This window comes from Argopecten irradians, chromosome 14 (genome assembly GCF_041381155.1).
Source record: "Argopecten irradians isolate NY chromosome 14, Ai_NY, whole genome shotgun sequence".
Taxonomy (NCBI): Eukaryota; Metazoa; Mollusca; class Bivalvia; order Pectinida; family Pectinidae; genus Argopecten; species Argopecten irradians.
In genome coordinates, this window is record NC_091147.1 from 18,926,823 (window position 1) to 19,138,178 (window position 211,356).

At 35.1% G+C, this 211,356-nt stretch overlaps 5 protein-coding genes across 14 annotated transcripts; 1 reads left to right on the top strand and 4 right to left on the bottom strand.

Annotated features, from left to right (window-relative positions):
- Positions 1–2,138: 2,138 nt before the first annotated feature.
- Positions 2,139–12,834, bottom strand: LOC138307689 (disks large homolog 2-like). Of its 2 annotated transcripts, XM_069248522.1 has the most exons (5): positions 12,644–12,741; positions 10,835–11,011; positions 5,917–6,068; positions 3,545–3,576; positions 2,139–3,171 (listed from the first exon to the last, which is right to left on the bottom strand). In XM_069248522.1, exons 1-5 carry the CDS (start codon positions 12,700–12,702, stop codon positions 3,106–3,108), a joined length of 486 nt encoding a protein of 161 aa, XP_069104623.1. In that variant the 5' UTR covers positions 12,703–12,741; the 3' UTR covers positions 2,139–3,105. The 2 variants fall into 2 exon arrangements, with proteins under 2 accessions (XP_069104623.1, XP_069104624.1); XM_069248523.1 differs by lacking the exons at positions 2,139–3,171; positions 3,545–3,576 and adding an exon at positions 3,583–4,771 and having other exon boundaries at positions 12,644–12,834.
- Positions 12,835–52,231: 39,397 nt separating this feature from the next.
- Positions 52,232–72,300, bottom strand: LOC138307887 (uncharacterized). Its single transcript, XM_069248805.1, has 2 exons — positions 72,142–72,300; positions 52,232–55,735 (listed from the first exon to the last, which is right to left on the bottom strand). The coding sequence occupies exons 1-2, from the start codon at positions 72,206–72,208 to the stop codon at positions 54,795–54,797; spliced, it is 1,008 nt and encodes a 335-aa protein (XP_069104906.1). The 5' UTR covers positions 72,209–72,300; the 3' UTR covers positions 52,232–54,794.
- Positions 72,301–81,416: 9,116 nt separating this feature from the next.
- On the top strand, positions 81,417–171,602 carry LOC138307432 (serine/threonine-protein kinase mig-15-like). 9 transcript variants are annotated; one of them, XM_069248178.1, is made up of 34 exons: positions 81,417–81,708; positions 83,731–83,796; positions 87,401–87,457; positions 88,237–88,281; positions 88,674–88,754; positions 90,621–90,669; positions 92,570–92,631; positions 92,948–93,038; positions 93,596–93,668; positions 94,085–94,142; positions 95,084–95,138; positions 95,426–95,504; positions 95,869–96,038; positions 96,423–96,504; positions 96,764–97,107; positions 98,196–98,243; positions 101,239–101,327; positions 103,902–104,068; positions 104,541–104,602; positions 106,689–106,780; positions 108,064–108,099; positions 150,449–150,584; positions 151,023–151,168; positions 152,158–152,401; positions 152,757–152,822; positions 153,550–153,704; positions 155,941–156,004; positions 157,243–157,343; positions 158,151–158,300; positions 160,702–160,758; positions 163,347–163,425; positions 163,881–163,961; positions 164,507–164,646; positions 165,173–171,602. In XM_069248178.1, the coding sequence occupies exons 1-34, from the start codon at positions 81,649–81,651 to the stop codon at positions 165,254–165,256; spliced, it is 3,369 nt and encodes a 1,122-aa protein (XP_069104279.1). In that variant the 5' UTR covers positions 81,417–81,648; the 3' UTR covers positions 165,257–171,602. The 9 variants fall into 9 exon arrangements, with proteins under 9 accessions (XP_069104279.1, XP_069104284.1, XP_069104281.1 ...); XM_069248183.1 differs by lacking the exon at positions 160,702–160,758 and adding an exon at positions 162,036–162,053; XM_069248180.1 differs by having other exon boundaries at positions 153,550–153,695.
- Positions 171,603–172,158: 556 nt separating this feature from the next.
- Positions 172,159–178,854, bottom strand: LOC138308187 (caldesmon-like). The gene is made up of 2 exons (XM_069249130.1): positions 178,747–178,854; positions 172,159–175,629 (listed from the first exon to the last, which is right to left on the bottom strand). The coding sequence occupies exons 1-2, from the start codon at positions 178,805–178,807 to the stop codon at positions 173,891–173,893; spliced, it is 1,800 nt and encodes a 599-aa protein (XP_069105231.1). The 5' UTR covers positions 178,808–178,854; the 3' UTR covers positions 172,159–173,890.
- Positions 178,855–196,995: 18,141 nt separating this feature from the next.
- LOC138307950 (uncharacterized) lies at positions 196,996–201,385 on the bottom strand. The gene is made up of 2 exons (XM_069248889.1): positions 201,252–201,385; positions 196,996–197,988 (listed from the first exon to the last, which is right to left on the bottom strand). The coding sequence occupies exons 1-2, from the start codon at positions 201,310–201,312 to the stop codon at positions 197,135–197,137; spliced, it is 915 nt and encodes a 304-aa protein (XP_069104990.1). The 5' UTR covers positions 201,313–201,385; the 3' UTR covers positions 196,996–197,134.
- Positions 201,386–211,356: the final 9,971 nt, after the last annotated feature.

A 211,356-nucleotide genomic window follows, 5' to 3' on the forward strand; every position in this document is an offset into this window, starting at 1 on the left:
TAAGACTGTTAATGAAGCTTTCTTATATATTGATCTTAATCACTAGACTTGTGTCCTATATGTTAAACCTACGGTAGGATGTGACACTATGGAGGTAATTAGGAGTTTACTGTATATCAATGGTGCACTGAATGTAGATTTACTTGAAAGGTCCCATTGTCATCAATAATCAAAACCCATTTTACAGAAAAATATCAAGAAAACATGATCCACTAAAATACATTTTTACTAGACAGAAATTCTTAAGGATCGACTTAAGAATCATTCCTATCTTAATAATTCAAAACCGTAAGTCTAATAAAATTAGCTTTTGGTAAATTAGGAAATAAATATATGTCGTATCTAGCGACATTTCTCCTTACTTGATAACAAGTGTTTATCTCTATCATGGAAACACACTGATCTATAGCCTATTCGAAACTAGAACACTGACACGTCAGAAAGGGCCCCGCTATGTGTCTGACGTGCTTAAGTGGAAAAGTAGTATTTTGACAACGAATTCTTCCGTGTTAGCTATATGTTGCTAATAAATAATTAATGTCAACATTAATTGGGAAACCGATGATGGAACATTATTATAATTCTTTGGAAAAAGTCTTCCAAGTATTTAACTTGAATCCTGATTCCAAGCTAACATTACATTAAGAGCATACAATTAACTCAAATACCCCTTTTAAACAAGGTAAACCTCATAGTTTGCTGAAGAAACACATAACAAATGTGAAAGGAAGGGAATAAAGGTCTTGCTCAAATATTTTTAATCATGTAAAAGTGCATTAAGCAGTCAAAACTTTGGTGAGTTGACTTCTTGTTTAATTCTGAACAACTCTGCTTCATTATAAATGTTGTAGCAAAATGTTCATGAGAAAATAATTTTTTTAAATTTGACCTTGACCTTTGACTTAGTAACCTTGGCCCATGACCTTACCTTTGACAGTCAACTCCTTGTTTAATTCTGAACAACTTTGCATCATAATGTTATAACAAAATGTTTATCAGTTAAGAGCAACAACATTGTGATTTTTTTAAATGTTAAAATCCAAGATGGCCGATTTTTTAATTTAATTTCAGCCTGAAAAATTACCAAGCAGATCTAGGATGGATGGGGAATCATCATGTAAAATATGGGGAAAATACTCCACTCCCTTCCATCATTAATGTGCAAAAGAAAAAAAACGGACAGACGGACGGACGGACAGACAGACAGACGGACGGACGGACGGACGGACGGACGGACGGACGGACGGACGGACGGACGGACGGACGGACGGACGGACAACCTGATTACTATAGGGCACCCGCATCTCAATGCGGGGCCCTAATTAATCTCTATCGTTACAAAGAATAGTATTCGAAGTCTTTCAGAATTCATGGTTTCGATCCAAACCCTTTTATTAAGGCCTACCTGCAATGAAAAATACATACGAATGTATACACTTATGAAACATCATTGTTTACTCGGAATTTTATTGTTATTATATAAATATAAACCAAGCTTAATGAAACTTTGTAAGTAGACTAATATTGGAAAGATCTCAGACGAGTTCGAAAATAAGCTTGATGCAACTGTAATTTATGGAGTTATTGCCCTTTGCACTTATAATTATTATTGGACCTTCTGAACATAATAACTTGAGTAAATATGAACCGAGCTTAATGAAACTTTGTATGTAGACTAACATTGGAAAGATCTTGGATGAGTTCGAAAATCAGCGTTATTTGATGATAATTTATGGAGTAATTGCCTTTTGCACTAATAATTATTATTGGATATTGTGAACGTGATAACTTGAGTAAATATAAACCTAGCTTAATGAAACTTTGTATGTAGACTAACATTGGAAAGATCTGGGTTGAATTTGAAAATCAACTTGATTCGACTGTAATTTACGGACTTATTGCCCTTTGCACTAATAATTATCATTGGACCTTGTGAACGCCATAACATGAGTAAATATAAACTGAGCTTTATGAAACTGTGTATGTAGACTAACATTGGAAAGATCTCAGACGAGTTTGAAAATCAGCGTAATATTTTGTATGTCTGGGCTTCTGTATCTTCTTTCTGGAAATACAAACGATTTAATAAGAAGATATAGGTATTGGCTTATTACATTAATACAAATAAGACTGATGAATTCTACTGTCTAGACTTTAAACATATTTTATTGTCTTAATAAGAACAAAGGGACACAAAGATAACACTTTGAGTCAGAGACTCGTCTTCCAAGTGGTCGACATAAGAATATACAATATTTACAACATACATAAATTGTATCTCATTCCCAATGTTATTGATGAAGATATGATTTCTGATGGACAACGTTTGAATTTATTTACAACACTGAAATATAGTTCAGCTACAACAAAACATTTTACTTATCAACCCTTTGTCATACACCTAGATGAGTATTAATATTTAACATTTCAATGCTTATAGTGTTAATGATGCACACCATTCACAATAGCCATTGCACCTACTGAAATAACCTTTCATTATCATCTAATATTTACATATAACAGATGAATGATGATACAACGTACCAAAAAGCAATGTGTGCACATCGTTACAATAACTGAAATCACTTTATTCTTTACCATCTATATTATTTGCATATCATCTTTCCAGTACAGTCGCTTCTAGCTAGAGATCAAACATAGTGATGAATAAAAATGGCAGATTTTACACTGATTTTTTTATGTCTACAGATTAAACAGTGAACAGACACGCTGTTCATGGACATCAACACTGCAATGTTTTAGTAGCTGGTTACATTAACATCCGATAAACAGGGACATTAGGGACGACTTTCCGTGAAGTGCATAGGTATTTTGGAAGGCGGCAGTATGTTTAGCATTGAGCATCTTTCAGTTGGCATTCATAACCAATATGAATATATTGAATATGTTGTGACTCTTTGTAATGGTACACAGTGTCTGTTTCGTGCTAGTTAGACACATTATATCATAGTATCTCTTGACGTCTCATTGTGATTGTGTTTCCGAAGAGACATCTTCTTAAAACATCACATTAACTCAACAATTGTTTATATGAAAGTGGTCTTTTTACGGCCCAAATACTTTAATCAGTCAGACATTACAACACTAGTTCTTGTCATCTGCATCGTCCTTCATCGATCCTCTAGAATTTCTAATGTGAAATTCCGACACCTGCAACAATATTAAACAATTAAAACAAATATAAGTATACTACACAATAAAAACAAAAAGATGTGTGGCTTTAATACTGGATTGTAAAGACTCGAATAACTCCACAGTATACACCTGTATTACACACTATTGACAGTCAATGGTGGATTGATAGTATAAACCCCGTTGATTTCAACCAAAGCCTATACTCAAATTTAATTTATTTCTCGATAGACTGAGTATGCCATGCGGCGTGGATGAATATCAGTACTGATCGTTCAACGATCGAGGAACATGTATCAAAAGCGATTTGAACTAGAAGAATGTAAATGTGTTTTCAGAGATGAATATGTTAATTATTGGAGATAGAGTAAGGAAATGATTTATAACTTACTGCTTCGTAGGACAGAATTGGTTCATCAACGCCTGGAACACAAAAACAGACAAAACTGAAAATTGTACCACTATTCAAAAATTCCATTCGTATCTCGCATTATAAGGTTAAGTTCCCCTCTTTCCCCCTGCTCTTGATGGATTTGGCTATTTACTGCTAGACGATGCCAGGATATGACATGTTAGGATCTAGGAGTTGTCTTCCAAATCAGTAGATATATAGGTATAGCAGACGACTCCTCCCTCTCTCTACTTTCTCTGCATGCTTTTACTCTTTCTACTCCATTCCTGTCTTTTTTGTACCCGTAAACGAAGTAATATTATTCGTGAAGGTACGTTAAACCCCTTCACCTTAACCTAACATTAGAATTCTCAGCTTTATTATCTCACAAAGAATTACACCATTTTTTCTCACTTAAACTCTAATTTGTTAACTTAAAGCTCTCCCTTAAAACAGTATAGAAGGGGAAATACCGAACAATTGTTTTAGAGTTATCTCCCTTAATAGAAATTGTTGTACTAGTATATTTGAGTGCTGTCCCTAACGTTCACTTTATTCATTGTTCTTGATCTATATTTCTAGGTTGCTTGGAAACCATGAGGACATCAAACTTTAGAATGTAACAATATAATAGCTTTTATCTTTTCAAGTGACATGACATTGTTTTCACAAATCAAAAACAATAGTCTCGAAACGATAATTTCTCTGAGAAACATACAATCATGGCTTTTGACTATGTGTCAGATATTATTCCAGTTAGGATCCGTGATCAGTTAGAAACATTTCATCCATCTTAAAGTGTATTCTTCCCTCTCCACAGGGATGTGAGTTTTAACAATCAACACTTATCAGTGAGGAAAAATGTATTTTGCTTTGTTAGTGAAACTTTTAGGCTTTGGAAAAAAATGTAAGTAGTAATTTTCATTAAATTATTGCATAGGTTTGATTAGCCGCTGCTTAAACATCGGAGAACAGTGAGCTTGGGAGGAATGAAATTAGGGACAGTGGCAGAAGCCTTGTAAGTTCAGAACAAAAATGCAAATAACAGAAATGAAGCACATTATAAATAAATAAAAATTAGTTTTGTTGGTCAGATCCTTTGTCAAAACAAATACCGTAGCTGTGTCGGCTGTCAGAAAAAGGGGAGATAATTAAGCAATCTGAATGACTGAACATGTGTTAGGAGAAAGCTAATTAGCAGAAATAAGAGAAATGTATTACCCTCCGCTGCATGATGGAATAAAATGGGAAAAAATATAAATAAATGTTTGATACTGTCAGGAATTATTTTCTGAAATAACATCAGTGATGTAACATTTCTATATCATCTTGATTTAATCATATTTGTTACTACAACCTACATTTATAAGGCGATTGCATGGGCACAAGTTTTCCCAATTTATATGAAGTGCTCTCCCTATCACATTTCAGTTTTCACTTAGAGTGACTTTACATGTTATATGACATCTTAAGTCTCTAAAAGTGTACAGTATACCCATTGTATGATAACAGAAGAGCAATATAGGTATATCAACAGACTGTATGTATATAATGAGATGTGATCTATTCAAAACCTTTATAGATATGAAATAGAATGAAATTAATGAAATGTTTTTTAACAGTTTAAAATGTTCCTACTGATCTTTATTCAAATGTTTGAATCTTAAAACGTGGTATATTTACGATTGGCGATATACAATCCTTGTTTTCAAAATGCAATGGTTGGTTTCACAGTTCAACACTTTGTCGTACCATACGTGTACTTATACAAATAAACAAAATATTTGCCAAATCATAAAAACTTTTCTGCTACATATGTGAAAATTTGCTGGCAATTTATATCTGAGAAAATCTCTCGAAAAAATGTGTTAGAGCCAAAGATAAACTTTAGAAGTTCAAAAAGAAATGCGGCTGTGGCGGCCTATTGGCTTTGAAAAGTTGATAAATAATATATATATATTGATGCCTGTATTAACTGCAAGTGTAACAGAATTTTTGGAGGGCAGTGTATCTACTTAAACGTTTCCAGTGACATTTCAAATATATATACTAAACCCTCTTTTTGTACAATTTTGCTTCATTGCGATAAATTAAAGGAGAATTTTAAAATGTGGCGGATAATGGGACTAATTCACGTACCACGTGATACCCGATAACATTTGTGCGGGACTAGTATCTTAGTATCTCCAGTGGTGATGGAATGTAACTCTTTGTAATATTCCTGCTGAAATGACGTTATCCCACGATAACGTCATTTGACGTAATTCCATCACCAATAGAAACAATAGTCCTGCACAAACGTTATCGGTTATCACGTGGTACGTGAATGAGTCCCATTTGCACTAAGGTAAAAGTAGGGGGAGATAACTCACGTTCAACTGCACTAACTTCTTCACTTCCACTTTGAACTTTACTCTTCATGAACGGGGATCTTTTCATGATTGAAGAGCTTTTCTTTTTCTTTTCATTAGAAGCTGCCTGGAGGCTAATATTTTTTAGTCGTTCTCGTTCCTTTTGTTCCACACTGTAACAAGAAATAGACAATTTCTTTTATGATCTGCAACAAATTGTTATCTTATTACTCTTTTCAACAATTTCCACTACACTAAACATCTGACAGAATGTGCTCGAATCTCGTTACTAATTTTTTTCTGTCCTGGAAAATAGGCACAACATCCTAACAGTCCAGTTACTTAACAAGCAAGATTTTGTTTTTATACCAAGAAGTTAACTCCAAAGTTCCAATGAGAGCTTAGTCCAAATTATCCAAGCTTTCTTCAATAAGCTTAATTGGTGCATTTTGATTTTTCTGTAATAGAATCCTTGCACTCTGCTCAAAAGAGCTTATTCAGAGAGCTCCAATAAGCTTCAGGTGCCAAGTCTTATAAGCTTTAAATCAAGTGTCACATTACAAGAAAGCCAGATGGTTACAAATAAGTTTGTGCCAATAAGCAATCCCAGCGAAGATCATGCTCCTATCATACAAGCTGTGGCGAAGGTCCCAGTAAATCTGGATTGTGGGACCTTACCAGTGAATTACCAGTCTCTAGTGCCAATAAAACAAGATGCAGTGAGCTAATAGAGAGAGAAACTGCACGGTAGTCGACCTGCACCCACACCTGACTGAAATATTGACTTTCAGGCTTGTAGGTCTGGGAGGGACATTAAAAGCCATTTATCTGCTTTATGTTTATACAAACTGGCGTCTTAAACACCCATAATGTTTTGTGAGGTGAGGTATTATTCTTCTGGCTGTAGGTGACGACGGCCTCTTGGCTGTAGGTGACGACTGCTCCTTTCATATCTATTTTTGTGAGGAAAATTATTTATTTTCCTCCTTGTCGGGCGTAACCCCCAGTACTCACCGTCTTCTACTAGGGATGATTCCCTCCTCCTCCTCGTCAGGCGTGACCCCCCGTAATCACTGTCTTTTACTAGGGATGATTCCCTCCTACTCCCCGTCAGACGTGACCCCCTGTACTCACCGTCTTTTACTAGGGATGATTCCCTCCTCCTCGTCAGGCGTGACCCCCGTAATCACGCCTTTTCCAGTGATGAGTGCCCCTCCCATGTATCACCGTCTTTTACTAGGGATGATTCCTCCTACTCCCTGTCAGGCGTAACCCCCTGTACTCACCGTCTTTTACTAGGTATGATCCCCTCCTACTCCCCGTCAGACGTGACCCCCTGTACTCACCTCTTTTACTAGGGATGATTCCCCTCCTACTCCCCGTCCGTGACCCCTGTACTCACCGTCTTTTACTAGGGATGATTCCTCCTTCTCCCCGTCAGGCGTGACCCCCCTGTACTCACCGTCTTTTACTAGGGATGATTCCCTCCTACTCCCGTCAGGTGTGACCCCCGTACTCACCGTCTTTTACTAGGGATGATTCCCCTCCTACTCCCCGTCAGGTGTAACGTGACCCCGTACTCACCGTCTTTTACTAGGGATGATTCCCTCCCTCCCCGTCAGGCGTAACCCCCGTACTCACCGTCTTTTACTAGGTATGATTCCCTCCTACTCCCCGTCAGGCGTAACCCCCCCGTACTCACCGTCTTTTACTAGGGATGATTCCCTCCTACTCCCCGTCAGGTGTGACACTCCGTACTCACCGTCTTTTACTAGGGATGATTCCCTCCTACTCCCCGTCAGGCGTAACCCCCTGTACTCACCGTCTTTTACTAGGGATGATTTCCTCCTCCTCCCCGTCAGACGTGACCCCACGTACTCACTGTCTTTTACTAGGTATGATTCCCTCCTCCCCGTCAGGCGTGACCCCCGTACTCACCGTCTTCTACTAGGTATGATCCCCTCCTACTCCCCGTCAGACGTGACCCCACGTACTCACCGTCTTTTACTAGGGATGATTTCCTCCTCCTCCCCGTCAGGCGTGACCCCCCGTACTCACCGTCTTTTACTAGGGATGATTCCCTCCTACTCCCCGTCAGGCGTGACCCCACGTACTCACCGTCTTTTACTAGGGATGATTCCCTCCTCCTCCCCGTCAGGCGTGACCCCCCGTACTCACCGTCTTTTACTAGGGATGATTCCCTCCTACTCCCCGTCAGGCGTGACCCCCGTACTCACCGTCTTTTACTAGGGATGATTCCCTCCTACTCCCCGTCAGGCGTGACCCCCCGTACTCACCGTCTTTTACTAGGGATGATTCCCTCCTACTCCCCGTCAGGCGTGACCCCCTGTACTCACCGTCTTTTACTAGGGATGATTCCCTCCTACTCCCCGTCAGACGTGACCCCCCGTACTCACCGTCTTTTACTAGGGATGATTCCCTCCTACTCCCCGTCAGGCGTGACCCCCCGTACTCACCGTCTTTTACTAGGGATGATTCCCTCCTCCTCCCCGTCAGGCGTGACCCCCCGTACTCACCGTCTTTTACTAGGGATGATTCCCTCCTACTCCCCGTCAGGCGTGACCCCCTGTACTCACCGTCTTTTACTAGGTATGATTCCCTCCTACTCCCCGTCAGGCGTGACCCCCCGTACTCACCGTCTTTTACTAGGGATGATTCCCTCCTACTCCCCGTCAGGCGTGACCCCACGTACTCACCGTCTTTTACTAGGGATGATTCCCTCCTACTCCCCGTCAGGCGTGACCCCCCGTACTCACCGTCTTTTACTAGGGATGATTCCCTCCTACTCCCCGTCAGGCGTGACCCCCCGTACTCACCGTCTTTTACTAGGGATGATTCCCTCCTACTCCCCGTCAGGCGTGACCCCCGTACTCACCGTCTTTTACTAGGGATGATTCCCTCCTACTCCCCGTCAGGCGTGACCCCCCGTACTCACCGTCTTTTACTAGGGATGATTCCCTCCTACTCCCCGTCAGGCGTGACCCCCCGTACTCACCGTCTTTTACTAGGTATGATTCCCTCCTCCTCCCCGTCAGGTGTGACACTCCGTACTCACCGCCTTTTACTAGGGATGATTCCCTCCTACTCCCCGTCAGGCGTGACCCCCCGTACTCACCGTCTTTTACTAGGGATGATTCCCTCCTACTCCCCGTCAGGCGTGACCCCCTGTACTCACCGTCTTTTACTAGGGATGATTCCCTCCTACTCCCCGTCAGACGTGACCCCCCGTACTCACCGTCTTTTACTAGGGATGATTCCCTCCTACTCCCCGTCAGGCGTGACCCCACGTACTCACCGTCTTTTACTAGGGATGATTCCCTCCTCCTCCCCGTCTGGCGTGACCCCCCGTACTCACCGTCTTTTACTAGGGATGATTCCCTCCTACTCCCCGTCAGGCGTGACCCCCCGTACTCACCGTCTTTTACTAGGGATGATTCCCTCCTCCTCCCCGTCAGGCGTGACCCCGTACTCACCGTCTTTTACTAGGGATGATTCCCTCCTACTCCCCGTCAGGCGTGACCCCCGTACTCACCGTCTTTTACTAGGGATGATTCCCTCCTACTCCCTGTCAGGCGTGACCCCCCGTACTCACCGTCTTTTACTAGGGATGATTCCCTCCTACTCCCCGTCAGGCGTGACCCCCTGTACTCACCGTCTTTTACTAGGTATGATTCCCTCCTACTCCCCGTCAGGCGTGACCCCCCGTACTCACCGTCTTTTACTAGGGATGATTCCCTCCTACTCCCCGTCAGGCGTGACCCCCCGTACTCACCGTCTTTTACTAGGGATGATTCCCTCCTACTCCCCGTCAGGCGTGACCCCCCGTACTCACCGTCTTTTACTAGGGATGATTCCCTCCTACTCCCCGTCAGGCGTGACCCCCCGTACTCACCGTCTTTTACTAGGGATGATTCCCTCCTACTCCCCGTCAGGCGTGACCCCCGTACTCACCGTCTTTTACTAGGGATGATTCCCTCCTACTCCTCATCAGGCGTGACCCGACTCACCCCCCCTACTCGGGGACCGTATCACCGTCTTTTACTAGGGATGATTCCCTCCTACTCCTCATCAGGCGTGACCCCCCGTACTCACCGTCTTTTACTAGGGATGATTCCCTCCTACTCCCCGTCAGGCGTGACCCCCCGTACTCACCGTCTTTTACTAGGTATGATTCCCTCCTTACTCCCCGTCAGGCGTGACCCCCCCGTACTCACTGTCTTTTTACTAGGGATGATTCCCTCCTCCTCCCCGTCAGGCGTGACCCCCCGTACTCACCGTCTTTTACTAGGGATGATTCCCTCCTACTCCCCGTCAGGCGTGACCCCCTGTACTCACCGTCTTTTACTAGGGATGATTCCCTCCTACTCCCCGTCAGGCGTAACCCCCCGTACTCACCGTCTTTTACTAGGTAATGATTCCCTCCTACTCCTCATCAGGCGTGACCCCCCGTTACTCACCGTCTTTTACTAGGGATGATTCCCTCCTACTCCCCGTCAGGCGTGACCCCCGTACTCACCGTCTTTTACTAGGGATGATTCCCTCCTCCTCCCCGTCAGGCATGACCCCCGTACTCACCGTCTTTTACTAGGTATGATTCCCTCCTCCTCCCCGTCAGGCGTGATCCCACGTACTCACCGTCTTTTACTAGGTATGATTCCCTCCTCCTCGTCGGGCATGACCCCCCCGTACTCGCCGCCTTTTACTAGTGATGATTTTCATGCCCCCTCCCACGTACTCACCGGTTTTACTAGGGATGATTCCCTCCTACTCCCCGTCAGGCGTGACCCCACGTACTCACTGTCTTTTACTAGGGATGATTCCCTCCTCCTCCCCGTCAGGCGTGACCCCCTGTACTCACCGCCTTTAACTAGGGATGATTCCCTCCTCCTCCCTGTCCGGCTTGACCCCACATACTCACCGTCTTTTACTAGGGATGATCCCCTCCTCCTCCCCGTCGGCCCGGATTAGTTTAGCCTTCCACCACTCAGTTGAACTACAAGTCATATTGGTTACCTGTAAGATATCACCGTATCGGAATGGTAGACCCTTACTAGGTAGTCCGCTGTCTTTGGAAGGGTCGTAGTCAAACAAAGCTCTGTAATGTTGATGAACAAGTATTTATATATACATTGATAACATTACAATCTGATGATATGTGATACACGCATTTTCATTGGTTAGAAGTTTAAGGTAATTTTTGCAAAGCCTGATAGTATTGGCCAATCTAAACTATTGTTCGAGATATCAATGTGCCACGGACATTATTTTTCATAGGCGTGGATGAAAAATATTCTTCTGTGTTTTGTCTATGATTTTCAATTTTCATAAACCCAAACGATACTGAGATTAATGCTAAAGCATATTTTTTTTTCATTTTTTTTCCAGTGTTCAATAGTGAACAGACTAAATTTCCCTATACTTATATGTATATATCTTTAATTAGGGCAAAAATTGAATAATTTACATGCGTGAGTGACTTGTGTTGATTTCAGCATGTAGGGAACATTAGCAATGGAGAAACATGAATTGGAACTTTTGGAATCAAGTAAAGAGATAAATATAACTACATCTACCCCCTCATATTATCCAAATACTCCTTAAACATGCCCACCACTGTTATATCCTGTCGTGTGGGTCCTAAAGACCTGTATATAATGACAACCTGGCTATAAAGACCATTTTCTCTTGTCCCTCGAGTGGTCGTTATAGATAGGTTTCACTCTAGTAGGTATGGGTCAAAAATCAACAAGATTAAACTTACTAAAGATAAAGTAAACGGTTAGGAGTTCAGAAATCAAGTTTGACATGATATCACATTATATACTTTGCCGTCGCGCACAATGTTTGGTCACTTTTATGTAACGTCACTGAATGTAAGAAACGTTATTGACAAGCTCAATTGATGTCATTTCTGACATTCGGCAAACCTGCAAGACAAAGAAAAACGCAATTTTTCGAATACTTGTTTAAATTTTCAGTAGAGATTTTGCACACATATATTCAAGCAAAAACATATTTTTTTAATTATGAATAGATAACATAATTCCTAATATAAAGTCATTTTTTAAAATCAAGGAACTTGCGTGACACAGCAGTCAATCAAAAAATTGCGTTTTGTGCCATTTCTGCTAGACAAAGGTTTTATTCGATAAAAAAAGTAAAACGATGTCGCAGACTATTTTTTCTCACATCTTATTGAGATAGAATTAAAAACGTATTTTCATATTAATAATTCATGTCTCTATGTCATAAATTTGTACCGTTTTGTACAGTGAGTATTTGTGGTTTTTCGCTTTATACCTTTTCGCTTCGGATCTGTCGATCAGCAAGTCTCCAAACCAAAAGTCCACCATTTTGAAGTATGACGTTACAATTCATTGTAACGAAATGCATCATAATAGTGCGATTTCGGGGAATCTCTGTGTCAAATTTTACTGCCACCTGGTGTTCAGTATAACCACAGTGACTCTTTGACTGAAACCGCATAGAGATGCGTGTTACATCTGTCGCACCAAAAAACGTCATGTTTTCACCAAAAAGCATCAAAGGAAGAAAAACATTGCAGATATTTTGCAAATTCTTGTAAATGATTAAATATATCCTTTCTGTATTTCAATAAAAAATAATAGTATTGCACTTATATTATTTTACTGTTCAATGCTTTTTCCAATGAAATTCTGGCGTGACATTAAAGTGACCATACATTGTGCGTTATGTCTCTACATACCTGACACAATATTCTCGTTTATATGATGAGCGTAAGCTGCCTGTACTATTCATCGACATGAATTGGAGACTGTTATATGCTGAAGTAGAAACAATATAGTCAGGTTGATGGGTAACTATGTATAGGATAAACCAGGAGTTAGTGTAGAATAGGCCAGAGAAAACACACCTATCGAGGGCCGAAAGAGCAAGTGTTCTTAGAATCCAATTCATGATACGAACTGATCTTGATCCAATTCATGAACGAAACACACCTTTAAATAAGAGTTAGATGCAGAATATACACTCTAAAATTGGGTATAATTCAACACCTTTACAATCCACTTATGGAGAGGTGAGGTGTCATGCAGACACAAAGGATATTGTTTAATGATTCTAAAACCTTGATTATTCTAAATGGAAATCTAAGGTGACTAGTTATTCATCAGAAGTCGTTTAAAATTTTTAGCCTATTTGACCCCTGTGACCTTGAATGAAGGTCAAGGTCATTGATTTGAACAAACTTGGTAGCACTTCATCACAGCATACCACAGGCTTAATATCAGTTCTCTATGCCTCTTAGTTATTCACAAGAAGGTCAAGGTCAAACTTGGTAACCCTTCATCCCAGCATGTTACAGGCCCAATATGATTACCCTGGGCCTTATGGTTCTTGAGAAGAAATCATTTAAAGATATTTGCCTATTTGACCCACGTGACCTTGAATGAAGATCGAGGTCATTCATTTGAACAAACTTAGTAGCCCTTCATCTCAGGTCTCTAGGCCTCTTAGTTATTCACAAGAAGTTGTTTAAAAGATTTTTGCCAATTTGACCCTTGTGACCTTGAATGAAGGTCAAGGTCATTCATTTGAACAAACTTGGTAGCCCTTCATCCAAGCATACTACAGGCCAAACATCAGTACTCTGGGCCTTTCGGTTATTGAGAAGAAGTCGTTTGAATGAAAAGTTTACGCACGGCACACAGCGCATGGCCGACGAATGATGGTGGATGGCAAACGGCGCACAGCGACTGACGATGCATGATGACAATAGGTCATCCTGACCCTTTGGGTCAGATGACCTAATAAAGTTATTTGTCTCCAATTTTTTACATATAATTTACTTATTTTAATTATTCAGAATTACCTTCTATTGGAATACATGAAATCAGACCTTAGCATGTGATTTTGGTAAGGAAAAAGAATGGGAAGTTGAGATTCTATTTACATTTTCGTATTTAGATTAAGAACATTTTTAGGATTTACTTAGTATTACATGAAGTTTGTGAAAGACTCTGCACCAATACCTAGGTAGTCAAACCTCAGAATGATATGTTGATTGGGCATTCCATGACCAAGGTCAAGAACAGGTCAAAGGTAGAGACATTCTCACTTGTATAGAGTGCTGATTGTCAATATACATTTGACACCTTGATAAAGAAACTTACCAATGTGTTATCTTACACAAGTTTTACCAAACCGGACATAACACAGACGCATCTCATGATGGTTTGAAAGCGGTGTTGTATCAGAGCAAAATGGTCATGACCGTGTTGTGGCTTATGCTAGTCGAGGGTTGCGGTCTTCTGAAAGGCTATATCCAGCACATTAAGTGGAGTTTTATGTCTTAAGTGGACCGGCGCAGTTACAGAGAGGTTTAAAGACTAATTTTATGGTCAACAGTTTGATGTGTATACATACTGACAATAAGCATTTGACACATGTCACTTCTTTTGCAAAGTTGGATGCAACAGGACACAGATGGGTTGTACAGTTAGCTAATGACTCATTCAAGTTGATCTACCGTTCAGGGAACTTTAACAAAGATGCAGCCGGACTATCTCGTACACCAGTTAATACTGAGTGTGTATTTCCAGATGTAGGCAAGGTAGTATGCCATGCCGTTTCTGTGAATATGAGTTGTGTATCTTTGGTCAAGAGTTTGGTAATACCAACTTCAGTGCAGGGCACAATTACTGATGTTGGTGGTAGCAGAAACATATACACATAGAGATTGGCAACTCCGCCATTTTTACGATCGGCAGATGTACCTCTGTATGTGCTTAGGGGTTTTTAGATAAACTTTTAAATAGTCAAATACAGCAGAATAACTTTGAAATGTTATAAAAGTTCAGTAATTTTCAGATGGTTTGAGGACGATTTTGGACAGAAAAAATAATATTTCAACTTATATATTAATAAAACAAAATGCACTTCCGGTTTTGAATGTCTGATTTTCGAAAAACCAGGTAAAATTGCCGATTTTCATGCTTTCAAAAAACATATTAAATAACATCAATTGGAAAAACTGGTCACATCAAACCATGATATAATGTTTAAACTTTGTATTGATGCAAAAATATCATGTTTAAAAGAATACACTTGAAAGTAGTTAGCCAAGGCAAAATGCCTATAAACCGGAGGTCCCGCTGCCTGTCAACAAAGACAAAGAAGGAGTTCCCAATCTCTATGTACATATGTTTCTGGTGGTAGTGGTTTCAGTCAGGTTGAATGGGTGACAATACATGTGGTTCAAGGTCATCAATTTGGTGGAAGATGTTGCCCTTCACCCAAGCACACTAAAATGTTCAATGTCAGGTACAATGCACAAATGACAATAGAGAACAAGCCCCTTCAAACTTTCTGAGAAATGTAAACAAAATTTAAACTATCAATTCAAGGGACAAAAAAGCCACCGGACGTCCAACTTGTTGTCCGATCAGTTCAAAAATGCAATATCACAACTGGTCCCTAGGAATCTACATATGAGAATTTGAGAAAGAGACCCTTCAATACTTACTGAAAATAGCGGAAAACAAACTATAAACTCAAAATTGGTGTATGACAAATGAGGTCCTTACATATGAAATTTGAGAAAGAAGCGGTAAACAAACTTTACTATTCAAAATCCAAGAGCTTGCCTGGGCGGTCTTTGACAACCATGCACAAGCTTGGGGAGAAACAAATGCAATCTGCGAATCCAAATGGCTTGGGCCGGCCATCTTGTTTTCATACTACTGATATCAAGATCAGTCCCCAAAATGCAACATCACAACTAAGAATCCCTTCAACCATTAATCAAGATGCTCTACCTTACAGTTTATACTTACGATTTTCTCAATGTGGGTTAACTATAAAGGGCTACATCCATTTTTTCGATGGATATAGAATGTGATTCTAACTTAAAAACTCCTGCACCCTTTAACTTTTCTATTGCATTTATTTTAGTTATAAATGCAAATCTTGGTGCCGATAAATAAATCTTCCATTAAATGATTCTTTTCTCCCAAATGTTGCTCGTCTCAATGACATCACATAATTGTCCTCAGTTCATGGCCGTTTTACCTAATAAAGATATTTATCCAATGTTAACAGTATTTCTAGGTTAACTTTTACACAAAGCCAACTAGAAAAATGCACAGTAATTACAACCAAGAAGTTTACTGCAGAAGGGCATTTCACAGGGTGTACCATCTCTCGGTATCCTCATTGTAATGGGTATGAACATATCATCCAGCAGGAGAAAGGAGACAAGAGGCCCAAATACACCAGTAACATCAGACAGTCGCACGAACAGAGGCTTCGGAAGATCTACCATCACTACAGACACCCATGTCAGGCAATAGGATACTGACACCCTAAGAAACAGACTTGGCAAGAATTACCTTCAAGCCAAGAAGTCAAGATCGCAGGGAAAGTAAACCTGAAAAAACTAAAAATCCAACCAACTTCGGGAAACCCCATCTCTGAAGAATCACTAAGGGACAAAGGCAAATCCGGAGAATAGAACAACATTCCAAGAAGTATGAGACGTATTAGATTACCACACGTCTCTTGCCACGCCTACCTGGCCCCTCATGCAATATGATCAACTTCAAGGTGGATTTTTACTCTTAAGGAGTGGTTGGGAGTCCCGGCTCCAAGCTTTCTGCTGTAGGCTTATACAGCAAAACGGCAAAATCCAACTTCCTCTCTCTTCACTAGTTGAAGAATTTAAGACAGGCAACAAACCTCATCATGACCTAAAAGAGTCGAAGGATGACAACGGTGCGGCTAGCAGGTGTAGAAGTACAAACTACGCTGGCAGAAAATGGTCAGCATCCAAGGCAAGTCGATGAAGCGGAGAGCCGTGGTTTTGCGACACAAATGATATTGTTTGGAAGAATTTCCGCAGTAGGAGGAAGGCAGGGCCTAGGGACATCAAAACACATTCTCTGGAAGAATAGCTGCTGTGTCACAGAGAAGCGATCATTGGTACAGAAGGAGCGCGATAAGAAGTCTGGAGGAAGAAGAAAGAAGACAGACCCAAAGCAGTGGAACTAGGTGCTTTCAGGGGGCCTGGACAAGGTAGGACACAGAACCATGTGTTCTATCCTGGGACAAAAAATCTGGGGACAAGTACCCCGCAATTCCAACTTGTAGTTATCTCCTCCGATTCTGTTTATGATGTGCTACCTCTAACACCAGGAAAATCTCCATAGATGGGACCTTGTGGAAACACCAGACTGCCCTCTGTGTGGACAGAGAGGAACTCTCCCAGCACATACTCACCTCCTGTCATGTGGCCCTTATCACAGTGGAGATATACGTGGCGCCACAACCAAGTCCTTAGGGAGCTGGCTGATGTTTTGGTGGGAAAGAACGGAAAAAACTGGGATGTAAAGAGCGTCAGGTCAAGTCAACCAAGGCTCCAAGCATACGCAGATTAGGTTTGTGAGGGAAGGGTGAAACAAGGACATCCAGATCTGAGAGGTCATCCGGAATTATCCCCCAGGCAGGAGACTGCGAGGCTGGAGGTAGATCTCAACCAGAGATTAACTTTTCTGGATATTGTTCCCATCAACCTCAGACCGGATATAGTTTTCTATGGTCACCAGAAACAAAGCGAAAAGTCATCATAATCGAACTAACAGTTCCATGGGGAGGAAAGTTGCAGTGGGGAAAGCACATGAAAGAACGAGGGGGCGAAGTACGAGGGGCACTGCTGACTGACGCCCCCCCCCCCCCCCCCCCCCCCCCCCCCGCAGAATGCAGGGAACTACCCTGTTGAGGTTGGATGCAGAGGCTTCCCCGCGCAGTCTATGTGGAGAATGCTATCTGCATTAGGAGTTGTCAGGCAGGACCAAAGGACAGCAGTGCAGAGGATGGCTAAGGCGAGCAGAAACGATCTTCCCATGCTGGGTGTGGATGAAGAAGGACACCAGTAGCAGGACAGCCACCACAGACGCGCAGTGACTGATCATTTGAAACTGTATAAGGGGTTTGGGGGTCACTACGTCCGGCGGGTGCTTTTCTTTGTAAAAAGTGTATTAGCAATCGATATCTATACCTAAAAACTATATGCGTTTGGGGCGGTTCTAATGCGCTTTTGAAACTGAACAATTTCTTTGATCTGAATATCATCATCATCATAAACCATCATTCTCATCTTTTCTTTTGTTATTTTAAATCATCAAATATCAATCTGATTAAAATGCCAGATCCTTATTATCACTACGTTTGGATAAGAGGATCTGAGAAAATTCCCATGTAGGGGTGATGGCCAGGTGACCTTTATTATTGGCAATCAAATTTGCTGCTGTGGCAAAATTTTGACATTGAATTTCAGGGGACAAATAGTTTGAAAATCTGTCAAGAATTTATTTTTGTGTACGTAGTCATTCTCGCCCAAAGAGCACAACAAAGCTAATTGTATTATTTGAATTTTGGGGTGTAAAATGGCGTTGTCAAGTGATATAGCAATGTGAAGAAAATGGATTTGATCTGTTAGTATACACTTGGCACAAAGGTCATCTGTGACATGACCCCTTATGGGATGTAAGTTGTCAGATCCTCTATGTAATGAAGTGGTTATAAGGATCTGCATTTTTAATCAGATTGATCAAGTATTGAAAGTAACAAATAAGTAAAAACATGTAATGAAATATAAGTAATTTGTCTATTTTGTGAGATTGTGGATGGCGTACTATGGATATAATGTGCCTACCACTTGTAATCAGAAATATAACGTTCTCAGAAGGTAACTCCACAAATCAAATGACTCCAATGTCTATTTTGATGAGTGGAAACCCCCTTTAGATGTGTGGATGGGGCCTGCCCAAATTGAGTTGTTATTACATACTATGTGGAATTAGACGGCAACATATATAGCCTAGCTTGCCAATATTTTCTGTTTGTTGTGACTTTTTGAAGAACCGGGGTAAAAGAATAGGTATCGACCTACAGGTGGATACGGTGAGTTATATCGAAATATGATATAACAAAGGACTCAAGAACTATCACATACTATCGCCACAAGTATAAATTTAGAATCATGTCATAATTTTTGGTTATTTTATCAAAAGTAAAATTTAACTGTTAATTTATAGAGTTACATTGAATATGATCAAAAATTATATCATTCCTCATCTAGAAGTTACCTCCCCTTAATTTCATAAACCTCACCATGTATATATGTTTTATATAATTGTTTGTTTGTACCACCAATATCAGGAGAAGACTAAGATAGGCTATACCTGATGTCTAATCCTATTGACACATAACATCTTATGGTCAATAAAATATGTCGAAAACTGAAATAGACTCTGTGAGTGTGTGTTATGATGTGTATAAATGATAGACTTTACTGATGAAAGAATAATATTGATCTCCTTTGCGTAGCTTTCCTCCACACAAACCTGGCACGTCCCACCCCCCCCCCCCCTTTCTCCTCCAAGATCAGCCAGGCCACCAGAAAAAATGAAGGACACCATAATCCCCTCTTTATCTTCATCTTCATCTTCATCTTCATCATCTTCATCTTCATCAAAATTTTCAAGTGGACCACTGTAAATGTTAAAACCCCATACAAGCCCTGTGGAGCCTCTCTTTAGAATGATTTTTCTGGGCTCAAGGTCCCTGTAACATTAAAAATAGTGTGGTAGTCACAAATTGTAGGTATGTATCTAATAATCAATTCAGGTATCCATACATTAGGAATACACCCTGTCCTGCTGCACCTCACAAGTCAGAATCTTAGTGTCTCATAGCTAAATTTAAGTCAAGAAATGCACTAGTGTCTCATAGCTAAAGCAAGTCAGAATCATAGTGTCTCATAGCTAAAGCAAGTCAAAATCCTAGTAGTGTCTCATAGCTAAAGTAAGTCAGAATTCCAGTGTATCTCATAGCTAAAGCAAGTCAGAATCATAGTGTCTCATACCTAAAGCAAGTCAGAATCCTAGTGTCTTATAGCTAAAGTAAGTCAGAATCCAAGTGTCTCATAGCTAAAGCAAGTCAGAATCCTAGTGTCTGATAGCTAAAGTAAGTCAGAATCTCCTAGAGTCTCATAGCTAAAGCAAGTCAAAATCCTAGTGTCTCATAGCTAAAGCAAGTCAAAAATGCTAGTGTCTCATAGCTAAAGCAAGTCAGAATCCTAGTGTCTCCTAGCTAAAGTAAGACGGTATTCTAGTGTCTCATAGCTAAAGCAAGTCAGAATCCTAGTGTCTCATAGCTAAAGCAAGTCAGAATCCTAGTGTCTCATAGCTAAAGCAAGTCAGAATCCTAGTGTCTCATAGCTAAAGCAAGTCAGAATCCTAGTGTCTCATAGCTAAAGCAAGTCAGAATTCTAGTGTCTCATAGCTAAAGCAAGTCAGAATCCTAGTGTCTCATAGCTAAAGCAAGTCAGAATCCTGGTGTCTCATGGCTAAAGTAAGTCAGAATTCTAGTGTCTCATAGCTAAAGTAAGTCAGAATCATAGTGTCTTATAACTAAAGCAAGTCAGAATCATAGTGTCTTATAACTAAAGCAAGGGAAAGGGTGGAAGTGTTGGACATTGCCAGACTTTGTGCAAAATTCAGATATCAGCAGACATTATGAAGAAACCAAAAGGATTCAGCTATTCCCATGTCTCTTGTCCATGTTTTGAGCGTTTTCAACCTTTTATGAAAGTCTTACACATTTCCAGACCTTGTGTATATGTCTAAGCTTATACAGAGGATTTCGCTTATTTGAATAGGGCATTTTCCAGAAGAAAATATTCGAATCAGTAGACATGAAGAAACCTAAACATTCCAACCAGACTTTGTATACAAGAGTAGAGTTATTGCCTTGACCGTTGTTCAAAGGTCCAGAGGTTGCCAGGTAGAGTGCGTAAATGTCAGCGCCATAACATGCCCTCAAAAAACAATCTTTTGAACAAACCTTAAAATATTGCTAGATCTTGTGTTCAACACATCAGATTTCAGATGATGGAAAATTTAAAATAGACCATGTCTCTCAAAGGTGTATCGCGAATATGGTGATTGAAAGACCGGGTTACTGACATTTAAACTTCAGGTACAATCAGAAAACACACTAATTAACTGATTAGTTTGAGACTATATATACCCAGCCTTACAAGATAAGTATTGCTTATGTCTATGGACTACTACATATATAAAGTTTGGATCAGTACACACAGGTGTAAATCTCCCTTACAGCACCCACCGACCCCAAACAATCTAATGGTGGACCACCAAACAATCTACTTGTGGACCAGCTCTCACCGACCCCAAACAATCTACTGGTGGACCGGAGCAAGCTCTCACCGACCCCAAAACAATCTACTGGTGGACCAGCTTCTGACCGACCCCAAACAATCTACTGGTGGACCAGCTCCAACCGACCCCAAACAATTTACTGGTGGACCAGCTCCCACCGACCCCAAACAATCTACTGGTGGACAAGCTCTCAACAACCTCAAACAATCTACTGGTGGACCCCAAAACAATCTACTTGTGGACCAGCTCTCCCCGACCATAAACAATCTACTGGTGGACCAGCTCTCACCGACCCCAAACAATCTACTGGTGGACCCCAAACAATCTACTTGTGGACCAGCACTCACCGACCCCAAACAATTTACTGGTGGACAAGCTTCTCAACGACCCCAAACAATCTACTGGTGGAACCCCCAAACAATCTACTTGTGAACCAGCTCTCTCACCGACCCCAAACAATCTACTGGTGGACCAGTACCCCATTGACCCAAAACAATCTACTGGTGGGACCAGCTCCCACAATCCCAAACAATCTACTGGTGGACCAGATCCCACCGACCCCAAACAATCTACTGGTGGATAACCCCCAAACACCTTTTACTTGTGGACCAGCTCTCACCGACCCCAAACAATCTACTGGTGGACCCCTAAACAATCTACTTGTGGACCAGCTCTCACCGACCCCAAACAATCTACTGGTGGACCAGCTCCCACAGACCCCAAACAATCTGTGCTGGTGGACAAGCTCTCAAACAATCTACTTGTCGACCAGCTCTCACCCTACCCCAAACAATCTACTGGAGGACCAGTACCCCATTGACCCCAAACAATCTACTGGCTGACCAGATCTCACCGATCCCAAACAATCTACTGGTGGACCAGTACACATTGACCCCAAACAATCTACAGGTAGACCACTCCCATTGACACCACCAAACAACTACTGTGGTGGACCCCAAACCATCTACTTGTGGACCAGCTCCCAACCGACCCCCAAACAATCTACTGTGGACCAGCACCCACCAACACCAAACAATCTACTGGTGGACCCCCAAACAATCTACTTGTGGACCAGCTCTCACCGACCCCAAACAATCTACTGGTGGACCAGCTCCCACCAACCCCAAACAATCTACTGGTGGACCCCCAAACAATCTACTTGTGGACGAGCTCTCACCGACCACAAACAAATCTACTTGTGGACCAAGCTCTCAACGACGACCCCAAATAATCTACTGGTGGACCCCCAAACAATCTACTTGTGGAACCAGCTCTCACCGACCCCAAACAATCTAATCTACTGGTGGACCAGTACCCATTGACCCCAAACAATCTACTGGTGGACCAGCTCCCACCGACCCCAAACAATCTACTTGTGACCACCCCCAAACAATCTACTGGTGTGGACCCCCAAACAATCTACTTGTGGACCAGCTCTCACCGACCCCAAACAATCTACTGGTGGACCCCCCCAAACAACAATCTACTTGTGGACCAGCTCTCACCGACCCCAAACAATCTACTGGTGGACCAGCTCCCCACCAACCCCAAACAATCTGCTTGTGGACCCAGCTGACCACCGACCCCAAACAATCTACTGGTGGACCAGTCCTCAACACCTGGTACCCCAAACAATCTACTGGTGGACCAGTACCCATTGGACCCCAAACAATCTACTGGAGGACCAGTCCCATTGACCCCAAACAATTACTGGTGGACCAGGATCTACTCACCGACCCCAAACAATCTACTGGTGGACCAGACCCATTGACCCAAACAATCTACAGTTAGACCAGCTTCCCATTGACCCAAACAATCTACTGGTTGAGGACCCCCTCAGCTCCACCAACCCAAACAATTACTTGTGGACCAGCTCCCATCACCGACCCCAAAACAATCTACTGGTGGACCAGCTCCCACCAACCCCAAAACAATCTACTGGTGGACCCCCAAACAATCTACTTGTGGACGAGCTCTCACCGACCACAAACGTTCTACTTGTGGACCAGCTCTCACCGGCCCCAAACAATCTACTGGTGGACCCCCAAACAATCTACTTGAGGACCAGCTCTCACCGACCCCAAACAATCTGCTGGTGGACCAGCTCACATAGACCCCAAATAATCTACTGGTGGACCCCAAACATTCTACTGGTGGACCAGCTCTCACCCACCCCAAACAATCTACTGGTGGACCAGTATCCATTGACCCTAAAACAATCTACTGTGAACCAGCTCTCACCACCCCCCAAACAATCTACAGGTAGACCAGCTCCCATTGACCCCAAACAATCTACTGGTGGACCGCCCCAAACAATGTACTGGTGGACCAGCTCCCACCGTCTGCAAACGATCTACTTGTGGACCAGCTCTCACCGACCACAAACAATCTACTGGTGGACCACCAAAACGATCTACTTGTGGACCAGCTCTCACCGACCCCAAACATTCTACTGGTGGACCAGTACCCATTGACCCGAAACAATCTACTGGCTGACCAGCTCTCACCGACCCCAAACAATCTACTGGTGGACCAGTACCCATTGACCCCAAACAATCTACTGGTGGACCAGCTCCCATCGACCCCAAAACAATCTACTTGTGGACCCCAAACAATCTATTTGAGGACCAGCTCTCCACCGACCCCAAACAATCTACTGGTGGACCCAAACCAATTGATCACCAAACAATGTACTGGCGGACCAGCTCTCACCAACTGCAAACAATCTATTGGTTGGACCAGCTCCTACCAAACCCCAAACAATCTACTGGTGGACCAGCTCCCACTAACTCCAACAATCTACTGTGTGGACCAGCTCCACCACCATCCCCAAACAAACTACTGGTGGACCAGCTCCCATCAACTCCAACAATCTACTAGCGGACCAGCTCCCAACGACCCCAAACAATAAAATGGTGGACCAGGTCCCAAAAACTGCAAAACAATATACTGATGGACCAGCTCCCACAAACCCTAAACAATCTACTGTTGGACCAACTCTCCCACAACCCTAAACAATCTACTGGTGGATCAGCTCCCACCGACCCTAAACATCTTTACTGGTGGACCAGTTCTCACTGACCCCAAAAAACAATCTACTGGTGGACCAGTACCCCACTGACCTCAAACAATCTACTGGTGGACCAGCTCCCACCAACCCTAAACAATCTACTGGTGGACCAGCTCCCACCAACCCCTAAACAATCTACTGTGGACCAGCTCCCACCAACCCCAAACAACCTTCTGGTGGACCTAGTGGACCAGTACCCACTGACACCCAAACAATCTACTGTTTGGACCAGATTCCACCTGACCCCCAAACAATCTACTGGGTGGACCAGCTCCCACCAACCCCAAACAATCTACTGGTGGACCAGCACCCACCAACCCCAAACAATCTACTGTTGGACCAGCTCCCACCAACCCCAAACAATCTACTGGTGGACCAGCTCCACCAACCCCAAACAATCTACTGGTGGACCAGCTCCCACAACCCCAAACAATCTACTGGTGGACCAGCTACCCAACGACCCCAAACAATCTACTGGTGGACCAGTACCCACCAACCCCAAACAATCTACTGTTGGACCAGCTCCCACCAACCCAAACAATCTACTGGTGGACCAGCTCCCACCAACCCCAAACAATCTACTGTTGGACCAGCTCCCACCAACCCCAAACAATCTACTGGTGGACCAGTACCCACTGACCCCAAACAATCTAATGTTGGACCAGTACCCACCAACCCTAAACAATCTACTGTTGGACCAGCTCCCACCAACCCTAAACAACCTACTGGTGGACCAGCTCCCACCAACCCTAAACAATCTACTGTTGGACCAGCTCCCACCAACCCCAAACAATCTACTGGTGGACCAGTACCCACTGACCCCAAACAATCTAATGTTGGACCAGCTCCCACCAACCCTAAACAATCTACTGGTGGACCAGTACCCACTGACCCCAAACAATCTAATGTTGGACCAGCTCCCACCAACCCTAAACAATCTACTGGTGGACCAGTACCCACTGACCCCAAACAATCTAATGTTGGACCAGCTCCCACCAACCCTAAACAATTCTACTGTTGGACCAGCTCCCACCAACCCTAAACAATCTACTGGTGGACCAGTACCCACTGACCCCAAACAATCTACTGGTGGACCAGCTCCCACCGACCCCAAACAATCTACTGGTGGACCAGTTCTCACTGACCCCAAACAATCTACTGGTGGACCAGTTCCCACTGACCCCAAACAATCTACTGGTGGACCAGTTCTCACTGACCCCAAACAATCTACTGGTGGACCAGTACCCACTGACCCCAAACAATCTACTGGTGGACCAGCTCCCACCGACCCCAAACAATCTACTGGTGGACCAGCTCCCACTGACCCCAAACAATCTACTGGTGGACCAGCTCCCACCGACCCCAAACAATCTACTGGTGGACCAGCTTCCACCGACCCCAAACAATCTACTGGTGGACCAGCTCCCACCAACCCCAAACAATCTACTGGTGGACCAGCTCCCACCAACCCAAAACAATCTACTGTTGGACCAGTACCCACCAACCCAAAACAATCTACTGGTGGACCAGCTCCCACCGACCCCAAACAATCTACTGGTGGACCAGCTCCCACCAACCCCAAACAATCTACTGGTGGACCAGCTCCCACCAACCCCAAACAGTCTACTGGTGGACCAGCTCTCACCGACTCCAAACAATCTACTGATGGACCAGTACCCACTGACCCCAAACAACCTACTGGTGGACCAGCTCCCACCAACCCCAAACAACCTACTGGTGGACCAGCTCCCACCAACTCCAAACATTCTACTGGTGGACCAGCTCCTACCAACCCAAAATAATCTACTTGTGGACCAGCTCCCACTAACTCCAACAATCTACTGTTGGACCATCTCCCACTAACCACAAACAATCTACTGGCAGACTAGATCCTACCAATCCAAAATAATCTACTGGCAGACTAGCTCCTACCAACCCAAAATAATCTACCTGTGGACCAGCTCCCACCAACTCCAACAATCTACTGGTGGACCAGCTCCCACTGACCCCAAACAATCTACTGGTGGACCAGCTCCCACTTACCCCAAACAATATACTGGTGGACCAGCTCCCACTGACCCCAAAATAATCAACTTGTGGACCAGCTCTCACCGACCCCCAACAATCGACAGATCGCCAGCTGTCAATTAAACAACACGTGACTTTGCATTTTGTATTGTTTGTGCTACGATGTTTGCTCCGACATTGAATAGAAACACGTGCACTTGTGAGCACGAGGCGTGGCTATATTACACCTGGCGATCGGTCAATCTACTGGTGGACAAGTACTCACTAACCCTTAACAATCTACTGGTGGACCAGCTCCTACCAACCCCAAACAATCTACACCCCAAACAATCTACTGGTGACCAGTACCCACCAACCCCAAACAATCTACTGGTGGACCAGTACCCACTAACCCCAAACAATCTACTGGTTGATAAGTTCTCAGTGACCCCAAACAATCTACTATTCGACAAGTATCCACTGACCCCCAACAATCTACTGGTGGACCAGTTCTCACTGACACCAAACAATCTGCTGGTGAACCAGTACCCACTAACCCCAAACAATCTACTGATTGACCAGTTCTCACTGACCCCTGACCTTGATTGGTTACCAAAAATATATGTTATATGTCACAGTCACATGATCAAATATTCCTCTGGAAATAATTGGTCCTGTCCTGTCTAGATTTACAGCAAAACATGCTTCAGCTATCGATTTAAAATCTACAAAACCAATGAGTTTAAAATGGCCTCCCCTGTATGTTGAAAAGGCCTCCCCTGTATGATGTGTGTTGCGTGTATGAAGTGCGTGTTGCGTATTTTGAGAGACTGCAGTATATTTGTGTTGTGTCTTGTATAGTGGAACTCTTGTCCATTTTAAAATGCTATATCACTGAAGCTCTATATGTGAAGAAAGTAAAATTAACAACAAAAACAGGCTTGCTGATATTTATTGTTTTAATTGGTAATTGAGGTAATCATGCCAGGAAAACAAATAAAAAATGCTTCGAAGATTGGGAAAGGGCCAGCAACTTTTTGAAATGAAAGATGGACAACCAATATCGCTTTGTACACATGTTCACTTCATGACCATTTCCATGGCAAATGCACAGGAAACCAAAACCTGATCTGGTCCCGACACAAGTTTAAGTGAATAGAATAAAACAGTCCCAATAAAATATTCATGGCAAATTCCGAAATCAGCAACATACATCAACAGAGCTGAGAGTCTTTCTGACAAATGGGAACAAAATCCATCACATTCCACCCTAAAATCACATTCAGAAAGGCACATCCTCTTGAAGGGTGTCGTTCTTCACTTAGCCAAACTCGTATTAACGAGTACTTTGATCTATTAGAGAAAGCCCTAATAAGAAGTGACATATATGACCCATGTAGAATGGAGGTTTTTTCTGGAGACTTTCATCCTCAAAGAAGGTTCTAATACCAAAGGGTACCCGCCATGCTTATAAGACTCAGGTTATGGTTGGAGGGCATGTCACGTTATTAAATGCTATATCTGCGACAGGTGCAACATCGCCAACCATGCTGATTTTCTCTGGGGTAGTTCATCGAGGGAGCATAAAAGATGGAATCTCCCATTCATGGATCAAGACCAGTACCGAGAGTGGATTTATCACAAATGACCTCCTCCTGGGGTGGGGGTAGAAGATTTTTGTTCCGTGGAAAGACACGCCTAGCCCTAGTGATGTTAGATCTTTCATAGGATACCTGGCTTTTTAATAACAAAACAACATCAATCGCCTATTTTTTCCCCATCACACTCTTCCCACCTTTTGCAACCAATGGATGTTGTCATTTTCACAATCTAAAACAGAAGGTTGCAGATTATGTGGTGCTTGGATACATCGGATGTAAAACCCTTCCCAGATTTCTGTTTCCACATATCCTTCACCAGGCCTTCAACCTTGTCCTTCCTACTACTGAAGCTGGAATCCATCTATTTTCTGGAACAGATCTTAAAACTACAGAAATCCCTGCTACAGGAAATCATGATCCCACTTCCAGCTACTGCTAATACCACTCAGCCTTCAACATTAAACATATCTGTTCATCAAGTGAGAAGGACAATGAAAATAAAACTTGGTAAGCTTGGCATCGTTCCAAAAGAGCTTGCCAGTATTTTCCTGGAACCTGTTGAAAAGAAAAAAGCTGCATCAAAACGCACAAAATGAACAAAACCCTCCTACCTGTCATCTGACAACATACAAACCATTGACAAAAACAATGAAAACAACCATAAAAATATATATAATCTGAGAAAAGTGCACCTTTGCCAAAGAAAAACTGGAAAACTTGCCTAGAGATGCAAGGAAGATTGCAAAACCAAGGGCACACCCTTAATTGTGAAGATATCGTGCTACATGCAAAATTTGTAGGCCTAACGTTAAGCTTATAATATGAATAAAGGCAAAGCCTTAAAGGGCGCAGCCAGATGTTTCAGTAACCATTAATTATGCACTGTTAAAAAGTTCAATTGATGGAAATAACACCTTCGCCTACCAAGCGATACCGACATACGTCGATGATAGGAGAGGAATGGATTATCTTGCCTTGAGACGAATTTTCTGTTTATTTTTTATTCATATATTAACACTCTATCATCGTCCCAAAACCCCCATTTGAGAAGGAAATCCATATAAGAGAAGGAAGAGATTATATTTCCGTTTTTGGTCAGCTGATTATATTAGAAGGTGGTCTATCACTTGAACGCTTGCAAATATAGAGCAATAGCACTTAGCTTCTGCCAGATGAAGATTACGTTCGTCAGATCATAAAAGCGTTTGAAATGCTTGATTATATTATGAGCTCACTTCAAAGCATCGCATTCACGCTGATGGGATTTTTTACAGAGGGTAAAATAATGGCGGCCGCAAACTGAAGCTGTCAGTGTGTGCGATTTAATTTTGAAGATTGAGTTTTTTGTTATATTTGCATGTATGTGTTACCTTAGAAGTGCTTCGCCCTTATATCTTACGTGGGGAGGTTTCGATTTGGTTGTGACAAGTGTAACTGATGGTATTATCGATAACAGTTACCATGATTGCCTGGCAAGGCAGAGGTGGGCCCAAGTTTCATTGTTGATGGCTGTGTGCAACAGGTGTAGATAAGGGCAGTAGATCCGACAAACTGACAAGAAATTGTTCTTCTATCAATATTACATGCGCAATCATGAGTCTCGTTTCAAAAACGAAAGTAGACTACAGATAAAACTATTTTTATCTCTTGTGTCATTAGTGTGCTTTTTCTGGTGGGTGGTTTTAGAAGGCATTTCAATTTCATAAGAAATATAAAAAATATTGATCATACATTCACACTTACACAATTTCAGCCTCATCATCGGTGTCAGATGACCCACAACCACAACCACAACCAAAACCAAAAAGTAGCCTCCACATCCTGAATATGTCGGTAGTAAGGTTACGTCCTGATTTTCCTTATGAAAAAAAACATGTTTTCAACAACTGTTTTGGTAAAATCATCAAAACAAAGCCATGTTTTTGTTCGAGCACTGGTCAGGGGAATCTAGATCCTGACAGTTTGTCTTGTACAGCACACTACACCAATATACATTCACCATTCCTAGTCGTTGCTAACAACGCGGTTAGGTACCACAATTCCAGACGTTTCGCCACGAAGTTGGTTCGCCCCCAGACGTTTCGCACAATACAGGATGACGTTTCGCCCCAAACATGTAATATGTTGTGGAATAGTATTTTCTCATGCACAAGTAAATTAAATATAAACAGTTATGTGTACACAACGATAAGAGTAAAATTTAATCTATTATTTACATATGAGTCATTGGCGTTCACCATCAAGGGCTGACTGTCGGTATATAGGGCGAAACGTCTGGGGGCAAACCAATTTGGGGCGAAACATCTTGATACCGGCTACCATGGAGGTGCTTTCGTGTACGCCGTCCCCGCTCCCGTACCAGGTATTGTGGGTTTTTTTCCGATTTCTCGACAATTAAAAAAGCTACAATAATACTTTTGGTACGTTTAGATTTGATATTCAATTTTACATGATTGTGTCATATAGCAGCACACGATTTTCTTAATTTTCATCATAATTGAAAATATTCATTTTTCAATCGGTGATATCTTGAATCAAGCGTGAAAGTTCATTAATTTTGATGTATAATTAGATCTACCTATTTTAAAGGCTTCTCATTTTATTTTTTTTTTTGCATTCTGGTAATCGATTATACTTGTGTGATTGCAATTGCAGAAGTTTTGAATTTTCTGTAGTACTTAGACACTGTCTATATGCAAAATCTGTATTATGTACTGTATCATTTTGCAATTTTTGACAGCTCCGCTACTTGAGTAAGGGATATCAAAGTTCTAAACCGTATGAAATCTATAAATAATGTTATAAAGTGGTAAATATTTTAAAGTTAAGAGCTCCTTACTTCGAGATTCTTGCGTAAACATCATAATTTGGAAGTTGACCATGGCCAGCAGCAGTAAACAAGATGGAGGATTGGCGATCGCCGAGTCAAAAAAAAGAAGAAAAGCAAAACGAGTATAAGCTCCAGGGTTCGTTCACGGCCCAGTTCAAGGACACAATCGTCAATGGAATAGCCCTTTAAGGCACCTTGGTTATGTAATGAGGATGAAATTAATGTTATACCATGGGAATGCGAAAACTGTTGCAAGGTTTTTGATGACCCACAAGCCATGATGATTGAATGTCAAAGATGTAAGTTACATGAGAACCGGTTGACTACACATAAATGAAATGAGAAAGAAGTGAGAAACATCGTCAATGATGAGTTGGAAAAGAAAACAGTAAGTCAACAGGATGGAGGAAATATACAGGCAGCTTTTAGAACGGTACCCAATAAACAGAATCATTTTGATAAAATCATCACAGAGCTGAATGATTAACGTCCTATTAGCAGCTATGGTCATGTAAGGACGGTCTTCCATGTATGTGGTGTGTTGCGTGTATGTTGTGCGAGGTGCGTGTTTTGGGAGACTGTGGTATATTCATGCTGTGTCTTCTTGTATAGTGGAACTGTTGCCCTTTTTATAGTGCTAGATCACTGAAGAATGCCGCCGAAGACACCAAGCAACACACCCCACCCGGTCACATTATACTGACAGCGGGCGAACCAGTCGACCCACTCCCTGTATGCTGAGCGCCAAGCAGTAACAGAAACTACCACTTTTATAGACTTTGGTGTGTCTCGGCCAGAGGACAGAACCCAGAGCCTTCCTCACAGGGGTTAACGCTCAACTCAAGGCCAAAAGTGAGGCGGTGCCAAGGGAGGCATTTGGAAAGATAAAGTTAGTTAGGAAGAAGAGAAAAAATAAGATCCTAAATTTAGTCGCCTTTTACGATCATGCAATAGGGGCAGCAGGTACAATTCTAACGCCCTACCTTGCAGGGCTGAAAGTAACAGTATGATATACGGATCAGACGAGAGCGCTGCTGAAAGTAAAGAGGAAAGAGAACAGCATGATCAAGAAATATTGAAGGAAATATTGAAAACATGCAAGATCAAGGATGTGAAAAACGTGAAGGTCATAAGACCAGGAAGGAAAGGGAAGGATGTAAAAAATTCTGAAGATAGACTAAAAGTAACCAGGAGGCCTCTCTTAGCTGTTCTCGACAATGTGGTAATTGAAAGGAATCTATTTAAGAACATTGCCATGTTGAGGAAAAATCTAAGGCTGGATGTCATAAGGCTAAGCAATGACATGACAAAAGCAGAGAGGTTCAAGGAAAAAGAAATGTGAGAGGAGGCCAAGAGAGGAGGCCAAGAAAAGGAATGAAGGAATGAAGTCGGGGAATTCAAGTTCAAGTTTCGGGGACCACCTTGGGTCAGAAAACTGGTGAAGGTACCAACAGATACCCAATAGAGGACATTAGTGTAAATGTACAAAATGTAAATAGTGTTTTTGTTAAAAATTTAAATTTTAATTGTTCTGATAATTCTAATGGTATGTTTAAAAATAAACAAAAGCGAATGAATAATCTCCTATGTTTATTCACAAATGCGGATACATTAACTAACACCCTGGATGAATTGAAAGCTAGGATTTTAAGTGACGATCCAATGATAATAGGAATCAATGAAGTTTTGCCAATAAACAGTATATATACTCCAACCACTGCAGAGCTGCACATATATGGATATGACATGTTCATAAATAACGCAGGAAGCGATGAAGGGATAAGAGGAACAGCACTTTATCAAGATCAGAATTAAAGGCAATAGAAGTTACCATGAAAACAGTTTTCAAAGAACAAATATGGGTCTCTATGAATCTCAGCAGAGGGGATAAACTACTCATTGGTTGTGTTTACAGGAGCCCAAGCAGTAGTGAAGAGAACAATAGGAAATTATATGAATTAATAACAGAAGCAGGTGAAGCAAACTACTCACATCTATTAATTATGGGAGATTTCAACTTCAAAAACATTAATTGGAACTCGAACGCAACTGATTACAAAAGCAAGAATGAATACGAATTTGTATAGTCCGTGATAATTATTTATTTCAACATGTTTATGAGCCAATAAGGATAAGAGTGAATCAAGGGCCAAGTGAGCTGGACCTAGTATTTACAAATGAAGAAAATATGGTGGAAAAATTAACTGTTACCAGTGCTCTGGGTAAAAGTGATCAAGGATGTATTGAATTCAATTTTGTGTGTACCAGTGATAAACCAAATCACACGGATAGGAAAATTCTGTACAATCGAGGGAATTATGAAAAAAATCAGAGAAGAGCTCTAAATAAACTGGGAATTATTATTAAACGCATCCTCGATACTCCAGGGCTTCCAATCACTTACGATCTCTACACCCCTGGACTATCTCATAGTAAAACTGGAGGCAACAGACTGAGCTGCCTTCAATTTCACTATGAGATAGTCCAGGGGTGTAGAGATCGTTAGTGATCGGAAGCCCTGGAGTATCGAGGATGTATTAAACGGAGATGTAGATGAAAATTACAATGGATTTGTAGAGAAAATATTGAATGCAACAAAAAATCATATACCAGTGAGGAAATCAACTAAGAAGAAGTACAAACAACCACTAGATGGAGGTATTGTGAAAGCAATACACAGAAAGCATAGAAGCAAGAAATAACGTGACAATATGGTTAAAAATGCAAAGAAGAGGATTGAACAAAATATTGCGGAGGAAGTGAAAATAACTCCGAAGAAAATTCGGAGGTATGCAATTCGAAAACCAAAACTAGGACGGGGAAAGCAGAATTGCATGTGAAAGATAATGGTGTGCTAAAACATTTTGCAAGAAGCGATGAAGAAAAAACAGAGGGGGTTAGTGGACTTTTTTTCAAGTGTTTTTGTTAAAGAACCAGATGGAGTGGTACCCAGGCTTCCAGTAAAAGAAATAAAGAGGTGTTTATGGACAAGGAAAAAACAGAAGATGAGATAGAGAAACTTATACAAAACCTGAATGTAAGTAAATCCCAGGGACCTGACAACATACACCCAAGGTTGCTAAAGGAATTGAAAAATTCTGTAACAAAGCCACTGATAAATATTTTAACCAATCCCTAAGTCAAGGGCAGGTTCCCAATGTTTGGAAAGAAGCAAGGATCACTGCTATCTTCAAAAAGGGGGACAAACAATATGTTGGTAACTATAGACCTGTGAGACTGACCAGTGTGGCATGCAAGATAATGAAAAGATAATTAGGCCAAGAATGATGTTACATATATTAGATAACCAGTGATTGAGTTAACAGCAATACGGTTTTGTTAAAGGGAGATGGACAGTTCTTCAACTTTTGAAAGTTGTCGATCGATGGACAGAAATAATGGATGAAGGGGGTAGTGTTGACGTGGTCTATATGGATTTCATGAAGGCATTCGATACGGTGCCTCATAGACGACTATTAGGGAAATTGGAAACATATGGGATATCGGAACGGACTACAGAATTGATACTGGCATTTTTAACAGAAAGGAAACAGCAGGTGTCTGTAAATGGACAAACATTCAAATGGAAATCCCAACAAGTGGCATACCACAGGGTAGCATACTCGACCCAACATTATTTGTTTTGTTCATAAATGACCTTCCAGATTTAGCGGAATCAATTTTTTTAATGTTTGCGGATGACACAAAGCTGTACAGTGACACCAGGAAAAATGTTGATATGCAGATTGATCTGGATAATCTCCAAAAATGGTCGAATACATGGCTGCTTAAGTTCCATCCTTATAAGTGTCACCAAATGAGAATAGGAAATGATTCAACAGCTCCAAATCTTCATATGTATAAGGAGTCGGATGGAATAAGAAGGGAGACTTGTTTGAAATCAGAAGAGGAAGAAAAGGATTTGGGAGTTATTGTGGACAATAAGTTGAATTTTAGACATGATATCCAGACAGCGGTGAACAAGGCAAATAAGATCCTAGGGACAATAAGAAGAACATACACATATTTAAATGAGAGGTCGTTTTGTTTATTATATAAGGCATTGGTTCGTTCTCACTTAGAGTATGGCGCGAGTATATGGAATCCTCACAAAATACAGGATATAAATTTGTTAGAGAATGTGCAGAGACGAGCAACAAAGTTGTTACCAGGGATGAAAGATACCGCATACGAAGAAAGCATGAAGAAGCTGAAGTTGCCATCATTGAAATATAGACGGGATCGGGGAGACATGATCGAGGTCTTTAAGACTGTTCGAGGGTTCTATGACAAACAAGGTTCTATTGGTCTGGTTAAAGTACACTGTAACGTACCTAAATACACCTAAATAATGTACATTGCTTGGGAAAATTCTTCAGTATTTTGTCTTTTGTTTTTGCTTTCTCTCTCTGTCTCTTTTTATAAATTTTGATTTAAAGTGTTTATACGAAGTATCTCCTTTTAAACTGATTAAAACAAAAATAATATTATCTACTTAGCTTGTGTAACCCTATCAGATGCTACATATCTATTTGCTGACAATTGCTTTGATCCCCATCAGTATGGCCTGTGTGTTGTGTATATGGACTGTTTGGCCTTTCCTCTGTTGGGGGAATATAATCCAGTGTCAACAAATATTTATGATAAATAGTTTACTCTCAATAGTAACAAGTCATTTATTTTAAGTTTAAAGATGCTCCACCGCTGACAAATGGTATTGTTTCACTATCAAAAACAGGAGCAGACGATTTAGTATTTTTATTCAGTTACAAAAGTTACTTACTTTACACCATTACCACCATTGAAAAGTGTGAGCTTCTAATTTTACTTCAAGTTAAAAATATGAAAAATAATTAATTGCATCCCGAAAAAAATCCGTGGAACTATATCCTATATGGAATAAAGTACTGATTGCGCATGCACCAAAGGCAAAATAAATTATGTTATATTATTTTGTGCTAATTAGACATATATATATATATATATATATGATTAAACACAAAATATTGTTCAAATGATGAATATCATTTATGCTCTGTCGGCGGTGGAGCATCTTTAACTTTTTGTATAACAATCCACATTAAATACCTCTAATGGAATATAATATAAAAAATATATATATCAAATTTTGACATTAAGAAGTAACTTCCCCTTTTGTTTTTGCTTGTTTGAATATTTGTATTAATGTGTACTTGTATATATACTATTATATTTGCCTATACTTCTTGCCTCTTTTCACCTTAAGGAGAAGACCTAGATAGGCCTTGCGTGTTGTCTAATCCTCTTGACTGTAAATAATATGTCAATAAAATTTGTTGAAAATGAAAAATACATTGTAACAAATGAACAAGAGGGAATTTATACTGTTTGAAAAGGCAAGATCACGACCGGACATTAGAAAATACTCTTTTTCACAAAGGGTTGTAAATGATTGGAACTCGTTACCAGAAGAAGTTGTACAGTCACCAACGCTCAACACCTTTGAAAACAGGCTGGATAAACACTGGCAATACAAAGGCAGGAGCTACATCACCAACACAAACAATAATCACATCATACTATCTGGAAGTGACGACAGAATTACACTTATATACACCGGGGATTTAGATCTGAATACAGAGACCTAAAGGCCTGTATTCAGCATCAACTAAGTAAGACTAAGTAAGAATGTATCACGGCGAAGTCGTACAAGCAGACTCGAGATCGCCGAACACGTACCACGGGAGCTAACTTTTACAGACTCAACGACTAGGACGTGGTTTTACCTCCGAGTCCAGTTTTATTTTATGTTATATCTTCCTACTTATTTTTCATTTTGCTTATTCAATAATTTATTTTTCATTTTGCTTATTCAATAATTTAATTATAAAAATCTTAAGCTATATAAAGATGTTCCACCGCTGACGAATGGTATTTGTTCTCTATCATAACAGGAGCAGACGAAATAGTAATTTTCATCAGTTGCAAAAGTTACTCTACACCATTACCACCATTGAAAAGTTTGAGCTTCTATTTTTTCTTCAAGATGAACATATTGAAAATAATTAATTGTTCCGAAAAAAATCCGTAGCACTATGTCCTATATTGAATGAAATACTGATTGCGCAAACACCAAAGGCAAAATGAATAATAAATTATTATTTTTGTGTTTATTAGACATACACAATGTATGTATACACGATAAAACACCAATTATTGTTCAAATGATGAGAATCGTTTATATCGGCGGTGGAGCACGTTTACATTTATTTTATCATTATTGTTTTATTTATCTATTAATTAATTAATAATTGTTGTAATGAAATATATATTTATCTATGTCTTGTATATCTGTCTTTGTAGTAGTTATTAGAAGGGCGTTAGAATTGTACCTGCTCCCCTATTGCATGATCGTAAAAGGCGACTAAATTATGGATCTTTTCTCTTCTTCCTAACGGACTTTACTCCTCCTAAAGTCTCCCTTGACACCTCCTCGCTTTTGGCCTTTTGTTGAGCGCTCACCCCTGTGTTCTGTCCCATGGCCGAGACACACTAAAATATATAAAAGTGGTAATTTTTGCTCCTGCTTAACGTTCAGCATACAGAAATTATGTTTGTTTGTTTGTTTGTCGTAATTAACGTCCTAATAACAGCTCTGGTCATGTAAGAACGGCCTCTCATGTATGCTGTGTGTTGCTTGTATGTTGTGTGAGGTCCGTGTTTTGGGAGACTGTATGTAGTGTCTTCTTGTATAGTGGAACTGGAGCATGCCACCGGCGGCATGCTTCAGTGATATAACACTATAAAACACGCACCTCGCACTTAATGCACGTTACGCAGTACGCACTTAATGCACGTTACGCAGTACGCACTGCATACATGGGAGGCCGTCCTTACATGACCCTGGCTGTTGATTGTTTATTAAAAAAGAATCATTTATCAGATCTCCTAAGCCGTTTTTTTTAAGGATTAAAGTATCTTCTGGTGGTTTTATTGAATGATATCCTCAATATGAAACTGTCAAAAAAAGTGTAGGGGCCGTTTGAGCCTTGTGCGACAGTTGCCAGGTACTGACCGCTGGGCGGTTGTTTTTCTCCGGATACTCCGGCTTTCCTCCACCAACAAATCTGGCTCGTCCTTACATGACACTGGCTGTTAATAGGACGTTAAACTAATAAAACTCTTAACGTGTCAAGGGAGACGCAAGGGAGAAGAAATTTAATTGGAAGAAGAGAAAAGATAATTACCATAAATTTAGTCGCCTTTTACGATCATGCAATAGGGTCAGCAGGGTACGATCATTTGCAAAAACAAAGAGAAAGCACTCCTACTAAACAGATTCTTCTGTAGTGCGTTAACTTGTTTGTTTGTTTGATTAAATCAAAGTCCTATTAACAGCCAGGATCATGCAAGGACGGCCTCCCATGTATGCGGTGTGTAGCGTGTGTGTAGTGCGAGTTGCGTGGTTGTGTCTTCTTGTATGGTGGAGAGAAAGTTGATACTTTACCACCATTTCCAAACAGTGTAGCTGACAGCGATATTCTAAAAGTCGAAAAGAGATCGAAAGTAGAGATGCATCACATCAATTCGCAAAACTAAAGGTCATTATATAGAAATGTATGAAAAAGATCATTCTCGATTAAGAAAAAGAAGATCAACAACCACACAACTATTGGGAGTATTAGAAACCATAATCAACACACTGGATAACAAAGAACCAGTGGATATCATTTACGTGGACTTTAAAAAAAGGCCTTCGACACAGTTCTTCATAAGCAACTCCTATATAAAATGACCAATTATGGAATTTAGTGTAAATTACTAAAATGGATAGAAGATTGTCTAATCGCAAGGGAACGACGGGTAGTGGTATACTAAGTACAGAGAGGAACCTAAATGGAGAGAAGTAAGATCAGGAATACCGCAAGGAAGTGTGCTTGGCCAATACTTTTTTTCTTATATTCATTAATGACCTGCATCAACATATCCATACTTTAGCCAATATATTTTTAGACGATGCTAAAATTATAGCAGATCTACATGTAGCTCAGAGGAAAAGAATAGAACAATAGAAGAATACAACAAGATCTCGACAATGTAAGTGATTGGTCCAATAGGTGTTATAACAATAACAGTAGTGGACAACACAATCAATATTCAACAAGCAAAAGATATAGAAGTAACCTTTGATAGGGACCTAAAATTAACAAGCACACCTAAGAAAAGTCTCCAAAGGAAACCAAATGACAGGAGTCAGAAGGAAAAGGAACGTTTGAATATCTGGAAAACCACACCTTCCTACAATTATAAAAAGCCCTGATCAGACCATACTTAGAATATGCATGCTCGATCTGGAACCCCAAATTTACAATAAAGACGTTTTAATAGAAACATAAATTACGTAAGAAAATACATCTATCGATGGCTTAAAATGAGGTAACAACACCAAACATAAGCAAAGTTTCCAGCGTAATATATGATAACTGTGGAGATAAATTTCGCTGTTTTGCCGTCTGGCGCAGTAGTATTCAACTTTCAAATTTTTCATAAGGTGATGATAAGTATAGTATTAACGGTAAGATAATAACTTTTGCGACTCTACAAAATTATCGAACTCGTTTTGCATTCCCATTTAAAAAGATGAAAGTCCTTTCGGAAAGGTAGTGGACCTTTAAAACACGTTTAATGCTCAATTAATGAGGTACACCAATCGCAATCGCCATCATTCGTTACAGTAACTGAAATAACCTTATTCATGTATTATTTACAGAATATCTTTCCTGTATCACTGTTTCCAGAGATCAAAGCATATGGTGATGGGAACCTACAACCTGATTAAATATAGATCCCTATAACCACTCCGTTCTATAGAGGATCTGACAACATCCCATAAGGGATCATGTTCGGTATGACCTTGTACCACGTCTACTTCAGATCCAATGCATTTTCTACACGTTGCTACATCAGTGGACAACGCCATTTCGTCCCAGTATACATATACAATTAGATTTGTTGTGATGTTTGAGCGAGATGACTTCGTACACGAAAATAATTCTGACAGTTTTTCAAACAATTTCGTCCCCTTAAAGTCACATTCAAGATTCAGGCAGCAGCAATTTGATTGGCCATTTCCCAAGGGTCACCTGGACATAACCCTTAATGGGATGTTGTCAGATCCTCTCATCCAACGCAGTGATGATAAGGATCTGTATTTTAATCAGATTTGGAAATTATTTCAAATTGTGGATCGTTCATTGAACTCAGACATTGGTTTTTTAACATGTATGCTCTGTATCGTTAATTGCGACATATTTACAAATCAAATTGGTTGTATTTACTTCCTATTATCATTCAGATTCATCTGGGACGGCGTCCCACGTATGTGATGTGTTGCGTGTGTGAAGTGCGTGCGTGCGTGTGTGAAGTGCGTGCGTGTGTTGAAAGACGGTAGTATGTTCTTGTTGTGGTTCTTTGTAATAGTAAACTGTATGTTTTGTATGCCAGGTCGCTATATGCAGGTTTTTATAAAATTGTTGATAACTCATTAGTCTTTTCGTTTTAGAATTCGAACTTAGTCAAATGTTAATACATTTTAATGCCTAACATTTCATATACAGGGTGTCCCAAAAACATGTCCCGACTTTGACAGGTAAATACTTTTTCAATACTTAACTTGTTTTGTAAATTCAAAATGATTTGGAAAGCAGGAGTATCCAAATTTATCATTATGTGTGATGACGTCATAATAAAAATGATGACATCATCGATGAAGATTCCGACTGACGTTATTGAACTTTACAATGCGGTCGGAATATCCCCTACTTTAGTTAAAGATGCTCCACCGCCGACAAATGGTATTTTTTCACTATCAAAACAGGAGTAGATGATTAAGTATTTTTCTTTAGTCACAAAAGTTACTTATTTTACACCATTACCACCACTGGAAAGTTTGAGCTTCCAATTTTACTTCAAGTTAAAAATATGAAAAATAATTAATTGCATCCCGAAAAAATTCCGTGGCACTATATCATATATGGAATGAAATACTGATTGCGCATGCACCAAAGGCAAAACGACTGATTTTAATTAATTTTTGTGTTAATTAGACATATATGACACGATTAAATACCAATTATTGTTCAATAATGAATATCATTTATGCTCTGTCGGCGGTGGAGCATCTTTAATGAAATGTTACAGAAAATGTCACCCAGGTTTCAGGAAGCAGATTTACAGAATTTCCAGGTGGCGAGGAATTTCAGGGACAGAGTTCATCATAAATGCGTCAAACTCGGGACATGTTTTTTGGGACACCCTGTATCACATGGTCTAATAAGATGTCATTTGGTTTCCATGGATACCGAATTAAACGTCATGTAATGAGCATTAATTAAATTTGTGTATGGATAATTGGTGAACATATTTGATTCTATTTTTATCGTGCATCGTTCGTCGTCGTGCGCCGTGTGTAAACTTTTCCTTTAAATCGCTACTAGTCAAAAAGTTCTTCATGGATTTTGACCAGAAACATCTTTTGGGGAATGTGAAGAGATTTGTATAAACGATGGCTCTGATCCCACTGGGGCAGGAGGGGCGGGGCCCAATAGGGGAAATCGAGGAAAATTCCTTCAGAATGCTGCTAGTTATAAAGTTTCGGAAGAATTTCAACCATGTTTGGCCTAAAATATCTTAATAGGAAGGGGAATAGATTTTGTGTCTCTATGACCCCCCTAGGGCCTGATGGGCGGGACCCAATAGGGGAAATAAAGGATAATTCCTTCAAAACGCTACTTGTCATAAAGTTCTCATTTGATTTTGACCAAATTAGGTCAGAAACATTCTAAGGGGAACAGATTTTGTATAAATGGTGACTCTGACCCCTCTTGGGCGGGAGGGGCGGGCCCTAATAGGGGAATTTTTTGTAATTCTTTAAAATGCTACTAGTCATAGAGTTTTGAATGAATTTCAACCAGATTTGGTGTAAAATATCTTTATGGGAAGGGGAACAGATTTTGTATAAATGCTTAACCTGATCCTCAAGGGGCAGAAGGGACGGGGCCCAATAGGGGAAATAGAGGAAAATTCCTTCAAAACGCTACTAGTCATTAAGTTCTTATTGGATTTTGACCAAATTTGGTCAGAAACATCTTTGGGGGAATGTTTTTTGTATAAATGATGGCTCTGATCCGCCTTCCCCCTCCCTCTTGTTATAATTTGTGGAGATGATTTTCAGATGACCGTTAAGGCCCATGGGCCTCTTGTTAAAAATACCATAACCATGGCCTTAAATGAGGGGCAATGTTGGCTTTAGACATTGCTTTCAATTCTACTTTTCTTATGATCTTACATTTGCTGTTTTCATTCCCACACCGCTTTTGTATGACATATAACAAAAATAATCATAAAGAAACAAACAAAGAAAAAGAAAACAGAACTGTTGTATAATTTTAAAGTCGACACATGAATGTTTTAGAATGAAAGTTAAAGTAAAGCATTATATAAAGGACAGCTTACATAAATGTGCAACAAATGGTTTTCCCTATAGTGACAAACAAAAGCTTCATATGGCGACAATGTTTCTATTTCCAGCTGTTTGTCCGACCATTTCAGAATATAAACAAACATAAATATTTAATAATGTCTCCATTTTGTTTATTGCCCTGATCACTGAAGCAGAAAAAATTAATCTATTTTTAAATTTACTGCTTTTGAAATGAACATTATGATAGTACAAGATAGTACAGTATCCGGTTTACGGTCCTAAATGACAGAGGGCTATAACATACGTCATTACGTTACACATTTAGTGGTTTCGAGTAAATATTTAAACAGAAAGATAAACATCTCGATAGAAATTGAAAATTTTGTTGAAATATTGATAGAGTGTATAAGTAGATGCGATGTTTTAGTTTGATAGTGGCTCCCCTTTCGCTTAGATACAGAAATGCCAAAGCATCAAGAATTAATGAAGAAACATGTAAAAGGAGTCTAAATGAAGGCCTAGATGTTGTGGTGTCTGACACTCAGGACCGCTGTAGTTCTGTCTTGGTTTGGTTTGGTGTAGTATGATTAACGTTCTATTATCAGTTATAGTCATTTAAGGATGGTCTCCCCTGAATGCACTTAGTGTGTGTGTGAGTTAGTTCTGGGAGGCTGCAGTACGTTCGTGTTGCGCCTCTTAGCAAAAGTGGACTCTCCTGTGGAATTGATCTGAGTATGAATATAAAATATCTAATGTTGTGAAACAATAACATGTCAAACAAACAATTTTACAACACATTTTTTCGATATTTTATTCGACTGGAAGGCCATTGAAATGGTTCTAAAAGCGAAAAATTGCATTTTCCGTAGTTTATATTTTGGTTGCCATGGTTACATTTTTTACACAAAATATAACGATTTAATACCAATTCTGGCCACGTCCTCTTTTGAAATAAAATTTGAATGTTAATGTTGTATAAATTAAATTTTCTGTATTTGAAGTAAGACAGGTAAAACACTAATTTAAACATTTTCAAAAATCATCGGTTTTAAGTTTGTTGGTAACCATAATAGCATTCAAAATTAAGGCATTATGACATTCAATAAAATTGTCAACCCTTTTGCAATAGTATACTTGCTTTTTAGGTTGATAAATGGACATCTAAATAACTTCCATTGTCTTAAGAGTTTTAAATGTAAAAACAACTTAAACTGAAAGTCCAAAATTTCGGTTGCTATTAATGTGAAAACAATATTGTTTTACAAAATTTGAAAAGGTTGTGATATGAAGTTCCTAAATATATGTGGGTTGTTTAGCAAATTTTAGCGAAAAGTTAGTGAAAAATCACCTAGACAGAAAATGTGGGATTCTGGTAAAACATGCTGGGAGTTACGAGGTTAAAGGACGCAAAATAGAACTAAACCAAGCCACATCAATTCCAAATATCCTCAATAAATACCAATATTTAAAGAGTGTACATTCAATATAATATTTGTTTATATTAATTCACACGTATTCATGGTTTGCCTCAAATTCCTTGATCTAACCACAGGAACCATTCGTCAATCGACTGTCCTAAAACACACTTGAAATGAAAAGACGATACAGCAAATAACACATTAGTGAGGGTGAACTGAAAATATTTTTCATCTATCAACAAGAGGCCCATAGTCCTTAACGGTCATCTGACTATTGGCACAATACAACAACTTAAAGAATATAATAGTGGCAAACAATTAAGGCAATACAAAAGAACACTTTTAATGAATTCAGGTTCTGATATATTTGATGAAATAGAACTTGAATGAAGGTCATTCATTTTAATAAACATGATGTCCCTTGATCCCCACCATGCTTAAAGTCCAATATCAGGTCTCTGAGCTTCTTAATTATTTACAATAAGTTGTTCAAAATTTTAGCCTTTTTGACTCCTGTGACCTTGAATGAAGGTTAAGGTCATTCATTTGAAGTAACCTGGTAGCCCTTTATCCCAGCATGCTATAGACCAAATATCAGTACCTAGGGCCTTTTGGTTATTGAGAAAAAGTTGTTTGAATGAAAGTTTACACAGGGCGGACGGCGCACAGAGCACTCTCAAACAGAACCTTTTTAATGCATGGCACAACAGCCAGACACTCAGGAAGAGTAAGCATTCTGCACTCCTTTTGCAACACTCGCCATAGACATCGAGGTAAAATAGCGTCAAATTACAATCAGGAATATACCCTGCAGGTATAGCGTTAATATAGTACATGCTGCCTCTCGTTAATGGCGACTTAATTCAGGATTTAATCTTCTTTCTTCTCTCTAGCTTACTGCTTTCTTCCTAACATCTCCCTTGACATTGATTTATTTTTGGCATCGAGGTGAGCTCTCACCCCTGTTAGGAATTATCTGGGTTCTTTCATCTGGATGAGAAATATTTCTACCTTTTTCATGGAAACACAGCACAAGTATATCGAACCCAAATCCCCCCTCCCCAAGAATAAAAATCGTCCCAGTATATATAAATATATACTTTGTTGTGCTCTTTGGGCGAGATGACTACGCCCACGAAATAATTCTGACTGCTTTATCAAACTATTTCATCCCCAAAAATTCACTTTCGAAATTTTACAGGCATCTAATGGGATGTTGGCAGTTCCTCTTATCAAATGCGTTGTTAATAAGGACTTTCATCATCCTCGATACTTCAGGGGTTACTGTTACTATTTACTGGATCCAACAGAACAGGTAATTTACTCCTCTGATATACATTAAAAGAATCGCAATACGGTTGACTGTGTTGCTTTGAAGTTGGGCGTCGCTCTCTCTATAGTCTTCAAAGCAGTCTTTGCAGGCCTGTGATTGGTAAGATATTTCTCCTTGAACAGCTTTCAGATTTACTTTGAGATAGTCCAGGTTAATATAACAATATTATTAGCCCTTGGAGTATCGAGGATGGACTTTCATGTACCTCGACAATATACGCCGTCTGTGACCCTGACTGTTTATGTATGTTTCGGGAGACTACGGTATGATCATGTTGTGTCTTCTAGCATTAGTTTGTTCGGTAGTGACCAATACCTATTTAGTAGTTAGTTAATTAATAGCTGGCTTACCACCTGAAGTCGGTGTACTGTCGGCGCGCTCAATTTTAAATTGGAGTTGATCAAACGTAAAGCTGTCCTCCAATAAATGTCTCTGGTGGGACCATATCTACAATACTCATTTATCTTCATTAGCTTATTTCAGCGTATTGAATCATTGTTTCATAGAATCGAATCCACAGCTGTTCGAAGCTCTAGGAACTATCTGTATACATATCTATGGCCCTGGTGTCATAGTAATATGATTATTTATTTACCCGAAGGTGTGATGTTTCCCGAGGGTTTGTTCGATGGAAATATTATATAAAGGATGTATTAGATCTCAACTTTCGGAATTCACTCGTGTATGTCGGCCTGTCAGCGTCAGCCAAGCGAAGCATTGTTATAAATATTAACAGCTATGTTATACACCCTGTGACCGTTCTAAGATAATCATTAACCTGTTACAAACATCCATATGTCTTCATATAAATTGTTAGATAATGAGAACGTCCCGTGAAAAAACGACCAAAGAATGCATTTCAAAATGCCGGTACGTCAAACCGCCTCAGCGGCCAGAGTGAAAACTTGGCTTAATGTTTAGGAGTTTACTGAGACTAAGATTTACAAATCCCCTCATTTATATTTCTGTTACACTGTTAGGGATGAGGACAAAACCCAACATGAAAAGTTTTTTGAGGACATCCATCCTCGATACTCTAGGGGTTGCTATTGCTGTCGTAATATCCACCCCTGTACTATGCTATAGCAAAACTACAGTTTGACTTTGGTCTCCAATCAGATTATTTTTTATTGCTCCATGTCTGATCGTCACGGGGTGTTGCTTGGTGTCTTCGTCGGCATGCTTCAGTGATATAGCACTATAAAAAAGGCAACAGCTCCACTATACAAGAACACACAACACGAACATACCGCAGTCTCCCAGAAAACGCACCTCGAACTTCACACACGCTACACACTGCATACGTGGGAGGCCGTCCTTACATGACCCTGGCTGTTAATAGGACATTAAAATAATCAAACAAAAAACAAACGGAACACTCCTGAGTTCATTTGGACCAGAAACACGTTTGTATCCACAAGTATTTACGTGCAAATAAAATATAAATATACAATGTGAATGTTACAGGTAAGTAGTTAATTAAGGTATTTAGCTAATAGACGACCAGATGAAGCAGTCATGCATATCAACTGTATACTAATATTAAATGTTATTAAGTGACACTGAGTACAACAGAATACACACCATGCAAGGGTTACAATAACAATCAATGTCTGTTTACGTATCAAGGTTTATATCAGACTTGTTACCTGTTTTCATCACTTTGCCTTACTTAGAACAAACAAGTGGGACGCAGTGTAGGGAGGTTCTCGGCCATCGTATCTAGTATTTGAAATGGGACATCCTCGATATTCCAGTCCAATATATTTGCATATTCCAGAGTTATCTGCCCTTGTTGGTAGGTATTGATTGTGACGTCATGTGTTTTCGAGCGTAACGTCATAGTTTTCTGACAAAAAGACGTGAATTGTGTTCACAAAATAATGACGTAACAATCGATACCTACCCGTAAGGGAGCTAACTCTGTAATATGCAAAGACGGAATACCTATCCCTGGATTGTGTCAAAGCAAACCTGAAGACAGTTCAAGAGAAACACTCACAGGATTGCAGAGACTTCCTTTGAAGATCACAGACACAGTGACACCCAACTAAAAAGCCATAGAGTGTACTGTTATTCAATATAATTGATATATATCAAAGGACCAAAACACCTGATCTTCTGTTTACGTACAGAGAACCTTCAGATTTGCTATGACATACTCCAGTGGTGGATATAACGACAGTGATAGTAACCCCTGGAATATCGAGGATGCCACTGAGATTGTATTTTAGTGTTATTTACCCATTGTATCCACTGATCGACTTTCAATAGAACTAATGATTTGTTGATTGATATATCGATCTTATTTTAAAGAATGCTTGCATCAGAACACATAATGCATACTTACGAATTGACTGGCTACCAGTCTCTACAATATTAAAAGCATCAGTAAAATTTGGCTGCGTTATTTTTGTCTCTACTACATGTCTGATTCTAGGTTTCAAATTAGGGGGATATAATCTACTATAGAACTGAGAAAACAACTAGCCAGTCTACCAGACAGACAAGTTATGGAGCAGGATCGATACTAAAAATGACCGAGGAGGATGTTGTATTCGGTGTCTTTGACGATTGTGATTCAGTGAGTCAATATTATAAATTAGACAAGAGTGATATGAATATATCACAGTCTCTCAAAGTATATCCATACTTTACACATACACAAAGAACGGGTGCGCGTATACCGGGAAGAAATTTTTATATCCATACTTTACACATACACAAAAGACGGATGTATACCGTAAACTTTTATAGACCTTAGCTGTTGATAAAAGGCAAAGCAAAACCATGAAATAAAGATCGATAAAATATGTATAATATTAACAATGAAACCTTGAATATCCGTATTGAACTTAGAAAGTGTAACATAATGTATGGGATATTATATATCAGTAATGAAACCTGTAATATCCATCCTAGCTTCAAAGTTATGGTGTTTAATTTTTAAAACACGTAATGAGTAATTTTTTTCATATAATGTCAAATAAACCGCCCAGCCATATCGCTGAGATACCAATATAAGGTTTTATTAAGTCATAGAGAGTACGCATAGACTTAAACGAAGGGTTACCATAGCAGCCACTATTGTTTATTTGTTACAGTCGAGTCCATGTTTCAAGGCCTGGTAAACATTAGGTCATGCATATTGTAACAGACGATGCATAGTGATAAGTTTTCTTTAGCAGGTTGTCATATTTTTATTGACCCTTTAAAATGTTGTTTTATTTAGGTTCATGAATCCAATCCATCCTCGATACTCAAGGGGTTGCTATCACTGTCGTAATATCCATCTTAGACTATATCATTACAGCAAACCTGAATGTTTTGCTTACGTCAGTAGATGAGATTGGTAGTTTGGCCTTTTGAAGACATCAAAAGAATAAAATATCGCTTTCTGTAAATATTCAAAGGAAGTCTGCAGGTCTGTGGTTGGTCAGTATTTAAAAAAAAACAGTTGGCTCAAAGTACCCAGCGTATACACACACGATATGGGCTATACGTGTCTAGGCCAGGGGACAGACTCTTAAGCTGTAGGGCAATGAGAATGCTCGTAAATAACCATACTTCTCCCATACTTGTCAGGGTTATCTCGCAGTTGCTAGGGAAAAGATAACTCTGTCTTTTACTGGGGTAGAGAAAAGACAGCTCGCACGCGCTAGACAGTGACGTCATCCATACATACGGCAACCATTTTTACGCACAGCGAAGTTCTTCACCATTTCTCGTAAAAGTATGGGAGAAAAAGAATCTTACATGAGCCTGTCAGGTGGACAGAGATATCTCAATACTCGTGAAAGATTTTGACCATCAACCCTCGGCAAGCCTCGGGTTGACCAGCCAAAATCTTTCACTCGGGTTGAGATATCCCTGTCCACCTGACAGGCCATTGTAAGTAATCCACTATTACAATGAGCCACAACATAAAGATACAAAGTCCCCCAGATCACACATTCACCCCAAACAACATATCGTATACATACAGGGGATGCCTTCCTTAAACGACATTAGCTGTTAATTGGTAGGTTATGCAATATACACCGTCGAAGAAGGATGAATGCACGAAGCTACGCTGCACTTATCAATTTTGAGTCTTCAACAATAGGCATTACCAAAGTAAACCAAAATTGTTATTAGTGGGAAATGAGTATTGACAACAACAACAGACTCGCTCATCCCAAAGGTCTGCTATAAAGTTGTTAAAATTCACTATGGTGTGTTTTTCTGATAAACTACTAAAGAAACTACTCATCCACCGTTCAATTAAGGTATTATTAATTCAAAATGAGTTCACGTGGACGGAAATTTAAAGTTGTTGTGTTAACCCTACTGTAAACTGGTCACAGTTGATTCCACGCGTTACAGTCTCTGTATAATATGACAGATGTTATAATGAAAAACAGCATGTTAAGTACTTATCTATAAGTAATAGTGTTTCCAAGTCACAGACACACCATTGATGTCAAAACACAATAGCGTGGGCGGACAATGACGTAGTTGCTATTGATATTTTCTTATCATTTTTAAGTATTGACTTGGATATATTTTCTTTTATGTTAAGGAGATATGAACCAATTGTGTATCTCATCATAAACCACTTAAAATATATTTCAGTTAATCCTTATAGAGAAAATTCAATTCTAGCCATAGGGATTACCATATTGATGGACTCTTTTGTTTATGAAATCATTACGCCGTTTTTTCAGCCAATCAGAAACGATGTGATAAAAGTTTTACGTCATAAAATGATAACATAATTTTTGAAGCCAATGGAAATGGTCATTACAGGCAAGATATAAGTAAGATTGGATCGATCGAACGTATTTGGTGGAGCTAGCGTTAATTTTTTTTACCAGTTGACCTTTTTTACTCTCATCATTTAAAGCCTTTTGAAATCAAATGTATTATGCTGTGATTAATTACCTATCCATTCTCTTTAATTAATTTGGACCTCGATTTCAAACTAACTCTCATTTATGTCAATGTTATCTAGATATATGCACCTGCCAGAAAACATCATACTTTTGAAAATGCATAATAAGCCATAATGCAAAATATTATCTTGCATTATTTAAGGATTAACTTGAATAGATTTTTTATATATCTCCATAACATAAAAAATCTATTCAAATTAATCCTTATAATTCAATTTACTAAAGATAATCTCTTCAACATTTAAAATTCATTTTGGGAATCTTTTGTCTATGAAATTATTACGCCGTCATCTCAGCCAATCAGAAGCGACGTTACAAACGGCGACGCCATTTTTTCCTTTATGGGCTGATAAAGTAAATTTTTAAGCCAATGGAAATGCTCGTAACAAGCAACATTGAATTATATTCACTATGTATATTGATTCAAGTGACTAGACATTCATTATAATATAAGTACAGAAGGATACCGCCAACTTAAACTTGCAATATGTCAATAAGAATGCACATACAGATCTTATATGATATGTTTTGAAACATTAATACCATAATATGCTAACAACCTCATTCATTTTATTTAAAGGTACGTACTTTAACGGAACCAGTTCTTAATTTAAAAAAAAATATAACTGTAAAACAATTTTGATAATTTTATAGAGTCAGTAGAATAATTAGCTTGCCGTTAATGCTATAATTATTATCATTCACTGGACAATTTTAAATAGATCCAAATGGTCATTTTCATAACGTAGATTGTCACTATGCTACTTGACCATTAAAGGAACCTTCATTGTAAGCACATATTTACATAGGGAATATTGCATTTATTTGGTGTTGTAACTTCATGTTAAGTTCTTAATACAGATGCTTTAGCAAATGAAATGTTAATTTTTATAATGCTGGTCGTCTTATGTTTCCTGCCGTTGTCCTTAATATCGCGCGGTAGTTGACTATCACTGCGCCAGAAGGCAAAACAGCGAAATCAATCTCAGCTGTTATCATATTATTACGCTGGAAATCTTGCATATGGTTGATGTTGTAACTTCATCTTTGGCCATCGATATATATTTTCTAATGCTATTAATGTTTTTTTTTGTTTTTTTTAAATCTTTGAATTTTGCTCCGGAAGGTAGTGGGCCTTTAACACTGTGTTAGTTATTGATAAACTTTTAATGTTTGTTTCGGAAACGTACAGTAGTGGTCCCTTAAACAAAGCAACGGGGTTAGCCCCTTAATCCATCATTTATCATTAAAGAGAGTTATCAGCTTCAGTCAGCTGACACCGTTCCGGTACCAGCCTATCGAAGGATGGCGATTTCAATCTTAGAAGGTGAGAAAATGTGTCTGCTACCCAATTACCGCGACGGGTGTGTTAATAAGAGAAATAAAACGGATGTTGTAAAAAAATTTATTGAACAAACATCAGCAATAACAACGATAGTTTCTCGGTTGGGATATAAAGAATATGATTCCATATTTGATAACAATAATGTTAAAGAACTATTAACAGGGTGGGGAAGCTACAATGGCATGGTATACGCCAGGCCGGCTTCGGGTAAGGAAACGTGTTTTAATTAATGTTTTACTGAGCTGGTTGTTTTCTGGTTTGGTCATCATACACCATACCCATAATAATATCCTATGTATTTTTGGCCAACTCCGATATCGTCGATCAAATACGTAGACTTGGGCCATTGCGTTGAATGGCAGTTTTAGAGTATCCATGGTATCGAGGTTGACCATTTAACTGCACTACAACATATTTTCGAAAATATAAAGAAGGTTATTGCAAGTGCGATGCACCAAACTGCAAAACTATCGCTACAGTAAATCGTTAACTACACTACAGTTTCTTACCTGAAGCCGGCCTGAAATGTGCCGTGTATGATGCTTTTTATCACTTTCCCATAATGATTTATGAAATAATTGATGTAAACAAACAAAATACAAATTATCAATCAAGAGAAACGTGTAATACAATGCTATCAACAATCAATAAAGGTAATAACAAAATAAAAAGTTTACTTTTTGTAATTCACTATAAAAATGGATTTGTTTGTTTGATTAATTAACGTCCTATTAACAGCCAGGGTCATGTAAGGACGGCCTCCCATGTATGCTGTGTGTTGCGTGTATGTTGTGCGAGGTGAGTGTTTTGGGATACTGCGGTATATTCATGTTGTGTCTTCTTGTATAGTGGAACTGTTGCCCTTTTTATAGTGCTATATCACTGAAGCATGCCGCCGAAGACACCAAGCAACACACCCCACCCGGTCACATTATACTGACAACGGGCCAACCAGTTGTCCCACTCCCTGTGTGCTGAACGCTAAGCAGGAGCAGAAACTACCACTTTTATAGACTTTGGTGTTAAAAAAAATGGAAACGTAGCTCCATTGCAGAAGGTCATATTTTACCATCAGTAAAAAATGAAAAACAAAGATAACGCTAAAAATGAAATTTTAATAATAAAAGACGGATAAATATTTTTCAGACCATGTTAACTTCGGATTTTTTTTTCATATATTGGAAAAATGTCACAATTCCTTTATACCATCATCCGGATATATCCTAACAAATCAAGTAAGTGATAAAAGAAACATGCGGAATAGCATGGTATATTGTACCACAGTCTTCGGTAAAATAACATAACATTGACAATTGACAATATAGATCAAAACGTTACCATGGTGATAGATATTTCATAATAAAATGTACCAGCCTTCACATCTGAAGAGTACAAATGTGTCTTCAGTTATTTAACAAGCCAAAAAAACTACATAATTGTTATTGAATAAAAAACAATAAATGTCATGGCGTCAAAATAGATAGAATAAACAAACATTTGAAAGAAACGTATTACAAAAATACAGAAGAATAAGAAATAAACTTAAGTAACGGATTCCAATATTGCAATCCGAATCAGATGCTGATTGCAGTTTCTTCCAATTTGTATCATTTGCTAAGCACCATAAAACGAAACCGATACATATTTCCCTCAATTTATCCCATCTCTTGCTCTATCAACTCACTCGATAAAACTGACTCGCTACATACAATTACTCACTAGATTAATTGAGTCATTTTATTCACTTATTTCAACAATAAACTCTCTCCATCCGTCCCTCCCGCACTCACTAACTCTGACGACCCCAACTCAACTCATTTCGCTCAATCAATCAATCATTCATTCTATCAATCATTTTATTGACTCAATACTGCTGTTGCTAAGCAATGAAGATAACTATCATTTTAGTTTACATAACCATAATTTATGTACATATCAAACACCATACGCAATATTGTTATACCGGCGTCAATATGACGCAATATTCCTAAAACAATATTGACAATGTAAAGGTTTGCATTAACACTTCTTTTCTTAAACTTTCCACACTAAAAAGAGAATAGTATTGCTGTAATGATCTTATTGGTCCCGAGTCTGGCTATAAAGATGTTAACCTATAATACGTATGACTGAGCAAAGCTTCTTAGATGTCACGGTTGATTTGGAAACTCATTTCTAAAATCTAATTACTATCGTTGATGAAATCTACAAAAATATACAAACTCACTTTAATATTAGTACAGATATTGACTTTAGTAATAACACTGTTGTGACCATGAAAACACACACAAAAAGAAGTTTTTTTGTTTTTGTGGTACCAGATGTAAAGATAATTTTCAAAGGGAAAAAGAAAGCAGTGGCGTTATTGGGTTATCTCAACGCAATATCGTCAGTTTCTTAAGCTTGTTAGTGGTTGTGTTTATGATGGCGATTCTAAAAAAGACAAAACAAAAAATATACCATGTTGACCCCTATTGGTCACACTTCAAGTCATCGGAAAATGGTTAATTGCAGTTTGATAACGGAAAACAATAGCTTTGTAAGCTTTTGTTTCGACATAAAGATATCGCTAAACATTATACTACTTTACATATGTTTTTAGATAGATAAATATAATACCGTGACACAAAATTGCTGATCACAATGACAAGTCGGTATTATGTTCATGAAATATCTACAGTATCTCCTTCGACAGTACTTCAAGCAATCACCAGCCCCTAGTAGCTGTTGAACGAATTCGACTGGTCTCCTTCAGCGGGGGAATGCGAGGCTGTACATGTATTTCATTTATTGACACGTTTAAACCATGGCGCATGTTCCATTTTTGAAGAAAAAAAATACACGTATTCATATTCACCATCATCAGTAGCTGTGTTCAAACGATCCGTTTTAATTCTTATATAATATATTTAATATCGTTTAGCCAGTTACTTTCGCGGGTCAAAATTTTCGTGGTTTGGGCCAAAATTAGATTTTAGAGGTTTTGAAATTTTGCGATCTGGCATCTAAATTATATATGATTCAGTCATTTATCAATATTTCGCGAATCAAAATTTGCCGATTATACCATGGTCTAACAAAATCGCGAAAAAACCCAGCTATAAATTATACTACATGTACCTAGTATGGTATTATACATGAGTAAATGCACTACGGTATGTTAAATTTAAGAAATGATAATATATACAAAATGTATTATAAACGTTGTCCGTTCTGTCTTCAATATCATTATTTATTGGCCCTAAATGACCTTAGTTGTCGATGGGCCGTAAAACTCAAACAAACAAACAAAACAAACAAAAGTCTTCAATATCAGAAAACATACTGCTTTTGTTTGCGAATGACGGGAGGATGAATGGCAACTGGGCCACGGCAAATTCAACATGAAGCGCAAGCGCGCACCACTTAGTTTGTCGTTGATAGTTGACATCCATCCTCGCATGTTTTGTCATCAGAAAGCAGTACAATGCTAACATAACTACGTCGTAACACATGCGCACAGCAAACATGAGTTTGAAATTAGGAACATAGCGAAACATCCAAACAGAATAAAGTTTTTAGCTCCCTCCGACCCAACCAACCGCTCAAATTGTCGGTAGTCTGCAGACATGTATGATTTATATGGAAATTGAATGTCATCGCAATTGTTCAAAAAATACTAGGATGAGATGATTTTCTTTTTTCGGATTTTCCGGCTGATTTGTTTGTCGTTTTCTGAGTCTTCGGGTATTACGTTGGGCATGTGCTTTTTGTCATTGTAATACTTCATGATTTCCGCAATATCGTTAGCAGAAAGTATAAGACTTTTTTTCTTATTCAGATTTTCTTTTTTGTTATCGTCTTCCTGCGAGACTGGTTTCACTTCTACCACAGGTGACCGCGATTGTTCACGTTTAATTGGAGTTTCTTCTCGCTTGTCCTCTACCAAAGGAAGAGGAGGATGAGCTACCTTTTCTTTGATTGGAGATTTAACAGGTGTCGTTTTCACCTGAACGACAGGCGTCACTTCCGCTACAGGCTTGCTTGCCTTTTTAACAGGCTTATCGTCTGTAATGACTGCTAGCTCTTCCAATAACATATCAACCTCCTGTGTTTCAATACTTGTAAACAACGCCATAGAGGTTGCAGGTCGGGGATTTGGATTGCTGATATTTTCGCGGAGATTTGGCGTACTTTTAACAATCTGTACTTTATTATTTGCGGCTGTCCATTTCGGTTTGTGGCCGCTGTTTACTCTGTCCCGTCTTTGTTTTTGATATATGACAACGCGTTTCCGAAGATATCTTCTACACTTATAAAAACAGTATATACACGAACATCCTCCGTAAACTAGAATTATTGACGGTAGAATAACGTACATCGCCATATTGTGCCTATCGTCAAAGAATTCCTCAACAGCGCTCTTACCACCACCGTTTCCGGTATTCCCACCGCCGCCACCACTTGGGGTAGCGACAGTAGTAGTTGTGTCGTTAACTGAAGAATCATTAGTTGCCCGACGTTGTCGCGAGAGTTCAAATGTTGATTCCACATCGACATTATTGACGTCCCCAGATACATCGGCCGTAAGTGTCTCCCGGACTTCAACTGGAATAATTCCTACAATAAAAAAGGATATACATGTACGTTTTAATTGCATTTCTGATAGATTAAAATATGGAATGTTCACATACAAGATACACCCCCAATATACATCTGTTTATCAACAGTCAAAAGATAAATTGGACTCAGTTTATCTTTCCAAGAGTCTCGCTATCGCATGGAAAAAATCACTAAAATACGTAAATGGGACAGCTCATACATGTCCGCATATGTAGAGCTATTCTTTCGCTGAACGTTACTTGATATTTACTTTGAAACCTGTAATATCCGACTACATGTCAGAACGAAGATATATCATTCACTATAAAATGTCAGGTTGGACATAATTCTTTGGTGTTATATTTTCGTCAGTCAACACATTTACTTGGTCCATATCCCTTTCCATTGTCGTAAGTCATTCCTCAACATGTGTTGATGGGCCCTACCATTTCAACCCGGTATGGAAAATAAGCTTTCCTTTCCTGAACATTTGTATTCCCCTTCCCCTTTACGGTATTGATCCCCATCGGGTGCCGATACATAACGGATAAGTAATCTATTACTTTACAATTGACCTATTCCACACTGATTAACTTTGCTAAAGCATTCCCATTCATAACCACTCAACGGTGTTTTGATTTCTGCCGTCAACTTGTCACTTTCGGCTAATTACCGTGAAACCTTCAAAGACAGTTTATCGTAACATTAAATATAGCCACATGATTATCTGTCGAATGAGCAGACGATCGATCAAAAGTTATTCGGGGAGATTCGTAAATTAATTGTCAATCTGTTGTATTACATAGATAGATCAGCCTTGAGTCAATAGCTGTTTGAATGTGATGATGACTTATCTATTATTGACAATGCAAGTATCCAGGTAACCGAGCGATTGACTTGAGTCGCAATTGCATCTCGGTCAGAGTTGAATTAAATGTCACTCTTGAATATTAGGTCACAAACGAAATCGAATATGTGTTAATATTTGGGTCGTTGTATAATCTAGGTCACGGCGGAGTTAATTTCACTCTTTAATCTATGTCACAATTGATTCTAATATATTTCACTGGGTGTAGAATTTGTGCCACCTTTAGGTTACTGGCATTATTGTTTGTAGGTCCAAGGTCCTTATAGTCTAGGTAACGGCTTAATTAATGCTACTCTTGAATCTAGGTCACAATCTACTACCGGTTGTTCACTCGATGTGGAATCTAGGTCATTATAACGTTTAAAGTGGTTGTTATATCAGGATAACTATTAAACAATGTAGCATATGACGGCGCGAAGCCCATTGGTTAAAGTTTCCCGACATAGTACCACAAACTCTCCAACCGTGATCTCGAGTTTGGATCCAATAAGAGGCAGTTGCTTGGTACTGGCCGTTGGTCGGTGGTGTTAACCCGGTTATTTCGGTTTCCATCTGGCATTTTGCATATATTGTTTTACTTTATATACTATCAATTTTGATAATAAGTTAATATGTCGGCCTTTAACCACTACACCACCAACGTTACCAGATATTCTCCGATCTCGTTGCTACACCTGATATCAATACCTGAGTCATTTGATATCACGTAAACACACACAGAATATTTGTCATACGGTCGCGATATATAACATAAAATAAAGTACAATAGTAACTCCCGCTACAGTAATGCATCGCTGAAATCGCATTAATAATCCCTAAAGATTAAACATCCGTTGTCAGTCAAGTGATATAAAACAACCTACTGGTATAAAGGTAGTTTGAACTCTGTATTGAATGGCATCACTCATTATTTATAACATGGATCGCCTTGATATAGATTATGACCGTCACACACAAACACGCATCAACTGCCATCATGTATTAAGGTTGTCATACGTGGCACATCGATAGTATTTACAACTTATCTTCGCAATAATCCCTATTGTCGGTGGTGTTTCTCCTGGTACTTCGGGTTTCCTCCACCAATAAACCTAGCTTGCCCTTGAATAAGCATGGCTGATAATATCAAAATAAATCTCATGTTTCTGCTGGGTCTTTTATATATCATAAGATGTTTGCTTTTACGTACATATTCAAATTTAATTATTCACTGAAAACCTCTTCATAATGAAAATGTAATTTCGTTATGATGAAAAAAGAAATAAATGAGGTTCTTTGATATGCAAATTGATATCATCAAACATTATTAAATTATAATATTTGTCACATACATCTACATTATCATTTTTACGATGGATTATTACCTATACAGATTACGTAACCGAATTCCTGACAATCCTTAATTAACTAGATTTGAGACTGAAACTACACAGTAATAGTCAGTGCGTGTGCCAGTTCATTATGCTTTGAAAGTGCAGAACATTTTGTATTCTTTCCGTGTTAGATTCTGCAATTCAGTTACAAACAAGTGAAAAAAGACTTTTGCTAATAGCTGCATTAATTTTAAAAGATAGTGAGAAACACAAGCTGTTCCACTGTGCATTAAACATGATGTAACCCCATGTTTTATTTAGTTTAGTTATTACATTTCAAACGGCACCTGTAAGAACATTAATACACTTTAACAGAGAGTATAATATAAACATTCTTTCCATTGTTGATATTGTTATTTATTTATTTGTTATTTTATTGGTTGTTTAGGAGACATATTTGTTAATTATGATATCACTTTATTGTCATTAGTACGGAGTCATGCAAGGAGCAATTTACTTTAAAGACAAAATTAAAAAACAAATACTTAGTATATCTATACGCAGACATCGTTCTTTTCAGTATATAGCTGAATGATTTTTATGGGTTCTAACATATACTAAATATATACTTGTATGCAAATTTGTGATGAAGAATGGGGGGGGGGGGTTAGATGCTTCGCGTTTACGTAACAGCGATATGGTGTATGTCGTTGTTGGAGTAAAGAACGTCGATATACCATCTTATTTGTTTTCTTTCCCTAGACATTAAGTACCAAATATTTTCTAAACGTATTTTTCCTTTGCTGATACGGGTTGCTTATTATGCTTAATTGATGCCTGTATGTTGTCAAGTTGCAAATGAAATACGTTTCGTTATATAAATCAAGTATATTGATGCCTAAGAAAAAAATAAAATGGCGAACGTATCACTTAGTCCTATATATTCAAACACACAATAAATTAATAAATGATAAAATGTCACCACTCTCCACGATAAAAATAATCTCAAATGAGAAGGATATGCATTAAAGAAAGCATCATACAGGACATTTAGAAAACCATTTTGTCATCTCAAAGTATTTATAAACATATTATACCTTTATAATATAAAATGAATGGAACGTACAACACATACATAACGTCATATTGCCCTCGCCTTGACCTCAATGACACGAACCAGATCCAACTACAATGGAATTATTTATGGAAGGTACTCCATATCACGAGCGATTCCGTTCATGGAGATTTGAATAATTAATTTTCATTTACTTTCACACTAAATCCGACTTTCTGATTAGCAGATTATTTTTCTTATCATACTATGAAGAAAAAGTCCGAAAATGACGCGAAATCTCCAAGTTACCATGGTGTCACAATAGAGACGTTGACGTTGCGTAATAATTTAGAAAAAATAATCCATTGGAAAATCAACGAAATCGTACGTTAAAAGTATTTTATGTTATCAAGTAGTCTGAAAAATTAATTATAAGCATTGATGTCACTATTTTTAACGTCATCAAGGGTATAAAATAAATTTTGTTTGCAATTTATTGTGATAATCTGCTACGCGGATTCACACAGTTTGCAAATAAAATTCCTTCTTTAAATACCCCGATGAAGTGAAAAAACCGGTTGACTTCAATGCTTATAATTAATTTTTCAGTCTACTTGATAACATAAAATACTTTTAAACGTACGATTTTTCGCGGGTTAAGTTCATTTTACGAATTATTTTACGAATTTAAAGTCAACAAAAGAAGCGGAACAATATCAAGAAACAACGCATTTTCAGCACTAATATCGACATTAGTCGGGCACAGAACTCGATACCGGATAATAGGAATTTCCTGTAACAGTTGCAATAGGAAAATATTACGATGTCAGTAAATAAATGTTTAATTTCTTTCGTTTGATTCAATTTCTAAATTTGATGACTTGATCCCGAACATTCCAGTGACGTCACTTTTAGTAGGAGTGAATGAAACGGCAGTCAGTCCCGCCAAACAGTGACGTCACAATCACCGGAATGACGTCGCTTACATATTTCCCACGGTAGTCAAAAGGAGTACACACTCATTCTATTTAGTGAATGCATCTTTTCTTGATCATCAAAGAAGCGTTTCGCTTTGAGTGAAATCGTGTAAATAACAGGCAATTTGCTTTCGTTTTGAATACCATCTTCTGTATATATAATGAAAAAGTTGCAGGATAAACAGAATACACGGTCACTATCTTACAATACAAGTTTTATTTTGGTGTCGACAGGGAAAACCGAGATGACTCGGCAAAACCTCTTCATCTCATCTCCTCGCATAAACGATAGCAGCATCGATATTAATTATAGCAAAATAAAAATGTCCAACGTTGGAAATATTGCAAGAACATTCATTATTTACATAAACCAGTAATTAGAATAAACATTTATTTCATCTAGACTAAATAATTTGCAAATCCCATACACCGCCTGCAAGGAGATGTCCTTGGCCTATCGCTACCCACGATGCTCTCGATCGTGGTCTTATATTATGTAACTTTTAATGTGATATTAAATCTAGATATATCTGTTTTCAACAGTTAAATTTCTATGAACACGTGTAAAACAAGCAGTCTGAACTGCTATTCCGAGACCGTAAAATGCAATCTTGGTCACCTCAGCCAAAACACAGGGGCACGCAAATTATAAAACTCGGTTAGCTTTTTTATTGTCATTATTGTTATATACAATGTCTGTGATATTTAAACGAAAACACATATTTTACCTAAATAGCCAATGATATATATAATGTAAGTATCGGTTAGCTTGTAATAATAATAATAATAACTTTATTTAAACGTCGATGACCCATTGAGCCAATGGCTCATCTCCCATGGGGTCGACACAAAAGCATGCAATACAACAGACAATAATATGACAAATTATACATGTATAGATAGAAGTAAATCAACTAAACTAAGGTAATTAATAAAAAATAATATACGAAAACATTTACATTTATATGTATATCAACTACGACTACAAATCAAGTTAAATGAATCAAAGTAAAAACAGATTCATCACCACATACTATTCAAGGACAGGATCTCGATTGTGTTGTTTGATATCATAATGTATGTCATATGCATTTCCATTTAGTGTGGCCCTAAATGACCTTAGTTGTCGATGGGCCGTAAAACTCAAACAAACAAACAAACAATCCATTTATACCATTTGCTAAAAAAACGTTCAGATTAGGTTATGTATAACTGACAATTCCAAAATATTCCGCATGAAATTACCAATAGTGTTTATATCATAGTATAGTGACCTGAGGCGCTTTTGGTTGGGTTTTATTAATTTACCTTCCTATAAACAGTCAGGGTCATTTAAGGACGTGCCAGGTTTGTTGGTGGGTGAAAGCCGGAGTACCCGGAGAAAAAACCTCGAATAACGGTAAGTACCTGGCAACTGCCCATGTGGGATTCAAACTCGCGACCCAGAGATGGAGGGCTTGTGGTAATATGTCGGGACATCTTAACCACTCGGCCACCTCGGATGCAGTCGGGTAATGGGGTCTATTTCGTTAAACATGAAAAGTTGTACTGATAGAGTTCGTTATTTTCTAGTTATACTGTATACAAGACTTTTAGTCTTATTTTAATCGACAGTTGAATTAATAAATGTCTGTCGTCATACAATTTTTCACGTGAATAATTTCTGCTTTTAATGGGTCTCCAGTAAATGGAAAATGTATCATTCGAAGATCCCCTTAAATAAATTAATAATAATGGGTAATGTATATGCAGTCTCTGCATTAAAACATGTTTATTATGATGAATTCTGATCGCTACTATACCGGCAAACAAGTCAACAGTCCCTGCTTTATATTGATTATTTGTATGCATGTCGGCTGATATTGCCTGTTTCTATTATGTATGTGTGGTGTTAGTTTTTTTTCATATCAAAATAATTTAACTTTGTATCAGGGATGTGTTTACTGACCATTTTACATTTACCTTGGCATCTATCCTGTTTTATGTAATAGATATTTTTTTATAATCAGTCTCATATTCAGTTTCTGATAGACTACACATAACGGTCCTGTCAAAGCACGCGATACTTGAGTGACTTGATACTGAGAAATCTATATACTAAATAACTACCGGATGGTAATGACACTGACAGTGATTTATGGACTATAAAACATAACTAGTGTACAGACATTCTGTAAACGTGGATATATTCGCGAGTATTCAATTTCGCGATTAGATTTTTAAAACAATCGCGATACATTTTAAGCATCCTCGATAGTCCAGGGGTTACTATCATTGTCGTTATATCCACCCCTGGACTATGCACTAGTAAAACTGACGACATTATAGGTTAAACAACTGACAACCAACCACAGGCTTAGTTGGTCGTTTTTATTTCGTTTTTACAATAAATTAATTTCTAATATATTCTTTTTCTATTTTTGTCTGTCTCGATACATTCAGCTGTATCCAGATATCAAATATTATGATCAGATACATAATTAATGAAACAATAAGAAGCGCTTAAAAATACATATTTTAAATGTAGTGTGTGTATTTTCTGTTGCATTATTTCAGTACAGTATAACTTTCTACAGCGCTTGTTCCTGGGTCCCAACACATTTGGCAAGTATAGACAGGTTTTATTAGCTTGTTACATCTATGTTTCAACAGATAACTTTTAATGCTTTTGTACTAAAAGTGAAGTTGAATTTTATGTCATCATTTATAACTCAAATAGATAACATTATTCACTTTCAACATACTATCAAGCCTTTTTGCAAGCTGAGCAGATCTTTTTAAAGTCATTGATGGATAACTGAATGGCATGAAGATGTGTGGGGTAGAGAAGTTGATATAAACAAAGTTTATAGTAATCATATTGGTACTGAACATGATTTCGTGAAGTGGATATATTAAATTATTTTCATTTCACATAAAAACAACACTTTTTTACAACGCCTCTTTTCCACAGTCTGTGTCCAGTAATTCAAAAGTTGATTACAGTATAACGACAATTTTCAAATCAACTTTATATAATTTATGATTATACTACCTTTACATAATTATATAAGATTCTTAAGAACATTCTTCACCTAGTTGCTGATTTTAATGAAGATATAATCGCATGTTTCGCAACAAATGCGAAATGAAAATTTCTCTCATCAGATGATGAAGCTAATAACCTTTTGAACAACCTAGCCGTGGATCCGGTCACATAATTTTGGAGGCTTTCACTTATTATTCCCCTAAACCATTGCCATGTTAAGTTAATCGATATATCTGACAGTAAATATATTATCTGTATCTCTACCTATGTCTGCACTCGTTCAATCGATCGCGTGTTAGGATAAGACTTTCCATTTTTTCAGTTTCCATGGTAGTCCATGAATGTTTCGAAGCTTATGTCACGGTTTAGGATTGGATAATGTAATCCGCTTCAATGTACAAACGTATACTTCTATAACTTAAAGTGTATTCTCATATTTATTATTTATCCTGTTTGTGTTTTATATGTGTTTATTGACATATTACGTCACTTGAAAAGATAAAACGCAACAACCATCATACTATTTGTATATGATTAACTATTTGCCTGTGGTATTGAATATTGAGTTTTTCCTCTCATCTTACAGGTGGTGTCAGGGCATGTTTACCTAAGTTATTGACATGTTTATCATCGTGACAGAGCACCCGGCGTCAACTACGATTATAGTGATAAAAATAAAAAAAAAATGAGCCATTGCTTATTTATCATGAGGCGCTATCTGTGTTCAGTTTTATCTCGCTAAATTGTTACCATCTAACTCGGAAACTTTATTGAAGTACATGTTTATTACAAATACACTGACAATGAATTCTTGACTATAACCTAGTTACTTTAATTCCCCGTAAAGGTTCCTATAAGATATCCTCAATATGTGTATAACGAACTGTGCTGATAATGTAGTGAGGGGTTTCGTCATAACCTTGTTTTATTTTGTTGGTGCAAATATAGTCAATAAATAAATTCACACACACTTATCATATCGCGAGTACTGTCAAACATTTTATTTTCGCGAGATGCCAGTTTTCGCGAAATTCTGCGAGAGAAGTCGAACGCAGATTCAATGTTTCGCGATTAATTGTATAATTCCATATATTTATATTTCTGTTTTTTTCTTTGCTACATAATCTCACTAACTGGGAAATCGTTTACACTTGTGTAAACGCAGTCGGTTGTTGCGCAAAAATACGTACACCGAAACACTGACTTTCGCAATAAGTGTTAATGCCCTTCAGATTTGGCCTATATTGTTTCTGTATTTTCAATTCTTCAATTGGAATTTGAATGTAATGATGAGTATCTTAAATTATACTGCAGAAAATAAAATATTTGGAAATATTCCATCCATGGAATGGAAAAGATAGATATTTTGTGTACTTTCTGAACTTGACAACATTTTCCGCCAAATTGGAGCCAGGTGTTCTGGAATTCCATTACTTGACTGGCTGTTACATCAATCGTATAACGTTGAAAAAAAACGTTGTTTACTTATGTGTAAACTTCCTTTTTATTTGAACAGATATTTAAACATGACGTGCTTATGCGCGTCATTTAAAATATCTATCCAACAAATGCAGTTTACACACCAGTAATTAACGAAAAATAAAAAAATCATTCCTTAAATGATAATGCGAAATTGTCCGTAAAAACCTTTGATCGCGAATTGATCGTGACATTTTAAATATATATACATTTGTATATATTGGTTTGATTGAAATTTGAAAACAGCAAATCATCTTAATTACCCGACTGTTGTGCCATGTAGCAAGTACTTAAACATTGTTTGTTAATGATAATTGTGAAGCAAAGTATGTAGCTCGTCTACTTGCCTACTAATTCAATTAACAGAAACATTAAAATAATATAAAATGTCAATATAACAACAAGATCATTATCAAAACTGAAAGGTCTTTAATAAGGTAAAAATAAATAAACAAATAAATAAATAATGATAGTGAATATAGACTCGTATAAACAAGACACGTTTCTGTACGAGGTTTCCAACACAGAACAAGGAGAATAAACATGGATGCCCTGGAGACACTTAGAGCTGCATTAGCAAATATATGAAATAAATCAAAGTGCAGAATTGTCAATAAAAGCTGTACAGGTTGATTGCTTCAATGTCTATCGCAATCAGTAATGACAATGTTACGATCATGGATGCATGACACTGGCACAATGGTAGCGGGTGTGGTTTTACAACATTTGGTGAAAATTGCAAACTGCTGAACCATATACAACAGATCATGTGCCAGGATATGTCTAAAATATACGTGACTCAAGAATAGAGTAATATACAAAGGTGAACGAAAACAGATGACTAAATTATCTATTTTGCTAGAGGTTACTCTCAGAAACAACGGTATAGCTATTGTTTCGCCACATGACAATGTCACGTTATATACAGATTGTAGATATACATATTGAAACTAATATATTTGAGAGTAGTTCCGGTGGTGATTTTATTTCAAGGAGATAAATTGATCTATTACACTCTCGATACCATCACGTCCTCTATAGAAGTGATATAAATAAATAAATACTGTAGATCCATATAGAACTCCCCTTGTAGATCCATTAATAGTTAATATGTCGGAACTGTCAGGAAATCAGACCGCTAGGCGGACATCAATAGACCAATCAACCGAGAATTCTATCTATCACTAGTCTGTTACCTCCATATACACGGGGACAAACGGTCATTATATATATGTATCATAGTATTACACTATAATTCACATGTACATATATATAAACCGTTGAAATGTGAAAACTTCATATATATTCTTCTATCGACCCATTGTTACTTTGGCTTAGTATTGTGATCTAGTGAACAGTTTTGAATACTCCCGTAAGTTTATCCCAATGAGATCAAAATACAGTGTGTCGACCTTAAAACTTTCGTATCGTCTTCATCAATTTGTTTCAACCATAACTCTATTGTACATTTCCTGTTGGTAAAAAGAGTTCTTTACTTTCACGTCCGACTAACACTGCCTTATACAATTATACATTGTACCTGATTAGGAATAGGCATTCTAAGATGGCGGACGAAAATGTTTCAAGCAAGTAGGTAAACAGTTAAACTATCGAACTGTGGAAAAAATCGAATCAAGTACAAATCATCACAACGCAAAAGATCATTGAACTGTTTACTTATTTGAGAATTTTTATCCGCCATCTTCAATTTGAATGGCCAATTCTGTCCAATTGAAAGACAGTGACTTATTAAAGGACGCAGGGATTTGAAATCACCAGGACCAAATATATTATTATTTCTGTCAATCAACAAAGGATAGCGTTTCCATGTATTCGGTGTCTAATACTGTAATCCACTCTACTTTCGCGAAGTACAATTTTCCCGGTAAATATATGAACGAGGTCGGACGCGAATTCCAGTGTTTCGTGTATTCCCTACTTGCGAGTAGGTATTGGTTGTCACGTCACGTATTTGCGGGCGTAACGTCATACTTTTCTGAGAAAACAACGTAAATTGCGCTCACAAAATAGTGACGCATGTTACAATCGATACCTTTCCGCAAGGGAGCTAACTCTGTAATATGCAAAGACGGAAAACATATACAAAATATCGTGTTCGCGAAAATAATGTGGTTTGCAAAACAGTAATCAATCCATGTTTCTTAATTTGCATATTATCTTTAATGGATTTTTTTTCTTTTTTCCCCCTAAATTTGTAGTAATATAGCCATGCTAAAATTGCATTTGGTACATAGGGGAACAAAAAATGTCTATATGTTTTGTTTTTTCTTGATTTTATTATCAGCATGTTGTCGTCTTTGAAGTATTTTTGGAAATCTAGATTATTTTCCACGTGTGGAAATATAAAATATTTACTATGTTTTCGACTGCGAAATCTACCAATTGTGTTTTAATTACCAGCATTTATCATATATTAGTACGTAGGGGAACACAGTAAGGATTTACTGTTTTCGTTTATACAAGAAGACACACCATGATTATACCGCAGTCTCCCAAAACACGCACCTCCCACAACATACATGCAACGCACCGCATACATGGGAGGCCGTCCTTACATGACCATACCTGTTAGCAGGACGTTAATTAATCAAACAAACAAACAAATTATTGTTTTCGATACATGTTTCTTTGTGATTCCATAAACGATATGTTATTGTTTATTAGATGTTGCTGGGATCTCCAATAGCAGTTTCACGAAGATTTCAATTTATGATTTTTTTTTTAAATTTCAGCATTTGTCTCATGGAATTTTATCGTAAATACTCTCTTCTAGATTTGTTAGTGAATTCTTTTCTGGGTTATGGATAAGTGGCTGTAAAAGAAATGAGGACATTTATTTATTTAAGCATTAAAAATTTTGTTTGCAAACTTTTGTGAGAATCCACTACGCGGATTCACACAGTTTGCAAACAAAATTTCTTTCATACCCCGATGAAATTAAAAAAAATAGTGACTTCAATGCTTATAATTCATTTTCCAGGCTACTTTATGAAATACAATACGTTTACACGTACGATTCCATTGATTTTTCCAAGGGATTATTTTGCGAAATCAAAACGCAATGTAAATGTTTCTACTGTGACTTCACGATAACGTCGGATTTCCGCGCCATTCCCGATTTTTTTCATCGTTGAATGTAAAAAATGAATAGGCCAATTACGAAGCCAGAAACAAAGAAAAAATAATTAATTTGGAATGAAGCGATCAAAATTGTATATATCGGTATTATGATATTAATTTCACAAATACATAAAGACAACGTTGACAAGTACCTGGGTGTAAGGATGTATTTCTGACTAAAATGCTAACCTATGTTCACCAGTCTCTACCTTTACCTTCAACTGTGGAATAGTTACCTTTTCCCGTGGAATAGTTCTCAAACTATTCCACAGCAAAGGTAACTATTCCACAGAAGCAGGTGATAATAGTATACATTGCTACGATTATGTATAGGAGAAACACTGAAAACTGTCAATAGTCAAGATAATGAATTGTTCGAGGCCCGCAAGGGCCGAGAACTATTCATTATCTTGACTATTCCACAGTTTGAGGTGTTTCTCATACTTAAAACATGGCACTGAATGTCACTGGTACTATCCACTATTACACTGGGTATTGTTTAACTAATCTACAGCTCCAGGTAAACCCTCACTACCTATTTAAACCCGGAGACCTATTCATGATTCATTTATTTACCTCACTCGGAGAACAAGAATCATAATTTGCATGATTTATTTGAAAGATACATGCACAGGTTCTATATGGTACTCCCACTGAAACATTTACTCAGTTTAGTTTTCACTGTTCAACATGGAGGACCATAAATATGTAGCTCTGTATATGCAGTAGTGATGATTTTTGGATATAAATTTGAAGTGATTTGGTTAAAAAAAATCTCATGCAGCACAGGCCTTAGGGCGAAGTTTAGAAGAAAAGAACAACAAAATATTCCCCAAGGTTTTGGATATATATACACAAAATAGTGAAATCATCTTGCAAAAAGATTGTGTTTTTGAAAGTATTCCTTGGGAATTATTATCTTCTTGAAAGGTGTTTGGATGTATATTTGTTTAATTGATGCCATTTTTATCGAATATGAAGTGATTTGGATACACAAAATATGGGGGGAAAACATGTCAAGCATCTGTAATTTCATTTTGGCTGAAAATTCAGCATTTGTCTTATGGGATTTTATCCTCTCTCTTCTGGATTTGTTCAAGGGAACTCATTTCTGGGTTATGGATACAGTGTCTGTAAAAGAGCTGATGAAATTTATTTTTGAATGAAGTGATGAAAATTGTATACATATATATATATGTATATCGGTATTATGAAAATAAGTTTACAAATACATCACAACAACGTTGAGAAGTACATGGGTTAATCTTAAATCCATTTCTCGGAGAATTTAATTTTGTATTAATGATTCCATGCTAAGCTATGTTCACTTGAGTCACTACATTCACTTTCTACTGTGGAATAGTTACCTTTTCCCGTGGAATAGTTCACAAACTATTCCACAGCAAAATGTAACTATTCCATAGTAGTAGGTGATAATAGTAGACTTTGCTCCGACTATACCTCAATCTATAACAATAGATGACACCACAGCCATGTTTTAAACCTCAAGCTATAGCAATAGATGATATCACAGCAATGTTTTAAACACACTTAAGGCATAGGAGAAGAATTTTACAGTGCATGAATTCTGTGATGTAACTAATGTTGATAAGGTATCATACATGTTTGTTTGTAATGACTTTATCACACCCTTTTTCAATAGATTACGGGAAAAAAATACACCCAGTTATCGTACATAAATGTTAAAAACAGAGACATTTATTTTGCATTCTCCACTCGCTTTTGATATGGCTGAGCTATCGTTTATTTGAATCGCAGTGTTAAATAAGCTATTGCAAAGCTATTATTACGTACGAGAAAACAAAATAACCATGATATCATATCATGCGTAAAATCCTATTGTATTTGTGAATGTCGGTCAGCTACATTTGTAAGTCTGTTATGTCAACCGATCCTTTCAGCCTTTTTTGCGTAAAACTATAGAGAAATCGGATGATGATTTCGAGTCTGGAATATCATTGTCATGCTAAATCACACATTATAAATATTTATTTGACATCCCTATTACTAAACAGTTGTTCACAATGGTTTATGGTAAAGAGTACTATAATCCATATAAATGAAAACATACTTTATTTTTTATTTATTTTATTGGTACGTTTCTGTAACGTAACGTTTACATTTTGTACAGGTTTTGATTGAATATTCATATATTAATACTTACATATTCATATATCATAAAATATACAATACTTATGTAAATAAATCTTATTTATAACGAGTTACCCCTGATCTGGAAATTCAATGGACGGATCGCTAGCTGTCAATTAAACCGCACGTCAGATTGCATTTTACATTGACTGGAAATACGTGCGTGTGCGAGGATGAGGCGAGGCTACATAGTGTCTGGCGATTGGTCAATTTGTAGTTCATTGTATAGATATATAGCAAATAGAAAAAACTGTCACAATGAAACATTTTGATCTGGTTAATATGTATTCCGTTCCCTAACATGACTTAAATTGGTAGAAATGCAACAAAATATCAACTTGTTAGGAACGTTTCTACACATTTTAGTTTAGGATGATATTATGTTAAGAAGCAAGACATTTTTTTCCCCCAGAAAAAGGTTGGTATTGTTGAAAATAATATTCAAATATTATTTTATTCACGATTCGTTTTATAGTTGTTTACTTACTACCACAATGAGGTGAACGGATGCAAGACCGAGTTAGTTATTATGAAAAAAATTGGTTGTGTAACAATTATTAATCACATTACTATTATAATACAATACTGAAGACGGGAATTAGTTTTATATTGTTATACAAGGAAATTGGTTTAATTCATGTTCGTTATATTCGAGTTTTATCCGCGTTCGTAATATTCGAGTTTTAACAGTGTTCATTATATAATCCTGTTTTAAACGAGTTCGTTATATAAGAAATTTAACCGGGTTGTTATATTCGAGTTTTAAACGAGTTCGTTTTATTAGAGATTTAACCGGGTTCGTTATATTAGAGTTTTAACAAATTTCGTTATATTCAAGTTTTAACAGAATTCGTTATATTCGAGTTTTTGCAGAGTTCGTAATATTTGAGTTTTAACAGAAAACGTTGTATTCGAGTTTTAACAGAGTTCGTTATATTCGAGTTTTAACAGAATTCTTTATATTTGAGTTTTATTGTATATCTTTACACACCTGGTCATGTACATGATCGTAGGTACCAGTGAACCACGTTACATGTAGGATTCAATGAAATACAAAAGTAATAAATTCTATAACACATGAAAGTCCGCTGAAATGCATCGCAACCAATGAAACCAAGTAACAACGAATGAAACACATTTGCAACCACAGACGTGATATAGCAATCGCAAAGTTAAAAAAACCGTAGAGCTAGCATTAACGTTATCAGACAAACGATGTCGTCTATAGTACGATATCATGTTATACTACCATCATTTTGTCTGATGAAGATGACAATGCACACATCGTACTAGTCATCGATATATTATACAAAATCTTCAATGGTTGTGTAACAATGCCATTACACAAATCATACTTTCTAGCATGGAGAATATATTTAGAAAAGAACAGTTATATTTTAGTTGAGTCCATCAAATTATATTTTCAACAGATATATAAGTTTTTCGTGGACAAACTGGATGAACAAATACACGGATTATTCTCAGATGACAAAATTATAATGGAATATCCTGATTCAGTCATGCCTTGCTGTCATACATATCTTTAATATAGAAGCGAAATTGAATGTGTTGTCTGTATTTCCATAAATACAAGTTGTGTGATAAATAGAATCTTACACTCGTGAATACTTAAAGTTATATGTGCCGTAATTTTCATACTCATGAATCAAGAAGAGACTTCTTCAGATAGAATGATATGTAACATACATAAGGCTTAAAAAATAGAACTATTATGTTGCATAACGGATGTGTTTTGCTAATGCTTTTAAAGCATCATACTTGTTTTGGGGTCTTTAAATGACATTCACAGCTTAATTTATCAAAACGTATGGTTTTCAATAAATTACACAGATTACCGAAGAAAAATAGAATATAAAAAATCAATCACAGTTAAGGCACATATCACTTTAATATGAAATTCATCTTTAAAATCGTTAAAGATGCTCCACCGCTCTTGTATTTTCTCTATCAAAAACAGGAGCAGACGATTAAGTATTTTTCTTCAGTTACAAAAGTTACTTAATTTCCACCATTACCACCATTGAAAAGTTTGACCTTCCAACTTTACTTCAAGACAAAATTATTAAAAATGATTAATTGCACCCGAAAAAATCCTCGACACTATGTCCTATATTGAATGAAGTATTGATTGCACATGCACCAAAAACAAAATAAATTATTTCTTTTTATTATTTTGTGTTAATTAGATATATATATTTGTAAACAACAATGCTAGTTAAATTGATGAGTGTGGTTTATGCTCTTTCGGCGGTGGAGCATCTTTAAAAATAAGCAAAGTATTAAAATATCATATTACTTGATCCGTTATGCAAAATCCTCTATGTAAACAAAATGTTGTCTGTTAAAATGTAAATGTGAATATGAAATTTACCTGCATCCAGCGGCAGTATCAGGAGGATGCACACCATGTACATAACAGGTAGGTAGTAGACATCCATGTCCTAAACACGAACTGTTAAAATTACTAACAATTAACCAGGGATGCAGCTGCACATCTTTCCTCTGTTACGAACCGTCACGATATTGTAGGTATCCGTCCACTATTTCTGTGCGGCTACACGTGACAGTGCCCGTGCCGGCTGTGTGACAATAAATGGAGACAATGCCTTGTTACTTGACACTGTTACCTGTACAGGTAACCAATCAATGGTGAGGCTGATCGCACTCAGATACTGTTGTCTCCAAGTAGCTACAAAACAGGAAACAATACAAACATCATCAATATCAAAATGCTAGAACTCCGTCCCCCGTACAATTGAATAATAAAATGTTTCTATTTGCGCATCATTTTATTTTATATTTGTTCAATGAGCAATGAGACATACATAGTAAAACTGAACTCACCAAGGATTTCCTATTTTATATATCAGATAGGTGTCACTTGAAAGACCAATTTTGACTTCTAAGCAGATCTTTACATAAAACATTCCTCCATGATATTCCATAGTTTACTTTTATTTATATATGTGGTCGTAATATCCACTCCTGAATTTTGTCCTATCAAACCTGAAGGTTCTGTATGAGACAGCAGATGAGACAAGGTAGTTTTGTCCTCCTATGTACATCAAATCACACCACAGCTTTTTAATTAGGGATAACCGTCTCTCACTGAAGTCTTAAAATAAAGATTATGTTAACCTGTGATCAGTCAGTTTGTTCCTAAAATGCTTACATTTCACTATGACATAGCCCAGAGCTAGATATCATTAGAAACGACAATGATAGTAAACCCTGGATAACGAGGATACACCACGTCCTGACAAGACGAAGGGACAGCATCACATACGAAAGTCCAAACACATGTGGATTCATAGGGGTAGGTAGATAAAAGGTTAGTAGATGCATAACATGACAAATAAATCATAAAATAAGACAAATGTGAAAATAAAATACACTTGATTGAAGCTAGTGCTTCATGTTGAACTTGTCTCTGTCCAATTGGAATTCTTGTTGGCTATGAATCCATACAGAAAGACGTTCAATGCTTATATTTTCATTTGATTATAATTATATGATGAAATCCCAAGAGATTTTTGCATCTAAAATGAAAGTATTTCATTATGATGAAAGTAGAATTATATGTATGAGCTTTCATTTTCATCCATTTTTATTTCAGTCTAGATTAAAAAGCTTTTTATTCTGTAACAAGATACATAGCGTACCATATAAACCATATGCCTTATGTAGACTGTTTTCCCCAGTGCATGATACCATAAAAGGCGACTAAGTTTGGGATATTATCTTTTCTCTTTTTCTTGGCCGGCTTTTCCCTCTTATGTCTTCCTTGACGCCACCTCACTTCCGACCATATGTAGACCCTTCGCCCCAGTGAGGAAGCCTCTGGTAAGAGTTCCTTTGCACCATAATTTAAAAATATTAGTTTCTGCTCCTGCTTAGCATTCAACGGAAAGGGAGTGGGACGACTGGGTAGGTGATGTTGATATAAGGTAACTAGATGGGATGTACTCTTTGGTGTCTTAAGCAGCATTTAGCAATAAACTGTACAATTTTTTTCCTATATGAAATATACATTTCATGATCATATCGCAGCCTCCCAGCGCAAACGTATTTCATGTCGCAGACAGGGGAGTCTTAAAATGACCTTATCTGGTTATAAGATATTGTACATAATCAAACAACCAGCGACAGTGACACCTATAATTTACATATCTTTCCTACCCATAAAATGGGTTCGTTGGTTGCTTGGTCGATTGATTGGATTAATTTCCTATTAACTGTAAGGGTCGTTTGAGGACGGCCTCTTGCGTATGTGGTGCGTTGCGAGTGTGAATCGAAGTCCATACGTGTTCTGGGAGACTGCGGTACGTTCGTGGGGTGCCTCTTTGTAATAGTGGAAAATCTCATTGAAGCATGTTTCTAAAGACAAGCACACGCCAACAGAGTCACATTATACTGACAACGGCTAAACCAGTCGTCCCACTCATTTGATGATGAACACTAAGCAGGAGCAGAAACGACCAGTTTATAAACTAAGGCGATTATGGTGTGTCTCGGCCAGGGGACAGAACTGATAGCCTTCCTCACATTGGCAAACGCTGTACCGAAGACCAAAACTCAGGTGGTGTTAAAAAAGACATTAGGAATAAGAAATTCAGTTGGGAAGAATAAAAAAGACAAGATTCCAAATATGGCCATCTATTATGATGACACAATGGGGCAACACTTCTAACGTTGTACCTGCTAGGCAACTAGGGAAACGTTTAGTCTGATAATTCAATTATTTAGATGAAGTTGAATATGGTATGGATAGTTTTGTTACTTGACCAGTCTTTAGATAATGGAGATGCACGGAAGAGGATAAGAGGCCATACTGTTAACACAAACAATTGAACTATCAAAAAGTCCACAACACATCAGCAGTTATATATTATATAAATTATAATATTTAACGATATCAGTAGAAAGAAAAATTATGATTTATAATCTGTGACAGCGGATGTAATTTTCATATTTTTAATGGTTATACAATGATTAGATCAGTTAACGAAAAGAGTCTTTAAGTGTTTATGTTTAAGTTTTAAGTCGATATTGAATGAGCTATATTTTTCTTCCACAACTATTTCAATGAAAAATAAAACAAAATTTCTTTATGGTATTTTTATTTCTTGTATGCCTTTACATAACATATTGGTAATATTAGTTTCATTAATGTTGAGAATTAACCTTTAGAAAATATTCCTTACATAATTTTGATATTTGTGGTCAAAATGACAAAGTCAACTATACTGAATATGAAAAATCTCACTGTGAGGGACTTTATCACATTACCTAAAGATACATGTTTTAAAGAAAAGTTCCTGTATATTCATGATAATTATTCGATTTACCAAGAACAGTTATAAATATTTATGAAATTTGATTAACTTAATGGAAATTGAAAACAGGAATCATTTACCATTATTGAGGGAGGGAACCAAATGTTAGTCTATTTCAATACAGGCGAATAACCAAGTGCATATTGATATCAATTTACCCTTAATTAACATTAATTAAAATTGTAATACATTATATATATGTTGAGTCCATCTACATGTCCTCTCTGTACAAATTGTGTTGGAGATGAGTACCACTATCTATATGTATGTAATCATGAATCTGTTGTAGCATTACGAGAAATTTATATGCCAAGATACTACTTTACTAATCATAATTATCGCAAAATGAAAGGAATGTTTACTATATGCAATACATCTCTATTAAGTAAAGTAAGTAGTTTTATTCAGAGAGTAATTAAGCTTCTTTAAACTATATAAGGAAAAATAGAATTGTTGGTTTCAATGTATTTAAATTTGCCTATTGCTGACTGTGTCCATCTATTATTTCCTTCTTTATTCTCATTTTTATAATTATTATTTTTGTTCCTTTTGACCTCTTGTTGCATATGTACATATGTCATGAGTAAATAAAAAAATCTTGAAATCTTGAAAAAATCTTAAATCTTACATATTATAGCAATGGGTTATAACACATGATGGTTGTTCTTATCACAGGGACCTGGCACGATTTTCTAAACAACAGTCGTTATATACATGTATATATATTATAGTACATACATACATACAATGTAACTACGTTGGTTAGAAATTCGTGCCAGGTCCCTGTGGTTCTTATTTCTATTATTCATTCTGTTCTACCAAAATTGAAAATAGACTAACATTATTGATTTTGATTATTGATTTTCAAATTATCGATAAATGATCATACCAAATATTATATCATATTTTCTCAAAGCATTTTCAATTTCTATAATAATACAAACGATTTTAATATCTTGGCCAGTCATTTAATTATAATGTAACAAGTTGCTTAAAATTGTGAAATCATTCAAAATGACATGAATAAGTAAAACAAAGCAAAGAAAAAATCAAATTGCTACGCGGATTCACACAGTTTGCAAACAAAATTTCTTTCATACCCCGATGAAGTTAAAAAAAATAGTGACATCAATGCTCAAGTGAATAGTCTCTCGTAAATGACCGTCTATGGGTATAATGTTTTACTTAAATGTTACATAATTCAGCAATAAAGTTTTTTAAACAAAAGAATGACGAAAAATGAAAATGATTCTAAAATGTAGTTTTTGAAAGATTCTTTTTCTTTCGTTCATGAAACATGTATCTTAAGTTATTATTCAAAATCAAGAAAGGAAAGTTTTCTTAAATTGCAATTAGGTTATAGTTAAGCCCTAATTTATTTGACTGATGTATGTAATATTTTCATTCAGATTCGGATTGGACTTAATCATTATCCTAATTTTAACACAATCAATAACATGGTGCGGACGCGTCTACCTGAAGACTTAGTCCTTATATAAAGGGGAGCAACTCTGACATGTTATAATTACACCAAAATAATTCATTCATGCAATTATCGCAAACGGACATGCTATTTTTCATCAGTTCCATGAATTAAGGACGAATAGAATATTCCTTTAGTGTTTTACCAAAACAGTATCAAAATATTATTGTTAAATTTAATTAAATGTTAGCCGCGTTTCTATATGACAGCGAAATATAATTTTTAGTACTTTAAAAAATAGTAATACAAAAATTGAATTACATGTATCATGATGATGGGTACATTGGTTCGACATTCAACAGTTCGACAGGGAATACGATACGGCACCGACTGTACTTTTAAATTCAATTGAAAAATAATGGACGTAAGCTGATAGCCTCTATGTCCATATCATAAAACATATTATACAGATTATATTATGTTGTGACTGGTTGTCTCAGATAGAACAATGTGTCAGAAAAAATATTATAATAACTTTGAGATTCCAAAAGTATCGATCATTACTATACACGTTGTCCTTTAGATGGTTTTCCAGCAAGATTTTAAAGTCTTTAGTGATTATCTGCATTCACGACCGATTCTGGTAAACCGTTCAAGACCAACCATATTTGTCATCCCTATTGTTGTTGGATATTGGTGTCTTTGGCTGTATTATCTAATCAATTTATCATCTTTAAGTATTCTTTACTGTCAATCATTTATATTTCACTAAATTTACACTTCTGTGTGATGTTACATGTATCTACAGTGTAGAGGCAATGCGTTTTAATATACATTATAGATAGGCCATGGGCTAGGAGGGTCCCACATGCACCCCTCACCCTTAAACCTCCAAACCAATATTTTCTGAACGCTTAATGACCCACTGATCACAAATCAAAATAATTAAGTTTTATTTTCCGGATTATAAAATAAACTTTGTTTGCAAACTTTTAACATAGTTTGCATACAAAATTTCTTTCATAACCCGATGAAGTTAAAAAATAGTGACATCAATGTTAACTTTGCATAAGTTGGCATGAACTGTCGGTTGTGACGTATCAAGATGGCCGCAATATCGAATTTCACTAAAAATTGAAAAATAATCATAACATTGACATTTTTCAACGGAAGTAGACAAATGAGGTATCAAAATGACCGCAATAGAACGACAAATATGTATTGGGACCAGATAATCCTATATATGTAGTAATTTCTACGCAGAAAAATAAAAAATCGAATTTTAAGCTCAAAAACGGTAATTTTTTAGCAAATTTTTCATATTTGGCTTGACGAATTAAAAGTGTTTCCCAGCAGCAAACTATTATTTCTAATCAGTTATTTGACCACTTATTTCAAATTAGCTTAAACAACATCAACAAAAACAAACAATGTTAACATTGTATAAGTTTCGGTAATGACGTCATCAAGATGACCGCCATCTCGAATTTCACTAAAAAGTGAAAAGTAGTCATAACACTGACATTTTTCAACCGAAGTAGATAAATGAGATATCAAAATGACCACAATGGAACAAAAAATACAATGTACATATCAGGACCAAATAATGCAGGAAATGAAAAACTCGGATTTAAAGTTCAAAAATAGTAATTTTTATATTGTTTTTCTTATTTGGATTGAGCAAAAATGTTTCCCGACAACAAACTATTATTCGTAATCAGTTATTTGACCTATTATCGAACAGTAAAAACAACAATAACAACAGCAAAAATAAATATAGAAATGCAAAAGATAATCATTGTTATACCATCATTGGGTTTACAAAACATCACCGGGTGCGTATACTGGGCATATGATTGTTACTTTTTCCAAACCGCAGACACTACAGTTTCCTGGTGCCTTATAGAATTTCCTGAAAATAATATCGGATATTGACGATTTACATCTAAACAAATTTGGATGTAAAGTTGGTTCAAAATGATCCATTTTCATGTTCGAAAGTTTGTAAACTACAAGTGGCGTCTCAAAATGAATTATTACAGCACAACGTCAACTAATAGTGTATCAAATTAAAACTGAGGTAAGCCTGTGTTTCCGTTAATACCATGAAACTTTGCAAAACGTTCTGTGTCTTTTAGAATGAGCACATCTATTGTTTATTTCCTGTGTATAATGCAAAGTTAACATTTTGATTTGTGATGAGTAGGTCATAAGGGTCCAGAAAAATATTGGTCCGGAGGTTGGGGTTGCATGTGGGACACTCGAGCTCCAAGCCCATGACCTATTAATTGTGGAATGATTCGTACAAGTATCTCGTCGATACATTTTCCTCTTGAAACAGTATATAATACACGTAAATCAAGGTTTTGAGTTAACTTTCCATACATCATATACAAGCACAAGACTATTGAAATATCATATGTCATCGTTGTAACAAGCCAAACTATCAATGCCTGTTTAAGCCACTGTTGCCTCTATCGATAGCGATAATTACAGAGGTTTACAGTAGTAGTAATTACTAGTATTAAAGGGTATACAGGTATAATAGAATGAAATCAGAGTTACCGGGATTGCCTTCACAGAGAAGTAATATAAAACGAAAAGAATCCAATCTCTATTAAATTTTGTTCAATATTATAAATCCAAGTTAATTTATGAATATTATAAGCCTAAATTCAATGCGTTCTGTTAAATAGTTCAACGTTAATTTCGGACAAAGATGCAAAGATATATGTATCTAAAATATTAATATTTTGAAAGATCGATTTTAGCTGCTATATATCACGAAGTTCAATTTTGGTGGAGTGCTTCTTTTTTCAAACACAGGTACATAATGTACCAAGGTGTAATCGAAGTTCCCCTAAACCCTGATTGGTCTTGCCCTATATATTTTATATACAGTGTACTAATACTGCAGTTACATCTACGTTTGTTTGTTTCCTTCGTTGGTGAGTTAATCGGAGGTCCCTAATACCGTCTTTGCATATTACAGAGTTAGCTCCCTTGCCTGTAGGTATCGATTGTTAATACGTCATTATTTCGTGTGCGAAAATCACGCCGTTTTCTCCGAAAAGTATGACGTTACGCTCGTAAACATATGACATCACAATCAATACCTACCCACAAGGGCAGATAACTCTTTAATATGCAAATACGTTATGTTATGGCTAGGTGAATTTTCATAGGATACACTTACCAACTTCATTTGGATTCCCGTACGCGTCTTTGTTGTGATATATATATGTAACTAAACGATGGTGAGCTTGAAATATGATAGGTGATGCTGAAGTGAGCTGGGGAGAAGGGAGTAATAGTGTGGAATGAGCAACAGAGATGGAATTTGATGAGTAGAAAATGCAGTCGTGTAATGTATAGATTATTTTGAAAATATAACCGAATTTATCCTCACTATTGTTGTATTTTGTACTATAACTATACTTATGTTATGAACATTTATTTCTCTTTACAAATGGTTAAGCTATGACACGAATTAAATTGTATATTTTGAATACATCTTCTCCTACAATATTTATTAAAAGTGTCCATAAATGTAGGTACGGAAATACTGATTTTTAGTATTTATTTACATTTTATACTGCCTCATTGTAAAATATATCAAAAGCTGAATCATAGAAATTTGATCCGGTTTCCTGAATTGTTTGAACTGTTCCGGGACACGTTGCTTTGGAGGGGATTCGGTAGGGAATGACATTGCATCCACATTGTTTCAACCCTGACTACGTCCTGTCCCATTTTCTGTAGTTTTTCGCTAATTCTGACTCTCTTTTCACCAAAATAACTTGTAACTTGAACAGAAGTTGGATTATGTTGACTGTTGAATGCTGAAATGCAAGAGCCGATGATAACATCACGGTCAATCAAGAATGGGAAATAACTCCGCCTTGCCAAACTCCACCGACGACGATCAAATTCAATTTATTTCGCTTTATGTTTGTCAATCAGATTTTTTTTTTTTTTTTGTAGAAAATTTGTATTTTAACATGACCATGATTTAGATACCGCACCTAATGTGCAATACATGTACATGTACACACGTAGGCTGATAAGGGATGCGGTAAATCAAAATCATGTAATAATTAACCTCTATATCTAATATGTGTACATATAGTGCATGGACACTCTGGTGGGTCCAAAATCAAAGTATAGATAAACTTGCAAATAATTGTCAGATATATGTTCAGGCTTCAAATGGTTCTTTTCACTAATTATATGTAATTGTCATATCTGTGCAAAAGTATATGTAAATTAGTATATGTTGGTTTGGCATAATATTTTATTCATACTTTTGGCAATACATGTACACTGTATAGATATCAACCTGGTATGGCCATTGATGGTCCATTCACAGCCCCAGCCTATAGCTGAAATATAGTACAACTGTCATGTTTCTTCTTGGCGGTCGGCTGATATGGAAAGTCTGGTTAGCTTGTAAGTGGTAGTTTTGTCATATAATGGTTTTATTTCCAAACATAGCATCATATCAAGATAGTATATATATAGTATGTTGATATGTGCACAAGGAAACCTTATTTACAAGTATAACAGAACAAATACGTCTTTCATAGCTTGTAAAAATTCTTAAAACATGATAGCTTTTTATAATCAAGCTTGCAATGCATGATATGATTTTACTCGGAAACCGCGATATTACAGACGTTGGAATTTTGATAAATGAAACAAAAAAATCATTGCAAAAAGTAATGCACTCGTCAGAAGAAAATTTTAAAATGGACTAAAGAAACCCGTTTTGTCCGGTAAACACATTTATTTGGGCTTGGTTCAAAAACCCAACCGCAAGGCTCGGGATGACCTCATCTTTCCCCCGGTGTAGTTCAGCGATGAGATTCCCTTCCTTTACCCACAATGCACCGTACCTGTCACGATACTTAACATTGTAAATATACATGTTAAGATAGACATTTCAAGGCAGGATTTTAGCATCACATCGGAGTATGGTTCATGTGTCGACTAACGATCTGATAGAATGACTTTTTAAGAACATATCTGGACAAAATCGGCCGTATAATATCGCTCGGTGACTGCATTTCCGAGCCGAGATATCAAGAGGAAACCCTGTGTTTTCGAATGAAGATCAAATATGGCGTCCACTCAGTCGGTGAACGTCAGTTTGGACGATATAGATCTCTCAAGTTTACGGGTAGGTACTTTATCTGATCAACAAACGGAGTCATATAAATATAAAAGCTGTATTATTTCTAACTATTTATCACTACACGAAGGCGATTTGTTTGAGATACCGCCCGGTAACATCTCCAGAATATTGAGAGACGAATCAGCTGACGAGAGGAAAATGACAACAAAGACTCGATTCAACCATGTCTTTTAGGGATCGGCGACAGAGAGCAGTTCAAATGGATGCGTTTGGAATTAATAAAATTCCTATTCTATCAGTTTATTTGTGGTTTATAGAGATTTTCTCAAACTGTAAGAATAAATCACTGTTTTTGCTCAAGTGACTCATGTGTGTGTCCCCACTCCTGTAGGAAGCACGTGTGGTTTGGCTGTGCACACGTGCATCACACGTGTGAAGTTAGGCCCATTGGCATAATAGTCGTTAGCCTAACTTAATCATGGGTGTACCATGTGTATAGATATACCATAACATCAAAGTTTCTTGTTTTAACAGATCCCAGACAGATATCAATAATGACAGACAATCCCAACGTCTTCGTGGACATTTGACCCTATCATCGCATTCACAGTCACAATATGTCCAGTACATCGAGAGAAAGAACAATATCTGATATTTCATTCATAAATGAAATATTTTCTTTTGTCATAGTAATTATAATGTGGCAGTGTTTCATTGTTAGATGTCGTGGAGAAAAAAAATCATCAGGAAAATAACAAAGCATAACTGTGTCAATTGCCAACCAACTGCTAATTGAACCCCACTCAGTTCACTGGTTCTCTACTTTACCAACTTGACTCTATCAAATTAGTAGAGCATGTTCATGCAATTACAACACCAATATAACAGGAAATCTAAATACAGAATAGAGGGGAGGGCCCATATACATCATGAATGTTCAATCTTTTCTTTTATTTAATTCAATATGTAATGTGCACACTTTTTGTCACTTCAGGATGCATGTATAGTGTTTGCCAATGTGGAGTTAACTAAAAGTAGGTCACTTACTGACCTACATTTTGACCTCTGACCTAGATTCAGTTGGGGACAGTTTCAAGCTCAATTTGATTGATTTAATTCAGTTGTGAAGTGAATCTTCCAGGGGTTTCATTATCTTTTATGATAGGCGGTATAATTGCAATTTCAGGGGGTACTTTTCTATACCATCTGTATGCTATCTTATGTAATTTAGACCAAATCAGACGGTACACCACAGCCAGGTTCAACCGGCAAAAAGTACCGCCTGATATTGAAACCCCTGGTCTTCACCTTTTAGGCCCTGACATTTCGGATGAAAGGGAGATTGGAGTTAGTAGTTTATATGACTGTATGTGTTACCTGTATCCTTGACTGTCCCATCCTATCCCATTATGTCCCATTCCCAGTATTCATGCAGGACCATGCAATCATGATCAGGGGTACCTTAATTATGAGTGCATATAGTTAAAACATTTCAAGTCCTCTCGGCAGTTGATTGCCAGCTGTATTGACCATATCTTGTGGGTCAATGGTTTTTTTCTGGGGCCTACACGTAAGGAAAAATCTTCTAATTCCCCCCCCCCCCCCCCTCCACCACCTCCTAAACCTGTTGCATCTTAAATGAGCCTGGCTGTTAATATTGTCAAACATATTTAGAGTCTGTAAAATACTACAAATACCTTTATTAAAATTAATATAGTTTAATTTGCTACTCCCTTTGTTTTAACGCCCTCGCCATGAAATGGATGACAATAACAAGTGTTACCATGCATGTGATGTCCTTCCTAGGCCTGTCATGTCACACTTTAATATAAATGGAAGCAGATCCATTTGAGGCATTTACCCTGGAAGACACATTTAGACTTTTCCAGTTCAAAGACTGGAATAGTCCATTTTGGAATTTTAGGGGTGAGTGAGTTGAAGACATAATATATCATAGTAGTTCACCAAATGTAAAATGACATCAATGATGAAAGCTAATTATAAATCTGTACCAGTTTCTACATTCTACTGTGTTAATTATCATGTGAATGATTTTATGTCTTTCAGGATCCTGCAGGAATTTTTGACCTGATAGAAGTTGTTGGAAATGGCACCTATGGTCAGGTGTACAAGGTATGTTGAGTGACCTATCTATAGAATCCTGCTGTGACCTTGACCTTCTGACTGTATACTCCAAAGTTCTGGTCATCAAGAGTATAATGATAATCAATCATGTAATAAATTTTCTAAAATATTGAAATTTTATTTTGGTCTTACCTTAAATAACTTATCAAAATTGCATCAGGGCCTATTCTGTAATACATTTCCGATTGTCGGGCCTGTATTACCCAGTTGGTAGCCAAATTTCCCAATTGGTTCATACCTGTACTTCAAGTCAACAGTTTGTGTAGATATGAAACATGAAAAATGACATTAAACACAAAAATTATTTCCTTTAAAAATATTGAATTTATACTCAATTATGAAAGCATGTTTTTAAAATGACCAAATTCCAATTGCTTGAATTGATCTGAAGTACCTGCAGTCTGGCGTTTGATGCTGGTAGGATAGGTGACCTGTCTAATTAGACTGGATATTCTTCAAATGATATTATTTCTTTTCACTGAAAAATGTTTTTATATGACTTAATTATATAATTCTGTGAACTGAGAAGTATCCTAATTGCTTTGCCAATAAGTTGTTTTTGATTTTAATTTGTATGTAATGTGACTTGGTAATGGATTTCTGGTCAAAATGAGTGGACAGTTGTGAAGTCATTATATTAGCAATATATGTTAGGACATTGGAAACCACTTAATGTCACATTGGTTAATGCCATTTTTTGCTTAACATAATTTTTTAACCTGACAAATGGAACATGACAAGTAAGATGATACCAATTTGTTATATACCAGATTTTACATCACCACATGTATAGGTCCTGCTCCATAAAAGCTTGCTGGCATGTCTTTATATAATTTCTTATAATTTCTTTATAATATTATAGATGGTGTTTTTTTTATCTTTAGTATTTCGCAGGATCCAGTTTTGTCTTATTAATGAAATATAATACATACAAGGGCGGGGTAGTGGTTAGCCTATATTAATTCCATTTCTTAGACATACATACGTACTGACAATTAGTCGATAGACTTTAGTCCATTTCTTAGACATAAATGAGTCTATAGTCCATTTCTTAGACATAATGAGCCTATAGTCCATTTCTTAGACCTTCATGAGTCAAGTATAGTCCATTTCTTAGACATACACAAGTCTTTAGTCCATTTCTTAGACATATATGAGTCTATAGTCTATTTCTTATACATACATGATCATATTGTCTATTTCATAGACATACATGAGTCTAGATCTATAGTCTATTTCTCAGACATACATCAGTCTATTGTCTATTTCATAGACATACATGAGTCTATATTGTCTATCATTTCTTATAGATACGTAATTACATATGAGCTTGTAGTTCATTTCTCTACTGGAGTCTTTAGTCCATGTCTTAAACATATGAGCCAGTATCTATCTGTTAGTCCATTTCTTGGACATACCCTTTAATTCTCTATACCCTATATAGCTTTATGTTACCAAACCCACAGACTGATGAGAAACTGTAGTGTTGTTGTTATGACTGTTGTGTATGGTGATGAGGTGTAAAGGAACCTTGACTCAGGGGCAATTAAGTATTTCTATCAGCGTAATTTCCAAGTGTTCTTTGATTAAAAGTAGAAATAATTAATGAATAAAGCATCAATATTCACCACTCACAGTGTACACTTTAACTAGTAGTATATATGTGTGGGTAGTTGGCTGTGTGTAGCTATCCTGCTGTTAGTATATATAGATATATATCTTGGAATCACACCTTAAATTCTTACAAGCAGGTATATATATGAAAACCCAGATGTACATTTGGCAAATGAGATTAAATGCTTGTTCAGACTAAAATGCTACATAAAAGCATAGTTCGAATTCAAGTGCATACATATTTTGTGGATTATCATAGGACCCAATAAATTTCTCCCTAATTATACAATGTATGTATGTACTATTTTATATTCTTTGACAATAATATTAATTTTTAAGTTGTTGATGTTTCCTTTAGCTTTGGACCAATTTTAGATTTAACTTATAAACCATTCAACTCATATCAGCTCAAAGACTATTGGTTATATGAAAGGATCAAATTATCAAAGAGGGCGTGATTTCCACATGGAATGTATCGGTGCTCTCCTTCAATAATATTTCAGTGAAATATTGTAAGAAGTTGTGCAAAAATCACATACCATATTCAAGGTAATTAACAACCAGGGCACTTAAAATTCAGCCATATTTTATCTCTTTCCATGCACATTAATCGGTCACAGTAAATATATATATATACCTTCTTTTCTTTTAAAAGACTCACAAGTTCGTGTAAATTGGAATATAATGTTGATGTTTTATATGCATTACACAGTTGTAAAATATTGTTAAAATCCATGGGAGGACCGGGGCATTTATATAACTTCATCTCCTCCAGAAGAGGGGAGGAGTGCTTATAGGGGGAAGGAAGGGTGCTTATAATTACAAGGAATATGGTCAATTAAGATAAATTTTATTTTACATTGATTCCAAAACAAGTATGTATAATATTCGGCTCATAATCAGATGTAAGTGTGAGATGGATTAAGAGAGGTAGATGGAATGTTCCAAGGAAACCCACGTGATATAGATCTGTGATCCTTAACCTTGTTACATACATGTTGGGGATCAAACCATTGCTGAATATGTGAAAGGCGAGTGAGTGGCTACACCAACTTGAATGTTGAAAAAAAAACAAAACGAAAAAATAGATCACACTCATTAGAGAAAATGTGAAAGCTAAAATGGGTAGCAGATTGTATAAGTAATTAGCCATTGAGATCTGCATTAATATAATCAATTGTCAATTGTAGTTATACTAACTGATTCAGACAATTCTTCTATCAAATATATTAATATTCTAATAAAACTTCGTTCACCCAACTACATATGGCCACCAGCACTAGCTAGAGTCAAAATTAAAAATTTAACAGGTGGTCGAACTGTGGGTAAATCTGCTTGTGGTCTATAGCTGTATAAATATCCGATGTAGTTTTATCTCTGTGTGTTATAAGTATAGGGAATCCAATGATACAGTAGCTAGTTCAGGGCCCTGTGTAGTAGTACATACACAGGTTTGCTTCTAACTAGGCCTGTATATATCTGTATTAAATCCTGGACCATGTTAAATTTCTCGTCTATATGCCAGGCCCAGAAGAGTACTTTGTGTATTTGTGAAAATTGACACGTGCAGTGAACTTTATGCACTAGTAGAAGCTATCCTTTCTTGGATGTTTATGTAGGCATAGATCCGATTTACACAATATCTAAATGTTGTAGGGCTAAATTGTGGATTAAAAGCAAATAGCCAAAAAAGTTAAATAGATTAATTATAATTATATAAATAGAAAAAATGAATTAAGAAATCATACAATTAAAACACATGATAATTTGCCTAGGCCAATTAGATAACAAACAGCTTGTAATTAGAGATATATTGTATTGAACGGTATTTATTTCTTGCAACAAAGCTGTGCAGGTCTAAAATTTTCTTTTGAGCAGTGACATCTTGAAGTTGAGCTGTTCTATACTTACATCTTAAGGCTAATATTGTTTTTCCTAATTCACTGGAAATTAAAATGAATTCTTTTGATAATTCCAGGGGCGTCATACAAAGACCGGTCAGTTGGCTGCCATCAAAGTAATGAATGTTACAGAGGTAAGACTGAAAGCTATTACACTAGAAACTCATGAATTCAAGTCAATAGAATTTTCTGAACAGCAATAATAATTTTGTGTATTTTTTTAATGTAATATACATATATCTGTCTGATTTATTTATGGGGTGCGGTGGCCGAGTGGTTAAGATGTCCTGACATACTACCACAAGCCCTCCACCTCTGGGTTAAGAGTTCAAATCCCATGTTGGGCAGTGCCAGGTATTGACCGCTGGTCAGTGTTTTTTCTCCAGGTACTCCAGCTTTCCTCCACCAATTAGTCTGGCATGTCCTTATATTATATGACCCTAGCTGTACACATGTTAGGACGTTAAACTATCAAAACCAAAAAACCAAACTGATGTATTGTTTTATATTGCACTATTAGTATATTTACTGTAAAACACGGTTATGATGAACCTCTATAGCTAGGGGACCAACAAAATGATTTTATACTGTACATATATTACACGAAACCCTGAATTGGAATTCAAATCAATAGTAACTATGAATTCTTTGGAAGCGTATTCATTATAAACATGTTTTACTCTATACTATATAAATCAACGTATTTTCGAGGTAACATAATTTTGTGTTCATACCTAAAAAATTTTTAACAGCAATTTAACTTCATCATCTAATCCTCTAGTGATTTACGTATATACCTGTATTTGAAACATTTTCGTGGTAATTTGTTTTCACAATTTCTTTATACCCACGAAATATAAATTTAATTGCACAAAAATAAGTTTATTTACAGTATGTCTTTCATCTGTTGTAGGATGAAGAAGAGGAAATCAAGCTTGAAATAAATGTTTTGAAAAAAGTAAGTACGTTTAATGCATACCTAACCAGCTTCTGTTGTCAATGATGCGATTATCAGTCCTCAGATCTAGATCTGACAAATGTTTGTAGAGGTACTACAAATGCTACATGTTTCTATATGAATTTGCTCATAATTTATACAGCCTAGAAAAAATACAATTGGCATTTATTATTTACGCAAAACTAATTTTACAACCTGAGAAAAATACAATCAATGAAATATGTTTGTGGAGAACAAAAATTAAGTTTAAACACAGAACCCCATCTTTAAGAAAATCCTCAGTTTTCCTGCTGATATTGACATTGCTCTAAGTATGTGGTTTGTGGCATAAACCTTTTTTGAACATGAAGTAGGCAATGTTTATCTGAGTGTATTTATTTATTTTGTTCCAGTTCTCCAATCACAGAAATATTGCTACATACTACGGTGCTTTTATAAAGAAGAGCCCGCCCGGCAAGGACGACCAGTTATGGGTATCATCAGATTATCTTATTTCTTAATTACAAACATTATATATAGCTCTGGGTATCATCAAATCATCTTATTTCTTAATTACAAACATTATATATATAGCTATTGGTATTATCAGATTATCTTATTTCTTAATTAAAAACATTATATACAGCTATGGGTATCATCAAATTATCTTATTTCTTAATTACAAACATTATATATAGCTATGGGTATCATCAGATTATCTTATTTCTTAATTACAAACATTATATATAGCTATGGGTATCATCAAATTATCTTATTTCTTAATTACAAACATTATATACAGCTATGGGTATCATCAGATTATCTTATTTCTTAATTACAAACATTATATACAGTTATGGGTATCATCAGATTATCTTATTTCTTAATTACAAACATTATATATAGCTATTGGTATTATCAGATTATCTTATTTCTTAATTACAAACATTATATACAGCTATGGGTATCACCAGATTATCTTATTTCTGAATTACAAACATTATATACAGCTATGGGTATCATCAGATTATCTTATTTCTTAATTACAAACATTATATACAGCTATGGGTATCATCAGATTATCTTATTTCTTAATTACAAACATTATATATAGCTATGGGTATCATCAGATTATCTTATTTCTTAATTACAAACATTATATACAGCTATTGGTATTATCAGATTATCTTATTTCTTAATTACAAACATTATATACAGTTATGGGTATCATCAAATAATCTTATTTCTTAATTACAAACATTATATACAGCTATGGGTATCATCAGATTATCTTATTTCTTAATTACAAACATTATATACAGTTATGGGTATCATCAGATTATCTTATTTCTTAATTACAAACATTATATACAGTTATGGGTATCATCAGATTATCTTATTTCTTAATTACAAACATTATATATAGCTATTGGTATTATCAGATTATCTTATTTCTTAATTACAAACATTATATACAGCTATGGGTATCACCAGATTATCTTATTTCTGAATTACAAACATTATATACAGCTATGGGTATCATCAGATTATCTTATTTCTTAATTACAAACATTATATACAGCTATGGGTATCATCAGATTATCTTATTGCTTAATTACAAACATTATATATAGCTATGGGTATCATCAGATTATCTTATTTCTTAATTACAAACATTATATACAGCTGTATGTATCATCAAATAATCTTATTTCTTAATTACAAACATTAACAGCTATGGATATCATCAGATTATCTTATTTCTTCATGATAAACACAGAACAAATGTTGATCGTGTACCTAGCATCACCGGAGTTCCACGGTTGACCACACCACACTACACTATACTTACCACTGATACGTAGCATAGCCTAGTGCGATCAACTGTGGGTCTCTGGAGGTGTGAACTAAGGGACAATACTGTTCTGATTAATGATGACCCCGTGCACAGCCAGGGCTATTTACATTTGTAGAATGTGTTTGTTGTAGCTGATGGCTAGCGTCAATAAATAAATAGTAGGTCTGTGTTTACCATCAATAGAAGTCAAAGTAATGTATTAGTTAACTAATCAGGACACAAATGGAACAGGACAGACTGGTTCATTTCTCAGTTGTCTGAATGTCTTCCTCAAATCATCTCTTTTATGTATAAGCCCTGTTTCAATAGAATCTTTGTTCCATGTCATAACATAAAAAATTTAAGTTATAACATCAAAATTGAATGATTTTGTTTATGAAATTTTAGATAAATGTAATTATAATGGAACTATCTGTATTGTAGTGATAATCATTGATTTTAACACAAAAACAGTAAACGCTGTAAACTTATATATGTTACACACCTTAATGTTATATTTCAGCTGGTCATGGAGTTCTGTGGAGCAGGTTCAGTCACAGATCTAGTCAAAGGTTGGTACACAAACTCTTTACAGTCGAGATTGTCTGAGCGACCCCCTGTATGTAGCGACTCCCTGTCTTATGTGACCTTACTTTAGACCCCCAAACGTATTTTGCTATATAATGGGTCTGTTTTCAGCGACTCCCTGTCTTACGTGACAAGCGACCATGTTTTTGCGACCCAAACATCATAAAAAGTCTGTCTTGAGCAATTTTTCATTCACCCGAGGCCATAATTATGATAGATAAAGAGGTGTGAACATCGAACTAAACATTGACTGTTGACTACGATAAGAGTACATTACTGTGTAACCAGTTTTGACGGATCATGAAAGATCGTTTTTTTTCCACAAAATTTTGCCTTAAACTATTAAAGATGCTCCACCGCCGAGAGAGCATAAATGATATTCATCATTTGAATAATAATTGGTGTTTAATCGTGTACATATATGCCTAATTAAGACAAAAAATAACATAAATTAATCTGTTTCGCCTTTGATGCATGCGCAATCAGTACTTCATTCCATATAGAATATAGTGCCATGGAATTTTTTCGGGATGCAAGTAATTATCTTTTCATATTTTTAACTTGAAGTAAGATTAGAAGTTCAAACTTTTCAATGGTGGTAATGGTGTAAAATAAGTAACTGAAGAAAAACACAAACTCGTCTGCTCCTGTTTTTGATAGTGAAAAAATACCATTTGTCAGCGGTGGAGCATCTTTAAAGAGGCTAGATATCATTAAGATTTTTCTCAATACTAAACAATGGTAAACATTGACAATTAATAACAGAACACGTTAAATAAATAGGCATGTTTTATTTTGCCTACCATATCATCCTTGGCGTGGGTGACTCTTGTTTTGTACATGGCATTTACGACCAAACATAATTTCGTTGTTTGATATGAGTTAACAGTCATTATAACTGCCATCCCAAACTCAGAAACCCTATATTTTCTCCAAACGTTTCTCATAACACCAAAATGTCTTGTAAAAACAAATGCACACGACTTTGGCTTCTGTAATGGCCGCCATTTGGTAGCAGTGTACAGTAGATTTGTAAAATTCAGCAAAATAAAGCACAGGTTTTAAAATTTTACCTCTACTGTACAGTAGTAATGTTTTTTAATTTACATAATATCTGCAATTGTTTTGCAATTGTTGTTTTCGGACAAGTGTTGGGTTTTTTTTTTCCAAGCCTGAAAAACCATAACACACAATTATATTTTTTAATTGCAAAAAATGAGATTTTTAACCCAAAATTACATCCTCTCCAGATAGAATTTTTTCTTGAATGTATGTCTGCTTGTAATTTGTAACTAGATCTAAATGATTTTTAATTGAAAAAAAAAAAAAAAAAATTCATTTTTGTTTTATTTTTTTTTATATTGTTATTTTTTATTTATTTTTAAAAAAATCAGGTAATTGATATATTTATAATGAAGAATAAATTTACAGACAATTAAAAGACAGATTTTTGTAGTGATGTTGCGGATGAACTTGGACTGCCTTAATTGACTCCCTGTCTTATGTGACTTTTTTGTGATGGTCCCTTGGAAAGTCACATAAGACAGTCTCGACTGTATATATCTAGTCAAAAGTTGGTACACAATTTCTCTATCTTTATTTAAAATGACTCCATCTAGTCAAAGGTAGGTACACGAAAACTCTATATGTATCTAGTCAAAGGTTGGTACACAAACTCTATATGTATCTATTCTGTCTTTGCATATTACAGAGTTACCTGCCTTGTGGGTAGGTAGTTTTTGTGATGTCATTTCGTGAGGGAAATCCACGTCATTTTCTTTGAAAAGTATGACGTTATGCTCCCAAACACATGATGTCACAATCAATAATATGTTTGGACTGTTTGTTATTTAAAAATTAATATGTTCGGACTGTTTGTTACAGCCACGAAGGGAAACTCGCTAAAGGAAGAGTGGATCGCCTACATTGCCAGAGAAATCCTTCGGGTGAGTAAAGAGTAATTTTCTCCCATACTTTTTAGAGATATTCTGTGTAATTATTTTATATCAATACATCAGATAGTTGTCAAATAAATATGGTATAAACTACTTTGCTCCTGATTTAATGTTAAGTGATCATGGTCTATTTGTACAGAACACCTCAAAAATGAGGAATTTTTCAAGCTAAGCATTGTCTGTGGGAAAAAAATCTCAGTCCTCAATAAGATTTATAACATCAAACTTATGTCTGCACTTTTTCAAAACCATAAGACATGAAGTTGTACCTATTTGATCTGACTTTATTTTTGCCTGTTGGTTTCAGGGACTCGCTCATTTACATGGAAACAAAGTCATACACCGAGATATAAAGGGTCAGAATGTTTTACTGACAGACAACGCCGAAGTTAAACTAGGTAAGAATATCTTCACACTGGACACAGAGTTGTTTGAAAGGAATTACAGCAAATAACTTTTGCATTGATTATTATTTGCAAGGACTGATAATTAACTTTGGCTCATGCAGAATTTATATGAAAATGAATTCATCCCAAATGAAAATATTTAGAAAAAGAAGAATAAAAATGGTGCTCCAAAATTATATTGACTCTAGCGATTTTATATTAATGAGTTTGACTGTATAAAAGGCCTCATGAATGTGATTACTTATGAAGATATATATCTTATTTATCAATTCTTATATAAAAAAGTATTTTATAGTATAGAATATAGAACTTTCTGAATTTACAATAAAAGGAATGAAAAGATGTTATTCTTCATGGTAGAGAATAACATGAAATCATTTAAAATCATTCTCTTAAAAAATAAAAGTAGTAACTCTTTGACATTGGTTAAAGATAAATGCATATATAATATGACATCACAAAGGGCATAAATTTGTGTGTGGAGACAAAATATTGTATGACGTTTTTACTGAATGACATTCTCTTTCATGTACATGTTTCTGTTACAGTTGATTTTGGTGTGAGTGCTCAGCTTGATAAAACAATAGGTAGAAGAAATACGTTTATAGGGACACCGTATTGGTAAGTTTTACTGTCAAATAATTATAAAAAACAACTTTTTTTATAGAATCTAGATTTATGTGACTGAAATATTGCTGTAACTTCAATTCATCTCATCTAATAACTGTATGACGCTTTATAAAGATAAATTCACTCTGTCAATATTTTCAGTTTACTACAAGGGGGCATATTTGCGGGGGTTAAATTTTACAGTTCACCAGTTCCTTGAATTCTTTGAACAATTGCGCAAAATTTAGTAGCCGAAAAAATGTTGGTTTACACTACATATGTTTTAAGTAATCAAATGAAAAGGATTCGCCTGGATTACGTTGTTAAACTTTAATCAAACAATATTTGATATTTGAGACTTTGAAGGATTTGTAAAATGTAGTTACCAATTTTTACACGTTCGTAAAATTAGCATTTCTGAATTACAGGATGGCCCCTGAAGTGATAGCCTGTGATGAGAATCCTGATGCGACGTACGATAACAGGGTATGTACCTGTAAAGTGAGATAATGTTAGGTTTGTGGAGCTCCTAGTCTATTGACAGTTTGACTAGACAAAACCAGGTGATATCGTTTCTATGGTAATGCGACAATTAATTTAAGGTCCTAATAACAGCCAGAGTCATTTAACGATGTGCCAGGTTAAAATGTTGGAGGAAAGCCCCAGAAAAAAACTACAAACTAGTCTCCAGTACCTGGCAACTACCCCACATGAGATTTGCACTGGTGACCTTGATGCGGGGGGTTTGTGATAACACTTGTATGTCAGGACATCTTAACCACTTGGCTACTGTTGCTTAACTAGGGGCAACTGGCAGAAGGGGTTAAACCTACTGAAATTGTTCTGCTTGGATTGAGTTACTGAAGCTGTATGTTTTCACTTGTATCATGAAGTAGGATAAATCTAAAGTTTAGAGTTATCTCCCATGGATAAAGGTCTCAAGGCTTGGCAGGCATCTGTAAAAACACAATGGACAAAATCTAATGGTTATACTACCATGTTAGGTTCAAATGATTTGATCACTGTTAACAAAAATCATACAACAATATTGATGATATGTTACAGCATTGAGAGTATGTGTATTTTGTTTAACCTTCCATGTCAATACTGTTCATTTAGGAATACTAGGAGCTCTGTAAATTTTAATGAATAGGGAATTTCTATATAATAATGAATATCATCAACCATGAAAATTAAGTTCACATAATTTTTGTGAAACAGATGAAAGTAATGATCACCCCCCTTCTCCCACAAAAAAACCTTTTGACTCAAAGATACTTCTTATTGCCTAGTGTATATATATGGTCGTACATGTAATTTGAATTGTTTGTTGATTTCAGAGTGACCTGTGGGCCTTAGGAATTACATCTATTGCCTAGTGTATATATATGGTTGTACATGTAATTTGAATTGTTTGTTGATTTCAGAGTGACCTGTGGTCCTTAGGAATTACATCTATTGAATGTGCTGAGGGTAAACCACGTAAGTTTCAATTCTAAAACACAAAATTTAGATCAACAGAATACATTGAAATTAAAGATTTTTGCAGCTTTGTTCATTTATATCTTGCGGTCATGATATTGATTTCATGCAATCAGAACTTATGGTGTGATAGTAAGTGTAAAAAACAAATTTTGTTACATTTATAATCCTGTTGACATATCTACCACAAAAAACAATGGAAGTGTGTACAATATGAGTGTTTCATATCTATAAGAACCCTATAATCTTCTATATGAAAGTCAGCGTTGTGTTTCTTGTTTTTAAAGCTCTCTGTGATATGCATCCTATGAGGGCCTTGTTTCTCATACCAAGAAATCAACCTCCTAGATTAAAGTCATCCAAATGGTAAGACTCTAATCCCTTTTTGTGCTGTCGGTGAATCCATTATTGTGAATTCATTTTTTTAGGTATTTTTGAGGTCCTGTCTCCAAGTACTAACTGTTACTGGTTTCTTCATTTTGAAACACTGGAGAAATTGGTCACTTGCCATCCAGAGCATCTCAAAGGCTTCAAGTTAAATTTGTTTCAGAAATTTTGTGCGAGTAGTCATCAGTATATAACAGGTTTGGTAGAAAATGGAATTTTAAAAACTAAAATTTTTGTTCTTTTTGGTGTAAATGAATGTTTATGTTTTCAAAATTAAAAATGTGTTTATGCCATTCTACTTTGACTATATCTCAGACTTGATGCTTGACTTCTGTTTCAACAGGTCGTCTAGATTTTCAAACTTTGTAGAGACTTGCTTAATGAAAGATTACACACAGAGACCCAACACAGAACAACTTTTAAAGCACACATTTATAAAAGACCAGCCAACAGAAAGACAAGTACGCATACAGCTCAAAGATCACATCGACAGACACAAAAAGAACAAACGTGGTACGTAGATAGCTGTGATGATATGAATAAAGGTGTTTGTCTAGCTCAATGCTGATATATGCATAAATAAAAAAAAAATGAAATGGAATAATGATATTGTAAACTTACTATGGCAATCAAATTTTGCTCACAAACACTCTTGAACAGGTCAGCTCAATTATAAATATACCATTACAGTTTTATAAACCAGATACTGATAACAAATGAGTTCAAATTTGCTGTGAAATATGTACACTTACGGTAATAATTTCAAATTTGCTGTAAAATAAGTACAATTACAGTAATAATTTCAAATTTGCTGTTTAATCATTTAAGGTTTGTTGTAATTTCCATTATAATGTTGAAATAAGTTGATGTGTAATATACATAAAATAAAATTTGTAGTTGACGATCACGATACAGAATACGAATATGAAGGCAGTGATAATGAAGAAGAGGAGGAGAATGCTATGCCTGGTGAACCAAGGTAATATACAATTACTGAATGGCCATGAGGAGGAACTAAGTTTTGTCAACCTGTGTAAGGTTTACCAACATCATATAGCAGTGAAAATATTCCCAATATTTCATAAGTGTTATTTTGAAAGTTGCATGCAAATATGAATTCAAAACTCTTGCATAAATGTCAATATTTAGTTCATGCTTTCTCAACCTTCGTTTAAAACTTAATTTATTAAGTATTTTTAACCGAGGAATTGTTTATAGCAACAACTTTTTCTTCACAGTTCAATATTACAAATACCTGGTGAATCAACATTAAAAAGGAACTTCCAACTTATCCAACAACGAGAAGGCCGCCAGCCCAATGCACGACCCCCGCCTCAGCAACAAGCCAAGCAGCACAAGGACCATCGTCATGGTCAAGGTCATCATCATCACCAAGGTCATCATCATCCTCAAGGTCACCATGGCCATCCCCAGCAACAGAATCGTGGGGCCCCACATGGGGGCCAGCACCGCCCTCCATCCTCCCATCAGGCTTGGCCAGTCTCCAGTCATTTCCAGGCTCAGCCTATCCCCGCCGTACAGCAAATGCCTAAACAAGTCCCTAAACAGTCCCAGTATATAGGTAAGTGTAGGGTCTATCTCTAACATTCAACATGGCTGCCATTTTCAAAATAGGGAATTATCTGCTCTTGTAAATAGATGTTGATCCTTAAAAGTCATACAATAATTTTCCGGAATGTTTTTAAAGATTTTTTCAAGAAAATTCTTCATACTGAAACATCAAACTCCTGCATATAAAGGCGAATAACACTGAATTCACAGAGATGATGACGGACCTCCCTCCATGAAGTCTGTACAGGAAAGTTGGATTAGAATCAATCTGGCTCAAGTATAATATATGAAAAACTGTTAAATCTTGAAAACTTTTGAAAGTTACAATATTTTGTTTCTGATACAAAAATTACTTTTATAGGCATAATTTTGCAAAAATAAAGCCATCATTAGTCCCAGTTATAACTCTTTCGCATGGTGTGAATTTTTTTATATGATTAGCATGTTGTTTACATCATACAGGGTACTAATTAATAAACTTTCTTCTTATTGCTGCTTTGTTCCTTGGAAGATTTCAATGATGATTGATACAATTATGACTCATAATACTGTTAAGTTCTGTAACAGGGATTTCATCTCGTTTATAAATATATGTGAGAACCATTATCACAGTTCAAACCTCATCTCACACACTGCTTCCTTTTATAACTTAAATGACTTTTTTTGTATGATTTTGGTAAGGACTTGTTTTACTTGATCCCATTATAAAAATCTCAAACCTCCTGAGTGTCTAATGAGAAAAATATGTCAAAAATCCATCGGAAAATAAAAAGTTAAATTATACTTGCATGTAATCACATGGAATTTATTTAACATAAATACTATTATTAAACTATCATTTCACTTATAAAGTACTAGGCATGAACCAAACCCTGACAATATTTGAGCTTGGCTTTTTTTATGATATAACTATAATAAAAGCTACGATTTCACAAATTGCATCCTTTGGATGACCGCTGTGGCCGAGTGTGAACTTTGTGTGTTACATATAATAACCTTGACCTATGTATTTATATATGTGTATGATAACGAACGCATTTCTATTGGCTACAATTAACCTCTGACCTCATGCTCTGTTTTGACATTCCTTTCTTCTAGAAGAGGAGGATGAGGATGATGAGGAAAATGATGATGATGATAATGAAGGTGACTGATTGCACAGATTAGATTCCCTCCCCGGTTTGATCCCCCCGTCACAGCTATAATTAGCTTTTCAGTGTATCTATATGCAGTTGGCTTAGTGGTTTGGTTTCACTTTACAGTAAAAGCTCTCATTATTTTTCTGTGATTATCTGCAGAGAGTAAGCCTGGAAACAGTGTCAGGAATATTCATTAACTTTACAGAATTTCCTAAACTTAATATTCCCATATAGAAAACATTACGGAAATTATAAAGGAAAAATAATTTAGTTAGGGAGTAGTTAGGGAGCTTTCCTTAAAATCTGTAATGGTTTCCTATGGAGAATTTTAAGTAAAGAAATTCCCTAAAGTTAAAGGGCCACTACCTTTCCGAAACGGCTTTTAATTTTGAAAATAGGAATGTAAAACGAGATCAATAATTTTGTAGAGTCGCAGAAGTTATTAACTATACGTTTACTAGCACACTTATCATCGCCTTCAGAACTGTTTAATTAGAAGAAATAAAATGTTAATTTTTATAACGCGGGTCGTTTTATGTTTCCCGCCGTCGTCCTCAATGCCGCTCGGTAGTTGACTATCACTGCACCAGACGACAAAACAGCGAAATGAATCTCCCCTGTTATCGTACATTAAACAGGAAATCTTGCATATTTTTGGTGTTGTAACCTCATCTTAAGCCATCGATATATATATTCTTTTGTTATAAATGTTTTTAAGAAACCTTTAAATTTTGCTCCGGAAAGGTAGTGGGCCTTTAAGGAATGTTTGTGAAACAGGGACCATCCATATATAACTTAAATTGTAGATAGAACAATAAATGACACTTTATAGCCAGTTATTTTGTGTGTTAAAACATTATAGATTTGGACTAAAAAAGAAAATTGAGTTTTGCACATTGGCTATAAGAGCATAATTATATTACACTTGTAATCCATATCTTAATTGTTTATGGATCAAATTTTCGTAACCATAACAATACCTTGCGAATCAATGAAAAAATCAACGCGCCGAAAAATAGCATAGGTAAAGAAAAAACCTGATGTATGCTGCTTGGGTGTGAATTATGGCAACAGAATATACCAAATTATTTTTTAAGTGAAAATCACAGCAAATTGATGAGAGCTAAAAGGGAGACAACTCTTTACCATTTTTGGATGCATGGGGAACTTCTGGGTCATTAGAATGGTATCTAATGTGTATTGGTTGTGGTAATTTTAATTTTTTTTTTTTTTTTTTTTAAATATGGAATGACACTTTTATATAATTAAAAGACAGCTTTATAAAATAGTTTTGTATTTTAGTATTCTGAATATAAACATGAATTGTGCTTTCCGGTATATGTTGAGTCCATCATTAGGTAGCATTTCCTAGTTGTTGGTACTAGACCTTGGTGGAATAGCAATGAGCAACATGCTATTGGGCCTGTGCTATTCATTTATGTTAATCATTGTTTTATTTTAGTGATTTTATGTAAATTTTATGTTGATGCCCCTTTGATAGAAACATATATAGCCTATTATATTGCTTTTTGCCTTGTGGTATTAGCCATTTAAAAATGGTAGGATTTTTATTTTTGCGGTACACTTTTCTATGTGTATCATTTAGTTTTTATCAAGATAATGCTCCCTGCATTTACATTTATACCAGTGCTTATGAATATATATGATGGTTGTTGGGTTTGCATGTTATATATATTATATACATGAAGCACATATTCGCTTCATTCCTATATAAATTGAATGATAATTGTGAATGCCTCTAATAAATACTGAATGCCTTCCCCTATATCAACTTCTGCATGCTGATATGTGTATGGGTTAGATTTAGAATATGATTGACCTTATATTTTACTATAGAAAGAAAATTGAGTTCATTTAATTAAGAAAAAATGAAGAAATCATGTATTCTGTTCACTTAATGGGATTAGAAATTCTTTTGATACAATTTTTAAATTTTGCTACAATTACCCAATTATAAAATTGAGTGGTGTTTCATATTTAGATCTTTATTCTTTGAACTAGTTAAATAGCATACAGCTAAGAGATAGCAATTATTCAAAGTTGAATTTTACATAAATAAGAAACACATGTGAATATATACTAGTCAGAACTGATGTAATCAGTGAAGAATTCAAATGTTCAATGTGGATTTTTATCTAAGGAGAACAATAATATGGTTGATTAGGAAAAGTAAGGCTGTCAGTTCCTTTTCCCTGTAACATTGTGGTGATTTTAACCATATGTTGGTGATGATATTGATTTCACTCTTATTGATCGGTTTGCTGACTATTATCTTGATTTCACTATCTGTTGCTGTGCTAATTTCCTACCATTTGCAATGTGTCACTGACTATCAGCATGGTTCTCAAGATTAAGTTTTGAACTGATAATGATAATCCCACAACAAATTAGGGGAGGGGGGGGGGTAGGGATGGGGGTGGGGATGGGTATACTGGATTCAGGTTGTCCTTGTGTGGACACAACATGTACTATTGACCGTCTACTTCGCGTTTTTAAGAGTTATGCCCCTTTGTTACAAACAATTAAACAACTACTCCTCCTGAGCTACTGTAGAGGTTTCAATGAAACATGGTGGCAATAATCCTTATAGTTAAGATGTGTGTAATTTATATTTGGGACAAATTACTACCTCCCCCCTCCCCATTCTCCCTTTATAATTTGGCCTGGATGACAGTTCTAGTTGAGATAAGTCTACCACTTAATACTAGGAATACTGGGTATTTTTGTGTCATGTTTATCTAACCTTTTCTTCCTTTGAAAGAAAAGTGTTCTTTCTTAGAAATCTTTTTTCTAATGTCCTTGGGCATCAAACTTCTTTACAAAATAAAATTTTCATAAATGTTGGAGATGATATAGGATAAACCACAATTATATCTGAAATGTTCTTGAAATAAAGGTATTTCTGAAAACCTTGATCATTGATGATGTTAATACTGTTATACTTTACAGTGCTTGTATTTATTGCCATGGTCTTGTTTCAGTAGTTCAAGACAACAGGCCACAAAGTTCAAAACACGGTCATGGCGATCCAAGAGGTCAGGGTTTCCGAGGTCCTGTTCAGAAACCTGAGGTAAGTTAATGAGTCGGTTACAATTTTTGATGATAGTCTGTACAACTGAAATATATACTGGGGTTTATGTATTCTTGTTTCCTTGTATCACTCAAAATTCAGAGGGTATCACCATATTCGCTGTTATTAGCTTCCAGGGTGCTTAAGAAATTGTAACAAAGGGGTATGCTTATTAGTGAACCAAAATTTAAGTTGTGGACAAACAAATGTTAGCCATATTTTAACTCTTTTTGCACTCATGACACATTATGCTGTTACAGTAAGCATTTTGATATTTGAGACACATTATTATGTCGTGATTTACATGTAAAAGACTCACAAATTTAATGTAATATTGGATATATACAATGCTGATGTTCGTGGCATCACATGTTGTAAAACAATGGTAAAGCCATGGGATGGGGGCATTTATATAGCTTCAATAGAGCGAATACAAGTTTTCTTCAAGAGATCAATGATCAAGAAGAGAATGTGTGTGGTCATAACTCTGGGTAATCGAGGATAAGAAAAAACAGTTATGAAAAATAGACAAAACCTTTTCACTGTATATGAGAATACATTGTACAAGATTACACTTATGAGAATACATTGTACAAGTTTACAATTATGAGAATACATTATACAAGATTACAATTATGAGAATACATTATACAAGATTACACTTATGAGAATACATTGTACAAGTTTACAATTATGAGAATACATTATACAAGATTACAATTATGAGAATACATTATACAAGATTACAATTATGAGAATACAGTGTACAAGATTACAATTATGAGAATACAATGAACAAGATTACAATTATGAGAATACATTGTACAATATTACAATTATGAGAATACATTGTACAAGATTAGAATTATGAGAATACATTGTACAAGATTACAATTATGAGAATACAATGAACAAGATTACAATTATGAGAATACATTGTACAAGATTACAATTATGAGAATACATTGTACAAGATTACACTTATGAGAATACATTGTACAAGATTACAATTATGAGAATACATTGTACAAGATTACAATTATGAGAATACATTATACAAGATTACAATTATGAGAATACATGGTACAAGATTACAATTATGAGAATACGTTGTACAAGATTACAATTATGAGAATACATTATACAAGATTACAATTATGAGAATACAATGAACAAGATTACAATTATGAGAATACATTGTACAAGATTACAAATATGAGAATACATTGTACAAGATTACTATTATGAGAGTACATTGAACAAGATTACAATTATGAGAATACATTGTACAAGATTATAATTATGAGAATATATTGTACGAGATTACAATTATGAGAATACATTGTACGAGATTACAATTATGAGAATACATTGTACAAGATTACAATTATGAGAATACAGTGTACAAGATTACACTTATGAGAATACATTGTACAAGATTACAATTATGAGAATACAGTGTACAAGATTACAATTATGAGAATACATTGTACAAGATTACAATTATGAGAATACATTGTACAAGATTACAATTATGAGAATACATTGTACAAGATTACAATAATGAGAATACATTGTACAAGATTACAATTATGAGAATACATTGTACAAGATTACAATTTTGAGAATACATTGTACAAGATTACAATTATGAGAAATTGAGAATACATTGTACAAGATTACAATTATGAGAATACATTGTACAAGATAACAATTATGAGAATACATTGTACAAGATTACAATTATGAGAATACATTGTACAAGATTACAATTATGAGAATATATTGTACAAGATTACACTTATGAGAATACATTGTACAAGATTACAATTATGAGAATACATTGTACAAGATTACAATTATGAGAATACATTGTACAAGATTACAATTATGAGAATACGTTGTACAAGATTACAATTATGAGAATACGTTGTACAAGATTACAATCCCCTTTCCCTGTCCTTTATACTGATCTCACATTCTGTCGACTTTCTGCCTAAAATATCTTTCTATTTTTTGTGTGCTAACAATTTTGTTAATCCGGTGACAACAGTTGGCATGGCAACAGTGTTTGGTAAGTATAATTTGTGGAGTAGATTAAGCATGGATAGACTGATGGACGTCAAATGTTGGGAGGTTTAATGTATCTAAGGTTACACAACATGATTGCGTTTTTATGAGCAGATTTTTGATGAATTAAGGTAAATGACCATATATCTTGGATCAGTAGACTTTTTTGGGGGACTAGACTTTCTGTGGTGGTTTGACATTGTGACATGACTTTGGATGGCAAACTTAACTTAGGTAATCAAATGATTGGTTAGTAGTAATTTGAATTTGTTTGATAAGATTTGAAATGGATAGAGTCTGAGTGCCAGACTTTTTGAGTTATTTTAGTCAAATGTTTCGTTAATGTTTAAATCCAAACTATCGTGGATATAAAGAATTCGAAATAGTTAGAGCTGATAGAATGTGTGCTTAGAATGCTTTTCAGTATGCAGGTAATTATCGATTTCAATGTAAAACAAATCAAGGTTTTATAAGACATGTGTATGCCTAATTCTATCTTGACAGGACCTTGATGCCCTCGCTGCTCAGCTGAACGAGTTAGGTGGGGCGGAGGAGAGACGAGCCCAAAAGGTGATTGTGGTCGATGATGAGGACGACGAAGAGGAGGAGGAAGAAGACAACACAGTCAACAGAGATGGTACATTACTGGCTTCAGAGCCTGCCAGACCTATGTAAGTATGGCCAGGTCAAGGCTACAGATTTATAAAAAAAGAAAAGGTCCAGGTGGTGATCAAGGTCGTAGATCTAGAAAAAAAAGGTGAATTCCAGATCATATATATTAGAAAGGATTTACAAACATTCTGAATGAACATCAGTCATAAATAAAATTGTCTGGTCCAAATTATTTGTCACAGATCCAGTAAAAGACCTGAAAAAAGAACCTTGAATTACCGTAATGATTATTTGGAGAAATGATAAAAGTTTAAAATCAATTTGTCATTCATTGTTCTAAAAATGTAATGGTTATTATCTGTTATATTGCAAAGCTTTTACATTTGGAGATTTGATATTAAGAAAAACCTCTCCTGCCATTCCTTTGAACAAATTTTGAAATCTAGGAACAAATTTTAAGATTATTATTGTTCATAAATATGGATACATTTACACCCCCTCACACTAAGACTTCTGTTGATCTCGTTACAGGCCCACCGGCGGATTTAATCAAGACACTTTAGAAACACTACAATCAATGGTGGTCCACGATGGTAGGTATCTCGGCATCAAATCATCCAAGGTCGACATCTTTTTCTGCAACATGATATTATTTATGAAAGAGTTATCTCCCTTGCCACCTACTACCACCTCAATCTTGTGATGATAGGCAAATCAATCCTTTTCAATTTGACTTTGTAGATCCGCTACAATTGGTTCATATTTATCACATCCATTTTTGAGCAAATTCAGACTTAAATTGGCTGATTATAGCCATATTAAATTGGCTGATTATAGTCATATTAAATTGGCTGATTATGGCCATATTAAATTGGCTGATTATGGCCATATTAAATTGGCTGATTATAGCCATATTAAATTGGCTGATTATGGCCATATTGAATTGGCTGATTATGGCCATATTAAATTGGCTGATTATGGCCATATTAAATTGGCTGATTATGGCCATATTAAATTGGCTGATTATGGCCATATTGAATTGGCTGATTATGGCCATATTGAATTGGCTGATTGTGGCCATATTGAATTGGCTGATTATGGCCATATTAAATTGGCTGATTATGGCCAAATTAAATTGGCTGATTATGGCCATATTGAATTGGCTGATTATGGCCATATTAAATTGGCTGATTATGGCCATATTAAATTGGCTGATTATGGCCATATTAAATTGGCTGATTATGGCCATATTAAATTGGCTGATTATGGCCATATTGAATTGGCTGATTATGGCCATATTAAATTGGCTGATTATGGCCATATTAAATTGGCTGATTATGGCCATATTAAATTGGCTGATTATAGCCATATTGAATTGGCTGATTATGGCCATATTGAATTGGCTGATTATGGCCATATTAAATTGGCTGATTATGGCCATATTAAATTGGCTGATTATGGCCATATTAAATTGGCTGATTATGGCCATATTGAATTGGCTGATTATGCTGATTATAGCCATATTGAATTGGCTGATTATGGCCATATTGAATTGGCTGATTATGCTGATTATAGCCATATTGAATTGGCTGATTATGGCCATATTAAATTGGCTGATTATGGCCATATTGAATTGGCTGATTATGGCCATATTGAATTGGCTGATTATGGCCAAATTAAATTGGCTGATTATGGCCATATTGAATTGGCTGATTATGGCCAAATTAAATTGGCTGATTATGGCCATATTGAATTGGCTGATTATGGCCATATTAAATTGGCTGATTATGGCCATATTGAATTGGCTGATTATGGCCATATTGAATTGGCTGATTATGGCCAAATTAAATTGGCTGATTATGGCCATTATTGAATTGGCTGATTATGGTCATATTGAATTGGCTGATTATGGCCAAATTAAATTGGCTGATTATGGCCATATTGAATTGGCTGATTATGGCCATATTAAATTGGCTGATTATGGCCATATTGAATTGGCTGATTATGGCCATATTGAATTGGCTGATTATGGCCAAATTAAATTGGCTGATTATGGCCATATTGAATTGGCTGATTATGGTCATATTGAATTGGCTGATTATGGCCAAATTAAATTGGCTGATTATGGCCATATTGAATTGGCTGATTATGGCCATATTAAATTGGCTGATTATGGCCATATTGAATTGGCTGATTATGGCCATATTGAATTGGCTGATTATGGCCATATTGAATTGGCTGATTATGGCCATATTGAATTGGCTGATTATGGCCATATTAAATTGGCTGATTATGGCCATATTAAATTGGCTGATTATGGCCATATTAAATTGGCTGATTATGGCCAAATTAAATTGGCTGATTATGGTCATATTAAATTAGCTGATTATGGCCATATTGAATTGGCTGATTATGGCCATATTGAATTGGCTGATTATGGCCATATTAAATTGTTGACAATTTAAATGTCTTGATGTTGTACAATTATATAGAAATTTTGCTCTGGATGTATGTAAAAGCAGAAAAATGATTTTTCTTTCCTATGACTAACATCTTTTGATGGTGAGCACCAAGATCCCTCTTGGATCTGTTGCATCATAAAGCAAGCAATTTTTAGAAGGTAAATAATTTAAAAGAATGTACCTAATATTAATATTATTATTAATATTATATTAATAGATGTCCCTGACCCTATCGCAGGAAGAGGACTTGGAAGACAGACAGATTCAAGGAGGGACGAAGATGATGATAATACTCTGATGGTGCGACGGGTAAGTACTCTTTGTTTACACCGGATGTATTTGTCCACAATTCCTAAATATAGTATTTACATCTCTTGGAGAAAACCCAATCAACATCTCCTGTCAAACTGTGTAGCCATTTATTTCCGCAGGTCAATATTTCAACAAATTAAACAAAAAACTAGTAAATTAGATTATAGCAGTTTTAAATTTTCACAATCAAACTTTTAGTGTATATGTCTGATTCAACTATATCTAGATATATAGCGTATTAAATTTTCGTGATCATTGCTTTGTACCACGAACTTGTGTAAATATCTCCTCAAAAATAACTGGCTACACAATATAAGTGATGTCTCCTTGTCAAATTAAACATATCATAAGGGTCATATATTTAATGCTACTTTTAGTCTGATATCAGCTTGTTTACTATATATACCGACTACTTTTTGAGTGCAATTCAATGTTATGGGCAAGTAGAAATTGCAAAATTTAATCATCACAAAAAAATGCTAGGCATACGTGCAGTAGAACCATATTATGTAAAATTGCTATGAAAAAAATGTTATGCACGAAATCACAGAATTAAGTTGCCATGGAAGTTAGATGGTTTACAATTTTACTTATAGTGAGAGTGTATATAGATATAAATATTGATAAATATACACAGAAATGTTGTGTACAGTATGAGAAAGGTATTGAATAAACGTTAAAGCAAGCTTTAAAATCAAACTATGAGTGGTACTAAAACTGAAATATATGAGCTGAACGATTTGGGCCAGGCTATAAACTAGATGTTAGTGCTGCAAACTAAGCAAAGCCTCATTATGTATTTAAGCATTGAAGTCACTATTTTTCAATTTCATCGAGGTATAAAAGAAATTTTGTTTGCGAACTGTGTGAATCAGTGTAGCAAAATTTTTTATTTATTTATTTTCAAAATTTATTTCATAACCCGATGAAATTAAAAAATAGTGACTTCAATGCTTATAATTAATTTTCCAGGCTACTTTATAAAATGAAATACGTTTACACGAACGATTCCATTGCTTTTTTCCAAGGGATTATTTTTTCCAAATCAATTAGCTACGTCAATGTTTCTATTGTGACGTCACAATAGCGATGGGTTTCCGCGCCATTCTCTGATTTTTTTTTTATCATGGAATGAAAAAAATAAATAGGCCAATCAGAAAGGCAGAAACAAAGAGAAAATTAATTGTTTCGATTTGATCATACTGTAAGTGTATTTGTATAACAAATCATGTGTTGTACCATATCTGGTTAATCATATCAGCCCAATGTTTATTTTACAGCAATATTTCGTATTCAATGAATATTTCGATGCCATTGTAAGTCGAAACTGTTATCTTCAATGTTTTGTTTTTATGCTATTTGCAAATGTTAATGACTAATTAAGTTGCTTTAATTAAGAAAACTAATTGTGTTGATGCTTGTATCATACGGTTCATAGCTTTGTGTTGAATTTAAAAGAATTCGAAATGAATCCATCTTGTATAAAGTGTGATTGATTAATCAGTATTTATTGATGACGGACATTTATGCTGACTGACGTCACTCTAGCTTATACTTATGCTGATTAAGTCTACAGTTCTGCTCAGTGTTGCTAGCTACCTTTCCTTGGACTGATTGTTGTGAAATTAAAGAAAGTAAAGTAAACCCACACAAAGAATGGATCAGTGTCAAATTCATGCTTTATTTCAGTGTGTAAATCAATATATAACTTGGAATCTACACAAAATTATTAAGAAATGATTGAAATTTATTTAAAAAATGTTTTTGAAAGATAAGATTATTATAGTTTAGATATAAAAGTAGCCGGCAAGAATATAAAGTCTATGTAAGTTAGTTACTGGTTTATCACCTCCATGACTCTGTCTCGCCAACTTAAGTGATGGGTCTGATCACATCTGCGTACTTCAGTGGATGGACCACAAATTATAAACTATGTACCTGTATGTTAGCGTTAATTATCAAAAATAATTGAAAAAGCAGCCAGCACTTGAATAAATCAGCCCACCTGCTGACATTGTGACCATTTTTATCTCCATAATGAAACAAAATACCTGTAAAGGGTTTAGATCTTGTGTGGAAATTGAAGTGCAGCAGCTCTTGGTCATAAAATTGTCGGTGGACTCGCTGTGTGACACTTTGTATCTTGACGGAGAACCTAACCGTCGACATTAAATGTGGAGACGATGTTACAGGGAGCTCTGTTGGGGACCATATTTCCACGTAATCTTGTTAAGGCTGCAATTTATTTCGCGCAGATTCAATATTGACAATCTAACACTTAGCCCTGTTAGAGTTCCTTTGTCAATTCTACTTCAATAATTCCAGCTTTTATCGTCACATAATTTTTTTGACAATTTTTTTCTTGGACGTAACCACCCGTTTTTTACTGCAGGAAGGAGCAGACGAACCAATGTCTCCATGTCATTTCAAATTAAGTTCGGGACGGAAAAGTTTCTTGTGATTATGAAGATTTATTTTCGGTTACGTATTGTTGTCCTGTGATGTTTATGGTCGAATGTCTGCCCCAATCATAGTCACAGTTTATTAGAACCATACAGATCCGTTTATTATCTGCGAGGACATCCCCGGCCTCGCACCTCCTATCAGCATCCTTACCAATGATCTAACAAAGGCCTGGTCGATTGAGGTCGTACTAGACACATCAGAAATGTCAGTCTATATTTTCTCCTTTGCTTTGAAATATGAAATTGATTTTAGCATCTGTCAGCTGTGTGGTAACTCCAATCTCCTCGTGTTTGTGAGTCGAGACGACTGTATGTCATCATAGATCACATAATATATATAACTGTAATGTGCTATGACAGATATGTAAAGTCTCGCTATTCGTGTCTTTAATCTGAGCATCAGAGGAAATTCTATGGCCCTTGTGTAATAATTAACCCCGACCAGCACATTGTCATGCCCTTTTAACATCCGTTGACCTATTTAGCCCCTATTAACCCCAGATGTGCCCCCCCCCTTATGTCTGCCTCCTTGTCTGTAGCTGTTCAGTCCCTTATGAACTTCCCTTCTTTTAACAAAAGTTTTCCCTAATTCCCTTATGTCATGCAAAATGACATGCCTGTGGTTAAGTCTGGAAAAAAAAATGCAATTTTGTTAACTTTTAAAAACATGAAACCAGAATAATAAATATCATTCTCATTTATCAACTGCGTTTACTGCAGTATTTAAATAGAAATAAGGTCATCATTAATTTGAATTAAAACATTATGCTTATGGTATTATTACTAAGTGGTTCAGGTTTTTGCAACCATTTGAAAATTTTGTGGTTTTTGACTCTACTTATTTTGTTGTGATTTGAGCCTTCATATGCGTCATTGTGTCTGTACGGAATTAAAACTTAACACCTGATACGTGAAAATTACACAGATTAGCACTTTAACCACTACCCCGCTGACTACAATACCGCGATAATTGTATACCATTAGATGTAAGGAGAGATCTACCGTGGTCATTTATAGGGCCTGTCAGGTGCAGCATTTCCCGATAAAAGCTATATTATTATCTGGTTGTAGTGTGGTTATATTGGCGATATATCATGAGATCTTATAGATAGCTGTGAAATTGTCTATTAATCTCAGCCATTGTGTATTGTAGATATCGGATATTTATAATGCCTGTCATCTAAGGTTAGTAGGAAGGCGATGTGAGTCAGCCGTGAACATAAAAAAAACTCGTTATTTACAGATCTGACATGGTGTTGATTTCATCTAATAGATATTAGGGAAAAAATCATATTCCATCCCGATATTGATATGTGTTCAGCGATAAAAGACTTAACAAAAGATCTATTGAATATTTCATAAAAGAAAAGGTTTCTTATTTCATTTTTTTCTTCTTTAAAATTCAAATTTGTGTATTTTTAATGTATTATGATATTATAGGATTACATTTGATTTAAAAATCTATATTTCAACAAAGATAATTAACCCATTTTACTGTCTTGTTTAATTTTGATTTATCGTTAACTATTTTGTAATTTTCCTAGGTCAGAAATAGTTTTTGTGTGATGGCTATATGTATTGTTGATTTCTATAACAGCCGTGCTCTATGTCTGCTCAAATATAATCTTTTAAGAGAGTATTAGTATAATCTATGTCAATTAATTACCTTGGTTAACCCTGGAAACTCATAATGAACTATTCTAGCATTCAGTTCAAATGTGTCTTAAGGGGGGAATAAGTTAATGGTGAACAGATTTTTGGATGAGGATCACCTGCATTTCATCACTTTACCAAAAAAAAAAAGACTACAGAGCATTTGTCTTCACTAGCTGTAAAGTCTGATAGAATTTCCTGTATAGAGCATGAAATAAATGTCACTGAGACTGTCTACATTGTCTTCACACGACAAATAGAATCTTAACTTACAAAGATAAGGTTTACTACAGACAATGCCTTAGAAAAAACCTTCCTTTTAGAGTTGTTCATGTCCTCGTAAACAGAAATATACTAGAGCTCAGCGGTATACGATAATACAATAGGCAACAACCCCTAATTCCGGCAGATTGAATTAGATGGCTATAGATTCTTTCTCCACCAAATGACGGTGCGATTCGGCTGCTGGGTGACAAAGCTCTCGGGACTCCATCAATGTAATTACCATGTGATATAAGACAGGCGTTTTTAACCTCCCACACTCCATGTGGGTAATACGTTTAAAACCAATTTTCTGGCAATATTTACTTCTTCTAGGAATTGATATATTGGATTAAATGTCGGACAACACCTGGCTTTACAATCACAGCATTGTTAGTTTTCTTTCAGGGAATATACTGCTGTTTTAGATATCAGTCAAATTTTTGTTTACATTTTGTCGTGAGTAATGGTTACTATCATTTGTGGTTGGCTGACTTGTTCCCCTAAGCTTGTTTGCTCTTGGCCTGGGTGAACAATTTCTTATGTTTTCATGTTTTGGCCTGAGTGAACAATTTCTTATAATTTCATGTTTTGGCTCAAGTATATTTTTCTTGTAATTTCTATTTTTGGCTTCGGTTATATAACAGTTCCTAATAATTTGTTGTTAGGTTCAAATTTTGATTTGTGGTTTATTGTAAATTGAATTAAAAGTTGAAATGGCTTGTTGTTAAGATTCATATAAATACCTATAAATAGCTAGCCTTAATTGACTATGTAATATTCAATACAGTAACTCATATATTCTTATAGCGTGATGATACACTTTCTTACATGGAAAAGTAATGGCATGACATTTTACATGATAAAAACATATAAATAAATTCCCGAGGATGGAAGCTAAGACAGTGCCTCAAAAGCAGCATTTATAAAACTCATCACAGTAAATTCTGACGTAACAACAGTTTTAGCGTGTATAACTATATTATACATACTACGTTAGCTAGTACTGATGGGTCTTATGCCTGTTGTCTCATAAATATCTCATCATCACTTCTCTCCTTGGTTCCTCCCATCTTATTATTGGCCATACTGATACAAAATTAATTTACATTCCCATTAACAAAGTTCTTGGTCTCCTTAATTGGAGAGTTCCATTTCTGCCGTCTGACTGTTTGGTTTTGTAACGGAGTTGTGAATTTGACGGTTCCATAGGGATCGAACAAAACAGAGGATGCGACACAGGCGAAGAAACAGTGGAGAGAATGGCAGTCCATGTGTTTAAGTACTAAAGGGGCCATTAGATACTGGTAGGGGCCTAGTATACCCAAGGGAGACAACCCATCAGACACCCAAAAATCTTTCCTTTACCCCTGCTATCAGCACTGTGTATTTTGTTTGCCTTTTAAATGAAAGTTGAAAAGGTGTCATTGTCGTGTCAGAAAGTCATAATGATGAGAAAAAATATTAAAATTGATGTTGAATTAGAATTAAATATTAAATTAGGATTGGTTAAGATTGTACCAGTGTGTGTCATCTATCATTAGGGGGCTTGTATTGTTATATCGAGTGGTTGATGTTTTAGACTCCTCTGAATAGAACTTAGATGGTAATTATATCAAGGTTGGTTGACTGGTAATGCCATACAAAGAAATTCAGATTAACTTAAAATCACAATAATCTGAGATCAATATCTTAACATTTATTAAATCTCTCACCCAAATCTTAATTTTGGGAATGAAGATTAATATGGCTGTTGTTTCTGTTATGAATAAGAAAACATATATTGTTTGTTTGATGAATTGTGGTCTTAATGCATTATCTACATTAGTACAAATCTTTTAATATTTTTGAGTCATTGCAAATAATGGTATAAAATTCCAACAGAATGAAAATATCATCTCAAAGCTTTATGTGATAGTTTGGTATTTGAGTTCAAAAAGCGATGTTGAATAGTAACAGTGATGTTTATGTACAGTGAATGTTAGAAGGTGTTCGAGTGTGTTGTTGGTATACAATAGAAGCATTATAAGGGGCTTATTACACATCACAAATATTTAAAAGTCCTTCGAGTGTAGGCTTTCATTGTTGATAGTAAACAATCAATGAAAACTAATCATTGAAGTTTGACCTTTTATCAACACAGAGGTCGTATTAAGTACGGCCGAGGTTTCCGAGTAATGCATTACATTGCTAAATATGCGACAATTGGACGCTTATAGGTGATAGGTGCCCTCTTACGGGTGCCAGTGGCGACTTCAGATAAAGTCTGCAATTCGGAAGTCAGCAATTGTAAATGTGTAGCCAAAAAAAAAAGGACCGGTAAAAACCCTAGAGAACATTTGTAGCCTAATCTTCTGACAACTTCTCTGAACAGGCGCATACAACGTTTTATGAATGAATGTCTCGCAGACGGGTTTCATCATCCGACGAACATGAAATTATAATAACGCTTTTCAGCGTTTGTGTAAAACACAAGACTGCACTGCCACCTACAAAGTGGCCATGCTTGATTATAACAGGTCGAACCCCTGTTGGCACTTAGGCCTGAGACAACTGGCCTTCAAGTCTCCCAGCCAACATCACCAATGGTATGATGTGTTTTTGTGTAACGGCTTTTTTTCCTGAGGGAACAGGCTAAGTGGCTGGATTTTATCTATGGTTGTGGAGTGAAAGTCCAAACCATGTACTGACTCAGTAACTGTACTGGCTTTTGACACCAAGTGCTGGTGATTAGAGTTGTAAAGAGCAGAAAAACTTGATTATGTAGTGATCTATCGTAAGGGTCAAGTGGGTTGACTGAGAATTAATGCCTTAGTACTTAGAAGTCTTCCTATCACACAACCGACAAACAGTTGGTAAAAGGGTCTATCGTTACAGGAAATATTTGAAAAGTATATTTGAGGATTCAAGATATTCATTTGGCCGTTGTGGGGTATGATCATTTTTCAGATAGTTGGTAAAAGAGTGTAACGATATCTTAACAACATTCAAGAAGTATTCATTCGTCTTTTCCATCCCAAATAAACAACATTCAAGAAGTATTCATTCTTCTTTTCCATCCCAAATAAACAACATTCAAGATGTATTCATTCTTCTTTTCCATCCCCGAAAAGATTTTCAGTATTAAATAAGGGTGACTTGATCCAAATGTTTTATAAAATTAAGTTTCATTGAAATTAGAATAAGGTTTATACTCTATACATGATTTGAAACAGTTTGAGTTCTGTTGGGTGGAAGGTCATTAAAAAAAATGAAAGTTGTAAATAAAAAAAAAAGTTTTGCTGAACAGTGACAGATCTAACTGTAAGCTCCCCAAGCTATACTATTAGTAGGTAATTGGCTGGCCTGCAGATCATGCTGGGTGAATCTGGAAAAAGTTCCATAATTTTAAATTTGTTTTCCATCTGCTGTGCTCACTTTCATCAAAACTCATTTTAACTGGAGTACTCTATAATTTTATATGATTCAGTTTATAAAGCAGGACTATGCAGCATGGCAGTCTTACAATGTAACATATCAGAAAACTAACCAAGACTAGAGATTTATAGCTTTGAATGTCTCTGTTTGGTAGAACTTGAGTTTGGATCCTAGGTATTGGTATTTTTTTGTGAAAGACAAATACACAAATGCTGGAGAAGTCTTTAAAGGGAAGTAACTGAGGCCGGAACCAGTCTATTAAAATTGAGGCCTTTAAAATTTAAGAGGGAAGATGAGCACAGGTGCAGATGTATATATATTGGCTAATGTTTGTTTTTTGTATCACACAGGGTTAATATTATCCGTTAAGATTTGAGCAATCTGGCAGAATCCTAACACAACATTCTATCATCTTCATTATGGTGATATTAAATGTTGATGATGAATTCTGCAGAAGATTCCCGTGAACCATCGACAGGGTGATGATTAACTTTTTTATGTACCGTATGATGAATTAAACATCTTGTTCAGAATGTTGAAATATAAACATTATCATTGACTGGTAGAGAGAATTGTGTTTATTTGATAAAAACCAGACTCAGTGTTGTACTTTACATAATGATAGCTGTCACAGGGATGAAGTTCACTGTATTATTGAGGTTATGTAGTGCTTTATTCCTTGATAATTTTGTATAAGGGTAGAAATTCATATCTTTGAAACTTGTATCTTGTCAAAATTAAGTAATTACAATGGAACCCACTTAATTTGAAATTAGTAATATCAAAATACTGCTTAATTTGAAATAATTATAATCCAAGTTCACACTTTACCATTGCCTTTCTTCTTGATTATGCATGTATTGATATCTGGATAATTTGAATAGATTTTTCATACCCCTAAGGACTTTGATATAAACTGGTTCAGCTGTAATATATAGATACAGATAACATGATTTGTGTAATATGTACTTACTTTTTTGAGTCTTTGTTTATTTCTGGGTTCTTATTTACTGTCATGTGATATACTTCTGCTCTATTATGACTTGTCTTTACCCTTATACTGGGTTCTAAATTGACGTTAATTGACATTTGCAGAGTGAATCTATCTGTGACTGATGTACTAGGTTTCTTGTCGTCATCACAAGTGTATCTGAATTCATTTTAAATCCCAATTAGGGGAGGAGTGTGGCCCTGTAAGACGTGTATGGATTAAGCTTGGCTATATACTAAGTATATTTCCAGTGACAGATACAGGTAGAGGGACATAGTCCTCGCTTAATCACAGAACCCTGCCGCTAGGACGGAAGTTTCTGCTGTAAATTGCAGGATGCTCATATTGAAATTCCATTTGATATTAAGTGTTGTATTCGCACGTGTCACGAGGTCAGATTTACCAGTAAATTGGAGGCTTTTTATTTCATCCGAGCCTGATCATAAGCAGATGTCGGCTTGTTGGACATGATAAGTCATGGATCAGACGGGCTCTTTCTTCCTCTTTTTACCCTACCAACATTTTGGTTTTTCTCTAGAGAGTGATAAAGCATGGTGGTTTGTCGTGATCAGATTAGATTTAAGTGATCATTGTGGTTTGATGATCTGTAGAAATTGTATTTATCAAACTGGAAACAACATCACAGGCTGACGGGTCAGATTAAACACAGACATGCACATGTTTATAGTTTAATTCACAGCCCTCAGCCTCCATACTTCCTGTGGAAAAGAGAAATCTTGTCAGAATCAGTTTCCATGATCTTCTTCATGGGGCATCAGGTGTGAGGTCAAGGTCATTTCACATTTACATGGCATAATTAAGTGTTTTATTTTGACGATTCACATTTACATTGCTTAACGCTTTACATTTTCTTTGTTTGATGTATACATTTACATTGTCATTATATTTTTCACATTTACATTGTCATAAGCTTTGATTCACATTTGCTTTGTTGGACATTTCACATTAACATTGTCATTAGGTTCCTTTGTAGGACGTTTCACATGTCCATTGTCAAAGAATCTTACAAAGGAAAGTTATGGTATTGAAAACAAACCAGTAAAGGTCTGATATATTTCTGAGACTTCAGCACGTTTTGTTTTACTCCTTGTATTAATTGCTCAAGTTTGGATGTGATGGAATGATGAGTTGCAGGAGCAAGAAACATCGGCATTGACTTCAGTGATTGTGAATGAGTCAGGCTCGGTGTTCACTGTGGTTTATAGTTCTGTATCAACATAAGATACCAGGATATTAGTGTGGCATATTTAGAGGTGTTTAGAAACAATAAAATAGGATGATTAGCTGATTAGGGAGTAGGTACCATTTAAACTTCCATTCAATTCTCTGGTATCTTGTTATATCTTGACAGTGGGTCAACTTATCTGTTAAATCTGCCACACTGAGGGTATCTCATCAAAAGGCATAGATGGTTATAGATCTAGTCAAAAATATTTGTTTGGTTAAGGTCACAGTTGTTCCACTACAAGCCTTCCATCTTGTCTCCTGAGTTTGAAACCATAGAGAGACCCTCCCCCCCCCCATACCCCACCCCCTTACCTGTACCCCCATCGGTACCCCCTCCTCATCCACACACACACACTCCCCACCCCCTTACCAGTACCCCAATTGGTACTCCCCCTCCACACCCACACTCTCCACCTCCCACCCCCTTACCGGTACCCCCATCGGTACCCCACCTCACCCACACACACACCCCACCCCCTTACCAGTACACCCATTGGTATACCCCCCCCCCCTCCACCATCTCCTCAACGGTACCCCCATAAGTACCCCCACACCACCCCACCCACCCCCTCTCAGCTGCTGATTTAGATTGTAGTTTTACCTCTTAGTGTAAACTGTTCTGATATCCATGAAATCTAATTCTAGTTCATTTTCTTTCTCATTTCTTTTTCTAATTATTTAAAAGCTTGAATTCAAGTCAGAGATACTCCAAAGTTTGTGTTAAGATCATGCCAATTTGTTTTCATAAATATCTTGTTGAGCGACATTGAAGCCCATCATTCATTCTGTCAAAGAAATAATTTCTCTCATTTTCAAGACAAATTCTCCAACACTGTTGAAATCATTCGGCGATTAATCACAAGCACGAATGTCATTTCGGTATGCACGGGCAACAAAGAAAATGTTTGAATTTTCTTCAGTAAAAAAAAAAAAAAACTTGATTAATTTTGATTGCAAGCTCTTTTTGCCTCTGACGATACAAAAATGAAATTACCGAAGACAAATCCATGTCTAGGAATAAAAACTAGGAAAAGCCATCACAAAGGGTGAGATTTCATATTGTAATTTGGAAAGCCATAGATGGTATCGTGCAGTCTCAGGCTTTGAGGATTACGCTCTTGTGTTGCATGAAGTGATGATTAAATACAATTCCAGTGTTTTTTTCTTGGTCGTTGGAGAGGCTGCATTACCGTATTGACACTCGGATCAGCACGAGACAATTACTCGGAGAATGGATCTGTCCTGTCCATGTTCAAGGCAGCGTCATAACAACGCAACGCCAGCCAAAATGGATCGCTGTGATTTGATTTGAAACATGAGGGTGCATTCTGATACACAGTCTTACCGTGCCTCGGCATGTCGGAGCTTCAAGACTCGTAATTTTCACACCACCACTGGTGTTTTTTGTTGGGAAGTCTGTAATTTATACAGATGAGTCTTACGCACTGTAATTAACGTCTGAAAATTATACCTAATTATCGGAGAATAAAAAGGATGGAAAACGAAGATTACTGCTCGGCTGGAGTGTTTTACGGCTTGCAGTCCTCATGCATTTACAAATTTTGGGCATTTCTTGTGTCACACAACAAGCTAATAATTAATCATCAAGTACTAATGCATGGTTAAGGTGGCTGATTCAACCATGGTCAGGCAAGGTTGGAAATTCAAGAAAACTGGAGGAATTTAATGATAAGATACAAATTGTAAAGTGATGACTGTATTTAAAATGTGATGTCTGTCATTTTTACTGTTTCATCCAGGGAATCATTTCTGAATATATCCCTTGAGATGCAAAATTCACATTAAAATCGCAAATTTTCTTTACATCAAAATATTCCTTCTTTCAATACATTTTGTTTGAGGAAAGATATTATAAGGGTAGGTGAAGGTCATTCTAATAAGCAACGTAAGGTGAAGTTCCCTATTCAGTCTTTACATCCTTTGGAGGTAGGTATCTATTGTGACGTCATTATTTTGTGTTATTTTGTGGGCATATTTCACATCATTTTCTTGGAAAAGTAACAAGGTTATGCATGCAAACAGATGACATCACAATCAGTAGCTACCATCAAGGGCAGATAACTCTGTAATATGTAGATACAGTATAATCTAGGTCATGGATCCTTCAGGGTCAGCATGAGATGGGTATAATGTAATATGTAGATACAGTATAATCTAGGTCATGGATCCTTCAGGGTCAGCATGAGATGGTTATAACATATCATGGTGGTAGTATAAAAATCATGTGACTTACTTGGCTGAATCCCAGGTGAATGTATACAGCATGATTATATAAGTACTGGTCATGCTATGTCTGATGATACTGACTTCCTCATGCTGAGATGAGGAGGAGAAGGGTTAAGTTAGTCCTAATGAGGTGTAAAAACTGGCTAATTGGGATCACAGTAAGGCCAAAGGTTGTACTAGCCTATTAGCCTCATCAGTGTTGCTGACAGCCTATGTCTATCATTTACAGATGATAGATTATCCCCCCTCTCCCCACCCAGAACCTCCCAGCCTTACCCCGTCTGTATCTCCCTCTCCCATCTCCCCACCCAGCACCTCCCACCCTATCCCCTCCATATCCACCTTGCCACCCTACACCTCCCACTCCCACCCTCTCCGTATCCCCCTTTCCTCACCCTGCACCTTCCACCCCGACCCCCTCCATATCCCCCTCTCTCCTCTCCTCACCCTGCACCTCCCACCCCAACCCCCTCTATATACCCCTCTCCCCTCTCCCTGACCTGAACCTCCCACCCACACTCCTTCTGTATCCCCCTCTCCCCACCCTGCACCTCCCACCCAAACACCCTCTGTATCCCCCTCTTCCCACCCTCCATCCCCAACCTCCACTCCCTCCATATTCCTCCTCTCCCCACTCTCCATCTCCCACCACAACCCCCTCCATATCCCCACTCTCCCCACCCTCCTCTCCCCACCCTCCACCTCCCACCCTCACCCCCTCGCTATCCCCCCTCTCCCCACCCTCCACCTCCCACCCTCACCCTCTCCCTATCCCCCCTCTCCCCAATCCACCTTCCAACCCCACTCCCTCCATATCCCCCCTCTTCCTCTGTATCCCCCTTCTCCCCACCCTGCACCTCCCACCCGCTCCATTCCCTCCCACTGGTCTCAACACCATTCTTCTTTGCAAAACCCTTAAAAAATTTCGTTTTCCAATACAACAGAGAAAAATGTTCTCCCCTCAACCCCCCCCCCCCCCCCCCCCCCCCCCCCCGCCACTGCGACCTCATCATCTACTCTCAAAACCACTCTTATGACCAAGTTTACATATATCTGTTCTTCTTTCCAAATCCTTAAAAATTTCCGTTGTCCAATTAAACAAGAAAATTATTTTCCCCTATTATTATTTCATTAAGATAGGATTTCACAGGATAGGATAGTTTATCTTATAGTTCTTGTGATATTAATAGGTACATTGATGGATATAGTGAAAATGGGTTGATTAATTAACGGAACAGCAAGATTGATGTATTTTTCGTTTATAGAAGGTCTGTAAATTTGCTGGACGTTGATAATAGTACACATCTGCCATATTCAGTACAGAATTTGATATATCACAATGTAAATGTCTGTCTGGAAGTTTCTGTATTAATATAACTGGCATGTGTTTTTTTACATGAAATAAATTTTAGTCATGAAACTCCATTTCTTAAAAAAAATATACATCAATGTTGGTTTGAATTTTATTAATCAATGTTGGTTTGAATTTTATTTATTTTAGCACATTTTGTCTTTCAATTACATTTTCCTCAATTGTTTCATATGTTATAATGAACAAATGTTATTTTGAGAATAAATCTCTTGTTTAAACACGATGTCAGATTTCCTCTGGTTTCCGACTTTGCAGACTATTATGAACAATGAGCATAAAGACTTTAAGTAGATGTCAAAAGCTGTTTATTTTCACAGAATGACAAATTGAAAAGTGGAACTATGCCCCATGTTCACCTACAAATGAACCTTAGGAGCATTTGTTTCATTAGGAGAAAACATGGAAGCTAAGAGTACACCCTGCACCAGCCCAGCGGGGACACAGGCTTCTTCCATACACAGTACTGTCATCTTAATCATCATATTTGAAGATGTTTTGTCATATTTGTTGGTGATAAATTTGATATCAGAAAGATTACAAATGTTGCAGAGTTTGAAAATAATGCAAAATATTTTTCACTTGTTAAACAACAAGATGCCTCGTCAACGTAGTCGTTGAATATGAAGTTTTCTTTCCTTAAATCTGCTGAGAGGATTAACTTGCTGCATGGAGAGAGAACATTTTAAGGAACTGTGTTACTACTGTTTCATATGACCAACCACTGTGAGGACAACTCAATCCATCTGCTAAAACCACTGGACTTTGAAACACAGCCCAAACCATGCATGTGTTAAGTATATAGACATAAAGGGCCTTAACTCTAACTAATTTCTCTGAATGGCCTTTGAAAAAATAGATGAGATGACTGTAAATGTTTCCATATGTGTCCGATGCTGGTGCAGGTTTGATGGTCTTGAATGCAATGGACAGAGATCTTTTGTTTTTAGGCCATTGATGTTTGTCTGTCTGTGCTTATAGAACTGCATCAACTTCCTGTTGAAAAATGGTACATCTTGCTGATCAGAATCCATCCTTACTAACTTTTCTTTCTTCAGATAAATAAAGGATTTCTTTATTATTTAACAATTGAAAGGCAATTAATATATCTTAACCTTTCAAACCAGTGTTTGATATTTTCAGTTTTTCTATGTTTCCCTCTTCAATTAAACCTGCTTTCTTTGAAGTTTCTACCATATAACAATCAAGTATGTGTGGTTCTGGTCTCTCCACGCCCGCCCTCCTCCCCCCTCTGTAATAAGTAATTTTGAGGTGTTGGCAGAGCTGAGAGGAAGCCTTTGTCGACACCAACTTCCTGTATACAACACCTGTACACACCTGTAGCCTCGACTGACTAATGACTGATAAATATTAGCTGTGATTAAGAATTTCATCATTCTCTAGACAAAAACCATCAAGAAGTTCACCGTTATAAGTCAACAGTGAAGTTATAACCTTTACAACCAACGAAAATTTCAAGCTCATAGGTTTAAGAATATCATAAGTCCAAATTATAATTTCCTCGACATTATTCACCCAAACCTTACGAGTAACCTCCATGTATTTTTTAGCCTAAAACAAGATTCTTTGCATTAATTTACTGACCCAACCGAACCTTATGAAATCCGGAACATTTTGACCCAATTAAGTGTTATGAGTTTCTCAATTCAACATTATAAATTCTTCAACATATTTGGCCCCATTTAATCTTATGAGTTTCTCACCATTTTGAGCCCAATTAAACCTTGGGTTTATTATTACTGTTATCCAAGCCAAAGCCTATATAGATGAACACCACATGCTCATATAATGTACACAAATCTTTCATACTCTATCAATCAAACAGCTGCTTCAATATCATTATCCACCTCTTTTATATATGTTAGAATTTTAGGAGCTTCTGTAATTGTTTTAATTTCCTCAAGTTAACAAGCACCTGGGGTCAATATCAGATATGAGATCTATAGCTTGCCTGGATTTGTGCAGTGTAAGTAAAAGGTTGGGATATTAGGCACAGGTGTACCTATGGCCTATTCTAAGTTTAGCTCAATTTATACTCATATGTTTTGGGTTGTAGGGTGTTAAAACAATCAGGTTAGAAATGTGACATAAAGTCAATATCCCTGATTACGTGGATATTAATATAAAGTCCTGAAGTAGCAGGACTCAGCTGTGTGGTATAGGGTTTGTTTATATAAGGAGATCTCCTGTATTGACCTTTCCCCTGGAAAGTCTGATTGGCAGGGAGGTGGGATGCTTCACATCTTGAACATCAGACGGACAGATTTATATAAAAACGCTTCGATCACGGGAGGTCATTTAGGTCTTTCACCTGTGATTACTCACATATTTGGTTGATTAGTGTATGAAAAATGTGTTAATATTCACTATAGAAATATTATGGCATTGTTTTGAGGGGATTCCTAACTAAGTAAAAAGTGGTCATGGTAACTCGGTGATTAGTTTGACTGTCAGGGCCTGCCTGAAACGGGACCCTATGGTAACGACAGGTGTGGGGTGGTTTAAAGGGACCGTTTAATTGACTAAAGACACAGCAAGGGTTTGTTTTAGTAGGGGCCAATGTCATTTAGGGTACACTGTGTTTGGACTGACCCGTAGCGTGTGGTCAGATAATTGATAGATTTGAAATTAAGTTTATATTGGCAAGTTTTGAAATAGTAACCGGAAAATTTATCACTGTGTTTGAGTTATTCTTCGATTAAAAGCTACTAGTGTAAACATTATATTCAAAGTTATAATGAATTTCCAATTTATTATAAGATTATCATTAACTCTTTCACGCCTGAAATTTCTTAATGGACTGGTCTAGTTTTGGACTTAGAAGAGTCTAAATGTATCTTGAGGGGTGAATCAATTAAACCCCATTAAAGTGTGTCAAACAAGGTTTCCTCTGTGACAAATCACTCATTTTTGAAAGATGTGGGTGTTATTTATCATAATGTATTTCTTTGACATTATTGTCAGCTGTAGATCAGAGTTATCCCCCTTGTCTCCTGGTACATGCACCCCCTCACACCTGCCCTTAGTTATCAATCTATTTTGAAGAGCTGACCACCTGTTGGTCAATCTGTTCAAATCCCCCAGACTGACCAGTGGCTGGTGCTGAGAGGCTAAGTGTGGCGTTTATTTATACTGTACTTGTTTCCAAGCCTTTCATGTACAGTCTATTGACATAAAGAATTACCTCCCCTGATCCAGTTTGTTTGTACCCTTATTTTATGCTCAGTAGATCTTGTATATAAATATATTGTTAGATAAAGATCCTGTGAGATGTGATTAACATCTATGTCTTTCCAGTCAACAGGAAAATAAATACTCACTTTAGAAATGAGGAATTTCAATCAAGATTATATGTCCGGAGATCAGTCATGCAAAGTTAATGATTATCAATTCATGGCTATCAAAGCAATGATAATCCTAGGTATATTGCAGAAATCAGTGAAGCTAAGTTAATATTTTTACTAGGTGACCCGTCCAGTCTGACCGATAAGGACACAGGAGTCCAGCCGTAATCCCATCAGTCCAGCATAGGATTTTACTGAACAAATAATCAATGAGGGGTATTACAAATATAGTGTTCTGTCAGTGAAAGTTGGTGCAGTGGGGTTAAAACCACCAAGTGTAACTAACATGTTAGCAAACTAACATGCTAGCGTATGTTTCATAGGTGTGGTCACGAAAGGAATGTCAGAATTATATTCTATCATGACTGAAAACAAAAACACAGAATAATAAACTTAATGTTTCCATATTTTATATGTGACTAAATATTTACAGCTACAGCTGTATAATATTATTTAGTATATCCTTTACTTATATAGGAGGTATCATGAACATTTTCAGGAATGTAATTAGACAATAATAAGTATTTTAATTAAATTTGTTTGGGTTTAAGATATTTTCTTAAAGGAATTTTAAGAAGTTAACAAAAAGTTGGTATCTTTACCATTTTACAGATGATTTATTTGTGTCTAAAAGTTAAAAAAAGTTTTTATCAATAGCATCTTACAGAAGATTTATTTGCATCTAAAAGTTGAAAAAAGTTTTGAATCAATAACATTTGCAGAAGATTTATTTACGTCTAGTGCAGTTAGAGTGCCCATGTCCTAACATGTTTCTTTGACTCGACCGAATTGTAGAGGAATGGAATTCAAATTCAAATTTAATTCAAATTGAGAACACAATCAATGGGTGTAACTGGATCAAGTCTGGGGAAACACTTAAAATACAAGCCAGGATTTCAATTTAAAAAAAAAACTTTTAAAGACAACTGGCAGTTAGAATTTGACACTGGTTAAAGTATTGGAAGGACACATGATATTAATGGAGTACAATGTATTGACAAGATCACTTCACCCTGATCAGAGCTCAGTGGAGTAAATATCCTTAAATGTCTGAGAAACTAAAAAATGCTCTCATGAAGTTAACAAATTGTCACATCCTTTCCTTTCTTTCTTTCTTTCTTTCTTTCTTTCTTTCTTTCTTTTTTTAATTCTTTCTTTCCATTTTGTAAATGTCTTAAATACACTCAGAAGAAAGCTCATGAAAGTTCTTTGTTTCCTTTCTTCTTTCTTTCCATATAACAACTTTCTTTATAGATATAAATGAAAACACATTTAGGTTTCTTTCTTTTTCTTTTCTCCTTTTGTTCTTCCATTGTCATAGACAACGTATCAAAGCTGTCACGATAAGATATTTTCTTTATTTCAGAATTTCACAATTACACACTTTAGAAAGACATCTACTATATTTTGCGTTAATGGAATCAACACTACCGGTGATGACATGACTGGATTAAGAATGAGGTGTTGACAGAATTATATTGTTCAGCTGTTAATTCATATTATCAATTCTAACAGATTTAGTGAAGCTTGACAAGTATATAGGGGAACTTTTCAGGACTCAAAGGTCATCTGAAAATACCAATAATCACATAGCCTTCTGTCCTGTATGGAAACGCTGACTGAATCACAAATCTTATCTTATTTGTAGTGTTAATTAGATTAAGAAATTGTTATTCCATAGTTGTATTTATGATCTGATAATTAGGAAGATTTGACGATAAGCTCAAGTTTCTTTCTGTTTTTTAAGGAAAATAGAGAGACAGTTTCCTGACAGGCAGATCCAGTTGGCTCTGTTGTGATTTGTGTAAAACCCCTCTGGGATCTAAGATTTCCCTGATACGGTATAATGTGTAAATTTCTAGAGAGAAAAAAATGGATATTTTTGAAAAGTTATCATTTCACAAGACAGACATGTAATGGGATGTTCATTTTAATAAAAGTTGGGCGATGAGAGACGATGATGGTCTGATAATGTCAGTCACACAGACAGATGTTCAATGTTTTTAAAAACTTGTAATGTATACTGGCAGTTAATGGGGAGCAGTGACAGGGTCTACTGTAGCCACCGTCAGGATTCACTTCTCGTAGAGGGATAGAGAATTTAAATATATGGTAATGATTTCATTTCGTTACATTTACTAGTTTCCAAAATATCAATATCTATAATTACAATGAAGAGTAGTTATCAGGTTCTATAACTCTGTATTAAACACTCCTTTACCCCTGAAGACACCTTTGAACCCTTCTTATTCAAAGGTTGGAACAGTTTATTATGAGTTTTCAGGGGTGAATGAGTTATGATTGTACTTGTAAATTTTCCCCTTTTGTCATATATATGCTCATGAATTCATGTCAAGGATTTTTTGATAAAAAAAAAAAATGAGACAAAAATATATAAAAAAAAGTTTAATTGAAACAAAAATAAAAATGGAATAAAATTAGATGAACAAAAATTGACCAACAGAAACAGCTTAACATAACCAGGGATATAATTCATTCACTTTTCAGATTTCCTCTGATTTATAGAAATATTTATGAGAAACAAATCATGTAGGATGTGATATGAAATATCATATATGACCTTTTTAACAGTAGGGGAGGGTTTTCTTCCATTAGTCTAGATATTTCTGTCCTTGCATTACTGCCTTCTAGTTTTCAGAAGAAAAATTTGATAAGAAGTTATACAGCTGTATATCTACAGAGACAATGATCTAACAAAGCTATGCTGTTACCTTTCTCACCATACTAATCATATCTGGTGTTTGATCTGTGTGTTGTACAGATCTAATGTGTGTCGTGATAAACAAAAAAACAAGATCAACATGTATTGCCTGGTGAATCGACTGATCCCTCTGATCCTCCCGTGTAAGACAGTGTTAGACGGGTGTTAGACGGTATGTTGGAGATAAGATGTTACCGCCCCCTGTATAATTATCCCTCACCCAAACATGGGACAGATGTGTGTGTTAGGGTCAGGCACAGGGTACTACCAACTCTAGTTTCACTTTATCTGTTGCTACAGTAGGTACAGAACTCACAGCTCCGCCAGTCCTAGTTTCACTTTGTATAATTGTAAGTTGAGACTTTTGTCGTCTGGCGCACCTTCAGAAGACTTTTGAAGATTTGATTGAGAAATGAGGATTACCTTGTACTTGTATATGAGTGTTATAGCTTACAACAGGCATTGGAATACATCTTAACGCTTATATAATTAATGTAACTATATCGGAGTCTTGTGCCCATCATACTGTGGAGAAATTTAACTTAGGAAGTGTGTTTTTTCTTCTGAACAAATGCGTAGTTAGGATTTAGACAGGATGTAGTACTCATTGCAACAAGTCATCAAAAGATGGTTTATACATAGGAACATTGTCGGAGTTACAAAACTTTTACTTTACATGTGGACTTAGTACATTGGATCATAATAGTCTGTTTATGACCTGTGGACAATTGTGGGACAGTGATATATATGTTTTTCTATGACTGCGGATAATGACACATGCAGTATTTGAATGGGTTTGATAGTGGCAGAAATTCTATACCCGTCATTGTGTCTAAAGCCTTATATAATTCTCCATTTATCTAAAAATCACTGCACCTTGCCAATCTAAATTGATGTAAGTGAAATTTGTTGACATCCGGATGTGAAAAGTGAAGTATTATAAATATTTCACTGACAGGGGAGCAATGCACTACTTATAAAGGCCAATTATGATGGGGCCGATTATCATGTACATGTAAGTGTTGTCTGTATGGCGGACTGCCAGAGTAGGCAGCGGCCTCTGATTTATGAATGAAAGTCTAGTACACACTAGATGTAGTGTTTACGTGTGTAGATCGTGTGTCACAACACATCAACCGGGTGGAAGGGTGCCATTACCCATTGTTGGTTTTTCGTATCAATAATATTTACCAATTTTGAAAATCAACACTTCTTTTGTTGGGAGGCTGTGTGCCTGTATGGAACAATGATCCAATTTTATGTCTGTGATGTGCGAAGGATTGTGTGATAGGGTTGGAACCAACCTACACCCGTCATTATTATCGCCTTTCATTGTCAACCCACGAACTGCCAGGATGTAAATTGGGGGTTTGATGACGGTTAATGTAAAATCATTTTAAGCCATTTGTAACTTGACATCTGTACAGTCATTCAGAAAACCACTTTAAGCTAAATTGATGAACATATTTTTAGACCAAAAGTCTGTTTTAGTCAATTATTGTAAATTTCGGCAGCAGTTACAGCCCATAGCCTTCTCCATATTTAATGAGTCTAGTCATTTGAACAAAAAACAGTGATTACGTGAAGTGAAGTTTTGAGTTTGTAGCTGGCCAACTTTTGAACTAATTACCGAAAATTAAAGTGGAGAGTTTTACAACGATTTGAAAACATTCCATGCTGTAGCGGACTCTATGTGCTACATGACAGGAGCTACTCCTGCTTCAAATCCAAACATTAATTACTTAAGAAATGACCTTGAGAAAATCAGCGGACATGTTAATTGTGGATTGAATATTTAATGTGAACGAGACATCAGAGTCCTTAATCTGCCATAGAATTACACTCAACCTTGAAAAAGTTTTTTCTATGACATTTTATATGGACATTGGTTTGAGCTTGTAAACTGACATCTAGTTCTATCGTGAATCGGAGAGGGAACTAAGAGAGAGGCTGGTTGTGAATCGGAGAGGAAACTCGGAGAGAGGCTGAGAGAACGGCTTCATCAGTGTATTAGCTAGTATTGATTATAGCTGCCTGTGTACCACCCCAGTTTGATGTATAGATATCGCTGGGCCTGGATCGCCTATAGTAGCAAGTGGATCTCAACATAACCACACATAGCCTCGCTGGAGATCAAATAACTTAGCTGGTTAATAATTTATATCAATACTAATAACAGTTACTGATACACCATTACAAGGCCGAGCGGTGTTCAGCTTACATCATCGCTGTCAAATGTACGTTTTAATACGCTTTTCAGGAAAAGGCACTCCAGCATGAACTCTTCCTGCTAAGAAAAAATTCAATACATCAAGCATGGCTCGAGAGGTGATGAGATGGAATTTGTTAACATGTGAAATGTTTGATGCCAGTATTGACTGATATATAGGTTCAAGTGTCACTGGAGCTTTATAGGGATTCTGGTTTCAGCTAGAACAACCACATCTCCTGAGGACCAGTAAAACCTGATGATATGTGTCGTCTGCCATCATTCTAGTGTCGTCTGCCATCATTCTAGTGTCATTGGCCATCATTCTGTGTGACTTCAATTGTCTTTTAGTGACTGTCACCTGGCACAGCTTTCTCCTTTGATGACCGGATCTCCACTGATGAAGTAAAACTTTAGAGTTTGATAATTTTGTAGTAAATGCGAATAATTTGAATATGACTCGGGGACCATGAGGACGATCTAAGTATTAGAATAAAAAGTTTGGACATTCCATGAAAAACACCTTATAAGTCTACCATTCCATTGATAGTGACTTAACTCTGTATTCTCTCAGATTTTCTGTGACAGTTTACCGATTCTTTGTGGACTTTTGGAGAACACATTTCTGAGATTTTTTTGTGTGATTTGTGAAAGTACAATCAGTGACAATGGTTATACAGGAAGGTACAGTTGTGGACGAGGGCTTCCAGTTCTATAAGATCGTGGACAACTATTACTACATGCTTGTAGAGGTGAGTTATCACATTCATTGGCCTCAGACGACATCTTTTGTAAAATTTTCAGAACTTTTGAAAATGAACTTCATACTGTTATGACAGTCTAAACTTAGTGTAACTGGAATGACGAAGTCTAAAACAGAAGTGAGTTTAAGAAATTAAAAAAAAAATTGTATGAGAATCATAAAATTTGGGATAAGTTCAAATTATTAGTGCACATTTTTATGAACTTTTACCTCAACATTCAAAACAAAATGCTTGAATTTAGATAAGAAAATTAAGTGATGCATGTAGTGTGTCAGTAGTAAACAGTATCAGAATCGCAAGGAGAATATACTTCAGAAGGTCTTGGGGGTGTCAGAAGATTTTAGAAATATCTTAGATATTTTAAGTTCATTCCAGGTCAGGAACATAATTTTAATGAGGAAAGTTAAATAGATATCACTGATTTTACTCCGTATCAAATGTTTGATCAGTGTCATATAAGTGTGCAGAGTGTGAAAGTGTTATGCCTTAAACCTCTCCAGATATTTGATAAAGGAGATGTTTATTGGACTGTTGACATCTCCATTCTCAAACACAGACAGATGGTGTTGAGCGGTTTGTTTTTGTGACGGGGCGGTAAACTTTAGGATGACGACATGTGGTGCTCAGAGCCCTATAGGAATGACACGATTTTAACTTAGTGCTATTTATGACCCTGTGTTGTTATTTTTGCTCGATTTCTCTTGTTAAAATACAATATGTTACGGTTCACCGAATCCACATGGTTGGGCTACCCGCTGTTCTGTTGACAATTTGTTGCTAACAGCGATAACTGTTCTCCACCTGTCTGTAATTACAAAGTGTGTTCTGTACGATTATTTTTATCTGGAAAAAATTTAATCTTCCTGATGAAGAAAAGGATGGTTGTAGTTTGACTTTCAGATGAAGAAAGAGATGGTTTAACTAGTTCTCATAGACATATTTATATCCTAATTTTACTTGGTATCTCTTCCTGGGTGAGATATAGGCTGACTTTCATACAGGAAGAAATACAGGAAATATTGTCACTGTATGGGCATATTGCTCACGTGTGTTTTAGGCTCTTAATTGATCTGTATGCAGCACGCGACGGTGTAATATAATCAGGAAGAAAAATAATATCTTTGTATTGATATTAAAATTGATTTGTTAATGAGAAGAACTAACCATCTAGTCCAGAACATGTCTATTGATATAAGGTTTAACCATACAGCTTAAATATCTTTGTATTGATATTAAGATTGATTTGTTAATGAGAAGAACTAACCATCTAGTCCAGAACATGTCTATTGATATAAGGTATAACCATACAGCTTAATTGATCCTTATCATACAATGTCACAAAAGCTTGGAGTGTTAATTGGTGGACATTGATTGGATGCGTGTTAATACAACACCTGGTTACCCGATACAGGTAACTGCTGGTGGTTTTACATTGTCTAACGTGGTATAAACAGCGCTGGTCATTAAAACATCTGCCGACAGACCAATATTAGTCTGCTGTCAGCCTCCACACCCTCTCCTGGTGTCGGGGGAAATATTAACAACACCAAAGATTAGTCTGTGTATGATATATGTTTGGTTTATATAGGTTTTATAGCGATGTCTTGGATAGGCTATAGAGTACATCAGGGCTTGTTGTCTTAGAAAATGTACATAATTCTATGATAGAGCTGTTGCACCTAGCTAATATATAAATGGAGAGAGAAAGCTTTGAGGATCATCATCATCATCATCATCATCATCATCATATCATCATCTCATCATCATCATCATATCATCATCATTTTTCATATCATCATCATCATCATCATCATCACAAACTTTTACTGTCCCTTTCCTTATACTGTTTCTGTACCTTAATCAACCTTGTATATGCTCTCGTTTTTATATACGTTTAAATATAATTAGTTATCTCCCTTTCCTTAGAGTTATTTCCCTTTCTTCCTCATCTTCACCTTTATGATTTCCCTTTTCATCGACATCATTGATCTTTATCAATGAGTTTCTTTATCCGTCTATCTATCATTCTCTTTGTCTACTTTTGATTATTTTTTTGTTTTTGGTTGCTACTTGATCTTTCATAATTCCTTTCATCTTTACTATAAATAGATAGAGGACAACACCTGTATAACAAACACCCTTACACCTAAATCTATGGTTTCTATGTAGTAGTACATATAAACAGTTGGTAAGAGTCGGAGTTAACACCTGTTCTCAGTGACATATTATATTTGTCTAAAACACAGATCAGGTGGCACTTCCGATTAAACTCTCTGGAATATCAAATGTAAAGATAGTTACAGATGTCTGAGGCGGATATGGTGATAGAAATCTAATGTATGTAAGTGTTGTGATATTGTGTTGATCTACGTGACACTATTGAATGTCAGTGACACCGGTAAATACTACAGTGCAGTTTACCCTGATACCAACACGTACTTGTTTTTACATTAAATCGCTACAAACAGAAACAATAATTTCTCAGGATACGAAATTCATTCAATTTCGGTCACAATAGATGGGCGGACACTTATAAAGGTGATATATATAGTTACCTGTACTGTTTACTGGCATTCATAGATCCGTGTTCTCCATTTTAAGATTCATTTTTGAATCAATTATCCCCTAATTCAATTATGATGGGTAAACTAGATTGACAAAAAACATGTACTTTTCAAATTATTAGGACAAAAATGTTTACAATTTTTATACACCTGACATTTTTAATTATCATTACTAAGAAGTTGAATGAGATTGATTGTTTTCTATTCTTTGATTCCTGAATAGTATATACCTTTTGGCAGGTAACTGGTCTTAGCTTTGCCCAGCGAAATAAAACATTTGTCAATTTTACTTCAATTGATTAATTAGTGTAAAATGCATTTGAATAATTAGCAACTCAAAGAATTTCTGGTCTTGATAAGGAAACCTTGAAAATGTCAAATGTATACCTACATGTATGCTTGGCTCAATTTGCTATCAATAGTTTGGCTAACTAATGTACATTAAATATAGAATGGTGTGCTTCAACTTTCAATTGTTACAAAGACAAACATATAACATCAAACTTAGATATCTCCATACTTAAGATAAAAGTTCAATGAAAAAAGTTGCATCATTTCTTTATAGATGTAGATAGCTGTATAGTTTGGCAGACCTATACACAAAATATATAATTGATTAAATCTGTGGTAACGATAATTAAATTGATTACATCCTAGAACGGAGATAAGTCCTTTGTACGACGTCTTCAGTTTGTGTGTTTGATGTGGTGTGTAGGGAGAGGAAGGGGGAGGGATGCCAGCAACTTTTACCAACATCTGTAAAATCTTTGTCAGAACACAGTCCAAAGAGAAAAGATAACTTGCCTAATTAATTTGTAATTAATTTTGCCAATTGTCAATAGACCAATTTCCTCTCTGACCATTTTTTCCCACAGAGAGAGTTATATTACAATATGAACTCTGTGAACTTTACTCAGTATGAGAAATATTTTGAATACAAGTTTATGCATATACATGGCATTACTTTGCTTTACAAAGAACCAGATCTGAAGGAACATTGTAAAATTGGTAACACTTGTATTCAAAATCATAGAATGTTTAAAAGTCACAGAAAATATCGTATATTTTAACCTTACGACTCTAAACTAAAGTTGCTGGGGGAAAAAATCTGGCTAAAAACCTTTTAGGCATGCATGTTGTATCTAGCCTCGAGGCTTGGTCACGGCAGGGTGTCGACGGGTGGTGATCGTGTGCGAGACATTGAGAACGTGTCTGTGTTATTAGCTCAGAGTACCTCCTGTACAGTACGTCACGCGCTGCTTCCTGATCACAGCTTACTGAAAAAAAAGGATTTTAGGAAGGTTATGGAATGATTACAAGATGTTTTTTCAGGGATCTTCATAGAGAAATGTGTGGAAGACAATGTGTATTGCAGCATTCTGCTATTACACTTGGTTTTGCAAAATGTTTACAACAGCAAAAAAATAAAAAATTGCTGAAACATGCTACTTTTGTATTGTGAAATACTTTTCAAGACCTTGCGGCTGCAAATAAAGATGAAAATACAATTAAGATCTTAAATGGAACACAGCTTACTGTGATGATCAAAATTATTTTAACTTGCCAGTGTTAATTCTATACAATTGTTTGAAAAATGTAAACAATAGTATTAATTCTATACAATTGTTTGAAAAATGTAAACAATAGTATTATGTAATAATGATTTCTTATGGTATTAAAGTTCTTTGAAAAAAAACTACATGTGGATGTGGCGCAGTGGTATAAGGCGCAGGTATGTTTGGCGAGGCGATTGGGTGCCGTAGATCGTGAGTTCGAGGCCCGGATAGGGCGCAAGTCAATAAATTATCATGCTTTGTTAAATTGTGTTTATTTGATATTTGGTCAGACATATATATATATATATATATCTATTTATTTTTTTTTGAGAATCAAACCCTTCCCATGGAAGAATGGAAAGTATATCCCTATGTCACCAGCAGACCTGATGTTTGACTGAGATAATGATATGTTAATGTTGGGAATTAGACTTTAGATAAAGTTTAATTATAGTTGCATGATCCACAGCTAACAGTTATCAAGTTTGTGTTAGAATGGCTTTGTGATGGAATGAAAGGTTGTGTAATCACGTAGAAGGATTAAATGTCTTCTTTCGCTGTCAAATTATGCGCACTGATTGGAATTTCTAGGGGAAATAGTTGAAAGTTTTATCTGAACACTTTGTCATTTCTGAATGGAAATTGTTGATTGTGATGTTAGATAGTGGCATAGCTGAACATATCTTCAGAAAATTGGTCTCCATGGAGCTGTAATATGGGATAATTGTCAGGGGCACATTCTGACAAGAATTGTCTTAATGCTATGGGAAACAATTCTGATTTTGTGCCACGATATTCCAAGTATGATGTCCTGATGGAAGTATTTTTTGGTTTTATGACAGGAACGGAACGTTTTCGAAATCTGAAAGCTGAATTGCAAGCCGAATAAATCCTGGAAATTTTACTGTCATTTCAATATGACATAAAGAAATTCAGATATGATTTAGCAAGGCTATCAGAGATATTACAATAATGATGACCAATAAGGATTTCTGCAATTCGAGGGACATTGCATGTTCATATCTGCAGAGCATAATTTTAGATAAAACCGAAAATGTTTTTTCATGCTTTAATGTTCTTCCACCAGTCAATGCATCAATCTGATAGCATTGCTCTTTAAATCAATGGAGATATTATTGAATGCAGATAGCAAATTTTGAGAAATTTGGCTAAAATTTGAAAAATGTTGAAGCCATTTAAGTGTTTGCAATAGAGGAGTAGCCATTCAATGTCACATCATGTTATATCTAATACCACAACATTAACATCTTTTATTTTACACCAGTTATAACACCTGTATAATTCTTCAAAGAGAAGCCATTTTGTTGTGTACACGTAGTAAATTCCTGCTAGGTATGTAGCTAAGTGGTGACAGATCTTCTATTCTGTCGACCAAACAGTGATCCACATTTTTACTGTCCTTTAATGATAAGCTCTGACTTAAATCAGATAAAATCTTGTTTTCAAATTACATAATTAGTAGTCTATGTTCTGTGTGATGGCTCCAAACTTCTGATTATTTAGGGAAAGTTAGATTACAGGCTTTACAGATAAATAAAATGCATTCTGTGTGATTCATATTGTCGTATTTGCAGGTGCCCTCTTGTTCAGAATTTGTTGAGAATTTTCCTGACAAATCCAATCTCTGTTGTACTTTTAAGAACAGATCTGTGCTTAAAGTACACAGAAAAATTGGAAATCTTTTTCACTGAATTGAAAAGTGTAATGAAAACGATAAGGTGATTGAACTTGCATGTCTTCCATCCGATATTTTAATTAAAAAAATTTCATTGTTTTTAGATCTGAGGTTTTTCTGTGGCATACATAGGGGTTCACGTATAGTTTAATGTGAAATCTAATCCACAAGAATTTAAATTCAAAGAAATAAAAATTTATTGAGAACTCATTAGTACAGTGAATAGTTTTGAATTCTTTGCAACAATGGATATTATTAATTCCAATTAACTTATTTAAAAAAAAAGTCTTAATCATGAATAATCTTCAATTCAGTAATAAAATACGGATATTGAGAATAAAAGTGCGTAATTAGCAATGAAAGTTAGGGGGACGACACCACCTCTGTCTCCATCTGATTTATAGCTGACATGGTCTGTCAAATACCCTTGTGTTCACGCTAAAGTTACCCTCTCTGTATTTAATAAGGACCTAAGGGGCCATGAAGATTTAATAAGGACATCAGGGGCCTGTAAGATTAAGTAAGGACATAAGGGGCCTGTAAAGTTTAATAAGGACATAAGGGGTCACTAAAGGTCAGGGTATCTGACAGGATGGTGGCCCTTTTTCTATAGTGTTTACCATTCACCAGTCAACTTTTGTCATTCCATTTTCTGAAGCCTTTTGTTGGAATAATTGGTCCTACAAGTCCAGTCAAATGAGGGCTTACCATAATTCACCTTATTTAGCACATCTTGTGGCAAAACCAAAAAGCACATTTTGGTTTCATTCAGTAATATTTCATCGTTGGTCAATACAGCTTTACATTATCCTACACCAGGCTAACCACCCCACCTCCCTCCACACACACACACTAGTATTTGAAATACATATAATGGTGGTTATGTTAATGTTGTGTGTCTTCTTGTGATAGCTTTATTGCAGTTACTTGCATCAACTTTATAGTAATATCTCACTGAAGCATATACTATCAGAGTTATATCCAGTGGAATACTTGCACCCAACACATCATACTGAATTTATAATTAAAATGTTTTATTTTCTAAGTTGAATTGATGTCTATGATTGACATTATAACGTCTGTGCCAAAACTTTAAAGTTGATGATTTTAAAGTTTCAAAATTGAAAACCAGCTTAGTAGGAGATTGATGCAATTGATTGACAAAAGTTTTCTAAATTTTTGATGAAGACATTTCAGATTGTTCTTGTCGCTTCGTTTCTGCTATTTATGATTTTCATGGTAAACTTTCACATCTTACAGGAGTTCACCTAGATAGCTATATTGAATAGGAGATTTATCTGTAGATCTGATTGGTGGCTATTTATATACATCATCTACGGTAACCAATTAATGAATATATGTGGTGGGCTTGATCTTTGTATAAAAAGGAATAGAGAAGATCTTGGTCTGATTGGTGGCTATTTATATACATCATCTACGGTAACCAATGAATAAATATATGTGGTGTGCTTGATCTTTGTATAAAAAGGAATAGAGAAGATCTCACGGTCACCATACAATGTCGGAGAAGGTAACGTTGACACTCCTGCCACAATTTATCGTTTCTTTGTCTTTTTTTTCCGCCTCTGATCACAAAGATTGGACTAATGAAAATTGATCTGGACAACATGCTGGTTGGAGACAAATAATGTATTTTTAGTCACTGTTAGTGTTAGGGTCGACTAGTTAGGTTACAACCATGTAGCAGATGCATGTTTGTATAAAATGTATTTGTTCAATTGATAGTCCCCATGAATGGCCTTGAAAGCATTTAACACCTCGACTACCCATGTAAATTTCAAGACAGCATCACAAAATATTGAAGGATTATACCGAAATGCTTATTCTTAAGTGATCAGATGTATTGGAATTGTTTTTCGCTGACTTTATAAAATTTTATATCAAATCATAGGCTTCAGTTAAAAAAACAATTCTCAAAAAAGTTCCTTCATATGTTAATTAGTCTTTGAGTTTGGCACATTACCTACTTTTTGTTTACTTTCATTATATATTATGAAACAATTGTTTCAGTTCTGATAATCTTAACAAGAAATTTTCTCAATAGAATGCTAATTTCAGATGTGCTAATTACATGGTGTCTCATCTTTACTGTTGTTGGTTCTAAGGAATTTGAACAATTAACCCTATCAAAATTCCTGGGATTTGTTCAAAATCATTACAGCAATTTCCAATTAATTTTTTTGAATTTCTTTTTTTTTTCTACCACATTGACCGGCAGTGAAATTCTTCTCCGTGAATGAAATTTGTCACCAGTTTTCCATTAGGCTCCATTTCAGCAACTTGACTAATGCAAAGCTTCCCAAAGCTCACGGAAAAAATTGCACGTTTTTAGCAGTTCCGTGACATTACCGTGACCACAGAAAACTCCATGAGATGCATTGTGGTGCATCGGCTGTGCAATGCACGTGCTCCCGTAAAAGTATTTCACATTTAATCTCATAAATTTTTATATGGCTCTATCTTGGGCAGAGATCTGTCCCCAGTCTGGCTTTCGTAATCAATCAGCCACGAACACCGACCACTGTTGGTCGTCGTTAAGGTGAGCCAGGCATTTTGTACAGCTTTTGATCTGTCCCTGATCTAAAACGTTCAATCTATCAAACAGAGATCTGTTTCATTTGTCTATCTGGTGGACGTCTGCTCAGCTCCTCTCTAATTCAATATCAATGACAGATTTGAAGTATTTGCATGAAAATGTAGTTACATCATAATCCGGAGCAATGTATGGAAGATTAATTCTTTGTCTGAATGAGAAATAGATTATTCTGTATTGATTCTGTTTCTTCTTCTTTGAACGTTTTTGTGTTTGCAATTCATGTTGTTCCTGTCGACATCAGCATCAAACAATGGTTGAATCTGCGGGTAACCTCCATCGCTGGATTCAGTGTCCTTGACCTTAAAAAATATTCCCAGAATTATGGTGATTTTAGACTCATGTAAAAAGGATTAGGGTGTTTTTACGTCACCATAAACAAACTGAATGCAAAAACAAAATCAATTTCACAGAGATAATTACTGACTTTTAATCTTTTATTACCCAAGTTTGAAATTTGTCTCAGGAAAAAAATCAAATATGGTTTCAATTCAAGTGGTTTTTATAATGATTGCACAGCCTTGTGGAATAATGGGTTTCATAAAGTGAGTCTGGAAGCTGCACAAGGCTGAAAATATTGATAGAAAAATGATTATTTGTCTCCAAACACATGCTTCACAATTGTGGATCATGAAATCAAGTCCTTCATGTCTAATTGTTTCGTTGAACTACCTTTTATTTTGTTGGAATTTAGAAATAAACCTTAATAATGATATTTATGATATGTGAAAAGCTATTTCATTGCAATAAATATCGTGTATGTTGAATTGAATCTTTTTTATAAAGAGTAACCCTTAAAAGTTAAACAGGACTAAAAATGTGGTATTGATTGTGTAGAAAACAAATATCTCAGTAAGAGAGAGCAATGCTATATTTCATGCAGAATTTTATCATTTCGCTGTACAGATTCTGTAAAAAAAGAATTTCAAATCACGATATTAAAACAGACATAAAGAATCAGAGATAAATGTGAATCGCAGCCATGAAAGGGATTGTTTCGTGTTCAAATATTGAATGCAGGAATATGAGAGTTAAATTTAAACATCAAAGAGAAAATTTTAAATAAACAGAAGGATAACTACAGATAATGCTTCTAAAGTCATACCCAATATGGTCTGGTGGAATGAACTACCATGTCACAAAGGCTGTGTTGGTTAAAAATGGTGTATCAGTAATTTTTTGTTCTGTTTGATGTTTCTTATATTGATTGGATCAGCATTTTCAAAAAGTATTATTTTTATGCTTTGAACATTTAAATGCAATTTTAAATTTTGCAAAAAAATTAATGAAAAAATTTTGTGTGAATGTCAGTAATGGTTCTTTAAAATATTTGTTTCCCGAGTTTATAGAGAGAATGGCTCTGAATGATTCAAAACAAATTTATCATTAGGATTCATTTTATCGTGTATGGGGAAAAGAGAACAACATGAGGGCTATGATTCTAAGAATGTTATAAATTTCCTTTCTGCTTTTAGAGAAGGAAAGATTCCAATGATGATCTTGGAAGCTTAATTGATCACTCTCATTAAAATCCACCATTACGTAATTTTAGTTAAATTCATTATTTTTTTGCAGTTGAATGTAAAATTGGAGGGTACAATTGATGTAGTGATTTTGGTATTGTATGAGAAGTGGTTAGTGCTGTGTTGTTGTTGTATGCTGCAAGACATTAGGACTTAAAAATTCCCTGATCGCATTGCTAGATTCTGAACATCATCTTGATTATTCTTCGGATATAGAATGCAGGGATGGAATTAAACAAATGTTTAACTTTCTTTTGTTCTCACTTAACGATCGGTGAAATACTAATTTTATTCCACTGTTGTATTTGTCTAATGACATTTCCTTGCCCTCACTTTAGCTTTTGAAGAGCGTCATCCTAATTCAGTCCTTTGTAGGATAATACAGCAGCTATCCAAACATGTTCGCCATTTCTAATCACCTTTCCTGAATGATTAACTTTCTGTAATTGAGGAATATGCACATTTGTACAGCAACGCTGCTAACCATCTGTCATGGTCAATCATGGTCAAGTGGTCAAGTTATTGTCCTGGTCAGCTGATAAGGTGTGTGATGAGGTGGTCAGGAGGCCTAATTATCCAGACCCTGTTGCTGATGGGGTTAATATCTGTCAAACTAGTTTATCCTCCTATCTTGAGTAATTACAACATTTCAATTATTGACCTTTAACCAGGTTGATCTGGTGGTATGCTAACCTCTCTGAATGAAATATTGACTGTTTGAAAAAAAAGGATCAATTATTGAAAATAAAGCTAGTAGGATTGCAGGATAGGTGTATATTTTTTCTCTGAATGTTATAGTGTGGAGCAAAAGAAATCATTTCAAAATGTGATTGGACTCCCTGGTGTGAGACACTTCCCAGGAAACTAGTTTGAAAAATGATCAATAACCAGGATAAGTTTGGTTTTAATCCATGTAGTTTTCAAAGTGAAATGGGAGTATGATGAAAACAGATAGTGATCCTTATAATTTGAATAGATATCAGCACTGTAATGAATTCAGGAGTATGTTGTAAATGGGAATTCCGAAATTTCTGCTGACAGCCAGGAAAGAGTTGGCGATACAATCCAACATGTTTACGGTATCATAACTGACATATCCTCGCAGTTTACCAGATGGATGACGATTTACAATGATATTGATTAACAGTGCATAAAGCGTAAATAACACATACTGAATATTTGGTCAGGAAAAACGGATAGTCTAGCCGTTCTCCAGTACAATTTAGATGATGAAATGAGTAATTATATTTATTTTGCCCAAAAAAAGTATGTGTGGAATATTTGCAGAGGGAATTAATGTTCTAGATTTTGACATGGAATTTTGTACTCTTGCAGAAACCTAATATGTTAGATGGTATTGTGGTGTTCAGAGCATCCAATACATTAAGGAAATAGTTTCATAAAGGAATGCTAATGTTGATCACTAGCTGTTTACAATTGATATCAATTCTTTATGGCTCTCTCTTAGTAAACACATTTGAATTTTTTTATTTTTTTTCGTGGAGATTCTGGTTGTTGGAATATTGATTGATTTGAAATAGAAGTTTCTTTTGTCATTGTGTCAGTCAACAGGACAAAAGGCACAAAAAATAATCATGAATTCACTTTATCAACATTACTTTCACCATGTAATGCCCTTATTTGTTATAAGACATATTGTTAATTTGACATTGGGATTTTGGGGATTAAAGGTATTTTAATGTTAAGGTTTTGACCAATGGCCTTACATTACGCCATGATTAATATGAAATGGCTAAATTATTGTTAAAAAGTAATATTTTGCTTTTAGGATTTAATAGAATGTTACATTTCAAGCGAACGATTTGGTAGTTTGATAGTTTTGGTCACGGAAACCTAGTGGTCAGTTTGACATAGGAATCGGTCAGTTCCTCCTGGAGGAGGTGTGGTCAATCGGTCAGTTGACTGTTGAGCGGAAAGTCTGATGAAGAAACCAGACTGGTTGTTAACCAAAACCATTTGTGTCTGTAAAAATCTGTGAAATTCTACAAAGCAATCATTGCTTTCACATGTGTGCTGTTGTTGTTTCTAGCTTGATAGACTGATTTTGACATTTATAACGCAAACTTAACACTCGGAGGTTAACAACATAAAGGTCATTCTTAGGTCTTCGTGACCTGGTCTGTGAAATTATCATCTCTGGTTGTAATTAGGTCCATGACTTCAGCACCAGGCTATCAAGGTAGTGCCAGGTGGATTCACGAAATATGGAATGTTTGATATAATTTTCTCATGTACAAAGGGATAGTTGACTCCTTTGTTAATTTCTGGAGATTTCAAATTTGTGACAATTATGTTTAAATGAAATTGAATTTTTTTATCAAAAATGCCAAATGGTGCTTCATATTAGTATCAAAAGCTGGTATTCTGACTTACAATAATGTGTTACATATAATCTCCATTGATGTAAAGATTGTTGTAGGGTTAAATTACCACAAATATCCACTGACACTTCATACGTTTGTTCTCAATTAATTGGTTTGTATGAAACTTAAATGTTGCTCTGACCTGTATTTTGACCTTTTGAACTATATACATACTTAGTCTACATAAATCTGAAAAGATCTGTGTCCTGTACCTTGTATGATATTGAACAGTTGATATGCAAATGAGAAACACTTTTAACTGATTACCAAGAAGAACTGCTGTAACAATGATGCAAGCTTCAAGCTAATAGCAACCAAAAGCTGTCTAAGGTGTCATGTTCCAAGATTACTTCATAGCAATCTCTTTTAGATGTGAATGGTAGTTTGGTAATAGATTTGAATTGGTGTTATTTCTGTGTGCAATTTTTGTCACATATTGTCTATAAGCATATCAATTTGTAGATAATTTTATGACACTTTGCGAATTAAAGGGTACACATTCTCCGGTTATTTATTTTATTGTAAATGCCACAGGGATGTGTGTGTGTTAGTAGAATGTTTATAAATAATATTTGTGTGTTTGATATGAGTGTTAGTGTACTGCAATTGGCATTTATAGATCAGGATCCGTACCCAGAAAGGATGATGTGACTAGAACTAAGAAAAAGTGATTTGTGATGAGTCCATCAGCCATTTATTGGTCAAGGTCGTTTATAGGTCAAGGCCTCGTTCTAGTAGATCTGTGTTAGTGGACGGTGTCAAGAGTTTTTAATCGTTTTTTAGGAGGGAGGGTATGTTTGTGGGACTGTGGAGACAGTTTTGATGTGTGATATGACTCATTAGTAACTCCTTATAGGCCAGGCATCACCCCACTGAGTGTTAATCACATTTTCTGAGCTGTGAAAATTAACACATATATTCCAAACCACCATATGTTACATGGGACTAGGGGGCATATCCTATCATCTTTTTTTTCAAACTTGAACTAATTTTCTGCTTAGAAGATAAATTTTGTGAGCTAAATAGCAGATATTGCTCAGCACTTTCAATTCAGAACTTGAAGAGGGCAGAACCATTTTTCTCATTTATGTGAAATTTGTGGTGTAAGTTTCCTGCCACTGATAATTAAATCATCTTGTATCAGATTAATAACAGGAAAAAACCTGAAACTCCTACCCAACGAGACTGAACATAAAAAAATTACCAAAAAAACTTAATTTGGCCACCACAAGACTCATTCTTGTAGTCGTATTAAATAAAATTCTATATTTACTTTTGATTTATGAATTGCAGAGAATAAGATAAAAGAATTGTTGAGACATGCTAATTAGAAGAGTTTAATGTCAAATTTATGTATACTCATAAATTTAAACAATGTATTTGCAATATTTATAATACCTTTTAATATTACAAATTATCATATCTAATAGCCCAATCTGGTGACAGCTGCCATTTGTGTTTTGCAAATCAGGATTAAATATTTCACGTATGACAGTCAATGTAAATTAAAACTTTCTAGTTATCTCTAAAATGGTAAAAAAAAAAATCCATCCAAGAAAACTTTAATCTGTAAGCCCTGTCCTTCTCCATTATAATGTCTTGATGCAGACATTCCGAAACTGTTTACAAAGGACACGAAGGCCATCCGGAGCTCCATGGATCCTATGATCCTACTAATAGTGTTATTAGACGACATCTGAGGCGAGACCTCTCCTGGGAACTGACCATGTGTGTTAATGTCATGGCCGAAGTAATAAACACTATCGACTGTGGCATAATTAACTAGCTTCAGATTGTCCAGGTCCAGAGGGGCCCACTTCATGGCTGTTTTAGTAGGGCCAATTTCTGTAAATTTTGTCCAAACGTGAAATGCTCATGATGTTTATGTGTTTTTGATGTCGCAGTACATAACTATGTGGGATATCCCTGAGGGTGACCATGGTCGACTCGTCCATATTGATTCCCACCGACTGAATGTGTTTTAATTAAAGTGAGATCTAAATTTAGTTTTTCTGTCTGAATCATATTTTGACATGCAATCCACAGAGAGATTTGGAGCCATTCCAAGCCTGATGGATTTAAATCTAGGGTAGTACTAATTTAGTAAGATTACAGGACTGCAATATCTGAAACAAAAAAATATCAGATATATTTTTGCAGCACTTTCAACCTTGTGTCCTGTCTTGAAATAAACGGCATTCATAGTGTGTTTAGGGGAGAATGCATGAGTTTTTAACAGAGGATTTATTTAACTTGATCAGACATTTTGTTCTAACCCACTGTATTCCAATCTGAAAATGCTGTCATAATTAAGGCTAATAGATGTAAACTAAACGAGGCTATAAGATTTGTTTATGTGATCACTTAGTGACTAAAAGTTCCTAAAATTCATTCTGACAATTTTGTTTATGTGACCAATCTAACAGGACTCAGTTCCTTAAATTTGTTCAGACTTAGATACGTCATGTTACAAACAGATTTACCGGTATATATACGTGGATCGTTAACTTCCAAACCTCCAAACTAAATCTGTCAGAGTTTATATCGCAGAAAGTCCATTTTGGTCAATAAATTGATTGAAATAAAGTATAGAGTATAGACCTAGTTCCGACTACAGACAGTTATAGGGAACCAGTCGGGTCAAAGTCGCAATAAAACTCCATCTTTGTAATTTGCTTGTCCAAGATGGAGATGTCTGGCTTGGATATTTAATAGAAATAAAACGGAAACATTCACTTGATATCCGTAACCTTGGATATTCATTGTAAACTGTCAGGTAAGGGTGTTATAGATGCCTGAGAATCGGTGTTTAGGAGTATACCTATATCAATTTAAATATCAGTCAGGGTTTCCTTTATTGTCTTCAATTATCATGTTTAGTCTTTTCTTGTCTTACATTCTCTATGAACTTTGGTGGTTTAAGTCAGTTATGTTTTGCCCAAAGTTAAACACAAAATAAGAAAAGAAAAACAACAGCCTCATGGAATGTAAAATGGTCTATATGGTACACATATAGATGTGTTGGTATTTTGGCTCTTTCGAATTGCTAAAATAAACATGCTATTGAAAGTTTGAAATTGGTAACAGTATATTATCATAGCTTAACTAATATACTTGGTCCAAACATTATGCATCTATAATATGAAACTTTCCTGAAAGCGATTTAGGAAATGATTTGTGTAGTTGAACCTTGCAAACTCTGACTGAAACTCACCAAGCCATTGAAACATTTAAACTCCCTTCAATGCCTGCTAAACATTATTTTGTTTGACTTTCTGGTAAACGCTGAAGTTATTGACCATAAACAATTTTCAGTTTAAATTTGAAAGAATTCCTTGATGAGTAACTGAAATATGCAGGTAACATCTGTTGAACTTTATTGAAAATTCCTTAAATTAAGCCTTGAGAGCATGTAATGGATAGAGACAGGGCTGTTACAGAATGTGTCGGGGACAGTATGATTTATCCCAGTCCTGTGGATATGGTCTTTTGGGAAGCTGTGAGCTGTGAAATGGGGCACACGCCACCACTCATAAGTCATCAGTCCTGTAGACAGTTTCTCTCCCGCCTGTTGGGTTTGGGCCCCTGGGGACCCAGAAACCCACCCATTATATCTTCAGGAGTGATTGAAGTTCAGCCTCATCATCAGCGATTTGGAGGGAATTAAAGTGGATCTGGTTTAATACTAATGAGGACAGTATGTTTAGTTTATACTAGAAAGTCGTGGCTTGTTACAGATTATAACTCACAGACTTAAGTTGCTGTAGATTATCTTCTGGTCCTACTTAATAATCCCCCTGGTTTGTAGTATCACTAATCACTCCTCAACCCTAGATACTGTTTCATCTTCACCAGCTGTCCTACCTAATGGCTTCCAAATTTGTTTTGAAAATGTTGAAAAATTTCTGTGATTAATTCCAGCAAATCTTTGTTTATAGATGTCTTATATTTCAAAGCCATTTCCTTCATATTATACAAGGTGATTTGTTTAGAAAATCATAAGTAATTTTTGTATGTTTAATTCCAGGGAAATCTATGTTTATAGTGAATGACTAACATTTCAAAGCCAAATTAATTCCTTATCATTGTACAAGACTAAGTTTAGGAAATCATTTGGCAATTTCTCTATCATTATCATACGAGAGCATGACTTTGAAGTGGCATAATTTATAATTACTACATTTCAGTTCATTTGATACATCTGATTTATTGTATGTGATAAGCATCAGACAAATTAATATGTAAATATCAGTCAAGTTTACTTTCAATTCTTTATCCAACAAAGAATGACTTGCATATATTTAGATATTGGATTAAAAAGTTTTAAATAAGAATTGATGAATCGTTTAATTAAAGGGTTATTTTAATTAGTAGTTTGAATCAAAGCTGATAACGGTGTATATATATAGGGACCAGTGTAATTATAATTATCTTTGAGGAATTTATTTTCATACATGACAGTGCAGCTGTGAACTGTAGTACCACAATAAAAATAGGCACTGTTAGTTTACGACTGGTAGTCAAGTTTATAGAGACAACCACAGTGTAAACTCTATTAAAGACATGTCTTGGTTCATTCTGCGGTTAGCAATGCAAATAAAGCAAATCCAATCTATCCTGACAGTCGCTTTCATCAAAATCAGAGAAAGGAATCCGAATAAAAGAATGTCTCTCAGAATGGCATGTCTCTGACATTCATTTCCATAGGACATTGTTAAACTAGGTGCTGAACAAAGACTTTGTGGTCTGGTGATGTCTTCATGTCTGGGGGAGGGGGTGGAGGGGGAAGGGATGAAGGGTGGGGGGAGGGTAGAGGGACGGAGCTGCTAATTAGTTATCCCTAGCAGATATTACATTCATGTCAGATCACCAAATTACAATTCTCATTTACATCTTTGTGGTACTTCATGGGCATATTTATGCATATTAGGAAGTGGTCATTTTCATTCTTCTTTTATTCCCTAGCTCCTTTCTTTTAAACCTTTCATTTTCAGTTCTGTCCATCGCTGTGTTCCCAGCCCTCTTGTCTCTCCTGTACACTTTCCTTTCTTTTCAATTTTTAGTTCCCTAAATCTTAACGTTTCATCTGTCTTTCTCTATATTATCTTATCCTTCCTTCTTCCATCTGCCCTTACTATTTTGTCTTCTAATATTCTTTCTTCTATTTCAACATGTTCATAGATTTCACAATATCAGATTCTATCTATGTACGTACTTGTATATAAAACAAATATGTACTTTAATGCTATATAGTCATTCTTGGAAGAAGGTTACGTTTTAGCTATCTCTTTGCCAAAATTGATGATAAATAGCGCCTCATTTTCCTGTTATTGACAAGTCTGTTGTGACAAAACAGATAGAGATTTCGATCACCTTCAGGGTTCTGTGTGCAGAAAACTTTCAGGATATGTAGTCATTTTACAGTACGTCGCGTCAGGAATATAGCGGAATGAATTTCTGTCAATTTGTCTGAGACATAGTGTAGATGAAGCCTGGTATATGCTGATTCAATCAGAATATGTCTACAAAGTCATTGAAGACCTGTAGGTCATGAAAATATATACTATCTATCAAAGCTAGGCTATCTCAATGTGAATTGAGATTCAGTTTATTCTTAATATACATAATTTTGTTTTTGTCTTTCACTTAGTTTTGTTTATTCGCTATGGAGCGTGTGATGTTATGTGTTAGGCTAGTGATATGATCATGCAAGGCCTAAGGTACAAAGATGGAGAAACCCGTCTTAACTCTCCGGAGAGATTCTCATCTCGGTGACTTTGTGACTCATAAATGTTGGACACCATGATGATATAAAAAAATTGTGGAGGCTTATTGAGGTTTCATGGCTCAGGTTTCATTCCTTACGGACACAAACTCTTAAAATGAGGGCAGGATTTTTCTCTTTTAATTGGCAAATGTAGCTGATTTTAACATCGCTAAAAGGGCATGTTTCGCCAAAGCTACACTAAACGAGTACTTTAGCAAATGTTGGGGTTCGCTCAAAAGTACAAAAATTTTAATTAACACATGATGAGCGTGAACTTAAATTGCAACAAACAAGATTAAAAAAAATTGGTTAAAACACGATGATGCCAGATGTTTAGAGCGGAAATTTAAAGACATGAAATTGGAAAATTTCTAGCTATGATTTAATGAGTTGTATCATCTTGTGATTATGCTAGAGGGGCTGTGGGTTCTGGCCCCTATAGGAGCTGGTGTTTATCACTTTTTTTTTGCGTGCGTACCTCGAGGCCTTTATGATAAGGGCCGACCGACTGTTGCTATGAATTCCATTGGAGAGCTCCTCCATGGTTGTCGCACATCAATATCATTTCTTGATTGCTTTCAGTAATCGAGATTCAAGACCCAATCGAGATTCAAATTTGATTATGGATCTTGATTGAAGACATGGTAGACTTGTCAGAAAAAAATGTCATTTTTTGGATGGGATTCTTTGTGATAGCTTTGGTTTTGTCGGCAATATTCAGCAATATGATAAATGGACTTTTTATTGAATTTTGTCATTGTCATCAAAACGAAGATGTTAGCTGGACACGTTGTGAGATGTGTGCTGTGCACTTTTCTAAATGAATCCTGATGATGTCATACGAAGAAATCCTCTATGTACAAATCAATTGAATTAATGTGCCAAGTCTTCAGAAAATATCAATTTATTTCTCATTTTCTTACCATCTGTGAATTGTCCTCCAGCTAAAGTAGCAGTTAAAAAACAAGATAGTAATCTAAATAATTAATTAGTGGTCTTGGTAATTAAGTTTTTATATGCAGATTGAATTACTGAAGATTCTTTTGTAATGATGCATGAAATGTACATATCAAACGTTGATTGATGTGTGTGATTCAGTTCACCGATAAAATGCGTTTCTCTGTCTGTTGAAAACATCACGTTTTGAAGGAATTTAAAATTGTCTTTTGCCAAGGCTTTAACATCTTCTTTGGAACTGTAAATTTGATACCATTTTACCATGATCAAGTCAAATTGAATATCAATTTCAGATTGTCTCCTGCCAATTTATTTATTTTTTGATATTTTTTGACAGAAGTTAAATTGTACTGACTTAATTAAGACTACTCCATTTAAATAACATACCTGATATATTTATACTTCTATACTGTGTCCATCACATCACTGACTGTACCTAGTAACATGCACACACACATTAATTAAGTGTAGTACATGCCACTCAAAACCAACTTGCTTCCTTCCATATCTACTGTTGAAAGTAGTCCTCTCGTAAACTTACAACAGATTCTGATACAATGAGGTAGATGTTATAATGTGTATGATTTATATAATGTGTATGATTTAAATCTAAACAATTTTGTGTAGCTTCTATTTCACATTATAAAATATCTAGTTATTTCAAATAAGACGCATTAGCTGGTATGAGAAGTGAAAGTAATCAAATTGAAATCTGAAAGTTATGATCATGGGAAGAAAATCTTGAGAGAAGAATTCATTCACCATTCTTGGACAGCAAGCCTTCTAAAGAAAATTAACGATGACATTGTGTTTTATTTGAGACAGAAAATTAACTGCATAAATCAAAGAAATCAATGGTAAATAATATAATGTTACACAACTCAAAGATCCTGATAATTTAATTTGTTTTAGTTTGGATTATTGAAATTATTCCACTTCATTATTTGCTTAAAGCTAATGTGCGGCTTCTGTACATGACACCAAATTTCTGTTGTTTGAAAGACAATATTCTCTCTAGTTTGGTCCTTAATTACTATGGCTTTGTCACAAGTGGTTGTCACAAAGACATTGTCACAGCCTCGCTTAGATAATTAGGTCACAGAAACAATAAATGTCAGCATGCGGGAGTATGTATGGCGGTGCAAGTGCAATATTTAACTTTATGAAACAAAAATGGATTACAGTCATTTTTCTTGTGGAACTTACGTGGCATCGTGTGTGTTGTGAGAGAGAAATGAGCGCACTGGATGAGGGAGGGTCAGTGACTGTAACAATTTATACTGTTAAAATAATGATCGGCCTCGTGGAATTCAATCTTGGCCATAATGAATACAAATTGAACATCGGAGACATGATTGGGTAAAGAAATCAATGTCTGTAATGCGTTTTGTAATGATCACCGACTAACACCCGTATATATGTCGCAGAACAAGTGGGAACTGGTATATTGCTTGTGTGTGTGTGGGAATGTAATCATATTTGATGTCATAATGAATATTGTCTTTGTTAACAGTTATTTAGGTGTGAAATATCTCCTAGAACCCATAATTTAACTATTCCTTCATACTTTTATGGTGTTGCAATTTATAAATGAAGAATTCACTTTATGACTTCGTAAATGTTGCCTTGGTGTATTTTGAAAGTAAATTATACTCAGGAATGACGTATACCCGGTAAATTATATTTTATCTATTGATGAGAAAATTTGTTATTAAAAGTACATAGTTTACAGATAATTTAAGTGGGACTTCATATTGTTTTGATGATCAAAGCAAGAATTTTTTATCTACAGAAGCCTGGTCATGCAGTTGATTAGAAAGTTCCAAAGACAAGTTGAAGCCGTTCCATTAAGTAGAAAATTAGTTTCATGAATCTTTTATTTGTATGTTACAGAATAAGAATGACAATGTAATGCAAGATGGTGACCGGCGAGATCCTCGACGGGCCGAATTACAGAGGACGGGGTCGGGAAACAAGATGCCGGTCGGCAAGACAGCGTCAAATTCCTCAGCTCCTGGTGCTCTCGGAGGTAAGCTGGCTTGTACCTATATAGATAGTAATTTATAAGTTTGTTTTATTTGTTAAAATATTTGATTGTTGCAACAACAAAAATCCTTCATCTGAAGAACGTTCTTAATCATAAGCTTTGTATCTTCGGTACACATACCGTGACTATAACGGAATACTAAATTGATAATCAAATAAAGTGAAATCAGGTTAATTTCCTTAATTTAAACGCTGAGTTTCCAGAAATTGTTTGCTGGCTGATTTTCTTGAACTTCCTGAAATTAATAATAAAATTCCTGAAATTATTTGCTGATTTTCTTGCAGTTGTTTGGTGAACTTCCTGAAATTAATAATAAAATACCTGAAATTGTTTGCTTTATATCCTGAAATTATTTGGTGAATTTCTTGAAATTGTTCCAAGCTGATCACTATCTTATTGAACTAATGTTTACATTAACAGCGATACAGTCACCGCGTCACAGTGCTAGCAGCGGAGTTCTTCCAGACCTACTCCCTCCACACACACCCCCACAGTCACGATCCCCGCCCACACCCCAGCGACCACAAGACAAAACCACATCAGACGAGGTACAACCTAAAACTCCCGTAAGACGAACGACAAGGTTGCCACGTACCTGGTATCATGTAGACAGAGCTAGCATACAGCAAATTATAATATACATTGCTCATATCCTCTAACACATCTATATACTCAGGATTCTTATGTATATTACCATGTAAATCAAGGGAGGAAAAAGATTGGGGGTTTTAAAGCTATGATTAATTATGATACCATATACTGTTTATGATATAGCTGTTGAATTTGAACTATCCTTAATAAAGAGAATCATGGGAAGACATGGAAATAACAGGCTGCTTTTGTAGATCTTTATTTACATGTATACTCTTAATATATGATTGTATAAGAAACTTCACTTCTGTTATATCTTCCTCTTTTTCTAATCTTTGCTAATAACTGATTCATTTTAAAAGAAATAAAATGTTAACGTTTTGAGTTGAACTTTTAGAACATCTCTTAAATTCAGTAAGCCTATTAGAAAAACAGGTTTGAATATTGGTTTGGAAAAGTAATTTTAAATGGCAAATCCTGCTCTATACATCATGACTCATTAACTGTCATATCTCATCTGCTGCTTAATTACTGCATGACTAGTTAGTTTTATGCTCTATATCTGTAGCATGAGTGACGATAAAGTATGATGAATTTTATTTGAATGAAAAAAATATGTCAAAACTAACTTTTTAATGAAAAATAATAACGAAATAAAAGCAAAAAGACTAGAAGCAAGTTTGAAAAAAGATATGGTTAAAAATTCTCTAGATATTCAAATGTGATAACTACTTTTATCAAAAATATGTATATTGAAAGTAAAATTTACATATTTGATTGATGAAAATATGCGAAGACAAGCATTTTGATAAAAAAAAAAAAGAAAACGAAACAAAAGCTTAAAAATAATCAAAGAAAAATTCTACAATTTTATTCTGATAACATGCATGTATATTGAAAATTAAATTATCTGTCATATCAACCTCTGTTTTCTTAAGTTATTTCTACTTTTGTCTCTCTTCAGTACCGACAGGCGGTCAGCAGTGCGGTCACTCCATCGATGCGACACCAGCGGTCATTTTCAGCGTTTGGTTTTGGGGCCGAGGGATCCACGATTGGCTCCATATCTCAACAGTCGCGGAGAGGTTCACAAATCAATGTCAACGTGACACCGTCACAGACCACGACGGAGGCCATCGGGGACACACCAGAAATCAGAAAGTACAAGAAAAAGTTCAACTCGGACATTCTGTGTGCAGCATTATGGGGTACGGTTTGATTCCTGTAACATAAGCTATTTGGACATAAAAATTGTTGAAGTTTACTTTTTTTTTGACAAGTTTGTTTTATTTTATCGTTTGTGTTTTCAACAACTATTGTAACTCATTTACCCCTGAAAACACATTTGAACTCTTCCAGTTCAATCACTGGAATAGTTCATTCTGAATTTTCAGGGGTGAATGAGTAAAAAAAGAACACTTTGATAAAAAAAAAATGCAGATTATTCATATTAAGGTTTAATAATAATATTCAATATTTTGATTGATTTTTTCTGAAATATGCAAATAAGAGAAGATTTTTGATAAGTCATTTTCAAGTGTAAACGACCTGTCTTTGATCCAGGTGTGAATTTGCTGATCGGTACAGAGAGTGGCTTGATGTTGCTGGACAGAAGTGGCCAGGGAAAAGGTGAGATTATCTAATCATGATTACGGCTCTAGTAATTTTATCGCATATATTATTTTAAATCTCATAATGGTACATAACCAACGTTTTCCATTCTAAATATAAGTGAAAATTGGGCTTTACTTATTTGGCATTATCACATAATAGTATAATGCAAATAATCAAATTTAAACAAATCGCTATTTCAAATTTGTATAATACAGAGTTATTTGCTTTGTGGGTAGGTATTGATTGTAACGTCATGTGTTTACAAGCGTTAAGTCATTTTTCAGAGAAAACATTGTCAATTGCGCTTACAAAATAATGACCTAACAATCGATGCCTACTCGCAAGGGAGCTAACTCTGTAATATGCAAAAATTGAACACCTTTCACTATTCTTAATCTTGACCTTTGAAATCTGTAAACATTAAGCTTTAATGTTTTAAAGAAGATTTCCATGTAGGATGGGGAACTGCAAACCAACTTAACTTTGTGTGTAATTAACTTTCATATATTTCGAGGTATATTATATACTATATATCACACAAATTAATCATCTTGAAAATGTTTCAGACACAGGTACTGTTGAATTATTTATGTCTAACTCATGAAATTAGATTGCTGTGAAAAACTTGTTAGGCATGAAAATGTGAAAAATATGTCGCCACAAAAATAAGCTGGTTTATAATATATTTGAGAATGATCTGAATGTACTTGGTGAATACTATATCTGGCATTTGTTCCCACAGTGTACACATTGATCTCCCGGCGACGTTTCCAGCAGATGGAGGTTTTAGAAGGCCAGAACATCCTTGTAACGATTTCTGGGAAAAAGAACAAGATTCGTGTATTTTACCTGAACTGGTTAAAAAACAAGATCTTCAAAACAGAAGGCGTAAGTGTTGTAGGTATCTCTGTTAAATACTTAGCATGCTGCATGTAGTAGGTCACTAACAGTCCCAAACAGGGGCCAGTCAACAGTCCCAAACAGGAGCCAGTCAACAGCCCCAAACAGGGGCCAGACAACAGCCCCTAACAGGGGCCAGTCAACAGTCCCAAACAGGGGCCAGGCAACAGTCCCAAACAGGGGACGGTCAACAGCCCTTAAAAGGGGCCAGTCAACAGTCCTGAACATGGACCAGTCAACAGCCCCAAACAGACTCAGTCATTCCAGGGACAGTATAAGACACTAGTGTAGACCCTATAGAAGACAGGAGTGAGGCTCCAATGAAGCAAATTAATTCATCCACATTTTGTTACACAAAATTAGAGGCAATACCTGCCCCTTTTAGGTCAGATGTGATTTCCTAATTCTTGCTGTCTGGAAACCAAAAAACTTTTAAAAAACTTTAAAAAAAAACTAGCTGATCATCATCACCATCAGTCTGTCGTTATATGACTTCTAACCAAACTGTAGATGAATTTGCCTAAAGTTGAAGTAGACAATTATGTCTGTAGACAAAATTACTTGTGTATGTCTTAAGGTTTAAAATGGAAAAAAAATCCAAAGGTTTCTTATCTACTTGTGGTAAAGGACGTTCAGTTTCCAACTAAATGGTAATTGAAGAATGTTGTAAGACTTGAAAAGAAAGTAATGGTTAGAAGAAATGAATATAACTGTATATTTAGACCTAAAAATAAACAGTACTTCAGGTATATTGGGAACAAGAGAAAAAAAAACTAATGGCACGCGAAAATGACCATATAGTTTATGGCTTTTCTCCATTTAATTAGACTATGTGTTTCAGTCTAGCATTAAAAGGAATAAATAAAAATCAGCTTTAATTGAATTGTTTCCAGCCTGTCCAAATATTTTCATAGACAAATATGTAGGTTTGATTTTAATTGTGATATAAAGAATAACCAGGATTGTGTTTATTTTAATTCATTCACCCCTTAAATTTCATAATGGCCTGGTCCAGACTTTGATTTAGAAGAGTCTAAATGTGACTTTAGGGATGATCAAGTTAACACAAGAGGCATGAACCTTCCATATCCTCCACTATGATATAGTTTTGTTACAGTTTGCTGTAGAAATGGCTGTGGATTTACTAACAGTTAAATGGATGTGTGGTTTAACCAAATAAAGGAAAAATAAGATTTAGAAGAGAATCTTTCATTAATTATTTCAATGATTTATTTCTGAAACTGTAAAGGGTGAAACAGCAATATTTATCCAAAGGTGAAAAATTAGACTAAAAGTCATAAATTCCAGAATCTAGGTGACATTTAACTTGTCAAAATTGTTCAAGATAAATGAGGTTTTTTGGAACAACATATAGATTTCCCTCTTTAAAATGTAGTATATTATTGATTTCAACAACTCTTAATACAGATAGATGATTTGGAAGCAAAACATTTTCTGTGATTTGTATGTCACAGAAATAGTTTTGAATGTTGATAAATGTTTAAGAATTAGAATAGCTGTGATTTGTTATCATCCGTGACCCAAGTTTGTGGTAGGAGCGAAGAGAATTGATGTATTTGTGACGACACTCGGGGACCGACTCCATTTCTCATCCAGTGCGATTAAACCCAGTAGGCCCCTGTTACAATGTACTGATTCGATAGCTTGACACAACATGCATTTTATTTCGGCTGGGATTGGCAAGATGAATATCCTAGTATAGCTACAGTTATACAATGTTCGTTAAAATCACTCCAGTGAAATAATTTTAGATGAAATACTTCTTCATGTCAAGTCTGCGCTTTAATGATCCCCTTTCGCTATATCCCCACCCTCATAGCCCCTCCCCCTCCCAAATATCAACACAATATTTCTTCCCTCAGAATAATCCCCAAGGGGAGTTGCCGTGTACTTTCGTTCATTAGTTTCTGTACCAGTATGGCTAATGTAAATTAACTACTGTACAGAACGTCAATATGTTGATGTAGTTCTTTTGTTTCCTAAGAAAGAAGGAGTTATTTCCCTTTAATTGGTTTTCCCCTAGAGACACTAATGAAGTTTTTAATAGATGTTTTCTCTTGTTAATTGTATTTCAGCCATAAATCGTATGTGAAAAAGCAGCAAAACTGTGGCAACCGTCCACAAGGGGTTGTTAAAGGAATGGTTTACATCTCTGGTTTTAAAGTCAGTGGTTTTCATTTCATCTCATTTTTCTTTTCTTTTTTTTTTTCAGAATGACAAGAGGAGTGGTTTTGTGAATGTGGGAGACTTAGAGGGCTGTGTACACTTCAAAATTGGTGAGTATTGATGTTATTGTTCAGTTAATGTGGCAAATTTACTATATTTACTTGAAATAAACACATGATTTACCATATATACTTGAAATAAACACATGATTTACCATATATACTTGAAATAAACACATAAAATTTACCATATTTACTTGAAATAAACACATATAATTTACCATATATACTTGAAATAAACACATATAATTTACCATATTTACTTGAAATAAACACATAATTTACCATATATACTTGAAATAAACAAATGATTTACCATATATACTCGAAATAAACACATACTTTACCATATATACTCGAAATAAACACATACTTTACCATATTTACTTGAAATAAACACATAATTTACCATATTTACTTGAAATAAACACATCATTTACATGATTTACCATATATACTTGAAATAAACACATGATTTACCATATATACTTGAAATAAACACATGATTTACCATATATACTTGAAATAAACACATGATTTACCATATATACTTGAAATAAACACATGATTTACCATATATACTTGAAATAAACACATAAAATTTACCATATTTACTTGAAATAAACACATATAATTTACCATATATACTTTAAATAAACACATATAATTTACCATATTTACTTGAAATAAACACATAATTTACCATATATACTTGAAATAAACACATGATTTACCATATATACTCGAAATAAACACATACTTTACCATATTTACTTGAAATAAACACATAATTTACCATATTTACTTGAAATAAACACATCATTTACATGATTTACCATATATACTTGAAATAAACACATAATTTACCATATTGACTTGAAATAAACACATTATTTACCATATTTTCTTGAAATAAACACATAATTTACCATATATACTTGAAATAAACACATGATTTGCCATATTTACTTGAAATAAACACATGATTTAATTACCATATTTACCTGATAAATAATTTACCATATCTACCTGAAACAAACACATTATTTACCATATTGACCTGAAATAAAAATAATTATCTATAACTGATCACCTTGATATGAAGACAACCTGCTCAATAAGACCACTTTTATCAGGGAAGTGTTACAGTGAACCTGTGATAATCTGGATGCTGATAGTTCTGAAACTTAAAATCTGGCCGTAAATATTAGGAAACAGATTTGATTTAGTAGCAATATTTGTGATCGATCCTTTACCAGAAGGCTTCAATGTTTTTAATTTCATTTTAGTGAAATATGAGAAAATCAAGTTCCTTGTCATAGCTCTACAGGAAAGCATAGAGATATATGCCTGGGCGCCGAAACCCTACCACAAGTTCATGGCTTTTAAGGTAATAATTTTGTTTGTATATATTACTAAAACTTAAAGTTTATCTCTTGTTTTAAGGAACTTTCTTTGCTGTTGGTCAGAGATAGTGCTGTCCATTTTATATTTACAACATATGTTTAAGAAGCTCTTTATTTGCTGTCAAATAACAAATAAACTTAAGAAAGAAATTTATAGTTTTGACTCATTAGAAATTTATAGTTTTGACTCATTAGAAATTTATAGTTTTGACTCATTAGAAATTTATAGTTTTGACTCATTAGAAATTTATAGTTTTGACTCATTAGAAATTTATAGTTTTGACTCATTAGAAATTTATAGTTTTGACTCATTAGAAATTTATAGTTTTGACTCATTTGGTAATTCATCAAATCTGTTATTCTGCTAATTCTACAATACTATTGATTTGAATGCTACGCAAAAATTGTCTACATGAAGTGGAATAAAGGATATAAAAAACAGGATTGAATTACCTGGTGTGTTGATGGTGAAATTGAAAACAATATTTTATGGCTCAAATGAATTTCTCTCAATAAGTACTAGACTTTCCTGAGTATAAACTGCACCGGAAATATTACAGAAATGACAGTATACAGTCAGTAACAATGGCTTTTACTCCAATGTGTCATATAAGTGGTAAAAAAAGGAGAAAAAAAAGGGGGGGGGGGAAGCGGAAAATAGCGTCTGTGACTCCAGGGCAGCTTATATTCTGTTAAATACAATAATAGATAAAGATTTAATTAGTTGTCTTGACTAAGAAGATTAAGATCGAAGGAGTTTGGTTGTTTGATGGAGTTTGTTTGTACTTTAGTCTTTCAGTGATCTAGTCCATAGACCCTTATTGGTGGATCTGACAGTCGAGGAAGGTCAAAGGTTAAAGGTCCTGTACGGGTCAAATTCCGGGTTCCACGCCATTGATGTTGATACCACTTCTTCCTTCGATCTATACATTCCTTCCCATGTAAGTATCTGTTGATGACGTCTCCTGGCCTATACTTATTCGTTATTAATCATTTATGTGTGGATGTTGTTTTTGTGTTTTCTACTACAAATTTTTCATCTAACATTGTTGATTAGAGTGTTTGAATACAGTGTGTACCATATTTGATCATATTTGACCACTGAAGTTAATATATTTGACTCAATTTACACCTTCTGTATTCGAACCAATAAGCGCCCAGGTTAGCAAAAATAATCAAATAGAGAAATCTACAAAGTGTTCATATTTTCAGCTAAATGAAATTGAGTCCTCAAAAAAGGAGTTGTGCCTAGAAGGACAGACAAGGGTGCTTATTTGGGTCAAATACAGTATTTGTACTTGTCATCAAAGTCCCTTTATTCTATTTTCCTATATTGAGAATGTTTTTAACACTTACTTTTTCCTTAATCAATTTGAACCAGTTTGAGAATGATGGGGCGTACTGATGATCAATTATGGTGAAGAGTTGTTATGTAGATTAATTACTGGTCGAGAGAAAATGAGGTCAAATCTGTATATATACACTTTGTCCAATTTGTATGGTAGACAATGACACACTTTGTTGGTATTCTGAAAATGAACTGATCTGAATTATTAGTTTGACAGCAAATTGATATGCAAATGTAACATGTTTGTTAAATTATTATAGAATGAACTAAAATTAAACAAAACTAATTAAAGATACCCTGGAAAGTAAACATCCAGTACAGTTTATCTATCCCTGATACCCTGGAAAGTAAATATCCAGTACATTATGTCTATCTCCAACGTAATGTTGTTGTAGTACTGTAATATTTTTCTCCCATCACTCATAGATTTGTTCCAAGTTTACCTTTTGAGGATTACCTCGGTTATCTTTTGCATATTACAGTTATCTCCCTTGTAGGAAGGTATCAATTATGACGTCATTATTTTGTGAGAGAAATTAATAGAAAAATATGATGTTACGCTCGCATATACACCATATCGCAATTAATACCTACCTACAAGGGCAGGTAACTTTTTCGTATTCAAAATCGGATTAGGTTTATGATATGCGTTTGTGTTTGGTCTCACAATTTATCTATACTAACCCTAACTAATACTTATGCTGTAAGGACTGCAGGATAGAGTGATGAAAGAAAATTTATTTGTCTTACTTTTGGATTGTGACAGAGAAATCTTCAACCCTGAGATGATATTCTTGATTTTGATACCATCAGCTGAAGATGAGGCTATATCTAAAGACCATGCTAAGGATAGATATCATCCCCTTGCAGGGTTGTTGATTGCTATCTCAGACACTAAAGTAGCGGTATATTCTTAGTCTTGTTCTAGTTCATTATGTCAACAGTTTGCTGTTATAAAAGAAAATAAGATTATAAGAATTTGATGATTTTCAAAACATTTCAATTTCCGACTCAAAAAGGAATTCTAGATATTTGCATATTAAAGAGTTATCTTCCCTTACTGCAAGGTATTGACTGATGTCGTTGTTTTGAAAGCATAATGTGATACCTTTGAGAGAAAATGACTTGGCAGACTTTTGATTACAAAACAATGATGTCACTATCTCTCCAAGGGATAACCAAGGGGGATAACTCTGTAATTTACAAAAAATATGCTTGTTTCTCTTTTGTTGGTATTAAAATCAGATACTAGTCACTGCAACATAAACTGAAGGTTATTGTATAATGTATCTATGAATGTGATAGAGAAACTGTTGTCTTAAGAACAGAGGACAGTCACCCTAATTTGGTGTTGTTGATTTTATTCTTGTTAAACAATCATGAGCAATTTTCAAATTGATAAATAAATGCAGCGAGTAGTATATCACATAGCATTTCTTATTAAGCCCAAAATTTAGTATTGGACAGTTTAAAAGAAAATCTTTAACTGTAGGTTAGAGGGATTAATCAGATGGTATAGTCAAGAAACTCTTAAAAAAAAAGCAAAAAACAATTAAAAAAAACCCAACAGATTATTACTGTTAATGCCTTTAAAGAATATATTTTGATAACATCATTTTTACAAACATTTGCTCCTTGCTAAAATAGACAGCTGATTGCTCTGGAGCATATGCTGTACCTTAGAACTTTAACATTAGATATCGATGGCTTAGTTGTATAAAAAAGAAAAGAAAATATTAACCCACAATTTAATGTAGAAAAAAAGATCAGTTGGTTACCAGGTACATCAATTTCATTGACAAGAAAAATGATTTTGTTTGTAAAATCATGTTTAATTGGCCGATTCACGGATTCAAATGCATAAAAACATGTAACCATTTGTTACATCCTTTGTGATTGGCTAACAGGTAATCAAAGTGGAGTATTTTCATAGATATTCTGTAACCAAAAGTTGTGTATCTCTGATGACTGGTGTGATGATTTTGTTTTCCTAGTTTTGCCATAACAATGATGCTACTCCACAAACTGGTATAACATTCTACTTGAGTCAGGTAAACTTACCCGCGGGTCAACCCTCTGTTGCTTGCAAATGTTATGTTTTTTCCGCGGATACACAACTTGATTATGAAAATGACACAGGGAAATTCATTTAAGACAGACAATTAATATGATAATACCATGTTTTAACAAAAAACAATATCTTTTAAGTTGTTCGAATTTCTGAAATATATATGTGTTTGATAAGGTTTTGGAAAGAACAATATTGAAATTAAATTTTAAAAAAATTGAAGGAATCTTGGTTAATTAAATGCTTTTTCTTCGAAGAGAATGGCTTAAACTCAGTAACTGTTTGAGGAATTTCAACTTTCAAATTAATCAATTACATCAGTCTTCTTCAAAGCTTTGACAAATCTGTGATCATTTTCATAAACAGGCATTATATGGGAACCCTACACTATTGGATTGAGTTCTGTTTTTGTTAAGTTTCAGTTTTAGCTATCACTCATTAGAAAATCAGGCCGACCTCCGCTGTATAATGTATTATTTGTCACCAGCTATTCACGCCATTCCCACTATCATTGTTTAAAAATCATCATGTATTTCAGCTTGAAGCCTTTAAAAAAAATTAAAAATGAAAGTTATTTTCCATGACTTTAAAACAAAACAAAAAAATAAAAAAAAAATAAAAAAATAAGCTAATTAAATCCTGATTTTAATTTGTAATAAATTGATATCAAGATCAGAGTTATGCTGTTCATGTTTTGTTTTGATCAGGTGATATTTTTGGGTACAGAATTTACTTTTAACTTGAAGAATTTACTGTAATTAAATTTAATAACAAAAAATATGACCAAAGTTTGAGTCTTACAAAACTTTCAATTGTACAAGAAGAAAACAATACTCTAAATTGTTAATAACTGTATGTAGACAAATGAAATAAACAAAATCCATATGTCATAAATTTGACATTGAATCCTATATACCATCAGATAGGTGTAGAATCCATCCTTCATGGCTATTCCTTTCAGCATCTTGTGTTGGGTTTTGGTGGAGAAGTAACAGCTATTATTTTCCCTTTAATTTCATTGCTATAATGTATTTTTGTAAAGGTCTTTGCTTTTTCAGCATATCTTCTTCTATAAACGAAGGAAATGTTTGTATATTACATTTGTTGATTTGTTCATTCACCCCCTAATATGCATTTGAACTCATCTTGTTTAAAAAATTTGAAGAGTACATCAAGAAAATAAGGGGTGATTGAGTGACATGTAGTATTTCTGGTCTGATATTGGAGTTTTTATATGAGTTTGACAACCTTTTGTGTCAGGTAAAAGGGCTTGCACGGGTAAGGTTGACTTTCTCCTTACTACAGATTTCCTTGTATCAGCCATATATATATATATTACCATTATAGATCTGTTGAATGAATGAAATACTGAATGAAAATGAAATATTTCAATTACTTTGTATAAATATCCTCGAATGTACATACATAATACCAGTGATGGAAAAAAACTATTGGCCTTGTAATGCATATGTATAAACAACATTATATTAATAAGATTCTCTCTGACCAAACTATATTAACTTCTTGGCTAGCTGAAATAATTATTGAACATCTTACATGAACTTTACTGACTGCATGGCCATTAAAAAAATCCTAGTGATATTTATATAGACCTGATGATGGCTTATATTCTCGTGCCCCTATGCTAGCAATATGAATATCAAATTTCTTTTAAATTTTCAGCTTTCCAATCCTTTTCAAAAATTTTTGATTTTCTCAGCATTGTGGAATCTCTTTGATTTACAAATCACTGAATCTGTAAATGTTCTTTTTGCTGAGTGAATTTTCATACAGTTTCAGCTATTTTAACTCATTGACACCAACAAATGTATTATGAACTGTTCTAGGCTTTGAATTAGAAGAGTTTGTCTTTTTGGGTGAATGAGTTAAATGAATGGTACATGGCACCCATCATAAAATGTTCCTGTGCTATTTATAGTCGTGTAAATCTCATCTATATGTCATGTAATGTATGGGGGATGGGGCAGCAGCTAGTCTTGCCAATATCATCTAAATGTCATATAATGTAGGGGAGAGGGGTCAGAATTTATGTCTCCAAGATATGTCTTCAAGTCCTGAATACATCCAGGTGAATGATACAGGCCATCTGGGCCTCATTGTCTAAGAAACTTTTGTTGCTCCTTGCCTAGATTGTAGAAAAGCATGTGTTTTCCTTATTTTGACTTGTAACCTCTTGTTCTGTGATTGACCTGTGCCTGGGCTTTATATCCAGTGATATCTGTCACAGTATCCACATGTGTATCTCTTACCTATACCATATACCACTTCTTACAGGCGAGATAGAGTAACATTCAGTTGATATGATTTATAATATATGATCTCAAGTTGTGAGAAATAAATGTATAATAGGATTTTTATTGGTTTCTTTAAGATAAAACATTTGTTATATAAATACCATTGAGAAATATGGATTGGATTTTGTCATGCATTTTATGATTAGTCGAAACAATAATAACAATTTTTCAAGAAGAAGGTACGGCAATCTTTCTGTAGAGGTTTATATGCATTGTTTGATGGAGATAATTTTCAATGGTTTGATTTATTTTTCAGACCCAGGGTCCCATCACGCCCCACACAATAGTAGTGTTACCCAACACCAACGGCATGCTACTTCTCCTCTGTTACAACAGTAAGTATGATAACATATACAGTGATAGAAGTATTATCAACATTCCAGGTAATACAGATCCTTAAAAATGTATATCTCCAGGATACACACTACTTTGAATACGAAATATTGGGCATGGAAGTTATTCAAACAATGACAATCAAATAAATTGTTGTATTTTCGAAGCAGTCTGCTCCTTTATTTAAAATAAACAGGAAACAAATATGATTCACATGATATAGAATTTACATTAGAAAATACAAGAAGACGAAGAAAATAATCATATGATAAAGTTTAGTGTGAGAAACTTCCTAGGAGCAGAGGGCAAGGCAGAATTTAGTACCATTTAGCCATGATGTTCGAAATAATGCTACAATAATTGTTGGCGAGCTTCATAAATTTGTATAGTTAAATGTTTAAATGTAACAGCCAGATTATTTGTAGTAAATTCTTATACTTGATTGCTTTATTTACAGATGAAGGAGTTTATGTAGATTCCAATGGGCGTGTAACCAAAAATGTAGTTCTACAGTGGGGAGAACTTCCAACGTCTGTAGGTAAGTTTTACTCTATACAGCTAATAATGAGGAAATTTTGTCCCCACAAGGTCTATAAAAAGGTAAGTCTTAAATGGCAGGAAGGAGAATAATATGCTGTACAGAATCAATGTATTTTACTGACCTGGCAAAAGTAAAGGGTGATAATAGCTTAATTGTCAGAAAAGGGAGACAACAGCGTGTCAGTAAAGGGAGATAACATCATGTCAGTAAAGGGAGATAACAGTGTGTCAGTAAAGGGAGATAACAATGTGTCAGTAAAGGGAGATAACAGTGTGTCAATAAAGGGAGATAACTTGGTCATTAAAGGGAGATAACAGTGTGTCAATATTCTTTTCTTCAAACCAAAGTTGGTTGAACCTTTTACATCTCTATATTACTGGTATGCACGGCCTTGTGCAAATAATTTTGATTAAGATTGTGAAAGAAATATTGTTGATATAACACAGTATCTCTGGTATACTTCAATAGATGCATGGATATGTCTCCTAAAGTTGTTTACAAATTTGATTTATTTACATGTGATGTATTGTTGATGTTTACAGCTTACATAAGTACAGGCCAGGTGATGGGCTGGGGAAACAAAGCCATAGAAATCCGAGCAGCTGAGACAGGACACCTTGACGGGGTGTTTATGCACAAGAAAGCTCAGAAGCTCAAATTTTTGTGTGAAAGAAATGATAAGGTATGGAGACGCTACTTCAGATATACATTTATGATACTTACCGGGTACAGTCTGTTAAATAAATTGTAAAGAAAAAAAATTCTTTTTAAAAATAGCAATTTGTTAAAATGTAAAAATAAAATATTAGATGTGAACTGTCTGTCTGTATAGTCTCTATAGCAACAAAGTGTTATTACCATATTCGAGCCAATAAACGCCCTTGTCCCTATAAGCACCCCTCCCCCTGTTGAAGCCTCAATTCCTTTTGAAGCCCCAATGTCAATTACCTGGGTATAAATAAAGACCAAAACTCTATAGTTTTGCAAAAAATTTGTCTTATTAAGCACTTTTTCATATTTTTTTTCAAATTTTTAACACTTATTGGGTTGAATACTGTAAGTTAATAATTTGGCAGAATTCTCTGTTCTCTACTGTTATGCTTTGATAAATGGAGAGGGGGATATTTATGCCTGATAGACATTTATTAATTTTCTTTTCCAAAAGACTGTTAACTTATACCTTAATATCTATACCTTGTGTGTTCCAGGTGTTTTTCTCGTCTGTGCGTTCGGGATCGTGCTGCCAAATCTACTTTATGACACTAAGCAAGCCGGGGCTAGCTAACTGGTGACAACATCACATACATTTTCTCAGGGTTTATCAGTGAATTCTCATCTACAGCGTGTAAAACAACATCACCATTTTTCACCACTGACACAACTTCAGTATTTTATTTTGGGCAGAGGAAAATATCTATCCAAATACCACATAAGCTGAACAAGTGGTTGTCACAGGAATCACCTGCTGTTTTATAAAAATAGGATGATGTTACTATGGAAACCAAATGGCAAGGGGTTGTCATGGATATATATTTACCATTTTACTATGGTTGAGTGATTGAGGTTGTATTGGTGGAATGTGAAGACGGTTGAAGACTTTTAAGCTATTTTTCACAAAAAAACCTGTACATATATGTTTACTATGCTAATGTATTGTACAGCTTTCGATTTCGCTGTTGCTGCGACACTGACAGTAAAATTGATACCAATGACATCATTTGGTGTTGCTATGGCAACAGAAGGTGTGCAATATGCTTGGAAAAAGCTCCACAATTATGTAAATCTGCATAGCTTGCCCGTACAAGGAAGAAATTATATTTCATTGCCCCATGTGTATGACTAACAGTCAAACAGGAGCAAAGTGTACCGAGTGTAGAATGATAAATGTGTTCACAAAGAAACTCTACACAGATCTAGATGATGGAGCTCATCCGTTTCTGGCCTTAATGCCATCACACCAGACCTAATGTACTCAGTGAACTTTGTCGTGCAGGTCTGTGTGTGTGTAATATGTGTGCTAGGGAGATCCCAGCACTGTTATAGCCTTTAGTTTAAAGGAAATGGCCAAGAGTTGTGTATCACAGAAAAAACGGAGATTGAAACACAAAGAGCTGTTTTGCCTGATAAGGAATTTAGAGAATTGTGGTTAGGACCTTTCTGACATTTTGTTTGCTGAAAGGTTGTACACCTTTCTGCTGGACAGTATTCCTTGTTTGAAACAAATTTCGTCTGCACTGACAGGATATCCAGAACGGAACAGATATATTGAATCTAGTGTACCTCGCTAGTGGAAACCTGACTGGACCCTACAAAGACATCTATATAACTTTTAGTGCTGGTTTTAATGCCCACAACTGTCTCACATGCTTAGAAACCTCTTTGTTCTAATCAGTGAATAAGATATCTCGCTGGACATATCTTGCTGGTTGAGTTAATTTAATTTTTTGCTAGGCATTTTATTGGATTATGAGCTCCTTGTTGACATGGAAAGCTAATTGGCCAGTTATTTTAAGTTAATGAAAGACTTTTAAAAAACGCTTTAGCCCACACATTGTGAAAAATCTATTACTTTGAAACTCTTTGATTAAATATTATCTTGAACCAGACAATTTTAATCATCACATTACATGTATATTTGTCTTTATATTGAAAATGGTTTTTTTTCTTTAGTTTTATTTACATTTTTATAATCTCTTGATAGTATAGGGTTACTGGTAATATCTTTCTATTTTTAGGATAAACTATTAAAAAACCTATTTATTGATCCAGAGTTATCTGCCCTTGTGCTCAGGTATTAGATGCAAAATTGTGGTCTGCATTAGAAATTCTCATTATTTTGTCCCGGAACTTGTCTACAAGGGCAGATATATATAATTCTGTATGGATTATGTATAAACAGAATGAGTTTCACTCTACAAAAGTTAGTCAGACAATCACGAATGAGTTCAATGTTTCTTCAGGTTAGAGCTTGAAGCTAAAATATCTTGTCATGAAAAATATCATCTTTATCCTAAAAACAGTAAATAAAGATCATTCGTAGCATTAGGTATATGTTGAGTTAACTTGTCCCTCTCTCTCTGTCTTTTAGCAGGGTATATTCCTATATGTAGCTAGCAGTCTAAACAAATATTCTTGTTTTGTTAAAATAATCATAGGGTCATAATGCATAATCACAAATACAGTATTTCAAAATGTATAATAACAAATATTCTTGTTTTTCAATTGAAACAGCTGATAGGCCTAGATCTTAGTGAACATAGACAGTAATATTCTGTATGAACTCATTCACCCCTGAAGACATATTTAGGCTATTCTAAATCAAAGATTAGACTAGTCCATTATGAAATATTAGGGTTGAATGAGTTAAATATCGGAACTAAACCATGCTAGGTTCTTGTTCAAACATCCCTTAGAGAGTTCAGAGTTGGCATTGTCTGTGAATGTTGTAACCCTATAACAATCTGGTGTAACTGCCAGTGTGTTGATGGCAAAACCACATTGTTATATGATAGATATTTATTTTTATTTCTTATGCAATTCGCCAAACTGCTTTTATTTGTTGTAATTATTTTTTCTTCCGCTAATTCCATGAATGTATTAGTGAATTAATTTGAGACTCGGTAAATCATCAATGTTCCATTTACATAGGGATATATCACGAAGGAGAAGCTATCCATCGCAAAACACCTTTTATAAGTAAGGGGAGACTACCCACGTCAACAAAACCAATAAACCCAACCAATAACCAGCTATATGTAAAGGGAGATTACTCACTCAATAATATATGTAAGGGGAGACTACCCAATTCAATACCCATTTCTTTGCAAGGGGAGACTACCCAAATGACAATGATATTTATATGTAAGGGGAGACTACCATAATTGACAACACTATTTATATGTAAGGGGACTAATTATATCAGTAACCGTTTCTGTGTTAGGGGAGGCAACCCAAGTGACTACACCATTTCTATGTAAGGGGAGACTACTAAGTTAATACCCATAGACTACCTAGTCAATACCCATTTCTATGTAAGTAGAGATTACCCCAATGATTACACTTTTATATGTAAGGGGAGACTACTGTGCTCAATATATGATTTTAAGGCATGAGAAAAAAGACATACTCAAAACTATGTAAAATATAGATAACTACACTGTAGTTAAGGGGTGACAAGGTATCCTGATCAAAATGAGAAAACGATATGCAGGCATTTTCAAATGGAATTGAGTGAGAGAAGTTAAAGTTCTGTGTGCCAAAACTGATTAATGTGATTTTCTATGTCCTTGTTTACCTGGTTCCAGGTGTAATAACACCAATTCACTGTTAACAATTCCCTTTTTTCTTATATAGGTAAATCACTCAAAAGTACAATTGTGTTCCAATTGTATATTGTGTCTTTTTTCCATTCAGAGTCTTTATCTAGTGATGATAGAGATTGAAAATAGTATTCCTTACTTCCAGATTAAGCTAGGTGAATGTATGGGTTTGATTTGTAAGTATCTGAAAACAAATTGCATGCTTGTTTTGAGCATTATGAATATTTGTTGTTTTCATTTGAGCTCAAACTGCTTCTTGCTTGATTGATGTGAATATATCTAATGACTCTGTATATCTCGATGTTTCCATGATCTCGTATGCCTTTCAGTTTTGTATTTAATCTCATGTTTAGTCTTTGGCGATTTTAGGTTCCTTAATTGTCATTTATATTTTAAAACCTTTGTATAATATCATTATCTGCATAAAGCAAAAGGATATGAATATTAGATTATTTCTGTTTGCAGAATTATCTGTTCTTAACCCTTTCACCGCTGTGGGCCATGATGGACTCGTCCAAACCAATGTATGGTAGAGTTTACTAAAGCTACATAGGGGTGATAGAGCTAATTGCAGAAATTGATTGCTACATCATTTATTTGCATGCTAAAAGATATTGCAGAAAGATGATTAACTTAATAATTAATAAATACTCCTGAGCAGGTATTTCTGCTTATAACAGATTGAATAAATTGCTATTTGATGCATTAAGTATTTATTTCACAATCTAATATTATACAGTGAGACCTGTCTATAAAGACCATCTAATGGACAAGGGAAAAGTGGTCTCAATAGTCAGGTGGTCTTTATACACAGGTCAAATTGTGTTATAAATGGTCATTTAGGACCCTGAGAAAGTTGTCTTAATAAGCAGGTGGTCTTTATACACAGGTAGTCACTAAGTCAGGTTTCAAATTTAGAATATAAAGTGTGTGCTGGAATAAAATGCTACTTTAGAGAGTTTCATCAAATTTAGTTAATTATGTCGTTACTTGAGTAACAATTACTGGAACATCTTCAAATAGCTTGGATGGGTTTTGTTTATTCTGTTTTTGAATCAAATTACTTTGAAAACATATGAATTTGGGTAAAATTGTTCTGGTATTTAAGGTTCAGAACATAGACGTTATACTTTGTGATTCTCATGTTTTAGTAGTTTCTTCAGTGTTAACACTAAGATACAAGAGTATTCTGTTTTATGTATTCAAACTATCATTATAACAAATTATTTTGTGTACCTCTGGTAAAAACCAAGAGCAGAAAATGAAGTTTGCTTACTATAAGGAGTAGTTCTTCAGTGTAATAGTTTGTATGCTAGGTGTATTCTGTATTTGCATATTACAGAGTTATCTGCCCTTGAGTGTAGATATTGATTATGAGGTCATGTGTTTGCGAGTGTAACATAATACTTTTCAGACAAAACGAGTTGTGCTCATAAAATGATGATGTCACAGTAACTACCTTAACGTAAGGGAGGTAACTCTGAAATATTCAAATAGAGAATACACTTAATTTTTTTTTGTATGATTCAAAAATACTCATTTGTTCAATTACATTCAAAGACGTGAAAAGTTCAGGTTGAATCCCACCGAATACGAATGTCCACTGCAGCATGGCAGGAGTGATCTCTGTAAAAATAGATTTTATTTGAAATGTATGTGATGATGTCTTGGAGATAATTTCACGTGCAAATAAACTTGTTTTATTACTGCAAAAGTAATCCTTCAAAGAACTGTGTACAATGCTAAGTCATGTCTTCGTCATGTTGTTTGTGAAACAGACAATTTTATATCATGACCGTACCTGGTTCAGACGGAAAGTTTTATACGTTTACTTGTTTCTTTTAAAGATACATTAAAGCTCATTGTTTTATTTTTTTATGGCAAAATTGAAGGTCAGATCTGAATTTTAAGTATTGAATTTAAATTGATGCTTCAATCTATATATAGCCAATTTGAGTTTCTCACCACAGAATTCTAACCATTGTTATAGATAAAGAAGCCACTTATGGAGAGTCATCAAGCATGACCCATTTTTTATCCATTGAACATTAAAATGATAAAATAATCAGTCTTTGTTAAGAACAGAGTCACCTGTTTTAATGAATAGTTGATTGTTATGTTGTCGGTTTGTGAAAGTTTGTTAACTGATTTGATTAAAAAATATCAATAAAAAAATACATGCTCAAATTCAAATTAATGAAATATCAATTGATTTAATGAGCAGGTAAGTCTGCTTTATAATTAAAAATAACTGTCAGATCAAAAAAATAATAATAAACGAATATCATGACCATCTGTATATAAACTACGGTACGTGTATTCAAAATTTACGTTCAAATTTAGTCTCTTTTTGATATCATTTGACCATAACCAATTTTTAACATGAAAAACAACAGCCTAATGATGTGGAAAAATCTTAAAGGTGATAGGGAAATATTTAATTTGTAATTGATATATAATTCTGTCCAAATTTGTTTCGAATTATTTTCTCTACAATGGTTAAATCAATGTCATAAAGGTAACGTTTTCCCTATAACAAAAAAAACAACTTTTAATCTTTATTTGGAGGAACATTAAGATATTTTTTTAATTGGTAATGCAATGGTAATTTAAATAACAGAAATGTGTATTTAACAGTAAAGGTTTGATATTTTATACCATGACTGATCTTGATATTTCAGAGGTTTTGTCATAACAGGTATGTCATGCAGTAACTAATATCCTTCATTATTTGCCACATCGTTAGAGTCATGGTTGATTGTACTATGTTATGCTTCACTGAACATAGCGAACTGCAATCAACCGTGGATCTCCGATGATGGACATTGGTGAAAATCTTTTTGCTGTATCTTTAGAGACTCTGCTCTCTGATTGGTTAATCATGCAGTGTGTAACAAGTTTCCCATGGTATCATGTGATATAGGAGAGATAATTGTAGATTGTTTATATTATTGTACCGGTTGTTGACTCGAGGTTTAGCAACCCTTTCATTATGTAAATTACTCCAATGCAAAATAGTTCTGTCATATTTCGTGTATTGTCTGGGGAAGTGAAGTGTGTAATTTCGTATTTTGTCAGGTGATATGAATTCCACAATTTGTGAGGTATTATAACAATGTAAGCATGAAGGTATTTACTAGTTTGTGTACAAACATTTTATATTTAAAGGACAATGTTTGAACCCCTATTTGTTTGTGTACAACATGGTTTGTCTTTTCTGTTTGTGCCATGTATGTGGGACGTCTTTATAAGCTCATGCTTAATCTAAGTGCAATTTTTCTAAATAAACTGAGAGAAGAACACCTTCTACCATACATGATATTATCTCTTTGTTATCTGTCTGAACACTGAAACAGAGTATTCACACCCGGACCTAAGATCGCGAAACAGTTTGAAAGGTCATACACTGCCCACAAATAATATTTATTGTCAATTTAAAACAAGATCAGGCAATTTGTGGGGGTTTTCCTGCAGACACAAAAGTCCCATATATATATTTATATTACATAATTTATACTGCTCTAGACTTTCTTATTTATCTTTTAAAGTAAAAAAAAATATGAAAATAGTAATTGCATCCTTATCTTAAATTAAAGAAACTGCTTAGTGTGTATGCACAAGAAGCAAGCTAAATAATAAATAATAAAAATAAATAATATCTTTTGATTTTGATGAAATCATCAATTTATTGTTTAAATAATTTTGTTTTTTTGTTTTTGATGAAATAAGTGTATTGTCTAAATGATATCTCTTGATTTTGATGAAATCAGCGATTTATTGTCCTAAATAATATCTTTCGATTTTGCTCTGTCGGCAGTGTATGATCTTTAATTATAAAAAGTGGTTAAGTCATTCAAAGTTAACATTGTAATTGGTTTGATTAGTTTTAACATCCTGTTAACAGCCAGTGTCATTTAAGGACATGCCAGGTTTGAAGGAAAGCCAGAGTATCCAGAGACAAAACCACCATCTAGCAGTCGAGTACCTGGCAAGTGACCCACATGAGATTTTAACTTGTGACCAAGAGGTGAAGGGTCTGTGGTAATAAGTTGGGACATCTTCACCACTTGACCACCGCAGTCCTATTATAAGAACATACATGTATGATTTTGGCCGAGTAAAATCTCCGTTCTGTTTCTTGATCCTAGAGCCAGGAATGTTAGGTTACTAAGAACTCTTCTTTACCTACCAGTACATGTAGATTTTGGTGAAGGTTTATAATCACAGGGTTCACAGCAATTGAGAAATGAAAATTTCACTAACCATGTGATTACCTCAAGCTTATGAATTACCTGTTAAGCAGCTTGGCTTTGAAGAATATAACACTATTTGTTTTAATAAGATATTTTAATTTGAAGAAATCTTTCTAAAATCATTGAGCTTAAATAGATAAAATATGATACAGTGTTTGTGAATTACATGACTCACTTTTACACATATAGGTATAGAAGCAAAATTAGTCTTTGCTCTTTATGTTTCAAATAAATAAAAAAGAATATATAATAATTTTAGTAATTATATTCCATTACTTCAATAATTATAATTTGAACATCTATAGATAAATAGTTTATTGTTTTCTTGCAATTCTAGCGTACTGATGTTCCTATTTCAGATATATATATTTCCACAACAAGTGCTTGTGTTATCATGTTTAAGATTTAGTCAATGTTTAAGTTTTGAAAAGACAGAAATTCACTGAGCATATTTTTAAAATTTGTATAAAAACTAACAGTTACTTGTTGATGAACTTGTTTATCCCATACCTTTAACACACATATATATATCTGTACTGTGGTGATCAGATGTTTTTGTCTTCATTCAGAGAAGCTGTAGCTCCCACATCTAGCCTCTTTCTGTCATAGAACTTAGTGTCTAAATAGGGGGCCAATATACTTTCGTTTACACAGTAAACTTTTCGTTATGAATGCAAGTAGAAAGAACTGCCCTACAAAAGTTGTCTCAAGTCGATAGCCATTTACATGCAATCAGAACAAAGAGAAGTTGGATATAACATATGACAAGCACTGTAGTGCTTACACATTCCAGTGTGTGTACTTACATCCCTTTTACTCCAAGAGTTACTCTCACTGTCATCCCTTGAAAATGTCATAGCGAAGCTGAAGGCTCTGTGGCGACAACAGATAAGACAGGGCATCACTCTCTTCAAAAAAAGATTCTGAAATGCTATACGTTTTGCTATGAAATAGTTCAGGGGTAGATATAGTGACAATGTTTGTAACCCTTCAATTATCGAGGATGCTGCTCTTGTGAAACATGCATGTGATGAATTAAGAAAAAAAAGATAAATAAATGTTCCATTTGATTCATTCAATTTTTAAAGACCCGCTTATTAAACCCATAAAGATTATTTAGGAATTCAGTTTTGATCACCGTCTGCCACAACATAATGTACAGTATAATAAATAATGTCCCACACGGAAATCATCACAGTGTTCGTCTACAAATCACCCATTTAAGTTCATACTGTCTAGATATATAACAATTCGTCTTGATAACTAAGCAGTGTTTTTTCGTGTCTTCCTCGCCATTATTTGAATTAAATGCTATAAAGTCTTTAATTTACATGTCCATATGTTAACAGTTGGATTACTTTTTGCCAAACAGTCTCCTTATACCCCGGAAAAGTCTTCGTCGTCGCCGCCGCCGAGTCTGCACAAAGGGAGCAGGTGTAGTAGTTGTTGTCGTTTTAAGCTGTTCCAGTCGCTCTAACTCTGCTAACCTGGCTCGTTCTTTCGCTAATTCTCTTGCTCTACGTTCAGCTTCATGTCGAGCGAATTCCTGTTTCTGTCTTCGCCTTTCTGCTACAGCCCTGCGCTCAGCTTCTATCCGTGCGTTTTCCTCCGCTACACGTTGGAGACGTAACCTTTCTGCTTCTTGCTCTCTCGCTAATTCCTGTGCTCTCCGTTCAGCCTCTTGGCGGGCTCTTTCCTCTTTTAAAAGTTTGGCTTGAATCTTTTCCTGTTTGCGACGTTGTCGTTCTGCTTCCTTTTCTTTAGCTATTCGTTGTATTTCTGCCTCTCTAGCTGCAGCTTCCTTCGCTCTTTGAATTTCTAAAAGACGAGCTTCTTCTGCAGCCTGTTCTGCAGCTAGGACCTTTGCCCTCATTTCAGAGATAAGTCGTTCCTGTTCGCGCTGCTGTCTTAAAAATTCTTGTTCCCTGGCTTTTCTGTCTGCTTCAGCTTTCAATCTAGCAGCGTCTCTAGCCTTCTGTTCTGCAAGTAATCTTGCGTTCTCTGCTTCCCTTTCTGCAGCAAGTTTCGCTGCTACCTTCTTAGCACTTTCCTCCGCTAGTCTAGCCTTTTCTACGGCAAGTAAACGTTCCTTTTCTTCCTGGAGCCATTTCATGGCTTCATTTGACAATAATTGCTGTTCAGAAGCTGATATGAAGGGTGATTCACCATTTGTAGTGCCCGCTACTGGCACCACATTAGGTTGGTCTATATCATTTCTATTATTATTCCTGTTACGTCTTTGTTTCCTGTTTCGACGTCTTTCTCGTCGGTCGATAAATCCAGGCTCATTGGCTTGACCATGAGAGTCCACAGGACCCTGACCTTGCGCACCTGTAGGGTTGGTAGAGCCTTGTCTTTCTAATCGTTCCAGTCGACGGCGTTCTTGTCTTTCCCGCCTTTGCTCTAGACGTTCCTGTCGTCTGCGCTCTCGGCGCGCCGTAGGGTCTTCTTCATTGCCGGTGGGGAAGGAAGGGTCAATACTGTTTCTGCCTCTGTTTCTGTTTCTACGATTTCGTCGTTCTTGTTGTCTCAGCTCACGCCTTTCTGCTCTGCTTAAATTTGGATCATTAGGGTCGGGAACTCGATTTGAATTTGGTCCAACTTGGGAAGGATCTGTTGGCATTCCAAGCCCGGGTTGAGGATCTAAGCCACGGAACCCAGATACACTTGTCGGTAATCCTTGATCGATTGCCAGTGGGTTTCTGCTGTGGCCATGACCATTGTCTACTATGGGCGGTTGTGGATTACTAACGAAAGTATCTGGGGGGATGCGGTTTCTGCGGTTCCATTCTTGTAACCGTCTTATTTCAAGTAGCTCTTCCCGAGTTTGTGTTGCTGGTGCTGGCTGGCCATGGTCAACAGCAGTGAATTGATTAATACCCACAGGTTCCCCTACGTGGACCCCTCTATGTCCATGGCCTAAATGTTGAGGTCCCTGAATTACCGAAGTGTCTGTATGACGATGCGCCTGACCAGAAGGAAAAGCACTGGATGATGGCCAGGCTAAATTTGGGTTGACAGGTTCTTGTAGTTGGTCAATAGCACCACTTACAGATGAGAAGTCGGCAAACCCCCCACCTTGGCCACTCAGCACTGCAAACAAATACAAACAATAATCATTGGAGTGGTTGATTTTAAACTTCTTAGAATGGATTACATAGTATAAACTTGCTTATGTGACACAATTACATTATAAAAAAATTACCGGTATTATTGTCCATATTGTGTTGTAACAGCGTATTCAATTGTTAGTATAGAGCAGTATTCTTAACTATGGTATAAAGACTATCAATCTATCGAAAAGTGATCTGAAACTTAACGTATAAAGAAACCCACACTGTCCATTATCTAAGGCAAGTATATCCCCTTCACGCGGATGGTATTGAAGAGAAATATCCAAAAGAAAAGTGATAATCTTGGTTGGTCAACTCGACATTCTGTTGAGTTTAAGGCACCGATAATGTCATTCCTACGCTTGAAAATTCATATTCCTGAAAAAGGCATGCTTATTTTTGTTTCACGATATTTTTTTTCTTTAAACGAAGTTCAGATCCTCCAGCTCAGTGTGTGTGAGACTAAATATTAAAAAAATATATATGACCAGTATACAGCGTGCTGTGGGATCATCGCCAGAAACATTGAACTCGCATCTCTCCAATATTTACTTTCGCAAACTCCATAATAATTTTCACAGTCAAGTTAATTTTGAAATACCTTTAAGTAATGATAAGTCAGGCCACCTGTTTAGCTTATTACTTTAAGAAAAAATGACAAATACGATAATATTTTCTCTCGTGAAATAGTATCAATTACAGCGAAGATCGCTACATTTTCTCTCCGCGAAATGAAATGACTATTCAATACTTAATTGGTTATGTCAAATAACTACATAAAATTACTTGAATTGTTTTAAATTCTTCACAAATAGTTTGTATCTGTATAATTATATAAACAAACCGTATTCAAACCCAGGTTTTCCAGTTAAGGTACTTGCCTCTGTTTAACCACATGACAGACAATATCACAACTTTGACGTAACGGTAAAGAAATGGAAATTATTATCATACAAATCTACGTTAACTACCGTTTAACCGATTACTGCATTTTCACAAGGAAGGTATTTTCGTGATTTGGTGGTTGAAACAATTCGTATATGGAGTTTATTCCGCACTCGTAAGTTTGTTTTTAGTTATAATAAATTCTCATTTAGGTTCGTGTCATATTTAAGTTTTAAAAAACAACTTATTCGCGGAATCCCGCCACTGATTGAGTAACCTAGAATGTTTAAATGATACTGAAAACCAGCTTTTTTTCGCGGTGACAAAATTTGGCGATTTCCGTTTGAAAGCATTGACACGAAGATGAAGTTGTGCTGATTTAATATGGATTGGAAATATCTTTAGATTGAAGTGTGCAAGTTAAGAATCAATTCGCAGTAAATAAGGAGATTATTTAAACTGAAAAATGTTGTGAATTGCTTAGAGTATTATTTGGAAACGAATTCGAGCTATGCCAACAACTATGATATGTGAATGATCTACCAAAAACCACATAAACTGACTTCTCTTCGTCTCCATAAGGTGAGTGGGGCCCCGAAGGGGTAACAGTTATTTTCTATAAGTATTTGGTCGCCCTTTGGAATTGGTACCATAGTAAAATAGAGATTAGAAATCAGTAAAAGTGTTGATAAATTGGGGAACTTATATCAGATTTTATCTTGGATTACAAGAGAAGCATACTGATAGAGTCATATTATACGCGTTTCCCTAAAAGATGATTGAATTCTTCAGTGTTATGTACGGGATACATGTAGCTACTGTTACAGCGTCAGGAGTGTGATATCTTTTCCGATATCTATTTGTGTATTTATGTATATGCAGTGATATATATCTTTTACTGTATGTTATGGATATTCCTGTATTAAAGAAGCCATTTTCAAACTTACTTCATCAGTGCCCGTGTGTGTAAGATTGTATTTTTTTAGACTTACAGTCACTTAGTCACGTACTCGTTATCCTATCTGCTGGTCTAAATTATATGAAATTCACACCAATACATCACAAGTGGTGTAAGTAAGGAATAGTAATTGACTTTTTACAGTATGTAATATATAATTATGTCCAACACATTTAGGCTACATAAATTCTGGCACAAGTGCTATTAGTACCATTATTCCTCACATGAAAATGCCTAGACCTTTGTAATTTAAGAAATGACTCAGTAGTATCTAGTGAGGTTTGATTTTGATAAATTTGTGTTCAAAGGATGTGTAATTGTTATAAATTTATGTTTGAAAGAAAAAAATAGAACTAGTTTGTTTTACATGTAGGCTTACACTGGAAGATTATGTACAAAAATGTATATACAGTATTTATCTCTGTACATTTACTCCATGTTTTCTTATGGGACCTTCAACCAGATGACAGAAGTGCAAGATGTGATGGCAGCTCGCCCAAAAATGAAAGGGAAAAACAACTACATGTATCTCTGATATCAAACTGACAGTAAAAAAAAAATAAAGTCTGTTTGTAATGTACTCATTATGAATCAGAAAGATATGATTTTCAATAAGAAAGGACAGATTCAGACTTGTAGTACAAACCTAGCATAATTCTTTACTATTATCACCAGGATATTTTTAAATAATTTATTTCTTCTTCACACAAATGAACTAAATCTTGAAAATTACCATGATGGAACAAGCTTGAATATTATAATGTACGTGACTGGTTATTACAACAATCAAATATTGACAATGTTTGAATATTTCTCAATCACATTTTCTTACATATAGTTTTCTTATTTCAATTTTTTTCATGACATTTTTCGTAAGGCGAAGTCCAGACCCACTGCTACTGAACACAACTGCATAGGGTGTGACTTGATATTGAACATTAATTATCGACTTACGCCAACCGCAATGCATAAAAATATCATGGATAGAAAAGTTAAATAAATATGGCATGTATTATCATAATGTGATGGTTAAAACATTATGGAAAACAGAATTTCTTATTATGGATAAAAAATGTTAAATAAAGGGCACATGGTATGATCATAATGTGATGGTTAATTAATACATATGGAAATAAAATTTCTTATCAATTATAGTAAAGTTATATAAAGGGGCATCAATATGGTCCAAAGCAATTCATTTGGATCAAAAGAGAATAGTATTTATACAATATCTGAGAGATGAATACTACTTACTGGGTATGGTACATGACAGTACCGTTAATCCAATGGAGATAAACGTTATCCTTGTAATCATGGTCGATATGTTATGTGGTGAGGAAATAGTTCTTGTCTATTTAATACAGCAAACCAGTCCGCACGACTCGCTGATTGAGTGCTTTAGTGTTTACGTAAGTCGTGTGTTATATGGAGGAGTCGATCCATCGTCTTGCACATCCGGGTCACAACAACACGATCTAAGATGATGACGACAGAGAGAGAGGTATGAAATCAAAATATATGTGATTTGGAAATATTTTATTTCTTAGTGCTACATGACTTCGCCTTCAGTGAGGACCGCGTTCTGACTCACATTATCCTTTGGCTCTCTTATTTACCTTTTTTCATACAAGATTGCATGCTCGATAGCATTGCCCAGTGGCTCTCCTTGCTACCTCTTTTTTCATTGGAGATTGCGTCCTCGATGCTTAAAGATGCTCCACCGCTGACAAATGGCATTTTTCACTACCAAAAACACGAGCAGACGATTTAGTATTTTTCTTCAGTTACAAAAGTTACTTACTTTACACCATTACCGCCATTGAAAAATTTGAGCTTCTAATTTTACTTCAAGTTAAAAATATGAAGAATAAATAATTGCATCCCGAAAACATTCCGTGGCACTTTATCCTATATGGATTGAAGTACTTATTGAGCATGCACCAAAGGCGAAAATGAATTATTATATATTATTTTTTTTGTTAATTAGACATATATATACACGATTAAACACCAGTTATTGTTCATATGAAGAGTATCGTTTATGCTCTGTCGGCGATGGAGTATCTTTAAGGGGTTACTATCATTAACATTAAAGAGACCCGTTGGCGAAGTCCTACAAAAATTGACTCTATTTGCGACAGATGGGACAAGTAGTTTCGTCCGTTGATATCCTGTAACGCGAGCTTTTGTTAAACAAATCATTGTAGACATCCATAAATTCATGGTAACATTTTTGGTCTTTCATTTGCATTGCATTTTCCGGGCTAATATTGGAAACGGATGGGTTTTTTTTCTGAATACATAATTTAAGATTTACGAGTACAATGTGCATGCATTACATAAAATCATAAGTGATTAATTTTATGTGGTTTTTTTTTGAAATTTAAATGTTTTACTTTTTAACTCGAGAAGAAAATAATTTCATTTCTCAAACACATATAATTAACAAATTATACAGTAACACATTTTTCAATTTGGAATCAATAATACTCTGTAATTTCCCCCCTGTCGTCTGTTTTTGAAGTATTGTAAATTTAATTCCATGTTCAAAAGGTATAAAATTCTCACTCACTAAATTTGAGGACATTTTAATATATTCTGAATGAAGAATTCATCAATATGGTTAAGAGACGTCTTTGATGAATAACGCACGTGCATATATCCGTTATACACTTCACTGAGAACGTAATATCTATTTATCACAACAATTAATGTATAATGCTGAGAATGTTAACTTTTGTTTCTTTATTCTAACCCAGAGTAAACCATTCATCACGGTAATCCGTATTATGGAGGTATATATTAGTATTACTAATGAGCCGTTTATCTGATGAATGAAATGATCAAAAAGGAGTAAGTCTACAGCATTATACTTATACCATACTGTAGAATGGGCTATACTGACTGAATATACCATTTTACCTTCATTTGTACTACTAAATAACTGTAGTAAAGAGAACAAAGACAGGAAAATAGGAAAACAATTCGTGTATAAACCTTATTTCTTAGACTTTCTAGATTTTTATGTGATTTTTTTTTTCTGAAAGCTTATTTCTCTCTCCTTTTTACACTTTGTGTTAAGGATTTACCTAAGTAGGTTTTTATGTTATGGAGACATAACTCAAACAAAAATCGATGTACTGTAAATAAACCACGTAGCGAAGCGGTTTATGATGATAGTACACTGAGATTGTTATGTTGTATCTTCATGAAAATAAAAAAAAATCAAATTAATCCTTATAATTCAATCTACTATAGACACTTTCTTGCAATTTACAAATTTATGAAGGAATTCCTTTTATGAGGTCATTGTGTCAAGAATCTTATCCAAAATTATAATGGAATTCTTTAATATGAGATCAATGTGCCTATCAGAATGCTAGAAACCGCCACGTCATTTCTTCATTTATGGGCTGATAAGTACAACAACAAAAGATGAATTATCATTTCATATACGGTAAACCAACTTTTTTTCGCGTGCGATTTACATTCGCGAATTCGCGATCACAGTGAATTCGCGAATGTTTATTTCCCCCAATGTTTATCTCCGCGAAGGTTGATCTCGGCGGATGTTTATCTCCGCGAATGCCTATATACCTCGCTTATATTGATATAATTTCAATTTAATTTTCAAATATGCGAATGTTAATCTGCGAGCTTGTTTTGAGATTAAAATCGCTAAATTTAGTCGCCGCGAAAGAAGTTTACAGTTGGTGGAGCGTTAGAAGTTCATTGTCCCCGTTTTCCTCCATACTTTAAAATGTGGTTGATCTTCTCAGCCATATCATTAGCAATCCATTATAATGATGTGATGTAACGACTTATTTACCGCTGTCCACGAACATCTGTAACCCCTACGTTACATGCTCTACTAGTCATGTAATATGTCTAGGTCACAACGACACAAAGCATGGCGTATTACACACATTCTGATTACGTCGATTGTAACTATTTATAGGAAATGACGTAAGTAATACCATGCCCATATTATTTCCTTAATATTTTTTACCTTCCTTTTTATTTACGTCATTTAGAGATATGATTGAGAATTAATCAAAACAGACAAATACGTTATTCATAAACTGCGTTTTGTTGGTTTTAAAAATAAACATGTGTTATACAATTAATATATTTTGAAGAAAAAAATTCTGAATATCAATTTCCAATGTCCAACACTATTTTACATACATTGAATATTGCTGATGAAATATCTTGCCTACTGTTCGATCCAAATTGAATGTTTTGATTTAATAAAGTATTTCGAAACGAAAAAACCCAAAAAAAACAATCGGAGTAAAATTTCCGTTTTTGTGTGGCGAATAAGAAACAAGATAGCAATTGATCATTTGATTTCTTAATCACCTAATTACGTTTAATCAACTTTTTTTCCAATCGTGCAAATGAAGCCATTGATTGTCAAAAATAGCTGCTTTCTGTATATTGAGTAGACACAAAAGGATATTATCTTATTCAAGGCGAAGCACACACAATGCATCATTATGTCACATAACAACTGTAACGGTGATGTTTGCTAACAGTGATGAATCACACCTACAGACACATCTATATACTTACTTATGTATCTATTTAAAGCATTCAAAATCCCTGTTATCTTCCAAAAATTAAAATACTGAAATCATTTGGCTAGTTATAACGTTTTGGATTCGAATGATTTGTGACATTATGAGTTTATAACGGGTTAATTGATGTGACAACATTTTCACACAACATCTATTTGAATGCATAACACATACTCATGAAGATTTATCGGTGATAAAAATTCTATGATTGATGAATGATTTTTAAAAGAGTGGGTTTGTGATTTACATGAACCTCTTCACATGGTAGTAACATAAGATAAACACAGTTGTGGTTTATCTTGTTAAGCATTCTGTCAACAACCAAATTTAGGAATGTTGGATTAAAAAATAAAAACATCACCAAGAAATAAATAAATATCTGGCAACTGCCTCGCATAACGTTAGAAACTCCCACCTCACAGACAGTGATATTTGATATTTGAGCAACTGCATACCTTTTATCTTTGTAGGGCCTCGGGATCACAAAATGTTGCAAAAAGCTCGGCAAGCCTCGGGTTTCACTACATTTTGTGACCCTCGGGTAGAATATCCCTACCCTTCATATCCACATATGAAAATGTCTTATACGATATATATGATTCTTATGATATTCTATGACTGGAAAAATATCATATATCTAACTTTTTTATTATGGAATTAAAACCATAGTGTGATACCATTGTAGATAGTGAATAAAAAATCAAATGTTAGTGAGATTGGTTTTGAATTGTTGTCAATTAAAGATATCATACATACCAAATCGACATGTTTTAAATGTGACTTATGACTGTGTGATTAGCAGAATCAACAAAACTGACTGAAAGTCTTGCGGAATAAAAAAAACATATCAAAGAATAAATGAAATGTTAAATAAATGAATAAAGTAGCAGTCATACATAAAAAAACCAATTCTTTATGTTACATCTAACCCTAATTTTTGAAAACAAAATTATCCCATTTTTCACAAATTTCTGACTGATTTCATGTTTTATAAGAAGTACGTATTGTCATATTCCATATTTGCATATTATATAATTACCTCTCTTATGGTAGGTATCAATTGTGAAGTATTTATGATGTGAGCGAAATTCACGTCGTTTCTTTTTCTCGAAAAGTGTGACATTACGCTCGGAAAGATATGACGTCATACTCAATACCAAGGGCAGATAACTTTGTAATGTGCAAATACAGAATATCCGCCAAATGGATCATGTCTTGAATTTCTCATATAGTATATTCTATAAATAGAAGTCTGACTTTGACACATTTTCTGTAAGGTATTCTCCTTCTTGCACATTTATTTTTCTGATGTATGATAAATAAAATGACATTTATCTTCTTTTATCAAAGTTTTAATGGTGTAGTCGAAATAGTAAATAAATAGCAGTTGTCACTATCATTAATTTGTTACGAATTAAGTTTTATCTCGCTGATTTCAAATTTCAAAATCACGTGTGTTGCATTAAGTTGGTATCCGGTCAATGAGGTTGTATGTTCTTATTTCGCTGATTCAGCGATTTCCATTTATAAAATGATACGAATATCAACACAACGATATACGACTGCTATCTGATTACATATACAATGCCATTTGGTCAGAAAACAAAAGAACGAGTGTTATACATGCAATTACTGTGGAATCGGAGGAGGAAGAGGCGAAATACGGTTAGACGTTCGTCCTATAGTTGACCTTTGGCGTGTTAGGGACTCTTTTGCCTTTTGGTAGCGTCGGAGAAGGTCCTTGCGCTGCTGCCTTTGCTTGCTTAAATTCCTTAAAAGATTTTTCTTTTTCTCTAGCATTTGTCGTTTTTTCAGTAATTTGTATTTCCTTAATAACTCACTCCTTTTACGTAAACTCTGATTTCTTCTTTGTTTGATTATATTTCTCAGTTGCTGCTCACGTGATCTAGTTCTAGATATTCTTTTATTACTGCCAGGTTGAAGTCCCTTGTTTTTTGCCACCATATCCTTGAGGTTTAGCATTCCAATTGTTGGAAACTTCGAATTCGCCCCTGTATTTATTATGTGTCCGACGGAAACACCTGTTGGACGATGGGTTTGACCTCTTGACGTTTTCGTGAGTTGTGTGTTTCCTTTAAGCTGTTTGATGAGTTGTGAATTTTCTCTGAGCTCTCTCAAGAGCTGTGCATTTCCAGTTAGACCTGTCTGGACATGTGGATGACCAATGGTTTGTGTTCGGACATTAGAATGACCCGTGAGCCCTGCAGGAAGATGACTTTGTCCTGCACTCTTCCCTACTATTGTCTGGTGTCCGACTCCATGACCTAATGTTCCAACGATCGATCTGATACTGTTTGGTACTCCCGAAGGAAATAAGTGTTCCAAGAGATCGTGTAGATTAGTAGGGTGTGCTTCGGCGGCTACTGCGGCGCCCTGTCTGGCATGGCCAGTGTGTAATAAACACGACACATCTGTAATATAGGGAAATGTTATTTAATACTCGCGAACAAAATGAAAAAAAAATATAACAGGAAATCTTATGATTATGATTATAGATGACCCATATACATTTCAGTTGATTTTATCACCGAGACACACAGCAAAACTGGAGTAATGAGACATAACTGTGTTCATTATCAACATCTGCAGAAGAAACGGTTTGTACAAATACTACTCGTGAAGTAAACTAAGATTCTTTAGTGATAAATAAATGTTTGATTGAATGAATAAATGATTGACTGATTACATGAATGAAGGAATGATTGAATAAATGATTAATATAATGGATCAATGAATAATGAATGGGTGGATTAATGAATCAATAATGTATGAATGTATGAAAGTGTGAGTAAATACGTGAATGAGTAAATGAATGAATAAATGAATAACTGAATAGTTAATAAAGTCAGTGAGTAAATGACTAAATGAATGAATGAATGAATGTGAATGAATGAATGAATTGATACACTGATAAATTAATGAATGGAAATTGGCGACCAATTAATCAAAGGAATGATATTATATTTATTTCCGTTTTCACCTTCCTATATAACCTTACTAACCGGGCAATCGCTTACACTTGCGTAAACGCAGAGGGGCTGCTGCACAAGAACACAAACCGAAACACTGACTTCCGCCCTTATGTGAATGCGCATCCGGTTAGGCTAAAATATATATGCCATGACAAAGGTTCGATAAGCATTGTGTTAATATTAAAAACATAAAAATGAAAACATATGGAATAAATGGATTAAAAACGCTAAAGTTATTGTGGAACTATATTTTATTTACTCCCGGAACTTGACACATTTTCCCGCCAAATTGGAGCCAGCTGTTTCGCGATTCCATCAATTACTCAGCTGTTCCATCAATCGTATAACGTTGAAAAAACGAAGTTTTATTTCACTGGAACACTAAATTCAAATGAAATGGTTGGTCGAAATGTAAATATAAGGAATGTTTTTAATTTTTTGTTGTTTACTGGTGTGTAAACTGCATTTTTTGTACAGATATTTCAACATGACGCGCTGACGCGCATCATTTAAAATATCTGTACAAAAAATGCAGTTTACACACCAGTAAACACCAAAAAATGAAAATCATTCCTTAATTATGATTTCTAGCATGAGAACATATTTGTAATATGTATGGTGAACGTAGTCAAATTATATAAAAAGTTGAATATTATATAGAAATGTTACACAAAAAACAAATGCATGAAAAAAATAGCCGAAAATTCAATGATATTCAAATTGTGTTGTGTTCACTGATAAAACACACTTGTTTCTTTATTCAAATGACTAACTATATTTCTTCTATTAATGCTTTTCAATTGCATTAAATATTTCAATTTAATTTTTCTTAGTCAATAATATCTTGTTTCTTTCATGCGAAATAATAGTCATGTAAATGCAAACGATGTAATAGTAATTATATAATATGGCTTATGACAGATGACTTATTAATGATACCATATCTTGCTAATGGCAACATAACATTGTTGCTGTAATTGTTTGAAGGGGTTTTCAGTACAAACTTTTCCATCCCAGAATTTTAAGACTTTCCTATTGATGATAATATATACTGTAAACGGACACATATAAGATGTAATATTATTTTAGTACTTTTCACACAAGCATCAAAATTATTGGCCTAGAATACGACATCGTTAATTATGTTTCTGTATATTGCTTATTGAACAACCATTATGGTGTCTGAAATAATTTATCCTTGAGTCAACATGTTCAAAATTAAATTTCCGTTAAAATTTAATTGCGCTAATCACGCCTACAGTAATTTTACCATCTAGAAGATTTTTATATTAAGCATGTAACTTTGTATCAGATGTACTTACGTGTGATCAGTACTATTATCACTCCTAGGTACGCTATGTCTGTTACCGCCATGACGAAATGTACTGTTATCAAGCTGGTACTTCCTCTTATATAACTTATCATCGGAATGGTTATGATGATGGATAGACCTTCAATCAACTTCACTGACTTCCGCACGTGATTTAGTTTCATTTTCAATACTTTATTGACCTTTAACCTTTCACCTAATTAGCATAAGCATGTTCATAATTACAATTCAGTGAGGGATTCACAACAGAAAAACAATGGAGGGTGGGCACTGCGGTCGTATACTTTAGTAACCTATTAGCAGCAAAAATATAAGTTATTTGAGGACTTCATGTGCCGTAACTGGGCGATGTTATTTTTTCTTCGGTAATATATATGACACCATCAGGTTTATGACTTAAACTGTGAAAATCATTCAAATGGACAGACAAACATGTATGATACCTTATAAACATTTGTCACAATACTGACTTTAAGAATAGTAAAATAAAAACCTATGTATTGTAAGTATCGTGATTTTCAAAATAATGGTAAATGATTAATGGCTAATTAAATACTAAAAGCTCTTCTTGATTCGTGAGTATGGAGACAACGCCTCGATTCGTATGTATGTAAATCACTGTAAAAATAACTTTAAAATACTGTTAGCCTATTAGCAATTCTATAACTTGCTTTTTGGATGTCATTGTTTGAAGTAAATCAAATATGTATTTACACATTTTATAACTTACTAACCAGCAGTTCGTAATTTTTCATTTCTAATACATATACCAGAAGTTAACTCACTGGATCCTATCTAAATTTACTGTTGAATGTATCTATTGCTATACTTTCATATACTTAGAACAAATTTCTAATATTTGACATTTTATTCATTTAATGATTGACTAGAGTTGTTTACAAATTGATTCTGTATTTTATTAATTTTATATAATATATAGACATGCGGGTACAGAGAAATTTCATCATGCATGAACTACATCGTGAATTTTATCTTAAAGCTAGTTTTGATACGTTACCCAATCATCATTCTGATTAACATTTGCGGTCATATGTATATATCATCATTATTACAGGAGAAAACGGACGGTAAGTTTACAACTTGAGTCTAATCCTTTTTGTATATAATGTGCAAAGAAAATATGTGTATGTTTAAATCTATATGTAAAATACATGAAGTTGAATCATTTATAAAGATTCGTATTCTGTATTAATATCTACTTATTTCACATTACCTGAATTGACCAAAAAAGAACAAACAAGTAAGACATGCGATTCATCCTTAAACATGTTTTGCGTCAGACATTGCCGTTGAAAGAACGACAACTACAACGATTTCGTCTGTCACTGACAAGTTCCATGGTTTGAAGGCATTGAGAAACTTAATACATTAGAACATATATAACATGTTTAGCATGCCGCACCAAAATAGGCCCTGCAGGTAGGGCGTTAGAATTGTTCCTGCTGCCCTTATTGCATGATAGTAAAAGGCGACTAAATTTAGGATCTGATCTTTTCTCTTCTTTCTCACTGACTTAATGTTTCCTAATGCCTCCCTTGGTACCGCCTCACTTTTGGCCTTGTGTTGAGCGTTCGCCCTTGTGAGGAAGACTCTGGGTCCCCCCCCCTAGCCGAGACACACCAGAATCTATAAAAGTGGTAGTTTCCGCTCCTGCTTAGCTCTCAGTATACAGGCAGTTGGGCGACTGGTTCGTCCGTTGTCAGTATAATATGACCGGGTGGGGTGTGTTGCTTGGTGTCTTCGGCTGCATGCTTCAGTGATATAGCACTGTAAAAAGGGCATCAGTTCCACTATACAAGAAGACACTACATGAATATACCGCAGTTTCCCAAAACACCCACCTCGCTCAACATACACGCAACACACCGCATACATTGGAGGCCGTCCTTTCATGACATTGGTTGTTAAAAGGACGTTAATGAAAAGAAAAAAAAGAATCTTACACAAGGGTTGATATATCCTTGTCTACTTGAAAGGCCCCTTTAAGAACATGATATATCATGGCATTGTTTTTGTACATAACAATTTCCAAATATGTTTAATGATTTTGTAGAATTTACATAAAGATGTTAATCAGGCCTAAAGATTATGAAATATTCTTAATTCTTAAATAGTTTTAGGTTTAGACTGAGCAAATCGAAGTTGATGTTAAAAAATAAAATCGATAGACAAAATCTAAACACTAGTTTAATATTGTCTGAAAATGCCAAACTCCCCTCAAAGGTGTGCATCGTATGATAGATATCTAAAACATTCTCTTTTAAGTAAATGCTGATTTTAGCATTTTAACCTATATTAGATATTCATATGTGCAATTAAAATAGATGTAATTATGTAAATGTAACCTGGCGGGGGAAAAAAACCCATCATACTCACATTTTTTCCCTTTAAGAATATTTTTATTGTAATAATACAATTGGGATAGGGCAACAGGCAATGCGTACATGTATATTAGCCCTCTCCCGGAAACTATTAGCTGATTACTTCGTCATAATGTGGCGTCGGGGAAGCTCGTCAAAACAGACAAGGGACTTAAAATACTTCCGTACCAATCAAATTGGCATTCATATATTGATAAAAATCTATCAATTTGTATTAATTAGTAATAATATATCGAAAATAATTCCCTTTTACATTGATTAAAATATCATATACGTCATATACGTATAAACCTTTCATTAATCTGTCAATTCTTCTTTTTAGATTTTCTTCCAAATTAACTGATCATATTCATATTTATGTGCATTTTATTTTCTTGTTTTGTACAAGTCTCCATTGGAGTAGAGGACTTTAATGATATCACCAGAAAATAAAATATTCTGATATGAAATGTCGCCATTGAAATAAAATATATTTCTCAGCAAATTAATTGATTATATGTTCATATTCATGTTATGTTTTCTATCAATGGTATATATCTTAATTGAATAAAATATATTTGAAACCAAGTGACTCGATACTTTTCTTTTACAAAAATCTGTGTGAAAAGTCTAGATTATTCTTCGGTGCATTTGTTTAAAAAATACATGTGCATCAAAACCATAATAAAGCATGATTTCAAAACTTGTCGTAAAGCTATAATTTTATCCAATCGTTTCTAATGAATAACGTGTAACTATGGTCAACTTTATTACGGTCCTTTTTCACTTGAAAAACAAAGTAAACGTTTAAAAATAAAGCGAATATAAATATGATATATAGGAAACTATAAAACATAACTGTCCTGCTATATACCTCATTGATTACAAACGTCACGTTCACTGCCTCATGCCAACAGAATTTCTAATTTGGGTTACGCCTCGCGCAGATGGCACTAAGTGGAATACATTTCGTACAAGTATGACTGACAGTGTCATGTGTTCGTGCACATAATCATGTGGTGTTCTTTATATAGTCACCTATATTTATAATTATTTGTGTATTAGTTTTAGTATTTCCTTAAATGCTTATTTTCATTTATTGCTCATATGTTTAGCCGATATTGATACTTATTAACTGACATCCTTTTCGGTATTCCATGCATAGTTACATTTATTCGCTTTAAATCAGTTTAACCCCTTTTTTTCCTGTTTAGTAAAAGTGTAAACCCGGCAAAAATGATATATTTTCACATTTTAAAACAAAACCAAGAACTATATACTAAGTGTCCTGTATGATAAGAAAAGATGAGATAATTATCGCTATAGTTTTTGTTTTGTTGAATTTCCAAACAACATCATCCTTGATATTCTAGGGGTTACTATTACGTCAAATATTTACACCTGGTCCATTTCAAAGCAAAACTGATGAAAGTTCAGGTGAAACAACCTAACCAAAAAGAGTCCTACACATTCTTATAAGTTTTTTAATATTTTGAATAGAGCGACGCCATGGACGTCCGAATTCACCACAGAGTACCATCATTCCATTCCTTTTGTGTGTATTAAAGGACCAAACTATCAGTCTCATCTATTACACATTTATCCTGTTGTTTTGCTATTTTGTTATGACATACAATATAGCAACATGATAGATATAACGACAGTGATAGTAACCCCTAGAGTATGATGGAACAACTTTAACCGTTAATGATGATCATGATTTAATCAAAGTATGAAAGTAAATATCATGGCTCAAATTTTGGGGGTGAAAACCTGATAAAGGTGTAGATTAATGCTGTTAATTTCAACTAAAATCTGAGAAAATGTGATAGAAGAATATTGATAAAGAAATTTAAATTTTCATTCTTTTGCTATGCATTAACCTGAGTTTTCTACAGATAGATAGACGGATAATACTGGTGTATCTGTATCTGAGAACGGGACTTTCTAAGGGTAATTACATTAGTTCTTCGTAGATATATTAATATTTTAAAAATTGTTATACCAATTTGGTTCCCATTTTTTATAATTAATGATGACATGAATAGAAACAGAGAGTAAAACGTAACACAAATGCTGATTGATTTCCTCGAATATTTACTAAACTTTATGAATTTTCCCATGCACCAAAAATAAACCTATTATAATATGTCATACTCGATTGATTACTTGTGATATTGCATACTCATTTCCGGTGCTGTTCTGTATTTGCATATGAGTTAAAAATTGATTAAAAGTGTAATATCATCTTATCAGAGTACAGCAGTCGAGCCGATTGACGGGCGAAATGGCGGCGTATTTAGACATATGGCCGAAGTCATTTGTATCGCCTCACGCGATTGGTCGAAATGACCCGTAAATCAAACTCCGGCGATCCCTCAATTCGCCTGATATCTAGTGACATTTCCATTGTAATATCTTTTATATATGTTACTATTGTATCAATGTAAAATAACATTGAGCAATTTCCATTGGTTGTGCTGGGCAGAAGGGCCATTGTTACGTAATGGCAGAAACAATAATGAGATATCTGGAAAAAAAAAATCATAAGGTACCTGAATTTCAAGGGTGCTACAACGTATTGCTATTCGTTAATTCATCTAGGAAACATTTTTTGTTTTATTTTCATATATGACAACGGCAAGTTAAAGATGCATTTGAGTTAAAGATATACCACTAGCTTGCATTATTTATAGTAAAACCAATACGATTTAAGTTATAAAAAAAGATTTGACATAAAAGAACGTTATTGTTTCAAATTGTGACACAGATATGGAACAATATGCTTTCAGATCCATTTACCTAAACGCATGACGAGGAGGGATATTTCACCCAAACAAATTTCGATAAGTCTGACACTTGCTGCAAATGTAAGCATTTACAATATTTTGTGATTAATACCTTTAAAAGTCGTATTCCTACAATTCTACAATAAAAAGAGTGTATAATAAGTCTTTGTTGATAAAAAATTCCAAATGTTACTTAAGATATTTTTTTAAATAGCAACATTAAAGGCAGCCATTTTGTGGATACCGTGACGTAAATATAACGTTATTGTATTTCATTATTTCGTCATTATCGAATCACGCAGCTGTATGGCATCGGTAGTCATGTAATTTTTGTAATTTTTGAGAGCCTTCGTTAGCGAAAGATAAAATGTATGAAATTTCATATAATTGGTACTAAAAGTGATTTTATCAAAATACATTTCGATTAATTATAATGTCAAAACATGTTGCAAAAGTTCCCGCAGAAACAGACATTTTTGTTGTCTTAATCGAATCTATTTCATCGTTTACATGATGTTATGGTTGACTATTAGCACGGGCTAAATTATTGGATGATAAGCGGATTATATACATGCAATTGATAACACTCCTTTGCAATTTTGATAATAATTAAGTATGTTTGTTTCTGTAGTTACCACGGTAACCATTCAAATTATTCACAACGTATTTGAAAATCTGGTTAGTTTTCACAGCTTTTCTCTGAGAAACAGTTGAACGCAATTCTGAACAAATATTATTATTTTTTTTACTATATTGAGCAATCATATGAGAAACATGAATGAGGGTTACCTAATAATAACGTGATAAAAAGACTACCATCGACATTGGTTTCACATTTGAATAATTTATGCAATGATATAGTTGCATTGCAACTGTTGCTGCAATATTGCATTAATATCATCAGGAATGTACGCATTATATGAAATATAACAAATTAAAGATGGTTCGCCGCCTACATAGCATAACTGATGTTTTATCGTGTAGATATGTGTCAGATTAAATTTTGCTTTTGGTGCTTGCGCACTCAGTACTTCCTTTCATATAGGGCATTGTGCCATGGAGTTTATTCGGGACGTAATTAATTATTTTTAATATTTTCATCTTACTCAAACTTTTCGATGGTAGTAATGGTGTAAAGTAAGTAACTTTGTAACTGAAGAAAAGTTCTTATTCTTCTGGTCCTGTTTTTTATAGAAAAAAATACCATTTGTCAGCAGTGTAGTATCCTTAACGTTTTAAGGACAGGTTTAAGGAACTGTTTACTGTTGGGGGTGGAAATGATCCAAATGTAACAATTTAATGTAATGAGCAAATGATTAATTGTAGGGGTTGAAAAGAGTGAAATGCATTAATTCAACAATGCCATAACAGCAAATTTAAGAAATTGATTAATTTTTGGGTAAAAATGTTCGCCACATCATCACATGTTTACCTAGTTTTATATCAGACAGCTTCAAAAACGTCTAGTTTTATTTACCACGCCTAAATTATTTAAAAAATCAGTTACAATAAATCTTAATGAAACTACTTGTAAACGTTGGTTTACTTTTTGAAAATTTTTGCTGGGAATAACATTTTTATTATAAATCATCACTAAGGTTTTCATTTATTTGAAATTTAATGATTTAATATATGATTTGCTGACGTCAGTAGTTACTTTCGTTAGTACAAGGTAATTAACAATGATTGATTAATGCAATGAAAAAGATGATTTATAGATTTACAGTAAAATAAATGATCTAATGTAATTTCGGAGTGAGTAATTGACACCGACCACTTTAATGATATTTCATCCAATTCATCATTATTCATCGCCTGTCAATTGGTATCGGCCATAAAAAACATTAGGGCGATATATTCGACAGACACATAATTAACTTTATATGATCTATTATAGAATCTTTAATTGTGTTTGATTCCGTTTTAGATAAAACAAGTGAAATTCTGATAAGTAAAGAAGAATTCACCGTCATTCTAAAATGTACTCAGCCTTTAGTGACAGTTGAGGAGGACTCTTATAGAATCAGCCTGAAGGTTGAGGGAGAATCTCTAAGAATCCTGAGAGAATCAGCCTGAAGGTTGAGGGAGAATCTCTAAGAATTCTTAGAGAATCAGCCTGAAGGTTGAGGGAGAATCTCTAAGAATTCTTAGAGAATCAGTCTGAAGGTTTAGGGAGAATCTCTAAGAATTCTCAGAGAATCAGCCTGAAGGTTGAGGGAGAATCTCTAAGAATCCTTAGAGAATCAGCCTGAAGGTTGAGGGAGAATCTCTAAGAATTCTTAGAGAATCAGCCTGAAGGTTGAGGGAGAATCTCTAAGAATCCTTAGAGAATCAGCCTGAAGGTTGAGGGAGAATCTCTAAGAATTCTTAGAGAATCAGCCTAAAGGTTGAGGGAGAATCTCTAAGAATCCTTAGAGAAACAGTCTGAAGGTTGAGGGAGAATCTCTAAGAATTCTTAGAGAATCAGCCTAAAGGTTGAGGGAGAATCTCTAAGAATCCTTAGAGAAACAGTCTGAAGGTTGAGGGAGAATCTCTAAGAATTCTTATAGAATCAGCCTGAAGGTTGAGGGAGAATCTCTAAGAATCCTGAGAGAATCAGCATGAAGGTTGAGGGATAACCTCTAAGAATCCTGAGAGAATCAAACAGTTATATAATTTCAATATAATTTCTAATCAAAACATTCCAAGGAGATTCTGTACTAATCACTTAGTTTATATTGCGAATGTGATATACAATTATATACAATTTATTCTCGTGACTTCGTCTTTCATGACAATAACCCATTTTCTTTCATACCTACGGGTGTAATACTGGCTGGTCCAGGGCAATACACTCATGTAGTCTGAGGCTGTATTGAATGGCTACCCATGCAATAAAGCCTCTTGATGTCACGGCGTCAACAAAATCACCATTTCCTCGGTAAAATTTAAACATTTTTTCCCCCACAAATTTGCCTGGTTTTACTACAAAAGATGCAAACAACGGAATTTGTGTTGAAAATATTACGTCATTTTTCATGTATGGAAGATTGACTTCCAGTCGTGAATTTCTTCGAATTTATTTCAAAATGGCGGGATATTATAGTTGTAAAATTGCAATAAAACGTCGGGATGAGAGAAAAATACTCTTTCATAAGTGGATATGAAGGATGGGGATATTCTACCCTCGGGATCAGAAAATGTTGCAAAACCCTCGGCAAGTCTCGGGTTTTACTACATTTTGTGACCCTCGGGTAGAATATCCCTATCCTTCATATCCACATATGAAAGAGTCTTATAATCATATCCACATATGAAAGAGTCTTATAACATACTGTGTCCAGTGAACTATTTTAAGGGTGGTCATGAAGATATGTGTAATGTCTGATCATTGTCATCCTCGATACTCCAGGGGTGTCGATCACTTACGATCTCTATACCCCTGGACTATCTTTAGGAAAAACTGAAGGCAGCTCAGAGGAAAAAATCAAAACCAATCACAGGCCAGCAAAAAAAATCTTTTGAATTACTATGGAGAGAGAGCGAAGCCAAACTTCAAAACCACATAGTTAAACACACTGTACCGTTATATGGTTCTTTTGATGTACACCAAAGGACTAAACTAACTGTTCTGTCAAGGGTTGTAGAGATCGTAAGTGATCAGAACCCCTGCAGTATCGAGGATGGATCATTGTAGACTACCGAGTTACCTGAAAACATAATAATTTATCAAAAAAGGCGACTGTTTAATACAAACATATTTTGACAACACCAATTATTTCATTCGAGATTTTAACACATTTAAAGCAATCGTACCACAACTTCCACATATAGCACATGATTCTCTTTTTCCTGCATTTGATAGGTGACCGTCCTTGGATGTCTGTTAATAGGATGTATATAAAGAAATCTGTTCAACACAAACGATCTACTGCCGTTTTAATATAAATATATACAGTTTACATTGGTTTATGTTTCCATCGGCCATCGAATCTATTGAACCTAGAAACTGAACCATCTTTTTTGTATACAGTATGCGTATATAGCGGACCAGTGTAATCATCTATCAGATGTACTTCCCTTTGTTTCAGGCCAGGTAGCAGAAAACAGTAGATTTGGACAATCTATGAAAATAAGGCGCATATCTTAGAAATATAGATATAGTCATTCAACTGTAAAAAGTACCTGTACAAAAATATATACATAATTTATCTGCACAAATTTTATAATAACAACAAAACAATATGATATTTGGCCATATTCTGCGCTTGTTCATGCATGGGAATACCATGGTAATAACAAAAAATACCTGAAAATTTGCAAAATATCATGATATTTTGCCAAAAATTGCAGACAATTATACACATTTTTTTACTTAAGATAGCAAACTAATCCGCCCCAATAAGGCTATTGTCGCTGTACTTGGTTAGAAATCCTTTATGAATACATTTTAGTACGCATTTTGTTTTAGCTCAATCGGATTTTGATGCTTTGGACCAAGTCCCAATTAAGACCTCTACATGTGGACCTTTGTACGCACAGTAATGAATATGCAAAACATTTATCCCATAAATACTTCTTTACTGTCTACTCATTTTATATTTACAAAACAATATTTTGTAACTGCCTGCATACCACTACGCTCCACATATTACTGCTTTTTATCTAACTTTTTTTATGTTTGTTCTGTTTTGTTTATCCCACGATAAGCCGACACAAACAAACTTTGATATATCTGTCTTTTCATTTTGTTTTTAACTCGTAACTGTTACGGTGAATGATGAATTAATGTCTCGCAATTATTTGAAACCAAATACTCATTAGCATTTGAAATAAAACAGTTGTTATGTCTACAAAATCATTGGCTGGACTTATACGTTTGATATATTACTTTTATGTACTTTATCTTAACAGACCTGGAACAGAATGTAAATAAATTATACATTTTAATGATAAATTCCACCAATACGTACTAGTAGTATAATAACCATCAAACATGTAGGATTAACCTTCTCAAGCCACAGCCGGATGTCAATATGGATTACATTGAAATATATGCTAGAAAGTCAATTGTTTTAAGAAGTGGAACGAATAAACCTCAGAACTCATAAAATATTAGATACTTTTGAACATGGTACATACGACAGAAAAAATAGGCTTAATACACATCAACAAACAATTTTATTATTTCGTTGTTACATTTATATACAAATGTGACAGAATATATAAAAAAGTTTAATTATTGTTAGGTTTTGATTAAAACCCAATCAAGGTCATTTTCACATTAATAAAACATGTCTCTTGACATGATGACGGCGAATAAAAAACAACAGGTGATTGTACTGTCACTATTGCATATTTTGTCTTCTGGTTCAACACGGGATACTGTTATATGACAAATATCAGAAGAACGAAAAGGAAACGTCATACAAAACGTTTAAGTTATTCTCTAATCACAGAAAAAATGTCAGAATTTATAAAACGATATTAACTGATCAACATCCCACACCTGGTATGTTAGATTTAAAAAAAATCCTTCTTTGGAAGTTTGTTTTGTAAAACCAAAGATTTTAGTTAGAGGAGGTTATGATTAAGCAACATACTTCTTCTTTTTCAGTCGCCTCTTTGCTTTTAAGGCTGCTAGTTTTGCTCTTAGTTCAGCCTTTCGTCTCGCTTTATCTTTACTGCTACGGCTCTTCTTGCGGTAGCTCTTTTTGGTTGTTGATTTCTTAATATATTTCTTTGACGATTTTTTATATGGTTTAGTTTTCTTGATAATTGTTTTCTTATATTTCTTGACAGCTGGCTTTGGGGGGACGACCACGATAGTTGGCTTGTAAGGCTTCTTTACTGATGTACCAGTTGTAGTCATTCCCCTTATTGCAGAACCTCTTGACACAGATCCTCCTGAGATTGCCGTGCCTGCCCGTCCAATCAATTGACGACTCTGTCCTATCATCGGTGACGTTATTGCCGTGGGATTCCTAGTTAATTGGCGCAGGTACCCTCCTGATATGACCGATGGTGTCATTGATCTCACTGTATATGGTGCGACTGTGTATATATGTCCAGCTGGACGCTGCGACATCGACGTTGTCAGTTGTCTAAACGACGGCCGCATTGCTGTTAAAGCGGTCATAGACGGAACGGCTGTTAGAGATCTCCTGAGCATATAACCTTGATTTGCTGTCTGACTTCTACCTGATGAAATTGTTGTGAGGAAACCACTTCGCGGTCCATGGCTGGTAAAAGCTGGCGCGCTGATAATGTTGCGGCTCATTGCAATACTGGGGGTAGCAATATTCGAAGCAGTGGCAACGTAGGTTTTACCACTGACTGGAAAATTGAAGCCTTGCTGCCTCTGTGACAAGCCATAACGTATAGTTGGCCTTCCTTGATTACTTAATACCCGGGCACCTGGTGTCACAACGAATGGGCACACATCTGTAAATTATAAAATAAATGTTATCAGTCTGACGAATGGACAAAAGTCTGTAAAATATGAAAAAAACAACTGTTATCAGTCCCGTACGAAACGACAAACGTCTGTAAAGTCCAAAATAACTGTTATCAAGTCACTATTAGTAACGTGGGCTGTTTTTTAATGCTTAATAAAAAAAGGTCGATACTGCAATATCGTAACTCTATCATGAGGACATTTCCATTGAATATAGACAGTATTATTGGTGAATTGATATCATGGGAATAGTACATTCAAATAATGTCCGTATCATTGATGAATTATAATCATGGGGATAGTACATTCAAATAATGTCCGTATCATTGGTGAATTATAACCATGGGAATAGTACATTCAAATAATGTCAGTATCTTTGGTGAATTATAATCATGGGGACAGTACATTCAAATATTGTCAGTATCATTGGTGAATTATAATCATGGGAATAGTACATTCAAATATTGTCAGTATCTTTGGTGAATTATAATCATGGGGACAGTGCATTCAAATAATGTCCGTATCTTTGGTGAATTATAATCATGGGGACAGTACATTCAAATATTGTCAGTATCTTTGGTGAATTATAATCATGGGGACAGTGCATTCAAATATTGTCAGTATCTTTGGTGAATTATAATCATGGGGACAGTACATTCAAATATTGTCAGTATCATTGGTGAATTATAATCATGGGAATAGTACATTCAAATATTGTCAGTATCTTTGGTGAATTATAATCATGGGGACAGTACATTCAAATAATGTCCGTATCATTGGTGAATTATAATCATTGGAATAGTATATTCAAGTCATGTCAGTATCATTGGTGAATTATAATTATGGGGACAGTACATTCAAATATTGTCAGTATCAATGTTGAATTATAATCATTGGAATAGTACATTCAAATATTGTCAGTATCATTGGTGAATTAATATAATGGAAATAGTACATTCAAATATTTTCAATTCGGTCTTATAGTCATTAGGTGATACAAACTTATTACACGCGTTTGTAAGAATGTTTAACAGAACAACTCATTATACCCCCCTTTCCTTACATTTGCCACATACATGATTATACACATAGAGCTATTACTGCTTCATTATATGCCTCTTACAATATTGAAATATATAGATATATCTTTATTTCAAGCTTGTCAAACTTATTATAAATCGATATTTGAATTGAAAAGTAAAAGAAAGAGGACACATTTGCATTTCATAAATTAAATCTATATTTCAAATATTCAAATATTGTATATTTATGTAGTTTCGATGGCATACACTCGTTACACATTAAATAACGAAGAGTAAGTGGACTATTTCGGTTTTGAATGAAACTGAATGAACGACAATGTGATATTGATACTTGAATTGGTATGGCTCTCAGAACAGGATGTGTAATTTAGCAAGCAGACTTAACTTATGAATGTACCAATGCAAGCAACTACGACATATGGAAATATAGTAATATTAAGAATATTTAGATCAGCAACTTATTTCATGTTATTTTAGTATCTAAATTAAACAAAATTGTAAATAACAATTTTACCGTCAAAACATCTATAATCATGAGGAAATCACAACACAGAACCAATAGAATCCATACATGTGTACATCTGGGTTAAAACTCCAGGCTCACTTCACTGTTTTATCGTATGGCGTAGTAAGACTCTGCGGTTATTAGGCCGACGCCAGGAAATTAACATATAAGTTATCTATTTAAAATTGCTTGGGTGAAGTAACGATAATTACACGTTTTACAATAAGCAAATAATCTGGGACAAATATTGAACTAACATACACATTCTAAAAATCAAAGTCGTTTTGATTACGGTTTGTTTATTTTTTTTTCTTCATGATACACAGGTTTACTTTAAGTTCTTTGAAAAACTGCATAATTATTTATTTTCTTTGTATTGATTGCCTAAATCTAACCTTGAAGTTGTCCCTGATCAAAGGTTGTTTCGTTGAAGTATTCGATATACTAAATGAATTAAGAATACCTTATTTTGAAAATTGATGCTAAAAATGAAGAAAAAAACCTACAAGAATATGTAGAGTACGAATATGGTACGAATGCAGATTTGCACACTGACGTTGGTTATCATTAAACTAAACATTCTTTTGTTTTTAAAGTTATTTCTTCTGTTCAAATTTAAAAAACTTCAAAATTTAAAAATTACTATTTCGTGTAACAGTAGCCTGTTATTTACGAATTTTTCACGATTTCAACTACAAACGAAAAAATGAAATGTTAACGGTTTTAAATTGACTACCATTTATCATTATTATGCTGGTCACATTTATCTGGTAATGTCTTGTAAAATCGCGACTATACAAATCCTGGATACACAACGGCTATAGGTATTTCGGTATGTTCCATTTATGTGTCTTCTCTACCAATCATGATTAGGTAAAATTTGTCTAAATAACAAGTACATGCAGCGTTCTTGTAACACCCTCAGATATCAGAATGAATGTTTTCGGCGCAAAACAATGTTAGTTTTTCCTAGTAACAGATCGCACGTAACTTTGACAAAATGTTAATTCATGGACACATAATTAATTTTTCTTTGTTTTCATACCAAATCTGGCTTTCTGATTGGCCAATATTTGTTTTGCATACCGATATGAAAAAAATCCGAGAATGACGCGAAACCCCGACGTTATCGTGACGTCACAATAGAGACATTGACGTTGCGTATTGATTCGGGAAAACGAATCCCTTGAAAAACCACTATAATGTTACATTTAAGCATACTTCATTTCATCAAATATATAAAATTAATATAGTATAAAATTAATTATATATTTAAAAAAAACGCGGATTCACACAGTTTGCAAACAATTTTTTTTTCATACCCCGATGAAATTAAAAAATAGTGACATCAATGCTTAATAAAATTAGAGTATATTAGAGTATAAGACATGTATTTAGTACATATATACATTTGTTTTAATGAAAGGTAGTTTCCATTGTCATAAAGCATCACCAAAAATATTCCAGCGATCATTATAGACTACTGTTATTGAAATATTGTTTCATTTTAAATGACGGACCAAATAAACAGACATTAGTTTTAGAAAGAAATATTCCATCTTCAATAACAATACGCAGCCCCTGATATCTGGTGACACTAGCAATGATAAACAAGTCACATTAAAACTGTAAAATATAAGTCAGGATGCACATCCTTGAACAAGCTAGCTTAAATATATCCAAGCATTTGACAGGTACTTACAGTGGACAAGGCATACTAAGAATCCCAAACAAAACACGACACTACTTGCGAACCCTCCCATGGCGAGAAAGTTTGTCTCAGTGTGATAAGTGGTCCTCTCGCACGTGTTATATACCTCATCCCTCGCGCTGAATGGTAATTTGAATAAGAATAGGTGTATTATTTAATGAATGTACCATTTGCGTGTAAATCAGGCTTTGATAGGGGTTAATAAATGTTTCGAATTGACACGTATATCGTAGCTCTATATTATCATAATGCGTTCTTTTTTTGTACTCATTTACATATTAAGACAATTAAAATCCCACCGATCTGTCACCTATTACAAACCGATCTCTATCTACCCCATAGTGACGTCACGTCACGATCAAATCGCTGAGCAATATGGTACATTAGTTCATCGCGTACGGAATTATTGGTTTATTACGATTATGTTACTATGTTCACGGACGGAAGAACACCACTAGTAAAGCCTGAACGTGTTGTATATATAGTTTGATTTGTTAAATGTATTATTAGCAGTCAGGGTCATTTAAGGACGTACCAGGTATAGATGATAGAGGAAAGTCGGTGTACTCGACCTAAAACCAGCGATCAGCGGTAGGTATGTTACAAAGACTAAGTAAATATCAACTCTTGGTAAGTATGTAACAATGAATAAGTAAATATCAACTCTTGGTAAGTATGTAACAAAGACTAAGTAAATATCAACTCTTGGTAAGTATGTAACAATGACTAAGTAAATATCAACTCTTGGTAAGTATGTAACAAAGACTAAGTAAATATCAACTGTTGGTAAGTACATGTATGTAACAATGACTAAGTAAATATCAACTCTTGGTAAGTATGTAACAATGACTTAGTAAATATCAACTCTTGGTAAGTATGTAACAATGACTAAGTAAATATCAACTCTTGGTAAGTATGTAACAAAGACTAAGTAAATATCAACTCTTGGTAAGTATGTAACAAAGACTAAGTAAATATCAACTCTTGGTAAGTATGTAACAATGACTTAGTAAATATCAACTCTTGGTAAGTATGTAACAATGACTAAGTAAATATCAACTCTTGGTAAGTATGTAACAAAGACTAAGTAAATATCAACTCTTGGTAAGTATGTAACAAAGACTAAGTAAATATCAACTCTTGGTAAGTATGTAACAAAGACTAAGTAAATATCAACTCTTGGTAAGTATAGTAACAATGACTAAGTAAATATCAACTCTTGGTAAGTATGTAACAAAGACTAAGTAAATATCAACTCTTGGTAAGTATGTAACAATGACTTAGTAAATATCAACTCTTGGTAAGTATGTAACAAAGACTAAGTAAATATCAACTCTTGGTAAGTATGTAACAATGACTAAGTAAATATCAACTCTTGGTAAGTATGAACAAAGACTAAGTAAATATCATCTCTTGGTAAGTATGAACAAAGACTAAGTCAATATCAACTCTTGGTAAGTATGTAACAATGACTAAAAGTAAATATCAACTCTTGGTAAGTATGTAACAAAGACTAAGTAAATATCAACTCTTGGTAAGTATGTAACAATGACTTAGTAAATATCAACTCTTGGTAAGTATGTAACAATGACTTAGTAAATATCAACTCTTGGTAAGTATGTAACAAAGACTAAGTAAATATCAACTCTTGGTAAGTATGTAACAATGACTTAGTAAATATCAACTCTTGGTAAGTATGTAACAAAGACTAAGTAAATATCAACTCTTGGTAAGTATGTAACAAAGACTAAGTCAATATCAACTCTTGGTAAGTATGTAACAATGACTAAGTAAATATCAACTCTTGGTAAGTATGTAACAAAGACTAAGTAAATATCAACTCTTGGTAAGTAAGTAAATTCATGTAACAATGACTAAGTAAATATCAACTCTTGGTAAGTATGTAACAATGACTTAGTAAATATCAACTCTTGGTAAGTATGTAACAAAGACTAAGTAAATATCAACTCTTGGTAAGTATGTAACAATGACTTAGTAAATATCAACTCTTGGTAAGTATGTAACAAAGACTAAGTAAATATCAACTCTTGGTAAGTATGTAACAAAGACTAAGTAAATATCAACTCTTGGTAAGTATGTAACAAGACTAGTAAATACACTCTGTAGTATGTAACAAGACTAGTAAATATCAACTCTTGGTAAGTATGTAACAAAGACTAAGTAAATATCAACTCTTTAAGTAAGTAAGTAATACAACTAATAGTAACAAGAAATATCAACTCTTGGTAAGTATGTAACAAGACTAAGTAAATATCAACTTTGTAGTATGTAACAAGACAGTAAATATCAACTCTTGGTAAGTATGTAACAAGACTAAGTAAATATCAACTCTTGGTAAGTATGGACTAAGTAAATATCAACTCTTGGTAAGTATGTAACAAAGACTATAGTAAATACAACTCTTGGTAAGTATGTAACAAAGACTAAGTAATATCAACTCTTGGTAAGTATGTAACAAAGACTAAGTAATATCAACTCTTGGTATGTACAAGACTAATCAATATCAACTTGGTAGTAGTAAATCAGTAATAAACCTTGGTAAGTAGTAACAAAGACTAAGTAATTCAATAGATATATATCTTGGTAAGTAAATTGAGTCTTTATGTCAATAATTAGTCGCATTTTTTTTTTCAAAGAAATAACAAACAGTAATTGGTTTGAAGTTTGTCCCATGCACTCAACCATTAGCCCTCTCACTCACCTCACTCTTACTTACCATTAGCCTTCTTACTCACTCAACCTTTTGCATTACTCACTAAGCATTAACCTCACCACTCACCCTATTATTAACTCTCTCACTCAGACCATTCACCATCCCATTCATTATTACATCATTAACCTTTATGTACAAACACCTTCCCATACGCACTCGCGCATTTATTTGTTAGACTAAGTGTGTAAGACAAATGATATAGTAAATTTTATAAACCATTAGGTAGGTCATGAGGTCACAATCAAGTCAGTGACATAATGGGATACATTCATCACCAAGTCGAGATATCGTATTGTGTCAAAAATACGAATGACAAGTAAAGATATGTATTAACTTTAAAACTTGTGTTGTGGAGATGACATATACGGTTGAAGGTCATCTAATCCAAAAATGTGTGATAATGAGCATTCATTAATTTTTGTAATATCTTAAAAATATATAATCAAAGTTTATCAGTAAATTTAATTTCCTAATAATTTTAGTAACTTCAAATTGATCCTTAATTCTTTAAAGTACTCTATTCTCTTAGTAACGCTGTGCATCAGCGACATTACCAACGACGAGGACATTTTACGTTATGTCATTATGAAGGAAATTTAGGACGAACGTTACAAAGTAGTAAAATATGTAAGGTTGTTTCTTTTTAACCTTACTTTTCACACCAACAAAACATTAGTTATTATAATTGATAAAAAAAACTTATCGAAAAATGAATAAACAAGTTGATCATTTTATTCTCTTCGTTATCGTAAACCTTTGTAAGGATCCCACAACACTTAATATACGAGAATATTGAATTTTCATATTATTTGCAATAGTAAAAAAAATCATATTTTCTAATAATGGTAATTGTATTGCTTTAAATTGAACAATATAGAAATAAAATATATAACGTTCGGTATTTTTTATGCTTTGTGCATTGTGTATCCATCCTGTCATGCCAATTTGAAAATCTTTCTATATGTCAGCGTGTAAAACTTTCATTTGTCTGTTTAAATCAATGAAAATCTTTGATAATTTAGTCCAATGTTAATGAACTACGCATCAAGACTATGTTGACAGTGTAAAGTAGCTTACTGTGGCATAACCCGAACAGACATCATATCAGGCAAATACATACTTAGTGCATAAATTAAATCCCCAGCATGAATATGTAACGCCTAGACACAAGAACTTGATTGATATGTATGACTAGAAGACTTGTAAGTATTGAGATCAATCAAGGATAGATAAGTCTATAAAGTTTAGGGAAGTAAAATGTTATAATGTTATATCGTTTCAATCACTTAGTTATCAATTATAAAGACATTAATTCGAATTATTATCCATTATAGGCTTATTTTTATTTATTTAATTGATGTAATTAATTTACTGACGTCGATTTTAAGCGTTTAGTGTATCAACACAGAATACTAAAACCTAAGATTGAGTATAGTCTATTTGTTGCATATTTCATTTATATTTTTGCTGACTTAAAAAAAGAAGAAAAAGATTTGCTGACTAAAATAATAATTATTTGATAATACCGCAAAATCAATAACATATGCCTGTGATTATAAAAAATTCTAGTGCTCACCCTAGAAACAAATATGTATGAATATGAAAATTCAAACATGTAGAAAGACAATGTCCAACAAAAAGTTCAAAGTGCGTTTACACATTAACACACTGTATCGTTAGTGGTATGGTACTTTTAGGACATATATTTTCTACTTACTATTATTTCGAGCTCTCGATATCATATCTTAATGTCGAGCGCGGTCGATGTAATGAGTCGAGTGATCGAAATGGTATGTTGAAAGATAGAAAACAATATTGTATATGTCCAAAATGTACCACCGTCATATAGTAATTTGAGTTATGCATTTTAAAACTCTGATCGATATAGATTTTGCAGGCTAAGTAAAGTCGGAATCTCTATGTTTTATTTTCATTGACTTAATGTACAGAACTTGCTTAATGTCTATCATTAAAGATAGATTTAGGGAATTTTATGGTAGAAGATAGATATATTTTACCAATTTAAGAATAGATCGATTGGCAGTAGTCAAGCTGCGTTACTCATCCCAGTGTCAGACCACTTCATCTTCCAACGGGGATATCTCGAATTATTGCGGTACCTCTAAGCTTTTTACACCACCAAAACAAGTCATGTCAAACAATACACAGGCAAACTTTCCTTTCCTGGTATGGACCCGATTTTCATATGAATTTTTTGGTTTAATGACTAGAAATTGACCACAATTTCAGGTGAAAAAATCTGAAAATAATTTGGAATTGACCATAATTTCAGGTCAATTACAGGTCAAGAAATTATTGATCCCTAATTCAGGTCATGATATTTTGCCTGTAGAGCTATAGAATTTACAATCTTTAAGTAAACTATACAATGTCAATTAGGAACATCACGTTTACCTTAAGAACAGAATGGTTGGAGGTATAGGCACACTAAAATCGTACTTGTCAGATGTAATATATCTAATAAAATAAATCATCCTCCTTAACATCTTAATTTTACAGTTATATATTTTCGTCTCTACATGCCGCTATGATTGATTGTTTTTATCATGTGACAATCCTATCAGTCATAGACAGATGTACATATTATATATATATAGAAATTCTTTATAAACTGTATCGAAACGTGAGTAACAAAGAAAGAATATTTCCACTTGTTTGATGTCCGACACTTAAGACTTCCGTTTTTATGTAAACTGTTTAATTACCTATTACTAGAGACAGATGTATTTATAAATTGCCATATCGTAATAACAAAAGTGATAAACTCGTTTAGTTGTCATTTTAATAAAAACTGTTATACATGTAACTGTTTAATTACCTATTACTAGAGACAGATGTATTTATAAATTGCCATATCGTAATAACAAAAGTGATAAACTATACAAAAGCGCAAACTTCCAGATAATTTCTAACTAAACAAGGAGATCTATTACTTCTATTCTAGATACTCCAGAGGTTACTATCATTGTCGTTATATTTGGAATATGCCATAAGCAACCCTGGAGGCTATGTGTGCGTCCTCAGATAAGACGGGCATATTTTAGTCCTCTGATGTACATGTATATATATCGAAAGCTCTCTGTAAATCTTCAAAAATATCTCTGTAGACATGTGATTGGTCAGTTTTATCTCCTGAAATGCCTTCTGTTTTGATATAGCATATTCCATGGGTGGATATTATGACGGTGAAATAACCCATCGGATATCGAGGATCCATGACTACAATCTGAATAAGACATCTATATATTTCCCATTATATCTACCAAAACTTTTTTCATTTTTTAAAATTTTTTCACATTTAAAAAAAAATTTCCTTGAATACTTTGTAGAACAATCCAGTTGCATAGACTGATTTTCATAGTATTGTAATCACATGGACGTCGTAAATTGTTAAAACGGGTCTCAGCATGAATTCATGACGCCACTTCACTGTGTAACTTGTGTGAGCTGTCTTTCCCCTACCCTCGAATAAAACAGAGTTATACATTCCTGGTTCGCATGCTAAATATCAATCTGATTAAATACAGATCCTTTTACTCACTCCGTTCAATATAGGATCTGAGAAAATCCCATAGGGGGTCACGTCCAGATGACTTGTATACCACGTGAAGTTCATACCTAATTCATTTTCTACAACTTGCTACATCAATTGAAAACGATATTTCGTCCCACTATACATACACAATTACCTTTGTTGTGCTCTTTGGGCGAGATGACTACGTAAACCAAAATAATTCTGACAGTTTTTCAAACTATTTCGTCCCCTGAAATTCACTGTCAAAATTTTGCAAGTAGCAATTTGATTGGCCATTTTCAAAGGTCACCTGGACATGACCCCTAATGGGATTTTTTCAGATCCTCTTATCAAACGTAGTGATAATAAGGATATGTATTTTAATCAGATTAGCTAAATATGTATATGTTGATAACGCTCTGAAATGTTGAATAATGAGACAGATGATACAGAATGACACAATGGCTATGTTAGGAAGAATAAGCACAGATACTGACACATAGATCAAAACTGTACATTGAATTTAGGCCAGTTATGTAAATAACCCGATGTTGAGTTATGCATATAACTGAAAATGTGTTCTACATATAGCAGATTAATTGTGATTGATCTTTTTTCATATCTTATAGATGATAAAATGATGCGACGATTAAAAAAGATACTAATCATTTGAAAAATATTTGGTGTTTTATTTATGTCTATTTAACACACATAAAATGTAAAATAATTCAATTTGCTAATGGTGCGTGCGCAATTAGTACTTCATTCCACATAGGACATATATATAGTGTCACGGAATTCTTTCGGGATGCAATTAATTTTTTCAATTATTTTATCTTGAAGTTAAATTAGAAGCTCAAACTTGTCAACGGTGCTAATGGTGTAAAGTAAGAATTTTTATAACGGAAGAAACATTCGGCTGCTCCTGTTATTGAAACAGTCTTGACGGGTATGGTTTGGGTATGGTTTATGAGGCGGAGAAAAGTCGGATTGATCAGAGAAAAATAACCAAGCAGCGGTCAAAATATGGCAACTACCGCACTTAAGTTTCCGACTCGTGACACAGAGGTTGGGGGCTTTGATAATACGGACCTGTTATAATAACCCCATACCATCGCGTTCTAAAAATGTAAGATCTTTGTCGCCACAGACACATATTTTAGTTTCTTTATAATTTATCGGTGTAATGGCATATTTCAAAATAAACCGTTTCTTCGAGTTTTATAAATTTGACCCAGTGTCAATCTACTAACAGATACAATCAAATAAATATTGAAAAAAAACCCAACATAAACAGTATCGACAAATCCTAAGACTAACGAGGAAATATGTTATGTTAATTGGGCCGTTTTGTTCTGTACGTAGTAAACTTTTGGCATTAACAAATCGTAGGGTACACTCTCTCAATAGAGTAATGCCAACACGTCGTGAGTCACTGCAGGAAATAGTTTGATCATGAAAACGTTTTAAATCATTCCATGAGCGTGTGATGTTGCGGTTAAGAATTGCTAGAAATGCCTTTACTTCACCACTTCAATAAACAATTACAATAAATTTATAAATCGTGATTAAAAATTTCCTTAAACAACTATTTCCATTGTCTTTTCGCGAAATCTTTTGCTTCGCTTTGTTACGTCTCCGAGCTGAATTAATGCACTTTAAAAGAACGTGTTTGGAATGACACGTGGAACAATGGAATACTAATATGATACATGGGAATAAAACATGATAAATTTATGATGGGTAAAGTATATAATAACATTGTCAAATCCTACAGCGTCATGACTAACTATATTAGTTAACTGCTATAGAAGGGATTGATTAATCCCTGCTATGACAAGCTGACACGATTGTTCACACTCGACCTATTTTAACCTAAAGAATATTGGCAGGTAAAAAGTTGTCATACCATATCTAAGTTATTAAGGTGAAATACACTGGTATAAGTTAGCTTAACAAGGCGAAACCATTTTGACAATATGCATGCTTGTTTTACAAGTATCTCGGTAGGTTGCCATTCTTTGTATCCACAGGCGCTTGCAGATCATACAGTATATGTAAAGTTGCTTTTAAAAACTTGTCCCAAAATGTGTTTGAAAACAAATAATACAGATTTTGTAGGGTTTTCTTTTTTTTTTGCTGATAACTGAAACTTGTGGTCACTGTAAACATCTGTCAAAGGGCACGTTTAGTAGTAGACATATGCTTGAATAAGCCTCCCTTAAAGATGATACTCCGATGATAAATGATAATTTTTATCAATTAAGAGCAGACGAATTAGTATTTTTCTTCAGAAAGAAATGTGACTTACTTTACACTATTACTATTATTGAAAAGTTTGAGCTTTTTATTTTACTTCAATATGAAAGTGTGTAAAATAATTACCTGCATTCTGAAAAAATACATGTCTCTGTACCCCGTATGGAATGAAGTACTGTTTGCGCAGGCAATAAAACCAAAACAAATTGTTTTAAATGTATGTTTTATGTTATAGAGACATAAATAACATTGTCAAATCCTATAATTGTCAAAATAATAAATATTGTTTATGCTCTGTCAGCAGTGGAACATCGTTGAATGATTTAATGTAACAAATATATCAATATTTTCTAAAAAAATCTGTTTTCATAAAATTTCAGAAATTTAATTTGAAAATGTAACATTTTAATGATAAATATATTAATAGTCCAAACATATGTAGAAAAAAATCATTCATGAGAGTGATTGTATACGGTTTGCGATAAAGCAATTTTGAAAGGTATGCTAAATATGATACAGGTACTTCTACAGAGTATTATTTGTATCTGAATGTAGGTTCCTATGCGTTCAATTTTCATTCTGCTCAAACAAATTGCATTCTATTCATTTAGAAACATGTATTTCTCACAACTATTTCGCACTAATGATTAATACAAAATAATTAATTAATTCTTAATTACTTCTACCGTAAGCTACTTAACTGTTATTAACATATATATCCTAACATTTACAACTCAATCATAATGCAAAAAAAAAAATGAAAAAAAAATGTTAACGAAGAGTGAAAATTGAGGGTAAAAATATGCGGGAACCGATGTTTTTTGTTTTTATTATTTTCTTTTACAATTGAGCTCTTTTTAAACCAATTTTAATTCTATCACTGGAGGTTGGTGAGCTTATGTCATGTTTCAAAGCCCGTCGTCCGTCAAAGACTTCTTTATAATCCTCTTCTTATCATGTACAAGATGATTGGATCATTACCATTTGGTCTAACGAATTCGAGGGGAAAAGGGGGATAATTTTGTATTAGTTTTATAGATTCTATATAAACCGTAGTAAATAGAGGCAGTATATAGATCAATAGGGGAAATATACAGAATTCTCAAAATCTTTTGTTATAAATTTGTGCTGCAGTTTCCTTTGTTGAAAGAAAATCCATATAACATAATTCACTTTACCCTTAGATTAGATAAGCGGGGCCCTGTAGAGGAAACAGAGGCAATTTTTTTTAAACTCTTCTTGTGCAGTTTGAATTTTGGTTCATACTTGGTTATATAAACGATTGGTCCGAGATTCCTTACAGGTAGTAATGCTTATGATGTAAGACGCAGTGTGATTGTGAGCGTAATAGGTTTTCGGAGAAAACGACGTTTGGTTCATTTTGACTCTTGTTATCTTCATAAAAAAATGTAAAAAAAAAAATGGATTTTGATGCTCGAGGAGATACAACTGTTATAAATTATTCTAAATACATTACCAATACTCAAATTCAAAATTAGACTGTTAATTAATTTGATTATTTATTTCGTATGTATTGTGAGAACTATTGCTTTGAAGCCGGACCGGGA

Excerpts from the sequence above, each read along its gene's own strand:
- LOC138307689 (XM_069248522.1), bottom strand. The coding sequence starts at position 12,702 with ATGTCGATGAATAGTACAGGCAGCTTACGCTCATCATATAAACGAGAA. Across the intron at positions 11,012-12,643 it reads AAACGAGAATATTGTGTCAG|AGCTTTGTTTGACTACGACC; the intron begins GTATGTAGAGAC and ends TCAACATTACAG. Across the intron at positions 6,069-10,834 it reads ATCATCCCTAGTAAAAGACG|TGTGGAACAAAAGGAACGAG; the intron begins GTGAGTATGTGG and ends TTCTTGTTACAG.
- LOC138307887 (XM_069248805.1), bottom strand. The coding sequence starts at position 72,208 with ATGGATGTCTACTACCTACCTGTTATGTACATGGTGTGCATCCTCCTG. Across the intron at positions 55,736-72,141 it reads GATACTGCCGCTGGATGCAG|GAATTATTCCAGTTGAAGTC; the intron begins GTAAATTTCATA and ends TTTTTATTGTAG.
- LOC138307432 (XM_069248178.1), top strand. The coding sequence starts at position 81,649 with ATGGCGTCCACTCAGTCGGTGAACGTCAGTTTGGACGATATAGATCTC. Across the intron at positions 104,069-104,540 it reads TCAGAGCCTGCCAGACCTAT|GCCCACCGGCGGATTTAATC; the intron begins GTAAGTATGGCC and ends ATCTCGTTACAG. Across the intron at positions 106,781-108,063 it reads ATACTCTGATGGTGCGACGG|CAATATTTCGTATTCAATGA; the intron begins GTAAGTACTCTT and ends TTTATTTTACAG.
- LOC138308187 (XM_069249130.1), bottom strand. The coding sequence starts at position 178,807 with ATGATTACAAGGATAACGTTTATCTCCATTGGATTAACGGTACTGTCA. Across the intron at positions 175,630-178,746 it reads ACTGTCATGTACCATACCCA|TGCTGAGTGGCCAAGGTGGG; the intron begins GTAAGTAGTATT and ends ATTTGTTTGCAG.
- LOC138307950 (XM_069248889.1), bottom strand. The coding sequence starts at position 201,312 with ATGGGAGGGTTCGCAAGTAGTGTCGTGTTTTGTTTGGGATTCTTAGTA. Across the intron at positions 197,989-201,251 it reads CTTAGTATGCCTTGTCCACT|ATGTGTGCCCATTCGTTGTG; the intron begins GTAAGTACCTGT and ends TATAATTTACAG.